Here is a 288,358-nt window from a genome sequence, read left to right on the forward strand (position 1 = left end):
GTTGTGTTTCTACTGAGAATTTTTCAATTTAATGGATATAAACTTCTTAAACACAGAGGAATGCTTATTTTTAACTTACGTAAAAGTTTCTCTAAAGCTTACTTAAAACTTCAGAAAGTTCTCATTTCCTGCCTATAGATTGTTATCATCTATTTTTATAAGTTTATGACCATTACTGATATTATTCCCAGTATCATAGCTTTAGCACCCAGGTCTGAATCCGTAAACTCTGTGTTGTTTAGTTTTGCCTCTTTTGAGCTTTCTGTTATTACTGTGTCTGGGTTCTTCAGTGACTTGTAATCTGTTCTGAAGGTTATAGTCTGATCTTCATCAGAAAATGCTTCAACTTCTCTTCTCAGTTTCAGTAAGCAAGATTGTGTTATCTGCATTGCCCAGGTGGTTTTTCAGTCTTCCTCTAATCCTGATGCTGTGTTCTGTTTCATATCGTCCAGATTCTCTGGTTATTTGCTCAGCGTACAGTTTGGGTAAGTATGGTGAAAAGATAGAACACACCTGACACACACCTTTCCTGACTTTCAAACATGCGGTATTCCCTTGTTCTGTTTGAACGACTGCCTCTTGGTCTGTGTGCGGTTTCTACGGGAGCACAGTTAAGTGTTCTGGAATTCCCATTCTTCTTAATGTTATCCATCATTTTTATGTTGCATATAGTCGAATGCTTTTGCATAGTCAGTGAAACGCAGGTAAACATCTTTCTGGTATTCTCTGCTTTCAGACACCAGCTGTGATATCTCTTGTTCCATGTCCTCTTCTGAATCTGGCTTACATTTCTGGCAGTTCCCTGTTGAAGTACTGCTGCAACTGCTTTTGAATGATCTTCAGGAAAATTTTCTTGCATGTGGTATTAAGGATGTTGTTCGATAATTTCCACATTCTGTTTTATCACCTGTCTTTATAATAGGCCTGAATAGGGATCTCTTCCAGTTGCTTGGTCAGGTAACGGTCTTCCAAACTTCTTGGCATAGACGAGTGAGCGCTTCCAGGGCTGCATCTGTTGGTTGAAACACCTCAATGGGTATTCCATCAACTCCTGGATGGCTGTATTTCGCCAGTTCTTTCGGTGCAGCTTGGACTTCTTCCTTCGGTACCATTGGTTCTTGATCCTATGCTACCTCCTGAAGTGATTGAATGTCGACCAGTTCTTTTTGGTACACTTACCGTGTTTTCCTTTCATCTTCTTTTGATGCTTCCTGCATCATTCGATATTTTCCCTGTAGGGTCCTTCAGTATTGCAGCTCGAGGCTTGAATTTTTTCTTCAGTTCTTTCAGCTTGAGAACTGTCAAGCATGCCCTTCCCTTTTCGTTTTCTAACTCCAGGTCTTTGGACATTCGTTGTAATACTTTGTCTTCTGGAGCTGCCCACTGAAATCTTCTGTTGAGCTCTTTTCTTTCATCATTTCTTCCATTTGCTTTAACTATTGTTTGTTCAAGAGTAAGTTTCAGAGTCTCTTCTGACATCCGTTTTGGTCTTTTCTATCTTTTCAATGATCTCTTGCTTTCTTCGTGTATGATGTTCTTGATGTCATTCACAGCTCGTCTGGTCTGTGGTCTTTAATGCTCAGTGCATTGACTATATTCTTGAGATGGTCTCTAAATTCAGGTGGGATTTACTCAAGGTCATACTTTGGCTCTCGTGGAGTCGTTCTAATATTTTTCAGCTACATCTTGGCTTGCATATGAGCAGTTGTTGATCTGCCCCATAGTCGGCTCCTGGCCTTGTTCTGACTGACGGTGTTGAGCTTTACAATATAGGTATAGGGTTAGGCTGTGCAATGCATATATTTTTCTTGGGGATCAGAGAGGGACACAGTTCAGTCCATGACACCATCCTTCTGGTTTTCAAAGGAAAAAATCTTGGACTCATCTTTGTCCTCTATTTCTTTTACACTTCAGTGTTCAGTGCGTCAGGAAATTCTCTTACCTCTACCTTGAAAGTCTAGGGCTATCCCTCGCACTTGCCATTTTTCCAGCCACAGCTGCAGTCTCAGGCATCATCATTTCTTATCTGTTCATGCCCGTAACTTTATAGCATATCTTTCTATTATATTAGTCCCCTACACACCAGTTCTTTATAAGCTGTTCTATTGGTTTCCTCTTCCACTCAGGATTGTTAAATCACTCTGCATTTCCATCAGATTAAAAAGCCCTAGTCTTTTCAGGTTCCCTAGAATGTGATAGGTCCCTTGACCTCAGTAGCTTGTCCCGTTTCCTCTAACATTACTCTCATTCTGCTCCAAACTTGGTGGCGTTTCGGTTTTAAAACATACAGATACCTTCCCACCTTCTGGCCTGTGCTCTGGCTGTTCTTTCTTTCTGGAACAATGTCTTCTCAGATTTCTTGGATCGTTGCTTCCTATCCCCTGAGTCTTAGCTCAGGTGTTTCTTTTCAGTGAAGCCCAGTCTGAACCGCCTCCTTAGTGCCGCTGCTTGCATTGTCAGGGCTGCAGGTACTCTGGATCCTGCTCTACCTTTCATTTTTCCACTGGACTGATCACCTTTACATGTTCATGTGATGTAACGTCCTATTGTTGATTGCTGAGTCTCTAACTGTTAGAATAGGGAGGTCTTTGAGTTTTTCAGTCATATATCCCAATTGCAGAGAAGACTGACAAATTTTAGCTTATGTTATTTTCCGTTATTCATTTTTGTTTTCTAATAAATAGATTTTCTTTTTTAGAGCTGATTTAGATTAACAGAAGAATCAAGTGGAAAATACAAAGTTCCCATGTACCTCTACTTCCTCCTGTCCCTCCACTTCAGTTTTCCGTATTACAGCATCTAGTATTAGTATGCGAAATTTGTTACAATTGCTGAAGCAACATGGGTACCGTATAATCAGCAAAAAAACATAGTTTACATTAGGGTATGCTCTTTGTATTGTACGCTATATGGGATTTGACAAATGCGTAATATCAGTGGATCCACCGTTCTGATATCATGTGGAATATTTTCTCTTCCTTAAAAGTCCCTTATGCTCCACTTTTACGCATCTTTTCCCCTCTACCCTTTAACCTGGCAGCCACTTGTCTTTTTACTGTCTGTATCCTTTTCCCTTTTCTAAAATCTTACAGAGTTGGAATCTTACAGTATGTAGTTTTTTCAGAGTAGTCTCTTTTACTGAGCAATATTCGTTTAAGGTTCTGCTGTGTCTTTACAGGATTTTTTTTTCTTGTGATTTAGCTGAAAGTTTACAGACCAAATTAGTTTCTTATTCAAAAATGTATACACAGATTTTTTTCATGGTGTTGGCTGCAATCCCACATTGTGTCAGCATTCTCTCCCTTTCCCTTTCCACACCAGGGTCACCGTGTCCATTCGTCCAGCTTTCCTGTCCCCTCCCACCTTCTTGTCTTTGTTTCTGGGCAGGTGTTGTCTATTTGATCTCATATGTTTGATGGATTTAAGAAGCATGTTCCTCATGTGTGTTATTGTTCATCTTATAAGCCTGCCTGATCTTTGGCTGAAGGTAAACTTTGGGAATGGCTTCAAGTGTGAGTTAAAAGGGTGTTTGGGGGCCATAGTCTCAGGTTCCTCCAGTCTCTGTCGGACCAGTAAGTCAGGTCTTTTTTGTGAATTTGACCATTTGTTCTACATTTTTCTCCCACTCTGTTGTAATCCCAGTCAGAACTGTCCGTAGGGGTAGCCCGGCACCATCTAGCTCTCTGGTCTCCGAGACATGTGGTCTGTGGTTCATGAGGTCCATTAGCCCTTTGGACTAATTGTTCCCTTGGATCTTTTGTTTTTTCCCCTCTCCTTTGCTGCTGACTGGAAGAGACCGATAGTTGTGTTTTTTAGATTGCCACCGAAAAGCCTTTAAGATGCCAAACGCTACTGACCAAATCTTTTACATGACTTTTGATAACTCACTTCATTTTCTTGCTGAGTAATATTCTGGGGTGTAGTTGCACCACACTTTGCTTATCTATTTATTCACCCACTGAAGGGCCTCTTGATTGCCTCCAGCTTTTGACAAGGATGAATGAAACTGTTAGAAATATTCCTTGCAGATTTTTCTCTGGACAAAGGTTTTCAGCTCATTTGGATAAGTATGAAGGAGTGAAATTGCTGGATCATGTGGCAAGGGGATATTCAATTTTGTAAAAAACTGCCAAACGGGGTGTACCGTTTTGCATTCGAACCAGCAGTGACTTAGAGTTCCTGTTGCCCCGCATCCTGGTGTTGTCACTGGTGGGGAGTTTAGCCATTCTAATCAATATGTAGCGGTATTTTTTTATTGTAGGTTGCAGTTTGTTACTGATACATGATGTTGAACATCTTTTCATACACCTGTTTGTCAGCTATTTGTTCAGATCTTTTGCTCGTTTTCTAATTTGTTTTCTTTTGGGGGGTGGTTCTTGTTAAGTTTTAAGAGTTCTTTATATATTTTGAATTAAAAAAAAAAAAGGAAAACCAAACCCTTTGCCATTGAATCTATTCCAAGTAATGTCCACTCTGTGGATTACAGGGCAGGACTTTCTTGCCTGTAATTTTTACAGAAGTAGATCACCATGACTTTATATCATGGTTCCGGTGGGTAGGTTTGAACTGTAAACTTTTACATTAGCAACTGAGCATGAACTGTATGCCCTACTCAGGATCCTTTTTTGAATATCAATCCTTTATCATCTATGTGTTTGGGAAAGATTATGTGCTAGGTTTTGGCGTGTCTTCATTCTCTTAACACTGTGTTTTGCAGACCAGAAGTTTTTCCTTTTTTTAAAAACCATTTTGTTGTAAATACGTAGGTAATGAAACATTTTTTAATTTTAACCAAGTCCAATTTATGTGTTTCCATCATGGCTAGTACTTCATGTTGTATCTAAAAAATCGTCCCCAAACCCGGAGATCACCTAGGTTTTGTTTTATGTTGTCTTCTTGGAGTTTTATAGTTTTACATTGGCATTTAGGTTTTTGATGCATTTTGAGTTGATGTTTGTAAAAGGTGTAAGATCTCCATCTGGATTCCCTTTTTTTTACTAGAGGTTGTACAAGTGTTGTAGCACATTTATTGAAAAGGCTAGTCTTTCTCCTTTCAATTGCTTTTGGTACTTATTCAAAGATCAGAAGACTCTATTTATGTCTATTTCTGAGCTCTCTCTTCTGTTCCATTTATCTATTTGCCTTTTCTTTTGCCAATGCCACACTGTCTTGCAAAATTCAATCATGCAACCTCCGGCATTGTTTCTGTCACCAAGGCCATATTTTCCAACTACCGATTCTTCTTTGTTTCCAACTTTCTCATTCCAGTCAACCAGTAATTATCAATGCATCCTGACTGCAGTTTTGATCAAGTTGAGAATACAGAAATGGATAAAAATCTTCAATTTCTTCACCTTAGTGGTTGGTGCATAAATTTGAATTATAGAATCAGTCTCTGAAGAAGGACATCCTGCTTGGTGAAGTAGAGGGTGAGCAAAAAAGAGGAAGACCCTCAACGAGATGGATTGACAGAGCTGCTGTAACAATGGGATCAAGCATAACGATGACTGTGGGGGTGACACAGGACCAGGCAGCGTTTTGTCCTTTTGTACGTAGGGTTGCTAGGAGTTGGAAATGACTCAGTGGCCCGTGACAACAACTTATAACATTAGACTCTATTTTATGTTGGAATGTATGAATTTGTTGAGGGGAGCAGTTACTAATAATTGATGTACAGTTACATCAGGTCTCAACATTTGAGAATTGTGTGGCGATCTGGATTCTTCTGTTTCCTGTCTCATTTGATCTCTTCTATTACCTTTTCCTGTTTCTAAAAAGGACAGATGACAGACAGAACACCTGAGTTTTTCAAAACTAGGTGACTGACATGTAAAAATTCATAATTCTCCAAAATCATTCTTTTTTATATAGGTGAACCTGTCACCTTCTAATCTCCTAGAGTTCAAGAACATATGAGCAGCTCAGGGTCTTGGTTTGCCAGTTTGTTTTTTCAGGCCTTAGTGGTCCCATGGCTGTGAAGGGCAAAATGAAAAACCGCCATTCTGCACTGTTTCCCACTTGTTAATACTTCAACCCTGCCTTTACCCTTTGCTTTATGTTTTGTTGAATGTTCTGCTGGGTCTTATGGAAGGAAGTGTAATTGTTTTATCACAAGGAAGTGATGGTCTGCATGAGAGTATTTCTTTAAATTTCGCTATGTTTTCTGTTTTAGACCATAAAGAGGAATGAGACTGCAGTGGGCTGCAGTCAAACTGTGGAGAGATTATTTCTGTTTCTTGAAAGTATATGAGACAGGATTCAATCAGTGAGGAAGTGAATGTAGTTAGTGAAGGGAAGAGACTGATGACTACCCAAAGATAAACCTTGGTACAATGCAGAGCTTTGTGTCAAATCCCTTGGAATTCTTAGTTCCCCATGGCTGTCAGCCATACCCTTCATTCTTGAACACATTGGAGTACATGGTACCTTGCTCATCCATGAAGTATGGAATGTTTTAGGACTCAGTGGTCATTGAGGACGTGGCTGTGGTCTTTAGCCAGGAAGAGTGGGCATTGCTGGATGTTGCTGAGAGGAAACTCTACAGAGATGTGATGATGGAAACCTTCAGAAACCTGACCTCAGTAGGTAAGAAGGGCATCTTTTCTTTTTTTATTTCTTTCTTTAGCAAATAATAATATTTGACTCATTGACTTCAGTCCAGAATTTGGGCCGAGGAATGGGAATAAATTGTTAACTAAATCAGATGTGGTCCCTTGGTCTATGGGCCCAATATATCCTGAATTCCCTGTAAAGCTCTTTATGTACTAACATGAGTTTTCATTTCTCCTGTGATTAAAAGCCCAGAGGCTTTCTAAGTGTTGTAAGTGTAAGCATTGGCTTCAGGGTCACTATGGGACATTGAGATGTAGGTGGTTTGGGACCTTGTAGAGAGTTTTACAGTATTTATTACAAGTTCAACATGATTATTTTGCTGTATATAAAGTCAGACCCGTTTATCATCAGAGATCCTGAAGAGGAAAGTATTGTCTCACTGTCGAGGAAATGTTCATTGCTCTTCACTGTCTTCCCTTATGATGTGCATTTCTCCATTAGCACCATGTGAGCTATACCCATTTGATTTCTCAGAGACAAAAAGGAAAGATCTGAGTACAGTGAGGATAGGCCCCATCCAGGGCCCCTGTGTCAGGAAGCACCAGGAAAGCAAGAATTTTTGGAAAGACCAGCCCTGTATGAATGGGATTACATTTCAATTAGTCAGCCAGAAAAATTCTCTTTTGGGTTGTGGACATTACTTCACAGATACCCGAACTTACTTTTCTGACTTTAGCAGTCCTGTCAGAACTATGGTCATAGAGAGACTTTTCTTCTTTAATGTTACATTGCGCATTGTGTCCAATATTTTTCTTTTCAGTGCTCGTAACTGCACCTATTTATGTCACCATCACTCTCAATCCTCATGGAATTATTCCCTAGTAAATTGTTCTTTAACCATTGCGAACATGCTCAAACAGTGAAATGTGGCTAAGTCTTTCTTTGCTCATGGCAGCCTTTTTCCCCACTGACTCCTTTCTTTTTTCTTTCATATTGTGAACCTCAACTTGAATATTTGGGTTAGTCTCCCAAAACCTTATCGGTGGAGAAAAGTTATCCATATCCAGTGAATGTACAATGATGCGATACATTAAGAATAATCCCCGGATGTCCACATTAGGAGAAATCTGGACGTGGCATGGCAATATAGGTCACTCTGAAAACCAGGGGAGACATTTGAGGTGAGTGTCATTCAAACAAGAGAAAACAGTGCCTCAGGAGAAAGACCAAAAGTGTCCTGACATTAAGGTATAGACATACATGTTTACGCAGGTGCATTAGCACTTTTAGCCGGTTTGTGAATGTTCAGTACTTGCCAGCATAAACGAGGGGCAGCGTATGCGTTGCATAGAAACCAGATCTATTTCCTGTTAGATTTTGACTGGAGTAGGAAACAATCAGCGGTGCCCTGCTTAAGGATGGAGGCTATTTGCGCTACTTTGAATATGTGTCACTCTCCACAGTCTTGCCAATAATCCAATTTCCTGCATCGGGACCCTGAGACTTTTGGGATCCATGTGGGGGAGGGGATTACTGTCAGGAGATTGGAAAGTGATACACATTCAAAGTGACACACTTGGCTGCCATCTCGGAGTTGGGCACTGCTGTTTTTCTCCTACTCATGTGAAAATTGAACAGGCAACTGATTTTGTTTCTGTGCAAAGTATATGCTGCCTTTGTTTATGTAGGCAATTCCTAAACTGTTACAAACCATTTTGAAATCTTGAAATGTACTAATATGTACAGATTCTCCTCAGTTTTGACTGTCTCTTTACCCAGCATTTTGCATATTTGACAATGGTAAAAAGTCTACTATCCGAATATTTTGAGCATTGAAGATGGACATTTGGCAGTAATGAATGCTGAGATGCAAGGCATAAGTATTGCTGGCTGTGATGGTTAAGATTATGTGTCAGAGTGACCAGGCCACGATTCTCAATGGTCTGTTAGCTATGTAATGATGTAATTTGGCAGTTACGTAATGATGTTGTCATCCTTTATTTTCTCATCTAACGTCATCTTCCATTTTCACAGAATGCCAAAATTGCACAACAACCTGGTGTTTTGAACCTAGTCATGTTGATAAATGAGGAGAAGGTGTACACATACAGGTGTCTATGTATATGAACATAGATGGGAAAGTATGCATTTTGGGAGTTTTCATAATATAGCATATTCAAATAGATGAGTGAGATACAGGGTATTTGAAACATATTTCGTTTGGACACAATTATCAGAAAGCCTCATATTTTAGAAATTCAGTGCCAGTAATGGTCGTGTCTCTGCTAGATGATTTAACCTAGGAAACCTGAGATAAGTCAGGCAAAAACCAAGCACCTTCACTATGTTTGGTAACGGTGAAATGGGAACACATTTATTTCCAACACCATGCACCCTATTTTTTAAAAGCAGTCATACAGTAGAGAACCTCCATGAAAGTAATGAGGGCACTCAGTCTTGGAAAATCTTCAGCTGGATTCCACATCTTACTGTGCTCCAAAGAAACCCTCCAGAAGTAAACTCTTTTGAATACTCTGAGTGTGGAAAGATCTTCATGGATCACTCACCATATAACCATCATATCAGATCTTCCAGCAGATGCAGTGCCTCTCAGTGTAAGGAATGTGGAGAATCCTGCAGCTGTTCCTCTCACCTAACTACTCCTTTGAGAGTTCCTCATGGAAAGAAACCCGATAAATGTAAGGTACGTGGGAAGGACTTAATTTGTATGCCAACCCTTAAGAGTCCTGTGCCAACACTCACTGGTGAGAAATGTTGTGAATGTAACAAATGTGGGAAAGGTTTCTGTAGTTTGTCATCACTTTGGACATGTGTGAGTGGTCATAAACATGCATGTCAAGAATATTGTCAAATCTATAGTCCTTCATCCCTCAATTTACCTAAAAAATGTCCTGACAGAGATAAGCCTTATGAATGTGAGGAATGTGGGAAAGCCTTTAGTTGTTCCTCCAACCTCACTGCGCATAAAAGAACTCACAGTGGAGAGAAACCTTATGAATGTACGGAATGTGGGAAAGCCTTTACTTGTCGCCCATCCCTTCGTAAACATAAAAGAGCTCACAGTGGAGAGAAACCTCATGAATGTACGGAATGTGGGAAAGCCTTTCTTCGTTCCTCCAGCCTCACTTCACATAAAATAACTCACAGTGGAGAGAAACCTTATGAATGTACGGAATGTGGGAAAGCCTTTACTCATCGCTCATCCCTTAATAAACATAAAAGAACTCACAGTGGAGAGAAACTTTATGAATGTAAGGAATGTCGGAAAGCCTTTATTTTTTCCTCCCAGCTCGCTTCACATACGAGAGCGCACAGTGGAGAGAGGCCTCATGAATGTAAGGAATGTGGGAAAGCCTTTATTCATCCCTCCGACCTCACTAAACATAAAAGAACTCACAGTGGAGAGAAACCTTACGAATGTAAGGAATGTGGGAAAGCCTTTAGTTGTTCCTCCAACCTCACTGCGCATAAAAGAACTCACAGTGGAGAGAAACCTTATGAATGTACGGAATGTGGGAAAGCCTTTAGTTGTCGCCCATCCCTTCGTAAACATAAAAGACCTCACAGTGGAGAGAAACCTTATGAATGTAAGGAATGTGGGAAAGCCTTTCTTCGTTCCTCGAGCCTCACTTCACATAAGAGAACTCACAGTGGAGAGAAACCTTATGAATGTACGGAATGTGGGAAAGCCTTTACTTGTCGCTCATTCCTTAATAAACATAAAAGAACTCACAGTGGAGAGAAACCTTATGAATATAAGGAATGTGGGAAAGCCTTTATTTTTTCCTCCCAGCTCGCTTCACATACGAGAGCTCACAGTGGAGAGAGAGGCCTCATGAATGTAAGGAATGTGGGAAAGCCTTTATTCGTTCCTCCAACCTCACTAAACATAAAAGAACTCACAGTGGAGAGAAACCTTATGAATGTACGCAATGTGGGAAAGCCTTTAGTTTTTCCTCTGCCCTCAGTAGGCATAAAAATATTCACCATGGAGTGAGGCGTTATGAATGTACGGAATGTGGGAAAGCCTTTCATTATTCCTCAGTCCTCAATGTACATAAAAGAACTCACAGTGGAGAGAGGCGTTACAAGTGTAAGGACTGTGGGAAAGCCTTTGTTCATTGCTCCAATTTCACTTCACATAAGAGAACTCACAGTGGAGAGAAACCTTACGAATGTACGCATTGTGGGAGAGCCTTTGTTGATTCCTCCCACCTCACTTCACATAAGAGAACTCACAGTGGAGAGAAACCTTATGAATGTAAGGAATGTGGGAAAGCCTTTATTTTTTCCTCCCAGCTCGCTTCACATACAAGAGCTCACAGTGGAGAGAGGCCTTATGAATGTAAGGAATGTGGGAAAGCCTTTATTCGTTCCTCCAACCTCACTAAACATAAAAGAACTCACAGTGGAGAGAAACCTTATGCATGTACGCAATGTGGGAAAGCCTTTTGTTTTTCCTCAGCCCTCACTAGGCATAAAAATACTCATCATGGAGGGAGGCCTTATGAATGTACGTAATGTGGGAAAGCCTTTTCGTTATTCCTCAGTCCTCAACGTGCATAAAAGAACTCACAGTGGAGAGAGGCGTTACAAATGTAAGGACTGTGGGAAAGCCTTTGTTCATTGCTCCAATCTCACTTCACATTAGAGAACTCACAGTGGAGAGAAACCTTATGAATGTACGCATTGTGGGAGAGCCTTTGTTCATTCCTCCCACCTCACTTCACATAAGAGAACTCACAGTGGAGAGAAACCTTATGAATGTACGCATTGTGGGAAAGCCTTTAGTTGTTATGCAACCCTGTATAAGCATGAAAGAACTCACAATGGAGTGAGGCCTTATGAATGTACGGAATGTGGGAAAGCCTTTATTCATTCCTCCTGCCTCACTTCACATAAAAGGACTCACAATGGAGAGAAAACTTATTAATGTACGGAATGTGAGAAAGCCTTTACTATTCACTCATCCCTTGGTAGACAAAATAATTCACAGTGGAGAGAAACCTTATGAATGTAAGGAATGTGGGAAAGCCTTTCTTTCCTCCAAACTCACTTCACATAAAAGAACTCACAGTGGAGAGAAACCTTATGAATCTACGGAATGTGGGAAAGCCTTTACTTGACACTCATTCCTTAGTAAACATAAAAGAACTCACAGTGGAGAGAAACATTATGAATGTAAGGAATGTGGGAAAGCCTTTATTCACTCTTCCAGCCTCACCTCGCATATAAGAAGTCACAGTGGAGAGAGGCCTTATGAGTGTAAGGAGTGTGGGAAAGCGCTTTTTGAGAACTTGAACCTCACTAAGCATTTCAGAATTCACCATGGAGAAAGGCCCTATAAACATAAGCAATGTGGAAAGCCTTTAGTTGTTCCTCAGACCCCACTTTACGTATACGAACTCACAGAGAGTTGATTATTCTTATGTCAAAAGTGGGATGTTTTGTCCTTACTGTTATGATTTTGATAAAGTTCTGAAAGTCAGCAATTAAAGACGAAAGTTTCTTCGTAAGTGAAGAAATCAATACTAACTTAAAAGAACGGATCATTAAGAGTAATTTATGCCTTTGGGAGAAATGATAGTTTCATTGTAATTGTGGGACTGTCCTCATCGGTGTTTGTTACTTTCTTAGTCCAAGCTAAACTTCACCTTTCTGAAAGTCGTTGCTATTACAAATGAGTCTGGAGAAAATAATTGGCTTTATATTATTTAACGTTATTGTCGCTGTTATTTTGCAAGCAATTAAATATGCTCATCTTGTATTTGGTTCAGACTGTTTTGTCATATTTGAAACGTTCTTTCCATTTATTCCTATTGTAAAGTAAGCTATTTTATCTATTATAATTAATAACTCATATAGTGGTACTTTGGGTCTGTTCAGATATTCTGTTTTCATTGTATTTTGGCCTACTACTTTTAGTATTCAAAGATAGTTACATATCATTATTACTGTGGTGTTTGCCAGATGATGTTTTTTGTTCCAATGTCCCAAAATACTATATCTATTAATTGGAATTCTGAAGGAAACAGCTTTTCCTTCTCTCCGATTTTATCATATTTTTAAATGTTCGTAATAGGATACGCAGTCCACAGATGATGAAGGAGTTCCTTTCCTAACTGTGTTTTAAGTTGAATTTTCATGTTGGAACAGTTAGGTATAATTGTAAATATGTAACATCGTTTAGTCGACTGTTTTCCTTAGAATATACCATATGACGTACCTTTCTGTGCTTAAAAAGTTTTAAAGAAACACTTCTGGGTACAATAAAACATCGTTAACATAATAGTACAGTAACAACAGTAATGACGTTCTGATGCAAATTACAACGTTGTAACCCTATGTTATTACGAACCTCTGCTACTTCGTTGGGTTCTCTTTTGATACGCTTCTCTCATCTCTGACTTGGGGAGGCTAGGAGGATGCCCTCCTAGGCACTGCACATGTGACTCCCCTCCATAGGGTAGTGGGGGAGGGATGTACAGAGCATGGACCCCACCCCTGCACGATTCCTTACCTGACCTTACAGGGGACTTCGGCCTGTGCCCAGTTCCAAACAGTAAGAACAAGCAACACGGTGACACCGCATCACCACTGGGCAAGGGATGCAGGACTTGAGTTCCTGCAGGAGAGGATCTTCATTTCTAATAGGATGAGCCAGATTGGAAAGTCATGAGTCAGTCCAGTAAATGACTGGGAGGTGGGCATACAACAGGTAAAGATGGAGAGAAGCTGGTATAGATAAAAGACAGTAAAAGAAACAAGGGATTTTACATGAGAGTAGAAGAAGATCAACCCCGAAATAGTACTGGGCATTGAGACTAATGCTGACTTCACTCCTGGAATCAGAGGTACAAAGGGTGTGAGATAAAATTGAAAGCATTGAATTGATTTTTAAAAATCCAGAAGGAACTTGGAGAAGACACTTTTTTACAAAAAAATAGTGTCCACAAACAAGATCACTGGGAATTATAGGGAAAAAGGTTTGCCCTCTTTAACCCATCTCTGTTTTCCTTACCCTGAGTTCTTTATCCTCTTTTTCTTTCCATTCCATCAGTGTTTTCCAACTTTTATAGCTCTGCTTTATTCTGTTTATTTTGTATGTATCTTTAAGTTCATGTTATTTGGTTCCACAATCAACACCCATGGAAGCAGCAGTCAGGAAATCAAAAGACACATTGCATTGGGTGAATCTCCTGCAAGAGACCTCTTGAAAGTGTTAAAAAGCAAAGATGTCACCCTGAGAACTAAGGGGCACCTGACCCAAGCCAGGGTGTTTTCAGTTGCCTAATTTGCATTTGAAAGCTGAGCAGTGAATAAAAAAGACAGAAGAAGAATTGAGGCCTTAAAATTGTGGTGTTGGGAAAGAGTATGGAACATACCACGGACTGCCAAAGGAACGAACAAATCTGTCTTGGAAGAAGCACAACGAGAATGCTCCCTGGAAGGAAGAATGGAGAGACTGTGTCTCGCATACTTTGGACGTGTCGTCCGGAGGGATCAGTCCCTGGAGAAGGGCATCACGCTTGGTAAAGCAGAGGGTCAGCGAAAAAGAGGAAGACCCTCAATGAGATGGATTGACAGAGGCCGCAGTAGTCGGTTCAAGGTTAGCAGATATTGTGAGGATGGTGCAGCACCTGACAGTGTTTTGTTCTGTTGTACATGAGGTCGCAATGAGTCGGAATCGACTCGATGGCACATAACAACAAGAGGCTTTAAGTTCATGAAACCTATCTCCTGGTGTGTATCGAATGATATGAAACCTATCTACCCCCTTTAATTTTGCAATTATATGTTTCAATACAGAATTTGTGACTAGGTTTGGTGTTTTATATCTGTTTGTATGTTTCTGTTGTCTATGCTCGTTCATTCCCTGTGTGTCTGATAATTTGTTGTTCTGTGATAGACTTTATATTCTTTAGCTTTTCTTCTTATTTTGAACCGTGTTTAAAATATAGGAAATAAAACGAAGACTTGTTTATATATTTGTTGTAAAGTCTCATCAGCTGTCAATATGTTGGATGTTTCAATTAAAGAGAGAATTGAAGATATAATTTTTCTTCCAAAGGAATTTTTTTATTTTTAGTGGCTGGAGTTACTATTACCAATCTCAGAAATCTTAGAACGTTCAGAGCTCAGTATTTCCTTTTGGATGACTCTCGGCCAGGCCATGTAGTCCCTGTGATACATGGGTATGGCTCCCACTTTTGGGAAACCTGAACTCCAACTTCTGCCCGTACATCTGAACCTCATTTCCATAGTTTTCTAACTGAGCCAGCCTCCTGTTGGTTAAGTTCATCTGAAATGCTTGACTGTTGTCTCTCGTTCCATATTCATCTAAAATGTGCCCAGCAACTTCTCAATATTTTTTTTAATAATTTTAGAACGATGTATTTTATTTCATCCAGTGTGTTTTTTTTTATTATGGTTTAAGTGAAAGTTTACTAATCAAGTCAGTCTCTCACATAAAAACTTATATACACCTTGCTACACACTCCCAATTACTCTCCCCGTAATGAGACAGCCCACTCTCTCCCTCCACTGTCTCTTTTTGTGTCCATTTCGCCAGCTTCTAACCCCCTCTACCCTCTCATCTCCGCTCCAGGGAGGAGATGCCAACATAGTCTCAAGCGTCCACCTGATCCAAGAAGCTCACTCCTCACCAGCATCCCTCTCTAACACATTGTCCAGTCCAAGCCATGTCTGAAGATTTGGCTTCAGGAATGGTTCCTGTCCTGGGCTAACAAAAGCTGTGGGGGCCATGACTACCGAGGTCCTTCCAGTCTCAATCAGACCATTAAGTCTGGAGTTTTTATGAGAATTTGGGGTCTGCATCCCAGTGCTCTCCTGCTCCCTCAGGGGTTCTCTGTTGTGTTCCCTTTCAGGGCAGTCATTGGTTGTGGCCAGGCACCATCTAGTTCTTGTGGTCTCAGGATGACGTAGTCTCTGGTTCATGTGGCCCTTTCTGTCTCTTGGGCTCGTAATTACCTTGGGACCTTGGTGTTCTTCATTCTCCTTTGCTGCGGGTGGGTTGAGACCAATTCATGCATCTTAGATGGCTGCTTAATAGCATTTAAGACCCCAGACGCCACTCTTCAAAGTGGGATGCAGAATGTTTCCTTAATCGATTTTATTAATGCCCATTGACTTAGATGTCCCCTGAAATCATGGTCCCCAAACCTCTTCCCTTGCTACACTGTCCTTCGAAGCAGTTTATTCAGGAAACTGCTTTTGGTTTAGCCCCGTTATGCTAACCTCCCCTGTACTGTGTGTTGTCTTTCCCTTCACCTAAAGTAGTTCTTATCTACCAACTAACTAGTGAATAACCCTCTCCCACCCTCCTTCCTCTCATAACCACAAAAGAATGTTTTCTTCTCAGTTTAAACTATTTCTCAAGTTCTTATAATAGTCGTCTTATACAATATTTGTCCTTTTGCAACTGACTAACTTCAGTCAGCATAATGCCTTCCCGGTTCCTCCATGGTATGAAATGTTTCACAGATTCCTCACTGTTCTTTATCGATGCCTAGCATTCCATTGTGTGAATATACCATAATTTATCCATTCATCTGTTGATGGGCACCTTGGTTGTTTCCATGTTTTTGCTATTGTACACAGTGCTACAGTAAACATGGGTGTGCATATATCTGTTCTTGTAAAGGCTCTTATTTTTCTAGGATATATTCGGAGGAGTGGGATTTGTGGATCGTATGGTAGTTTTATTTCTAGCTTTTAAAAAAAAAAAAATTAAGGAGGCGCCAAAACGATTTCCAAAGTGGTTATACCATTTGACATTCCCACCAGCAGTGTATAAGTGTTCCAATCTCTCCACGGCCTCTCCAACATTTATTATTTTGTGTTTTTTGTATTAATGCCAACCTTGTTGGAGTGAGATGAAATCTCATCGTAGTTTTGATCTGCATTTCTCTAATGGCTAATGATGGTGAACATTTCCTCATGTATCTGGTAGCTACCTGAATGTCTTTAGTGAAGTGTCTATTCATATGTCTTGCCCATTTTTTAATAGGGTTACTTGTCTCTTTGTAGTTGAGTTTTTGCAGTATCATGTAGATTTTAGAGATCAGACGCTGATCACAAATGTCATAGCTAAAACCTTTTTCCCAGTCTGTAGGTAGTCTTTTTACTCTTTTGGTGAAGTCTTTGGATGAGCATAGGTGTTTGATTTTTAGGAGCTCCCAGTTATCTAGTTTTTCTTCTGAATTCTTAATAATGTTTTGTATACTGTATATGGCTTGTATGAGGGCTCCTAACATTGTCCCTATTTTTTCTTCCATGATCTTTATCGTTTTAGATTTGATATTTAGGTCTTTGATCCATTTTGAGTTAGTTTTTGTGCATGGAGTGAGGTATGGGTCTTGGTTCTTTTTTTTTTTTTTTTTGCAGATGGATATCCAGTTATGCCAGCACCATTTGTTAAAAAGACTCTTTCCCCCATTGAACTGTTTTGGGGCCTTTGTCAAATATCAACTGCTCATATGTGGATGGATTTATGTCTGGATTCTCAATTGTGTTCCATTGGTCTGTGTATCTGTTGTTGTACCAGTACCAGGCTGTTTTGACTACTGTGGCAGTAGAGTAGATTCTAAAATCAGGTAAAGTAAGGCCTCCCACTTTGTTCTTCTTTTTCAGTCATTCTTATTTATCTGGGGCCTTTTTCCCTTGCATATGAAGTTGGTGGTTTGTTTCTCCATCTCATTAAAGAATGTTGTTGGGATTTGGATTGGAATTGCATTAAATGTATAGATCGCTTTTGGTAGAATAGACATTTTATAATGTTAAGTCTTCCTATCCATGGGCAAGGTGTGTTCTTCCACTTATATGGCCTTATGGTCTGAGAAGATGCTTTGGAATATTTCGATGTTTTGGATTCTGCAAAGGTTTGTTTAATGACCTAATATGTGGTCTGTTCTAGAGAATGTTCCATGTGCGCTAGAAAAAAAAGTATACTTTGCAGCTGTTGGGTGGAGTGTTCTGTATGAGTCAGTAAGGTCAAGGTAGTTGATTGTAGCAATTAGGTTTTCCGTGTCTCTGTTGAGCTTCTTACTGGATGTAAGTGGAGTGTTGAAGTCTCCTACTATAATTGTGGAGGCGTCTATCTCACTTTTCCGTTCTATTAACGTTTGTTTTATGTATCTTGCAGCCCTGTCATTGGGTGCATAAATATTTAATATGGTTATATCTTCCTGGTCAATTGTCCCTTTGATCATTATGTAGTGTCCTTCTTTATCCTTTGTGGTGGATTTAACTTTAAAGTCTATTTTGTCAGAAATATTGCTATTCCTGCTCTTTTTTGCTTATTGTTTGCTTGATATATTTTTTTCCATCCTTTGAGTTTTAGTTTGTTTGTGTCTCTTGTAGGCAGCATACAGACGGATCGTGTTTCTTTATCCAGTCTGAGACTCTGTGTCTTTTTATTGGTGGGGTTAGTGCATTTACATTCAGCGTAATTATAGATAAGTATGTGTTTAGTGCTGTCATTTTGGTGCCTTTTTATGTGTGTTGTTGAGAATTTCATTTTTCCACTGACTTTTTTGTGGTGAGACGTTTTTCTTTGTAAATTATGTGTTCCTCATTTTCATAGTAGTTGAATTTATGTTTGCTGAGTCGTTATGTTTTTCTTGGTTTTTATTTTGAGTTATAGAATTGTTATACCTCTTTGTGGTTACCTTAGTATTTTTCTAAGTAAAAACCTAACTTCTATTGTCCTATATCGCCTTGTATCCCTCTCCATATGGTAGTTCTATGCCACCTGTATTTAGTCCCTCTTTTTGATTATTGTAATCTTTTACGTAATGACTTCAATGATTCCCTGTTTTGAGCATTTTTTTTCTTTTTAAAATTAATCTTAATTTGTCTTTGTGATTTCCCTATTTGAGTTGATATCAGGATGTTCTGCTCTGTGACCTTGTATTGTGCTGGTATGTGATGTTATTGGTTTTCTGACCCATTTCCTTTAGTATTTCTTGTAGGCTTGGTTTGGTTTTTGCAAATTCTCTAAGCTTGTGTTTATCTGTAAATGTTTTAATTCACCTTCATATTTGACAGAGAGTTTTGCTGGATATATGATCCTTGGCTGGCAGGTTTTCTCCTTCAGTGCTCTGTATATGTCATCCCATTGCCTTCTTGACTGCATGGTTTCTGCTGAGTAGTCTGAACTTATTCTTATTGATTCTCCTTTGTAGGAGACCTTTCTTTTCTCCCTGGCTGGTTTTAAAATTTTCTCTTTACCTTTGGTTTTGGCAAGTTTGATGATAATATGTGTTGGTGATTTTCATTTTGGATCAATCTTAAATGGGGTTCGATGAGCATCTTGGATAGACATCTGATTTTTTTTCAGCTATTTTGGTGTCAATTCCCTGGTCCTCCAGATTTCCCACTCTGCATTCCAACTGCTCGAGTCTGCTCCTCTGACTTCCTATTGCATTGTCTTATTCTGTAATTTTATTGTAAATCTTTTGGATTTCTGAATGCAGTCTATGGATTCTTGCAGCTTATTAATTTTTCCACTACGTTCTTGAATAATCTTTTTGACTTCTTCCACTGCATTATCAGTGTTCCTTGGCTTTTTCTGTAGATTGCCTTATTTCATTTCTGAAGTCATCCCTGATGTCTTGAAGCATTCTGTAAATGAGTTTTTTATATTCTGCATCTGGCAATTCCAGGATTGTATCTTCATTTGGTGAAGATTTTGTTTCTTTGGTTTGGGGAGTTGTAGAAGCAATCATGGTCTGCTTCTTTATGTGGTTTGATATCGACTGCCGTCTTCGAGCCATCACTAAGATATTGTAGTGATTTATTCTATATTTGCTAACTGAGTCTTAATCTTGTTTTGTTTTCTTTCAATATACGTAGATGGGCTACTAGATTGTGCTGTCTTGATTGTTGTAGCCCTTGAATCACTTATGTCCTCTTACCAGCTGGTTTGGGGTGTTATCAGATATATAAGCCTAAGAGTCTATTCACTATTCTTGAGTAGAATCTGATTTTGTGTCACTAAGTGTGTGGTGCAGACTGTCAACTATCCATCTAGAGAAGTAGTGGTGATAGTTGTGTGCACCAGATTCTAGTAACAGCAGGGGTTCACACTCCAGGGGGGTCAAGATGCTGACAGGCTTTCCCCAAGTGCTAGTGAGGTCGGTGTGTCTCTATTTCTAAGGGACTTTGGTGGGTGGGATCTGCAGCTCTACCTTAGGCCCCCAATGCAAGTACCTCTACAGATTGGTAAGTGTCACCGTCCTTCAACCCCTAAGGCCAGAGGCTAGGTGGTCTGAGGGAGCTTCGGCCCTCAGTTCCCTGTTGTGGGTCAGTGAGGGCTCTGTTGAATACGCAGAGATATCAGACCTTGGAAACTTGTCTTTCCAGTAATCAGCTAAAACAATTACAGTCAGATGTCTATCAGAAATGTCTTTTCGTTATAATAGCCACCTTCTTCCCTGTAGGGATGAAAACCCAAGACTGTGGATCACATATGCTTGGGTGGAGCTGGTTGTGTGTTTTTAGTCCAATTAGGAAAGGATTTTTGGTCCCTGGGTTTTTTGTAGCTACTTCTCTCAGGCCAGGAGAATGGGTTAGGAAAAGACCAAAAAAAAAAGAAAGAAAGAAAGGAAAGAAAAAAAAAAACGCAGCCCAGTTCTCTCTCTAGCTCAGGAAATTCCAATGTTAATGAAGCTGCCTGGGAAGGGGATGGGAGGGTTCAGATAAATAGGAGAGAGTAGCACCCCAGAATATAGACAAAGTTACTTATCTTGCTTGGGATGACTGTTTTATCTGAGATTCCCGAGGGGCGCGTCGACTGTGCGCTGGCTGGGTAGAGATTGCCCCCAAGGGTCAGGCCCCTGTCCTGTGCTTGCACTGTCTCAGAAGCCGCGGTTATTTCCTCAGCTCCCAGTACAAAGCCCAGCGCCAAGGTTCCCCTTCTGGGACGCCGCACTCCCGGCTGCAAAACCAGTTGCTGCCCCCGGTGACTTCTCCACCTGTCAGCTGTGGCGCTGCGCTGTCTGTGTGTACTGGCTGGGCTTCCCCCGAGGTCAATTCTGGGGGGTAGGGCTGCGTCCCGTGTTTGTGCCGTCACAGGATGCCCTGTTCAGCTCCCTTGAGCCCAGTCCAAAGCCCGGTGCCAAGGTTTCCTGACTGGGACGCTGGTTCCAGGCTCTGAAAACAGGCTCTGCTTTCCCGTGGTTGTTCGCTCTCAGTCTCTGTCACTGAGGTCAACTCTTTAGATCTGTGTTTGATGATCAGGGTTCATAGATTGTCGTGTATGTGATCGATTCACTTGTTTTTCCGAGTCTTTGTTTCAAGAGGGATCCGAGGGAGCTTCTACCTAGTCAGCCATCTTGGCCCCGCCTCCTAACATCCTTTCTTGTATTACTAGCTGGTAACCTTGCAGTCTCCATGACTGTCATGTCTCTTCAATGATTTTAAAGCCCCTCTTCCTTCCAATTCATAAATGTCTGTCATCTATTTGCATTTCGAATACCTCTCCCTGACAGCAGAACTTTCTGATATCCTGGAAGAAAGGTTAAAAACTGTCCCATGTACATCTTGCCATATGCTGCTCCCAGACTGGAGACCCTTATAAATATGTTATGGAAAGCAGCTTAATCAAAGGACGATAAAAGAAAGAAACGTATACGTATGGAGGTTTATTTACCTCAGCTGTTGCGACGGTGAATCTCGTCCAAGGTCATCATTTTCACAGTGATGAGAGACAATGGGGTGGTGAGGGGGTTCACCTTGCTTCTGCTTACTGGTGTCCGGGGTGGACATGAGCTTACCCACCAAGAAAACATTCGTGTACTGTGTATTCCGGCACTATCACAAAAATGTCTCCTTCATTAGAAAATAACTGAATGGTAATGATTCTAACCACCAACTAATAACCTCACTGTTCCACGTGTGGTCCATGGAACAGCAGCACTAGCCCCATGTGGGAGCTTTTCAGAAACAAAGTTTCTGGGGCCCCACCTCAGGCCTACAGAAATAGAATCTGCATTTTAACAAGACCCACAGGTGATGTGTTTTTGCGAGAAAGTTTGAGAACCACTGGTCTAACTGAAGGAAGAGTAAATAGGATCAGAATTACCTTGAGGTAGTGGAAGGTAAAAGTAAGAATAGAGTTGGGGGGCCATAATTAAGCTGAATATTACAATGAATTTTGGCCCCCTAAAGTTTATTATACATAAACTGGTAATAGTATATCTGGGGTATTCATTTTCATAGGCGATTAGAGGACAAAAACGTCTAAAACATCTCCTTTATGGCAATAATGAGAAGTTTAAAAACAACATTCTAGGGGTATGGAGGTATGGAAGGCTTTGGTGAACAGTAAGTGGCACTAAATTGAGTTGATGGATAGTGAGTATAATTGATAATCTTGGTATATTCTTGGTATACCATATTTTTAACCAAATAATACACACCTTGTATTTTGGTTTGCCAACTGTGCCCTCCCCTCACAAGGTATTTTTTAAGTGCCACCATCCCGAATTTTTTAAAATGTTGCTGTACGAAAATAGTTGGCATAGCACGCTTACAAAAATACCTTGTGGGGGGAGGTCGTGGTTGCCAAATAAATGTAGAAGGCGTGCATTATTGCATGTCAAGATTTCTATCTATTATATCCAAAGCACTTTGAAAATAAAGTTAATCATTGTTAGAGGCATTTTGTGACAATTTTTTTGTAGTGGTTTTATTTAACTTTGCATTACTTTTGTAATTCCCTATATCCGAAGTATAAAAAAACCTGATAGTTTGAATGTGGATACCGCTAGACTGAATCAAGATTTCCAGAACTCATGCATAGAAAATGATTGGTTTACATACTGCTTCCGATCCTGAATTGCAAAGAATTGTATTAACTGCATGGGACCGAATGGACTAAAAGTTCACTATGGTTACAAATACTCCATCAGAGTCAAGCTCTCAGAACAAAATGAGACAAAAACTACGTAAACTCACCCGTCTGTTGAGTCCAGGTGAAAAGCCAGGCCTATACTCTTAAACAACATAACAGAATTGAAAGCAAATAAAGAACCCAGGGCCTTAAAACGTGTACATCAATTCCTTGGTAAGAGTGACTCATTTCTACAGAAAACCAGGTCCTAATATCAGATGGGGTAGTTATCAGACCCTGTGAGAAAACCCGAATTCCTCAAAGAGGAAAGAAAAGATAAAACAAATGGGAACTCATTTTCCCAATGTGGAAGAAGTTGCAGGTGGGAACTCATTTTTCCAAAGTGAGCCCTGAAATTCCAAATTGCTTCTAATATATTTAGTTTCTAGTGTTTTTCGATATGAAACCCAAAGCAGCATCCCAGTAGGTGGAGTTTGAGGCTCCCTTGTCAAGGATCCTATTCCCAGGGGCTGAAATTCTGCTCTCCCCAAGTCCATTAAAATTCCTAGCAGGGTTTGGTGACTGTTTCGTTTTACAGTGTACATCCACTGCATGAGAGTTCCCTGATGAGAAGCCTGATGCTGTGGCCCATCTCATGTCCCAGCTTATTCCAACATAAGTGTCTCTCTATTGGTAGTTTCCTGGAGACAGGCCTCCTCTCAGCTCCCTCAGGACAGGCTCCTCTTGGCCTCCTGAGGACAGGCTCCTGTGGCCCTGCTGTCTATCACCAGTGACTGGCGGTGGGCTTCAAAGGTTTGCTACTTTTTGTCCAGGTTCACTGACATTTCCTGGGTAAGCTGTAAACAACTTGTAGCTTGATACTTTTTCTCTGTTTTTGGGCTTTTCCCACACTAAAGCAGTAGAAACTTTTAAACCGATCAATAAATTCCTAGCACGTGTCAACTCCAACGCTTAGACCCTTTTACCTGCCATACTTAATGCCCTCTCATACAGTTCCAACATGTTGTTACTTTGTCCCTGGGTGTAATCACCTGTGTGGCCCTGTATCCAAGTGTGCTGTAGGATCCTCTGGCTCCTATGAGTACTTAATTCTGGCCCTCTTAATGTTAGTGTGTTTTTCTTTCCGCGGTTGACAGAGCATTGTGCAACACCCACAGACCCCCTTTGCGGGGTGATTACCACATGTATTCTATGGCCGAGAGATTTTTTTTTTCTTTAATTAACCTTGAAGAACTTTAGATCCTACTCTTTCAGCCTCTTTTATACATGCCTCAGGTCATAAAACATCTCTGGATGTGTGCACAGTAAAATGGAAAAACTGCTTCCCTTTTTCAGGGCTGTGTGGACAAGGTCACAGTAACTAATTATTCCTTCGTCTTTTACTCAAACTTCCCCTCCTTTCTTTTCTCCATTTCTAGAAAGGCATTACCATTTACCCTGTTGGTTATGTCAGAAAGATGGAAATCAGGCGTGTTACTTCTGTTTACCTCAGTCACTGCCCATGAAATCAGTCTTCAAGTTCTGCTACTTGGACCTCCAAAACATAGTATTGTCTACTTCTGTAACAGATGTTCATCTCCCTCAATATTTGTTGTCACCTTGGACTTTCATCATAGAAGTCCTGAGTTTCCGTTCTAAATCTGGTCGCCTAGGACCACCATTTTATATCCCAGTAGTCCTTGCTACCAGATGGGACCATGTGACTGAGTTCTCTTCAATGAGCTCTAACTAAAAGTGTCATATGTAATGTCTAAGAAATGTCCTTAAAGGTAGACAACTTACCTCTCTAAGGACATTTGATTCCCGAATTCCGCATTTCAGTTTACATTCGCACTTAAGACAACCCAGGCTTTTCTCTGTGGAGGAAATAAAGGACAGCCATGGCTAGATCCCAAACATCAGGGGGAGCCACTCAACCACAGGCCCCGACTTAGAGCGCTTTAGGTTCTGGTAGGGAAGCCACCTCCTGAGTAGTGAGCATTCCGGAAACCGGAAGTGGAAGTGAGCGCTCTGGGTGGGCAGCCACGGACGTGGCAGTGTGTTGTGGTGTAAGGGCTCTGTTCCTCAATGGCCTGAGGTTACATGTAGCCTGCTCGCCCTACGCCCCTCTGTTCTCTTTTTATTTGCAGTCCAATCTGGGCCAGACCCTTTGGCCTGGTCTACCACTGGTCGCTTACACACACGCACAGACTCGCACACTAACTGGTGTCAGGGGTGGACATCAGATCACACACCAAGAAGACACTTGTGCACCGTGTATTCCAGTGCCGTTAGGAAAATGCCTCTGAGGCCTCCGTGGGGATTTCGCCCCATTCCGTCGCGGTTCCCGTCCCGGCTAGCAGCCTCCAAGCCAGGGCTTATCATTTCGTTTTGGCTGGAGCACACTGCACGGCTCTAAGCACAATTTGTACTTGGTGCCGGTACTTTGGGCATGCGCAGGACCTGAAGACCTGTGTCCTCAGTTTGTCCTTGGACATGGAGTTCACGACATGATTCAACATCTGGACTTCCAGATGTGGACATGGGAGAGCTAAGGGCGGAGAGTTCTGGGCACCAAAACCAACCCCCAGAGGCCATCGGAATTAAAAGCATCCGCAACCCCGTCAGAGAGGGAGCACATGGCCTCATGTTTGTGGAATCCTGCTTTGCTCCTTGTCTGCGCAGACAATAAATTTCCATTTTGTTTCTCTTGTAACTGGTGGTGTGGCGTCCGTCTTATTTCAACTGGCTAATAGGACGCAACAACAGCCCTCGTTCGGTTATATCTCCTCCATAAATAAAATAGTGGTAATAAATATAATCACCATCCAATGTCTCTTGATTCCAAGTGTGGCTCAGCATCGCCAACACTACTTGATAGTTCTAGGGTCCTACCGCAGACGTGCGTAATCAGAATCTGCATTTTTGTAAAATTCACACGTGATGTGTGTGTGCAATCAAGTTTAGGAGCCACTGGTGTAACTGAACAGTAAATAAGGCCATAATTATCCTGACGCAATGAAATGGCGCATCAGAAATAGGGTTTAGGAGCTTAAAATTTCCTGGATATTACAATCAATTGAGGCCTTCGAAAGACAATGATTACAAAAACCGATACAGAGTATGTCTGAGGTATCAATTTTACTGGGTAATTTGGGAGAAAAAAATGTCTAAAACTGCTGTTTTGGGCTAAAATAAAGAGGAAATAAGGACGACTGGGGACAGATCCCTAATACAACAGGGAACTACTAAACCCAGCGGTCCCGAGTTGGATCGTTTTAGGTTCCCGTATGGAAGCTTTTCTCTGCGGCACCAGCATCCCCGGAAGCGGAAGTGGGCGTCCACGGTCGGTAGCCCTTGTCGGTGTCCGTAGCGCTCCGCTGCCCGGCGAGCGCAGGTCGTGTCCCGGGTCTGAGGGCCCCGCCCCAGCTCCCGGCGCCTTCCTGGTCTCTCCGCTCCCAGAGCCTCGGGCCTCCCTGGAGCCGGAGAGCCGCCGCCGCTTGTCCGCTTGTTTCCTGCGCGCCCCCGGCCCCGCGGCCGCAGCTCCTTCGTGGAGGCCGCGGAGGTGGGACCTGCGTGTGTCGGTGCGTGGACAGGTGAGGTGGTGGGAGCCGCGCACACCTGTGGTGCTCAGGGAGCGGGGAGACATGCAGGGTCCTGGGCCTCCCGGGCGCCGGGGTCACTCCCTGTGTGTGTCGGTGCGTGGACAGGTGAGGTGATGGGAGCCCCGCAGACCTGTGGTGCTCAGGGAGCGGGGAGACATGCAGGGTCCCGGGCCTCCGTGTTGGTGTGCCCATTTAGTCTTGTACACATGTGTTGTTGAAAATGCTGTTGATCAAAATGAACCATCGATCCAATTTGGAATTAATGACTTCTTGGGTTTGGTGTGCTCGAGTGTTTTGTTTCTCTAATTTTGACCAAGATTACAGAAAAGGGAACATATTACGTATTCATCATCTTGGTAACTTTCCCGAAAGGGCATTGAGGCAAGTTATACATATAAAATATTTAACACAATTCCTGAGGGAGAATAAGTACTCAGTAAGTAATATCTGCGATTATTATTATGGAAACCCTGATGGCGTAATGGTTAAGAGCCACATCTACTAACCAAAAGGTGGGCAGTTCAAATCTACCAGGCGCTCCTTGGAAACTCTGTGGGGCAGTTCTACTCCGTCCTGTAGGGTCACTAATCGACTCAACGGCAATGGGTTTATTATTATTATGAGCGAGTCAAATGGATTTGGATTTTCTGCGACATCCAATGGGAAGATAGGAAGAATTTACCATCTGAAAACCATTGTGAGAACTTTGGAGTTCTATTAAACCTTTTTCTTTGAGGACACTGAAGCAGGCAGTCCTGAAACGGTTATTAAGGGTTATTCACCATCCTGTAATCGTTGTTTTTCAGAAAAGTCTACTCTGGCTGCGTTTTTGTTACAACTTTTACAGCACTTCACCATGATCGGTTGAATCCCCAGTTTCGTTCTCCTCTCGTGGCAAGAGGCTGAGGCGCAGGTGCACATATGTGAAATTGACCCGCAATATGACCTTCCTGGGGTGATAATAGAGCACCACGGCCATTTTTTTAGGGCTGTGTGCAATATTTTTAGAGCCGTGCACAAAAGCGCACTCACTAAAATTATGCGGACTGCGCACGCACCACCAAACTAAAGATCCTCCCCTCGCTGTTCATGCATATGAATGTCACTCCTTATAAAAAGAGCAAATCTCCAGAGATTTAGCTCCACATGGTTAATGATGACTGAACTTTGATACGTTCATTGTCCAAAGTTGAAAACTATTTTCTTCCTGGCAATTCACATTGATACGAGGTAACTGCGTGTGTTGATCTGTAAGGGATGGAGTTACACAGGTGAGCCCACAACTTCAATATTGTACCCCTAACTCCCTGGAGGAAATCAGGTTCAAGTTTTGCAGCCTGGCCAGGCCTGGTTGCTCCTCATGCTCCGGGAGAGGTAAATTCCTCCATCTCTGGTCTTGTTGCAGAAAGGAGAGGCCCATGGAGCTGCCTGAAGAATGCAGGTGTGTGCTGTGGGGGCTGGAGCCTGTTCTGCCTTCAGTGTAAAGGCCCTCAGGGTGGAGCATTGTCCTGAGCATGGGAGGAGGCCAAAGGCCTGTGACTCCCTGCTTCCTCCATACTGTTTCCTCCCTATCCGTCTTCCATTTCAGGTCTCAGGTATGGTTCAGAGAGAACTAGTCCAGTCCAGGCAGCTGAGGACCTAGGGTGACCATCTTGCACATGCGTTAATCACAGAGAAGGATTTCAACTGCTCTGGCTGGTGTGTGGGCCAAGCATTATTCATCTGCCTCCAGACTGCCCAGTGCTCTGCTTCCACTCCTATCCCTCTTCCTGAAGTAACTTCTTAGGCTGAGAGACGACATTCCCTTAGAATTCTAGAAGTTGGAAAAGGAAATGGTGAGTTCTACGGAGAACTGGCTTGTCCTTAGCAAAGTGGGTGAGGCTGGATCTGAATTGTTGGGGGAGCAAGTGTGTGGTGCGGGGATGTGGTTCCTCAGTGAAGAAAAAAGGTAGCAGAGGAGGCCAAGGGACTGAGGCCTAGGAGGCACCCTGAGGCCCTCCCCCACTGTCATTGGGCCCTTCCCCTATACACAGGTGGCTTGTCAGGATTTAGATGCCTGGGTTCACCTTCCTTATGTGACTCTCAGAGCTGGCACCGTGGAGCAGTACCATCCCCACCGTGGGCCTTGGTGCTCTGTGTTGAATAACAGTCTCCTGAGCAGAATCTAGAGACAGAGCAGCTCTGGACTTGCAGACTGAGCCCCGCCCTCCAGAGCCATCCTTGTCCCATCTCTCTGAACAATGTTCTTGACTCCTTCTAGGCAGTGGAGCATTTCTTGTGCTGTTCTAAAACCACAGCTCCCTGTTCACACTGTGATATGGGTTAGAAAAGGGGGTGGATAGTTTGTAGGGGAAGGCCCTGACTGTTTACCGGGTCCTGGATCATGGTAGTGCTCTCCTGATGTCAACAAAGTTATGAAACTTGGAACGGTGCATCCAGCTGTGTCCTGTGTGGGCTCCACAGACCTGTTTTTCCTCCATTTGGGAATTTTTTTTTTACCTCGAGCTTTCAGGTGTGTGGAAAGCATGGCTCCCCAGTGTCGGTCCTTGTCCTCCCACCTAGAGCTAGTGTTTAAACCTGTGTAATTGTAGATGTTCTCCATAGCTTTAAATCAGGATCTAAAATTAAAGGGTTCTCTGATCCTATGAGATTTGTGTATTCATGTTCTCGGATTTACAGATGACGCTAGATGAAAATTCTAAGTTCCTAGTTGTGTTTCTAGTGAAAAATTTTCAACTGAATATAAACTTCTCAGACACAGAGGAATGCTTAATTTAACTTATTTAAAAGTTACTCTGGAGCTTGCTTAAATCTTGAGGAAGTTCTCATCTTCTCTTTCCTGGAGATTGTTGGTAACTCTATTTAAAAGTTTATGACTACTACCAATATTATTGGTAATATTATAGCTTTGTCACACAAGTCTTAATCCATAAACTCTGTGTTGTTTAGCTTTGCCTCTTTTGTGCGTAGTGTAACTTCGTTATTACTCTGGGTTCTTGAGTGACTTATAATCCATACTGAATGTTGTAGGCTTTGATTGTCATGAATAAGTTCTTCAAGTTCTCTTCCCTTTCAGTAAGCTAGGTTGTGTCATCTGCATAATGCAGGTTGTTAACAAGTCTTTCCCCAATCCAGATGCTGAATTCTTTCTCATATAGTGTAGCTTCTCTGATGATTTGCCGAGCATACGGATGGAATAGGTTTGGTGAAAGGATACAACCCAGACACACACCTTCCCTGACTTTAAGCTGTGCAGTATTCCCTTGTTCTGTCTGAAGGACTACTTCTTGGTGTATACGCAGGTATCGCATAGTCAGTGAAACACAGGAAAAGGTCTTTGTGGTGTCCTCTGTTTCAAGGCATCAGCTGTGATATCCCTCATTCCATGTCCTCTTCTGAATCCAGCTTAAATTTCTGGCTGATCCTTGTTGACGTACTGCTACAACTGTTCTGAGTGATCCTTATCAAAATTTTACTTGCATGTGATGTTCAGGATATTGTTTGATGATTTCCACATTCTGTTTGATCACCTTTCTTTAGAATAGTCATCAACACGGATCTCTTCAGTCAGTTGGCCAGATAGCTGTCTTCCAAATTTCTTGGCATCGACAGTGAGCACTTGTAGTGCTGCATCCGCTTGGTGAAACATCTGAGTTGGTATTGCGTCAATCTCTAGCGCCTTGTTTTTCACCAGTGTCTTCAGTGTAGCTTGGCCTTCATCCTTCATTACCATCGGTTCTTTTTTTTTTTTAATTGTGCTTTCAGTGAAAGTTTACAAATCAAGTCAATCTCTCATATAAAAAATTATATATACTTTGCTATATACTCCTAATCCCCCCCCCCCCCCAGTGAGACAGCACACTCCTCTCTATTCTCTCTTTTTGTGTCCATTCGGCCAGCTTGTGACCCTCTCTGCCCTCTCATCTCCCCTCCAGACAGGAGATGCCAACATAGTCTTGTGTGTCTACTTGATCCAAGAAGCTCATTCTTCACCAGTATCATTTTCTGTCCCATTGACCAGTCCAATCCGTGTCTGAAGTGTTGGCTTTGGTAATGGATCCTGCCTTGGGCTAACGGAAGGTCTGGGGACCATGACCACCGGGGTACTTGTAGTCTCAGTCAGACCATTAAGTCTGGTCTTTTTAAAAGAATTTGGGGTGTGCATCCTACTGCTCTCCTGCTCCCTCAGGGGCTCTCTGTTGTGTTCCCTGTCGGCGCAGTCGTCGGCTGTAGCCGGGCATCATCTAGTTCTTCCCGTCTCAAGCTGATGTAGTCTCTGGTTTATGTGGCCCTTTCTGTCTCTTGGGCTCATAATTACCTTGTGTCTTTGGTTTTCTTCATTCTCCTTTGCCCCAGGTGGGTTGAGACCAATTGATGCATCTTAGATGGCCACTTGCTAGCATTTAAGACCCCAGACGCCACTCTCCAAAGTGGGGTGCAGAATGTTTTCTGAATAGATTTTATTATGCCAGTTGACTTAGATGTCCCCCCAAATCCCTGCCCCTGCTATGCTGGCCTTTGAAGCGTTCTGTTTATTCAGGAAACTTCTTCGCTTCTGGTTTAGTCCAGTTGTGCTGACCTCGCCTGTAGTGTGTTGTCTTTCCCTTCACCTAAAATAGTTCTTATCGACTAATTAGTAAATACCTCTCTCCCTCCCTCTCTTCCTCCCTCCCCACCTCATAACTATCAAAGAATATTTTCTTCCCTGTTTAAACTATTTCTTGAGTTCTTATACTAGTGGTATTATACAATATTTGTCCTTTTGCAGCTCAGTTCACTCAGCATAATACCTTCCAGATTCCTCCATGTTATGAAATGTTTCACGGATTCATCATTTTTCCTTATTGATGTGTAGTATTCCATGGTGTGAATATACCATAATTTATTTATCCATTTATTACCATCGGTTCTTGAGTATCGGGTACCATCTGAAATGACTGAATGTTGACCAGTTTGTTTTGGTACAGTGACCGTGTGTGTTTCTTCCATCTTCTTTTGATGATTCCTTCATTGTTCAATTTTTTGCCCGTAGAATCTTTCAGTATTGCAACTTGAGACTTGAATTTTTTCTTCAGTTCTTTCAGCTTCAGAAATGTCGAGCATGTTCTTCCCTTTTGGTTTTCTAACTCCAGGTCTTTGCACATGTCATAATACTTGGTCTTCTCAAGCTGTCATTTGAAATCTACTATAAATATAAAACAACATAAATATTTATAAATCTAATATAACTTTATCAATAAAGGAAATGAATAGAAGTCTTAACATTACATATGACGTGTTGGGACAGACCCCAGTGCCTTTTTCCTTAGAACGTATTGGGTAATGTTGAGCATTTGCCCTTGGAAATACTTTTTCAACGCAGTTTTTTGTGAAGTCCTAAAAAATAATGACATTGCTTGGAATTTTATGGAAGTGCATTGGAAATAACAATTTATCTGGGGAGAATCATGATCAGGGTACATCGTACCGTTTTATTTACTGCTGTCTATTTGGATGTCATTTATAATGTTTTACCACTTTTTCATTGGGAACTTTAATCTACTTAATTATACTCCTTTTAGGTGTTGTTTATTTTAACTAAAATGCATGTTGTCTTTTAAAAGTTCACTGCTCAACTTATTGGTACTAGTGTTTGTAAATGAAACCTTTCCACCTTTGATATTTATTTTGTAATCTGAATGTGCAAAATCTCTTTAATCCCATAATCGTCTACATCGTCTTTTGGAGTTTTACATGTACTGTTCTTTAATCTGTAAAATAATATGGGGAGCTCCCAATTTGACATTCTTATTTCTTTACTTTTTTTCTTTAATTTTCTTTGTTGTCATGTACCAGATATAACCCTCTGGGTGATGTTGAATCGGAGTGGAATAATGGGTATCAGTTTTATATCTGCTTTTACTATCAAAATGTGGACTACCTAAGTGTGTATATTCTTTGCGTGTATATGTTTTGTCTATGGCCCTTTTTGGATTATCCATGTTCCTTTCCAACTCTACATTGGAAAAGTATTTTTTAAAATTTCTCTTTAGGTGCAAGTTTACAGAGGAAATTAGTTTCTCATTCAAAAATTTACGCACAGATTGTTTGTGACATTGGTTGCAATCTCCACAGAGCATCAGCACTCTGCCCTTTCTGCTTTCCACCCTGGGTTCTCGGTATCCGTTCATACAGTTGTCCTGTCCCTTCCTACCTTCATGTCTTTGCTTTTGGGCAGGTGTTGCCCATTTGGTCTCGCATACTTGATTGAACTAAGAAGCACTTTGGTCACGTGTGTTACTGCTTTTTTAAATAGGCCTGTCTAATCTTTGGTTGAAAGGTGGACTTTGGGAGTGGCTTTAGTGCTGAGTTAGAAGAGTGTCTGGGGGCCATAATCTTGGGGATTCTTCCAGTCTCTGTTAGGCCACTAAATCTGTCCCCTTTTTTTGAATTTGAGTTTTGTTCTACGTTTTTCTCCTGCTCTGTCTGGGACCACCTAGATGACAACTTAAGAACAACGATAATGTAGCAAAGTTGTTTAAGTTCATTTGTTTTGCCACTTTTGCCGCTATCTTTTTCTTCCTTACTGCACCACCAGTAGTAGAATCTCAGTGCCCTCTCTGCAGTGAACCTCCTTTTCCCCTCTTTCCCATCCCTGCTGATGACTAATAAATTTGTTCACTCTACATTTGCCTGTTTCCTAGATGTTAGATCCTATGGTATTTGTCCTTTTTTGACTGAATTAATTTCACTCAACATAACATTTTAAAAGTTCATCTGTAGTGTAGCATCTGTCAGGACTTATTTCTCTTTGTAGCTAATCAGTATTCCGTTGCGTGGATAGACTCTTATTCTGTTCATCCATTCATGTGTTGATGGGCATTTAGGTTGCTTCCGTATTTTAGCTCTTGTGAATACTCCTGCAAGGAATATTGGCGTACAGATTTTCTGTCTTTAATTCTTCTGTTTATTTGCACAGGAGTGGGATTACTGGGTCATATCGTAGCTGTGGGGTGAACTTTTTGAGGAACTGCCAAGCTTTCCACAGGAGGTGTGCCATTTTCCATTCCCAAGAGCAATAGATGATGGTTCCAGTTTCTCCACATCCTTGCCAACGGTTGTTATTTTCTATGTTCCTCCTTCCCTTTAAAGGCTAGTTTTGCTAGGTACAGAATTCTAGTGTAGTCTTTTTTTTTCTCTCTCTCTCTCAACAAAATGCTAAATGTTTCATTCTCCTTGTTTGCATGATTTCTTAAGACAAATATACTCTAATTCTAACCGTTCTTTTCAGTAAAAAGTTGATTTTTTTTCTCCTCTGGCTTCTTTCCGTATTTTCTTTTTGATTTTGTGCATTTTGAATGTGACATCACCAGGTATAGTTTTTTGCTATTTGTTCTCCTTGGTATTCTCTGAGCTTCCTAAATCTTTGGTTTGGTGTGTGTCTTAGCTTTTCTAAGTTTCTCAGTCATTATTACCTGAAATATTTCTTTTTGTTTCTATTTTCTTTCCTTTCTGGCATCCTCAATATGTGGATAACCCTCTTCTAGTAATTGTCTGACAGTTTTTGCATATTCTGTTCCATCTTTTTCATATCAGTTTTGAGTTCATTAACATATTTTCAAGCTCACTAATCTCTTCTTGGCTTTCTCCTGTCATTTGAGGAATTTGTTAAAGGTGTTTTTCATTGTTGTTACTAGCAATGGATTTGTGCCATTTCCTTTGGTTTCCTTGTTACGGTTTCCTTCTCTGCTAACTTTACCATGTGTTGTTACATGTTCTGTCCTTTATTATTAGCATTTTTAGTGTTAGAATAACTCAAAGTGTGTTAGTCGAAATTTTTGGTCTGGTGATTACAAAATGTTGGCTCTACCTCAGGCTGATCTTGATGCTTGCACTGTCTCTTCAAGCTGTGGTTTTGTCTTTAGTATGCCTGGTAGATTTTTGTTGAAAGACAGGGATTATGTATTAAGTAAAAGAAATGAGGTAAATAAATAGGCCTTTCTTAGGAGATTTATTTTTTCCTGGCTAGTCATTAGGCTGTGTATACTGTAGTTCTCAGTTGCTCTGATGTGCTTGTTTTTTTCTTACCTATTGTGTCTGGGCTTCTTAGATACTTCTTACATCAGGCCTGAGGCTTGCAATTCTGTTGGAATCCTGTTATTACGTAGGAGCCCTATAGATGAGGCTGTAAGGTAGGGACAAAAGGGAGGCCTGAGACAGCCGAGTGATTAATTCTCAGTCTTAGTGAGCCTGTGCCCTAGGCAGTGACCCTACAGGTGCTTCTCTGCTCCCCCTCACCCACTTTGGTGAGACAGGAAGCCTAGATGAGGCTGCAGTTGGATGTTTTACTATTGCAGATCAGTTACACTCTGTAAAATAGGTTCCCTTGAGGGAGGCTTTATCAGGTAGAACGAAACCCTCTGGGAAATTTTTGAAATGGCTTCTTTTCCTCTTCCCCCTACTAGAAGGAATCATAAGATTTTTCCCTGATGGTCTCACTGAGGACCTGATAGGGTTCCTGTAAGTAAAACTCAGAAAACTCTGGATTCACCTAAGTTTGGCCCCCTTGCATTTTTAACTTGGAAGTTGGTCCACATCCACTCTCCAGCAATTCATCGACTGTATTTTAAGTTTTCCTTCCCTGATACTGATCCTAGAGGAGGTTTTTGCTCTGGTATGATTCTCCATAGCTGCTTATGTGTCCGTCCAGTTTTAGGACACCCGTTTGCCCATGTTACGTCAATTTTCTGAGTTCAGGATATTTTGTTTTTTCTTATGAGGATGGAAGTGACAGCTTTCAAGCTCCTTCTATATCAGACCAGAAACTGGAAGCCTTCATTTGTGTTTTGTGTCATTATCGTGGTCTTTATTTTCTTGTTACTTTGTTCATAATATTCCTTTATTCTGCTTTTGTTTTTCCCATTTCCTAACTTTACATGTTTGACCTACTGGTAATGACTTTTTTCTTTCCCTGGGTTTAAGCAGTATATCTTTCCTTTACTGGGCATGAAGGTTCGTGGAGCCCTTTGGCTCCTGCACCTCTACTCTGGGACTTGTTGACATCAAAAAGCATGTTAAACTTATATGAGTATTTGCAGAATGTTTACAGTCTGCTTCTAATTTTTTAGAATTGAAAGTGCTATCCCTTTTTCTCTTGCCAAGCCAAGTTTCGCTAGTTAATGTTTTGTGAAATAATCATTTTGCTCCCTTCACTAATTTACTAAAGGGAAATATACTTCTGTTACTTGGCTGCTTATCCCCTTACTGGCCTGCATTTTATGTAGAATGTATCGCCACTCCAATATGTTGTCGTGATCTCGTCATACCAGGATTGATTAGAAATGACATAGACTGCTCATTTCACCCCTTCCCTAAGATGAGGAGTCTTTTTACTGTAAAGCTGCACTGGTTTAGGAGCCTTTTCTTTCCTCATGACAGGAGGAAGCCAATGGATTGGTGTTCTTTCACAGAGGTCACTCTTACAGACCCAGGGATTCCAGTGGTCAGGGTTCAGATAGTCGTGGTTGTGTGCCTTCCAGGGGCTGCAAATGGGAGAGAATTTTGGAGCGGAGTCTCTAGAGGGCTGGTGTGTAACTGTTTCCTAGGCTTCACAGACAATTTAACAGATAAACTGCACTTCACCTGACTTAAAAAATGGTGTCTATTGTTGCAGATATTACATATACTGTAATATTCGCCAATTCAACAAAGTTTACCGTGTATGACTTGATGACATTGATTACGTTCCTCACATTGTGCCATCATTATGAAATGGAAATCATAACCTCTTCTCGTTCGGCAAACGCAAGGGTGTGCCGTTCTTGTGTCTGCGAAGGTTTTGCTCTTTGGCATAGGGTAACATTAGATTCTTTTTATTTGAGGATGTATGAATTCATGTTTGTTGAGGGGAGCAGTCACTAATAATTAATGTACAGTTACATCACATCTTGAAATGTGAGGATTGTGTGGCAGTCTGGATTCTCCTGTTTCCTGTCTTATCTAAGCTCTTAAAATTGTATTGCCTTTGCATGTTTCTGAAAAGGGCAGAAGATGACAGAAGAACTGAGTTTTTGAGGAATAGGTGATTGACTTGTAAAAATTCCTAATTCTCCAAAAGAATTCAGCAGGTGAATGTGTCACCTTCTGATGTCTTCGAGTTCGAGAACATATGATCAGCTCAGGGTCCTGGTTTGCCAGTTTGTGTAGGACCTTGGTCCTGCCATGGCTGTGAGGGGCAAAAGGAAACACTGTCCTTCTGCAGTGTTTTCCACTTGGTAATACCTCAGCCTGCCTTTACCCTTTGCTTTTTGTTTTGTTGAGTGTCCTGGTGGGTCCTATGGAAGGAAGTGGAATTGTTTTTTAACAAGGAAGTGATAGTCTGAATGAGAGTATTTCTCTAATTTCTGCTATGTGGGTCTCAGTCAAACTGTGGAAAGCTTATTTGTGCTTGTTGAAAGTGTATGAGACAGGATGGAATCGATGAGGCAGTGAATGTAGTTAGTGAAGGGAAGAGACTGATGACTAGCCAAAGGTAAACCTTGGTAAAATGCAGAACTTTGTGTCAAATCCCTTTGAATTCTTAGTTCCCCTGGGCTGTGAGCCCTACCCTTCCTTCTTGTAGACACTGAAGTCCATGGAACCTTGCTGATTGATAATGTATGGAATGTTTTAGGACTCAGTGGTCATTGAGGACGTGGCTGTGGTCTTTAGTCAGGAAGAGTGGGCGTTGCTGGATGTTGCTGAGAGGAAACTCTACAGAGATGTGATGATGGAAACCTTCAGAAACCTGACCTCAGTAGGTAAGAAGGGCATCTTTTCTTTTTTTACTTCTTTCTTTAGCAAGCAAAAATATTTGACTCATTGACTTTACTCCAGAATCTGGGCTGAGGAATGGGAATAAATGGTTAACTAAATCAGGTGTGGTCCCTTGGTCCATGGAGCTGACATATCCTGGATTCTGGATGAGCATAAAGGTATTCTTAAATTAAAGTGAGTTTTCATTTCTCCTGTGGTTAAAAGCCCTGAGGCTTTCTAAGTGTTGTAAGTGTAAGCATTGGCTTCAGGGTCACTATGGGACATTGATTTGTAGGTGGTCTGGGACCTTGTAGAGAGTTTTACATTATTTATTACAAGTTCAACATGATTATTTTGCTGTATATAAAGTCACACCTGCCTATCGTCAGAGATCCTGAAGAGGAAAATATTGGCTCACTGTCAGGAAAATGTTCATTGCTCTTCACCGTCTTCTCTCATGATGTGCATTTCTCCAATAGGACCATGTGAGCTATACCCATTTGATTTCTCAGAGAAAAAAGGAAAGATCTGAGTACAGTGAGGATAGGACCCATCCAGGACCCCTGTGTCAGGAAGCAGCAGGAAAGCAGGAATTTTTGGAAGGGCAAGCCCTGTGTGAATGGAATTATATTTGAATTAGTCAGCTAAAAAAACTCCCTTTTAGGTTGTGGAAACTACGTAACAGATACCTGAACTTATTTTTCTGACTTTAGCAGTGTCGTCAAAACCGTGGTCACGGAGAGGAGAGCCTTTTCTTCTTTAATGTTATATTGTGTATCGTGTCCAGTATTTCTTCTTAGTTCTCCTAACTACACTTATTTATGTCACCATCACTCTCAGTCCTTATGGAATTATTTCGTAGAAATTGCTTTTTAACCATTGTGAATGTGCTCAATGAAATGTGGTTAAGTCTTTCTTTGTTCACAGCAACCTTTTTCTCAATAACTCGTCTGTTTTTTACTTCGTATTTTGAACCTCAACTTGAATATTTGGGTCAGTCTCCCAGAACCTTATTGATGGCGGAAAGTTATCCGGTGAAGATACAATGCTGCAATACATAAAGAATAACCCCCAGTTGTCCATGTTAGGAGAAGTCTACAGATGGCATGGCAATGTAGATCACTCTGAAACCCAGGGGAAATATTTGAAGTGAGTGTCATTCAAAGAAGAAAACAGTGCCTCAGGAGGAAGACCAAAAGTGTCCTGACATTAATGTACACCCATATATATTTATCTATGTATATCAGCACTTTCAGCCAGTATTGTAAATGTTTAGTACTTGCCAAGGTAAACGAGGGCAGTGTATGCATTGCATAGAAAACAAATCTGTTCCCTGTCAGGTTTGGACCCAAGTAGGAAATAGCCAGTGGTGCCCTGCTCAAGAATGGCAACTATTTGTGCTACTTTGAGTATGTGTCACTCTCTGCAGTCCTGCCGGTAATCCAATTTCCTGCATCAGGCTCCTGAGACTTTCGGTGTCCATGTGGGAGAGTAGATTATTGACAGGACCCTGAAGAACGACATACATTCAAATTGACAGAATGACACACATTCAAATTGACACACACTTGATTGCTATCTTTGATCGGGGCACAGCTGTTTTTACCTACTGACGTCCAAATTGAATGGGCAAAATATTTAGTTTCTATGCAAAGTATTTGCTGCCTTTGTTTCTGTAGGCAGTTCCTGAACCATTACGAACCATTTTGAAATCTTGATACCTACAAACGTACACGTTCTCACTTTTGACTGTCTCTGTATCTATTTTGCATGTATGATTATGATAAAAAAAAGTCTAGTATCCGACTATTTTCAGCATTAATGATGGATATTTGGCGGTAATGAATGTTGAGATGAAAACTAAGTAATGCCGGCTGTGATGGTTAAAATTGTGTCAACATGGCGGGGCCATTATTCTCACTGGTTTATCACTTATGTAATGATATAACTTGGTGATTATGGAATCATGTTGTCATCCTTTATTTTCTGATCTAATGTCATCCTCCATTTTCACATAATGCCAAAATTGCATAACGAGCTGGTCTTTGGAACTTCACCATGTTGATAAATGAGGAGAAGGTGTACACAACACACACACATAGATGTCTATGTATATGAACATAGATGGAAAAGTATGCGTTTTGGAAATTTGTATATTACAGCATATTCAAATAGATGAGTGAGATACAGAGTATGTGAAACGTGTTGCACCTGGACGCGGTTATCAGAAAGCCTCTTATTTTAAGGATACTCTGTGAGAGTAATGGTCGTATCTGTACTAGGGGATTTAACCTAGGAAACATGGGACAAGTCAGGAAAAAAGCAAGCATGTTCTGAATATTTGGTAATGGTGAAATGGGAACACATTAATTTCCAACACCATGTTCCCTATTTTTAACAGCAGTCATACAGTAGAGAACTTCCATGAAAGTAATGAGGGCACTCAGTCTTGGAAAACGTTCAGCTGGATTCCAGATCTTACTGCACTCAAAAGAAACCCTCCAGGAGTAAACTCTTTTGAATACTCTGATTGTGGAAAGGTCTTCATGGATCACTCAGCATATAACCATCATATCAGATCTTCCACCAGATGCAGTGCCTTTCAGGGTAAGGAATGTGGAGAATCCTGCAGCTGTTCCTCTCACCTAACCACTCCTTTGAGAGTTCTTCATGGAAATAGATGCCATAAATGTAAGGTGTCTGGGAAGGATATGATTTGTATGTGAACCCTTAAGAATCCTGTGACAGCACTCACTGGTGAGAAATGCTGCAAATGCAACAAATGTGGGAAAGGATTTTGTAGTTTGTCATCCCTTTGTACACACGTGAGTGGCCATAAGCATGCATGTAAAGAATGTTGTAAAATCTGTACTCCTTTATCCCTCATTTTACCTAAAAAATGTCCTAACAGAGATAAGCCTTATGAATGTGCGGAATGTGGGAAAGCCTTTTGTTATTCCTCAGCCCTTAGTATGCATAAAAGAACTCACAGTGGACAGAAACCTTTTGAATGTAATCAGTGTGGGAAATCCTTTAGTAGTTCTTCATCCCTCAGTGTCCATAAAAGGACTCACAGTGGAGAAAGGCCTTATGAATGTATCAGTGTGGGAAAGCCTTTATTTGTCCCTCCTGCCTCAATTCACATATAAGAACTCACAGTGGAGAGAGGCCTCATGAACGTAAGGAATGTGGGAAAGCCTTTATTCGTTTCTCCCACCTCACTTCACATAAAAGAACTCACAGTGGAGAGAAACCTTTTGAATGTATACCATGTGGGAAAGCCTTCAGTTGTTCCACAGCCCTCATTAGGCATAAAAAAACACACAATGGAGTGAGGCCTTATGAATGTACAGAATGTGGGAAAGCCTTCATATATTCCTCATGCCTTACTATGCATAAAAGAACTCACAGTGGAGAGAAACCTTATGAATGTAAACAATGTGGGAAAGCCTTTATTTGTTCCTCCCACCTCACTTCACATATAAGAACTCACAGTGGAGAGAGGCCTCATGAATGTAAGGAATGTGGCAAAGCCTTTATTCGTTCCTCCCACCTCACTTCACATAAAAAAACTCACAGTGGAGAGAAACCTTATGAATGTACACAATGTGGGAAAACCTTCAGTTGTTCCCCAGCCCTCAGTAGACATAAAAAAACTCACAATGGAGTAAGGCCTGATGAATGTACGGAATGTGGAAAAGCTTTTATTTATTCCTCAGCCCTTACTATGCATAAAAGAACTCACAGTGGAGAGAAACCTTAGGAATGTAAGCGATGTGGGAAGGCCTTTATTTGTTCCTCGCACCTCACTTCACATAGAAGAACTCACAGCGAGTTGATTGATTACTCTTAGATCAAAAGTGAGATATTTCATCCTTACAGTTATGCTTTTGAACAGCAAATTTCTGAAAGTTTATAAATAAAGAACAAAGACTTTTAGTAAGAAATTAATACTAACTCAAAGGATCATTAAGCATAATTCATGCCTTTGGGAGAAATGCCAGTTTCATTGTAACTGGGACTGTCCTCATAAGTGTTTGTTACTTTCTCAGTCTAAGCTAAATTTTACCTTTGTTAAAGTCTTTGCTATTACCAATGAGGCTGCAGGGAATAGCATTGAGCAAATGAGGTTTTATATTATTTAATGTTATATCCTTGATGTTATTTTGCAAACAATAAAATACACTCATATTATATTTGGATCAGACTGTTTTGTTTTCATATTTGAAACATTCCTTCCATTCTTATCATAAACTGTTTTGTCTGTTATAATTAATAACTGTCATATAGTTTGAGACTGTGTAAATACTCTTGTTTTCATTGTACTTTGGCCTACCTATGTTAGTATTTGCATATAATTATGTATTATTATTACTGTGGTCTTTACTGGATGATATTTTTTGTTCCAATATCCAATAAAATACATCTATAAATTGGCATTCTGAAAGAAATAGATTTTCTTTCACTCTGATATTTGTTTTTGATTATTTATAATAGTATAGGCAGTGTGCAGATTATGATGGAGTTCCATTCCTAAGTGCGTTTTTTAGTTGAATTTGCACACCGGAACGCTTAGGTACGATTATTTGTATGTAATGTCATTTAGTCGGATGTTTTCCTTAGACTATACTGTACAGAGTACCTTTCTATGCATAAAAAAGGTCTAAGAAAACACTTGTAGTTTCAATAAAATATTTTGAACATGATAGTACAGTGATAACAGTAATGACATTTTGATGTGCATTACAAAGTTGTAACCGTGTGTTATTACGAACCTCTGCCACTTTATTGGATTCTGTCTTGATAGGTTTCTCTCACCTCTGAGTTTGGGAGGCTAGGAGGCTGCCCTCCTAGGCACCGCACATGTGAGCCCCCTTCCTCAGGTGGTGGGGGAGGGAAATGCAGAGCATGGACCCTGCCCCTGCACAACTCCTTACCTGAACTTACAGGGGATGTTGGCCTCTGCCCAGCTGCAAACAGTAAGAACGAGCAACACGGAAACACTGTATCACTAGTGGGCAAGGGATCCAGGACTTGAGTTCCTGCAAGGGGGGATCTTTGTAATAGGATGAGCCAGATTCAAAAGTCATGTATCAGTCCACTAAGTGACTGGGACATGGGCATACAACAGTGAAGATGGAGAGAAGCTGGTATAGACAAAAGACAGTAAAAGGACAAGGGATTTTACATGAGAGTGGAAGAAGATCAACTCCCAAGTGGTACTAGGGATTGAGACTAATTCTGACCTCACTCCTGGAATCAGAGGTACAAAGGGTATGAGATAAAATTGAAAGCATTGAATTGATTTTTAAAAACCCAGAAGAAATCTCGAGAAAAGAGGCTTTTTCACAAAAAGCAGAATATCCACAAACAAGATCTCTGGGTATTACAGGAAGAAAGGTTTGCCCACTTTAACCCACCTCTACTTTCCTTCTCATGAGTTTTTTTGTCCTCTTTTTCCTTCCATTCCATCAGTGTTTTCCAACTTTTATAGCTCTGCTTTATTCTGTTTATTTTTGTACGTATCTTTAAGTTCACTTTATTTGGTTCCACAATCAACACCTATGAAAGCAGTAGTGAGGAAATCAAAAGACACATTATCTTGGGCAAATGGGCTTCAAGAGATCTCCTTAAAGTGTTAAAAAGCAAAGATGTCACCCTGAGGACTTAGGTGCACGTGACTCAAGCCAGGCTGTTTTCAATTGCCTAATTTGCATTTTAAAGCTGAGCAGTGGATAAAGAAGAGTGAAGAATTGAGGCCTTCAAATTATGGTGCTGGGGGAAGAATATTGACTATACCACGGATTACCGAAGGAACGAACAAATCTGTCTTGGAAGAAGTGCAACCAGAATGCTCCTTGGAAGCAAGAATGGCGAGACTGCGTCTCACATACTTTGGTCGTGTAGTCAGGAGGAATCAGTCCCTGGAGAAGGACATCACGCTTGGTAAAGCAGAGGTTCAGCAAAAAAGAGGAAGACCTTCAAAGAGATGGATTTACACAGAAGTTCTAACAGTTGGCCCAAGCATAGCAAGTATTGTTAGGATGGCGTAGGACCTAAAAATGTTCTCTTCTACATGGGATCGCAGTGATTCGGAATTGACGGAATTGCATGTAACAACAACAATCTTTAAGTTCACGAAACCTACTTCCTGCTGTGTATCTAACGATATGAAACCTATCTACCGCTTCTAATTTTGTAATCATGTGTTTCAGTACAGAATTTATGACTAGGTTTAGTTTCTCGTATCTATTCCTGTTGTCTATTTGGTTCATTTCCTGTGTGTCTAATAATTTTGTGGTTCTGTGATGTCATATTTTTTAGATTTTTTTTATTATTTGGAATCATGTTTAAGGTATACTAAAAGAATAAGAGTTGTTCATATATTTGTTATCAAGGCTTAATGGTTGTCAATATGTTAGATATTTCAACTAAGGACATAATTGAAGATATAATTTTTCTTTTTCCAAAGAGCTTTTTTTTTTTTTTTTTTGCCAAGACAGGTGTTTGGAGTTACTATTACCAATCTCAGAAACCTTAGATCATTCAGAGCTCAGTATACCCTTTTGGATGAATCACAGCCAGGCCATGTAGTCTCTGTGATATAATGATATGGCTCCCACTATTGGGAAGCCTGACCTCCAACTTCTGCCATATCTGTGCCACCATCTTGATCCTCCTGCTACTTATTTCTGTTTTGAATCTTGCAGATTCTAGAAGAACTAGAAGGGCGGGGGAAAGCACGGTTTATTTTTGACAAAGTGTTTTTATGGTACATGTTCCCTCTGATCCCGTCATTTGATGGGTGTAGCTTGGGTACACATTCACATATTTCAAGTGATGTGACACGTTTTAAGTTACATACACGGGTGGGGTGTTCATTTCCTTTGTAGTAAGAAAGTTTACTTTGAAAGTGAAATGTGTTCTGTACCATGACTTAGAGCAGGGTCCAGCAAACACTTTTGTAAAGGACTACATAGTAAACACTTTAGACTTTGCAGCCCAGATATTTAGCTTTGCAAAGCCTTGGCTCTGTCAGTGTATCTTGAAAGCAGCTATAGGCAGTATTTCCCTGAATTGTCGTGGCCATGTTCCAAGGAAATGCTATTTATAAATGCAGTTGTTGGGGCAGAATTGGCCTGGGGTTGTGTAGTGTGTTGAGCCCTGACTTTACACAGTAGATTGAGATATAGGGACCAGGGAAATCAAAGAAGACAGTGCAAAATTCATAGAACAAATCACGTGCAGCTGCTTTTGTGCTAGTGGGACTCACCTAGTAGAAAGGCCAGGATGATTATGTCATCAGGCTCTGCCCTTATCCCTGGCCAATGCTGATGTGATTGTCAGATCCTGAATCACCCAGACTTTCCCCTCTACCAACCTATGCTACCTAAAAAAAGTTGCTTTCCAGTCAACTCAGACTTGTGGCAGGCATTGAGTTTCTTTTGGTTATAGTGATGGAAAATTTCACAGCAGATATTGGTGATGGTTGCACAACATGATTAATGTAATTGAAGTTACTAAATTATGTATATGAAAATCGATAAGTTGCTATGGCTGTGTGAAAACTCAGGGAGTTAGAAAAAGAAGCTGTTATTTTTGGATCCACATAACAGGTTTCTATTCCTGGTAGGCCCTTGGATGCCTTTGCATCAGCTGTGGGTCAGAAAGGCAGCTGCTAATCCAGGCTGGATTTTCCCCCAAGCTCGGGCTTAACTGGATGCTAGCTGGTCTAGGATAGGCCGTGGTTGGTTAACAAATGTGTGGAAGGTGTGCCTTATTTCAGCAAAAATGTGGTATTCTCACTATACATTATTGCATCTCAAGATTACTATCTATTATATGTGAAAAAGCACTTGAAAAGAAAGTCATTGTTAGAGATATGTTTGGGTTATATATATATATTTCAAATTAATTTTTATTGTGCTTTAAGTGAAAGTTTACAAATCAGTTCAGTCTCTCATACAAAAATTTACGTACACCTTGCTATGCACCCCTAATTGCTCTCCTTCTGATGAGATAGCACAGTACTTCTCTCCACTCTCTCTCCTTGTGTCCATTCGGGTAGCTTCTGGCCCCCTCTGCCCTCTCATCTCCCCTCCAGACAGGAAATGCCCACATAGTCTTATGTGACCACTTGCTCCAAGAAGCTCCCTCTTCACCAGTATCATTTTCTATCCCATAGTCCAGTCCAATCCCTGTCTGAAGAGTTGGCTTTGGGAATGGTTCTTGCCCTGGGGTAACAGAAGGTCTGGGGTCCATGGCCTCCGGGGTCCCTCCAGTCCCAGACTGACCGTTAAGTCTGGCCTTTCTACGAGAATTTGGAGTCTGCATCCCACTGCTCTTCTGCTTCCTCAGTTGGGTTATATTTTTGTATTGATTTTATTTAACTTTGCATTACTTTTGTAATTCCATCTCTCAGCCTTATAAAAAAGACTACTATAGTTTGAATGTGGATACTACTAGACTGAATTAAGATTTCTAGAACTCTTGTGTAGAAAACAACCAGTTACATAGTGCTGCTGGTCCAGAATTACAGTGAACCAAAATTAACTACATGGGACTGAATGGACTAAAAGATTACTACGGTTACAATTACTACATCACAGTCAAGCTTTCAGAGCAAAATGTGACAGAAAAACAACATAAACTCATCAGTCTATTGAGTTCAGATGAAAAGTCAGGCCTGTACTCTTAAACAGTGTAACAGAATAGAAAGCAAATAGGGAACCCAGGGTCTTAAAATGTATATGAATTCCTTGGTAAGATTGACTCAATTCTGCAGAAAAACAGGTCCTAAAGAAAACTTATTAACTTGCCAGAATATCAGATGTATAGGTATCTGACCCTGTGAGAAACCTTGAACACCCAATAAGTATTCCTCAAAGAGGAAAGAAAAGACAACGCAAATGGGAACTCATTTTCCCAAAGTGGAAGGAGAAATAGGAGGGATCTCATTTTTCCAAAGTGATCCCTGAAATTACAAATTGCTTCTAGGATATTCAGCTTTTAGTGCTTTCCAACGTAGAGCTCCAGGCTCTCTGGTCATAGATCCTATTCCCCAGGGCTGAAACTTTGCTCTCTGTAAGTCAGATAAAATTCCTAGGAGGTAGTCTGCTTTAGGATTTGGGTCAGTGTTTCGTTTTACAGTGTATGTGCATTGCATAAGAGTTCCCTTTGTGCCTGATGGGCAGCTTAATGCTGTGGCCCATCATATGTCCCAGCTTATCCCAACACCGGCATCTCTATTGGTAGCCTCCTGAAGACAGGCCTCCTCTCAGCTCCTTCAGGAGAGGCTTCTCTTGGCCTCCTTAGGACCGGCTCCTCTTGTCCCCCTCAGGACATGCTCCTGTGTCCGTGCTGTCTGTCACCAGTGACTGCCAGTGGGCTTGGAAGGTTTGCTACTTTTTGTCCATGTTGGTTGACATTTCCTAGGTAAGCTGTAAACAACTTGTGGCTTGATACTTGTTCTGTGGTCCTGGGCTTTTCCCACACTAAGGCAGTAGAAACTTTTAAACTGGTCAGTAAGTTCTTAGCACATCCCAACTCCAAGATCTAGACCCTCTTGCCATATTTAAGCCCTCTCCTATAGTTCCAACATGTTGTTGCTTTGTCCCTGGGTGTAATCACCTGTGTGGCCATGTATCCAAGCGTGCTGTAGCATCCTCTGGCTCCTATGAGTGCTTATATCTGGCCTTCTTACGTGAGTGCGTTTTTCTTTCTGCGGTTGACAGAGTATTCCAGAACACCCACAGACCCCCTTTGGGGGGAAATTAACACATGCATTCAATGGCCCACACGGTATTTTTGTAAAAATAAATTAACCTTAAAGAACTTTAGTTAGATCCTCGTCTTTGTGCCTCTTACAGATACACATCTCAGGTCATAAAACATCTTTGAGTATGTGCACAGGAAAATGGGAAAATTGCTTCTGTTCTTCAGGGCTGTGTGGACAAGGTCATAGTAACTAATGAATCCTGTGTTGCCTCAAGTTTCTCTGCCTTTGATTTCTCCATTTCTAGAAAGGCACTGCCATTTGTCCTGTTGGTTAGGTCAGAAAAGTGGAAATTACGAGTTTTCTGTCTGCTTTCATCAGTCACTGCCCATTAAATCAGTCCTCAAGTTCTGCTATTTGTACCCCCAATACGTATGTCAGTATTGCCCACTTTTGGTAACAGATGTTGGTCTCCTTCAATATTTGTTGTTCTTTTGGACTTTAGTCATAGAATTCCTGAGTTTGAGTTCTAACTGTGGTCACCTAGGAATAGCATTTTATTTCCCAGCAGTCCTTGCTACCAGATGGTACCATGTGACTAAGCTTTCTCAGTGAGCTGTAGCTAAAAGTGTCTCATGTCATTTCTAAGAAATGTCATTAAATGTAGAGAACATACCCCTCTTCAGTATATTAGATTGCTGAATTCTGCATGTCAGTTCATATACGCATTTAAGAAAACCCAGGCGTTTCTCTGTAGAGGAAATGAAGGGCAGCCATGGCCAGATCCCACACACCAGGGAGAACCACTGAGCCCCTAGGTCCCCAGACAGAGAGCACTCTAGGTTCCTGCACGGAAGCCCTCTACTGAGCATCTAGTGTCCCAGAAACCGGAAGCAGAAATGAGCGTTTTGGGGGAGCAGCTGTGGACTGGGCAGTCCTGTCCAGGTGTGAGGTCTCTGTCCTAAATGTACTGCCCCCACCTGCAGTCCGCGGCCCCCGCTCCCCTTTGTTCTCTCTTTTTTTTTTTTTTTGCAGTCCCATCTGGGCCAGACTCTTCGGCCTCGTCCACCACTGTTCGCTTACACACATGCACACACTCGTGCACTAACTGGTATCCAGCATGGACACCAGTTTATACACCAAGAAGACATTTGCTCACCGTGTATTGCAGTGCCGTCAGGAAAATGTCTCTGAAAGTTAACGATTTCTGCTTATCCAGATATATTTCTGTTTTGTTGTAAAGCTGTATCTGCTTTGTCAACATGAAGTAGACTGTGTGTCAGTGTGACCTAAATCAATTTTAATAAGTGAACATAAGCACAGCTAAGGACCTGAAGGCACAAAGTCTTGTCTGAGATACAGGGCTTTACCAGGAGAAGCATCTCCGGGTTGTGTGAATTGAATAGGATGTTTCCTTTGTCTCGTCTCCCTAGTATCCAGCAGGGCTCTAGATCATCCGTGGTACTTTTGGAGAATAACAGCCAGGATTAAGAACAAAACTGTAGCATATGAGCAGAAACGGGGTTGTCAGAAATTGAGACATCAAAGACAAATGGACCCGCCTCCTGAGCCTGGCACGTCAGCATTCTGGCTGGCAGCGTCGAGCACGTTGTTAATCGATTGTCTCTAACTTTACTCAACTGTGAGCTGTTTGAAATGATATCCGTGTAGGAGAGCCATGAGATGTAAATAAGCTAGTGTGTTGAAAAGTTTTGAAAAACTTTTCATAAACTGTAGTTGCTCAATACGTGGAATATTTTATCATTATTCTATCGTATAATGAAGGTTAGGGTTTTTGATGTCTTTAAAACATGCACCTGGTCCACTGCAGTGGAGGGGACTACTGGATGTTGCTTCTAGCTCAGAATTTGTTGTGACCCGTCATACCAGGACTGATTAGAGAGGACATAGTCAGCACATTTCACCACTTCTCTGACAAGAGGAGCCTTCTTCCTCTAAAGCCGCTCTGACTTAGCACCCTCTCGCTATGTGAGGAAGACGACGGATCGGTGCTATGTCACAGAGGTCACTCTTACAGACCAGGGGATTCCACATGTCAGGGTTCCGGTGGTCATGGATGTATGCCTCCAGGGGCTGCAAATATTAGAGAAGTTTGGAGTGGAGCCTCTGGAGGGTTGGTGGTAATCCTCTTTCCTAGGCTTCACGGGCAATTTTAGAGTTAATCCGTCTGCATTTCAGCTTACTTACAAAATTATATGTTTTTGTTGTAAAAATTAGAACTAATGAACCGTTTGCAAATTCAACAGTGTTTACACGTGTAACTTGGTGTCATTGATGATGCTTATCGTGTTGGGTGGTCCTTACAAAATGGAAGTTGTAACTTCTCAGGAGACACAAGGGTATGCTGTTGTCCTTTCTGCAGAGGTAGCCGTCTGTCATCTTATCGCAGGAGAGCGTGTGCGCGTGAGGGCATATGCGTTGATGTTTGTTGAGGGGGCAGTCACTAATATGTAATTGGCGTACATCCAGTTGCGTGGGGTCTTGGAATTTCAAAATTGTGGGGAGATCTGGGTTCTCATGTTCCCTGTCTCATCTGAGCTCGTTTTAATTTTTATTACCTTTGTCTGCCTCTGGAAGGGACAGAAAGTATGACAGAAAAGTGAGTTTTTGAAAAATAGTTGACTGACACATAAAAATCCATAATTCTCTGAAAGAATTTTTTTTTTTTTTTAGCTGATGAACCTGTCACCACTTGATCTGCTAGAGTTCAAGAAAATATAACCAGCCCAGGGCTTTGGGTTTCTAATTTGTGCGGGCGCTTCTTCCTCTCATGGCTGTGAAGGTCAGAAGGAAAAACTGCCATTCTGAAGTGTTATCCAGTTGTTAATCCTCACCGTGTGCTTTGTGTTTTGTTGAATGTTCTGGTGGGTCTTAATGGAAGGAGATACAGGTGGTGATCTGAGTGAGAGCATTTTTCAGATTTCTGCAATGTTTTCTAACTATCCTAGACCATGAAGAGAGAAGAAGAAGACTGCAGTTGGCAGCTTTCAAACTGTGCTGATATTATTTCGGTGCGTTAGAAGGCCACAAGACAGGACGCAGTCAGTGAGGGGGAAGTGAATATAGTTAGTGAAGGGACATGGCTGATGGCTGTACTCTCGAGTAGACCTTAGAGCATAGAACTTTGTGTCAAATCTCCTTCAATTCTCAGTTCTCCATGACCGTCAGCCTGAGCCTTCGTCCTTGAACACAGTGGAATACATGGTACCCTCCTGATCCGAAAGTATGGGATGTTTTAGGACTCGGTGATCGCTGAGGATGTCGCTGTGGTCTTTAGCCAGGAAGAGTGGCCTTTGCTGACTCTTGCTCAGAGAACTCTCTACAGAGATGTGATGATGGAAACTTTCAGAAACCTGGCCTCAGTAGGTAAGGATGGCATGACTCTTTTTTTTTTTCCCCCTATTTATTTCTTTAGTGAACATAAGTATTTTACTCATTGACGATGCTTCTGTATTTGGGCTGAGGAATGGCAATAAATTGTTAAATAAAACAGGGGTGGTCCTTTGATCTATGGAGCTCACGTATGCTGGCGTCCCCATGAATATAAAGCTCTGTGTATTAAAGTGAGTTTTTATTTCCTTTGTGATTAAAAGTCCTGAGGCTCTTGGAGCATTGTAAGTGTAAATACTGGCTCCAGGGGTCCCTTTGGAGTACTGAGAGATAAGTGGTGTGGGACCTGGTAGAGAGTTTTATTGTGTTTGTTACAAGACTGATATGATTATCTTGGTGCACATAAAGTCACACCTATGTTCAGAGAGCCCGAAGAGCAAAGTGTTGGTTCCATGTCAAGGAAATGTCCGTTGCTCTTCACAGTCCTCCTTTGTGATGTGTGTTTCTCTGTAAACACCACGTCCGCTGTAAGCATTTGTTTTCCCAGAGAAACAGGGAAAAGATCTGAGGACAGTGGAGAGAGGATTCACCCAGGGCCAGTGTGTGGGGAAGCACCAGGAAAGCAGAATTTTTTGAAGGACTAGCCCTGCCTGGAGGGAATTACATTTGAATCGGTCAGAAAAAGTCTCTACTGTGTTGAGGAGACAACTTTGCAGACACCCGAGCTTACTTTTCTGACTTTAGTAATCCTCACAACCGTGGTCATGGAGACCTTTTGCCTCTTTTAATGTTACATGTGTGTTATGCCCAACGCTTTTCTATTTAGCTCTCCTAGCTACACCTTTTTTACGTCGCCGTCACTGTAAATCCTCACGGAAGTATTTCCTAGTAAATTGCTTTTTAACCATCGTGAATGTGGTGGAACAGCAAAACGTGGCTGCGTGTTTCTTTGTTCAGAGCCTTTTTTATCCCCTAACAATTCCTTTCTTTTTTTGTTTTATGTCGTGAACCTGAACTTGAATTATGGGGTCAGTCTCTCAAAACTTTAATGATGGGGAAAAGTCATCCAGTGCATGTACAGTGGTGCGATACATGAAGAATAATACCTCGTTGTCCATGTTAGGAGAAACCTTTGAATTGCACGGCAATAAAGATCAGGATAAAAACCAGGGCAGACGTTTGAGGTGAGTGTCATTCAAACAAGAGAAAACAGTGCCTCAGGAGAAAGTCCTAAAGTGTGAGACATGGAAATACATACATATGTGTGTATATATGTATGTGTATTAGGACTTCACGCATGTTGTTACGATTCAGCTAATGCCAAAGTAACGAGGGCAGTGGATACATTGTAGGGCCACCAAATATGTTGCCCATTTGCTTTTTTTTTCTGCATTTTTTCTTATTGTGCTTTAGATGAAGGTTTACACAACAGACTCGTTTCTAATTACACAACTAATGCACATACTGTTTTGTGACATTGGCTGCCAATCCCACGACATGTCTCCCCTTCTTAACCTTGGGTTCTCCATTACCACCTTTCCTGTACCCTCATGCCTTCTTGTCTTTGCTGCCAGGCTGCTGCGCCCTTTTAGTTTCTTTTTTGTTTTATGGGCCTGTCTAATCTTTGGTTGAAGGGTGAACCACAGGTGTGACCACATTACTGAGCTATATGGGTGTCCTGAGGCCATACTTGGGGTTTCGTCTGTTTGGATTTTGATTCAATTAGCAAACAATCAGTGGTGCCCTGCTCAAAGATTCTGGTGGACTGCGCCACTTTGGATGCGTGTTGCTCTCCACATTCCTACCAGAAAAGCAATCTCTTGCATCAGGCTCCTAAAAGTTTCAGGATCTGTGTGGGTGATTGGAATTATTGGCAAGACTGTGAAGAGAAACACACGTTCGGTGTGGCATATAGGCCACCATTTGTGAGCAGAGTGTTGCTCTTTGTTTCCTGTTTGGATCAAAATCACAGGACAACAAGCTTGGTTGTTGATGGAATGTGTATAGTGTCTTCATTTATGTTGTCAGCTCCTGAACTGTTACAAACTGTTCTGAAGCCTTGATGTATAGTAATAAATACACCTCCTCCTCACTTATTGACTATTTCTGTATCCAACATTTTACATTTAAGACAATAGTGAAAAATCTACTCTTCGACTATTTTCCACATCAACAACATACATTTGTAAGTAAACAACGCTGAGGTGCAAGGCCAGAGTAACACTGGGTATGATGGTTAAGATTATGTGTCACTTTGGCTAGGCCGTGAATCTCAGTGGTCTGGCAGTCATGTAAGGATATACTTTGGCAGTTATGTAACGATATAGTCATCCTCCATTTTATGATCTGATGAGGTTACCCTCCATTTTCGCACAATCACCTGATCTTTGAAATCTCAAGGTTAATACGTGAGTAGAAGGTGTATGTATGCCTGTGTAGATATATCTATGTATGTATAAATGAATCTAGCTGTATGTGTGTTCAGAGAACTTTCATAATACAACATATTTAAAAAATGAGTCAGGTTTCGAGTATTTGAAACATATTTCACTTGGATACAATGATCAGAAGTCTCATGTTTTAGAAAAACAGTGCCATAATGGTAGTATTTATCATAGACGATTTAATCTGTGAAACATGAGACAAATCAGGACAAAAACCATGTACTTTCAGTGTGTTTGGTAATAGCGCAATGGAAAAAATTTATTTCCAGCGCATGTTGCCTATTTTTAACAGAAGTCATACAGCAGAGAACCTCCATGAAAGTAACGAAGGCAATCAATGTTGGGAAGCCTTCTGTTGGATTCCAGATCTTACCGGACTTAAAAGAAATCCTCCCGAAATAAATCCTTTTCAATGCCATAACTGTGCAACAGCCTTCATGGATCACTTACCACGTAACCATCATACCAGATCTTACAACGGATGCATTACTTGTCAGTGTAAGGAATATGGAGAAGCCTGCAGTTCTCCCTCTCTGCCAACCACTCCTATGAGAACTGTTAATGGAAAGAAACCCAGTAAATGTAAGGTGTTTGAGAAGGACTTCATTTGTATCTCAACCTTTAGGAATCTTGTGATGAGACTCACCAGTGAGAAATGCTGTGAATGTAATGAATGTGGGAAGGATTCCTGTAGTTTCTCATCCTTCTGGACACATGTAAGAGGTCAGATGAGTGAATGTCAAGAATGTCTTAAAACCTATAGTCCTTTATCCCTAACGTTACATAAAAAATTTCTTAATATGGATAAACCTTATGAATGTAAGGAATGTGAGAAAGCCTTTAGATGATTCTCACACCTCATTCTACATGAAAGAACTCACAGTGGAGACAGATCCTATGAATGTAAGGAATGTGGGAAAGCCTTTAGTCAGGCCAAATACCTCACTCAACACAGAAAAACTCACAGTGATGTGAGGGCTTATGCATGTGAGGAATGTGGGAAAGCCTTTAGATGGCTCTCAGTTCTTACTGTACATAAAAGAAGTCACAGTGGAGAATAGCCTTATGAATGTAAGGAATGTGGGAAAGCCTATATTCAGGCAAAATACCTCATTAAACATAGAAGAACTCACAATGATGTGAGGCCTTATGAATGTAAGAAATGTGGGATAACCTTTAGGTGTTACTCAGCCCACTGCTACTCATAAAAGAACTCACAGTGGAGAGAGACCCTGTGAATGTCAGGAATGTGGGAAAGCCTTTAGATGGCCCTCAGTTCTTTCTGTACATAAGTCACAGTGGAGAGAAGCCTTATGAATGTAAGGAATGTGGGAAATGCTTTAGTTATCCCTCAGGCCTCACTAGACATATAAGAACTCACAGTGGAGAGAAGCCTTATGAATGGAAGGAATGTGGGAAATGCTTTAGTTATCCCTCAGGCCTCACTGCACATAAGAGAACTCACAGTGGAGAGAAACCTTATGAATGTAAGGAATGTGGGAACGTCTTTACTCAGGCCTCACACCTCACAACACATATAAGAACCCACAGTGGAGAGAAGCCATGTAAATGTAAGTAATGTGGGAACACCTTTAGTCCTCATCCCTCATTAAACATATAAGAACTCAGAGTGGAGGCCTTATGAATGTATGGAATGTGGGGAAGCCTTTCGGTGGTCCTCATGCTTCAACAGACATATGAGAACTGACAGTGGAGTGAAATCTTAGGAATGTGGGAAAGCCTTTAGTCAAGCCTCACACCTCACTAAACACACGAGAACTCACAGCGGATTGACATGTTAGGAAGGTAAGGAATGTGGGAAAGCTTTTCGTTCTTACACCTCACTATACACATAAGATCTCACAGTAGAGAAAGCCTTTATGAAGATAAAGATTGGGAGAAAGTCTTTAGACATACCTTATCCCTCATTAAAGAGAATTCACAGTGGAGGGAGGCCTTATGAATGTAAGGAGTTTGGGAAAGCCTTTTGTGATTCCTCAGCCCTCACTATGCATAAATGAACTCACAGGGGACAGAAACCTTATGAATGTGCCAAATGTTTTCTATTTCAATCATTTCTCCTATGTTTATTAATTGGAAATTTGCAAGAAATATCTTTACCTTCTCTCCCCTTTATCTTTTAAATTGTTTATAGCAGTACAGGCAGTCCCCCAAATTATGAACGAGTTCTGTTCGTAAGTCTGTCCTTAAGTCAAATTTGTGCGTCAGTCAGAACTTTTAGGTACAGTTCGTATCTAACATCAGTTAGTGAAGTGGTTACCTTATTATGTAATATATAGTAGACTTCTCTATACGTAAAACATTAAAGGGACGCTTGATACACTGAAACATCTTTAAGAAGATAATACTACAGTATTAACGTTTTGATCACTTTGCAAAGTAGCATCCGTTTGTTATTAGGATCCTTTGCCACTTTCTTGGATTACCTCTTGGTACGCCCTCCTCACCCCTGACTTGGTGAGGCCAAGAGGCCGCCTGTGTGGGCACTGCCCATTTTTGCTATGCCAGGTGTGTGGAATTGCTGCTCATGTCAGCGACCTTCAGACGTTTGGAACGTGAGATTCCCATTTGGGTGACTCACGACCAGGCCACCAAGCCCTTGTGTTGTATTCCTATGGCTCCCACTTTTGGGATGCTTGGGAGCCTATTTATGCCCCTGCGTATGAACCTCGTTTCCATAGTTTTCTAACTGAATCAGCCCCTTCTTGATAAAGTTCAGCGAAAATGCTTGACTTCCCTCTTATTCCATATTTTTCTGAATTTCGTCTGACAGTTCCTCAGTATCTTGTTTAATACTTTAATGAAGATGTGTCTTACTCCATCTAGACTTTTTAAGGCGTCATCTCGGGAAGACTTGGTCCAGTCTACTGAAAGTGGACATCTCCTTTGTCATTTGAACATTTATTAAGATTTAGCATATATACCTATACTTATAAGGAGCCCTTGTAGCACAATGGCTAAGATATGGCAGCTAACCAAAAGATTGGCAGTTTGAATCCTCCAGCCACTCCTTGGGAAGCCTTTGAGGTAGTCCTGCTCTGTCCTATAGGGCTGCAGTGAGTCAGAATCGACTCAATGTCTATGGGTTGGGAGCCCTGGGGGCATACTGGTTAAGAGCTCAGCTACTAATCAGATGGTCGGCAGTTCAAATCTACCAGCTGCTCCTTGGAAACCCTATGGAGCAGTTGTACTCTGTCCTATGGCATTGCTATGAGTTGAAATCGACTTGATGGCAGCGGGTTTTTTTTTTTTTTTATTTGCCTATGGCTCTATCTTTATTGCCCTGTCAGTAGTATAGATTTTGTTGATTGTGGTGTGTGACTTCCAGTTAATAGTGACCCTATAGGTCAGAGTAGAACTGCTCCATAGGGTTTCCAAGGCTGTAATCTTTACAGAGGCAGACTGGCACATCTTTCTCCCGAGGAGGGGTGGTACGTTTGAACTGCTGACCGTTTGGTTAGCAGCCATGTGCTCTTAACCACTGTACCATTGTGGCTCCACATTTCGACTAGGGAGTCAAAAATGTTGCAGAGTGGAAAGAAGTAAGTAAAAGAAGCCACTCCAGAAGTGCCACATAGTGTATGATTCCAAGTCTGTGGAATTCTGGAAAACTCAAAACTGTAGAGTCAGTACAAAGATCAGTGGTCAAAAAGGGCTTAGGGAGAGGGAGGCAGAATGAATAGAGGGAGCACTGGGCATTTTTAGGGCAGTGTAACTATTCTGTAGGGTACTGTAATGATGAACACATGACATACATCTATCAAAACCCATACGACTACAACACAAAGAGTGAAATGTGATGTAATCTATGGACTTTAGCTAATTTTATAATGTATTAATATTAATTTGTTAATTGTAACCCATGTGTCCCACACCAGAGGAATGCAAGATGTTAACGACATTAGAAACGCTGGGTGTCGGTGGGGTGCACGGGGACTCTATACACAATTTTTCTATAAACATAAACCTGTCTGAAAATGAAGTCTGTTTGAAAGCAGTCAACAAAAATGTGGTATCCAATTTTCGTTTTAAGTTTTTTTAATAAGAGTGCATAATCTGTCAAAGGCCCTTATGTTTTGTTTTGTGTGAACTGACTAGACATCATTTGGTCTAATTTTTGTTTTTTATAACTGAATTAAAAAAATCGTGATAAAATATATGTAATGTAAACTTTGCCATCGTAACCATCCTAATTGTGGAAATGCAGTAAGTACATTCACAGTGTTGTTCAACCGTCACCCTTATCTATATCAAAAAAATTTTCATCACCCAAACATGCTTTGTACCCATGAAGCAATAAGTCCTCATTTCACCTCCCTCCAACCCCTAGTAACTGCTTATAATCTTTGGTCTCTGTATTTGTCTGTTCTTGACATTTCATATAAACAAAATCATACAATATTTGCCTGGGGTATTTTACTTTGGTGTCTGGCATATTTTACTCAGAATGTCTTCAAGGTTCATGTTATAGCATGTACCAGAATTTCCTTTCTCTTGAGGGTTAAATAATAATACTCCATTGTGAGTATATATCACATTTTGTTCATTACTGGTTTGATGGGTACTTGGGTGGTTTTCACCTTTTGTCTACTGTGAATAATATTTCTATGAATATTCATAGAATGTTTGAGTCCCTGTTTTCCATTCTTTTGGGTCTATACCTAGTGGAGTGGAATTACTGTGTCATAGGTAATTCTCATCTATGGGGTTGCTATGAGTCAGAATCAACTCAACGCCAATGGGTTTCATTTTTTTGTTTTTTGGATTTTTTGGTGGGGGTTAGGGTCATTCTGTGTAACTTTGTTATTTGTTGTTTTGTGCTCAGGGTTCCAGTCGCCTGAGGATGAATTCTCTTACTAACATTCCTGGTAATAGCCATTTAGGCCTACCACAATATCTTGTGGTGCAAGGATTTAAATGGAGGCGGCACTCTCCACCCATGCATAATTGGAGCAGCCTAGGCTATTCACATGGCAGAATCGGGTGCTCAGAGTAAGAGGAGACATTCAGGCCCCTGGAGTCCTAGGCTGGGACGTGGCACATGCTAGTTTTTATTATTACCCAAAGCAAGTTGCCAAGAAAAGTAGTCGCTCATCAAGTCAGTGCCAACTTATGGGGACCCCATGTCTGTCAGAGTAGAAATGTGTTCCATACGATTTTCTATGCTATGACATCTTAGGTCTTTTGGGCAGTCTGGCAGTTCTTATTCTAGGCATTTTCTTACGAGGTCTTTTGAGGCACATGTGGGCAGGTGAAAACGGGTTTCTGGTCTTGGTTTGCTCCCACATGCACCTACATTAGCTGAGGGTCCAGGAGGCAGCTGCGTCTCCAGGCTGGGTTCTCTGACGAACTTGGGCTTGGCTGGATGTTGGGTGATCTAGGATGGCCTTGGATGGGATGACTGGGCTCTGTTCCATGAGGTATCTCTTTCTCCAACAGGCAACCCAGGCTGTTCCCGTGATGGAGGTGAGAGCCCAGAGTGAGAGGGAGCATGCGGCATTTCTTGAGGCGACAGAACCAGACATAAGCCATCGTGGACAGAAGGAAGTTGTCTAGCCCTACAAACAGCATAAAAAGCCCATCTGAGGCAGCCGTCATAACCGAGGACTGTGCTGTGTCTGGATGTTCAGTAGCTTCTTTAAGGTGGTGGTGGAGGTGTAACCGATGTCCGCAGAGGACAGCCTGGAGAGGGACAGTACGTGCAGCTGGAGACGGGAGTCTGAGATGATGCCTGGGTTGGTGGTCAGGTCCCGCATGAAGGTGACCACCTACATGGACAGGAAGGCCCGGACAGGAAGGGTTGCAATTCTGGTTCCTCTGAAAATCCCAAAAGAAGAAAATTGGAAGTTCACACATCATATTTTGGCTCCATGCATTCATATTGAGTACGAGGAAAAGTTTAAAGAAAAAAAAGGACTGATTTTCAAGCAGACATTACGAACCTAGCAGTAATAGAAGAGTTTCTATTCTGAGGTAGATGGATGATGGTAGATGGTATCCTCTATTTTGTTTATGGGTCTGCTCCTCTCTAGGGAATACCTAGTGTCATTTCTGAGTAGGAAATTCTTGCACCCCCACCCAGCCATTGCCCGAAGCACTCATGTGTTCTATGGTCTCTAAGAGAAGTTCATCTGAGGAATATATGTTGAGCGCTAACTATGTGCCAGGCACTGTGTAGACAATGGGTATACAGTGCTGAAAAGCAGAAGTCCTTAGAATCTAATGGTGGAGGCGGTGTGCAATCAAATAACAACATAGTATTGTAACATCAGATTGTTGACAAGTATTCTGGAGGAAAAGAAAGCAGGTGAAAAGTCGAGATTGAACAGGGGTTGCTATTTTTTGCTGGATGTTCAGGCAAGATCAGCAGACAAGGCAACGTGTAAACAGAGGCCTCAAGGATGAGCGTGCAGGAGACATGAAGATACCTGGGAAGTGTGTGCCAGAGAGGGTGCAGACAGGGCAAAGTCCCCGAGAAAGGGGTTTGTTTAAGATGTTCAAGGCCGGAAGGCAGGCAGTGTGGTCAGAATGTGTTTAAGACAGAGATACGAGGTGGTGAAGAACAAGGTGGCCTTGCAGCTACTGAGACTTCAAGAACACAGGTTGTCCCTCACCCACTAACAGGACCTCTTGTACTATTAATTAGGTTGAGTTGGGTCCTCTCTTTCTATTTGGTTATTATTTGAGTTTCTGTGTTCTAGGAGACATCTTTTTGGATATATGAGCGCAGGTTCCCTCTCTCTGAAGGCCACTCATGCTGAGTGTAGTGTTCACACACAGCCAGCACACCGTGGCTTCCCGAGGCTCTGTGAGTGCCATGCTCTTCCCACCTCCAGCCACACAGATTAGGTCAGGATTGGACACATCAGAAGCTGACAACGACGGATTGTCTTTCCCCTAAAGATTGTAGAAATGGTATCCAGATATTCCAGTCGGGAAGCCTCGCGTGGACCTGCAAACTTGGGCTCATTTTGCCGTGGTCATTTTCTACCCTTGATTTAAAGAATTCTGAAAACGGCTCAGTAAACAGAGAGCAATGTAATGGACATGGAGTCAAATACATAAGGTTAGGTAGTCTCTGAGAGTCTGCGATGAAGAGAAAGGGTCCAATCCTGCAGCATTCCAATCCTGCTTACGTTCCCAGAAAAACTACTAGAAGAGCAAAAGTAAACTTATCCATATAAGACAAAAGGAGTGCTATCTTTACAGTATCAAGAGACCTTAAAGACTGAACACCCCAGGAGAAAAGGAGCAAAAAGCAATAAGCCGGCTCTTCACAAAAGATAAAGTGCGAATTACAACCAAAGTGAGGAATTGTTAAATGAAATGTTAGAAGACTTCCCATATGATACTAAAGACACGACTTTTGGAATCACACAAACCTGGATCTGTATCTCATATCTAATACATATTAGGTGTTTGCACTTGGGCAGACACAGAAGCATTCTGATTCTTAATATCTTTGACTCTGTAGTACACCAACCGTGTTCCTGTCGATTCCAACTCATAGCAACCCTATAAGACAGAACTACCCCATACGGTTTCCAAAAAGTGGCCGGTGGATTCAAACTGCCAGCTCTTTGGTTAGCAGCCATAGCTGTTAACCACAATGCCACCAGGGCTCCTCCTTCTCTGGTGGGGGTATTACTATCCATCCTCTTTGTTTGTTACACACACACCTGTTGCTGGAGAGTTGATTCCGACTCATATCGACCCTGTAGAACAGAGTAGAACTGCCCCATAGGGTTTCCAAGGAGCGCTTGGTGGATTCGAACTGCTGACCTTTTGGTTAGCAGCCATAGCTCTTAACCACTATGCCACCAGGGTTTCCCTTAGTTGGTTTTTTGAAAATTCATGGTTGTAATCTTTTGGAAGTAGATGACCAGGCCTTCTTTCCAAGGCACCTCTGGGTGTAATTAAACTGCTAGCCTTTCGGTTAGTACCCACGTGCTTAGCCTCTTGCACCACCCAGGGACTGCGTAGTCCATGAACGGTGATGACATGGGGCTGATATTTTTTTCCTGCATCTCAAATCTCTCCACTCTTTCCAGATCTCGGTGCCCCAGCCTCCAGCCTTATTTCAGTTCCTTATCATTTTCCCCAGCAATCCCAGGTTGGCAATCGTTCAGCCCCATATTCACATTGACCCAGAGAGATTGTAGTATCACTCATGGGAATTGTTAAACAACCTTAATTTTTGAAAAAGGGGAAAGAAAAACTTTTACTTGTTGCGTTCCCCAAGCTGAGGGTGAGGGTTGCAATGCTCCTTTTCCTATGCAGCCACCCGCCCCCTTCCGCCACACACACACCGGATGGGATTCGCAGTCCACAAGGTCAGGCACCAGCAGGACCACCCACGCCCATCCCTGGAAGATCCATTTGGAATTGTTCCATTAGGAAACTGTCATCCAGAGAGTGAGTGAGTATTTGAACTTCCACTAGACATCTTTTAAATATTGCAGTGGAAGGACGGGGTCTTTTTCGTGGTACATACCTAAATGGACATATTATGGGGAGGGCGGAATTTTTAAAAATTTTTAAAAAATTGCTTAAGGAAAAGTGAGACTATGCCACCAGTGAACCTGCGGGTCCAGACTTGAGGATGGTGGCTTGACGGGTTTACAGAGCTATTAAGGTGTGATGGTGCAGTGAAGGTGAACCTAGGGTTTGGAGTCGGACACACTGGTTCGAATCCTATTCAGGCACTCACTAGAAGTGTAATCTTAACCCCAATTTCTTTTTTATTAAAGTATGAATTGCTCAGTTACTTCTGTATACAAAGGCTAAATGGATCTTGGTGAAGGATAGTGGCTTGTTATTTACGTAACCAGGTAGTCACGCCAATATATCTGCTGTCCCAGATGTCTTTTCATTGCTGGAACAAAGCAGTACAGTCCTTAGCACCTGGTATGCAGGTATTTCCCTGGTAGATGTTTTTACTGTCTATTTGCCCTAGTAAATCCCCAAAGAAGATGTTTGCTTTTAGGGGGCAGGACCAAAACACCTTCCCTCTGCCTTCTCAGGGATATAGAAACTCTCCAGGACTCTGTCACGGCTTCCTCTGCAGAGATTGATCACTATTTTACTTCACAAGACAACACACTGGTCCACTATGACATCGATGGTGTTACGCTGACTTGGATGGGTTTGATCAGGAAGTAGCAACACTTCTAGACACCTTGGTAAGACAAATGTTGACCAGTGGGTAGGACATAAAGACCTTGTTATGGATTGAATTGTGTCCCCTATAAATGTGGTGTCAACTTGGCTAGGCCGTGATTCCCTGTATTGCGTGGTTGTCCTTCTTTTTGTCTTCTGCTGTAATTTCGCATGTGTTATAAATCCTAACTTCTATGACGGTAATGAAGCCGGATTAGAGGCAGTTATGTTAATGAGGTAGGACACCACCTACAGGTTAGGTTGTGACTTGAGTCACTCTCTTTTAAGATATAAAAGAGAGAAGCTCGCAGAAAGGAGAGGGATCTCATACCGCCAAGAAAGAAAGGCCAGGAGTGGAGCGCATCCTTTGGACCCGGGGGTCATGCGCTGAGAAGCTCCTAGATCAGGGGAAGGTTGAGGAGAAAGACCTTCCCCCAGAGCTGACAAAGGCTTCCCCTGGAGCGGGCGCCCTGGATTCAGACTTCCAGCCTCCCAGACTGTGAGAGAATAAACTGCTTGTTAAAGCCATCCCCTTGTGGTATTTCTGGTATAGTCGCACTAGATAACTAAGACACCCCTAAAAATCCGTAGGTCTGCCACCTTAGTGAAATTTCTAGGAGTCCAGGGTCTGCAGCATGGTGACGTGTCCTTTCGAATGTGAAGGACACATTGCTTCATGTGTTCCCTCCTGCCACTGGGAACGAGGCACCAATCCTAGTGGCCTCTTTAGTTTTTGGAGACAACATGCACATGATTTGGGCCAGCTCTACTGAACCATTTTCTGAGTAACCCTAACGTCTACCAGTTTTGAGTGGAGCCTCTGATACAATTTCAACAGGAAACAACATTTTCCAAGCGTTTGCGGGTCCTTTAATCATGGCGTTTTAGTCATGAATGTAGCAAAACATTTTTGGCTCATCCTAATTGTCTTAGTTTTCTACACCATTTTCTTACCAACCTTCACTAGGACATGGAATTCAGCAAGCACATAGAAGACCTGGACATCACCATCGCCGCCAACCAGGTTGACCTTTTGCGTGCCATCGAGTCCATTCCGACTTCTAGTGACACTCTATGACAGATTAGAACGGCCCCATAGGGTTTTGTGGGCTGTAATCATTATGGAAGCAGATAACCAGGTCTTTCTCCCTTGGAGGAGATGGGTGGGTTTGAACCGCCAATCTTTCTGTTTAAGCACTAAGAGCTTAACGATTGCAGTTTTTCTGTAAACATAAACTTCTCTGAAAATAGTCTATTTAAAAACAACAAAATACGTTACCCTTTTTTAAAAGGTTTTATAGCAATGGCTGCATAATCTTTTGAACTTTCTTATATTTTCTGTGAACTGACTAGACATCATTTGTTTTTTTTTCCATTAAACTTAATATTGTAAAATACATGTAATGTAAATTTTGCCGTCTTAAGGTACATTCACAAGACTGTGCAAGCATCACCCCTATAGATAATGGATGATACGCAGACAGATAGGTAGATATATAGATACGGATAGACACAGATAGCTAGATAGATGGAGGATGGATGGATAGACGGATGATAGGTGGTAGGTGGATGGATCGATGAATGATAGATGAATACTATCTCTCTATGTTGACAGATAAATGATAGGTAGAGGGTTGATCGATAGAAGGATGCACAGATTGATTGATAGATGGTAGACAGACATGATGGATGGATGCATTGAGGATGGTAGATATGTAGATAGATGGTTGATAGATGATATATAGAAGATGGACACCAGACAAATAGATGATTGATAGATATAGATAGGTGATGGGTAGATAGATGGATGATAGATATATAGATAGATGGTACCTACCTATCCACCTGCCTACCTTAGAAACAAGGACGGTGAGACTTCAGCTCACTTCCTTTGGGCATCTTATCAAGAAAGACCAACTGCTAGACAAGGACATCATATTCGGTAAAGTGGAGGGTCAGTAAAAAACCCTCCATGAGATGGATTGACACAGTGGCTGCAACGATGGGCTCAAATGTACCAACGATCATGAAGGCGGCGCAGGACTGGGCAATGTTTCATTCTGTTGTACATTAAATCGCCATGAGGCAGGAGTGACTCGAGAGCAGCTAACAACAACAACAAAAAGTTTTCAGCGTTTGTCTATGATTTAACGACGTGGATAACTTTTTTTTTTAGCCTTAGTAGTGTTCACTGGGTTAGTGTTTTACAGAAGGCAAATGATTGGCAGTGTCTCCAGAAATTCCAGTAATGTTACCAATGACAACAGCAACTACAGACTGAGTGCTTAAAACCACATGTCACGCTGAGATGTGTTCTGTGTCCTATTTCATTCTCTGAAAAACCCGGCAAGCACGCATCATGATAAATTTTTTTTACAGATAAGGAAAAAGGGAAGGAAAGCTTATTTTTTATTGGGATGCTTCAGAGGAGGGCTTTTTAAGCAATGGGCTGTGTTCCATTCATGAGATGGGGCTGTTTTCCAAAAAGCACCACAATCGGATGTTTAAAAAAAAAAATGCTGATTACAGGTCTGAGAGGAGCAGGCATACAGTGTTTCTAGCAAGCTGTGTTTTCCCAGGAAACAAGGAAGTGGCCAGAGACCAATGGGGGCGGTCCAAAGTTATACCAGCTGCTGATGAGTAGACCCTGGCTCATGGTGCCCTCATGGGTGCAAAGTAATGGTGCTCCACAGGGTTCTCAATGGCTGGTTTTTTGGAAGTAGGTTGCGAGGACTTTCTTCCAGTGTGCATCTGGGTGGACTCAAACCTCCAGCCTTTGAGTTAGCAGCCCAGTGCACTAACTATTTACATGGCACACACACATCACACACCTAAACCAGTTGCCATCGAGTTGACTGTGACAGCAACCCCCGTGTGTCAGGTACAGCTGTGCCCCACAGGGTTTTCAATGGCTGGTTTTTTGAAAGTTGATCTCCAGGCCTTTCTTGCGAGGTGCCTCTGGGTGGACGCCAATTGGCAACCTTTTGGTGAGCAGCTGAGCACGTTAACTGTCTGTGCCACACCCACTGCTGTCGAGTAGATTTCAACTCATAGGGACCCCTTGTGGCAGAGCAGAACTGCCCCATAGGGTTTTCTAGGCTGTAATTTTTATGGGAGGAAATCGCCAGGTCTTTCTCCCGAACAGCTGCTCGTGACTTCAGACTGCCATCCTTTAGGTTAGAAGCCAAGTGTTTAATGTTTGTACCACCTAAGGCTTCCATATACACATATAAAAACCAGATAAAAAATCAACCAAACCCGATGCCCTTGAGTCAGTTCTGACTCATAGTGACCGTATAGGACAGAGTAGAACTGCCCCATATGGTTTCCAAGGAGCACCTGGTGGATTCGAACTGCCGACCTTTAGGTTAGTAGCCGTAGCTCTTAACCGCTGCGCCACCAGGACTTCCATGTAGCATATACATACATATGTAGTCAGTTGCAGTCAAGTCCACGCCAACTCATGGCACCTCCATGTGTGTCAGTGTAGACCTGAGCTCCACAGGGTTTTCAATGGCTGCCTTTTCAGAGCTAGGTTGCCAGGGCTTTCTTCCGAGGAACCTCTGGGCAAACTCAAACGTCCAACCTTTCAGTTAGCAGCCAAGCACGTTCACGGCCTGTACCACCCAGGTGCTCCAGCAATTCTGAGAACGCATTTAATAAGTCTCCTGTAGGAAAAAGGCGACCACACGTCTTCTTCCAAACACAAAACGTTACTGATTTCTCGCAACATATGCAAACACAAACCAGACAGAGACACTACTGCTGTTTCAAAATTTTAATTTAAATGTGTTAGCGTTAGTCCAAACGTGATAATGCACGTAGAATACAGAATTCCGTGTGGAACTTAGACCTTGAGACGATTGACCAGCGGCCCTGAACAAGCATTCATTCTCTTCTCCAGAGAAGCCAAAACAGAGTCACTCTTCTCTGCAGTCTTCCCTCTGGATTCGTCGGGCGGAGACTTGTGTTATTCACAGCCGACACCATAGCTCACGGCACCTGCGCTCTGTCTCTGACCTGTACACTGGCTTTGATTCCCGCGGCATCCCAGTCCACCCGAGACTCTGCCTGTATGGCCCTGTTAAGTCAGCCCCTGAAACATCTCGTTCGCACTGCTAATCCAGACCGCAGATCACCTCCCAGAGGGAAACGAACCCTCCAGAACACATGCCTTCCGCACATGGATGCCACAAGCAAAGAAACACAAGGGAAATTTCACCCAAATTCCCTGTTGGCTCAAAAATAATTTGCTTCAGGACTGAAGACACCCGGTTAATCAAACTATCTGACATAGTCCTCCAGCTTTTTCAAAACCTGGGTCTAATTCATCCTTTGCTTTTTAATACTGAAAAAGAAACAAAAAAAGATCTGTTGCCATCGAGTTGACTCATGGCGACCCCATGTGGCAGAATAGAACTGTACTCCGCAGGGTTTTCAGTGTCTGTTTTCTTGGAAGCAGGTTGCCAGGCCTTTCTTCTGAGGCACCTCTGGGTAAACTCGAGCCTCCAGCCCTTCGGTGGGCAGCTGAGTGCGTTCAACGTTTGCACCACTCAGGGATTCTGAAAACGAGTTGCCATCAAGTCGACTCCGACTCGTGGCACCCCCATGTGTGTCAGAGTAGAGCTGTGCTCCACAGGGTTTTCAATGGCTGGTTTTTTCCGAAGTAGATTGCCAGGCCTTTCTCCCAAGGCACTTCTGGGTGGACTTGAACCTGTAACGTTTAGGTTGGCAACCAAGGGCTTACCCATTTCCACCACCCAAGGACTCATACTTAATTTTGCAAATCACACTTCCTTCTCTTTGTTATGCTGATTTCCGTTTTCGATTATAATGGCTGTGGCTGCGAACTGGAGGCCCAATGAGATGTTACAACACAGTATGTCATCAACACAGAAAAATAGGATATTTCTGAAGACGAGGCTCCCCTGTGGAATAAAGTGTCCTGCCTTATAAAACGGAGAATTCTCCTGAGAGAGCTGGGTTGAACGGCTTGGAGAACACAGTGGCTCCAAAGGTCATTTAGACTGAGGTAGTGAGGCTGAGAGATAGCAAGCTAGACCAACCAAATTCCCATCAAATTGACCACAGATTGGCTTATCTTTAAATGAAGAACGTCTCCAAGTCCTGTTACTATGAGTGAGCTGTTGATTGAAATTAAAAACAAACAAAAAAAGCCACACCAAACCACTTGCCGTGGAGTGGATTCTGACTCATATCGACCCCATGTATGTCAGAGTAGAACTGTGCTCCACAGGGTTTCGATGGCTGATTTTTTGGAAGTAGATTGCCAGGCCTTTCTTCCGAGGTGTCTCTGGGTGGTGTAATTAAAAATGAAGTTCCGACAAGGCAAACTAGACCACATACTGTATTTTTATGAAAATAATGCGTGCCTTCTGTGTTTGCCAGCCGTGCCCTCCTCCACCCTGACACAGTTTCATAGGTGCTGCTATGCCCCCCCTTTTTTTCCTACAGGTTGCGGCATTATTTTCATAAAAATACAGTAATCCTACTAAAACCAGTGGCCGTTTGAGTCGATTCCGACTCATGGCGACCCCATTTTGTGTCAGAGTAGAACTGTGCACCACAGGGTTTTCAACGGGCGATTTCCCAGACGTAGATTGCCAGGCCTTTCTTACAAGACACTTCTGGGTGAATCGAACCTCCAACCTTTTGGTGAGCAGCCAAGTGTTTACCCATTTGTGCTACCGAGGGACTCTTGTCCAGAATCATTTAAGGTAAGCCCCTGAGTGCTTCTAAACCAGTCAGTAAATTTAGACCAGATTACATCACCACCATGCCTGTTAAAACCATCCTTCCAGATTTCTCTGGCATTTCCCAAGTTGAGTTCCCATCAAAGGCACCGGGAATCCTGAAGGATTTCAGAGCTGAGAGGACAGCCACCATGGTGGTTCTCAGACATGCTTCACCGCGACTAAATGAGCGTCAGTCAAAGAGGACGTCTGGATGCTAACTTAGCCCTAAAGGAGCAGACGTTTTATTCCCTGTGGTTTTCAACATACGGAATACATGGACAAGTGTCAGTAGCTTAGGGGCAGAAGGAAATTTGCAGGGAAATGTTTAACTACACATAAAAAAAAAAAAGTTGCCATGACGTCATCTCTGACTCACGGCGCCCCCATGAGTGTCAAGCTAGAACTGTGCTCCATGGGGTTTACAGAAGTGGACTGCCGGGCCTTCCTTCCAGGCACCTCTGCGTCGGTTCAAATCTCCAACCTTTCAGTTAGGAGTCAAGCACTTCATCATTTGTGCCACCCAGGGAAGCCCTGCCGGGACTCTGCTAGAAGCTCACTCCTGCTCACTCTGCCCACAAGGTGAAAAGACAGACTCGGCCTTTCCGGAAAGCCTGGAGGTTGTTTGTCACTCGGATCAGCAGTGGGCTGGGTTTTTTATTTCCGATGTGATTTTCCTAGGTACTCAAGTTAGTCGACCATAAGTAGAGGCACGTGGTTTAACAGCGTTTCCCTTTAGGACAGATGTCCAAGTAACAGAACCATGGCAACGAGATAGTCTCTGACCACACACACACACAGCTGCACAGATCACTGCAGAAAGCAGTCCAACTTCTCCTGAATTCGAGTGAAGGCATCCCTGCCCAGGTAGTCAATACGTCCCTCTTCCCATTTCTTCGGCTCTTCCTCTGGACTCAGTTCTCTGGCCTTTTCCCGGATGGAGATCTCGGAGACAGAAACGGTCAGGTCGACCTGTGGAAGAGAAGCCGACAGAAGAGGGGTGTTGGCACTGTCCACACCTGAATGGAAGGTGTCTACAGCATCCGTCTGCTCAGTAATCGATTCCATGAACAGTGGTGTCATGAGGGGGGTGTGGGGGGAGTGCACCACACCGGGTGACGCCATCAGAGGGGGTAACACCAAAATGACTGCCTCTAAAACTTTTGTGCGGTGTTGCAGCAGACATTATTTTTTATAAATAGAGGGTCCTGCACAGAGCTGGAGAAAAATGTAAAACAAAATTCTAACAACAAAAGACCAGACTTACGTGTCTGACAGAGACTGGAGAAACCCCGAGAGTATGGCCCCAAGACACCCTTTTAGCTCAGTACTGAAGGCACTCCTGAGGTTCACCCTTCAGCCAAAGATTAAACAGGCCCATGTAATAAAACAAGATTAAAGGGGCACAGCAGCCCAGGGGCAAGGACTAGAAGGCAGGAGGGGACAGGAAAGCTGGTAATAGGGAGCCCACGGTTGAGAAGGGAGAGCGTTTACACATTATGGGGTTGACAACCAATGTCACAAAACAATATATGTATTAATTGTTTAATGAGAAGCTTGTTTGTTGTGTAAACCTTCATCTAAAGTACAATTGGAAAAAAATCTCTGCAGTTAGTTGTAACAACAAAAATGTTTTTGGTAAGCCCAGCTTACATGTATCAATATACCTACAAAACTAAAACTCTGCTAATGTACTTTGGTGAACTTCTAATGCCCTCCGGTCAGAACTGTCACTTTTACTCAATTACAATGACGCTTCATCTGCACACGCTACAGGCAGGCGCTGTTTTTGTCGCTCATGTTTTATAGTCGCTGATTTTGTCAAATTTTCTGGTGTTTTAGCTACGATACTGTGGTAATTAGTATTTGTGAATCTAAATCAACAACTTTTTTGAGAACGAAGTAGTAATTAAAGGAAAGCAAGGAGTGATATACAGGAATTAAGGTTCACGAGTAACATCAGTACGAAAAACATGAGTAAGGATTCTGTATGGCCTGGTATGGGAGGAGGTCCATGGGGGGGTGACCCCAACCCTAGAGATGCCGGTGGCCAGAAAGGAAAGTCAGTTCTCAGAGAGAGCCTGCAACCAGCAGCACTTTTTCTTCAACAAATACATACTGAACTTAATGTAAGATGGTTTTTGCACATGTTCTTTGAAATTTTATAAACTATATTCATTGTACATATGTTCACATTTCTCCTGAGAATTGCTGTTTAATTTCTAATGTGAGCTGCCTGAGTCAGTCTCCAACTTACAGCGACCCCATGCATGACAGAACGAACACTGCCTGGTACTGTACCATCCCCATGATGGATCCCGGATCAGACCACTGTGCTCCACGGGGTTTACGCTGGGTAGATTTCAGCAGTACATCTCCAGGCCTTTCTTCCTAGTCAGTTTTGGATCAGACTGTTGTGATCCGTAGGGTTTTCATGGGCTCATTTTTGGAAGCAGAGTGCCAGGCCTTTCTTCCTAGTCTTAGTCTGAAAGCTACAGTGAAACCTGTCCAGCAACACAGCAACAGGCAAGCCTCCACTGACAGACGGGTGGGGGCTGCACACGAGGTGCACTGGCTGGGAATCAAACCCGGGTCTCCCACATGGAAGGCGAGAATTCTACCAGTGATCCGCCGCTGACCCACCTCCTGATTTCTGTGGGATTAACCATTTTGTGCACGCACGCACACACACACACACACACACACAATTGATTTAATATTTCCACTCACCAAAACCTTAATTTTGTATCACGGTAAATAATCAAGCTACGTTAAAGGAAGAAAATGTTCACCTCGTGTAAATTAAACCTATGTTTGGAACTGGATGGCAAAAAAACCCAAACTCATTGCTGTCAAGTTGATTCCAACTCATAGGGACCCTACAGGACAGAGTAGAAATGCCCGATTGAGTTTCCAAGGAGCGCCTGGTGGATTTGAACCGCTGACCTTTTGATTAGCAGTCATAGCACTTAACCACTATGCCACCAGGGCTTCTGGGACAGCAAGATAAGCTAAACATTTTCCTCTTTCAATGGCCAGGCTTCTGTATTCTTAAGTGATAAAAACTTATTGTCGTCAAGTCGATTCTGACTGATAGCACCCTACAGGACAGAGTAAAACTGTCCCATAGAGTCTCCAAAGAGCGGTTGGTGGATTTGAACTGCCGACCTTTTGGTTAGCAGCCGAGCTCTTAACCATTATGCCAGCAGGGCTCCAGATATGATATATAAATATGCAGGTGTTCAAGCACACACACACCTTACTTCTGTGTAGTATTCAAGAGAGTCCACAAAAATAAACACATTTGCTTTAAAAACTTCTTACTAAGCATTAGAAAAAGACCTTCAAAAATACATATTGGCAGTAATAACAGACTCACACAGACACACGTTTGACACTAAAATTGACCAGGCTTTCCCCAGATGGTCAGTGCTGGACACTTAGTTGTTTTCTGCTGTTGAGTCCACTCTGACTCATGACGACCCCAGGTGATGTGGTAGAATTGCCCCATAGGGTGTTCTACGCTGTCGTCTTTATGGGAGCAGATCGCCAGGTCTTTCTCCTGCGGAGTCGCTGGTGGGTTCAAACCGCTGACCTTTCGATTAGCAGCCGAGTGCTTAACCATCGCACCACCAGGACTCCTTACAAAAGGACTGTCGTTAGGTGCTGTCAAATCAGTTCCGACTGGCAACCCCATGTGACAAAGTAAAACTGCCCCCATAGGGTTTTCTAGGCCTTTCTCCCACGGAGCCTCTGGGTGGGTTTGAACTGCTGACTTTTCAGTTAGCAGCCGATTGAGTAACCCATGATGGACACTAGCTACGTGAATTACAGTTCACGGGTGGAGTAGTGGTTAAGAGCTATGGCTGCTAACCAAAAGATCACCAGTGTGAGTCCACCAGGTGCTCCTTGGAAACCCTATGGGGCAGTTCTACTCTGTCCTATCGGCTTGCTATGAGTCGGAATCCACTCGAAGGCAGTGGGTTTTTTTTTGGATGCCACTGGGCACACACTCGTTTTTCCACTTATTTTTTGCTCCGGTGTTTTCACAGTTAAGATTCTGCCTTCTACACAGACCATCATACATTCTATCTAAATATAGCCATCCCATTGATTAAGGAAATAGCAGGAGTTAAAAAAAAAAAAACTCTATTTCAGGTTAGCATCACATTTCTCCCCCCCAAGAAGTATGGAAAAACCCGTTGCTGTCAAGTCGATTTCAACTCATAATGACCCTACAGGACAGAGTAGAGCTGCCTTATAAGGTTTCCAAGGAGCACCTGGTGGATTCGAACTGTTGACTTTTTGGTTAACAGCCAAGCTCTTAACCACCATGCTTATGATAAACAGAGAAAAGATTGAAGTTGTCAAGGATTTCATTTTACTTGGATCCACAATCAGCACCCATGGAAGCAACACTCAAGAAATCAAATGACACATGGTATTGGGCAAATCGGTTGCAAAAGACCTCGTTAAAGTGTTGAAAAACAAAGATGTCAACTTGAAGAGTAAGGTGGACCTGACCCAAGCCATGGTATTTTCAATCGCATCATATGCATGTGAAAGCTGGACGATGAATAAGGAAGACCGAAGAAGAGTTGACGCCTTTGAATTGTGGTGTTGGCGAAGACTATTGAATATACCATGGACTCCCAAAAGGATGAACAGATCTGTCTTAGAAGAAGTACAACCAGAATGCTCCCTAGAAGCAGGAATGGTGAGACTGCATCTTACACACTTTGGACATGTTGTCAGGAGGGATCAGTCCCTGGAGAAGGACATCATGTTTGGTAGAGTACAGGGTCAGTGGAAAAGAGGAAGACCCTCAATGAGGTAGATTGACACTGTGGCTGTAACAATGAGCTGAAGCATAACAACGATTGTCAGGATGGCTCAGGACTGGGCAGTGTTTCGTTCTGTTGTGCATAGGGTCACTATGAGTCGGAACCGACTAGACAGCACCTAACAACATCAACAATAAAGAAGTGTGGATTTAGAGCCATGGTTTAAGTTAGACTCATGGTGAAAATTCTGGAATCGACGATACACACAGCAGCCCTGGTAAGTCCTCGTCCCAAAACACTGGGGTGACTGAACCAGTCGTGATGAAAGAAGAATTCGACAAACCAACGGTCCTTCGGTTTTGTGAAACAGATTGTTAAACGAGATGCTAGTTTGGGATGTTCCATGATACAGGGGCAGGAGTATGGCCAAGGGGCTGGTTAAATGGACAGACGACGACAGCAGGTCGCCTTCCCAGCCACGAGCAGGCCGGTTGGGGTAGGATTCCATGTATATGGCAATGCCTCAGTGAGCTACGACACTCTTGGTGTCATCCACTAAGAACAGACCAGCAATGGGACCGGAGCAGAGCATACAAATCAGGCCCTATGTAGGGTTTCCTCCAGACCCCCTCTCCGACCTATCCCCCCAGCTCTCTGTGGTAGGGAGCTTGTCTGTATCTCACAGATACTGGGGGGAAGTCAACCAACTTAACCAAGGTCCCAATCTACTATAGGGCAAATCTGTCAATGTGAGGTCTCCCATGATTCCTCTTTGTGCTCTGAGAATATAAATTCCATGATTTCTGGTGGGTTATTTTGTGCATGGAGCCCTGGTGGTGCAGTGGTTAAGACCACAGTTGCTAACCAAAAGTTTGGCAGTTTGAATCTATCAGCCGCTCACTGTAGGGTCATTATGAGTCTCAACGGACTCCATGGCAATGGGTTTTTTTCTTTTTTTTTTTGTATCCTGCATATACATGTCAAGGTACACATTTTGGATACCTCTTCAAATGGAAGGCTAGTTTGTCGACAGACGAGTTCACTATGTTGTTGTCATTTTGTTGTTGAGTGCCATCAAGTCAATTCCAATTCATAGCAACCCCGTGTGACAGAGTAGAACTGCCCCATAGGGTTTTCTAAGCTGTCATCTTTACGGGAGCAGATCGCCAGGTCTTTGTCCTGCAGAGCTGCTGGCAGGGTTCGAAGCAATGACCTTCCGGTTAGCAGCCAAGCACTTAACCGCTGTGCCACCGGGGCTCCTCCCACGCCACCTTACCAGCTGCAGTTGTTGAAAAGGCTTTAAGGAAATCTTTACTCTCTTGGAGAGCTGAAACCTGGCCACGCTGTTCTCTGAGAAGCTCTCTGGAGCCATCAGAAAACCAGTTCCCGTCGAGTCCAACTCCGACTCTCAGTGACCCCACATGTCAGGAGCAGAACTGTGTGCTCCATGGGGGTTTTCTGCAGCTGAGTTTTTGGAAGCAGATTGCCAGACCTGTCTTCCAAGGCACCTCTGGGTGGACTCGAAAGAGCAACCTTTCAGTTAGCAGCCGAGTGCTCAACTGTTTGTGACACCCAGGGACTCCACTTTCCCCCCAGTAGCCTTTGGCTATTTTCCATTTATGATTACGTAGAAACCAATATGCCTCAGGAGATCCCTGTTAGGGAGCAAAGAAGACATGAGCCATGGCTGTCATCGAATGCATCCAGGGACAAAATGAAGTCTGAGACGGGAACACCTATTCTCAGACGAGCACTGGGCAGGAAGCAGGTGTCTTTCATTGTATTCTTAAAGACAGGACCACTGAGTGCTGCTGGGTTTGGATTAAAACGTTCACCTCCCTCCTCCCCACCCCTTGGTTTCACAGCTCGGATTCTCTTCATTTCAGAAAAGGAATGGCCGTGAGTCAGCTTCCACGTAAATAACCTTTGCAGAGAAGTTTTCTAGGGCAAGCACTGCACGATTATCAGAGCCGTGGGCAGGAGACAGAGCAGACCAACCACCCCAGGCAAACGCCGACAGACCACAGACAGACGGAAAGAGGGAGCCCAGAGAGACAGGCAGCTGTTATTTCCATCAAGCAGGGCTGAAATTGAGTTAGTGTGCCATGTATGCTTGCAGCCCCACGGGGTGCTGATGGCAAAGAGATTTCATCAGGAGGGACAGGGGTTTGGATACCACCTGCAATGTGTCCTGCGGAGCTGGGTCCTTTGGGGTCTGGACACGGGGGTCCTGCCAGGGTTCCAAGTTGTCCTCCTCTGGGCTGCTCTCGGCTTTATCCACTGGCTGCCAAAGACATAACCGCTCCATCAGTAATCTGCATTAGGCTCCAGGGACTTCAGTACCAACCCAGGGACTGGTCATCCTTGAGTTGACTCCTACTCAAGGTAGCCCATGTGTGTCAGACTGGAACTGCACCCTGTAGGGTTTTTTAATAGATGTGCTCTTGTAGAAGTAGACTGCCAGGCTTTTCTTCCAAGGCGCCTCTGGGCAGACTCGAACCTCCAAAGTTACTAGATTGCCAGGCCTTTCTTCCAAGGTGCCTCTGGACAGACTCGAACCTCCAACCTTTCAGTAAGCAGCTAAGTGCGTTAATTGTTTGCACCACCCAGGGATCACCAGCCCAAAAGACAGAGAGATATTTTTCCCCCACATTAACCAGCTGTGCTACCTAGTCTTCTCTGGGGAGATCAAAAGAGCTTTGCTGCACAACTCCTAGCTTCCCCTGAGCCACACACACCATGTCTTATGCAAGATGAGATGCTGAAAGTTCTTAGGAAGTTTATCAAAGCTAGCCCGTGGGGATGCAAAGAGTCAGTGTGCTCAGATGCTAACCAAAAGGTCAGAGGTTTAATTCTGCCCAGAGGTGCCTCGGAAGAAAGGGGTGGCTATCTGCTTCTGAAAAAGCAGCCACTGAAAACCCTATGGAGTGTAGTTTTTACTCTGACACACATGGGGGCGCCATGAGGCAGAGTCCACTCGGCCGCAGGTTTTTTTTTCGGGGGGGGTGTCTGATATAAATCATTTCCCCAGAACAGTTTGGATGTTCAAAGGAAAAAGAGGCTCTACACACAGCAACTTCTGAAACAGAAAAGGCAGTGAAAGCCCTTGATAGTAGAGGTTAAATGGGTAGATTCTTCTCCGTAAGACAGAAGTCACCGTGCATCTAGAGGAGTGGCTTTGGTGGTACAAACAGTGAAGGTGCTCGGCTGGTAACAGAGAGGTCCGAGGTTCGAGTCCACCCAGAGGTGCCTCTGAAGAAAGGCCTGGTTATGTACTTCTGAGAAATCAGCCACCGAAAACCCTGTGGAGCCCAGCTCTACCCCCCGACACACGTGGGGGCCACCATGAGTTGGTGTCAACGCCACGGCAACTGTTTTGTTTTTGTTTTAACTGGTTGTCACTGAGAGTAAAGGTATCTGTAGAGTCTGTCATCAGACAACGTGCAGGAATGAAAGCCCAGATTCATTGGGGGTGAATTTTTTTTTTTTTTAATTAAACTTCCTCATCCTTAAATACAGATTCTAGATATTGGTGAAAAATCCCACCCACGATTAAAAAAAGAAAACAATTTAGTGAGATAAACATGGCATATTGACATTATATCTTTTTCCTTTCTACTTCCTAAAATAAGGAGCAAATGGCCAGATGACCGACATGGAATACAAGAATAATATGAAGAAAAAAAAAGTTTGAATAGATAAAAACCAAAAAATCCAAATGAGCTGCCCTGGAGTCAGCCCTGACTGATGGCGACCTCAGGGGAGTCAAGAGTAGAACTGTGCTCCACAGGGTTTTCAGTGGCTCATAGTTCAGAAGTAGGTCGCCAGGCCTTTCTTCCGAGGTGCCTCCTAGTGGACTTGAACCTCCGGCCTTTTTGCTAGCAGCCAAGCGTGTTGACCGTTTGTACCACCCGGGGACTCTTTGGATGGACAACCAGTAACCTTATCCTCGTGGATAGTAAGAAGTGAATGAATGATAACACGCTACTCTCTGAGGAAAGACTAGTCAGAAAGAACGTAGGATGCAACGCTTTCCTTGGTATTTATCGGGCATAGACAAGCTGAGAAAACGAGGAAGGACAGAGAGAGATGTGTTTAAGGAGCATCACGGAGATATACCAAGGGCATTTCAGCCTCTGTGATGTCTGAGAACTGGGGGGAGGATGGTGAAACCGGGCCGCGCGCTACTCCAGCGGAAGTCTCCATTTCAGGGCGACCTATCACCTGTTACAAAGATAAGAGAGCAAAGGCAGGTTAAATAAAGTCAGGTCAGCCGCAACCTTCATGCCAAGAAAAGCAGTTCAACGGAAAACACCCCATCTATGGATTTCTGCCTCTACGATGCAAAGGAAGCCTGATGCTGAGTAGGTCTTGTGCAAACGGTTTACGTTCGGCTGCTACCCCAAAGGTCGGTGGTTCAAACCCACCCAGCAGCACCATGGAAGGAAGTCCTGGCAATCTGCTTCCATAAAGATCACAACCAAGAAAACCCTGTGGAGCACAGTTCTAGTCCGTAAAACATGCGGCGGCCGTGAGTTGGAATGCACTCGGCTGCAAGTAACAACAACAACACGTCAGAGAGCGACAGGCTGACTAACACCTGTGTTTGCCCCTTCCTGGGCACACACCTGAGTCTACTTCTCAGCCTCCTCGTAGTCGTAAGTACGGCTATGGGGCTGATTCTCCCAGTGGAACAGGAGCAGGTGTCCTGGGGGTCACCGCGACACTGGGAAGGGGGAAAGGAATGCCCTTCCTACTTTCTCTTTCCCCACTGGCCATGTGAAGAACAAACCCCCAAGCCTTCCTCAATGGGGGTTTCACAAGAGAATGAAACCCCAGGAAAACAACCCTACTGACTCTTTTCTCAGTTCTAAAACCAAACCAAACCAAATCCGTTGCCAACAACTCGATTCTAAGTCACAGCAACCTGAGAACTGCCCCATGGGGTTTCCAAGGCTGTAATGGAATGGACTGCCACCGTCTTTCTCCTGTGCAGCAGCGGGGGGAGTTGAACCACAGACCTTTTGATTAGCAGCGGAGCCATTTAACCACAATGCCTCCAAGACTCCTTTAGTTCTCCCGAGGGAGGTAGAAAACTAGCCACCGTGCTGGATGCAAAACAAACACCACTGCTATGGGGGCAGTTCCCACGCATGACCCCTTGTGACAGAGGAGAACTGCTCCACAGGGCACTTTTCTTGGCTGTAATCTATAGGAGCAGCTTGCCAGGCCCTTCTTCTGTGGCAGTGCAGGGTGGGTTCAAACTGCCAACCTTTAGGTTAGCAGCTGAGCACAAACCATTTGTGCCACCTGGTGTTACTGTTTGTTTTATAGATCTGTCTAGTCTTTGCCTGAAAGGTGGACCTCTGGAGTGCTTCAGTTCTGAGTTGGCAGGGCGTCCGGGGGCCATCGTGTCAGGAGCTCCTCCAGTCTCTGTCAGACCAGTCAGTCTGCTCTTTTTTTGGGTTTGTGTGTAAATTTGAATTTTGTTCTTCGTTCTTCCCCTGCTCTGTCTGGGACCCTCTGCTGGAAGGTATATCAATGCGCATAGAAGTCCGTGGGTGGCACGCACGGTTAAGTGCTGGACCACTAGTGGGAAGGTTGGTGGTTTGAGCTCCCTGAGAGGTGCCTATAGGGTCGCTATGGGTTGGAATCGACTCGACGGCAGTGGGTTTGGTGTGGGTTTTATGTGTGGTACAAATAGCTAACATGCCCGGCTGCTAACCAAAAGGCTGGAGGTTCGAGTCCACCCAGACGTGCCTCAGAAGAAAGTCCTGCTGATCTGCTCCTGAAAACCCAGTGAAAACCCTGTGGAGCACAGTAGCACTCTGCCACACCGGGGGTCACCATGAGTTGGAGCGGGCTCAACGGCAATGTGTTTTTACGGCGCAAAGTCAGACTTTAAAATCATTTTTGGAAGGCCTATGAATGTGCGTAGGAGTCCCTAGCTGGCACACTAGGTTAAGCGCACAACTACTAGCTGAAAGGTTGATGGTTCATAACACACCCAGAGGACCTCAGAAGAAAGGCCTGGCAATCTGCCACTGAAAGGCCACCACTTTGATAACTCGATGGAGCACAGCTCCACTCTGCACAAATGGGGTCGTCACTAGCATAAATGGGGTCGTCACTCGCACAGCGCGGATGTGCTTGTATACAATCTGACTTCCTCAAACTGCGTTTATGTTTACCCCCAGATAATAAGCTCTTCACGGATTCACTCCCTGAGAGGCAGCCTGAAGTTCGGGTCGTCTAGAAAGAAGAGACTGAGAACTTGAAAATCCTGTAGAAGGAGACTCTTGGCTCAGCGGAGACACAGGCTGAAACACGGAGAGAAGCTGAAAAGCAGTAGTCTCTGTCTGGAAGTACATAATCTGAGAGAGGACATAATGACCCCAAATTATGTAGGGATATGAAACCACAATGGATGTGGAATGAAATAAAGGACCCAGTGATACATATAAAAAAAAAATGGAAAGGAAGCACTACTTTGCATTACTGGCTATAAAGTTGCAAACGTGATCACAGCAGGAGGTGGTACTCGCTAAAAATTCGAGTGTCACAATCATCTCAACAAGGGAAGAAGGATTTTCCATTTACTGCAGTTGGCTAAACTGCTTCTTGTAGACTCTGTTGCCAAGAACAAATCAAAAGGCTGGACAAAAAATAATGTATACGTATATATATCGTGATGCACTGGAGTCACCAAGGAGGCAGAAACTTGAAAGTCAAGATCTCAAGGACAAGCGGAAGAGCTGAGCCTGAACCTTGGCAGCTTACTTGGTCTTGCGGCAACTAAAGGCTGAGAAGCTGAGAAGAGTTTTCAGCAGCCCTATAGGGCCGAACCAGTGTTACGGAATCGATTGTGTACCCCCCCCAAAAATGTGTGTCAACTTGGCTATGATTGCCAGTATTGTGTGGCTCTCCTCCATTTTGTTATCTGAGGTGATTTTCCTGTGTGTTGTAAATCCTAACCTCTATGATGCTAATGAGGCAGGATTAGAGGCAGTTATGTTCATGAGGCAGGACTCAGTCTACAAGATTAGGTTGTATCTTGAGTCAATCAATTTTGAGATATAAAAGGGAGAAGTTAGCAGAGAGCAGAGGGACCTCAAACCACCAAGAAAGCTAAGCACGGGAGTGAAGCCGGGGAGTGAACAAAGCACGTCCTTTGGACTTGGGGTCCCTGTGTGGAGAAGCTCTTAGACTAGAGGAAGACTGAGGACAAGGACCTTCCCCCAGAGGTGACAGAGAGAGAAAACCTTCTCTTAGAGCTGGTGCCGTGAATTTGGACTTGTAGCCTCCTCAACTGTGAGAGAATAAACTTCCATTTGTTGAAGCCATCCACGTGTGGTATTTCTGTTATAGCAGCACTAGGTAACTGACACAACAGTAAATCCAAAACCAGTTGTCATCGCATCAGCCACAACACATGGCGACCAAGTACAACAGAATGAGACACTGCCCGGTCCTGCACCACCTTCATGGCCATTGGTATGCCAGAGTCCATTGTCGAGGTCACTGTGTCAATCCATCTCACGCGTGGTCTCCCTCGTTCTCACCGAGTCCGTACTTTACCAACCATGATGTCCTTTTCTAGTGATCGGTCTTTCCTGATGACGTGTCCAAAGTAAGGGAACCAAAGTCTTGCCATCCTTACTTCTGAGGGGCATTCTGGTTGTATTTCTCCTAAGACTGATTTGTTCATTCCTCTGTCAGTCCATGGTATATTCAGTATTCTTTGAGTGTATCCTGTTGTCATTGTAAGGAGCCCTAGTGGTGCAGTGATTAAGCACTCAACTGCTAACTGAAAGGTTGGCGGATCGATCCCACCAGCCACTGTGCAGGAGAAAGACACGGTGGTCTGCTCCAGTAAAGATGTACAGCCTAGGAAACCCTGTGGGGCAGTTCTGCTCTGTCCTATAGGGTCCCTATGAGTTGGAATCAGTTTGATGGCATTGGGCTGATGAATTTGGGTTTGGGTGGGTTATCATCATTATTTGCAGTTGAGTTGGCTCTGATTCATGGCAACCCCATGTACAACAGAAGAAAATGTTGGTCAGTCCTGAGTCCTCTTCACGATCGTTGGCATGTCTGAGTCCATGGTTGAGAGTTCCCCTCTTTACTAACCATGATGTCCTTTTCTAGCAACTGCTCTTTTCTTTTCTGCAGATTACTCGTATTAGTCAAAGTTATAGAATGTCTATCAACAATAGAATTATTAAGTACTTTGTATTATTTAGAGTTTTTTTTTTTTTTAAATACAATCAAGTCATCTACATGAGACCAGACAGTCAACAATGACTTTAAAACAATGATGAGACTGTAAGGGGGCAGAGAAACTAGACTAATGGAAACAGAACAGCCAGAATGAAAACAGTGAGAAGGTTCACACGTTGTGAAGAATGTAACCGTTATCACTGAACGACTTGTGTAGAAACTGTTGAACGGGGAACCTAAACTGCCGTGTAAATCTCCACTGAAAACACAACATACTGTTATTAAAAAAAAAAAAGATTACAAATAAAACGAGGTGCCCTGTGATCAGCAGTAAAAACAACCACCCGTATCATAAAAGGAAAAGAAGTGTCAACCTTAATATTTTCATGAACCACAGTGTTTCTTTGCCCAGCGTACTGCAAGACAAAACACTTGGCTGAGAAGATACTAAACTGAAAATTTTTTTCTTAGCGCATTCATTTAGTTAGACATCCGACTTTATTTCTGGAAACAGTCACCTGGCCATTGGCACTGCCATCATTATGTACACAAAAGTTGGAATAAGGAGACCCAGTATCCCATTCTTCCACAGGTATAAAAACAAAAACCGGTGGCCATCGAGTCGATTCCGACTCATAGCGACTTCGTAGGTCAGAGTAGAACTGCCCCATAGGGTTTCCAAGGAGCGCCTGGGAGATTGAACCTTTTAGGTAGGAGCCGGGATCTTGCACACTGCGCCACCAGGGCTCCGCCACAAGTATAGTAATTTGGGAAATCAACAGTCTCTTTCGGCCTGGATTCTGAACCAAAATAACTCGTAGCCACCCACCGGATTCCGACTCATGGCGACCCCATGTGTGACAGACCAGAGCGGCTCCGTAGGGTTTTCTTGGATGTAATCTTAATGGAACCAGTTTGCCAGGCCTTTCTTCTGTGGCACTACTGGGTGGGCTCGGACCTCTAACATTTAGGTTTGTAGTCGAGCTGAAACTTTTTGCGTTCACCTGAGCTCCCCCAAAAAGAAGCCACAGTAGAAGGACCCAGGGGGTCATGGTCCTCAGACCTTCTGTTAGCCCAAGACAGGAACCTTTCCCAAAGCCAACTCTTCAGACAGGGCTTGGACTGGACAATGGGATAGAAAATGATACTGATGAAGAGTGAGCTTCTTGGATCAAGTAGACACATGAGACTATGTGGGCAGCTCCTGTCTGGGGATGAGATGAGAGGGCAGAGGAGGTCAGAAGCTGGCTGAATGGACACGAAAATAGAGAGTAGAAGGAAGAAGCGTGCTGTCTCGTTAGGGGGAGAGCAACTGGGAGTATAGAGCAAGGTGTATATAAATGTTTATATGAGAGACTGACTTGATTTGTAAACTTTCACTTAAAAAAAAAAGCCACCGTCAGAAATTCAATGAATGGCCAGTAGGTGGCAGCAATGCCGCATAAATTAATTATCGAGGCCAAGTAGGAAGCTGGGGTGGAATAATGAGGTCAAAACCTGTGCCTTGTTGTCTCAGACTCATGGCGACCCCATGTGTGTCAGAGCAAAACTGTGCCCCACAGAGTTTTGTGTGTGTCTGTGTGTGTGTGCTTTCTTACAAGAGATAAAAGGAAAGGGAATCATGCAGAGAGTTGGGGACCTCGAACCACCAAGGAAGCAGCACTGGGAGCAGAGCGTGTCCTTGGGACCCGGGGTCCCTGCGCCTAAGAAGCTCCTCGACCAGGGGAAGATTGACGAGAAAGACCTTCCTTCAGATCTGACAGTGAGAGGAAGCCTTCCCCTGGAGCTGACACCCTGAATTTGGACTTTTAGCCTACATTACTGTGAGAGAATAAACCTCTCTTTGTTAAAGCCATCCACTTGTACGTCGGTTACAGCAGCGCTAGATGACTAAGACACCTGTGATGCCATTTTGGAGCCCTGGTGGTACAGTGGTTAAGAGCTCAGCTGCTAACCAAAAGGTCGGCAGCTGGAATCCACCAGCCGCTCCTTGGAAGCTCTATGGGACAGTTTTACTCTGTCGTATAGGGCTGTTGTGAGCCAGAAACAACTCAACGGCCACAGGTTTTGGTTTTTGGTGATGATATTGGGTCCAGCCGGATAATCCAGGATAATCTCCCTGTTTTAAAGTCAGCTGATTAGCAAATTTAATTGCATCTGCAGGTTTACTTCCGTTTTGCCATGGAACCTTGGGTATTCACAGTTTCTGGGAATGAGGACATCTGTGGGGGTGTGGCCATTATTTTACATACCAGGAGTTGTTGGGGCAACCTGTGCAAACGGCCTGCGACTGGGGGCCTGTCAGCACAGAACCTTGTGTCATCTCTCCCATCTATGGTCCCCCTTCCTGTCAACCACATCCTTAGAGTCCTCTACCTACCCGACCTCCACGTCCTCACCTACCCACTCAGTTCCTGCACTGCTTTTTCACCAAAAACACTCTAAACCATGTTGTGAGGGCCTTCCAGCAGACATTTCTCAGTCCTCCTCCATATCCGGAGCCCTGGTGCCACAGTGGTTAAGAGCTTGGCTGCTAACCAAAAGGTTGGCTGTTCGAATCGAACCATGGCTAGTTGGAAACCCTATGGGGCAGTTCTATTGTCCTATGGAGTCGCTATGAGTCAGAATCAACTTGACGGCATCAGGTCTCCATATCCTGGGCCCTGAGGAGCCTTCAACACCCTGGGTCACTTCCTCCTGCACATACTATGCATTTGGCTACCAAGATGCCACCCTCTTGATTTTTCTCCTGCTAACAACTGCTCCTTTGCAGACTGTTTTGCAAACTCTGGAAATGGACGCTCTGGCTGCAGTTCCTGGCCCTGCCACTTACCGCCTCTGTGACCTTCGGCCGTGCTCTGAAATGCTCAGCGCCTTAGTTTTCTCATCTGTGAAATGGTTGTGATGGTGGTCCCCACCTTGCAGGGCTGGTATGAGAGTTGACTGGGTTCATATGCATACATTAGCAGAACATTGCCTGGCTCGTTGCAGGTGTTAGTGGTTGTTCATTATTACCTTTTTCTGGCTGGAAAAGTCCTACTTCTCCATCAAGACATGAGCTGCAGTGTTGTTACCCAATTAGGGTCCGTACCCTGGATCATTCGAGCCAATGAAATGTACTCCAAGTCAGAAAGAGTGAGAAAGTTTATTAAGGAGTTGTACTCTTTATACATCAACGGGGACCCGGCAGCAACACAGACTGTCTCCATGAAGTCCCCAAGAGCAATTATACATTAGGGCTTATATAGAATCTTATAAGGCTTAGAAGTGTCTTTGTAGTCCACGAATGGCCTGGCTGGAGGAGTTATTCATTACAGGATAGTGACAAAAGGCTCTTTATCAGACTAAAGATATACATATCAGATACCTGGGATCTGATTTTCCTGTGGGGGCTTGTAAGTCACAGGTGGTTGGACAGAACAAAACAAAGTTGTTTGCATCAGAGCAAACAAAGAACAAAGTCATCAACATTAGGTCAAAACAAAGTCGTTAACAGGTATGTGAAGGAGGGGGCAGTCAGAGCAAGAAGAACTTACAGGGTCATCATGGTGTTAGTTATGTCAAGCTCTCAGTCGCCCATTTTGAAAAAGGAGAAAACATGCCAGGGAGTATTGAGGTCACAGTGTCTCCTCCTCCAGTATGGCTTCTCCAAAGCCCAGGCTCCGTTCATACCCGATGCCACATCCAAGCCAATTTTAACCAATCGACTATTTGCTTAATGTCTCTCTTCCCATCTTGACTGGGAATTCCATGAGGGCAAGGGCTAGCCTCTCTGGTACTTGACTGTGTCTGCAGTCCTGGCATATGGGAGAACTGAGTGATTGCACGCTGAGTCAACATGGCGTCTGTGTCTGGGTGTGTAAATGTGCCTACACCTGTGTGTGCCGGTATGTAGATGGGTGTGTACCCAGGTAAAGGGGCATAGTCCCACGTGCATCCCTTTATTTCCTCAAATATTTATTGAGCACCTACTGTGTACTGGGCATGGGGGTTTCAGCACCAGCAGAAGAAAGCTTCTTGTGTCTCTACCTTCCTCTGTTGAAGATGAGCCTCCATTCACCATAAAAACTGTGACATTTGGCACAAATAATTCTTCCTAAAACAGTTATTATTCCTCAGGGAGCATCTGGCTCACTTGGCATAACATACTTTATAAAGAAAATGTTCCACATTCTACTTTGGTGAGTAGCGTCTGAGGTCTTAAAAGCCTGTGAGTGGCCATCTAGGAAAATCCACTGGTCTCACCCCCTTTGGGAGCAGGAAAGAATGTAGAACACTAAAGATACAAGGGAAAGATTAGTTCAAAGGACTAATGGACCAGAACTACCACAGCCTCCAGCAGTCCGAGTCTGAGTCCAGTACAACTAGATGGTGCCCGGCTACCACGACCGACTGCTCTGACAGGGGTCACAATACACAGTCGTGGACAGAGCTGGAGAAAAATGTAGAACAAAATCCTAACTCACAAAAAAAGACCAGACTTACTGGCCTGACAGAGACTGGAGAAACCCTGAGAGTATGGCCCCCAGACACCCTTTTAGTTCAGTAATGAAGTCACTCCTGAGATTCACCCTTCAGCCAAAGATTGGAAAGGCCCATAAAACAAAATGCGACTAAAGGGGCACACCAGCCCAGGGGCAGGGGCTGGAAGGCAGGAGGGAAAAGGAAAGCTGGTAATTGGGAACGATATGCCGTGGGGTTGGCAACCAATGTCACAAAACAATCTATGTGTTAATTGTTTAATCAGAAACTGGTTTGCTCTGTAAAGCTTCATCTAAAGTACGATTAAAAAAGGGGCGGAGGGGAGAAAAGATTATTCCTGCATTATACGAAAAACCATTGCTGTGGATTCGATTCTGACTCATAGGAACCGTACAGGACAGAGTAGAACTGTCCCCATAGGGTTTCCAAGAAGCAGCTGGTGGATTCGAACTGCCAATCTTTTGGTGAGCAGCCGAGTGCTTCACCACTGTGCCACAAGGGCTCCTCCTGTACTATAATGTCCAAGAAAACCGTATGGAACAGTCCTACTCTTTTAACACATGGGGTGACCATGAGTCGGTATTGACTTGCTGGCAACAGGCTTAGTTGTTTTTTTTGTTTTTTAAATAAAGTCACAATTTTTCCACGAAGGTTTTCAGTAATAAAACCAAAATTATTTTTGAAGGTTTAGTACCATTTCAAGTTTATTCTTGCATCCCCGAGATTCTTTCAAGGTTGGTAATTATCTGGTTTTGTATTCATTTTCACACTTGGCTATTGTTTTGCACTCAAGACGTGTCTTAAGAGCACCTGATGGGTGAATGTGCACGCACGTGTTCAACCCTGTAGGTTCACACGTGTGTGCCCTCAGGAAGACTCGCTCCAGGGACCCTCACCACTTCCGGGCCAGCAGGAGCGCGCCAACACGCTGAGGGCTGGGGACTCTAGGAGGCGCGTGAGGCAGGGGGCGAAGAGACACAGGCCTGGGCCTGGGTTTGGTTTGGGTTTGACCACTGAAGGGGGTTGGACTTGGCCAACCAGGAATAACTGTGGAGGGTGATTCGGCCTTCCCGTCCACGATCCCCTATGGACCCAGTTGTTGGTCGCAGGGCTTCAAAGCGGTTTTGCCCGGTTCGGTCAGGCCCGAGGAAGTGTCCCTGGAAGAAATCTGAATTTTTCTAAATTAGGGTGAACTGGAAAGATAGCTGGAATGGGAAAAATTACAGGTCAAAACCCTTCTAGAAACTTAACTTCTCTCTTGGACAACAAGGGCAGCGCATCCATTGCATAGCAACCACATCGCTTGCCCTGGATTTTGAGCACAGTCCCAAGCCCTGTTGCCCTGTTCATAGATGGCGGCGCCTGGGTTGAATATGGCGGCGCCCCGCTCAAAGATGGCGGCTAACGGTGCTGCTTTGAATGTGTGTCGCTCAATGCTGCCAATAACCCAATCTCACGCATCAGGCTCCTGAAAGTGCTCACGACGCCTCTTCCAAGTCTCCCATTCCAGGGCTTCGATCTATGATTTTTCCCATTCCCCGTACCATGCCGAATCTGCCAAATGGTAAAACTTTGGGTCTCTTCCTGTTTCCCTTTGTCAGCCAGGACTGAGCCGGTTTGAACCAATTGGAAGCCCGGGTTGGCGGCTCTGCCTGCGGAGGCTTTTAAGTTGCATTTCGGCGTTTTGGGCTGGGCCGGGCTAAACGGGGCGGGGTAGACACGGCGCCCGACACCCACGTGGCCCCGAATGTCACATGTGCCTGCAGAAAACGTTTCTAAATGCCCTCCCAGAGTGGGAATCAAGGCAGGATCCTGGGCCAGCCAGGAACGCCTGGGGAGGGGACCCTGAGCCTGGTTGCAGCCCCTCGTGGGGCCTGGTTAACAGATGTGCTCTTAATTTTTTTTTTCTAGGCTCTCTAAAGAGAGGGACCATCCAGGAGGCCCAGAGGCCCAAGGAGGGTTCCCCAGCCTAGTCCGGGTCCCATGTGCAGCCCGGTGGCTTGATGCACCTCCCAAATGCCTTGCAAAGCCTCCATGCAGAGGAGGAGAGCTGCGGAGGTGACCAGGGAAGTCTGGGCAAAAGAGGCCCCAGCCTGTCAACCGCCCCTTGTTTGACCCGGATTACTGGGTGGAAACTCAGGTTCTTACTTGGCATGACTCCTATTGGCCAATAAACAAGAGACTGAGGTGAGAGAAGGAAAAGACACCTTTATTTTTTTGCACAAGGAAATGGTGCTTACTGTTGCCAAGGCTACTGGCCAAGGGCAGGCAGGCAGGCTACTTTTTTTTTTTAATTGTACTTTAAGTGAAAGTTTATAAATCAAGTCAGTCTCCCATACAAAACCTTGTATACACCTGGCTATATACTTCTAGTTGCTCTCCCCCTAATGAGACAGCACACTCCCTCTCTCCACCCTGTTTCCGTGCCCATTCAGCCAGCTTCTGTCCTCCTCGGACTTCTCATCTCCCCTCCAGATAGAAGCTGCCCAGATAGTCTCCTGTGTCTTGATCCAAGAAGCCCACTCCTCACCAGTATCATTTTCTGTCTTGTAGTCCAACCCAATCCCTGTCTGAAGAGTTGGCTTCGAGAATGGTTCTTGTCTTGGGCTAACAGAAGGTCTGGGGACCATGACCTCCCGGGTCCCTCTGGTCTCAGTCAGACCATTAAGTCTGGTCTTTTTACTAGAATTTGGGGTCTGCATCCCAGTGCTCTCCTGCTCCCTCAGGGGTTCTCTGTTGTGTTCCCTGTCAGGGCAGCCATTGGTTGTAGCTGGGCAGCATCTAGTTTGGGTCTCAGGCTGATAGTAGTCTTTGATTTCTGTAGCCAATTCTGACTCTTGGGCTCATACTTATTTTGCATCTTTGGTGTTTTTCATTCTCCTTTGGTCCAGGTGGGTTGACACCAATTGCTGCATCTTAGATGGCCACTCGCTAGTGCTTAAGACCAGACACAGGTAGGCTACTTTTAAAGGGGTTTACAAGTAGGGAGTTCATACATACATATTATGTCAGCAACATTTATAGTGGTACTAGTACTAGGCAGGTGCAATGGGGTTTACATACAACCTCCAAGCAAAAGCAGGATTCAAATGCAAAGCTGGGGGGGTTGGGGGGGAGATGCAAAGGAAAGGACTTTTCAATACAACACTGTGGGGGAGGAGGCCAGCTAAAGAATACAGCAGTGTGGGGGTCCTGTCTCCTAAGAACCTCTGGTGGCAGGATTGGACTGAGCCATGCTTGACCCTCACTTTGGACCTGGTTATTGCACATGTGCCTGTTTACAAGGTATTCAAGTTCCCCCCAAATCGGTGGGGGGGCACCATCCTGGGCTGGACGAGGAAGCCTGTGGAGGGTGCCAGGGACCCAGATGCTATCCCTTGTGAGCCCTGGGCATTGGGAACACCTCTGAAAAGTTTATGTCCTTCTGTAGTGGCCGAGACCAGCAGAGGCAGCTGTGAAGGCTCAAGGTCAGTGCCATCAGCCTGTTCATTGTCCAGCATGCAGCCTGGCCCAACAAACACTCCTGAAAATGTTTCTAAGTCTCACTCCCGTGGCAGGGACCAGCATGGGCCAGCCTGGGAGGTTCAGGGAGGCTGCCCACACCATTCTGTGGTCCCACATAGGGCCTGGGTATGGCAGGTGCCCCTGAAAAATGTTGACAAGTCCAAATCCTAGTCTGGGACCAGCCCAGGCCAGACGAGGAGCCCAGGAGAAGGTGCCCTGGTTCCGGCCACAGCCCATGTGGACCCACTTGTAGGACGAACCTCCCAAAACTGTTTCAGCGGGGAGCATAGGCCTTGGCCGGCAAGAAAGGCCTGGCCGTGGTGAAACCATGTCAGACTGTGCCTCCCCGCCAATTTTTCTCTCTGTCCAAAGGAGAGAACCAGCCTCAACCAGCCAGCAATGTCTGGGGAGTGTGTCCTGCCCAGGTCATGGCCCCAGAAGGGGCTTAGCCTCAGTAAGCATCTCCCAAAAACATTTCTAAGTCACCTTCTGGTGGTGGAGGCCAGCCTTGGTCAGAGAGGCCCCAGGAGGGCATCACCAGGCAGGGCCTTGATTCCAGAGTTGTTAAAAGGCCTCCCCCCGAAAGTTTGCTAAGCCCCGTCCAGAGGCCAGGACCAGTCGGAGTAGAACAGGGCAGCCTAAGTAGGTAGCCCCGGCCTAGCCTTGGTGCTATGTTGGACCTGTTTGATGGGTGCAGCTCTTGAAAATATTTCCAAGTCTCCTTCCGGATGGGAGAAGCGCGTAGTAGCCATGGAGGAGGTGCAAGGAGGCCGTGTCCCTCATTGGATCTAGTCATAGGAGGAGCCCCTAAAGTATTTGTAAGTCCCCCTTCACTGGTATGGACAGGCCAGAGCCAGCCAGGGAGGCCTAGGGCAGGTGGTCTGGTCTTAGAAGGCACCCACCAAAAATGTTTCTAATCTCCTCCAGTGGTTTGGACCAGACTGGGTGGGCCAGTGTGGCTTGAGGAGTGTGAGCAGTCCTCAGCCAAGTCCCTCTTGGGCCCTGGTCACTGTATTCTTTCACTCTGAGAGGGGACACAGACCAGGCCAGGAGGAAAGCTGGGTGTGGGGGAACCAGGCCTGGTGTTGGTCCTGCTTGGGTGGCAGATTTTAAGACTCCTAACAGAAAAGTTTTCTGAGTCCTTCTCACTAGCCTGGGACTGGTCCAAGCCAGAGAGGAATGATCGTGGAGGAACCCCCTAGCCTGCCCATGGCCCTGTGTGGGACCAGATTGAGGATGTGGCTCTCAATGTTTTCTAAGGCCCCCTCCCACCTTAGGGGAAGCAGACCCGGGCCAACCAGGGAGGCCTGGAAAGATGCCCCAGGTGCACCGAATGAGCCGCTTAGGGCCTGGGCATTGGACGGACTTCCGGAAGACACTTCTAAGTTCCCCTGTGAAGGCCAGGCCTAGCCTGGCCAGCCATGGAGGCCACGGTCCTGCTTTGGGCCCTGTGTCTGGAGGTGCTCCCTGAGAAGGTGCCTAAGCCCCCTGCTTGGTGGGGTCTGGTCAGGTGCTGGGCTCAGCCACATTTGTGTTTGTATCGGTTGTCACATGTGCCTCTTGAAAAAGTTTTCTAGTCCCCGTCTGGAGAAGGCCACAGGCCTGGGCTGAGTAGAACACCTTAGGAGGGCTCTCCAGTCCTGCCACTGCCCCCGTGGGGCCCAGTTTCTAGATGTGACACTTACAAAATTTTCTGTCTCTCTCTAGATGAAAATACCAGTAGGAGCCCTGGTGGCACAGTGGTGAAGCATTTGACTGCTAACCAAAAGGTCAGCAGTTCAAATCCACCAGCCACTCCTTGGAAATACTACTCTGTCCTGTGGGGCTGCTATGAGTTGGAAGCAACTTGATGGTAATGGGTTTGGTTTTTTTGCTTGTTTATATAGGATCATAGCGAGTTCTTAACCACTACATCACCAGGGCTCCATGATGCTATATAGGATCATATATATATTTTGTTGTTCTTGAGTGCTGTAGAGTTGGTTCTGACTCATAGTGACCCTATGGGACAGAGTAGAACCATCCCATAGGGTTATCAAGGAGTGGCTAGTGGATTCAAACTGCTGACATTTTGGTTAGCAGGCAAGCTTTTAAGCACTGCGCCACCAGGCCTCCGTATATATGTATAGGGTCACATTAGCTAATGGGTCCGCATGTGACCACGGCTGAGACCAGACCATTCCCCGCACCCCCGGGCCTCTCCGAATGACTTAAAAAAAAAAAAATAAACCAAACCTGTTGTGGAGTTGATTCCAACTCTCTCTATGTATGACCGTATACATATATATATGTGGCTCCAACAATGGGCAGAAGCATAACAATGATTGTGGGCATGGTTCAGGAACAGCAATGTTTTGTTCTGTTGTAGGTAGGGTCTCTATGAGTCACAACGGACCGGAGGGCAGCTAACAACAACAACATGTGGCCGTACATATATATATATATATATATATAAAACCACATATATACATGTGACTATAAACCCATTGCCATGGAGTCGATTCCTACTCATAGCGACCCTATAGGACACAGTAGAACTGCCCCATGCGATTTCCAAGGAGCGCCTGGTGGATTCGAACTGCTGACCTTTGGGTTAGCAGCCTTAGCTCTCAACCCGAATGCTACCTAGGTTTCCATACATGTGACTATATATAGTCGGAATCGGGTTTGGTTTTGGGGGGGAGTCATCCCGAGAGGCCCAGGAGGGGGCTCTGGTCCTAGCCACAATCACACGTGGACCCCATTAGCTGATGTGTCTCCTGAAAGTGTTTCTACGTCTCCCTCCAGAGTGGCTAGGGACACCCCTGCAGGGCCATCTCCCGTGGGGCTTGGTAACCACCCTTGATTTCCAAAAACGTTTAAGTCCTCCTCCAGATGGGGAGACTGATGGGGATGGCCAGGGAGGGCCGTGGAGGGCGCCCCCACAGCCTCACGTGGGTCCTGGTCATCAGGGGCACCTTCCAGAAGTGCTGTCTGTGTCCCCCGCCCAGGACAGAGGCGTCCTAGACCAGCGTGTCACCCCTGACTGCTGTGGGCAGGTGCTCGTGGCCTGAGACGCCGACCGACCGGGCGTCCTCTATGGTCCACGTCGGTCCAGGTTGTGCGGGGTGTCGGGCGCCACGTGGCGGCCACCTTTGTGTCGTCCCAGGCGCTCTGGCGGCCAACATGTGGGGTGGGCTTTGCCGGCAGGGTTGTCAGTGAGGAAACCCTGGTGGCCTAGTGGTTAAGTGCTAAGGCTGCTACCCAAGAGGTTGGCAGTTCGAATCCGCCTTGGAAACTCTATGGGGGCAGTTCTACTCTGTCCTTAGGGTCGCTATGAGTCGGAATCAACTCGACGGCCGTGGGTTGGGTTTGGTTTGGTTTGATGGCAGTGATGCTGCCCAAAAGGGAGTCCCTTGAGAGGTCACTGCAGCTAGAGGGGAGAGCTGGCATCTGGGAATTGAGTGGCTGGCAGGAGGTCCCCTCTGCCCATAGGCAAGATTAACCACAGGCAAGATTAAGATTTACAACATATAGGAAAGTCACAATCACAATCACAAAGTGGTGGACAACCACACAATACTGGGAATCACAGCCTAACCAAGTTGACACATATTTTTGGGGGACACAGTCCAATCCATGACAACCTCCTTTTGACAACTAGGAGCCTTGGTGGCACAACGGTTAAGAGTTTGGCTGCTAACCGAAAGGTCAGCAGTTCAAAGCTGCTCCTTGGAAACCCTATGGGGCAGTTCTACTCTGTCCTACAGTGTTGCTATGAGTTGGAATCATCTCGATGGCAAAAGGTTTTTTTTTTTTTTTTTCAAACTAGTATCTTCTCTTCTAAATTATTACCAATAATTAACCTGTTGTCAGTTGCCATTGAGCTGTCTCCGACTCCTGGGGACCTTACTTGGAATGGAATGAAACCTTGCTGGGTCTTGTGTCATCACGATTTATCTATGGATATGTTTGAGTCCTGTTAGTCAACATTCTTTTCTGATTCATAGGGTTTTCATTGGCTAATTTTCAAAATGCCTCTGCAGGCCTTTCTTCCCAGCCTGTCATAGTCTGGAAGCTCTGCTAAAACCAATTCACTATGGGTGGCCCTGCTGGTATTTGAAATACCCAGAGACATAGCTTCCAGCATCACAGCGACATGCAAGCCACCACAGAATAACAAACCAATACACCCACGACAACAGCCTGTTGCCATGGAGTTGATTCCGACTCAGTGACCCTGTAGGACAGAGTAGAACTGCCCCATAGGGTTTCCAAGGAGCAGCTGGTGGATTTGAACTGCTCACCCTTTGGTTAGTAGCTGTAGCTCTTAACCACTGTGCGACCAGGTCTCCTGTGAGATATATGGTCCTTGAAAATTTCTCTCCCAATCTTTAGGTTGTCTTTTCATTAAGTTGATAAAGTCATCTGAAGAACAAAATAATTTTTACAAGGTCCCATTTATCTATTTTGTCTTTTGCTGCTTGTGCTTTTGTGTTCATGTCCGTCATTAAAAGCAGGTCCCACAGCCTTACGATGAGTGCCAGCTTTTAATCCCAGTGAGTTTTTTCATTACAAAATTCCTGACTATAGTAGAATTACTGGTGCACTTTCAGCCTCGGGGTATTATTCAAGATATAAACTTAATAAGATCATGAATGAATATTGAAAAGAGTAAAAATAATATTTTAATATTGTAAAAATAATTTCAATGACCATAATCAGCACCAAGCCAATTTATGTGAGGTAGAGGTCAAATACATTGCAGATTCCCATATTCTCCAAGCTGCTGTACCACTCCATCCCTGACAGAGGTGCTCTGCCTCCCCTCAGTACTGTTCCCTCCCCCTGTTTAGGTTTGGCAATGGGATGCAAAGCCTCACAGACCTCACAAGCTGTGCTTACACTTAAGTGGCTTATTAAGGAAGTAACAGGAAGTAACTCAGGAGCAGTATTGGAAATATGTAGGCAAAATCTCTGTTCTTCAGTGCAGGACAGCTCTCTCAGCTTCTCTCAGCCATGCACAGCTTCTCTCAGCCCCCTGAGGACAGGCTCCCTTTGGCCCTTCAGGACGGGCTCCCCTGGGCCCCCCTCAGGACACAGTCCCTGCAGCCCCCTCAGGACGGGCTCCTCTCAGCTCCCTCAGAACGGGCTGCACTCATCCCCTCAGGGCAGGGTCCCCTTGACCCTTAAGGACAGGCTCCCCTGTGTCCCCTCAGGAGGGCTCGCCTCCTTGCCATCAGAACAGGCTCCCCTTGGCCCCCTGAGAACAGACTCCCCTCAGCCGCCTCAGGACAGGCTACCCTCCATCCCATCAGAACAGGCTCCCCTCGTCCCCCTCACACCAGGGTCCCCTCAGCCCCCACAGCACAGGCTCCTCTCAACCCGATAAGGATAGGCTCCCCTCGGACCTCTGAGGACAGGCTCCCCTCAGCCCCCTGGGGATGTTACCACAAATCTCGGATTCCAGCTGCGTTCCACAAAGCCAGGACTGAGACAGGAGGAGGTAAAAGGCAAGAGGGCTTTACTGAACACTGGTATTCAAGGAACAGAGGGGGTTAAATTTCTCCGGAATTCTAATTCTAAAGAGCTAGCCAGAGGGTTTTGTAGGGGGAAGGTCAGGGTTACCTAATGTTTTTAAGCACAGAGCCCACAGATGGCCTTATACATCACAAAACAACTATAAGAAACCCTTTATTAAACTAAAGCTATGCATATCAGACATCTGGACTCTAGTCAATATGTTTGTAACAGGCTGGAAAAAAACTCGCATAAGAATCTCTCAGCTAGTGGAACTGTTCTGCTAAGTCCACTTGGCTGAGATAGTGAGCAAGAAAGAAAGTTGTAGATTAAAAATGCCAGGCAGCCTTTCTGCCCTTTTGCAGGCTAAAGGCCATTTCTCAAGAGAACAAAGAAGAGAGACCAAGGCCACAGGCACTGAGAGAGCTCTGCACCCCTTTGGAAGAGATCCGTGCACTAGTGCAATATAAAAATGTTTAGCGGTTACTTAGAGCATCATTACGGCGTTAGTCACCTCAAGCTCTCAATCACCCATTTTGAAGAGGAGAAAACACGTTGTAAGGTATTAGGGTGTCTGTTATGATTAAGAGTGGAACAGGCTGCTGGGCCATATCTTGAACAGAGCCTGTGCCATTTTCTAAAGACTAGAGTTTTTTTTTTTTTTTTTTTTAGAGATTAATCACAGCTTATACAGCAATACTAAAACAAACTAGAAAATATATTTTCTCTACTTTACTATTAAAACACTGGAGAAAATGTATTTTCTCTACTTCAAGGATAGGCTCCCCTTAGCCCCCTGAGGAGAGGCTCCCTGGGGCCCTGACAGAACAGGTTCCCCTGGGCCCTGGCAGGACAGGCTTCCCTCAGCCCTGGCAGGACAGGCTCCCTTAGGCCCCCTGAGGACAGGCTCCCCTCAGTCCCCTCAGGCAGGCTCCCCTAATCCCCTTCAGGACAAGCTATCCTCGGCTCCCTCAGGACAGGCTCTCCTGGGCTCCCTGAGGACATACTCCCCTGGGCCCTCTGAAGACAGGCTCTTGTTGGCACTGCCTTCTGTGACCACTAATCTGCCACTGGGCCCCCCAGCATTTTTCATTTTGTCCAGATTGATGGACATTTTCTGGGTGAGCTGTAAACAACTTGTGGTTTGATACTTTTTTTTCTGGTTCTGAGCGTTGCTCACACTAAAGCCCTAGAAACCTTTTAACTGACCAGTAAGTCCTCTGTGCATGTTAACTCCAAGACCTACACCCTGTTGCCATTCCATACGCAAAAGCTCTCCTACAGTCCCAAAGTGTCGTTGCTTTGTTCCTAGGTGAGATCCCCTGTGTGGCCTTGTGTCCAAGCATGTGGTAGTTTCCTGTCTGGTACCTGTGAGTACTAAACTCTATTTGTTTTCTGGCTTTCTCCTATGAGTCTCACTTTTCTTCTGTCGCACGTGTCAGACTATCCCCGACAGCAAGAAACCACCTTTCAGTCAAAATTAAGACATGCATCCCATGGCCCACAATACATACATATATGTGTGTGTGTATATCTATATATGGAAAGCCTGGTGACATAGTTGTTAAGAATTTGTCTGCGAACCAAAAGGTTGGCAGTTGGAATCCACTAGACACTCCTTGGAAACCCTATCGGGCAGCTCTACTCTGTCCCATAGGGTCACTATGAGTCCGAACTGACTCGACGACAATGGGTATGGGAGTACGTGTGTGTGTGTGTGTGTATATATATATATATATTTATGGAAACCCTGGTGGCGTAGTGGTTAACAGCTACGGCTGCTAACCAAGAGGTCGGCAGACTGTATATGTGTATTTATTGTGCTTTAGATGAAGGTTTACAGAACAAATTAGTTTCTTATTGAACAGTTAACACACATATGGTTTTGTGACATTGTTTGCCAACCCAGCGACATGTCAACACTCTTCCCTTCTCCATCTTGGGTTTCCCATTTCTGTTCGTCCAGCTTTCATGTCTCCTCCCGCCTTCTTGTCCTTGCCGCTGGGCTGGTGCCACCATTTAGTCTCATACACACTTGTTGTTGAAAATGCTGTTGGGCAAAATGGACCATTGATCCAATTTGGAATTTATCACTTCTTGGGTTTGGTGTGCTTGAGGGTTTTTATAATTTTGACCAAGATTACAGAAAAGGAGACATATTATGTATTTGTTATCTTGATAGCTTTCCTTAAAGGGCAGTGAGGCAACTTATGCATCTAAAATGTTTAACACAACACCTGAGGGAGAATAAGTGCTCAGTAAGTAGTATCTACTATTATTTTTATGGAAACCCTGATGGCATAGTGGTTAAGAGCTACATCTGCTAACCAAAAGGTGGGCAGTTCAAATCTACCAGGCGCTCCTTGGAAACTCTATGGGGCAGTTCTGCTCTGTCCTGTAGGGTCACTAATTGACTCAACGGCAATGGGTTTATTATTATTATGGGCGAGTCAAATGGATTTGGATTTGCTGCGACATCTAATGGGAAGGTAGGAACAATTTACCCTCTGAAAACCATTGTGAGAACCTTGGAGTTTTGTTAAAACTTTTTCTTTGAGGACACTGAAGCAGACAGTCCTGAAAATGTTATTAAGGGTTATTAACCATGCTATAATAGTTGTTTTTCAGAAAAGTCTACTCTTGCTACATTTTTCTTACAACTTTTACAGTACTTCACCATGATCGGTTGAATCCCCAGGTTCCTTGTCCTCTCGTGGCAGGAGGCTGAGGCGCAGGTGCACAGATTTCAAATTGACCTGCTATATGACCTTCCTGGGGTGATAGTAGTGCACCATGGCCATTTTTTTTTAGGGCTGTGTGCAGTACTTTTAGAGCCGTGCACAAAAACCCACTCAGTAAAATTATGGGGACTGTGCACACATCACAAAACTAAAGATCTTCCCCTTGCTGTTCTTGCATATGTATGTCACTCCCTATAAAACCAGCAAGTCTGCCCTGGACCAGGGAGCTGGCAGCATTAGGTCACGAGACCCTGCCAGTCTCCCAGTTTGCAAACTGTGAATAAACCTTTCTGTTCTTCCAATCTTGTGTCTTGTTGTGGTTAGGTGCCATCGAGTCGGTTCCGACTCATAGCAACCGTGTGCAAAACAACAAAACACGGCCTGGTCCTGAGCCATCCTTGCAATCGTTGTTATTCTTGAGCTCATTGTTGCAGCCACTGCGTCAATCCACCTCGTTGAGGGTCTTCTTCTTTTCCGCTGACCCTGTACTCTGCCAAGCATGATGTCCTTCTCCAGGGACTGATCCCTCCTGACAACATGTCCAAAGTATGTAAGACACAGTCTCGCCATCCTTGCTTCTAAAGACCACTCTGGTTGTACTTCTTCTAAGACAGATTTGTTCATTCTCTTGGCAGCCCATGGTATATTCAGTATTCTTCACCAACGCCACAACAACCCTGTGTCTGGCTGGCTTCAGTTCACTAGTCTGCTTGAGAAGAACCTATGAGTTGACGGCTTCAACACCAGGTTGTTCACGAATGACTCTCAGGAAAGAAAAAAGCCACAGCAATAGATAATTTGTGTCATTTGTAGACAATGTGATTTGTCTTTCCAATGAGTTGGTAGAAAGGCCAATGCAGATATTTTTAAATGGAGAGCTGAAGTTATAGAATGTCATTGTTTTTGGTGTTCAAATCAATTGAATAAAGTATGATGAGTAGAAGGGATAGGAAGAAAAATAGGAATATATATCATGTTATATCCAGCCATTCAGCTTCTTGAATAAACACAGAACATTGTAGTTTGGTGAGTAGCGTCTGGGGTCCTTTCCACAACGGATTTCCTGTGTCCATACGACCAACTACTGTCCCTTCCTGCCTTCTCATTGTGCCTCCAGACATGAGCCGCCCATTTGGTTACTTCTAGGGTGAATATCAACAGGGAAGAGAGCAGGCGGAAATCTTCTGTGTGTTGGAAAATTTCCCTACCTCCACCTCAGAGGAGGTTACACGAGTGTATACCCAGATGTAGAAATCCATCGCATTGTACACTGTCATGGATTGAATTGTGTCCCCCCTAAAATATGTGTCCACTTGGTTAGGCCATGATTCCCAGTATTCTGTGGTTGTCCCCCATTTTGTGATTGTAGTTTCATGTTAAAGAGGATTAGTGTGGGATGTAACACTACTCTTACTCAGGTCACCTCCCTGATCTGATATAAAGGGAGTTTCCCTGGGGTGTGGCCTGCACCACTTTTTATCCCTGAAGAGATAAAAGGGAAGGAAGCAGGCAGAGAGTTGGGGACCTCATACCACCAAGAAAGCAGTGCCAGGAGCAGAGCATGTCTTTTGGACCTGAGGTTTCTGTGCTGAGATGCTCCCAGACTAAGGGAAGACTGATGACAAGGACTTTCCTGCAGAGCTGACAGGGAGTAAAAGCCTTCGCCTGGAGCTGGTGCCCTTAATTCGGACTTTTAGCCTTCCAGACTATGAGAGAATAAACTTCTCTTTGTTAAAGCCACCCACTTGTGGTATTTCTGTTACAGTAGCACTAGGTGAGTGAGACACCATCCACTGTGGTATTTCTGTTACAGCAGCACTAGGTGACTGAGACACCATCCACTGTGGTATTTCTGTTATAGCAGCACTAGGTGACTGAGACACCATCCGCTGTGGTATTTCTGTTACAGCAGCACTAGGTGAGTGAGACACCATCCACTGCGGTATTTCTGTTATAGCAGCACTAGGTGACTGAGACACCATCCACTTGTGGTATTTCGGTTACAGCAGCACTAGGTGACTAAGACACCATCCACTGTGGTATTTCTGTTGTAGCAGCAGTAGGTGACTAAGACACCATGCACTGTGGTACTTCTGTTATAGGAGCACTAGGTGACTAAGACATCATCCACGTGTTGTATTTCTGTTATAGCAGCACTAGGTGACTGAGACACCATCCACTGTGGTACTTCTGTTATAGCAGCACTAGGTGACTGAGACACCATCCACTGTGGTATTTCTGTTACGGCAGCACTAGGTGACTGAGACACCATCCACTGTGGTATTTCTGTTACGGCAGCGCTAGGTGACTGAGACACCATCCACTGTGGTATTTCTGTTACAGCAGCACTAGGTGACTGAGACACCATCCACTGTGGTATTTCTGTTACAGCAGCACTAGGTGACTGAGACACCATCCACTGTGGTATTTCTGTTACGGCAGCGCTAGGTGACTGAGACACCATCCACTGTGGTATTTCTGTTACAGCAGCACTAGGTGACTAAGACACCATCCACTTGTGGTATTTCTGTTACGGCAGCACTAGGTGACTAAGACACCATCCACGTGTGGTATTTCTGTTATAGCAGAATTAGATAACTAAGACATACACTAAGATTAATATACATCGTGCACTTTATTATGTGTGTATATGAGACAAAAGTATACAGTTTGTAATTGTCATTTTCAAAGATACTTCACCTTTTACCTATGACTGGTACCTCCCTGCCTCTCACCCTGGAAAACTCCTCCCCCCAGGTTCCTCAGCACTTAGAGAGGTCAGACTGGGTGTGCACAGTCTGTATGCTGCTCCTAAGGAAAGATACTGGATACGCAAGAGACAACAAACCATGAAATAGAAGCCAAACTAGAGACTTCACCAATCCTAAAGATTGGGAAACATTTATGAGGAGCAGTGGAAGTAATTCTCTACGTGTTGCAGGTCAAGGCTCCTAGCTTGGGAGTACGCCCTGCCTCGGTTCTTGCCTAAAACTCACCAGGATGACCAGGAGAGGCTCACAGGTTCCACAGGAACAAAAGCTCAAGAGCAGTGGACAGAGAGGGACTGGGCAACACTAGCCTCTGTTCCCCCGAACAAAGGATTTTTTCTGAGGCTTATATGGGTTTGGCGAGGATAATAGAGTGACGAATATTTATTTAGCAGGTTTCTTTCAAGGGGCCGGTACTTCTCAGAATGGCGGTGCATTCTAAATTAGACTCCATGCCCATCTGGAATCTAAGATGGAACCATCCTGGGACTGGGTGGCAGGACTTATTATGGGGTGTCGCACCTGCGCAGTCCCTCCCATGGTGCTGGTTCGATTCCTGTCGCGAGTAGTTGCATCAGGCAGAAGTCATCCGTCGGTCACCTTGTGGATGTCTATGCGTGCTCCAGGGACCTGATCCGGTCAGTGCTTCTGAAAAACATCTTACAAGGAAGTATACTGCTCCTTCTTTCCTTATCGCACATTCCAGGATGGGGGTTTTGCGTCATTAGCCAAGCACGTAATTTTTGTAAGTAGCTTGCAAGTTGCAGGTGTTGCAGGGTACCTTGCCTAGGGGCACAGGCCCTTTTTCTTCCCTGTCTCACACAGAATATGGGAAGACTTTTTCAAATGGCCAAATATGCAAATACTAACATCCTCTGTTCCCCCAAGGGTATCTCTGATTACTGAAATCCACGTTACAGCTCAGTTATACATTTAAGAAAACCCAGCCTTTTCTCCGTAGAGGAAATAAGGACAACCCTGGTCACATCCCAAATACCAAGGGGAACCACTGAACCCCACGGTCCCTATTTGGAGGGCTCTGGGTTCCCGCACGGAAGCACTCACGTACTCACCGACAGTCTCGAAAACCGGAAGCGGAAGAGGGCGGCCAAGGTCCTGACCCTCGCTCTCCGGTGTGAGGTGTGTGTGGCAGCAGCTGGTTCCTGGAGGCCGCGGAGGTGGGACCTGCGTGTGTCGGTGCGTGGACAGGTGAGGTGGCGGGAGCCGCGCACACCTGTGGTGCTCAGGGGGCGGGGAGACATGCAGGGTGCAGGGCCTCCCGGGCGCCGGGGTCGCTCCCTGTGTGTGTCGGTGCGTGGACAGGTGAGTTGGTGGGAGCCGCGCACACTTGTGGTGCTCAGGGAGCGGGGCGACATGCAGGGTCCCGGGCCTCCTGGGTGCTCGGGGCGCTCCGGGCGTCTGAATGGCGTGTCCCTACGTGGGGTGCAGACACAGGTGCGGGGTCACCTCGAGCAGCTCCTTAGCCCTCAGTCACCCTTGGCCCGTCTGTGTATTTACCGTTTACTGAGGTGTTTCCGAGGGCTGGGCACGGGGTGAAGAACTTCGTCTAAGGCCCCTCCTTTGAGCCTCCAAACAGCACTGCCAGGGAGCGACGATTTGTAACGTTTTACAGAAGTTGAATAATCTCGGAGAAATTTAATACCTTGCCCGTAGACAAATATCTGCTAAGTGGCAGTGTCTGAACTCAAATGCAAATCTGTTCTTACTTCAAGGGGCATAGTGATCACAGTCTCCCAGCCCGAAACGGCTCCTCTTTCTTTTCTGTGCTTCATCAGGCAGGACTTTTGTTGAGTATTAGTGATCCTGGGGAAATGAAGATTGTGGTGAGGAATATAACCTCCTCCTTTGATGGGTATATGTATTTAGGACTGATGAACACTCAACAAACATGACTTGGAAATAGTATGTACGTTTAGGAGCAGGTTTATCCCAGTTTCAGGAGGAAAACATTTAATACAGGCACCTTTCGAGGAATTTCTTGGGCATTAAGGCAGAAATTTTCATCACGATTGTGTGAGAAACCGTACAGCCAGGCCTAGTTGGTCCAATATAAAATGTGATGTTGCTGAACAGTCTTAATGCAGGCGACGAATGATTTATAGATATCACACACCCTGGGTGTGTAGTCTGTGGTCGATTGGGTACTGGGAATTGAAGTGTAACCTAACCACTCAGGTTCTTGTCCTGTCTTATTAGCCGATTGAAAGAAGATGGACACTGATTGCACGGGAAACAGAAACTGGCAGGTTTATTGTCTGCACATATAACGAATGTCTGGGGCCTAGTGACCTTATGGCCAGGTGCTGGCTGACTAGGGAAGCTGGGGAGCTTTTTGTTTGCAGTGGCCTCAGGGGTTGGGTTTCGTAGCTGGAATTTTCTGCCTTTAACCCTCCCCTGCCTATAATGGGGTGGGGGAGGGTCAGGTGAAGGATGTGATCTCGATCTGTTCATGCTTCAAGGTGTAACTAGGGCTAGTCAGTGGACCCAGCCACTGCCTGCTGCGACTTCCTGATCAAAACAAGCTTAGTGTTATCAAGACAAAGGGGGAGGGGAAGGGGAGACAAGCAGGGTCCCGGGCCTCCCGGGTGGCCGCGTTCGCTCCCTGCGTGTGTCGGTGCGTCGACAGGTGAGGTGGTGGGAGACAGGTGAGGTGGTGGGAGCCGCGCACACCTGTGCTGCTCAGGGAGCGGGGAGACATGCAGGGTCCCGGGTCTCCCGCGCGCCGGTGTCGCTCCCTGTATGTGTTGGTGCGTGGAGAGGTGAGGTGTTGGGCGCCATGGGAGCCGCGCACACCTGTGCTGCTGAGGGAGCGGGGAGACATGCAGGGTCCCGGGCCTCTGGGGCGCCTGGGTCGCTCCCTGCGTGTCCGTGCCCCACCCCCACCGCCGCCCCCCGGTTCTCTTTTTTGTGTCTTTACGGTCCAGCTTCGGCCAGATGTGACCTCCTGTGAGCCGGCAGAATGGGGGCCGTGACGGGGGCAGGGAGAGCCAGTGAGCAAGACTCCGGCGTTTGGGAAATCTAACGCAATGTTTATTGCCAGTCCGCAGGCGGGGAGCCCAGAGACATTTCCTCAGGTCAGGCTCCTTGCTTGAGGGGTGCACTGCAGGTTTATGGGGTGACGGAATAAGGAAGTTATATATATTCAGGAAGTTTGTGGGGAATCTTATGCACACGAACAGCGGGACGGGGGCAGATGTCTGAGCCGGATGCTGGTACCCGACCTCGGGTTTCTCAGTGTTTGGCCTCAGTTTTGTTGTGCAGCCCTTCGGTTCTTTTCCGGTCTTATAATGGCATTTTTGTTCTGGGTAGGTCGTCCTAAGAACGCGGGAAGCTTCCCTACACGTGCCTTGTTGGTACCAGTTTTCAATTTCACGGAAAAGGGCCTTGTTTTTTCCTGGAGTAAGAATAGACTTTAGAGACAAACTTTACCTTCAGCAAGATTTCTTTTGCCTGAGTCAAGTGAAAGGAGTCAGCTGGGAGACTAAGTGTCTCCAAAGGACTGACTCCTTTGAGTCAGGGAGGTTATTGCTTTTATGTACCAGGTTATGTCAAGTGGCCTTTCTTTATTCATGCAGTTTCTGAGAAAAAGGCAAGGGTTTCAGGGGCAGGGGAGGAAGAGGGGGAGGGAATTGGTGTGGCTGTGGAAATGAGGTGAGTCCACGAGAGCTGTGGTTGGTAGCCAGAGGTTGCTATTTCAATTAAAACAAATTACAACTAAAAGAAGATGTTCAGTTCCCTAATCGTATTAGTCATATGTTCAGTGCTAAGTAGCCACGTGGGCTGGAGGCTACCATGTTAGACCGTGCAGAAACAGAACATGGCTGTCTTCACAGCAAGTTCTCCTGGATAGTGCTGCTCATAAGTATATACAACAGGTGATAATTTCTGTGTGTCAGTGTGATAAGCCATAAAAAGGAAGAAAAAGCCATTGCTGTCAAGTCAATTCCAACTCGTAGCGACCCTATGGAACAGGGTACAACTGTCCAACAGAGTTTCCAAGGAGCACCTGGTGGATTTGAACTGTCACTCTTTTGGTTAGCAGTCGTAACACTTAACCACTGTGCCACCAGGGTTTCCAAATAGGTAGTGAAAAACCAGGGACATACGGTACTTGTATTAAAAGGACCTAAGCTGAGAGGTTGGACAGCATGAAAAGGAAAATTATTGAAGTGAAGATTCAAAAAATTAGTTTTATTTGGCTACATGCATGATTATGTAGGGCTCATCGCATGTTTTATGGGTGGGGGTGGAAAGAGTATTTCAGCTGGGAGAAATGAGTGTTGAAATTCCTGAGGTAACAGAGAACCCAGTATCCATTCGTCGATGAAAGTCGGAGATGATTGAAGCAGAGAAAACAAGGTGGTTGGACATCGGAGTAAAGAAAGTGACAGCAGGATGTTTCGAAGCCAGCTGACTACTTTGGGCTCTTTGTAGGCAAAGGCGCAGCCACTGACTGGCACTCAGCAGTTCCTGTGCTACAAATAGGATTTGGAAGTGACAACCATGATTGAGTGACTCAGGCAGGAGCTTGTTATGAACAAGTTAGGGAAGACAGAGGAGGCCTAGACATGAAGATGGGTTGTGGATCAGGAAGATGAAAAAAAAAAACCATTGCCGTCAAGTCCATTTCGACTCCTAGTGACCCTGTAAGACAGATTATAACTGCCCACAGGGTTTCCAAGGTATGCCTGGTGGATTCAAACTGCCCACCTTCTGGTTAGCAGCGATAGCTCTTAACTGCTGTGACACCAGGGTTTCCATCAGGAAGATAGTGTGGTGATGTAATGTAGATGTAGATGGTTCACAGGGCGTCCGATGTTGGACTGCTCATCCTTGACTTACAGGCTATAGATCAGTTAGTGACTTGAATGTCTATGTGTGTTATGGATTGAATTGTGGCCCCCAGAAATGTGTGCCAACTTGTCTAAGCCCTGATTCCCAGTATTGTGTGATTGGCCACCATTTTGTCATCTGAAGTGGTTTTCCTATGTGTTGTAAGTCTTACCTTTTTTATGTTAATAAAGGAGAATTAGAGGCAATTAGGAAACCCTGGTGGCTTAGTGGTTAACTGCTACAGCTGCTAATGAAAGGGTTGGCAGTTCGAATCCGCCAGGCACTCCTTGGAAACTCTACGGGGCAGTTCTACTCTGTCCTATATGGTTGGAATCGACTTGAGGGCACTGGGTTTGTTTTTTTGTTTAGAGGCAGTTATGTTAACTAGGCAGAACTCAATCTAGAAGATTAGGTTGTATCTTGAGTCAGTCTCTCTAGGGATGTAAAAGAAGCCAGCAGAGAGACAGAGAGACCTCATGCAACCAAGAAAGAAGCATCAGGAGCACAGCATGTCCTTTGGATCTGGGGTCCCCGCACTGAAAAGCTCCTAGAGTAGGGGAAGATGGATGATAAGAACGTTCCCCGTACTGATAGAGAGAAAGCCTTCCCCTGAAGGTGGTGCTGTGAATTTGGTCTCCTAGCCTTCTAGACTGTGAGAAAATCAATTTGTTTGTTACAGCCATCCGCTTGTAGTGTTTCTGTTATAGGAGCACTAGATAATTAAAACAGTGTGGGTAACTCTAGAGATTTTGCTAAAATGTGGGTTTTGATTCAGCAGTTCTGGCGTGACATGCAAGAGTCTACAAACTCAACAATCTTATAGTTTGTGCTGGGTATAAGGCTAGGAATAAGGATGTGAATTAAAATTAGTGCTGTGAGAGGAAATAATAAAAGGAAGGATCATGCTTAAAGGGGAGACACTGGCATAAAGATCATGTGAGAGAGAGAACGTTGACTCTGAGACCAAGAAACGAAAGAATAGCAGTCAGCTGGGCGGGGAGCAAGGTGGAAAGCAATGGGAACAGAGACAGGGGAGGGCTCCATAGAGAAAAGTCAGTGATTTTCTGATTTGCTGATTGATTTAGTATAAGGTTGAAAGACAAATATTTAGCAACCTTCCCTGATTTCTCAGATGTTTAGGGACTGGTGGTGTCATGGTTTGAGAATGAAGGAGAGGGGGGAAAAAACTCAAGGGGAAGAAAGAAATGTTCATTGCAAAGCAACGGGAAAACTACCTATTACATGTTAGAGTGCTGTAAACGAAAAAAAGATTTCAAAGCATAATAAAAGAGTGTTAACTGCACATAATTAATAATGAATGAACTTAGATAAGTTCATTGACCACAGCTGAAAACTTCATCCTGACAGTTCACTCACATTGATTCCAAATGACGGTGCCTGTGTTGATCTGTAAGGGACAGAGGTAGATAGGTGAACTCACAACTTCAATATTGGAGCCCTAACTCCCTGGAGGAAATCAGGTTCAAGTTTTGCAGCCTGGCCAGGCCTGGTTGCTCCTCATGCTCTGGGAGAGGTAAATTCCTCCATCTGTGATCTTGTTGCAGAAAGGAGAGGCCCATGGAGCTGCCTGAAGAATGCAGGTGTGTGTTTGGGGGGCTGGAGCCTGTTCTGCCTTCAGTGTAAAGGCCCTCAGGGTGAAGCATTGCCCTGAGCCTGGGAGCAGGCCAAAGGCCTGTGACTCCCTGCTTCCTCCACACTGTTTCCTCCCTATCCTTCTTCCATTTCAGGCCTCAGGTGTGATGCAGGGAGAACTAGTCCAGTCCAGGCAGCTGGGGACCTCAGGTGACTATCTTGCACATTCCTCAATCACAGGGAAGGATTTCAAGTGCTCAGACTGGTGTGTGGACCAAGCATTATTCATCTGCCTCCAAATTGCCCAGGCCTCTGCTTCCAGTCCTGTCCCTCTTCCTGGAAGTGGCTTCTTGGGCTCAGAGACGACATTCCCTTAGACTTCCAGAAACTGGAGAAGGAAATGGTGAGTTCTGTGCAGAACTGGGTTATCCTTAGCATAAGTGGGTGAGGCTGGATCTGAATTGTTGGGGGAGCAGCTGTGTGCTGCGGGGCTGTGGTTCCTCAATGAAGAGAAAAGGTAGCAGAGGAGGCTGAGGGACTGAGGCCCAGGAGGCACCCTGAGGCCCTGCTTCTCTGTCACTGGGCCCTTCCCCTATACACATGTGGCTTTTCAGGATTTAGATGCCTGCAGTCACCTTCCTTATGTGACTCTCAGAGCTGCCACCCTGGGGTGTTAACATCTTCACCCCAGGACTTTGTGCTCTGTGTTGAATGACAAAGTCTCCTGACCAGAGCCTGAAGATGGAGCATCTCTGGCTGTGGAGGCTGGGCCCCGCCATCCAGAGCCATCCATGTCCTGTCTCTCTGACCAATGTTCTTGACTCCCCCCAGGCACTGGAACATTTTCAGTGCCGTTCTGAAACTACACCTGCAGCTGTGACACTGTTTTATGGATTAGAAAAGGAGAGGAGAGTTCGTAGGGAAGGCCTTGACTGTTTATGGGGTCCTGGGTGTTGGTGGTGCTCTCCTGCTGTCACAAAAAGGCATGAAGCTGGGGACAATGAGTCCAGCTGGATCCTGTCTGCGTTCTCCAAGCCCATTTTTACCCCCACTGGGGAAGGCTTTTGCCTTGAGGCTTTCAGGTATGTGGAAAGCATGACTCCGCAGTCTTGGTCCTCGTCCTCCCACCTGTGACTCGAGCTGTGTGTAATCCCTATGATTGTTGATGTTCTCCCTAGTCTTAAATTAGAATCTAAAATAAAGTATTCTCTAAGCAGAAGAGATGTGTGTGTTTAAATTCTTGGATTTACAGTTTCCAGTGGATGAAAATTTCTAGACCACTAGTTGTGTTTCTACTGAGAATTTTTCAATTTAATGGATATAAACTTCTTAAACACAGAGGAATGCTTATTTTTAACTTAGTAAAAGTTTCTCTAAAGCTTACTTAAATCTTCAGAAAGTTCTCATTTCCTGCCTATAGATTGTTATCATCTATTTTTATAAGTTTATGACCATTACTGATATTATTCCCAGTATTATGGCTTCACCACCCAGGTCTGAATCCGTAAACTCTGTGTTGTTTAGTTTTGCCTCTTTTGAGCTTTCTGTTATTACTGTGTCTGGGTTCTTCAGTGACTTGTAATCTGTTCTGAAGGTTATAGTCTGATCTTCATCAGAAAATGCTTCAACTTCTCTTCTCAGTTTCAGTAAGCAAGATTGTGTTATCTGCATTGCCCAGGTGGTTTTTCAGTCTTCCTCTAATCCTGATGCTGTGTTCTGTTTCATATCGTCCAGATTCTCTGGTTATTTGCTCAGCGTACAGTTTGGGTAAGTATGGTGAAAAGATAGAACACACCTGACACACACCTTTCCTGACTTTAAAACATGCGGTATTCCCTTGTTCTGTCTGAACGACTGCCTCTTGGTCTGTGTGCGGTTTCCACAGGAGCACAGTTAAGTGTTCTGGAATTCCCATTCTTCGTAATGTTATCCATCATTTTTATGTTCCATATAGTCGAATGCTTTTGCATAGTCAGTGAAACACAGGTAAACATCTTTCTGGTATTCTCTGCTTTCAGACACCAGCTGTGATATCTCTTGTTCCATGTCCTCTTCTGAATCTGGCTTAAATTTCTGGCAGTTCCCTGTTGAAGTACTGCTGCAACTGCTTTTGAATGATCTTCAGGAAAATTTTCTTGCATGTGGTATTAAGGATGTTGTTCGATAATTTCCACATTCTGTTTTATCACCTGTCTTTGGAATAGGCCTGAATAGGGATCTCTTCCAGTTGCTTAGTCAGGTAACGATCTTCCAAACTTCTTGGCATAGACGAGTGAGTGCTTCCAGCGCTGCATCTGTTGGTTGAAACACCTCAATGGGTATTCCATCAATTTCTGGATGGCTGTATTTCGCCAGTTCTTTCGGTGCAGCTTGGACTTCTTCCTTCGGTACCATTGGTTCTTGATCCTATGCTACCTCCTGAAATGATTGAATGTTGACCAGTTCTTTTTGGTACACTTACTGTGTATTCCTTTTGTCTTCTTTTGATGCTTCCTGCATGATTCGATATTTTCCCTGTAGGGTCCTTCAGTATTGCAGCTCGAGGCTTGAATTTTTTCTTCAGTTCTTTCAGCTTGAGAACTGTCAAGCATGCCCTTCCCTTTTGGTTTTCTAACTCCAGGTCTTTGGACATTCGTTGTAATACTTTGTCTTCTGGAGCTGCCCACTGAAATCTTCTGTTGCGCTCTTTTCTTTCATCATTTCTTCCATTTGCTTTAACTATTGTTTGTTCAAGAGTAAGTTTCAGAGTCTCTTCTGACATCCGTTTTGGTCTTTTCTATCTTTTCAATGATCTCTTGCTTTCTTCGTGTATGATGTTCTTCATGTCATTCACAGCTCGTCTGGTCTGTGGTCTTTAATGCTCAGTGCATTGACTATATTCTTGAGATGGTCTCTAAATTGGGGTGGGATTTACTCAAGGTCATACTTTGGCTCTCGTGGAGTCGTCCTGATATTTTTCAGCTACATCTTGGCTCGCATATGAGCAATTGTTGATGTGTTCCATAGTCAGCTCCTGGCCTTGTTCTGACTGACAGTGTTGAGCTTTACCATATAGGTACAGGGTTAGGCTGAGCGATGCGTATATTTTTCTTGGGGGTCAGGGAGGGACACAGTTCAGTCCATGACACCATCCTCCTGGTTTTCAAAGGAAAAAATCTTGGACTCATCTTTGTCCTCTATTTCTTCTACACTTCAATGTTCAGTGCGTCAGGAAATTCTCTTACGTCTACGTTGGAAGTCTAGGGCCATCCCTTGCACTTGCCATTTTTCCAGCCACAGCTGCAGTCTCAGGCATCATCATTTCTTATCTGTTCATGCCCGTAACATTATAGCATATCTTTTTATTATATTAGTCCCCTACACACCAGTTCTTTATAAGCTGTTCTATTGGTTTCCTCTTCCACTCAGGATTGTTAAATCACTCTGCATTTCCATCAGATTAAAAAGCCCTAGTCTTTTCAGTTGCCAGCAGGTTCCCTAGAATGTGATAGGTCCCTTGACCTCAGTCCGTTGTCCCGTTTCCTCTACCATTACTCTCATTCTGCTCCAAACTTGGTGGCGTTTCGGTCTTAAAACATACAGATACCTTCCCACCTTCTGGCCTGTGCTCTGGCTGTTCTTTCTCTCTGGAACAGTGTCTTCTCAGATTTCTTGGATCGTTGCTTCCTATCCCTTGAGTCTTAGCTCAGGTGTTTCTTTTCAGTGAAGCCCAGTCTGAACCGCCTCCTTAGTGCCGCTGCTTGCATTGTCAGGGCTGCCGGTACTCTGGATCCTGCTCTACCTTTCATTTTTCCACTGGACTCATCACCTTTACATGTTCGTGTGATGTAACGTCCTATTGTTGATGGCTGAGTCTCTAACCTTTAGAATAGGGAGGTCTTGAGTTTTCCAGTTATATATCCCAATTACAGAGAAGAACGTCTGACAAATTTTAGCTTATCTAATTTTCTGTTACTCATTTTTGTTTTCTAATAAATAGATTTTCTTTTTTAGAGCCGATTTAGATTAACAGAAGAATCAAGTGGAAAATACAAAGTTCCCATGTACCTCTACTTCCTCCTGTCCCTCCACTTCAGTTTTCCGTATTACAGCGTCTAGTATTAGTATGCGAAATTTGTTACAATTGCTGAAGCAACATGGGTACCGTATAATCAGCAAAAAACATAGTTTACATTAGGGTACCCTCTTTGTATTGTACGCTATATAGGATTTCACAAATGCGTAATATCAATGGATCCACCGTTCTGATATCATGTGGAATATTTTCTCTTCCTTAAAAGTCCCTTATGCTCCACTTTTATGCATCTCTTCCCCTCTACCCTTTAACCTGGCAGCTGCTTGTCTTTTTACTGTCTGTATCCTTTTCCCTTTTCTAAAATCTTACAGAGTTGGAATGTTACAGTATGTAGTTTTTTCAGAGTAGTCTCTTTTACTGAGCAATATTCGTTTAAGGTTCTGCTGTGTCTTCACAGGATTTTTTTTTTCTTGTGATTTAGCTGAAAGTTTACAGACCAAATTAGTTTCTTATTCAAAAATGTATACACAGATTTTTTTCATGGTGTTGGCTGCAATCCCACATTGTGTCAGCATTCTCTCCCTTTCCTTTTCCACACCAGGGTCACCGTGTCCATTCTTCCAGCTTTTCTGTCCCCTCCCACCTTCTTGTCTTTGTTTCTGGGCAGGGGTTGTCTATTTGATCTCATATATTTGATGGATTTAAGAAGCATGTTCCTCATGTGTGTTATTGTTCATCTTATAAGCCTGCCTGATCTTTGGCTGAAAGGTAAACTTTGAGAATGGCTTCAAGTGTGAGTGAAAAGGGTGTTTGGGGGCCATAGTCTCAGGTTCCTCCAGTCTCTGTCGGACCAGTAAGTCAGGTCTTTTTTGTGAATTTGACCATTTGTTCTACATTTTTCTCCCACTCTGTTGTAATCCCAGTCAGAACTGTCCGTAGGAGTAGCCCGGCACCATCTAGCTCTCTGGTCTCCGAGGCATGTGGTCTGTGGTTCATGAGGTCCATTAGCCCTTTGGACTTATTGTTCCCTTGGGTCTTTTGTTTTTTCCCCTCTCCTTTGCTGCTGACTGGAAGAGACCGATAGTTGTCTTTTTTAGATTGCCACCGAAAAGCCTTTAAGATGCTAAACGCTGCTCACCAAATCTTTACATGAGTTTTGATAGCTCACTTCATTTTCTTGCTGAGTAATATTCTGGGGTGTAGTTGCACCACACTTTGCTTATCTATTTATTCACCCACTGAAGGGCCTCTTGATTGCCTCCAGCTTTTGGCAAGTATGAATGAAACTGTTAGAAATATTCGTTGCAGATTTTTCTCTGGCCAAAGTTTTCAGCTCCTTTGGATAAGTATGAAGGAGTGAAATTGCTGGATCATGTGGTAAGGGGATATTCAGTTTTGTAAGAAACTGCCAAACTGGGTGTACCGTTTTGCATTCGAACCAGCAGTGACTTAGAGTTCCTGTTGCCCCCCATCCTCGTGTTGTCACTGATGGGGAGTTTAGCCATTCTAATCAATATGTAGTGGTATTTTTTTGTTGTAGGTTGCAGTTTGTTACTGATACATGATGTTGAACATCTTTTCATACACCTGTTTGTCAGCTATTTGTTCAGATCTTTTGCTCATTTTCTAATTTGTTTTCTTTTTGGGGGTGGTTCTTGTTAAGTTTTAAGAGTTCTTTATATATTTTGAATTAAAAAAAAAAGGAAAACCAAACCCTTTGCCATTGAATCAATTCCAAGTAATGTCCACTTTGTGGATTACAGGGCAGGACTTTCTTGCCTGTAATTTCTACAGAAGTAGATCACCATGACTTTATATCATGGTTCCGGTGGGTAGGTTTGAACTGTAAACTTTTACATTAGCAACTGAGCATGAACTGTTTGCCCTACTCAGGATCCTTTTTTGAATATCAATCCTTTATCATATATGTGTTTGGGAAAGATTATGTGCTAGGTTTTGGCGTGTCTTCATTCTCTTAACACTGTGTTTTGTAGAGCAGAAGTTTTTCCTTTTCAAAAAACCATTTTGTTGTAAATAAGTAGGTAATAAAACATTTTTTGATTTTAACCAAGTCCAATTTATGTGTTTCCATCATGGATAGTACTTTATGTTGTGTCTAAAAAATCGTCCCCAAACCTGGAGATCACCTAGGTTTTGTTTTATGTTGTCTTCTTGGAGTTTTATAGTTTTACATTGGCATTTAGGTTTTTGATCCATTTTGAGTTGATGTTTATAAAAGGTGTAAGATCTCCATGTGGATTCCCTTGTTTTACTAGAGGATGTACAAGTGTTCTAGCACATTTATTGAAAAGGCTAGTCTTCCTCCTTTCAATTGCTTTTGGTACTTATTCAAAGATCAGAAGACTCTATTTGTGTCTATTTCTGAGCTCTCTCTTCTGTTCCATTTATCTATTTGCCTTTTCTTTTGCTAATGACACAGTGTCTTGCAAAATTCAATCATGCAACCTCCGGCATTGTTTCTGTCACCCAGGCCATATTTTCCAACTACGGATTCTTCTTTGTTTCCAACTTTCTCATTCCAGTCAACCAGTAATTATCAATGCATCCTGACTGCACGTTTGATCAAGTTGAGAATACAGAAATCGATAAAAATCTTCAATTTCTTCACCTTAGTGGTTGGTGCATAAATTTGAATTATAGAATCAGTCCCTGAAGAAGAACATCCTGCTTGGTGAAGTAGAGGGTGAGCAAAAAAGAGGAAGACCCTGAACGAGATGGATTGACACAGCTGCTGTAACAATGCGATCAAGCATAACGATGATTGTGGGGATGACACAGGACCAGGCAGCGTTTTGTCCTTTTGTACGTAGGGTTGCTAGGAGTTGGAAATGACTCAGTGGCCCCTGACAACAACTTATAACATTAGACTCTATTTATGTTGGAATGTATGAATTTGTTGAGGGGAGCAGTCACTAATAATTGATGTACAGTTACATCAGGTGTCAACATTTGAGAATTGTGTGGCGATCTGAATTCTTCTGTTTTCTGTCTCATTTGATCTCTTCTATTACCTTTTCCTGTTTCTAAAAAGGACAGATGACAGACAGAACACCTGAGTTTTTGAAAACTAGGTGACTGACATGTAAAAATTCATAATTCTCCAAAATCATTCTTTTTTCTATAGGTGAACCTGTCACCTGATCTCCTAGAGTTCAAGAACGTATGAGCAGCTCAGGGTCTTGGTTTGCCAGTTTGTTTGTTCAGGCCTTAGTGGTCCCATGGGTGTGAAGGGCAAAATGAAAAACCGCCATTCTGCGCTGTTTCCCACTTGTTAATACTTTTAACCCTGCCTTCACCCTTTGCTTTATGTTTTGTTGCATGTTCTGGTGGGTCTTACGGAAGGAAGTGTAATTGTTTTATCACAAGGAAGTGATGGTCTGCATGAGAGTATTTCTCTAAGTTCTGCTATGTTTTCTGTTTTAGACCATAAAGAGGAACGAGACTGCAGTGGGCTGCAGTCAAACTGTGGAGAGATTATTTCTGTTTCTTGAAAGTATATGAGACAGGATGCAATCAGTGAGGAAGTGAATGTAGTTAGTGAAGGGAAGAGACTGATGACTACCCAAAGATAAACCTTGGTACAATGCAGAGCTTTGTGTCAAATCCCTTGGAATTCTTAGTTCCCCATGGCTGTGAGCCATACCCTTCATTCTTGAACACATTGGAGTACATGGTACCTTGCTGATCCATGACGTATGGAATGTTTTAGGACTCAGTGGTCATTGAGGACGTGGCTGTGGTCTTTAGCCACGAAGAGTGGGCGTTGCTGGATGTTGCTGAGAGGAAACTCTACAGAGATGTGATGATGGAAACCTTCAGAAACCTGACCTCAGTAGGTAAGAAGGGCATCTTTTCTTTTTTTATTTCTTTCTTTAGCAAATAAAAATATTTGACTCATTGACTTCACTCTAGAATTTGGGCTGAGGAATGGGAATAAATTGTTAACTAAATCAAGTGTGGTCCCTTGGTCTATGGACCCGACATATCCTGAATTCCCTGTAAAGCTCTTTATGTACTAACGTGAGTTTTCATTTCTCCTGTGATTAAAAGCCCTGAGGCTTTCTAAGTGGTGTAAGTGTAAGCATTGGCTTCAGGGTCACTATGGGACATTGAGATGTAGGTGGTTTGGGACCTTGTAGAGAGTTTTACAGTATTTATTACAAGTTCAAGATGATTATTTTGCTGTATATAAAGTCAGACCCGTCTATCATCAGAGATCCTGAAGAGGAAAGTATTGTCTCAGTGTCGAGGAAATGCTCATTGCTCTTCACTGTCTTCCCTTATGATGTGCATTTCTCCATTAGCACCATGTGAGCTATACCCATTTGATTTCTCAGAGAAAAAAGGAAAGATCTGAGTACAGTGAGGATAGGCCCCATCCGGGGCCCGTGTGTCAGGAAGCACCAGGAAAGCAAGAATTTTTGGAAAGACCAGCCCTGTATGAATGGAATTACATTTCAATTAGTCAGCCAGAAAAATTCTCTTTTGGGTTGTGGACACTACTTCACAGATACCCGAACTTACTTTTCTGACTTTAGCAGTCCTGTCAGAACTATGGTCACAGAGAGACTGTTCTTCTTTAATGTTACATTGCGCATTGTGTCCAATATTTTTGTTTTCAGCTCTCGTAACTGCACCTATTTATGTCACCATCACTCTGAATCCTCATGGAATTATTCCCTAGTAAATTGTTCTTTAACCATTGCGAACATGCTCAAACAGTGAAATGTGGCTAAGTCTTTCTTTGCTCATGGCAGCCTTTTTCCCCACTGACTCCTTTCTTTTTTCTTTCATATTGTGAACCTCAACTTGAATATTTGGGTTAGTCTCCCAAAACCTTATCCGTGGAGAAAAGTTATCCATATCCAGTGAATGTACAATGATGCGATACATTAAGAATAATCCCCGGATGTCCATGTTAGGAGAAATCTGCATGTGGCATGGCAATATAGGTCACTCTGAAAACCAGGGGAGACATTTGAGGTGAGTGTCATTCAAACAAGAGAAAACAGTGCCTCAGGAGAAAGACCAAAAGTGTCCTGACATTAAGGTATAGACATAGATGTTTACGCAGGTGCATTAGCACTTTCAGCCGGTTTGTGAATGTTCAGTACTTGCCAGCATAAACGAGGGGCAGCGTATGCATTGCATAGAAACCAGATGTATTCCCTGTTAGATTTTGACTGGAGTAGGAAACAATCAGCAGTGCCCTGCTTAAGGATGGAGGCTATTTGCGCTACTTTGAATATGTGTCACTCTCCACAGTCTTGCCAATAATCCAATTTCCTGCAAGAGGCCCCTGAGACTTTTGTGATCCATGTGGGAGAGTGGATTATTGGCGGGACATTGGAACGTGATACACATTCAGAGTGACACACCTGGCTGCCATCTTGGAGTGGGGCACTGCTGTTTTTCTCCTACTCATGTGAAAATTGAACAGGCAACTGATTTTGTTTCTGTGCAAAGTATATGCTGCCTTTGTTTATGTAGACAATTCCTAAACTGTTACAAACCATTTTGAAATCTTGAAATGTACTAATATGTACAGATTCTCCTCAGTTTTGACTGTCTCTTTACCCAGCATTTTGCATATTTGACAATGGTAAAAAGTCTACTATCCGAATATTTTGAGCATTGAAGATGGACATTTGGCAGTAATGAATGCTGAGATGCAAGGCATAAGTATTGCTGGCTGTGATGGTTAAGATTATGTGTCAGAGTGACTGGGCCACGATTCTCACTGGTCTGTTAGCTAGGTAATGATGTAATTTGGCAATTACATAATGATGTTGTCATCCTTTATTTTCTCATCTAACGTCATCTTCCATTTTCACATAATGCCAAAATTGCATAACAACCTGGTGTTTTGAACCTAGTCATGTTGATAAATGAGGAGAAGGTGTACACATACAGGTGTCTATGTATATGAACATAAATGGGAAAGTATGCATTTTGGGAGTTTTCATAATATAGCATATTCAAATAGATGAGTGAGATACAGGGTATTTGAAACATATTTTGTTTGGACACAATTATCAGAAAGCCTCATATTTTAGAAATTCAGTGACAGTAATGGTCGTGTCTCTGCTAGATGATTTAACCTAGGAAACCTGAGATAAGTCAGGCAAAAACCAAGCACCTTCACTATGTTTGGTAACGGTGAAATGGGAACACATTTATTTCCAACACCATGCGCCCTATTTTTTAACAGCAGTCATACAGTAGAGAACCTCCATGAAAGTAATGAGGGCACTCAGTCTTGGAAAATCTTCAGCTGGATTCCAGATCTTACTGTGCTCCAAAGAAACCCTCCAGAAGTAAACTCTTTTGAATACTCTGAGTGTGTTAAGATCTTCATGGATCACTCACCATATAACCATCATTTCAGATCTTCCACCAGATGCAGTGCCTCTCAGTGTAAGGAATGTGGAGAATCCTGCAGCTGTTCCTCTCACCTAACTACTCCTTTGAGAGTTCCTCATGGAAAGAAACCCGATAAATGTAAGGTACTTGGGAAGGACTTAATTTGTATGCCAACCCTTAAGAGTCCTGTGCCAACACTCACTGGTGAGAAATGTTGTGAATGTAACAAATGTGGGAAAGGTTTCTGTAGTTTGTCATCACTTTGGGCATGTGTGAGTGGTCATGAACATGCATGTCAAGAATATTGTGAAATCTATAGTCCTTCATCCCTCATTTTACCTAAAAAATGTCCTGACAGAGATAAGCCTTATGAATGTGAAGAATGTGGGAAAGCCTTTATTCATTGCTCCCATCTCACTTCACATACAAGAGCTCACAGTGGAGAGAGGCCTCATGAATGTAAGGAATGTGGGAAAGCCTTTATTCGTTCCTCCGACCTCACTTCACATAAAAGAACTCACAGTGGAGAGAAACCTTATGAATGCAAGGAATGTGGGAAAGCCTTTAGTAGTTCCTCCAACCTCAGTAAACATAAAAGAACTCAGAGTGGAGAGAGGTGTTACAAATGTAAGGACTGTGGGAAAGCCTTTGTTCATTGCTCCAATCTCACTTCACATAAGAGAACTCACAGTGGAGAGAAACCTTACGAATATACTCATTGTGGGAGAGCCTTTGTTCATTCCTCCCACCTCACTTCACATAAGAGAACTCACAGTGGACAGAAACCTTACAAATGTACGCATTTTGGGAAAGCTTTGTTATGCAACCCTCTATAAGCATAAAAGAACTCACAACGGAGTGAGGCCTTATGAATGTACGGAATGTGGGAAAGCCTTTATTCATTCCTCGTTCCTCACTTCACATAAAAGGACTCACAGTGGAGAGAAACCTTATTCATGTACAGAATGTGGGAAAGTCTTTTTTTCCTCCAAACTCAATTCACATAAAAGAACTCACAGTGGAGAGAAACCTTATGAATGTATGGAATGTGGGAAAGCCTTTACTTGACACTCATCCCTTAATAAACGTAAAAGAACTCACAGTGGAGAGAAACATTATGAATGTAAGGAATGTGGGAAAGCCTTTATTCACTCCTCCAGCCTCACCTCCCATATAAGAACTCACAGTGGAGAGAGGCCTTATGAGTGTAAGGAGTGTGGGAAAGCGTTTTTTCAGAACTCGAACCTCACTAAGCATGTCAGAATTCACCATGGAGAAAGGCTCTATAAACATAAGCAATGTGGAAAGCCTTTAGTTGTTCCTCAGACCCCACTTTACATATAAGAACTCACAGAGAGTTGATTATTCTTATGTCAAAAGTGGGATGTTTTGTCCTTACTGTTATGATTTTGATAAAGTTCTGAAAGTCAGCAATTAAAGACGAAAGTTTCTTGGTAAGTAAGAAATCAATACTAACTTAAAAGAACGGATCATTAAGAGTAATTTATGCCTTTGGGAGAAATGATAGTTTCATTGTAATTGTGGGACTGTCCTCATCGGTGTTTGTTACTTTCTTAGTCCAAGCTGAACTTCACCTTTCTGAAAGTCGTTGCTATTACAAATGAGTCTGCAGAAAATAATTGGCTTTATATTATTAACGTTATTGTCGCTGTTATTTTGCAAGCATTTAAATATGCTCATCTTGTATTTGGTTCAGACTGTTTTGTCATATTTGAAATGTTCTTTCCATTTTTTCCTATTGTAAAGTAAGCTATTTTATCTATTATAATTAATAACTCATATAGTGGTACTTTGGGTCTGTTCAGATACTCTGTTTTTCGTTGTATTTTGGCCTACTAATTTTAGTATTCAAAGATAATTACATATCATTATTACTGTGGTGTTTGCCAGATGATGTTTTTTGTTCCAATGTCCCAAAATACTATATCTATTAATTGGAATTCTGAAGGAAACAGCTTTCCCTTCTCCCCGATTTTATCATATTTTTAAATGTTCGTAATAGGATACGCAGTCCACAGATTATGAAGGAGTTCCTTTCCTAACTGTGTTTAAGTTGAATTTTCATGTTGGAACAGTTAGGTATAATTGTAAATATGTAACATCGTTTAGTCGACTGTTTTCCTTAGAATATACCATATGACGTACCTTTCTGTGCTTAAAAAGTTTTAAAGAAACACTTCTGGTTAGAATAAAACATTGTTAACATAATAGTACAGTAACAACAGTAATGACGTTCTGATGCACATTACAACGTTGTAACCCTATGTTATTACGAACCTCTGCTACTTCGTTGGGTTCTCTTTTGATATGCTTCTCTCACCTCTGACTTGGGGAGGGTAGGAGGCTGCCCTCCTAGGCACTGCACATGTGACTCCCCTCCATAGGGTAGTGCGGGAGGGATGTACAGAACATAGACCCCACCCCTGCACGATTCCTTACCTGACCTTACAGGGGACTTCGGCCTGTGCCCAGTTCCAAACAGTAAGAACAAGCAACACGGTGACACCGCATCCCCACTGGGCAAGGGAAGCAGGACTTGAGTTCCTGCAGGAGAGGATCTTCATTTCTAATAGGATGAGCCAGATTGGAAAGTCATGAGTCAGTCCAGTAAATGACTGGGAGGTGGGCATACAACAGGTAAAGATGGAGAGAAGCTGGTATAGATAAAAGACAGTAAAAGAAACAAGGGATTTTACATGAGAGTGGAAGAAGATCAACCCCGAAATAGTACTAGGCATTGAGACTAATGCTGACTTCACTCCTGGAATCAGAGGTACAAAGGGTGTGAGATAAAATTGAAAGCATTGAATTGATTTTTAAAAATCCAGAAGGAACCTGGAGAAAAGATACTTTTTCACAAAAAAATAGTGTCCACAAACAAGATCACTGGGAATTATAGGGGAAAAGGTTTACCCTCTTTAACCCATCTCTGTTTTCCTTACCCTGAGTTCTTTATCCTCTTTTTCTTTCCATTCCATCAGTCTTTTCCAACTTTTATAGCTCTGCTTTATTCTGTTTATTTTTGTATGTATCTTTAAGTTCATGTTATTTGGTTCCACAATCAACACCCATGGAAGCAGCAGTGAAGAAATCAAAAGACACATTGCATTGGGTGAATCTCCTGCAAGAGACCTCTTGAAAGTGTTAAAAAGCAAAGATGTCACCCTGAGAACTAAGGGGCACCTGACCCAAGCCAGTGTGTTTTCAGTTGCCTAATTTGCATTTGAAAGCTGGGCGGTGAATAAAAAAGACAGAAGAAGAATTGAGGTCTTTGAATTGTGGTGTTGGGAAAGAGTATGGAACATACCATGGACTGCCAAAAGAACGAACAAATCTGTCTTGGAAGAAGCACAACGAGAATGCTCCCTGGAAGGAAGAGTGGAGAGACTGTGTCTCACATACTTTGGACGTGTCGTCCGGAGCGATCAGTCCCTGGAGAAGGGCATCACGCTTGGTAAAGCAGAGGGTCAGCGAAAAAGAGGAAGACCCTCAATGAGATGGATTGACAGAGGCTGCAGTAGTCAGTTCAAGCTTAGCAGATATTGTGAGGATGGTGCAGCACCTGACAGTGTTTTGTTCTGTTGTACATGAGGTCGCAATGAGTCGGAATCGACTCGATGGCATGTAACAACAACTGTCTTTAAGTTCATGAAACCTATCTCCTGGTGTGTATCGAATGATATGAAACCTATCTACCCCCTTTAATTTTGCAATTATATGTTTAAATACAGAATTTGTGACTAGGTTTGGTGTTTTATATCTGTTTGTATGTTTCTGTTGTCTATGCTCGTTCATTCCCTGTGTGTCTGATAATTTGTTCTTCTGTGATAGACTTTGTATTCTTTAGGTTTTCTTTTTATTTTGAACCACGTTTAAAATATAGGAAATAAAAGGAAGACTTGTTTATATATTTGTTGTAAAGTCTCATCAGGTGTCAATATGTTGGATGTTTCAATTAAAGAGACAATTGAAGATATAATTTTTCTTCCGAAGGAATTTTTTTTTTTTAGTGGCTGGAGTTACTATTACCAATCTCAGAAATCTTAGAACGTTCAGAGCTCAGTAGTTCCTTTTGAATGACTCTTGGCCAGGCCAGGCCATGTAGTCCCTGTGATACATGGATATGGCTCCCACTTTTGGGAATCCTGAACTCCAACTTCTGCCCGTACATCTGAACCTCATTTCCATAGTTTTCTAACTGAGCCAGCTTCCTGTTGGTTAAGTTCATCTGGAACGCTTGACTGTTGTCTGTCGTTCCATATTCATCTAAAATGTGCCCAGCAAGTTCTCAATATTTTACTTGTTTTAAATTTTAGAAAGATGTATTTTATTTCATCCAGAGTGGGTTTTTTTTATTATGGTTTAAGTGAAAGTTTACTAATCAAGTCAGTCTCTCACATAAAAACTTATATACACCTTGCTACACACTCCCAATTACTCTCCCCCTAATGAGACAGCCCACTCTCTCCCTCCACTGTCTCTTTTTGTGTCCATTTCGCCAGCTTCTAACCCCCTCTACCCTCTCATCTCCGCTCTAGGGAGGAGATGCCAACATAGTCTCAAGCATCCACCTGATCCAAGAAGCTCACTCCTCACCAGCATCCCTCTCTAACACATTGTCCAGTCCAAGCCACGTCTGAAGATTTGGCTTCAGGAATGGTTCCTGTCCTGGGCTAACAAAAGCTGTGGGGGCCATGACTACCGAGGTCCTTCCAGTCTCAATCAGACCATTAAGTCTGGAGTTTTTATGAGAATTTGGGGTCTACATCCCAGTGCTCTCCTGCTCCCTCAGGGGTTCTCTGTTGTGTTCCCTTTCAGGGCAGTCATCGGTTGTGGCCGGGCACCATCTAGTTCTTGTGGTCTCAGGATGATGTAGTCTCTGGTTCATGTGGCCCTTTTTGTCTCTTGGGCTCGTAATTACCTTGGGACCTTGGTGTTCTTCATTCTCCTTTGCTGCGGGTGGGTTGAGACCAATTCATGCATCTTAGATGGCTGCTTAATAGCATTTAAGACCCCAGACGCCACTCTTCAAAGTGGGATGCAGAATGTTTCCTTAATCGATTTTATTAATGCCCATTGACTTAGATGTCCCCTGAAATCATGGTCCCCAAACCTCTTCCCTTGCTACACTGTCCTTCGAAGCATTCAGTTTATTCAGGAAACTGCTTTTGGTTTAGCCCCGTTATGCTAACCTCCCCTGTACTGTGTGTTGTCTTTCCCTTCACCTAAAGTAGTTCTTATCTACCAACTAACTAGTGAATAACCCTCTCCCACCCTCCCTCCTCTCATAACCACAAAAGAATGTTTTCTTCTCAGTTTAAACTATTTCTCAAGTTCTTATAATAGTCGTCTTATACAATATTTGTCCTTTTGCAACTGACTAATTTCACTCAGCATAATGCCTTCCAGATTCCTCCATGGTATGAAATGTTTCACAGATTCCTCACTGTTCTTTTTCGATGCCTAGCATTCCATTGTGTGAATATACCATAATTTATCCATTCATCTGTTGATGGACACTTCGGTTGTTTCCATGTTTTTGCTATTGTACGCAGTGCTGCAGTAAACATGGGTGTGCATATTTCTGTTCTTGTAAAGGCTCTTATTTCTCTAGGATATATTCCAAGGAGTGGGATTGGTGGATCGTATGGTAGTTCTATTTCTAGCTTTTAAAAAGCAAAAATTAAGGAAGCGCCAAAACGATTTCCAAAGTGGTTGTACCATTTGACATTCCCACCAGCAGTGTATAAGTGTTCCAGTCTCTCCATGGCCTCTCCAACATTTATTATTTTGTGTTTTTTGTATTGATGCCAACCTTGTTGCAGTGAGATTAAATCTCATCGTAGTTTTGATCTGCATTTCTGTAATGGCTAATGATGGTGAACATTTCCTCATGTATCTGTTAGCTACCTGAATGTCTTTAGTGAAGTGTCTATTCATATGTCTTGCCCATTTTTTAATAGCGTTGTCTCTTTGCAGTTGAGTTTTTGCAGTATCATGTAGATTTTAGAGATCAGACGCTGATCAGAAATGTCATAGCTAAAACCTTTTTCCCAGTCTGTAGGTGGTCTTTTTACTCTTTTGGTGAAGTCTTTGGATGAGCATAGGTGTTTGATTTTTAGGAGCTCCCAGTTATCTCGTTTTTCTTCTGAATTCTTAATAATGTTTTGTATACTGTATATGCCTTGTATTAGGGCTCCTAACATTGTCCCTATTTTTTCTTCCATGATCTTTATCGTTTTAGATTTGATATTTAGGTCTTTGATCCATTTTGAGTTAGTTTTTGTGCATGGAGTGAGGTATGGGTCCTGTTTCTTTTTTTTTTTTGTAGATGGATATCCAGTTATGCCAGCACCATTTGTTAAAAACACTCTTTCCCCCATTGAACTGTTTTGGGGCCTTTGTCAAATATCAACTGCTCATATGTGGATGGATTTATGTCTGGATTCTCAATTCTGTTCCATTGGTCTGTGTATCTGTTGTTGTACCAGTACCAGGCTGTTTTGACTACTGTGGCGGTAGAGTAGATTCTAAAATCAGGTAAAGTAAGGCCTCCCACTTTGTTCTTCTTTTTCAGTCATTCTTATTTATCTGGGGCCTCTTTCCCTTGCATATGAAGTTGGTGGTTTGTTTCTCCATCTCATTAAAGAATGTTGTTGGGATTTGGATTGGAATTGCATTAAATGTATAGATTGCATTTGGTAGAATAGACATTTTATAATGTTAAGTCTTCCTATCCATGGGCAAGGTGTGTTCTTCCACTTATATGGCCTTATGGTCTGAGAAGATGCTTTGGAATATTTCGATGTTTTGGATTCTGCAAAGGTTTGTTTTATGACCTAATATGTGGTCTGTTCTAGAGAATGTTCCATGTGCGCTAGAAAAAAAAGTATACTTTGCAGCTGTTGGGTGGAGTGTTCTGTATGAGTCAATAAGATCAAGGTAGTTGATTGTAGCAATTAGGTTTTCCGTGTCTCTGTTGAGCTTCTTACTGGATGTCCTGTCCTTCTCTGAAGGGGGAGTGTGGAAGTCTCCTACTATAATTGTAGAGGTGTGTATCTCACTTTTCCGTTCTGTTAAAGTTTGTTTTATGTATGTTGCAGCCCTGTCATTGGGTGCATAAATATTTAATATGGTTATATCTTCCTGGTCAATTGTCCCTTTAATCATTATGTAGTGTCCTTCTTTATCCTTTGTGGTCGATTTAACTTTAAAGTCTATTCTGTCAGAAATTAATATTGTTATTCCTGCTCTTTTTTGCTTATTGTTTGCTTGATATATATTTTTCCATCCTTTGAGTTTTAGTTTGTTTGTGTCTCTTGTAGGCAGCATATAGACGGATCGTGTTTCTTTATCCAGTCTGAGACTCTCTGTCTTTTTATTGGTGGGGTTAGGGTATTTACATTCAGCGTAATTATAGATAAGTATGTGTTTAGTGCTGTCATTTTGATGCCTTTTTATGTGTGTTGTTGAGAATTTCATTTTTCCACTGACTTTTTTGTGGTGAGACGTTTTTCTTTGTAAATTGTGTGTTCCTCATTTTCATAGTAGTTGAATTTATGTTTGCTGAGTCGTTATGTTTTTCTTGGTTTTTATTTTGAGTTATGGAGTTGTTATAGGTCTTTGTGGTTACCTTAGTATTTACCCCTATTTTTCTAAGTAAAAATCTAACTTGTATTGTCCATATCGCCTTGTAATCCTCTCCATATGGCAGTTGTATGCCACCTGTATTTAGTCTCTCTTTTTGATTGTTGTAATCTTTTACGTAATGACTTCAATGATTCCCTGTTTTGAGCGTTTTTTTCTTTTTAAAATTAATCTTAATTTGTTTTTGTGATTTCCCTAATTGAATTGATATCAGGATGTTCTGCTCTGTGACCTTGTATTGTGCTGGTATGTGATATTGGTTTTCTGACCCATTTCCTTTAGTATTTCTTGTAGGCTTGGTTTGGTTTTTGCAAATTCTCTAAGCTTGTGTTTATCTGTAAATGTTTTAATTCACCTTCATATTTGACAGAGAGTTTTGCTGGATATAAGATCCTTGGCTGGCAGGTTTTCTCCTTCAGTGCTCTGTATATGTCATCCCATTGCCTTCTTGACTGCATGGTTTCTGCTGAGTAGTCTGAACTTATTCTTAGTGATTCTCCTTTGTAAGAGACCTTTCTTTTATCCCTGGCTGCTTTTAATACTTTCTTTTTGGTTTTGGCAAGTTTGATGATAATATGTCTTGGTGATTTTCTTTTTGGATCAATCTTTAAATGGGGTTCGATGAGCATCTTGGATAGACATCTGATTTTTTTTCAGCTATGTTGGTGTCAATTCCCTGGTCCTCCAGATTTCCCACTCTGCATTCCAACTGCTCGAGTCTACTCCTCTGACTTCCTCTTGCGTTGTCTTATTCTGTAATTTTATTGTTAATCTTTTGGATTTCTGAGTGCAGTCTCTCTATGGATTGCAACTTATTAATTTTTCCACTACGTTCTTGAATAATCTTTTTGACTTCTTCCACTGCATTATCAGTGTTCCTTGGCTTTTTCTGTGGATTGCCTTATTTCATTTCTGAAGTCATCCCTGATGTCTTGAAGCATGCTGTAAATGAGTTTTTTATATTCTGCATCTGGCAATTCCAGGATTGTATCTTCATTGGGGAAGATTTTGTTTCTTTGGTTTGGGGAGTTGTAGAAGCAATCATGGTCTGCTTCTTTATGTGGTTTGATATCGACTGCCGTCTTCGAGCCATCACTAAGATATTGTAGTGGTTTATTGTATATTTGCTAACTGAGTCTTGTTTTCTTTCTATATACGTAGATGGGCTACTAGATTGCGCTGTCTTGATTGTTGTAGCCCTTGAATCACTTATGTCCTCTTACCAGCTGGTTTGGGCTGTTATCAGATATATAAGCCTAAGAGTCCATTCAGTATTCTTGAGTAGAATCTGATTTTGTGTCACCAAGTGTGTGGTGCAGACTGTCACCTATCCACCTAGAGAAGTAGTGGTGATAGTTGTGTGCACCAGATTCTAGTAACAGCAGGGGTTCACACTCCAGGGGGGTCAAGATGCTGACAGGCTTCCCCCAAGTGCTAGTGAGGTAGGTGTGTCTCTATTCCTAAAGCACTTTGGTGGGTGGGCTCTGCAGCCGTACCTTAGGCCCCCAATGCAAGTACCTCTACAGATTGGTAAGTGTCACCGTCCTTCAACCCCTAAGGCTGGAGGCTAGGAGGTCTGAGGGAGCTTCAGCCCTCAGTTCCCTGTTGTGGGTCAGTGAGGGCTCTGTTGAATACGCAGAGATATTAGACCTTGGAAACTTGTCTTTCCAGTAATCAGCTAAAACAATTATAGTCAGATCTCTATCAGAAATGTCTTTTCGTTATAATAGCCACCTTCTTCCCTGTAGGGATGAAAACCCAAGACTGTGGATCACATATGCTTGGCTGGAGCTGGATGTGTGTTTTTAGTCCAATTAGGGAAGGATTTTTGGTCCCTGGGTTTTTTGTAGCTACTTCTGTCAGGCCAGGAGAATGGGTTAGGAAAAGACCAAAAGAAAAAAAGAAAGGAAAGGAAAGAAAAAAAAAACCGCAGCCCAGTTCTCTCTCTGGCTCAGGAAATTCCAATGTTAATGAAGCTGCCTGGGAAGGGGTTGGGAGGGTTCAGATAAATAGGAGAGAGTAGCACCCCAGAATATAGACAAAGTTACTTATCTTGCTTGGGATGACTGTTTTATCTGAGATTCCCGAGGGGCATGTCGACTGTGCGCTGGCTGGGTAGAGATTGCCCCCGAGGGTCAGGCCCCTGTCCTGTGCTTGCACTGTCTCAGAAGCCGAGGTTATTTCCTCAGCTCCCAGTCCAAAGCCCAGCGCCAAGGTTCCCTGTCTGGGACGCCGCACTCCTGGCTGCAAAACCAGTTGCTGCCCCCTGGTGACTTCTCCACCTGTCAGCCGCGTCGCTGTGCTGTCTGTGTGCACTGGCTGGGCTTCCGCCGAGGTCAATTCTGGGGGGTAGGGCAGCGTCCCGTGTTTGTGCCGTCACAGGATGCCCTGTTCAGCTCCCCTGAGCCCAGTCCACAGCCCGGCGCCAAGGTTTCCTGACTGGGACGCTGGTTCCAGGTTTCGAAAACAGTCTCTGCTTCCCCGTGGTTGTTCGTTCTCAGTCTCTGTCACTGAGGTCAACTCTTTAGATCTGTGTTTGATGGTCAGGGTTCGTAGATTGTCATGTATGTGATCGATTCACTTGTTTTTCTGAATCTTTGTTGCAAGAGGGATCCGAGGTAGCTTCTACCTAGTCAGCCATCTTGGCCCCGCCTCCTAACATCCTTCTTGTATTACCAGCTGGTAACCTTGCAGTCTCCGTGACTGTCATGTCTCTTCAATGATTTTAAAGCCCCTCCTCCTTCCAATTCATGAATGCCTGTCATCTATTTGCATTGCGAATACCCCTCCCTGACAGCAGAACATTCTGATATCCTGGAAGAAAGGTTAAAAACTGTCCCATGCACACCTTGCCGTCTGCTAATCCGAGACTGGAGACCCTTATAAATATGTTATGGAAAGCAGTTTAATCAAAGGACAATAAAAGAAAGAAATGTATACGTATGGAGGTTTATTTACCTCAGCTGTTGCGAAGGGTGAGTCTCGTCCAAGGTCATCATTTTCACAGTGATAACATACGTGTGAGAGACAATGGAGTGGTGAGGGGGTTCACCTTGCTTCTGCTTACTGGTGTCCGGGGTGGACATGAGCTTACCCATCAAGAAAACATTCGTGTACTGTGTATTCCAGCACTATCACAAAAATGTCTCCTTCATTAGAAAATAACTGAATGGTAATGATTCTAACCACCAACTAATACCTCACTGTTCCACGTGTGGTCCATGGAACAGCAGCACTAGCCCCATGTGGGAGCTTTTCAGAAACAAAGTTTCTGGGGCCCCACCTCAGGCCTACAGAAATAGAATCTGCATTTTAACAAGACCCACAGGTGATGTGTTTTTGTGAGAAAGTTTGAGAACCACTGGTCTAACTGAAGGAAGAGTAAATAGGATCAGAATTACCTTGAGGTAGTGAAGGGTAAAAGTAAGAATTGAGTTGGGGGGCCCATAATTAAGCTGAATATTACAATGAATTTTGGCCCCTTAAAGTTTATTATACATAAACTGATAATAGTATATCTGGGGTATTCATTTTCATAGGCGATTAGAGGACAAAAACGTCTAAAACATCTCCTTTATGGCAATAAAGAGAAGTTTAAAAACAACGTTCTTGGGGTATGGAGGTACGGAAGGCTTTGGTGAACAGTAAGTGACACTACATTGAGTTGATGAATATTGAGTATAATTGATAATCTTGGTATATTCTTGGTATACCATATTTTTAACCAGATAATACACAGCTTATACTTTGGTTTGCCAACTGTGCCCTCCCCTCACAAGGTATTTTTTAAGTGCCACCATCCCAAATTTTTAAAATATTGCTGTACAAAAATAGTTGGCATAGCACGCTTACAAAAATACCTTGTTGGGGGAGGTCGTGGTTGCCAAATAAATGTAGAAGGCGTGCATTATTATACATCAAGATTTCTATCTATTATATCCAAAGCACTTTGAAAATAAAGTTAATCATTGTTAGAGGCATTTTGTGATAATTTTTTTATAGTGGTTTTATTTAACTTTGCATTACTTTTGTAATTCTCTATATCCGACGTATAAAAAAAGGTGATAGTTTGAATGCGGATACCACTAGACTGAATCAAGATTTCCAGAGCTCATGCATAGAAAATGATTGATTTACATCTGCTGCTGATCCTGAATTGCAAAGAATTGAATTAACTACACGGGACCGAATGGACTAAAAGTTCACTATGGTTACAAATACTCCATCAGAGTCAAGCTCTCAGAACAAAATGGGACAAAAACTACATAAACTAACCCGTCTGTTGAGTCCAGGTGAAAAGCCAGGCCTATACTCTTAAACAACATAACAGAATTGAAAGCAAATAAAGAACCCAGGGCCTTAAAACGTGTACATCAATTCCTTGGTAAGAGTGACTCATTTCTCCAGAAAACCAGGTCCTAATATCAGATGGGTAGATATCAGACCCTGTGAGAAAACCCGAATTCCTCAAAGAGGAAAGAAAAGATAAAACAAATGGGAACTTATTTTCCCAATGTGGAAGAAGTTGCAGGTGGGAACTCATTTTCCCAAAGTGAGCCCTGAAATTCCAAATTGCTTCTAATATATTTAGTTTCTAGTGTTCTTTGATATGAAACCCAAAGCAGCATCGCAGTAGGTGGAGTTTGAGGCTCCCTTGTCAAGGATCCTATTCCCAGGGGCTGAAACTCTGCTCTCCCCAAGTCCAATAAAATTCCTAGCAGGGTTTGGTGACTGCTTCGTTTTACAGTGTACATCCACTGCATGAGAGTTCCCTGATGAGAAGCCTGATGCTGTGGCCCATCTCATGTCCCACCTTATTCCAACATAAGTGTCTCTCTATTGGTAGTTTCCTGGAGACAGGCCTCCTCTCAGCTCCCTCAGGACAGGCTCCTCTTGGCGTCCCGAGGACAGGCTCCTGTGGCCCTGCTGTCTATCACCAGTGACTGCCAGTGGGCTTCAAACGTTTGCTACTTTTTGTCCAGGTTCACTGACATTTCCTGGGTAAGCTGTAAACAACTTGTAGCTTGCTACTTTTTCTCTGGTTCTGGGCTTTTCCCACACTAAAGCAGTAGAAACTTTTAAACCGATCAATAAATTCCTAGCACATGTCAACTCCAACGCTTAGATCCTCTTACCTGCCATACTTAATGCCCTCTTATACAGTTCCAACATGTTGTTGCTTTGTCCCTGGGTGTAATCACATGTGTGGCCCTGTATCCAAGTGTGCTGTAGGATCCTCTGGCTCCTATGAGTACTTAATTCTGGCCTTCTTAATGTTAGTGTGTTTTTCTTTCCGCGTTTGACAGAGCATTGTGCAACACCCACAGACCCCCTTTGGGGGGTGATTACCACATGTATTCTATGGCCGAGAGATTTTTTTTTTCTTTAATTAACCTTGAAGAACTTTAGATCCTACTCTTTCAGCCTCTTTTATACATGCCTCAGGTCATAAAACATCTCTGGATGTGTGCACAGTAAAATGGAAAAACTGCTTCCCTTTTTCAGGGCTGTGTGGACAAGGTCACAGTAACTAATTATTCCTTCGTCTTTTACTCAAACTTCCCCTCCTTTCTTTTCTCCATTTGTAGAAAGGCATTACCATTTACCCTGTTGGTTATGTCAGAAAGGTGGAAATTAGGCGTGTTACTTCTGTTTACCTCAGTCACTGCCCATTAAATCAGTCTTCAAGTTCTGCTACTTGGACCTCCAAAACATAGTATTGTCTACTTCTGTAACAGATGTTCATCTCCCTCAATATTTGTTGTCACCTTGGACTTTCATCATAGAATTCCTGAGTTTCCGTTCTAAATCTGGTCGCCTAGGACCACCATTTTATATCCCAGTAGTCCTTACTACCAGATGGGACCGTGTGACTGAGTTCTCTTCAATGACCTCTAACTAAAAGTGTCATATGTAATGTCTAAGAAATGTCCTTAAAGGTAGATAACTTACCTCTCTAAGTTCATTTGATTCCTGAATTCCGCATTTCAGGTTACATTCGCACTTAAGACAACCCAGGCTTTTCTCTGTAGAGGAAATAAAGGACAGCCATGGCTAGATCCCAAACATCAGGGGGAGCCACTCAACCACAGGCCCCGACTTAGAGTGCTTTAGGTTCTGGTAGGGAAGGCACCTCCTGAGCAGTGAACATCACGGAAACCGGAAGTGGAAGTGAGCGTTCTGGGTGGGCAGCCACGGACGTGGCAGTCGTGTTGTGGTGTGAGGGCTCTGTTCCTCAATGGCCTGATGAGGTTACCTGTAGTCTGCTCCCCCTACGCCCCTCTGTTCTCTTTTTATTTGCAGTCCAATCTGGGCCAGACCCTTTGGCCTGGTCTACCACTGGTCGCTTACACACACGCACAGGCTCGCACACTAACTGGTGTCACGGGTGGACATCAGATCACACACCAAGAAGACATTTGTGCACCGTGTATTCCAGTGCCATTAGGAAAATGCCTCTGAGGCCTCCGTGGGGATTTCCCCCCATTCCGTCGCGGTTCCCCTCCCGGCTAGCAGCAGTCAAGCCAGGGCTTATCATTTCGTTTTGGCTGGAGCACACTGCACGGCTCTAAGCACAATTTGTACTTGGTGCCGGTACTTTGGGCATGCGCAGGACCTGAAGACCTGTGTCCTCAGTTTGTCCTTGGACATGGACTTCACGACATGATTCAACATCTGGACCTCCAGATGTGGACATGGGAGAGCTAAGGGCGGAGAGTTCTGGGCACCAAAACCAACCCCCAGAGGCCACCGGAATTAAAAGCATCCCCAACCCCGTCAGAGAGGGAGCACATGGCCTCATGTTTGTGGAATCCTGCTTTGCTCCTTGTCTGGGCAGACATTAAATTTCCATTTTGTTTCTCTTGTAACTGGTGGTGTGGCGTCCATCTTATTTCAGCTGGCTAATAGAACGCAACAACATCCCTCGTTCAGTTATATCTCCTCCATAAATGAAATAGTGGTAATAAATATAATCACCATCCAATGTCTCTTGATTCAAAGTGTGGCTCAGCATCGCGAACACTACTTGATAGTTTTAGGGTCCTACCGCAGACGTGCGTAATCAGAATCTGCATTTTTGCAAAATTCACATGTGATGTGTGTGTGCAATCAAGTTTAGGAGCCACTGGTGTAACTGAAGAGTAAATAAGGCCATAATTATCCTGACGCAATGAAATGGTGCAGCAGAAATAGGGTTTAGGAGCTTAAAATTTCCTGGATATTACAATCAATTGAGGCCTTCGAAAAACAATGATTACAAAAACAGATACAGAGTATGTGTGAGGTATCAATTTTAATGGGTAATTTGGGAGAAAAAAATGTCTAAAACTGCTCTTTCGGTCTAAAATAAAGAGGAAATAAGGACGACTGGGGACAGATCCCTGGTACAATAGGGAACTACTAAACCCAGCGGTCCCGAGTTGGATCGTTGTAGGTTCCCGTATGGAAGCCCTTCTCTGCGGCACCAGCATCCCCGGAAGCGGAAGTGTGCGTCCACGGTCGGTAGCCTTGGTCGGTGTGTGTATTGCTCCGCTGCCCGGCGAGCGCAGGTCGTATCCCGGGTCTGAGGGCGCCGCGCCACGTCCCCGCGGCCTCCTGGTCTCTCCGCTCCCAGAGCCTCGGGCCTCCCTGGAGCCGGGGAGCCGCCGCCGCTTGTCCGCTTGTTTCCTGCGCGCCCCCGGCCCCGCGGCCGCAGCTGCTTCGTGGAGGCCGCGGAGGTGGGACCTGCGTGTGTCGGTGCGTGGACAGGTGAGGTGGTGGGAGCCGCGCAGACCTGTGGTGCTCAGGGAGCGGGAGACATGCAGGGTCCTGGGCCTCCCGGGCGCCGGGGTCACTCCCTGTGTGTGTCGGTGCGTGGACAGGTGAGGTGATGGGAGCCGCGCAGACCTGTGGTGCTCAGGGAGCGGGGAGACATGCAGGGTCCCGGGCCTCCGTGTTGGTGTGCCCATTTAGTCTTGTACACATGTGTTGTTGAAAATGCTGTTGGGCAAAATGAACCATCGATCCAATTTGGAATTAATGACTTCTTGGGTTTGGTGTGCTCGAGTGTTTTGTTTTTATAATTTTGACCAGGATTACAGAAAAGGGGACATATTACGTGTTCTTCATCTTGGTAACTTTCCCTAAAGGGCAGTGAGGCAAGTTATACGTATAAAATGTTTAACACAACCCCTGAGGGAGAATAAGTGCTCAGTAAGTAATATCTGTGATTATTATTATGGAAACTCTGATGGCGTAGTGGTTAAGAGCCACATCTACTAACCAAAAGGTGGACAGTTCAAATCTACCAGGCGCTCCTTGGAAACTCTATGGGGCAGTTCTACTCTGTCCTATAGGGTCACTAATCGACTCAACGGCAATGTGTTTATTATTATTACGGGCGAGTCAAATGGATTTGGATTTGCTGCGACATCCAATGGGAAGATAGGAACAATTTACCATCTGAAAACCATTGTGAGAACTTTGAAGTTCTATTAAACCTTTTTCTTTGAGGACACTGAAGCAGGCAGTCCTGAAACGGTTATTAAGGGTTATTAACCATCCTATAATAGTTGTTTTTCAGAAAAGTCTACTCTGGCTGCGTTTTTGTTACAACCTTTACAGCACTTCACCATGTTCGGTTGAATCCCCAGGTTCCTTGTCCTCTCGTGGCAGGAGGCTGAGGCGCAGGTGCACAGATTTCAAATTGACCCGCTATATGACCTTCCTGGGGTGATAATAGAGCGCCACGGCCATTTTTTTAGGGCTGTGTGCAATATTTTTCGAGCCGTGCACAACAGCCCACTCACTAAAATTATGTGGACTGCGCACGCACCACCAAACTAAAGATCCTCCCCTCGCTGTTCATGCATATGTATGTCACTCCTTATAAAAAGAGCAAATCTCCAGAGATTTAGCTACACATGGTTAATGATGACTGAACTTTGATACGTTCATTGGCCAAAGCTGAAAACTGTTTTCTTCCTGACAATTCACATTGATACGCGGTAACTGGGTGTGTTGATCTGTAAGGGATGGAGTTACACAGGTGAGCCCACAACTTCAATATTGTACCCCTAACTCCCTGGAGGAAATCAGGTTCAAGTTTTGCAGCCTGGCCAGGCCTGGTTGCTCCTCATGCTCCGGGAGAGGTAAATTCCTCCATCTGTGGTGTTGTTGCAGAAAGGAGAGGCCCATGGAGCTGTCTGAAGAATGCAGGTGTGTGCTGTGGGGGCTGGAGCCTGTTCTGCCTTCAGTGTAAAGGCCCTCAGGGTGGAGCATTGCCCTGAGCATGGGAGGAGGCCAAAGGCCTGTGACTCCCTGCTTCCTCCACACTGTTTCCTCCCTATCCGTCTTCCATTTCAGGTCTCCGGTGTGGTGCAGAGAGAACTAGTCCAGTCCAGGCAGCTGAGGACCTAGGGTGACCATCTTGCACATGCGTTAATCACAGGGAAGGATTTCAACTGCTCTGGCTGGTGTGTGGGCCAAGCATTATTCATGTGCCTCCAGACTGCCCAGTGCTCTGCTTCCACTCCTATCCCTCTTCCTGAAGTAACTTCTTAGGCTGAGAGACGACATTCCCTTAGAATTCTAGAAGTTGGAAAAGGAAATGGTGAGTTCTACGGAGAACTGGCTTGTCCTTAGCAAAGTGGGTGAGGCTGGATCTGAATTGTTGGGGGAGCAAGTGTGTGGTGCGGGGATGTGGTTCCTCAGTGAAGAAAAAAGGTAGCAGAGGAGGCCAAGGGACTGAGGCCTAGGAGGCACCCTGAGGCCCTCCCCCACTGTCACTGGGCCCTTCCCCTATACACAGGTGGCTTGTCAGGATTTAGATGCCTGGGTTCACCTTCCTTATGTGACTCTCAGAGCTGGCACCGTGGGGCATTACCATCCCCACCGTGGGCCTTGGTGCTCTGTGTTGAATAACAGTCTCCTGAGCAGAATCTAGAGACAGAGCAGCTCTGGACGTGCAGACTGATCCCCGCCCTCCAGAGCCATCCTTGTCCCATCTCTCTGAACAATGTTCTTGACTCCTAGGCAGTGGAGCATTTCTTGTGGTGTTCTAAAACCACAGCTCCCTGTTCACACTGTGATATGGGTTAGAAAAGGGGGTGGATAGTTTGTAGGGGAAGGCCCTGACTGTTTACCGGGTCCTGGATCATGGTAGTGCCCTCCTGATGTCAACAAAGTTATGAAACTTGGAACGCTGCATCCAGCTGTGTCCTGTGTGGGCTTCATCATTTTTCCTTATTGATGTGTAGTTTTTTTATTCCATTGTGTGAATATACCATAATTTATTTATCCATTTATTACCATCGGTTCTTGAGTATCGGGTACCATCTGAAATGACTGAATGTTGACCAGTTTGTTTTGGTACAGTGACCGTGTGTGTTTCTTCCATCTTCTTTTGATGATTCCTTCATTGTTCAATTTTTTGCCCATAGAATCTTTCAGTATTGCAACTTGAGACTTGAATTTTTTCTTCAGTTCTTTCAGCTTCAGAAATGTCGAGCATGTTCTTCCCTTTTGGTTTTTTAACTCCAGGTCTTTGCACGTGTCATAATACTTTGTCTTCTCAAGCTGTCATTTGAAATCTACTATAAATATAAGACAACATAAATATTTATAAATCTAATATAACTTTATCAATAAAGGAAATGAATAGAAGTCTTAACATTACATATGACGTGTTGGGACAGACCCCAGTGCCTTTTTCCTTAGAACGTATTGGGTAATGTTGAGCATTTGCCCTTGGAAATACTTTTTCAACGCAGTTTTTTGTGAAGTCCTAAAAAATAATGACATTGCTTGGAATTTTATGGAAGTGCATTGGAAATAACAATTTATCTGGGGAGAATCATGATCAGGGTACATCGTACCGTTTTATTTACTGCTGTCTATTTGGATGTCATTTATAATGTTTTACCACTTTTTCATTGGGAACTTTAATCTACTTAATTATATTCCTTTTAGGTGTTGTTTATTTTAACTAAAATGCATGTTGTCTTTTAAAAGTTCACTGCTCAACTTATTGGTACTAGTGTTTGTAAATGAAACCTTTCCACCTTTGATATTTATTTTGTAATCTGAATGTGCAAAATCTCTTTAATCCCATAATCGTCTACACCGTCTTTTGGAGTTTTACATGTACTGTTATTTAATCTGTAAAATAATATGGGGAGCTCCCAATTTGACATTCTTATTTCTTTACTTTTTTTCTTTAATTTTCTTTGTTGTCATGTACCAGATATAACCCTCTGGGTGAGGTTGAATCGGAATGGAATAATGGGTATCAGTTTTATATCTGCTTTTACTATCAAAATGTGGACTACCTAAGTGTGTATATTGTTTGGGTGTATATGTTTTGTCTATGGCCCTTTTTTGATTATCCATGTTCCTTTCCAACTCTACACTGCAAAAGTATTTTTTAAAATTTCTCTTTAGGTGCAAGTTTACAGAGGAAATTAGTTTCTCATTCAAAAATTTACGCACAGATTGTTTGTGACATTGGTTGCAATCTCCACAGAGCATCAGCACTCTGCCCTTTCTGCTTTCCACCCTGGGTTCTCGGTATCCGTTCATACAGTTGTCCTGTCCCTTCCTCCCTTCATGTCTTTGCTTTTGGGCAGGTGTTGCCCATTTGGTCTCGCATACTTGATTGAACTAAGAAGCACTTTGGTCACGTGTGTTACTGCTTTTTTTAATAGGCCTGTCTAATCGTTGGTTGAAAGGTGGACTTTGGGAGTGGCTTTAGTTCTGAGTTAGAAGAGTGTCTGGGGTCCATAATCTCGGGGGTTCTTCCAGTCTCTGTTAGACCACTAAATCTGTCCCCTTTTTTTGAATTTGAGATTTGTTCTACGTTTTTCTCCTGCTCTGTCTGGGACCACCTAGATGACAACTTCAGAACAACGATAATGTAGCAAAGTTGTTTAAGTTCATTTGTTTTGCCACTTTTGCCGCTATCTTTTTCTTCCTTACTGCACCACCAGTAGTAGAATCTCAGTGCCCTCTCTGCAGTGAACCTCCTTTTCCCCTCTTTCCCATCCCTGCTGATGACTAATAAATTTGTTCACTCTACATTTGCCTGTTTCCTAGATGTTAGATCCTACGGTATTTGTCCTTTTTTGACTGAATTAATTTCACTCAACATAACATTTTAAAAGTTCATCTGTAGTGTAGCATCTATCAGGACTTATTTCTCTTTGTAGCTAATCAGTATTCCGTTGCGTGGATAGACTCTTATTCTGTTCATCCATTCATGTGTTGATGGGCATTTAGGTTGCTTCCGTATTTTAGCTCTTGTGAATACTCCTGCAAGGAATATTGGCGTACAGATTTTCTGTCTTTAATTCTTCTGTTTATTTGCACAGGAGTGGGATTACTGGGTCATATCGTAGCTGTGGGGTGAACTTTTTGAGGAACTGCCAAGCTTTCCACAGGAGGTGTGCCGTTTTCCATTCCCAAGAGCAATAGATGATGGTTCCAGTTTCTCCACATCCTTGCCAACGCTTGTTATTTTCTATGTTCCTCCTTCCCTTTAAAGGCTAGTATTGCTAGGTACAGAATTCTAGTGTAGTCTTTTTTTTCTCTCTCTCTCTCAACAAAATGCTAAATGTTTCCTTCTCCTTGTTTTCATGATTTCTTAAGACAAATATACTCTAATTCTAACTGTTCTTTTCAGTAAAAAGTTGATTTTTTTTCTCCTCTGGCTTCTTTCCGTATTTTCTTTTTGATTTTGAGCATTTTGAATGTGACATCACCAGGTATAGTTTTTTGCTATTTGTTCTCCTTGGTATTCTCTGAGCTTCCTAAATCTTTGGTTTGGTGTGTGTCTTAGCTTTTCTAAGTTTCTCAGTCATTATTACCTGAACTATTTCTTTCTGTTTCTATTTTCTTTCCTTTCTGGCATCCTCAATATGTGGATAACCCTCTTCTAGTAATTGTCTGAAAGTTTTTGCATATTCTGTTCCATCTTTTCCATTTCAGTTTTGAGTTCATTAACATATTTTCAAGCTCACTAATCTCTTCTTGGCTTTCTCCTGTCATTAGAGAAATTTGTTAAAGGTGTTTTTCATTGTTGTTACTAGCAATGGATTTGTGCCATTTCCTTTGGTTTCCTTGTTACGGTTTCCTTCTCTGCTAACTTTACCATGTGTTGTTACATGTTCTGTCCTTTATTATTAGCATTTTTAGTGTTAGAATAACTCAAAGTGTGTTAGTCGAAATTTTTGGTCTGGTGATTACAAAATGTTGGCTCTACCTCAGGCTGATCTTGATGCTTCCACTGTCTCTTCAAGCTGTGGTTTTGTCTTTAGTATGCCTGGTAGATTTTTGTTGAAAGACAGGGATTATGTATTAAGTAAAAGAAATGAGGTAAATAAATAGGCCTTTCTTAGGAGATTTATTTTTTCCTGGCTAGTCATTAGGCTGTGTATACTGTAGTTCTCAGTTGCTCTGATGTGCTTGTTTTTTTCTTACCTATTGTGTCTGGGCTTCTTACATACTTCTTACTTCAGGCCTGAGGCTTGCAATTCTGTTGGAATCCTGTTATTACGTAGGAGCCCTATAGATGAGGCTGTAAGGTAGGGACAAAAGGGAGGCCTGAGACAGCCGAGTGATTAAGTCTCAGTCTTAGTGAGCCTGTGCCCTAGGCAGTGACCCTACAGGTGCTCCTCTGCTCCCCCTCACCCACTTTGGTGAGACAGGAAGCCTAGATGAGGCTGCAGTTGGATGTTTTACTATTGCAGATCAGTTACACTCTGTAAAATAGGTTCCCTTGAGGGAGGCCTTATCAGGTAGAACGAAACCCTCTGGGAAATTTTTGAAATGGCTTCTTTTCCTCTTCCCCCTACTAAAAGGAATCATAAGATTTTTCCCTGATGGTCTCACTGAGGACCTGATAGGGTTCCTGTAGGTAAAACTCAGAAAACTCTGGATTCACCTAAGTTTGGCCCCCTTGCATTTTTAACTTGGAAGTTGGTCCACATCCACTCTCCAGCAATTCATCGACTGTATTTTAAGTTTTCCTTCCCTGATACTGATCTTAGCGGAGGTTTTTGCTCTGGTATGATTCTCCATAGCTGCTTATGTGTCCCTCCAGTTTTAGGACACCCGTTTCCCATGTTACGTCAATTTTCTGAGTTCAGGATATTTCATTTTTTCTTGTGAGGATGGAAGTGACAGCTTTCAAGCTCCTTCTATATCAGACCAGAAACTGGAAGCCTTCATTTGTGTTTTGTGTCATTATCGTGGTCTTTATTTTCTTGTTACTTTGTTCATAATATTCCTTTATTCTGCTTTTGTTTTTCCCATTTCCTAACTTTACATGTTTGACCTACTGGTAATGACTTTTTTCTTTCCCTGGGTTTAAGCAGTATATCTTTCCTTTACTGGGCATGAAGGTTCGTGGAGCCCTTTGGCTCCTGCACCTCTACTCTGGGACTTGTTGACATCAAAAAGCATGTTAAACATATATGAGTGTTTGCAGAATGTTTACAGTCTGCTTCTAATTTTTTAGAACTGAAAGTGCTATCCCTTTTTGTCTTCCCAAGCCAAGTTTCGCTAGTTAATGTTTTGTGAAATAATCATTTTGCTCCCTTCACTAATTTACTAAAGGGAAATATACTTCTGTTACTTGGCTGCTTATCCCCTTACTGGCCTGCATTTTATGTAGAATGTATCGCCACTCCAATATGTTGTCGTGATCTCGTCATACCAGGATTGATTAGAAATGACATAGACTGCTCATTTCACCCCTTCCCTAAGATGAGGAGTCTTTTTACTGTAAAGCTGCACTGGTTTAGGAGCCTTTTCTTTCCTCATGACAGGAGGAAGCCAATGGATTGGTGTTCTTTCACAGAGGTCACTCTTACAGACCCAGAGATTCCAGTGGTCAGGGTTCAGATAGTCGTGGTTGTGTGCCTTCCAGGGGCTGCAAATGTGAGAGAATTTTGGAGCAAAGTCTCTAGAGGGCTGGTGTGTAACTGTTTCCTAGGCTTCACAGGCAATTTAACAGATAAACTGCACTTCACCTGACTTAAAAAATGGTGTCTATTGTTGCAGATATTACATATACTGTAATATTCGCCAATTCAGCAAAGTTTACCATGTATGACTTGATGACATTGATTACGTTTCTCACATTGTGCCATCATTATGAAATGGAAATCATAACCTCTTCTCGTTCGGCAAACGCAAGGGTGTGCCGTTCTTGTGTCTGCGAAGGTTGTGCTCTTTGGCATAGGGTAACATTAGTTTCTTTTTATTTGAGGATGTATGAATTCATGTTTGTTGAGGGGAGCAGTCACTAATAATTAATGTACAGTTACATCACATCTTGAAATGTGAGGATTGTGTGGCAGTCTGGATTCTCCTGTTTCCTGTCTTATCTAAGCTCTTAAAATTGTATTGCCTTTGCATGTTTCTGAAAAGGGCAGAAGATGACAGAAGAACTGAGTTTTTGAGGAATAGGTGATTGACTTGTAAAAATTCCTAATTCTCCAAAAGAATTCAGCAGGTGAATCTGTCACCTTCTGATGTCTTCGAGTTCGAGAACATATGATCAGCTCAGGGTCCTGGTTTGCCAGTTTGTGTAGGACCTTGGTCCTGCCATGGCTGTGAGGGGCAAAAGGAAACACTGTCCTTCTGCAGTGTTTTCCACTTGGTAATACCTCAGCCTACCTTTACCCTTTGCTTTTTGTTTTGTTGAGTGTTCTGGTGGGTCCTATGGAAGGAAGTGGAATTGTTTTTTAACAAGGAAGTGATAGTCTGAATGAGAGTATTTCTCTAATTTCTGCTATGTGGGTCTCAGTCAAACTGTGGAAAGCTTATTTGTGCTTGTTGAAAGTGTATGAGACAGGATGGAATCGATGAGGCAGTGAATGTAGTTAGTGAAGGGAAGAGGCTGATGACTAGCCAAAGGTAAACCTTGGTAAAATGCAGAACTTTGTGTCAAATCCCTTTGAATTCTTAGTTCCCCTGGGCTGTGAGCCCTACCCTTCCTTCTTGTAGACACTGAAGTCCATGGAACCTTGCTGATTGATCATGTATGGAATGTTTTAGGACTCAGTGGTCATTGAGGACGTGGCTGTGGTCTTTAGCCAGGAAGAGTGGGCGTTGCTGAATGTTGCTGAGAGGAAACTCTACAGAGATGTGATGATGGAAACCTTCAGAAACCTGACCTCAGTAGGTAAGAAGGGCATCTTTTCTTTTTTTACTTCTTTCTTTAGCAAACAAAAATATTTGACTCATTGACTTTACTCCAGAATCTGGGCTGAGGAATGGGAATAAATGGTTAACTAAATCAGGTGTGGTCCCTTGGTCCATGGAGCTGACCTATCCTGGATTCTGGATGAGCATAAAGCTCTTCTTATATTAAAGTGAGTTTTCATTTCTCCTGTGATGAAAAGCCCTGAGGCTTTCTAAGTGTTGTAAGTGTAAGCGTTGGCTTCAGGGTCACTATGGGACATTGAGATGTAGGTGGTTTGGGACCTTGTGGAGAGTTTTACATTATTTATTACAAGTTCAACATGATTGTTTTGCTGTATATAAAGTCACACCTGTCTATCGTCAGAGATCCTGAAGAGGAAAATATTGGCTCACTGTCAGGAAAATGTTCATTGCTCTTCACCGTCTTCTGTCATGATGTGCATTTCTCCAATAGGACCATGTGAGCTATACCCATTTGATTTCTCAGAGAAAAAAGGAAAGATCTGAGTACAGTGAGGATAGGACCCATCCAGGACCCCTGTGTCAGGAAGCAGCAGGAAAGCAGGAATTTTTGGAAGGGCAAGCCCTGTGTGAATGGAATTATATTTGAATTAGTCAGCTAAAAAAACTCCCTTTTGGGTTGTGGAAACTACGTCACAGATACCTGAACTTACTTTTCTGACTTTAGCAGTGTCGTCAAAACCGTGGTCACGGAGAGGAGAGCCTTTTCTTCTTTAATGTTATATTGTGTATCGTGTCCAGTATTTTTCTTCTTCGTTCTCCTAACTACACTTATTTATGTCACCATCACTCTCAGTCCTTATGGAATTATTTCGTAGAAATTGCTTTTTAACCATTGTGAATGTGCTCAATGAAATGTGGTTAAGTCTTTCTTTGTTCACAGCAGCCTTTTTCTCAATAACTCCTCTGTTTTTTATTTCGTATTGTGAACCTCAACTTGAATATTTGGGTCAGTCTCCCAGAACCTTATTGATGGAGGAAAGTTATCCGGTGAAGATACAATGCTGCAATACATAAAGAATAACCCCCAGTTGTCCATGTTAGGAGAAGTCTACAGATGGCATGGCAGTGTAGATCACTCTGAAACCCAGGGGAAATATTTGAAGTGAGTGTCATTCAAAGAAGAAAACAGTGCCTCAGGAGGAAGACCAAAAGTGTCCTGACAGTAATGTACACCCATATATACTTATCTATGTATATCAGCACTTTCAGCCAGTATTGTAAATGTTTAGTACTTGCCAAGGTAAACGAGGGCAGTGTATGCATTGCATAGAAAACAAATCTGTTCCCTGTCAGGTTTGGACCCAAGTAGGAAATAGCCAGTGGTGCCCTGCTCAAGAATGGCAACTATTTGTGCTACTTTGAGTATGTGTCACTCTCTGCAGTCCTGCCGGTAATCCAATTTCCTGCATCAGGCTCCTGAGACTTTTGGTGTCCATGTGGGAGAGTAGATTATTGACAGGACCCTGAAGAACGACATACATTCAAATTGACAGAATGACACACATTCAAATTGGCACACTCTTGACTGCTATGTTTGATCGGGGCACAGCTGTTTTTTACCTACTGACATCAAAATTGAATGGGTAAAATATTTAGTTTCTATGCAAAGTATTTGCTGCCTTTGTTTCTGTAGGCAGTTCCTGAAGCATTACGAACCATTTTGAAATCTTGATACCTACAAACGCATACGTTCTCACTTTTGACTGTCTCTGTATCTATTTTGCATGTATGATTATGATAAAAAAAATCTAGTATCCGACTATTTTCAGCGTTAATGATGGATATTTGTCGGTAATGAATGTTGAGATGAAAAGTAAGTAATGCCGGCTGTGATGGTTAAAATTGTGTCAACATGGCGGAGCCATGATTCTCACTGGTTTATCACTTATGTAATGATATAACTTGGTGATTATGGAATCATGTTGTCATCCTTTATTTTCTGATCTAATGTCATCCTCCATTTTCACATAATGCCAAAATTGCATAACGATCTGGTCTTTGGAACTTAACCATGTTGATAAATGAGGAGAAGGTGTACACAACACACACACACATAGACGTCTATGTATATGAACATAGATGGAAAAGTATGCGTTTTGGAAATTTGTATATTACAGCATATTCAAATAGATGAGTGAGATACAGAGTATTTGAAACGTATTTCACCTGGACGCGGTTATCGGAAAGCCTCTTATTTTAAGGATACTCTGTGAGAGTAATGGTCGTATCTGTACTAGGGGATTTAACCTAGGAAACATGGGACAAGTCAGGAAAAAAGCAAGCATGTTCTGAATATTTGGTAATGGTGAAATGGGAACACATTAATTTCCAACACCATGTTCCCTATTTTTAACAGCAGTCATATAGTAGAGAACTTCCATGAAAGTAATGAGGGCACTCAGTCTTGGAAAACGTTCAGCTGGATTCCAGATCTTACTGCACTCAAAAGAAACCCTCCAGGAGTAAACTCTTTTGAATACTCTGATTGTGGAAAGGTCTTCATGGATCACTCAGCATATAACCATCCTATCAGATCTTCTACCAGATGCAGTGCCTTTCAGGGTAAGGAATGTGGAGAATCCTGCAGCTGTTCCTCTCACCTAACCACTCCTTTGAGAGTTCTTCATGGAAATAGACGCCATAAATGTAAGGTGTCTGGGAAGGATATGATTTGTATGTGAACCCTTAAGAATCCTGTGACAGCACTCACTGGTGAGAAATGCTGCAAATGCAACAAATGTGGGAAAGGATTTTGTAGTTTGTCATCCCTTTGTACACACGTGAGTGGCCATAAGCATGCATGTAAAGAATGTTGTAAAATCTGTAGTCCTTTATCCCTCATTTTACCTAAAAAATGTCCTAACAGAGATAAGCCTTATGAATGTGCGGAATGTGGGAAAGCCTTTTGTTATTCCTCAGCCCCTTAGTATGCATAAAAGAACTCACAGTGGAGAGAAACCTTTTGAATGTAATCAGTGTGGGAAATCCTTTAGTAGTTCTTCATCCCTCAGTGTGCATAAAAGGACTCACACTGGAGAAAGGCCTTATGAATGTAAACAGTGTGGGAAAGCCTTTATTTGTCCCTCCCGCCTCAATTCACATATAAGAACTCACAGTGGAGAGAGGCCTCATGAATGTAAGGAATGTGGGAAAGCCTTTATTCGTTTCTCCCACCTCACTTCACATAAAAGAACTCACAGTGGAGAGAAACCTTATGAATGTATACCATGTGGGAAAGCCTTTAGTTGTTCCACAGCCCTCACTAGGCATAAAAAAACACACAATGGAGTGAGGCCTTATGAATGTACAGAATGTGGGAAAGCCTTCATATATTCCTCATGCCTTACTATGCATAAAAGAGCTCACAGTGGAGAGAAACCTTATGAATGTAAACAATGTGGGAAAGGCTTTATTTGTTCCTCCCACCTCACTTCACATATAAGAACTCACAGTGGAGAGAGGCCTCATGAATGTAAGGAATGTGGCAAAGCCTTTATTCGTTCCTCCCCCCTCACTTCACATAAAAAAACTCACAGTGGAGAGAAACCTTATGAATGTACACAATGTGGGGAAACCTTCAGTTGTTCCCCAGCCCTCAGTAGACATAAAAAAACTCACAATGGAGTAAGGCCTGATGAATGTACGGAATGTGGAAAAGCTTTTATTTATTCCTCAGCCCTTACTGTTCATAAAAGAACTCACAGTGGAGAGAAACCTTATCAATGTAAGCAATGTGGGAAGGCCTTTATTTGTTCCTCGCACCTCACTTCACATAGAAGAACTCACAGCGAGTTGATTGATTACTCTTAGATCAAAAGTGAGATATTTCATCCTTACACTTATGCTTTTGAACAGCAAATTTCTGAAAGTTTATAAATAAAGAACAAAGACTTTTAGTAAGAAATTAATACTAACTCAAAGGATCCTCAAACATAATTTATGCCTTTGGGAGAAATGCCAGTTTCATTGTAACTGGGACTGTCCTCATAAGTGTTTGTTACTTTCTCAGTCTAAGCTAAATTTTACCTTTGTTAAAGTCTTTGCTATTACCAATGAGGCTGCAGGGAATAGCATCGAGCAAATGAGGTTTTATATTATTTAATGTTATATCCTTGATGTTATTTTGCAAAGAATAAAATACACTCATCTTATATTTGGATCAGGCTGTTTTGTTTTCATATTTGAAACATTCCTTCCATTCTTATCGTAAACTGTTTTGTCTGTTATAATTAATAACTGTCATATAGTGATAGTTTGAGACTGTGTAAATACTCTGGTTTTCATTGTACTTTGGCCTACCTATGTTAGTATTTGCATATAATTATGTATTATTATTACTGTGGTCTTTACTGGATGATATTTTTTGTTCCAATATCCAATAAAATATATCTATAAATTGGCATTCTGAAAGAAATAGATTTTCTTTCACTCTGATATTTGTTTTTGATTATTCATAATAGTATAGGCAGTGTGCAGATTATGATGGAGTTCCATTCCTAAGTGCGTTTTTTAGTTGAATTTGCACACCGGAACGCTTAGGTATGATTATTTGTATGTAATGTCATTTATTCGGATGTTTTCCTTAGAATATACTGTACAGAGTACCTTTCTATGCATAAAAAAGTTCTAAGAAAACACTTGTAGTTTCAATAAAATATTTTGAACATGATAGTACAGTGATAACAGTAATGACATTTTGATGTGCATTACAAAGTTCTAACCGTGTGTTATTACGAACCTCTGCCACTTTATTGGATTCTGTCTTGATACGTTTCTCTCACCTCTGAGTTTGGGAGGCTAGGAGGCTGCCCTCCTAGGCACCGCACATGTGAGCCCCCTTCCTCAGGTGGTGGGGGAGGGAAATGCAGAGCATGGACCCTGCCCCTGCACAACTCCTTACCTGAAGTTACAGGGGATGTTGGCCTCTGCCCAGCTGCAAACAGTAAGAACGAGCAACACGGAAACACTGTATCACTAGTGGGCAAGGGATCCAGGACTTGAGTTCCTGCAAGGGGGGATCTTTGTAATAGGATGAGCCAGATTCAAAAGTCATGGATCAGTCCACTAAAAGACTGGGACATGGGCATAGAACAGTGAAGATGGAAAGAAGCTGGTATAGACAAAAGACAGTAAAAGGACAAGGGATTTTACATGAGAGTGGAAGAAGATCAACTCCCAAGTGGTACTAGGGATTGAGACTAATTCTGACCTCACTCCTGGAATCAGAGGTACAAAGGGTATGAGATAAAATTGAAAGCATTGAATTGATTTTTAAAAACCCAGAAGAAATCTCGAGAAAAGAGGCTTTTTCACAAAAAGCAGAATATCCACAAACAAGATCTCTGGGTATTACAGGAAGAAAGGTTTGCCCACTTTCACCCACCTCTACTTTCCTTCTCATGAGTTTTTTTGTCCTCTTTTTCCTTCCATTCCATCAGTGTTTTCCAACTTTTATAGCTCTGCTTTATTCTGTTTATTTTTGTACCTATCTTTAAGTTCACTTTATTTGGTTCCACAATCAACACCTATGAAAGCAGTAGTGAGGAAATCAAAAGACACATTATCTTGGGCAAATGGGCTTCAAGAGATCTCCTTAAAGTGTTAAAAAGCAAAGATGTCACCCTGAGGACTTAGGTGCACGTGACTCAAGCCAGGCTGTTTTCAATTGCCTAATTTGCATTTTAAAGCTGCGTGGTGGATAAAGAAGAGTGAAGAATTGAGGCCTTCAAATTATGGTGCTGGGGGAAGAATATTGACTATACCACGGATTACCGAAGGAACGAACAAATCTGTCCTGGAAGAAGTGCAACCAGAATGCTCCTTGGAAGCAAGAAGGGCGAGACTGCGTCTCACATACTTTGGTCGTGTAGTCAGGAGGAATCAGTCCCTGGAGAAGGACATCACGCTTGGTAAAGCAGAGGTTCAGCAAAAAAGAGGAAGACCTTCAAAGAGATGAATTTACACAGAAGTTCTAACAGTTGGCCCAAGCATAGCAAGTATTGTTAGGATGGCGTAGGACCTAAAAGTGTTCTGTTGTACATGGGATCGCAGTGATTCGGAATTGACGCAATTGCATGTAACAACAACAATCTTTAAGTTCACGAAACCTACTTCCTGCTGTGTATCTAATGATATGAAACCTATCTACCGCTTCTAATTTTGTAATCATGTGTTTCAGTATAGAATTTATGACTGTGTTTAGTTTCTCGTATCTATTCCTGTTGTCTATTTGGTTCATTTCCTGTGTGTCTGATAATTTTGTGGTTCTGTGATGTCATATTTTTTAGATTTTTTTTATTATTTGGAATCATGTTTAAGGTATACTAAAAGAATAAGAGTTGTTCATATATTTGTTATCAAGGCTTAATGGTTGTCAATATGTTAGATATTTCAACTAAGGACATAATTGAAGATATAATTTTTCTTTTTCCAAAGAGCTTTTTTTTTTTTTTTTTGCCAAGACAGGTGTTTGGAGTTACTATTACCAATCTCAGAAACCTTAGATCATTCAGAGCTCAGTATTCCCTTTTGGATGAATCACAGCCAGGCCATGTAGTCTCTGTGATATAATGATATGGCTCCCACTATTGGGAAGCCTGACCTCCAACTTCTGCCGTATCTGTGCCACCATCTTGATCCTCCTGCTACTTATTTCTGTTTTGAATCTTGCAGATTGTAGAAGAACTGGAAGGGCGGGGGAAAGCACGGCTTATTTTTGACAAAGTGTTTTTATGGTACACGTTCCCTCTGATCCCGTCATTTGATGGGTGTAGCTGGGGTACACATTCACATATTTCAAGTGATGTGACAGGTTTTAAGTTACATACACGGGTAGGGTGTTCATTTCCTTTGTAGTAAAAAAGTTTACTTTGAAAGTGAAATGTGTTCTGTACCATGACTTAGAGCAGGGTCCAGCAAACACTTTTGTAAAGGACTACATAGTAAACACTTTAGACTTTGCAGCCCAGATATTTAGCTTTGCAAAGCCTTGGCTCTGTCAGTGTATCTTGAAAGCAGCTATAGGCAGTATTTCCCTGAATTGTCGTGGCCATGTTCCAAGGAAATGCTATTTATAAATGCAGTTGTTGGGGCAGAATTGGCCTGGGGTTGTGTAGTGTGTTGAGCCCGGACATACACAGTAGGTTGAGATATAGGGACCAGGGAACTCAAAGAAGACAGTGTAAAATTCATAGAACAAATCACGTGCAGCTGCTTCTGTGCTAGTTGGACTCACCTAGTAGAAAGGCCAGGATGATTATGTCATCAGGCTCTGCCCTTATCCCTGGCCAATGCTGATGTGATTGTCAGATCCTGAATCACCCAGACTTTCCCCTCTACCAACCTATGCTACCTAAAAAAAGTTGCTTTCCAGTCAACTCAGACTTGTGGCAGGCATTGAGTTTCTTTTGTTTATAGTGATGGAAAGTTTGACAGCAAATACTGGTGATGGTTGCACAACATGATTAATGTAAGTGAAGTTACTAAATTATGTATATGAAAATCGTTAAGTTGCTATGACTGTGTAAAAACTCAGGGAGTTAGAAAAAGAAGCTGTTATTTTTGGGTCCACATAACAGGTTTCTATTCCTGGCAGGCCCTTGGATGCCTTTGCATCAGCTGTGGGTCAGAAAGGCAGCTGCTAATCCAGGCTGGATTTTCCCCCAAGCTCGGGCTTAACTGGATGCTAGCTGGTCTAGGATAGGCCGTGGTTGGTTAACAAATGTGTAGAAGGTGTGCCTTATTTCAGCAAAAATGTGGTATTCTCACTATACATTATTGCATCTCAAGATTACTATCTATTATATGTGAAAAAGCACTTGAAAAGAAAGTCATTGTTAGAGATATGTTTGGGTTATATATATATATTTTAAATTAATTTGTATTGCGCTGTAAGTGAAAGTTTACAAATCAGTTCAGTCTCTCATACAAAAATTTACATACACCTTGCTATGCACCCCTAATTGCTCTCCTTCTGATGAGATAGCACAGTACTTCTCTCGACTCTCTCTCCTTGTGTCCATTCGGGTAGCTTCTGGCCCCCTCTGCCTTCTCATCTCCCCTCCAGACAGGAAATGCCCACATAGTCTTATGTGACCACTTGCTCCAAGAAGCTCCCTCTTCACCAGTATCATTTTCTATCCCATAGTCCAGTCCAATCCCTGTCTGAAGAGTTGGCTTTGGGAATGGTTCCTGTCATGGGGTAACAGAAGGTCTGGGGTCCATGGCCTCCGGGGTCCCTCCAGTCCCAGACTGACCGTTAAGTCTGGCCTTTCTACGAGAATTTGGGGTCTGCATCCCACTGCTCTTCTGCTCCCTCAGTTGGGTTATATTTTTGTATTGATTTTATTTAACTTTGCATTACTTTTGTAATTCCATCTCTCAGCCTTATAAAAAAGACTACTATAGTTTGAATGTGGATACTACTAGACTGAATTAAGATTTCTAGAACTCTTGTGTAGAAAACAACCAGTTACATAGTGCTGCTGGTCCAGAATTACAGTGAACCAAAATTAACTACATGGGACTGAATGGACTAAAAGATTACTACGGTTACAATTACTACATCACAGTCAAGCTTTCAGAGCAAAATGTGACAGAAAAACAACATAAACTCATCAGTCTATTGGGTTCAGATGAAAAGTCAGGCCTGTACTCTTAAACAATGTAACAGAATAGAAAGCAAATAGGGAACCCAGGGTCTTAAAATGTATATGAATTCCTTGGTAAGATTGACTCAATTCTGCAGAAAAACAGGTCCTAAAGAAAACTTATTAACTTGCCAGAATATCAGATGTATAGGTATCTGACCCTGTGAGAAAACTTGAACACCAAATAAGTATTCCTCAAAGAGGAAAGAAAAGACAACGCAAATGGGAACTCATTTTCCCAAAGTGGAAGGAGAAATAGGAGGGATCTCATTTTTCCAAAGTGACCCCTGAAATTACAAATTGCTTCTAGGATATTCAGCTTTTAGTGCTTTCCAACGTAGAGCTCCAGGCTCTCTGGTCATGGATCCTATTCCCCAGGGCTGAAACTTTGCTCTCTGCAAGTCAGATAAAATTCCTAGGAGGTAGTCTGCTTTAGGATTTGGGTCAGTGTTTCGTTTTACAGTGTATGTGCATTGCATAAGAGTTCCCTTTGTGCCTGATGGGCAGCTTAATGCTGTGGCCCATCATATGTCCCAGCTTATCCCAACACCGGCATCTCTATTGGTAGCCTCCTGAAGACAGGCCTCCTCTCAGCTCCTTCAGGAGAGGCTTCTCTTGGCCTCCTTAGGACCGGCTCCTCTTGTCCCCCTCAGGACATGCTCCTGTGTCCCTGCTGTCTGTCACCAGTGACTGCCAGTGGGCTTGGAAGGTTTGCTACTTTTTGTCCATGTTGGTTGACATTTCCTAGGTAAGCTGTAAACAACTTGTGGCTTGATACTTGTTCTGTGGTCCTGGGCTTTTCCCACACTAAGGCAGTAGAAACTTTTAAACTGGTCAGTAAGTTCTTAGCACATCCCAACTCCAAGATCTAGACCCTCTTGCCATATTTAAGCCCTCTCCTATAGTTCCAACGTGTTGTTGCTTTGTCCCTGGGTGTAATCACCTGTGTGGCCATGTATCCAAGCATGCTGTAGCATCCTCTGGCTCCTATGAGTGCTTACATCTGGCCTTCTTACATGAGTGCGCTTTTCTTTCTGCGGTTGACAGAGTATTCCAGAACACCCACAGACCCCGTTTGGGGGGAAATTAACACATGCATTCAATGGCCCACACCGTATTTTTGTAAAAATAAATTAACCTTAAAGAACTTTAGTTAGATCCTCGTCTTTGTGCCTCTTACAGATACACATCTCAGGTCATAAAACATCTTTGAGTATGTGCACAGGAAAATGGGAAAATTGCTTCTGTTCTTCAGGGCTGTGTGGACAAGGTCATAGTAACTAATGAATCCTGTGTTGCCTCAAGTTTCTCTGCCTTTGATTTCTCCATTTCTAGAAAGGCACTGCCATTTGTCCTGTTGGTTAGGTCAGAAAAGTGGAAATTACGAGTTTTCTGTCTGCTTTCATCAGTCACTGCCCGTTAAATCAGTCATCAAGTTCTGCTATTTGTACCCCCAACACGTATGTCAGTATTGCCCACTTTTGGTAACAGATGTTGGTCTCCTTCAATATTTGTTGTTCTTTTGGACTTTAGTCATAGAATTCCTGAGTTTCAGTTCTAACTGTGGTCACCTAGGAATAGCATTTTATTTCCCAGCAGTCCTTGCTACCAGATGGTACCATGTGACTAAGCTTTCTCAGTGAGCTGTAGCTAAAAGTGTCTCATGTCATTTCTAAGAAATGTCATTAAATGTAGAGAACATACCTCTCTTCAGTATATTAGATTGTTGAATTCTGCATTTCAGTTCATATACGCATTCAAGAAAACCCAGGCGTTTCTCTGTAGAGGAAGTGAAGGGCAGCTATGGCCAGATCCCACACACCAGGGAGAACCACAGAGCCCCTAGGTCCCCAGATAGAGAGCACTCTAGGTTCCTGCACGGAAGCCCTCTATTGAGCATCTAGAGTCCCGGAAACCGGAAGCAGAAGTGAGCGTTCTGGGGGAGCAGCTGTGGACTGGGCAGTCCTGTCCAGGTGTGAGGTCTCTGTCCTAAATGTCCTGCCCCCACCTGCACTCCGCGGCCCCCGCGCCCCTTTGTTCTCTCTTTTTTTTTTTTTTTTGCAGTCCCATCTGGGCCAGACTCCGGCCTCGTCCACCACTGTTCGCTTACACACATGCACAGACTCGTGCACTAACTGGTATCCAGGATGGACATCAGTTTATACACCAAGAAGACATTTGCTCACCGTGTATTGCAGTGCCGTCAGGAAAATGTCTCTGAAAGTTAACGATTTCTGCTTATCCAGATATATTTCTGTTTTGTTGTAAAGCTGTATCTGCTTTGTCAACATGAAGTAGACTGTTTGTCAATGTGACGTAAATCAATTTTAATAACTGAACATAAGCACAGTTAAGGACCTGAAGGCACAAAGTCTTGTCTGAGATACAGGGCTTTACCAGGAGAAGCATCTCCGGGTTGTGTGAATTGAATAGGATGTTTCCTTTGTCTCGTCTCCCTAGTATCCAGCAGGGCTGTAGATCATCCATGGTACTTTTGGAGAATAACAGCCAGGATTAAGAACAAAACTTTAGCATATGAGCAGAAACGGGGTTGTCAGAAATTGAGACATCAAAGACAAATGGACCCGCCTCCTGAGCCTGGCACGTCAGCATTCTGGCTGGCAGCGTCGAGCACGTGGATAATCGATTGTCTCTAACTTTACTCAACTGTGAGCTGTTTGAAATGATATCCGTGTAGGGGAGCCATGAGATATAAATGAGCTAGTGTGTTGAAAACTTTTGAAAAACTTTTCATAAACGGTAGTTGCTCAATATGTGGAATATTTTATCATTATTCTATCGTATAATGAACGTTAGGGTTTTTGATGTCTTTAAAACATGCACCTGGTCCACTGCAGTGGAGGGGACTATTGGATGTTGCTTCTAGCTCAAAATTTGTTGTGACCCGTCATACCAGGACTGATTAGAGAGGACATAGTCAGCACATTTCACCACTTCTCTGACAAGAGGAGCCTTCTTCCTCTAAAGCCGCTCTGACTTAGCACCCTCTCGCTATGTGAAGAAGCCGACGGATCGGTGCTATGTCACAGAGGTCACACTTACAGACCAGGGGATTCCACATGTCAGGGTTCCGGTAGTCATGGATGTATGCCTCCAGGGGCTGCAAATATTAGAGAATTTTGGAGTGGAGCCTCTGGAGGGTTGGTGGTAATCCTCTCTCCTAGGCTTCACAGGCAATTTTAGAGTTAATCCGTCTGCATTTCAGCTTACTTACAAAATTATATGTTTTTGTTGTAAAAATTAAAACTAATGAACCATTTGCAAATTCAACAGTGTTTACACGTGTAACTTGGTGTCATTGATTATGCTTATCGTGTTGGGTGGTCCTTACAAAATGGAAGTTGTAACTTCTCAGCAGACACAAGTATATGCTGTTGTCCTTTCTGCAGAGGTAGCCGTCTGTCATCTTATCGCAGGAGAGCGTGTGCGCGTGAGGGCATATGCGTTGATGTTTGTTGAGGGGGCAGTCACTAATATGTAACTGGCGTGCATCCAGTTGCGTGGGGTCTTGGAATTTGAAAATTGTGGGGAGATCTGGGTTCTCATGTTCCCTGTCTCATCTGAGCTAGTTTTAATTTTTATTATCTTTGCCTGCCTCTGGAAGGGACAGAAAGTATGACAGAACAAGTGAGTTTTTGAAAAATAGTTGACTGAGACATAAAAATCCATAATTCTCTGAGAGAATTTTTTTTTTTTTTAGCTGATGAACCTGTCACCACTTGATCTGCTAGAGTTCAAGAAAATATAATCAGCCCAGGGCTTTGGGTTTCTAATTTGTGCGGGCGCTTGTTCCTCTCATGGCTGTGAAGGTCAGAAGGAAAAACTGCCATTCTGAAGTGTTATCCAGTTGTTAATCCTCACCGTGTGCTTTGTGTTTTGTTGAATGTTCTGGTGGGTCTTAATGGAAGGAGATACAGGTGGTGATCTGAGTGAGAGCATTTTTCAAATGTCTGCAATGTTTTCTAACTATCCTAGACCATGAAGAGAGAAGAATAAGACTGCAGTTGGCAGCTTTCAAACTGTGGTGATGTTATTTCAGTGCGTTAGAAGGCCACAAGACAGGACGCAGTCAGTGAGGAGGAAGTGAATATAGTTAGTGAAGGGACATGGCTGATGGCTGTACTCTCGAGTAGACCTTAGAGCACAGAACTCTGTGTCAAATCCCCTTCAATTCTCAGTTCTCCATGACCGTCAGCCTCAGCCTTTGTCCTTGGACACAGTGGAATACATGGTACCCTCCTGATCCGAAAGTATGGGATGTTTTAGGACTCGGTGATCGCTGAGGATGTCGCTGTGGTCTTTAGCCAGGAAGAGTGGCCTTTGCTGACTCTTGCTCAGAGAACTCTCTACAGAGATGTGATGATGGAAACTTTCAGAAACCTGGCCTCAGTAGGTAAGGATGGCATGACTCTTTTTTTTTTCCCCCTATTTATTTCTTTAGTGAACATAAATATTTTACTCATTGACGATGCTTCTGTATTTGGGCTGAGGAATGGCAGTAAATTGTTAAATAAAACAGGGGTGGTCCTTTGGTCTATGGAGCTCACGTATCCTGGCGTCCCCATGAATATAAAGCTCTGTGTATTAAAGTGAGTTTTTATGTCCTTTGTGATTAAAAGTCCTGAGGCTCTTGCAGCATTGTAAGTGTAAATACTGGCTCCAGGGGTCCCTTTGGGGTACTGAGAGATAAGTGGTGTGGGACCTGGTAGAGAGTTTTATTGTGTTTGTTACAAGACTGATATGATTATCTTGGTGCACATAAAGTCACACCTATGTTCAGAGAGCCCGAAGAGCAAAGTGTTGGCTCCATGTCAAGGAAATGTCCGTTGCTCTTCACAGTCCTCCTTTGTGATGTGTGTTTCTCCGTGAACACCATGTCCGCTGTAAGCATTTGTTTTCCCAGAGGAACAGGGAAAAGATCTGAGGACAGTGGAGAGAGGATTCACCCAGGGCCAGTGTGTGGGGAAGCACCAGGAAAGCAAGAATTTTTTGAAGGACTAGCCCTGCCTGGAGGGAATTACATTTGAATCGGTCAGAAAAAGTCTCTACTGTGTTGAGGAGACAACTTTGCAGACACCCGAGCTTACTTTTCTGACTTTAGTAATCCTCACAACTGTGGTCATGGAGACCTTTTGCCTCTTTAAATGTTACGTGTGTGTTATGCCCAGCGCTTTTCTATTTAGCTCTCCTAGCTACACCTTTTTTACGTCGCCGTCACTGTAAATCCTCACGGAAGTATTTCCTAGTAAATTGCTTTTTAACCATCGTGAGTGTGCTGCAACAGCAAAACGTGGCTGCGTGTTTCTTTGTTCAGAGCCTTTTTTATCCCCTAACAATTCCTTTCTTTTTTTGTTTTATGTCGTGAACCTGAAGTTGAATTATGGGGTCAGTCTCTCAAAACTTTAATGATGGGGAAAAGTTATCCAGTGAATGTACAGTGGTGCGATACATGAAGAATAATACCTCGTTGTCCATGTTAGGAGAAACCTTTGAATTGCACGGCAATAAAGATCAGTATAAAAACCAGGGCAGACATTTGAGGTGAGTGTCATTCAAGGAAGAGAAAACAGTGCCTCAGGAGAAAGTCCTAAAGTGTGATGACACGGAAATACATACATATGTGTGTATATATGTATGTGTGTTAGGACTTCACGCATGTTGTTACGATTCAGCTAATGCCAAAGTAACGAGGGCAGCGGATACATTGTAGGGCAACCAAATATGTTGCCCCTTTGCTTTTTTTTTCTGCATTTTTTCTTTTTGTACTTTAGATGAAGGTTTACACAACAGACTAGTTTCTAATTACACAACTAATGCACATACTGTTTTGTGACATTTTCTGCCAACCCCACGACATGTCTCCCCTTCTTAACCTTGGGTTCTCCATTACCACCTTTCCTGTACCGTCATGCCTTCTTGTCATTGCTCCTAGGCTGCTGCGCCCTTTTAGTTTCTTTTTTGTTTTATGGGCCTGTCTAATCTTTGGTTGAAGGGTGAACCACAGGAGTGACCACATTACTGAGCTATATGGGTGTCCTGAGGCCATACTTGGGGTTTCGTGTGTTTGGATTTTGACTCAATTAGCAAACAATCAGTGGTGCCCTGCTCAAAGATTCTGGTGGACTGCGCCACTTTGGATGCGTGTTGCTCTCCACATTCCTACCAGAAAAGCAATCTCTTGCATCAAGCTCCTGAAAGTTTCAGGATCTGTGTGGGTGATTGGAATTATTGGCAAGACTGTGAAGAGAAACACACATTCGGTGTGGCATATAGGCCACCATTTGTGAGCAGAGTGTTGGTCTTTGTTTCCTGTTTGGATCAAAATCACAGAACAACAAGCTTGGTTGTTGATGGAATGTGTATACTGTCTTCATTTATGTTGTCAGTTCCTGAACTGTTACAAACCGTTCTGAAGCCTTGATGTATAGTAATAAATACACCTCCTCCTCACTTATTGACTATTTCTGTACCCAACATTTTACATTTAAGACAATAGTGAAAAATCTACTCTCCGACTATTTTGCACATCAACAACATACGTAAACAACGCTGAGGTGCAAGGCCAGAGTAACACTGGGTATGATGGTTAAGATTATGTGTCACTTTGGCTAGGCCGTGAATCTCAGTGGTCTGGCAGTCATGTAAGGATATACTTTGGCAGTTATGTAACGATATAGTCATCCTTCATTTTATGATCTGATGTGGTTACCATCCATTTTTGCACAATGACCCGATCTTTGGAATCTCAAGTTTGATAAGTGAGTAGAAGGTGTATGTATGCACGTGTAGATATATCTATGTATGTATAAATGAATCTAGCTGTATGTGTGTTCAGAGAACTTTCATAATACAACATATTTAAAAAATGAGTCAGGTTTCGAGTATTTGAAACATATTTCACTTGGATACAATGATCAGAAGTCTCATGTTTTAGAAAAACAGTGACATAATGGTAGTATTTATCATAGACGATTTAATCTGTGAAACATGAGACAAATCAGGACAAAAACCATGTACTTTCAGTGTGTTTGGTAATAGCGCAATGGAAAAAATTTATTTCCAGTGCATGTTGCCTATTTTTAACAGAAGTCATACAGCAGAGAACCTCCATGAAAGTAACGAAGGCAATCAATGTTGGGAAGCCTTCTGTTGGATTCCAGATCTTACCGGACTTAATAGAAATCCTCCCGAAGTAAATCCTTTTCAATGCCATAACTGTGCAACAGCCTTCATGGATCACTCACCACGTAACCATCATACCAGATCTTACAACGGATGCAGTACCTGTCAGTGTAAGGAATATGGAGAAGCCTGCAGTTCTCCCTCTCTGCCAACCACTCCTATGAGAACTGTTAATGGAAAGAAACCCAATAAATGTAAGGTGTTTGAGAAGGACTTCATTTGTATCTCAACCTTTAGGAATCTTGTGATGAGACTCACCAGTGAGAAATGCTGTGAATGTAATGAATGTGGGAAGGATTCCTGTAGTTTCTCATCCTTCTGGACACATGTAAGAGGTCAGATGAGTGAATGTCAAGAATGTCTTAAAACCTATAGTCCTTTATCCCTAATGTTACATAAAAATTTTCTTAATATGGAGAAACCTTACGAATGTAAGGAATGTGAGAAAGCCTTTAGATGATTCTCACACCTCATTCTACATGAAAGAACTCACAGTGGAGACAGATCCTATGAATGTAAGGAATGTGGGAAACCCTTTAGTAAGGCCAAATACCTCACTCAACACAGAAAAACTCACAGTGATGTGAGGGCTTATGAGTGTGAGGTATGTGGGAAAGCCTTTAGATGGCCCTCAGTTCTTACTGTACATAAAAGAAGTCACAGTGGAGAGAAGCCTTATGAATGTAAGGAATGTGAGAAAGCCTATATTCAGGCAAAATACTTCATTAAACATAGAAGAACTCACAATGATGTGAGGCCTTATGAATGTAAGAAATGTGGGAAAACCTTCAGGTGTTACTCAGCCCACTGCTACACATAAAAGAACTCACAGTGGAGAGAGACCCTGTGAATGTGAGGAATGTGGGAAAGCCTTTAGACGGCCCTCAGTTCTTTCTGTACATAAAAGAAGTCACAGTGGAGAGAAGCCTTATGAATGTAAGGAATGTGGGAAATGCTTTCGTTATCCCTCAGACCTCACTAGACATATAAGAACTCACAGTGGAGAGAAGCCTTATGAATGGAAGGAATGTGGGAAATGCTTTACTTATCCCTCAGGCCTCACTGCACATAAAATAACTCATAGTGGAGCGAAACCTTATGAATGTAAGGAATGTGGGAACGTCTTTACTCAGGCCTCACACCTCACAACACATATAAGAACCCACAGTGGAGAGAAGCCATATAAATGTAAGTAATGTGGGAGCACGTTTAGTCAGTCCTCATCCCTCATTAAACATACAAGAACTCAGAGTGGAGGCCTTATGATTGTATGGAATGTGGGGAAGCCTTTCGGTGGTCCTCATGCTTCAACAGACATATGAGAACTCACAGTGGAGTGAAATCTTAGGAATGTGGGAAAGCCTTTAGTCAAGCCTCACACCTCACTAAACACACGAGAACTCACAGTGGATTGACATGTTAGGAAGGTAAGGAATGTGGGAAAGCTTTTCGTTCTTACACTTCACTGTACACATAAGATCTCACAGTAGAGAAAGCCTTTATGAACATAAAGATTGGGAGAAAGTCTTTAGACATACCTTATCCCTCATTAAATAGAATTCACAGTGGAGGGAGGCCTTATGAATGTAAGGAGTTTGGGAAAGCCTTTTGTGATTCCTCAGCCCTCACTATGCATAAATGAACTCACAGTGGACAGATGTTATGAATGTGCCAAATGTTTTCTATTTCAATCACTTCTCCTATGTTTATTAATTGGAAATTTGCAAGAAATATCTTTCCCTTTTCTTCCCTTTATCTTTTAAATTGTTTATAGCAGTACAGGCAGTCCCCCAAATTATGAACGAGTTCTGTTCGTAAGTCTGTCCTTAAGTCAAATTTGTGCGTCAGTCAGAGCCTTTAGGTACAGTTCGTATCTAACATCAGTTAGTGAAGTGTTTGCCTTAGTATGTAATATATAGTAGACTTCTCTATACGTAAAACATTAAAGGGACACTTGATACACTGAAACATCTTTAAGAAGATAATACTATAGTGTTAACGTTTTGATAACTTTGCAAAGTAGCACCCGTTTCTTATTTCGATCCTTTGCCACTTCCTTGGATTTCCTCTTGGTACGCCCTCCTCACCTCTGACTTGGTGAGGCCAAGAGGCCGCCTGTGTGGGCACTGCCCATTTTTGCTATGCCAGGTGTGTGGACTTGCTGCTAACGTCAGAGACCTTCAGACGTTTGGAACGTGAGATTCCCATTTGGGTGACTCACGACCAGGCCACCCAGCCCTTGTGTTGTGTTCCTATGGCTCCCACTTTTGGGATGCTTGGGCGCCTATTTATGCCCCTGCGTATGAACCTCGTTTCCATAGTTTTCTAACTGAGTCAGCCCCTTCTTGATAAAGTTCAGCCAAAATGCTTGACTTCCCTCTCTCTTATTCCATATTTTTCTGAATTTCGTCTGGCAGTTCCTCAGTATCTTGTTTAATACTTTAATGAAGATGTGTCTTACTCCATCTAGACTTTTTAAGGTGCCATCTCTGGAAGACTTGGTCCAGTCTACTGAAAGTGGACATCTCCTTTGTCATTTGAACATTTATTAAGATTTAGCATATATACCTATACTTATAATGAGCCCTTGTAGCGCAATGGCTAAGATATGGCAGCTAACCAAAAGATTGGCAGTTTGAATCCTCCAGCCACTCCTTGGGAAGCCTTTGAGGTAGTCCTGCTCTGTCCTGTAGGGCTGCAGTGAGTCAGAATCGACTCGATGGCTATGGGTTGGGAGCCCTGGGGGCATAGTGGTTAAGAGCTCAGCTACTAACCAAATGGTCGGCAGTTCAAATCTACCAGCTGCTCCTTGGAAACCCTGTGGAGCAGTTCTACTCTGACCTATGGCATTGCTATGCGTATGAGTTGAAATTGACTTGATGGCAGCGGGTTTTTTTTTTTTTTTTTTTGCCTATAGCTCTATCTTTATTGCTCTGTCAGTAGTATAGATTTTGTTGTTTGTGGTGTGTGACTTCCAGTTAATTCCAACTCATAGTGACCCTGTAGGTCAGAGTAGAACTGCTCCATAGGGTTTCCAAGGCTGTAATCTTTACAGAGGCAGACTGGCACATCTTTCTCCCGAGGAGGGGTGGTACGTTTGAACTGCTGACCGTTTGGTTAGCAGCCATGTGCTCTTAACCACCGTACCATTGTGGCTCCACATTTCAACTAGGGAGTCAAAAATGTTGCAAAGTGGAAAGAAGTAAGTAAAAGAAGCCACTCCAGAAGTGCCACATAGTGTATGATTCCAAGTCTGTGAAATTCTGGAAAACTCAAAACTGTAGAGTCAGTACATAGATCAGTGGTCAAAAAGGGCTTAGGGAGAGGGAGGCAGAATGAATAGAAGGAGCACTGGGCATTTTTAGGGCAATGTAACTATTCTGTAGGGTACTGTAATGATGAACACATGACATACATCTGTCAAAACCCATATGACTGTACAACACAAAGAGTGAACCGTGATGTAATCTATGGACTTTAGCTGATTTTATAATATATTAATATTAATTTGTTCATTGTAACCCATGTGTCCCACACCAGAGGAATGCAAGATGTTAACGACATTAGAAACACTGGGTGTAGGTGGGGTGCACGGGGACTCTATACACAATTTTTCTATAAACATAAACCTGTCTGAAAATGAAGTCTGTTTGAAAGCAGTCAACAAAAATGTGGTATCCAATATTCGTTTTAAGTTTTTGTATAAGAAAGAGTGCATAATCTGTCAAAGGCCCTTATGTTTTTTTTTGTGTGAACTGACTAGACATCATTTGGCCTAATTTTTGTTTTTTATAACTGAATTGAAAAAATCGTGACAAAATATATGTAATGTAAACTTTGCCATCTTATCCATCTTAAGTGTGGAAATACAGTAAGTACATTCACAGTGTTGTGCAACCGTCACCCTTATCTATGTCAAAAAAATTTTCATCACCCAAACATGCTTTGTACCCATGAAGCAGTAATGCCTCATTTCACCTCTCTCCAACCCCTGGTAACTGCTTATAAACTTTGGTCTCTTTGTATTTGTCTGTTCTTGACATTTCATATAAACAAAATCATAACAATATTTGCCTGGGGTATTTTACTTTGGTGTCTGGCATATTTTACTCAGAATGTCTTCAAGGTTCATCCATGTCATAGCATGTACCAGAATTTCCTTTCTCTTGAGGGTTGAATAATAATACTCCATTGTATGTATATATCACATTTTGTTCATTACTGCTTTGATGGGTACTTGGGTGGTTTTCACCTTTTGTCTACCGTGAATAATATTTCTATGAATATTCATAGAATGTTTGAGTCCCCGTTTTCCATTCTTTTGGGTCTATACCTAGTGGAGTGGAATTACTGTGTCATAGGTAATTCTCATCTATGGGGTTGCTATGAGTCAGAATCAACTCAACGTCAATGGGTTTCATTTTTCTGTTTTTTGGATTTTTTGGTGGGGGTTGGGGTCATTCTGTGTAACTTTGTTATTTGTTGTTTTGTGCTCAGGGTTCCAGTAGCCTGAGGATTAATTCTCTTACTAACATTCCTGGTAATAGCCATTTAGGGCTACCACAATATCTTGTGGTGCAAGGATTTAAATGGCGGCCGCACTCTCCACCCATGCATAATTGGAGCAGCCTAGGCTATTCACATGGCAGAATCGGGTGCTCAGAGTAAGAGGAGACATTCAGGCCCCTGGAGTCCTAGGCTGGGACCTGGCACATGCTAGTTTTTATTATTACCTAAAGCAAGTTGCCAAGAAAAGTAGTCGCTCATCAAGTCAGTGCCAACTTATGGGGACCCCGTGTCTGTCAGAGTAGAAATGTGTTCCATACGGTTTTCTATGCTATGACATCTTAGGTCTTTTCGGCAGTCTGGCAGTTCTTATTCTAAGCATTTTCTTACGAGGTCTTCTGAGGCACATGTGGGCAGGTGAAAACGGGTTTCTGGTCTTGGTTGGCTCCCACATGCACCTACATTAGCTGAGGGTCCAGGAGGCAGCTGCGTGTCCAGGCTGGGTTCTCTCACGAACTTGGGCTTGGCTGGATGCTGGGTGATCTAGGATGGCCCTGGATGGGATGACTGGGCTCTGCTCCATGAGGTGTCTCTTCCTCCAACAGGCAGCCCAGGCTGTTCCCGTGATGGAGGTGAGAGCCCAGAGTGAGAGGGAGCATGCGGCATTTCTCGAGGCGACAGAAGCAGACAGAAGCCGTCGTGGACAGAAGGAAGTTGTCTAGCCCTACAAACAGCATAAAAAGCCCATCTGAGGCAGCCGTCATAACTGAGGACTCTGCTGTGTCTGGATGTTCAGTAGCTTCTTTTAGGTGGTGGTGGAGGTGTAACCGATGTCCACAGAGGACATCCTGGAGAGGGACACTACGTGCAGCTGGAGACGGGAGTCTGAGATGATGCCTGGGTTGATGGTCAGGTCCCGCATGAAGGTGACCACCTACATGGACAGGAAGGCCCGGAGAGGAAAGGTTGCAATTCTGGCTCCTCTGAAAATCCCAAAAGAAGAAAACCGGAAGTTCACACATCATATTTTGGCTCCATGCGTTCATATTGAGTACGAGGAAAAGTTTAAGGAAAAAAAGGACTGATTTTCACGCAGACATTACGAACCTAGCAGTAATAGAAGAGTTTCTATTCTGAGGTAGATGGATGATGGTAGATGGTATCCTCTATTTTGTTTATGGGTCTTCTCCTCTCTAGGGAATACCTAGTGTCATTTCTGAGTAGCAAATTCTGGCGCCCCCACCCAGCCATTGCCCGAAGCACTCATGTGTTCTATGGTCTCTAAGAGAAATTCATCTGAGGAATATATGTTGAGTGCTAACTATGTGCCAGGCACTGTCTAGACAATGGGTATACAGTGCTAAAGAGCAGAAGTCCTTACAATCCAATGGTGGAGGCGGTATGCAATCAAATAACAGCATAGTATTGTAACATCAGATTGTTGACAAGTATTCTGGAGGAAAAAAAAGCAGGTGAAAAGTCGAGATTGAACAGGGGTTGCTATTTTTTGCTGGATGTTCAGGCAAGATCAGTAGACAAGGCAACGTGTAAACAGAGGCCTCAAGGATGAGCGTGCAGGAGACATGAAGATACCTGGGAAGTGTGTGCCACAGAGGGTGCAGACAGGGCAAAGTCCCCGAGAAAGGGGTTTGTTTAAGATGTTCAAGGCCAGAAGGCAGGCAGTGTGGTGAGAATGTGTTTAAGACGGAGATACGAGATGGTGAAGAACAAGGTGGCCTTGCAGCTACTGAGACTTCAAGAACACAGGTTGTCCCTCACCCACTAACTGGACCTCTTGTACTATTAATTAGGTTGAGTTGGGTCCTCTCTTTCCATTTGGTTATTATTTGAGTTTCTGTGTTCTAGGAGACATCTTTTTGGATATATGAGCGCAGGTTCCCTTTCTCTGAAGGCCGCTCATGCTGAGTGTAGTGCTCACACACACCCAGCACACCATGGCTTTCCAAGGCTCTGTGAGTGCCATGCTCTTTCCACCTCCAGCCACACAGATTAGGTCAGGATTGGACACATCACAAGCTGACAACGACAGATTGTCTTTCCCCTAAAGATTGTAGAAATGGTGTCCAGATAGTCCAGTCGGGAAGCCTCTCATGGACCTGCAAACTTGGGCTCGTTTTGCCGTGGTCATTTTCTGCCCTTCATTTAAAGAATTCTAAAAACGGCTCAGTAAACAGAGAGCAATGTAATGGACATGGAGTCAAATACATAAGGTTAGGTAGTCTCTGAGAGTCTGCGATGAAGAGAAAGGGTCCAATCCTGCAGCATTCCAATCCTGGTTACATTCCCAGAAAAACTACTAGGAGAGCAAAAATAAACTTATCCATATAAGACAAAAGGAGTGCTATCTTTACAGTATCAAGACACCTTAAAGACTGAACACCCCTGGAGAAAAGGAGGAAAAAGCAATAAGCCGGCTCTTCACAAAAGATAAAGTGCGAATTACAACCAAAGTGAGGAATTGTTAAATGAAATGTTAGAAGACTTCCCATATGATACTGAAGACACGACTTTGGTAATCACACAAACCTGGATCTGCATCTCATATCTAATACATGTTAGGTGTTTGCACTTGGGCAGACACGGAAGCATTCTGATTCTTAATATCTTTGACTCTGTAGTACACCAACTGTGTTCCTGTCGATTCCAACTCATAGCAACCCTATAAGACAGAACTACCCCATACGGTTTCCAAAACGTGGCTGGTGGATTCAAACTGCCAGCCTTTTGCTTCGCAGCCATAGCTGTTAACCACAATGCCACCAGGGCTCCTCCCTCTCTGGTGGGGGTATTACTATCCATCCTCTTTGTTGGTTACACACACACCGGTTGCCGTAGAGTTGATTCCGACTCATATCGACCCTGTAGGACAGAGTAGAACTGCCCCATTGAGTTTCCAAGGAGCGCTTGGTGGATTCGAACTGCTGACCTTTTGGTTAGCAGCCATAGCTCTTAGCCACTATGCCACCAGGGTTTCCCTTAGTTGGCTTTTTTAAAATTCATGGTTGTAATCTTTTGGAAGTAGATGACCAGGCCTTCTTTCCAAGGCACCTCTGGGTGTAATTAAACTGCTAGCCTTTCGGTTAGTACCCACGTGCTTAGCCTCTTGCACCACCCAGGGACTCCTTAGTCCATGAACGGTGATGACATGGGGCTGATTTTTTTTCCTGCGTCTCAAATCTCTCCATTCTTTCCAGATCTCGGTGCCCCAGCCTCCAGCCTTATTTCAGTTCCTTATCATTTTCCCCAGCAATCCCAGGTTGGCAATCGTTCAGCCCGATATTCACATTGACCCAGAGAGATTGTAGTATCACTCAAGGGAATTGTTAAACAACCTTAATTTTTGAAAAAGGGGAAAGAAAAACATTTACTTGTTGCGTTCCCCAAGCTGAGGGTGAGGGTTGCAATGCTCCTTTTCCTATGCAGCCAACCCCCTCCCCCACCCCCTGCCGCCACACACACACCGGATGGGATTCGCAGTCCACAAGGTCAGGCACCAGCAGGACCACCCACGCCCATCCCTGGAAGATCCGTTTGGAATAGTTCCATTAGGAAACTGTCATCCAGAGAGTGAGTGAGTATTTGAACTTCCACTAGACATCTTTTAAATATTGCAGTGGAAGGACGGGGTCTTTTTCGTGGCACATACCTAAATGGACATATTATGGGGAGGGCGGAATTTTTAAAATTTTAAAAAATTGTTTAAGGAAAAGTGAGACTATGCCACCAATGAACCTGCGGGTCCAGACTTGAGGATGGTGGCTTGACGGGTTTACAGAGCTATTAAGGTGTGATGGTGCAGTGAACGTGAACCTAGGCTTTGGAGTCAGACACACTGGTTTGAATCCTATTCAGGCACTCACTAGAGGTGTAATCTTAACCCCAATTTCTTTTTTAGTAAAGTATGAATTGCTCAGTTACTTCTGTATACAAAGGCTAAATGGATCTTGGTGAAGGACAGTGGCTTGTTATTTACGTAACCAGGTAGTCACGCCAGTATATCTGCTGTCCCAGATGTCTTTTCATTGCTGGAACAAAGCAGTACAGTCCTTAGCACCTGGTATGCAGGTATTTCCCTGGTAGATGTTTTTACTGTCTATTTGCCCTAGTAAATCCCCAAAGAAGATGTTTGCTTTTAGGGGGCAGGACCAAAACACCTTCCCTCTGCCTTCTCAGGGATATAGAAACTCTCCAGGACTCTGTCACGGCTTCCTCTGCAGAGATTGATCACTATTTTACTTCACAAGACAACACACTGGTCCACTATGACATCGATGGTGTTACGCTGACTTGGATGGGTTTGATCAGGAAGTAGCAACACTTCTAGACACCTTGGTAAGACCAATGTTGACCAGTGGGTAGGACATAAAGACCTTGTTATGGATTGAATTGTGTCCCCTATAAATGTGTGTCAACTTGGCTAGGCCGTGATTCCCTGTATTGCGTGGTTGTCCTCCTTTTTGTCTTCTGCTGTAATTTCGCATGTGTTGTAAATCCTAACTTCTATGACGGTAATGAAGCCGGATTAGAGGCAGTTATGTTAATGAGGCAGGACACCACCTACAGGGTTAGGTTGTGACTTGAGTCACTCTCTTTTAAGATATAAAAGAGAGAAGCTCGCAGAAAGGAGAGGGATCTCATACCGCCAAGAAAGAAAGGCCAGGAGTGGAGCGCATCCTTTGGACCCGGGGGTCATGCGCTGAGAAGCTCCTAGATCAGGGGAAGGTTGAGGACAAAGACCTTCCCCCAGAGCTGACAAAGTCTTCCCCTGGAGCGGGCGCCCTGGATTCAGACTTCCAGCCTCCCAGACTGTGAGAGAATAAACTGCTTGTTAAAGCCATCCCCTTGTGGCATTTCTGTTATAGTCGCACTAGATAACTAAGAGACCCCCTAAAAATCCGTAGGTCTGCCACCTTAGTGAAATTTCTAGGAGCCCAGGGTCTGCAGCATGGTGACGTGTCCTTTCGAATGTGAAGGACACATTGCTGCATCTGTTCCCTCCTGCCACTGGCAACGAGGCACCAATCCTAGTGGCCTCTTTAGTTTTTGGAGACAACATGCACATGATTTGGGCCAGCTGTACTGACCCATTTTCTGAGTAACCCTAACGTCTACCAGTTTTGAGTGGAGCCTCTGATACAATTTCAACAGGAAACAACATTTTCCAAGCGTTTGCGGGTCCTTTAATCATGGCGTTTTAGTCATGAATGTATCAAAACATTTTTGGCTCATCCTAATTGTCTTAGTTTTCTACACCATTTTCTTAACAACCTTCACTAGGACATGGAATTCAGCAAGCACATAGAAGACCTGGACATCACCATCGCCGCCAACCATGTTGACCTTTTGCGTGCCATCGAGTCCATTCCGACTTCTAGTGACACTCTATGACAGATTAGAACGGCCCCATAGGGTTTTGTGGGCTGTAATCCTTATGGAAGCAGATAACCAGGTCTTTCTCCCTTGGAGGAGCTGGGTGGGTTTGAACTGCCAATCTTTCTGTTTAAGCACTAAGAGCTTAACGATTGCAGTTTTTCTGTAAACATAAACTTCTCTGAAAATAGTCTATTTAAAAACAACAAAATACGTTACCCTTTTTTAAAAAGGTTTTATAGCAATGGCTGCATAATCTTTTGAACTTTCTTATATTTTCTGTGAACTGACTAGACATCATTTGTTTTTTTTTCCATTAAACTTAATATTGTAAAATACATGTAATGTAAATTTTGCCGTCTTAAGGTACATTCACAAGACTGTGCAAGCATCACCCCTATAGATAATGGATGATACGCAGACAGATAGGTAGATATATAGATACGGATAGACACAGATAGCTAGATAGATGGATGATGGATGGATAGACGGATGATAGATGGTAGGTGGATGGATCGATGAATGATAGATGATACATATATAGATAGATGATTGACAGATAAATGATAGGTAGAGGGTAGATCGATAGAAGGATGCGCAGATTGATTGATAGATGGTAGACAGACATGATGGATGGATGCATTGAGGATGGTAGATATGTAGATAGATGGTTGATAGATGATATATAGAAGATGGACACCAGACAAATAGATGATTGATAGATATAGATAGGTGATGGGTAGATAGATGGATGATAGATATATAGATAGATCGATGATAGATATATAGATAGATGGTACCTACCTATCTACCTGCCTACCTTAGAAACAAGGACGGTGAGACTTCAGCTCACTTCCTTTGGGCATCTTATCAAGAAAGACCAACTGCTAGACAAGGACATCATATTCGGTAAAGTGGAGGGTCAGTAAAAAACCCTCCATGAGATGGATTGACACAGTGGCTGCAACGATGGGCTCAAATGTACCAACGATCATGAAGACGGCGCAGGACCGGGCAATGTTTCATTCTGTTGTACATTAAATCGCCATGAGGCAGGAGTGACTCGAGAGCAGCTAACAACAACAACAAAAAGTTTTCAGCGTTTGTCTATGATTTAACGACGTGGATAACTTTATTTTTTAGCCTTAGTAGTGTTCACTGGGTTAGTGTTTTACAGAAGGCAAATGAGTGGCAGTGTCTCCAGAAATTCCAGTAATGTTACCAATGACAACAGCAACTACAGACTGAGTGCTTAAAACCACATGTCACGCTGAGCTGTGTTCTGTATCCTATTTCATTCTCTGCAAAACCCTGCAAGCACGCATCATGATAAACTCTTTTTACAGATAAGGAAAAAGGGAAGGAAAGCTTATTTTTTATTGGGATTTTTCAGAGGAGGGCTTTTTAAGCAATGGGCTGTGTTCCATTCATGAGATGGGGCTGTTTACAAAAAAGCACCACAATCGGATGTTTAAAAAATAATGCTGATTACAGGTCTGAGAGGAGCAGGCATACAGTGTTTCTAGCAAGCTGTGTTTTCCCAGGAAACAAGGAAGTGGCCAGAGACCAACGGGGGCGGTCCAAAGTTATACCAGCTGCTGCTGAGTGGACCCTGGCTCATGGTGCCCTCATGGGTGCAAAGTAATGGTGCTCCACAGGGTTCTCAATGGCTGGTTTTTTGGAAGTAGGTTGCGAGGACTTTCTTCCAGTGTGCATCTGGGTGGACTCAAACCTCCAGCCTTTGAGTTAGCCGCCCAGTGCACTAACTATTCACATGGCACACACACATCACACACCTAAACCAGTTGCCATCGAGTTGACTGTGACAGGAACCCCCGTGTGTCAGGTACAGCTGTGCTCCACAGGGTTTTCAATGGCTGGTTTTTTGGAAGTTGATCTCCAGGCCTTTCTTGCGAGGTGCCTCTGGGTGGACTCGAATTGGCAACCTTTTGGTTAGCAGCTGAGCACGTTAACTGTCTGTGCCACACCCACTGCTGTCGAGTAGATTTCAACTCATAGGGACCCCTTGTGGCAGAGCAGAACTGCCCCATAGGGTTTTCTAGGCTGTAATTTTTTTTTTAATAACTTTTATTAAGCTTCAAGTGAACGTTTACAAATCCAATCAGTCTGTGACATATAAGTTTACATACATCTCACTCCCTGCTCCCACTTGCTCTCCCCCTCTTGAGTCAGCCCTTTCAGTCTCTCCTTTCTTGACAATTTTGCCAGCTTCCCTCTCTCTCTATCCTCCCATCCCCCCTCCAGACAAGAGTTGCCAACACAATCTCGAGTGTCCCCCTGATATCATTAGCTCACTCTTCATCAGCGTCTCTCTCCCACCCACTAACCAGTCCCTTTCATTTCTGATGAGTTGTCTTCGGGGATGGTTCCTGTCCTGTGTCAACTGAAGGTCTGGGGAGCATGGCCGCCGGGATTCCTCTACTCTCAGCCAGACCATTAAGTATGGTCTTTTTGTGAGAATTTGGGGTCTGCATCCCACTGATCTCCTGCTCCCTCAGGGGTTCTCTGTTGTGCTCCCTGTCAGGGCAGTCATCGATTGTGGCCAGGCACCAACTAGTTCTTCTGGTCTCAGGATGATGTAGGTCTCTGGTTCATGTGGCCCTTTCTGTCTCTTGGGCTCTTAGTTGTCGTGTGGCCTTGGTGTTCTTCATTTTCCTTTGCTCCAGGTGGGTTGAGACCAATTGATGGATCTTAGATGGCCGCTTGTTAGCATTTAAGACCCCAAACGCCACATTTCAAAGTGGGATGCAGAATGATTTCATAATAGAATTATTTTGCCAATTGACATAGAAGTCCCCGAAAACCATGTTCCCCAGACCCCCGCACTTGCTCCGCTGACCTTTGAAGCATTCATTTTATCCCGGAAACTTCTTTGCTTTTGGTCCAGTCCAATTGAGCTGACCTTCCATGTATTGAGTGTTGTCTTTCCCTTCACCTAAAGCAGTTCTTATCTACTGATTAATCAATAAAAAACCCTCTCCCACCCTCCCTCCCTCCCCCCCTCGTAACCACAAAAGTATGTGTTCTTCTCAGGTTTACTATTTCTCAAGATCTTATAATAGTGGTCTTATACAATATTTGTCCTTTTGCCTCTGACTAATTTCGCTCAGCATAATGCCTTCCAGGTTCCTCCATGTTATGAAATGTTTCACAGATTCGTCACTGTTCTTTATCGATGCGTAGTATTCCATTGTGTGAATATACCACAATTTATTTACCCATTCATCCGTAGATGGACACCTTGGTTGCTTCCAACTTTTTGCTATTGTAAACTGAGCTGCAATAAACATGGGTGTGCATATATCTGTTTGTATGAAGGCTCTTGTATCTCTAGGGTATATTCCTAGGAGTGGGATTTCTGGGTTGTATGGTAGTTCTATTTCTAACTGCTTAAGATAACGCCAGATGGATTTCCAAAGTGGTTGTACCATTTTACATTCCCACCAGCAGTGTATGAGAGTTCCAATCTCTCCGCAACCTCTCCAACATTTATTCTTTTGTGTTTTTTGGATTAATGCCAGCCTTGCTGGTGTGAGATGGAATCTCATCGTAGTTTTAATTTGCATTTCTCTAATGGCTAATGATCGAGAGCATTTTCTCATGTATCTGTTGGCTGCCTGAATATCTTCTTTAGTGAAATGTGTGTTCATATTCTTTGCCCACTTCTTGATTGGGTTGTTTGTCTTTTTGTGGTTGAGTTTTGACAGAATCATGTAGATTTTAGAGATCAGGCAGCTGGTCGGAGATGTCATAGCTGAAAATTCTTTCCCAGTCTGTAGGTGGTCTTTTTACTCTTTTGGAGAAGTCTTTAGATGAGCATAGGTGTTTGATTTTTAGGAGCTCCCAGTTACCTGGGTTCTCTTCATCTTTTTGGTAATGTTTTGTATTGTTTATACCTTGTATTAGGGCTCCTAGGGTTGTCCCAATTTTTTCTTCCATGATCTTTATCGTTTTAGTCTTTATGTTTAGGTCTTTGATCCACTTGGAGTTAGTTTTTGTGCATGGTGTGAGGTATGGGTCCTGTTTCATTTTTTTGCAAATGGATATCCAGTTATGCCAGCACCATTTGTTAAAAAGGCTATCTTTTCCCCAGTTAATTGACACTGGTCCTTTGTCAAATATCAGCTGCTCATACGTGGATGGATCTATGTCTGGGTTCTCAATTCTGTTCCATTGGTCTATGTGTCTGTTGTTGTACCAATACCAGGCTGTTTTGACTACTGTGGCTGTATAGTAGGTTCTGAAGTCAGGTAGGGTGAGGCCTCCCACTTTCTTCTTTTTCAGTAGTGCTTTGCTTATCTGGGGCTTCTTTCCCTTCCATATGAAATTGGTGATTTGTTTCTCTATCCCCTTAAAATATGACATTGGAATTTGGATCGGAAGTGCGTTAAATGTATAGATGGCTTTTGGTAGAATAGACATTTTTACTATGTTAAGTCTTCCTATCCATGAGCAGGGTATGTTTTTCCACTTAAGTATGTCCTTTTGAATTTCTTGTAGTAGAGCTTTGTAGTTTTCTTTGTATAGGTCTTTTACATCCTTGGTAAGATTTATTCCTAAGTATCTTATCTTCTTGGGGGCTACTGTGAATGGTATTGATTTGGTTATTTCCTCTTCGGTGTTCTTTTTGTTGATGTAGAGGAATCCAAGTGATTTTTGTATGTTTATTTTATAACCTGAGACTCTGCCAAACTCTTCTATTAGTTTCAGTAGTTTTCTGGAGGATTCCTCAGGGTTTTCTGTGTATATAATTATGTCATCTGCAAATAGTGATAACTTTACTTCTTCCTTGCCAATCCGGATACCTTTTATTTCTTTGTCTAGCCTAATTGCCCTGGCTAGGACTTCTAGCACAATGTTGAATAAGAGCAGTGATAAAGGGCATCCTTGTCTGGTTCCTGTTCTCAAGGGAAATGCTTTCAGGTTCTCTCCATTTAGAGTGATATTGGCTGTTGGCTTTGCATAGATGCCCTTTATTATGTTGAGGAATTTTCCTTCAATTCCTATTTTGGTAAGAGTTTTTATCATGAATGGGTGTTGGACTTTGTCAAATGCCTTTTCTGCATCAATTGATAAGATCATGTGGTTTTTGTCTTTTGTTTTATTTATGTGATGGATTACATTAATGGTTTTTCTGATATTAAACCAGCCTTGCATACCTGGTATAAATCCCACTTGATCAGGGTGAATTATTTTTTTGATGTGTTGTTGGAGTCTATTGGCTAGAATTTTGTTGAGGATTTTTGCATCAATGTTCATGAGGGATATAGGTCTATAATTTTCTTTTTTTGTAATGTCTTTACCTGGTTTTGGTATCAGGGAGATGGTGGCTTCATAGAATGAGTTGGGTAGTATTCCGTCATTTTCTATGCTTTGAAATACCTTTAGTAGTAGTGGTGTTAACTCTTCTCTGAAAGTTTGGTAGAACGCTGCAGTGAAGCCGTCCGGGCCAGGGCTTTTTTTTGTTGGGAGTTTTTTGATTACCGTTTCAATCTCTTTTTTTGTTATGGGTCTATTTAGTTGTTCTACTTCTGAATGTGTTAGTTTAGGTAGGTAGTGTTTTTCCAGGAATTCATCCATTTCTTCTAGGTTTTCAAATTTGTTAGAGTACAATTTTTCATAATAATCTGAAATGATTCTTTTAATTTCATTTGGTTCTGTTGTGATGTGGTCCTTCTCATTTCTTATTCGGGTTATTTGTTTCCTTTCCTGTATTTCTTTAGTCAGTCTAGCCAATGGTTTATCAATTTTGTTAATTTTTTCAAAGAACCAGCTTTTGGCTTTGTTAATTCTTTCGATTGTTTTTCTGTTCTCTAATTCATTTAGTTCAGCTCTAATTTTTATTATTTGTTTTCTTCTGGTGCCTGATGGATTCTTTTGTTGCTCACTTTCTATTTGTTCAAGTTGTAGGGACAGTTCTCTGATTTTGGCTCTTTCTTCTTTTTGTATGTGTGCATTTATTGATATAAATTGGCCTCTGAGCACTGCTTTTGCTGTGTCCCAGAGGTTTTGATAGGAAGTATTTTCATTCTCGTTGCTTTCTATGAATTTCCTTATTCCCTCCTTGATGTCTTCTATAACCCAGTCTTTTTTCAGGAGGGTATTGTTCATTTTCCAAGTATTTGATTTCTTTTCCCTAGTTTTTCTGTTATTGATCTCTAGTTTTATTGCCTTGTGGTCTGAGAAGATGCTTTGTAATATTTCGATGTTTTGGACTCTGCAAAGGTTTGTTTTATGACCTAATATGTGGTCTATTCTAGAGAATGTTCCATGTGCGCTAGAAAAAAAAGTATATTTTGCAGCAGTTGGGTGGAGAGTTCTGTATAAGTCAATGAGGTCAAGTTGGTTGATTGTTGTAATTAGATCTTCCGTGTCTCTGTTGAGCTTCTTACTGGATGTCCTGTCCTTCTCCGAAAGTGGTGTGTTGAAGTCTCCTACTATAATTGTGGAGGTATCTATCTCGCTTTTCAATTCTGTTAAAATTTGATTTATGTATCTTGCAGCCCTGTCATTGGGTGCATAAATATTTAATATGGTTATGTCTTCCTGATCAATTGTCCCTTTTATCATTATATAGTGTCCTTCTTTATCCTTTGTGGTGGATTTAAGTCTAAAGTCTATTTTGTCAGAAATTAATATTGCTACTCCTCTTCTTTTTTGCTTATTGTTTGCTTGGTATACTTTTTTCCATCCTTTGAGTTTCAGTTTGTTTGTGTCTCTAAGTCTAAGGTGTGTCTCTTGTAGGCAGCATATAGATGGATCGTGTTTCTTTATCCAGTCTGTGACTCTCTGTCTCTTTATTGGTGCATTTAGTCCATTTACATTCAGGGTAATTATAGATAAATAAGTTTTTAGTGCTGTCATTTTGATGCCTTTTTATGTGTGTTGTTGACAATTTCATTTTTCCACATACTTTTTTGTGCTGAGGCGTTTTTCTTAGTAAATTGTGAGATCCTCATTTTCATAGTGCTTGACTTTGTGTTAGTTGAGTTGTTACGTTTTTCTTGGTTTTTATCTTGAGTTATAGAGTTGTTATACCTTTTTGTGGTTACCTTATTATTTACCCCTATTTTTCTAAGTAAAAACCTAACTTGTATTGTTCTATATCGCCTTGTATCACTCTCCATATGGCAGTTCAATGCCTCCTGTATTTAGTCCCTCTTTTTGATTATTGTGATCTTTTACCTATTGACTTCCATGATTCCCTGTTATGTGTATTTTGTTTTTAATTAATCTTAATTTGTTTGTTTTTGTGATTTCCCTATTTGAGTTGATATCAGGACGTTCTGTTTTGTGACCTTGTGTTGTGCTGATATCTGATATTATTGGTTCTCTGACCAAACAATATCCTTTAGTATTTCTTGTAGCTTTGGTTTGGTTTTTGCAAATTCTCTAAACTTGTGTTTGTCTGTAAATATCTTAATTTCGCCTTCATATTTCAGAGAGAGTTTTGCTGGATATATGATCCTTGGCTGGCAGTTTTTCTCCTTCAGTGTTCTGTATATGTCGTCCCATTCCCTTCTTGCCTGCATGGTTTCTGCTGAGTAGTCAGAACATATTCTTATTGATTCTCCCTTGAAGGAAACCTTTCTTTTCTCCCTGGCTGCTTTTAAAATTTTCTGTTTATCTTTGGTTTTGGTTAGTTTGATGATAATATGTCTTGGTGTTTTTGTTTTTGGATCAATCTTAAATGGGGTTCGATGAGCATCTTGGATAGATATCCTTTCGTCTTTCATGATGTCAGGGAAGTTTTCTGTCAGGAGTTCTTCAACTATTTTCTCTGTGTTTTCTGTCCCCGCTCCCTGTTCTGGGACTCCAATCACCTGCAGGTTATCCTTCTTAATAGAGTCCCACATAATTCTTAGGGTTTCTTCATTTTTTTTAATTCTTTTATCTGATTTTTTTTCAGCTATGTTGGAGTTGATTCCCTGGTCCTCCAGATGTCCCAGTCTGCATTCTAATTGCTCGAGTCTGCTCCTCTGACTTCCTAGTGCGTTGTCTAATTCTGTTATTTTATTGTTAATCTTTTGGATTTCTACATGTAGTCTCTCTATGGATTCTTGCAACTTATTAATTTTTCCAGTATGTTCTTGAATAATCTTTTTGAGTTCTTCAACAGTTTTATCAGTGTGTTCCTTGGCTTTTTCTGCAGTTATCCTAATTTCATTTGTGATATCATTAAGCATTCTGTAAAGTAGTTTTTTATATTCTGTATCTGATAATTCCAAGATTTTATCTTCATTTGGGAAAGATTTTGATTCTTTTGTTTGGGGGGTTGGAGAAGCTGTCATGGTCTGCTTCTTTAAGTGGTTTGATATGGATTGTTGTCTCCGAGCCATCACTGGGAAACTAGTTTTTCCAGAAAATCCACTAAAAAAAAAATGCAGTCAGATCCCTATCAGAGTTCTCCCTCTGGCTCAGGCTATTCAGATGTTAATGAAGCCGCCTGGGGAGGGTGGGGGAGGGAACAGAGAGATAGGAGAGTAGCACCTCAGAATACAGCCAGAGTTGCTTGTCTTGCTTGTAATGACTATTATATCTGAGATTCCCGCGGGCGCGTCGCCTATGTGTGCTGGCTGTGTGGAGATTGCCCCCGGGGGGTCTGGCCCACTGGAGTCACGGTGAGATCCTCCGCTTCCAGCCCCACGCCCAGCGTCAAGGCTCCCCTACTGGGACGGTGCACTCTCGACTCCAAAATCAGTCGCTGCCTCCCGGGGACTTCTCATCCCTCCAGCCACGTGGCCGTGCCGCCTCCGAGAACCAGTTGGGCCTCCTCCCGGGGTTAGTTCAGATGGGTGGAGCAGCTCCCCGTGCTCGTGTCGTGACCGAGTGTCCCGGCTGGGACCCTGTTCTCCCCGCTCCAATACCAGTTGCTGCCTCCCGGGGACTTCTCCTACCGGCTGCGTCCCACGCCGCCCGCGCGACCTGGCTGGGCCCCTTCCCGGGGTTAGTTCAGGGGGGTGGAGCAACTGTCCGTGTTTATGCCGTACCTGCGTCCAGTCCAAATCCCTGCAGGACGGTTCCCCCGCTCGGACGTTGCTCTTTCTGCTCCAAGACCAGTCACTGCCTCCCGGGGACTTCTCCTACCGGCTGCGTCTCACGCCGCCGTGGAACCGGCTGGTCCCCCTCCCGGGGTTAGTTCAGGGGGGTGGAGCAGCTCTCTGTGCTTGTACCGTACCTGACTGGTACGCTGGCTCCAGGCTCTGGAAATAATCGCTGCCTCCCCGTATTAGTTCGTTCTCCGTCTCTAAATCTGTGTTTGTTGTTCAGGGTTCGTAGATTGTTATGTATGTGATCGATTCACTTGTTTTTCCGTGTCTTTGTTGTAAGAGGGATCCGAGGTAGCGTCTGCCTAGTCCGCCATCTTGGCTCCGCCCTAGGCTGTAATTTTTATGGGAGGAAATCGCTAGGTCTTTCTCCCGAACAGCTGCTCGTGACTTCAGACTGCCATCCTTTAGGATAGAAGCCAAGTGTTTAATGTTTGTACCACCTAAGGCTTCCATATACACATATAAAAACCAGATAAAAAATCAACCAAACCCGATGCCCTTGAGTCAGTTCTGACTCATAGTGACCCTTTAGGACAGAGTAGAACTGCCCCATATGGTTTCCAAGGAGCACCTGGTGGATTCGAACTGCCGACCTTTAGGTTAGCAGCCGTAGCTCTTAACCACTGCGCCACCAGGACTTCCATGTAGCATATACATACATATGTAGTCAGTTGCAGTCAAGTCGACGCCAAGTCATGGCACCTCCATGTGTGTCAGTGTAGACCTGAGCTCCACAGGGTTTTCAATGGCTGCCTTTTCAGAGCTAGGTTGCCAGGCCTTTCTTCCGAGGGACCTCTGGGCAAACTCAAACGTCCAACCTTTCAGTTAGCAGCCAAGCACGTTCACGGTCTGTACCACCCAGGTGCTCCAGCAATTCTGAGAACGCATTTAATAAGTCTACTGTAGGAAAAAGGCGACCACGCGTCTTCTTCCAAACAGAAAACGTTCCTGATTTCTCGCAACATATGCAAACACAAACCAGACAGAGAGACTACTGCTGGTTAAAAATTTTAATTTAAATGCGTTAGCGTTAGTCCAAACGTGATAATGCACGTAGAATACAGAATTCCGTGTGGAACTTAGACCTTGAGACGATTGACCAGCGGCCCTGAACAAGCATTCATTCTCTTCTCCAGAGAAACCAAAACAGAGTCACTCTTCTCTGCAGTCTTCCCTCTGGATTCGTCGGGCGGAGACTTGTGTTATTCACAGCCGACACCATAGCTCACGGCACCTGCGCTCTGTCTCTGACCTGTACACTGGCTTTGATTCCCGCCGCATCCCAGTCCACCCGAGACTCTGCCTGTATGGCCCTGTTAAGTCAGCCCCTGAAACATCTCGTACGCACTGCTAATCCAGACCGCAGATCACCTCCCAGAGGGAAACGAACCCTCCAGAACCCACGCCTTCCCCACATGGATGCCACAAGCAAAGAAACACAAGGGAAATTTCACCCAAATTCCCTGTTGGCTCAAAAATAATTTGCTTCAGGACCCGGTTAATCAAACTATCTGACATAGTCCTCCAGCTTTTTCAAAACCTGGGTCTAATTCATCCTTTGCTTTTTAATACTGAAAAACAAACAAAGAACCGTTGCCATCGAGTTGACTCATGGTGACCCCATGTGGCAGAATAGAACTGTGCTCCGCAGGGTTTTCAGTGGCTGTTTTTTTCCGAAGTGGATTGCCCGGCCTTTCTCCCAAGGCACCTCTGGGTGGACTTGAACCTGTAACGTTTAGGTTGGCAACCAAGGGCTTACCCATTTCTACCACCCAGGGACTCATTCTTAATTTTACAAATCACACTTCCTTCTCTTTGTTATGCTGATTTCCGTTTCCGATTATAATGGCTGTGGCTGCGAACTGGAGGCCCGATGAGATGTTACAACACAGTATATCATCAACACAGAAAACTAGGATATTTCTGAAGACGAGGCTCCCCCGTGGAATAAAGTGTCCGGCCTTATAAAACGGAGAACTCTCCTGAGAGAGCTGGGTTGAACGGCTTGGAGAACACAGTGGCTCCAAAGGTCATTTAGACTGAGGTAGTGAGGCTGATAGCAAGCTAGACCAACCAAATTGCCATCAAATTGACCACAGATTGGCTTATGTTTAAATGAAGAATGTCTCCAAGTCCTGTTACTATGAGTGAGCTGTTGATTGAAATTACAAACAAACAAACAAAAAACGCCACACCAACCCAGTTGCCATGGAGTGGATTCTGACTCATATCAACCCCATGTGTGTCAGAGTAGAACTGTGCTCCACAGGGTTTTTGATGGCTGATTTTTTGGAAGTAGATTGCCAGGCCTTTCTTCCGAGGTGTCTCTGGGTGGTGTAATTAAAAATGAAGTTCGACAAGGCAAACTAGACCACGTACTGTATATTTATGAAAATAATGCACGCCTTCTGTGTGTGTTTGCCAGCCGTGCCCTCCTCCACCCTGAGATAGTTTCATAGGCACTGCTATGCCCTTTTTTTGTTTTACATGTTGCTGCATTATTTTCATAAAAATACAGTAATCCTACTAAAACCAGTGGCCGTTTGAGTCGATTACGACTCATGGCGACCCCATGTTGTGTCAGAGTAGAACTGTGCTCCACAGGGTTTTCAGTGGGCCATTTCCCAGAAGTAGATTGCCAGGCCTTTCTTAGAAGGCACTTCTGACTGACTCGAACCTCCAACCTTTTGGTGAGCAGCCAAGTGTTTACCCATTTGTGCTACCGAGGGACTCTTGTCCAGAATCATTTAGGGTAAGGTCCTGAGTGCTTCTAAACCAGTCAGTAAATTTAGACGAGATTACATCACCACCATGCCTGTTAAAATCATCCTTCCAGATTTCTCTGGCATTTCCCAAGTTGAGTTCCCATCAAAGGCACCGGGAATCCTGAAAGATTTCAGAGCTGAGAGGACAGCCACCATGGTGGTTCTCAGACATGCTACACCGCGACTAAATGAGCGTCAGTCAAAGAGGACGTCTGGATGCTAACTTAGCCCTAAAGGAGCAGACGTTTTTGTCCATGTATTCCGTATGTTGAAAACCGCAGGGAATAAAACGTCTGCTCCTTTCGGGTTTCAACATACGGAATACATGGACAAGTGTCAGTAGCTTAGCGGCAGAAGGAAATTTGCAGGGAAATGTTTAACTACACATAAAAAAAAAAATGTTGCCATGAAGTCATCTCTGACTCACGGCGCCCCCATGAGTGTCAAGGTAGAACTGTGCTCCATGGGGTTTACAGAAGTGGACTGCCGGGCCTTCCTTCCAGGCACCTCTGCATCGGTTCAAACCTCCAACCTTTCAGTTAGGAGTCAAGCACTTCATCATTTGTGCCACCCAGGGAAGCCCTGCCGGAACTCTGTTAGAAGCTCACTCCTGCTCACTCTGCCCACAAGGTGAAAAGACAGACTCGGCCTTTCCGGAAAGCCTGGAGGTTGTTTGTCACTCGGATCAGCAGTGGGCTGGGTTTTTTATTTCCGATGTGATTTTCCTAGGTACTCAAGTTGGTCGACCATAAGTAGAGGCACGTGGTTTAACAGCGTTTCCCTTTAGGACAGGAGATGTCCGAGTAACAGAACCATGGCAACAAGATAGTCTCTGACCACACACACACACACATAAACACACACCTACACAGATCACTGCAGAAAGCGGTCCAACTTCTCCTGAATTCAAGCGAAGGCATCCACACACACACACACACACACACACACAGCTGCACAGATCACTGCAGAAAGCGGTCCAACTTCTCCTGAATTCAAGCGAAGGCATCCACACACACACACACACAGCTGCACAGATCACTGCAGAAAGCGGTCCAACTTCTCCTGAATTCGAGCGAAGGCATCCCTGCCCAGGTAGTCAATACGTCCCTCTTCCGATTTCTTCCGCTCTTCCTCCAGACTCAGTTCTCTGACCTTTTCCCGGATGGAGATCTTGGAGACAGAAACGGCCAGGTCGACCTGCAGAAGAGAAGCCGACAGAAGAGGGGTGTTGGCACTGTCCACCCCTGAATGGAAGGTGTCTACAGCATCCGTCTGCTCAGTAATCGATTCCATGAACAGTGGTGTCACGAGGGGGGTGTGGGGAGAGTGCACTGCACCGGGTGACGCCATCAGAGGGGGTAACACCAAAATGACTGCCTCTAAAACTTTTGTACGGTGTTGCAGCAGACATTATTTTTTATAAATAGAGGGTCCTGCACAGAGCTGGAGAAAAATGTAAAGCAAAATTCTAAGAACAGTAACAAAAGACCAGACTTACATGTCTGACAGAGACTTGAGAAACCCCGAGAGTATGGCCCCCGGACACCCTTTTAGCTCAGTACTGAAGTCACTCCTGAGGTTCACCCTCCAGCCAAAGATTAAACAGGCCCATGTAATAAAACAAGACTAAAGGGGCACAGCAGCCCAGGGGCAAGGACTAGAAGCCAGGAGGGGACAGGATAGCTGGTAATAGGGACCCCAAGGTCAAGAAAGGGAGAGTGTTGACACATCATGGGGTTGGCAAGTAACGTCACAAAGCACTATGTGTATTAATTGTTTAATAAGAACTAATTTGCTCTGTAAACCTTCATCTAAAGTACAATAAGTGGACCACAACTACCACGGCCTCCACCAGACTGAGTCCAGCACAACTAGATGGTGCCTGGCTACCACCACTGACTGCTCTGACAGGGATCACAATAGAGCATCCTGGACAAAGCTGGAGAAAAATGTAGAACAAAATTCTAACTCAAAAAAAGTGACCAGACTTGCTGGCCTGACAGAGACTGGAGAAACCCTGAGAATATGGCCCCAAGACACCCTTTTAGCTCAGTACTGAAGTCAGTCCTAAGGTTCACACTTCAGCCAAAGATTGAACAGGCCCATAAAACAAAAATGAGACTAAAGGGGCACACCAGCCCAGGGGCAAGGACTAGAAGGCAGGAGGGGACAGGAAAGCTGGTAATAGGGAGCCTACGGTTGAGAAAGGAGAGCGTTTACACATTATGGGGTTGACAACCAATGTCACAAAACAATATATGTATTAATTATTTAATGAGAAGCTTGTTTGTTGTGTAAACCTTCATCTAAAGTACAATTGGAAAAAAATCTCCGCAGTTAGTTGTAACAACAAAAACGTTTTTGGTAAGCCCAGCTTACATGTATCAATATACCTACAAAACTAAAACTCTATGCTAATGTACTTTGGTGAACTTCTAATGCCCTCCGGTCAGAACTGTCACTGTTACTCAATTACAATGACGCTTCGTCTGCACACGCTACAGGCATGCGCTGTTTTTGTCGCTCATGTTTTATAGTTGCTGATTTTGTCAAATTTTCTGGTGTTTTAGCTACGATACTGTGGTAATTAGTATTGGTGAACCTAAATCAACAACTTTTTTGAGAACGAAGTAGTAATTAAAGGAAAACAAGGAGTGATATACAGGAATTAAGGTTCACGAGTAACATCAGTACGAAAAACATGAGTAAGGATTCTGTATGGCCTTGTATGGGAGGAGGTCCATGGCAGGGTGACCCCAACCCTAGAGATGCTGGTGGCCATAAAGGAAAGTCAGTCCTCAGAGAGAGCCTACAACCAGCAGCACTTTTTCTTGAATAAATACATACTGAACCTAATGTGAGATGCTTTTTGCACGTGTTGTTTGAAATTTTATAAAATATATTCATTGTACATATGTTCACATTTTTCCTGAGAATTGCTGTTTAATTTCTAATGTGAGCTGCCTGAGTCAGTCTCCAACTTACAGCGACCCCATGCATGACAGAACGAAACATTGCCTGGTCCTGTACCATCCCCATGATGGATTCCAGATCAGACCACTGTGCTCCACAGGGTTTATGCTGGGTAGATTTCAGCAGTACATCTCCAGGCCTTTCTTCCTAGTCAGTTTTGGATCAGACTGTTGTGATCCGTAGGGTTTTCGTGGGATCATTTTTGGAAGCAGAGTGCCAGGCCTTTCTTCCTAGTCTTAGTCTGAAAGCTACAGTGAAACCTGTCCAGCATCACAGCAACAGGCAAGCCTCCACTGACAAACGGGTGGGGGCTGCACACGAGGTGCACTGGCTGGGAATCAAACCCGGGTCTCCCACATGGAAGGCGAGAATTCTACCAGTGATCCGCCGCTGACCTACCTCCTGATTTCTGTGGGATTAACCATTTTGTGCACGCACACACAGACACACACACACACAATTGATTTAATATTTCCACTCACCAAAACCTTAATTTTGTATCACGGTAAATAATCAAGCTACGTTAAAGGAAGAAAATGTTCACCTCGTGTAAATTAAACCTATACTGTTTGGAATTGGATGGCAAAAAAAAACCAAACTCATTGCTGTCAAGTTGATTCCAAGTCATAGGGACCCTATAGGACAGAGTAGAAATGCCCCATTGAGTTTCCAAGGAGCGCCTGGTGGATTTGAACTGCTGACCTTTTGGTTAGCAGTCATAGCACTTAACCACTATGCCACCAGGGCTTCCGGGACAGCAAGATAAGCTAAACAATTTCCTCTTTCAATGGCCAGGCTTCTGTATTCTTAAGTGATAAAAACTTATTGCCGTTAAGTCGATTCTGACTCATAGCACCCTACAGGACAGAGTAAAACTGTCCCATAGGGTTTCCAAGGAGCGGTTGGTGGATTTGCACTGCCGACCTTTTGGTTAGCAGCCGAGCTCTTAACCACTATGCCAGCAGGGCTCCAGATATGATATATAAATATGCAGGTGTTGAAGCACACACACACCTTACTTCTGTTTAGTATTCAAGAGAGTCCACAAAAATAAACACATTTGCTTTAAAAACTTCCTACTAAGCATTAGAAAAAGACTTTGAAAAATACATATTGGCAGTAATAACAGACTCACACAGACACACGTTTGACACTAAAATTGACCAGGCTTTCCTCAGATGGTCAGTGCTGGACACTTAGTTGTTTTCTGCTGTTGAGTCCGCTCTGACTCATGACGACCCCAGGTGACGTGGTAGAATTGCCCCATAGGGTGTTCTACGCTGTCGTCTTTACGGGAACAGATCGCCAGGTCTTTCTCCTGCAGAGTCGCTGGTGGGTTCAAACCGCTGACCTTTCGATTAGCAGCCGAGTGCTTAACCATCTCACCACCAGGACTCCTTACAAAAGGACTGTCCTTAGGTGCTGTCAAATCAGTTCCGACTAGCAACCCCATGTGACAAAGTAAAACTTCCCCCATAGGGTTTTCTAGGCCTTTCTCCCACGGAGCCTCTGGGTGGGTTTGAACCGCTGACCTTACAGTTAGCAGCCGATGGAGTAACCCATGATGGACACTAGCTACCGGAATTACAGTTCACGGGTGGAGTAGTGGTTAAGAGCTATGGCTGCTAACCAAAAGATCACCAGTGTGAGTCCACCAGGTGCTCCTTGGAAACCCTATGGGGCAGTTCTACTCTGTCCTTTTGGGTTGCTATGAGTCGGAATCCACTCGAAGGCAGTGGATTTTTTTTTGGATACCACTGGGCACACACTCGTTTTTCCACTTATTTTTTGCTCCGGTGTTTTCACAGTTAAGATTCTGCCTTCTACACAGACCATCATACATTCTATCTAAATATAGCCATCCCATTGATTAAGGAAATAGCAAGAGTTAAAAAAAAAAAAACAAAAAAACTCTATTTCAGGTTAGCATCACATTTCTCCCCCCCTAAGGAGTATGGAAAAACCCGTTGCCGTGAAGTCGATTTCAACTCATAAGGACCCTACAGGACAGAGTAGAGCTGCCCTATAGGGTTTCCAAGGAGCACCTGGTGGATTCGAACTGTTGACTTTGTGGTTAACAGCCAAGCTCTTAACCACCGTGCTTATGATAAACAGAGAAAAGATTGAAGTTGTCAAGGATTTCATTTTACTTGGATCCACAATCAGCACCCATGGAAGCAGCAGTCAAGAAATCAAATGACACATGGCATTGGGCAAATCGGTTGCAAAAGACCTCGTTAAAGTGTTGAAAAGCAAAGATGTCACCTTGAAGACTAAGGTGGACCTGACCCAAGTCATGGTATTTTCAATCGCATCATATGCATGTGAAAGCTGGACCAGGAACAAGGAAGACCGAAGAAGAGTTGACGCCTTTGAATTGTGGTGTTGGCGAAGACTATTGAATATACCATGGACTCCCAAAAGGATGAACAGATCTGTCTTAGAAGAAGTACAACCAGAATGCTCCCTAGAAGCACGGATGGTGAGACTGCGTCTTACACGCTGTGGTGACTGAACCAGTCGTGATGAAAAGGAGGATCCGACAAACCAAGTGGCCTTCGGTTTTGTGAAACAGATTGTTAAACGAGATGCTAGTTTGGGATGTTCCATGATACAGGGGCAGGAGTATGGCCAAGGGCCTGGTTAAATGGACAGACGACGACAGCAGGTCGCCTTCCCAGCCACGAGCAGGCCGGTTGGGGTAGGACTCCATATATATGGCAATGCCTCAGTGAGCTACGACACTCTTGGTGTCATCCACTGAGAACAGACCGGCAGTGGGACCGGAGCAGAGCATACAAATCAGGCCCTAAGTAGGGTTTCCTCCAGACCCCCTCTCCGACCTATCCCCCCAGCTCTCTGTGGTAGGGAGCTTGTCTGTGTCTCACAGATACTGGGGGGAAGTGAACCAACTTAACCAAGGTCCCAATCTACTCTAGGGCAAATCTGTCAATGTGAGGTCTGCCATGATTCCTCTTTGTGCTCTGAGAATATAAATTCCATGATTTCTGGTGGGTTATTCTGTGCATGGAGCCCTGGTGGTGCAGTGGTTAAGACCACAGTTGCTAACCAAAAGGTTGGCAGTTTGAATCTATCAGCCGCTCACTGTAGGGTTATTATGAGTCTCAACGGACTCCATGGCAATGGGTTTTTTTCTTTTTTTTTTTTTGTATCCTGCATATACATGTCAAGGTACACATTTTGGATACCTCTTGAAATGGAAGGCTAGTTTGTCGACAGACGAGTTCACTATGTTGTTGTCATTTTGTTGTTGAGTGCCATCAAGTCAATTCCAATTCATAGCAACCCCGTGTGACAGAGTAGAACTGCCCCATAGGGTTTTCTAAGCTGTCATCTTTACGGGAGCAGATCGCCAGGTCTTTGTCCTGCAGAGCTGCTGGCAGGGTTCGAAGCAATGACCTTCCGGTTAGCAGCCAAGCACTTAACCACTGTGCAACCGGGGCTCCTCCCACGCCACCTTACCAGCTGCAGTTGTTGAAAAGGTTTTAAGGAAATCTTTACTCTCTTGGAGAGCTGAAACCTGGCCACGCTGTTCTCTGAGAAGCTCTCTGGAGCCATCAGAAAACCAGTTCCCGTCGAGTCCAACTCTGACTCTCAGCCACCCCACATGTCAGGAGCAGAACTGTGTGCTCCATGGGGGTTTTCTGCAGCTGAGTTTTTGGAAGCAGATTGCCAGACCTGTCTTCCAAGGCACCTCTGGGTGGACTTGAACGAGCAACCTTTCAGTTAGCAGCCGAGTGCTCAACTGTTTGTGACACCCAGGGACTCCACTTTCCCCCCAATAGCCTTTGGCTATTTTCCATTTACGATTACGGAGAAAGCAATATGCCTCAGGAGATCCCTGTTAGGGAGCAAAGAAGACATGAGCCATGGCTGTCATCGAATGCATCCAGGGACAAAATGAAGTCTGAGACGGGAACACCTATTCTCAGACGAGCACTGGGCAGGAAGCAGGTGTCTTTCATTGTATTCTTAAAGACAGGACCACTGAGTGCTGCTGGGTTTGGATTAAAACGTTCACCTCCCTCCTCCCCACCCCTCGGTTTCACAGCTCGGATTCTCTTCATTTCAGAAAAGGAATGGCCGTGAGTCAGCTTCCACGTAAATAACCTTTGCAGAGAAGTTTTCTAGGGCAAGCACTGCACGATTATCAGAGCCGTGGGCAGGAGACAGAGCAGACCAACCACCCCAGGCAAACGCCGACAGACCACAGACAGACGGAAAGAGGGAGCCCAGAGAGACAGGCAGCTGTTATTTCCATCAAGCAGGGCTGAAATTGAGTTAGTGTGCCATGTATGCTTGCAGCCCCACGGTGTGCTTATGGCAAAGAGATTTCATCAGGAGGGACAGGGGTTTGGATACCACCTGCAATGTGTCCTGCGGAGCTGGGTCCTTTGGGGTCTGGACACGGGGGTCCTGCCAGGGTTCCAAGTTGTCCTCCTCTGGGCTGCTCTCGGCTTTATGCACTGGCTGCCAAAGACATAACCGCTCCATCAGTAATCTGCATTAGGCTCCAGGGACTTCAGTACCAACCCAGGGACTGGTCATCCTTGAGTTGACTCCTACTCAAGGTACCCCATGTGTGTCAGACTGGAACTGCACCCTACAGGGTTTTTTAATAGATGTGCTCTTGTAGAAGTAGACTGCCAGGCTTTTCTTCCAAGGCGCCTCTGGGCAGACTCGAACGTCCAAAGTTACTAGATTGCCAGGCCTTTCTTCCAAGGCGCCTCTGGACAGACTCGAACCTCCAACCTTTCAGTAAGCAGCTAAGTGCGTTAATTGTTTGCACCACCCAGGGATCACCAGCCCAAAAGACAGAGAGATATTTTTCCCCCACATTAACCAGCTGTGCTACCTAGTCTTCTCTGGGGAGATCAAAAGAGCTTTGCTGCACAACTCCTAGCTTCCCCTGAGCCACACACACCATGTCTTATGCAAGATGAGATGCTGAAAGTTCTTAGGAAGTTTATCAAAGCTAGCCCGTGGGGATGCAAACAGTCAGTGTGCTCAGATGCTAACCAAAAGGTCAGAGGTTTAATTCTGCCCAGAGGTGCCTCGGAAGAAAGGGGTGGCTATCTGCTTCTGAAAAAGGAGCCACTGAAAACCCTATGGAGTGTAGTTTTTACTCTGACACACATGGGGGAGCCATGAGGCAGAGTCCACTCGGCCGCAGGTTTTTTTTTCGGGGGGGGGGGGTGTCTGATATAAATCATTTCCCCAGAACAGTTTGGATGTTCAAAGGAAAAAGAGGCTCTACATACAGCAACTTCTGAAACAGAAAAGGCAGTGAAAGCCTTTGATAGTAGAGGTTAAATGGGTAGATTCTTCTCCGTAAGACAGAAGTTACCGTGCATCTAGAGGAGTGGCTTTAGTGGTACAAAGAGTGAAGGTGCTCGGCTGGTAACAGGGAGGTCCGAGGTTCGAGTCCACCCAGAGGTGCCTCTGAAGAAAGGCCTGGTTATCTACTTCTGAGAAATCAGCCACCGAAAACCCTGTGGAGCCCAGCTCTACCCCCCGACACACGTGGGGGCCTCCATGAGTTGGTGTCAACGCCGTGGCAACTGTTTTGTTTTTGTTTTAACTGGTTGTCACTGAGAGTAAAGGTATCTGTAGAGTCTGTCATCAGACAACGTGCAGCAATGAAAGCCCAGATTCATTGGGGGTGAATTTTTTTTTTTTTAATTAAACTTCCTCATCCTTAAATACAGATTCTAGATATTGGTGAAAAATCCCACCCACGATTAAAAAAAGAAAACAATTTAGTGAGATAAACATGGCATATTGACATTATATCTTTTTCCTTTCTACTTCCTAAAATAAGGAGCAAATGGCCAGATGACCGACATGGAATACAATGATAATATGAAGAAAAAAAAAGTTTGAATAGATAAAAACCAAAAAATCCAAATGAGCTGCCCTGGAGTCAGCCCTGACTGATGGCGACCTCAGGGGAGTCAAGAGTAGAACTGTGCTCCACAGGGTTTTCAGTGGCTCATAGTTCAGAAGTAGGTCGCCAGGCCTTTCTTCCGAGGTGCCTCCTAGTGGACTTGAACCTCCGGCCTTTTTGCTAGCAGCCAAGCGTGTTGACCGTTTGTACCACCCGGGGACTCTTTGGATGGACAACCAGTAACCTTATCCTCGTGGATAGTAAGAAGTGAATGAATGATAACACGCTACTCTCTGAGGAAAGACTAGTCAGAAAGAACGTAGGATGCAACGCTTTCCTTGGTATTTATCGGGCATAGACAAGCTGAGAAAACGAGGAAGGACAGAGAGAGATGTGTTTAAGGAGCATCACGGAGATATACCAAGGGCATTTCAGCCTCTGTGATGTCTGAGAACTGGGGGGAGGATGGTGAAACCGGGCCGCGCGCTACTCCAGCGGAAGTCTCCATTTCAGGGCGACCTATCACCTGTTACAAAGATAAGAGAGCAAAGGCAGGTTAAATAAAGTCAGGTCAGCCGCAACCTTCATGCCAAGAAAAGCAGTTCAACGGAAAACACCCCATCTATTGATTTCTGCCTCTACGATGCAAAGGAAGCCTGATGCTGAGTAGGTCTTGTGCAAACGGTTTACGTTCGGCTGCTACCCCAAAGGTCGGTGGTTCAAACCCACCCAGCAGCACCATGGGAGGAAGTCCTGGCAATCTGCTTCCATAAAGATCACAACCAAGAAAACCCTGTGGAGCACAGTTCTAGTCCGGAAAACATGGGGCGGCCGTGAATCGGAATGCACTCGGCTGCAACTAACAACAACAACACGTCAGAGAGCGAAAGGCTCACTAACACCTGTGTTTGCCCGTTCCTGGGCACACACCTGAGTCTACTTCTCAGCCTCCTCGTAGTCGTAAGTTCGGCTATGGGGCTGATTCTCCCAGTGGAACAGGAGCAGGTGTCCTGGGGGTCACCGCGACACTGGGAAGGGGGAAAGGAATGCCCTTCCTACTTTCTCTTTCCCCACTGGCCATGTGAAGAACAAACCCCCAAGCCTTCCTCAATGGGGGTTTCACAAGAGAATGAAACCCCAGGAAAACAACCCTACTGACTCTTTTCTCAGTTCTAAAACCAAACCAAACCAAATCCGTTGCCAACAACTCGATTCTAAGTCACAGCAACCTGAGAACTGCCCCATGGGGTTTCCAAGGGTGTAATGGAAATGGACTGCCACCGTCTTTCTCCTGTGCAGCAGCGGGGGGAGTTGAACCACAGACCTTTTGGTTAGCAGCGGAGCGATTTAACCACAATGCCTCCAAGACTCCTTTAGTTCTCCCGAGGGAGGTAGAAAACTAGCCACCGTGCTGGATGCAAAACAAACGCCACTGCTATGGAGGCAGTTCCCACGCATGACCCCTTGTGACAGAGGAGAACTGCTCCACAGGGCACTTTTCTTGGCTGTAATCTATAGGAGCAGCTTGCCAGGCCCTTCTTCTGTGGCAGTGCAGGGTGGGTTCAAACTGCCAACCTTTAGGTTAGTAGCTGAGCACAAACCATTTGTGCCACCTGGTGTTACTGTTTGTTTTATAGATCTGTCTAGTCTTTGCCTGAAAGGTGGACTTCAGGAGTGCTTCAGTTCTGAGTTAGCAGGGCGTCCAGGGGCCATCGTGTCAGGAGCCCCTCCAGTCTCTGTCAGACCAGTCAGTCTGCTCTTTTTTTGGGTTTGTGTGTAAATTTGAATTTTGTTCTTCGTTTTTCCCCTGCTCTGTCTGGGACCCTCTGCTGGAAGGTATATGAATGCACATAGAAGTCCGTGGGTGGCACGCACGGTTAAGTGCTTGACTACTAGTGGGAAGGTTGGTGGTTTGAGCTCCCCGAGAGGTTCCTATAGGGTTGCTATGGGTCGGAATCGACTCGACGGCAGTGGGTTTGGTGTGGGTTTTATGTGTGGTACAAATAGCTAACATGCCCGGCTGCTAACCAAAAGGCTGGAGGTTCGAGTCCACCCAGACGTGCCTCAGAAGAAAGTCCTGCTGATCTGCTCCTGAAAACCCAGTCAGTGAAAACCCTGTGGAGCACAGTCCCACTCTGCCACACGTGGGGTCACCATGAGTTGGAGCGGGCTCAACGGCAATGTGTTTTTACGGCGCAAAGTCAGACTTTACAATCATTTTTGGAAGGCCTATGAATGTGCGTAGGAGTCCCTAGCTGGCACACAAGGTTAAGCGCACAACTACAAGCTGAAAGGTTGATGGTTCATAACACACCCAGAGGACCTCAGACGAAAGGCCTGGCAATCTGCCACTGAAAGGCCACCACTTTGAAAACTCGATGGAGCACAGCTCTACTCTGCACAAATGGGGTCGTCACTAGCATAAATGGGGTCGTCACCCGCACAGCGTGGATGAGCTTGTATACAATCTGACTTCCTCAACCTGCATTTTTGTTTACCCCCAGATAATAAGCTCTTCACGGATTCACTTCCTGAGAGGCTGCCTGAAGTTCGGGTCGTCTAGAAAGAAGAGACTGAGACCTTGAAAATCCTGTAGAAGGAGATTCTTGGCTCAGCGGAGACAGAGGCTGAAATACGGAGAGAAGCTGAAAAGCAGTAGTCTCTGTCTGGAAGTATGTAATCTGAGAGAGGACGTAATGACCCCAAATTATGTAGGGATATGAAACCACAATGGATGTGGAACGAAATAAAGGACCCAGTGATACATAAAAAAAAAAAAAAAAAAAATGAAAAGGAAGCACTACTTTGCATTACTGGCTATAATGTTGCAAACGTGATCACAGCAGGAGGTGGTACTGGCTAAAAATACGAGTGTCACAATCATCTCAACAAGGGAAGAAGGATTTTCCATTTACTGCAGTTGGCTAAACCGCTTCTTGTAGACTCTGTTGCCAAGAACAAATCAAAAGGCTGGACAAAAAATAATGTATACGTATATATATCGTGATGCACTGGAGTCACCAAGGAAGCAGAAACTTGAAAGTCAAGATCTCAAGGACAAGCGGAAGAGCTGAGCCTGAAACTTGGCAGCTTACTTGGTCTTGCGGCAACTAAAGGCTGAGAAGCTGAGAAGAGTTTTCAGCAGCCCTATAGGGCCGAACCAGTGTTACGGAATCGATTGTGTACCCCCCCAAAAAATGTGTGTCAACTTGGCTATGATTGGCAGTATTGTGTGGCTCTCCTCCATTTTGTTATCTGAGGTGATTTTCCTGTGTGTTGTAAATCCTAACCTCTATGATGCTAATGAGGCAGGATTAGAGACAGTTATGTTCATGAGGCAGGACTCAGTCTACAAGATTAGGTTGTATCTTGAGTCAATCTCTTTTGAGATTTAAAAGGGAGAAGTTAGTAGAGAGGAGAGGGACCTCAAACCACCAAGAAAGCTAAGCACGGGAGTGAAGCCGGGGAGTGAACAAAGCACGTCCTTTGGACTTGGGGTCCCTGTGCAGAGAAGCTCTTAGACTAGAGGAAGACTGAGGACAAGGACCTTCCCCCAGAGCCGACAGAGAGAGAAAGCCTTCTCTTAGAGCTGGTGCCGTGAATTTGGACTTGTAGCCTCCTCAACTGTGAGAGAATAAACTTCCATTTGTTGAAGCCATCCACGTGTGGTATTTCTGGTATAGCAGCACTAGGTAACTGACACAACAGTAAACCCAAAACCAGTTGTCATCGCATCAGCCAGAACACATGGCGACCAAGTAGCACAGAATGAGACACTGCCCGGTCCTGAACCACCTTCATGGCCGTTGGTATGCCAGAGTCCATTTTCGAGGTCACTGTGTCAATCCATCTCATGCGTGGTCTCCCTCGTTTTCACCGAGCCCGTACTTTACCAACCATGATGTCCTTTTCTAGTGATTGGTCTTTCCTGATGACGTGTCCAAAGTAAGGGAACCAAAGTCTTGCCATCCTTACTTGTGAGGGGCATTCTGGTTGTATTTCTCCTAAGACTGATTTGTTCATTCCTCTGTCAGTCCACGGTATATTCAGTATTCTTTGAGTGTATCCTGTTGTCATTGTAAGGAGCCCTAGTGGTGCAGTGATTAAGCACTCAACTGCTAACTGAAAGGTTGGCGGATCGATCCCACCAGCCACTGTGCAGGAGAAAGACACGGTGGTCTGCTCCAGTAAAGATGTACAGCCTAGGAAACCCTGTGGGGCAGTTCTGCTCTGTCCTATAGGGTCCCTATGAGTTGGAATCAGTTTGATGGCATTGGGCTGATGAATTTGGGTTTGGGTGGGTTATCATCATTATTTGCAGTTGAGTTGGCTCTGATTCATGGCAACCCCATGTACAACAGAAGAAAATGTTGGTCAGTCCTGAGTCCTCTTCACCATCGTTGGCATGTCTGAGTCCATGGTTGAGGGTTCCCCTCTTTACTAACCATGATGTCCTTTTCTAGCAACTGCTCTTTTCTTTTCTGCAGATTACTCGTATTAGTCAAAGTTATAGAATGTCTATCAACAATAGAATTATTAAGTACTTTGTATTATTTAGGTTTTTTTTTTTTTTTAAATACAATCAAGTCATCTACATGAGACCAGACAGTCAACAATGACTTTAAAACAATGATGAGACTGTAAGGGGGCAGAGAAACTAGACTAATGGAAACAGAACAGCCAGAATGAAAACAGTGAGAAGGTTCACACGTTGTGAAGAATGTAACCGTTATCACTGAACGACTTGTGTAGAAACTGTTGAACGGGGAACCTAAACTGCCGTGTAAACCTCCACTGAAAACACAATATACTGTTATTAAAAAAAAAAAAGATTACAAATAAAACGAGTTGCCCTGTGAACAGCAGTAAAAACAACCACCCGTATCATAAAAGGAAAAGAAGTGTCAACCGTAATATTTTCATGAACCACAGTATTTCTTTGCCCAGCGTACTGCAAGACAAAACACTTGGCTGAGAAGATACTAAACTGAAAACTTTTTTCTTAGCACATTCATTTAGTTAGACATCCAACTTTATTTCTGGAAACAGTCCCCTGGCCATTGGCACTGCCATCATTATGTACACAAAAGTTGGAATAAGGAGACCCAGTATCCCATTCTTCCACAGGTATAAAAACAAAAACCGGTGGCCATCGAGTCGATTCTGACTCATGGTGACTCCGTAGGTCAGAGTAGAACTGCCCCATAGGGTTTCCAAGGAGCGCCTGGGAGATTGAACCTTTTAGGTAGGAGCCGGGATCTTGCACACTGCGCCACCAGGGCTCCGCCACAAGTATAGTAATTTGGGAAATCAACAGTCTCTTTCGGCCTGGATTCTGAACCAAAGTAACCCGTAGCCACCCAACGGATTCCGACTCATGGCGACCCCATGTGTGACAGACCAGAGCGGCTCCATAGGGTTTTGTTGGATGTAATCTTAATGGAACCAGTTTACCAGGCCTTTCTTCTATGGCACTACTGGGTGGGCTCGAACCTCTAACATTTAGGTTCGTAGTCGAGCTGAAACTTTTTGCGTTCACCTCAGCTCCCCCAAAAAAGAAGCCACAGTAGAAGGACCCAGGGGCTCATGGTCCTCAGACCTTCTGTTAGCCCAAGACAGGAACCTTTCCCAAAGCCAACTCTTCAGACAGGGCTTGGACTGGACAACGGGATAGAAAATGATACTGATGAAGAGTGAGCTTCTTGGATCAAGTAGACACATGAGACTATGTGGGCAGCTCCTGTCTGGAGGGGGATGAGAGGGCAGAGGAGGTCAGAAGCTGCCTGAATGGACATGAAAATAGAGGCTGCAGGGAAGGAGCGTGCTGTCTCGTTAGGGGGAGAGCAACTGGGAGTATAGAGCAAGGTGTATATAAATGTTTATATGAGAGACTGACTTGATTTGTAAACTTTCACTTAAAAAAAAAAAGCCACCTTCAGAAATTCAATGAATGGCCAGTAGGTGGCAGCAATGCCGCATAAATTAATTATCGAGGCCAAGTAGGAAGCTGGGGTGGAATAACGAGGTCAAAACCTGTGCCTTGTTGTCTCAGACTCATGGCGACCCCATGTGTGTCAGAGCAAAACTGTGCCCCACAGGGTTTTGTGTGTGTCTGTGTGTGTGTGCTTTCTTACAAGAGATAAAAGGAAAGGGAAGCATGCAGAGAGTTGGGGACCTCGAACCACCAAGGAAGCAGCACTGGGAGCAGAGCGTGTCCTTGGGACCCGGGGTCCCTGCGCCTAAGAAGCTCCTCGACCAGGGGAAGATTGACGAGAAAGGCCTTCCTTCAGATCTGACAGTGAGAGGAAGCCTTCCCCTGGAGCTGACACCCTGAATTTGGACTTTTAGCCTACTTTACTGTGAGAGAATAAACCTCTCTTTGTTAAAGCCATCCACTTGTATGTCGGTTACAGCAGAGCTAGATGACTAAGACACCTGTGATGCCATTTTGGAGCCCTGGTGGTACAGTGGTTAAGAGCTCAGCTGCTAACCAAAAGGTTGGCAGCTGGAATCCACCAGCCGCTCCTTGGAAGCTCTATGGGACAGTTTTACTCTGTCCTATAGGGCTGTTGTGAGCCAGAAACAACTCAACGGCCACAGGTTTTGGTTTTTGGTGATGATATTGGGTCCAGCCGGATAATCCAGGATAATCTCCCTGTTTTAAAGTCAGCTGATTAGCAAATTTAATTCCATCTGCAGCTTTACTTCCGTTTTGCCATGGAACCTTGGGTATTCACATTTCGGGGAATGAGGACATCTATGGGGGTGTGGCCATTATTTTACATACCAGGAGTTGTTGGGGCAACCTCTGCAAACGGCCTGCGACTGGGGGCCTGTCAGCACAGAACCTTGTGTCATCTCTCCCATCTATGGTCCCCCTTCCTGTCAACCACATCCTTAGAGTCCTCTACCTACCCCACCTCCACGTCCTCACCTACCCACTCAGTTCCTGCACTGCTGTTTCACCAAAAACACTCTAAACCATGTTGTGAGGGCCTTCCAGCAGACATTTCTCAGTCCTCCTCCATATCCGGAGCCCTGGTGCCACAGTGGTTAAGAGCTTGGCTGCTAACCAAAAGGTTGGCTGTTCGAATCCAACCATGGCTCGTTGGAAACCCTATGGGGCAGTTCTACTGTCCTATGGACTCGCTATGAGTCAGAATCAACTTGACGGCATCAGGTCTCCATATCCTAGGCCCTGAGGAGCCTTCAACACCCTGGGTCACTTCCTCCTGCACATACTATGCATTTGGCTACCAAGATGGCACCCTCTTGATTTTTCTCCTGCTAACAACTGCTCCTTTGCAGACTGTTTTGCAAACTCTGGAAATGGACGCTCTGGCTGCAGTTCCTGGCCCTGCCACTTACCGCCTCTGTGACCTTCGACGGTGCTCTGAAATGCTCAGCGCCTTAGTTTTCTCATCTGTGAAATGGTTGTGATGGTGGTCCCCACCTTGCAGGGCTGGTATGAGAGTTGACTGGGTTCATATACATACATTAGCAGAACATTGCCTGGCTCGTTGCAGGTGTTAGTGGTTGTTCATTATTATCTTTTTCTGGCTGGAAAAGTCCTGCTTCTCCATCAAGACATGAGCTGCAGTGTTGTTACCCAATTAGGGTCCGTACCCTGGATCATTCGAGCCAATGAAATGTACTCCAAGTCAGAAAGAGTGAGAAAGTTCATTAAGGAGATGTATACATCAACGGGGACCCGGCAGCAACACAGACTGTCTCCATGGAGTCCCCAAGAGCAATTTTACATATAGAATCTTATAAGGCTTAGAAGTGTCTTTGTAGTCCAGGGATGGCCTGGCTGGAGGAGTTATTCACTACAAGATAGTGACAAAAGGCTCTTTAGATTATAGATATACATATCAGATACCTGGGATCTGATTTTCCTGTGGGGGCTTGTAAGTCACAGGTGTTTGGACAGAGGAAAACAAAGTTGTTTACATCAGAGCAAACAAAGAACAAAGTCATCAACATTAGGTCAAAACAAAGTCATTAACAGGTATGTGAAGGAGGGGGCAGTCAGAGCAAGAAGAACTTACAGGGTCATCATGGCGTTAGTTATGTTAAGCTCTCAGTCGCCCATTTTGAAAAAGGAGAAAACATGCCGGGGAGTATTGAGGTCACAGTGTCTCCTCCTCCAGTATGGCTTCTCCAAACCCCAGGCTCCGTTCATACCCGATGCCACATCCAAGCCAATTTTAACCAATCGACTATTTGCTTAATGTCTCTCTTCCCATCTTGACTGGGAATTCTATGAGGGCAAGGGCTAGCCTCTCTGGTACTTGACTGTGTCTGCAGTCCTGGCATATGGAAGAACTGAGTGATTGCACGCTGAGTCAACATGGCGTCTGTGTCTGGGTGTGTAAATGTGCCTACACCTGTGTGTGCAGATATGTAGACGGGTGTGTACCCAGGTGAAGGGGCATAGTCCCACGTGCATCCCTTTATTTCCTCAAATATTTATTGAGCGCCTACTGTGTACTGGGCACGGGGGATTCAGCACCAGCAGAAGAAAGCTGGCAATAAGCTTCTTGTGTCTCTACCTTCCTGTGTTGAAGATGAGCCTCCATTCGCCATAAAAACTCTGATATTTGGCACAAATAATTCTTCTTAAAAAAATTATTATACCTCAGGGAGCATCTGGCTCAATTGGCATAACATACTTTATAAAGAAAATGTTCCACATTCTACTTTGGTGAGTAGCGTCTGAGGTCTTAAAAGCCTGTGAGCGGCCATCTAGGAAAATCCACTGGTCTCACCCCCTTGGGGAGCAGGAAAGAATGTAGAACACTAAAGATACAAGGGAAAGATTAGTTCAAAGGACTAATGGACCAGAACTACCACAGCCTCCAGCAGTCCGAGTCTGAGTCCAGTACAACTAGATGGTGCCCGGCTACCACGACCGACTGCTCTGACAGGGGTCACAATACACGGTCGTGGACAGAGCTGGAGAAAAATGTAGAACAAAATCCTAACTCACAAAAAAAGACCAGACTTACTGGCCTGACGGAGACTGGAGAAACCCTGAGAGTATGGCCCCCAGACACCCTTTTAGTTCAGTAATGAAGTCACTCCTGAGATTCACCCTTCAGCCAAAGATTGGAAAGGCCCATAAAACAAAATGAGACTAAAGGGGCACACCAGCCTAGGGGCAAGGGCTGGAAGGTAGGAGGGAAAAGGAAAGCTGGTAATTGGGAACGATATGCCGTGGGGTTGGCAACCAATGTCACAAAACAATCTATGTATTAATTGTTTAATCAGAAACTGGTTTGCTCTGTAAAGCTTCATCTAAAGTACGATTAAAAAGGGGGGGGGGAGAAAAGATTATTCCTGCATTATACGAAAAACCATTTCTGTGGATTCGATTCTGACTCATAGGAAACCTACAGGACAGAGTAGAACTGTCTCCATAGGGTTTCCAAGGAGAAGCTGGTGGATTCAAACTGCCAATCTTTTGGTGAGCAGCCGAGTGCTTCACCACTGTGCCACAAGGGCTCCTCCTGTGCTATATAATGTCCAAGAAAACCGTATGGAACAGTTCTACTCTTTTAACACATGGGGTCACCATGAGTCGGTATTGACTTGCTGGCAACAGGTTTATTTGGGTTCTTTTTTTTTTTTTTAATGAAGTCACAATTTTTCCACTAAGGTTTTCAGTAATAAAACCAAAATTATTTTTGAAGGTTTAGTACCATTTCAAGTTTATTCTTGCATCCCCGAGATTCTTTCAAGGTTGGTAATTATTTGGTTTTGTATTCATTTTCACACTTGGCTATTGTTTTGCACTCAAGACGTGTCTTAAGAGCACCTGATGGGTGAATGTGCACGCACGTGTTGAAGCCTGTAGGTTCACACCTGTGTGCCCTCAGAGAAGACTCGCTCCAGGGACCCTCACCACTTCCGGGCCACCAGGAGCGCGCCAACACGCTGAGGGCTGGGGACTCTAGGAGGCGCTGAGGCGGGGGGCGAAGAGACACAGGCCTGGGCCTGGGTTTGGTTTGGGTTTGACCACTGAAGGGGGCTGGACTTGGCCAACCAGGAATAACGGTGGAGGGTGATTCGGCCTTCCCGTCCACGATCCCCTATGGACCCAGTTGTTGGTCGCAGGGCTTCAAAGCGGTTTTGCCCGGTTCGGTCATGCCCGAGGAAGTGTCCCTGGAACAAATCTGAATTTTTCTAAATTAGGGTGAACTGGAAAGATAGCTGGAATGGGAAAAATTACAGGTCAAAACCCTTCTAGAAACTTCTCTCTTGGAGAACAAGGGCAGCGCATCCATTGCATAGCAACCACATCTCTTGCCCTGGATTTTGAGCACAGTCCCAAGCCCTGTTGCCCTGTTCATAGATAGCGGCGCCCCGCCCAGAGATGGCGGCGCCCCGCCCAGAGATGGCGGCGCCCCGCCCAGAGATGGCGGCGCCCCGCCCAGAGATGGCGGCGCCCCGCCCAGAGATGGCGGCGCCCCGCCCAGAGATGGCGGCTAACAGTGCTGCTTTGAATGTGTGTCGCTCAATCCTGCCAGTAACCCAATCTCAGGCATCAGGCTCCTGAAAGGGCTCACGACGCCTCTTCCAAGTCTCCCATTCCAGGGCTTCGATCTGTGATTTGTCCCATTCCACGTACCATGCCGGATCTGCCAAATGGTAAAAGTTTGGGTCTCTTCCTGTTTCCCTTTGTCAGCCAGGACTGAGCCGGTTTGAACCAATTGGAAGCCCGGGGTGGCGGTTCTGCCTGCAGAGGCTTTTAAGTTGCATTCCGGCGTTTTGGGCTGGGCCGGGCTAAACGGGGCGGGGTAGACAGGGCGCCCGACACCCACGTGGCCACGAATGTCACATGTGCCTCCAGAAAACGTTTCTAAATCCCCTTCCAGAGTGGGAACCAAGGCAGGATCCTGGGCCAGACAGGAACTCCTGGGGAGGGGACCCTCAGCCTGGTTGCGGCTCCTCGTGGGGCCTGGTTAACAAATGTGCTCTTAATTTTTTTCTCCTAGTGTCTCTAAAGAGAGGGACCATCCAGGAGGCCCAGAGGCCCAAGGAGGGTTCCCCAGCCTAGTCCGGGTCCCATGTGCAGCCCGGTGGCTTGATGCACCTCCCAAATGCCTTACAAAGTCTCCATGCAGAGGAGGAGACCTGCGGAGCTGACCAGGGAAGTCTGGGGAAAAGAGGCCCCAGCCTGTCAACCGCCCCTTGTTTGACCCGGATTACTAGGTGGAAACTCAGGTTCTTACTTGGCATGACTCCTATTGGCCAATAAAAGAGAGACCGAGGTGAGAGAACGAAAAGACACCTTTATTTCTTTTTACAAGGAAATGGTGCTTACTGTTGCCAAGGCTACTGGCCAAGGGCGGGCAGGCAGGCTACTTTTGTTTTTTTAATTGTACTTTAAGTGAAAGTTTATAAATTAAGTCAGTCTCCCATACAAAACCTTGTATACGCCTGGCTATATACTTCTAGTTGCTCTCCCCCTAATGAGACAGCACACTCCGTCTCTCCACCCTGTGTTTCCGTGCCCATTCAGCCAGCTTCTGTCCTCCTTGGACTTCTCATCTCCCCTCCAGATAGAAGCTGCCCAGATAGTCTCATGAGTCTTGATCCAAGAAGCCCACTCCTCACCAGTATCATCTTCTGTCTTGTAGTCAGTCCAACCCAATCCCTGTCTGAAGAGTTGGCTTCGAGAATGGTTCTTGTCTTGGGCTAACAGAAGGGCTGGGGACCATGACCTCCCGGGTCCCTCTGGTCTCAGTCAGAGCATTAAGTCTGGTGTTTTTACTAGAATTTGGGGTCTGCATCCCACTGCTCTCCTGCTCCCGCAGGGGTTCTCTGTTGTGTTCCCTGTCAGGGCAGCCATTGGTTGTAGCTGGGCAGCATCTAGTTCGGGTCTCAGGCTGATAGTAGTCTTTGATTTATGCAGCCAATTCTGACTCTTGGGCTCATACTTACTTTGTGTCTTTGGTGTTTTTCTTTCTCCTTTGGTCCAGGTGGGTTGACACCAATTGCTGGCATCTTAGATGGCCACTCGCTAGCGCTTAAGACCCCAGACAGAGGTAGGCTACTTTTAAAGGGGTTTACAAGTAGGGAGTTCATACATACATATTATGTCAGCAACATTTATAGTGGTACTAGTACTAGGCAGGTGCAATGGGGTTTACATAGAACCTCCAAGCAAAAGCAGGATTCAAATGCAAAGCTGGGGGGGGGGAGGTGCAAAGGAAAGGACTTTTCAATACAACACTGTGGGGGAGGAGGCCAGCTAAAGAATACAGCAGTGTGGGGGTCCTGTCTCCTAAGAACCTCTGGTGGCAGGATTGGACTGAGCCATGCTTGACCCTCACTTTGGGCCTGGTTGTTGCACATGTGCCTGTTTACAAGGTATTCAGGTTCCCCCCCAAATGGGGGGGCACCATCCTGGGCTGGACGAGGAAGCCTGTGGAGGGTGCCAGGGACCCAGATGCTATCCCCTGTGAGCCCTGGGCATTGGGAGCACCTCTGAAAAGTTTATGTCCTTCTGTAGTGGCCGAGACCAGCAGAGGCAGCTGTGAAGGCTCAAGGTCAGTGCCGTGAGCCTGTTCATTGTCCAGCATGCAGCCTGGCCCAACAAACACTCCTGAAAATATTTCTAAGTCTCACTCCCGTGGCAGGGACCAGCATGGGCCAGCCTGGGAGGTTCAGGGAGGCTGCCCACACCATTCTGTGGTCCCACATAGGGCCTGGGTATGGCAGGTGTCCCTGAAAAATGTTGACAAGTCCAAATCCTAGTCTGGGACCAGCCCAGGCCAGACAAGGAGCCCAGGAGAAGGTGCCCTGGTTCCGGCCACAGCCCATGTGGACCCACTTGTAGGACGAACCTCCCAAAACTGTTTCAGCGGGGAGCATAAGCCTGGGCCGGCAAGAAAGGCCTGGCCGTGGTGAAACCATGTCAGACTGTGCCTCCCCGCCAATTTTTCTCTCTGTCCAAAGGAGAGAACCAGCCTGAACCAGCCAGCGATGTCTGGGGAGTGTGTCCTGCCCAGGTCATGGCCCCAGAAGGGGCTTAGCCTCAATAAGCATCTCCCCAAAACATTTCTAAGTCACCATCTGGTGGTGGAGGCCAGCCTTGGTCAGAGAGGCCCCGGAGGGCATCACCAGGCAGGGCCTTGATTCCAGAGTTGTTAAAAGGCCTCCCCCTGAAAGTTTGCTAAGCCCCGTCCAGAGGCCAGGACCAGTCTGAGTAGAACAGGGCAGCCTAAGTAGGTAGCCCCGGCCTCCCTTGGTGCTATGTGGGACCTGTTTGATGGATGCACCTCTTGAAAATATTTCCAAGTCTCCTTCCGGATGGGAGAACTGCGTAGTAGCCATGGAGGAGGTGCAGGGAGGCCATGTCCCTCATTGAATCTAGTCATAGGAGGAGCCCCTAAAGTATTTGTAAGTCCCCCTTCACTGGTATGGACAGGCCAGAGCCAGCCAGGGAGGCCTAGGGCAGGTGGTCTGGTCTTAGAAGGCACCCACCAAAAATGTTTCTAATCTCCTCCAGTGGTGTGGACCAGACTGGGTGGGCCAGTGTGGCTTGAGGAGTGTGAGCAGTCCTCAGCCAACTCCCTCTTGGGCCCTGGTCACTGTATTCTTTCACTCTGAGAGGGGACACAGACCAGGCCAGGAGGGAAGCTGGGTGTGGGGGAACCAGGCCTGATGTTGGTCCTGCTTGGGTGGCAGATTTTAAGACTCCTAACAGAAAAGTTTTCTGAGTCCTTCTCACTAGCCTGGGACTGGTCCAAGCCACAGAGGAATGATCGTGGAGGAACCTCCTAGCCTGCCCATGGCCCTGTGTGGGACCAGATTGAGGATGTGGCTCTCAATGTTTTCTAAGGCCCCCTCCCACCTTAGGGGGAGCAGACCCGGGCCAACCAGGGAGGCCTGGAAAGATGCCCCAGGTGCACCGAATGAGCCGCTTAGGGCCTGGGCATTGGACGGACTTCCGGAAGACACTTCTAAGTTCCCCTGTGAAGGCCAGGCCTAGCCTGGCCAGCCATGGAGGCCACGTCCTGCTTTGGGCCCTGTGTCTGGAGGTGCTCCCTGAGAAGGTGCCTAAGCCCCCTGCTTGGTGGGGTCTGGTCAGGTGCTGGGCACAGCCACGTCTGTGTTTGTATCGGTTGTCACATGTGCCTGTTGAAAAAGTTTTCCAGTCCCCCTCTGGAGAAGGCCACAGGCCTGGGCTGAGTGGAACACCTTAGGAGGGCTCTCCAGTCCTGCCACTGCCCCCGTGGGGCCCAGTTTCTGGATGTGACACTTACAAAATTTTCTGTCTCCCTCTAGAGGAAAATACCAGTAGGAGCCCTGGTGGCACAGTGGTTAAGCATTTGGCTGCTAACCAAAAGGTCAGCAGTTCAAATCCACCAGCCACTCCTTGGAAATACTACTCTGTCCTGTGGGGTTGCTGTGAGTCGGAAGCAACTTGATGGCAATGGGTTTGGTTTTTTTGCTTGGTTATATAAGATCATAGCGAGTTCTTAACCACTACATCACCAGGGCTCCATGACCCTATATAGGATCATATATATATTTTGTTGTTCTTGAGTGCTGTCGCGTTGGTTCTGACTCATAGTGACCCTACGGGACAGAGTAGAACCATCCCATACGGTTATCAAGGAGTGGCTAGTGGATTCAAACTGCTGAGATTTTGGTTAGTAGGCAAGCTCTTAAGCACTGCGCCAGCAGGGCTCCATATATATGTATAGGGTCACATTAGCTAATGGGGTCTGCATGTGACCACGGCTGAGACCAGACCATTCCCCGCACCCCCCCCCCCGGGCCTCTCCGAATTACTTAAAAAAAAAAAATAAACCAAACCTGTTGCGGAGTTGATTCCAACTCTCTTTATATATGACCGTATACATATATATATATGGCTCCAACAATGGGCAGAAGCATAACAATGATTGTGGGCATGGTTCAGGAACAGCAATGTTTTGTTCTGTTGTAGGTAGGGTCTCTATGAGTCACAACGGACCGGAGGGCAGCTAACAACAACAACATGTGGCTGTATATATATATATAAAACCACATATATACATGTGACCATAAACCCATTGCCATGGACTCGATTCCTACTCAGAGCGACCCTATAGGACACAGTAGAACTGCCCCATGCGATTTCCAAGGAGCGCCTGGTGGATTCGAACTGCTGACCTTTGGGTTAGCAGCCTTAGCTCTCAACCCGAATGCTACCTAGGTTTCCATACATGTGACTATATATAGTCGGAATCGGGTTTGGGTTTTGGGGGGGAGTCATCCCGAGAGGCCCAGGAGGGGGTTCTGGTCCTAGCCACAGTCACACGTGGACCCCATTAGCTGATGTGTCTCCTGAAAGTGTTTCTAGGTTTCCCTCCAGAGTGGCTAGGGACGCCCCTGCAGGGCCATCTCCCGTGGGGCTTGGTAACCACCTTTGATTTCCAAAAACGTTTAAGTCCTCCTCCAGATGGGGAGACTGATGGGGATGGCCAGGGAGGGCCGTGGAGGGCGCCCCCACAGCCTCATGTGGGGCCTGGTCATCAGGGGCACCTTCCAGAAGTGCTGTCTGTGTCCCCCGCCCAGGACAGAGGCGTCCTAGACCAGCGTGTCACCCCTGACTGCTGTGGGCAGGTGCTCGTGGCCTGAGATGCCGACCGACCGGGCGTCCTCTACGGTCCACGTCGGTCCAGGTTGTGCCGGTTGTCGGGCGCCACGTGGCGGCCACCTTTGTGTCGTCCCAGGCGCTCTGGCGGCCAACATGTGGGGTGGGCTTTGCCAGCAGGGTTGTCAGTGAGGAAACCCTGGTGGCCTAGTGGTTAAGTGCTAAGGCTGCTACCCAAGAGGTCGGCAGTTCGAATCTGCCTTGGAAACTCTGTGGGGGCAGTTCTACTCTGTCCTTAGGGTCGCTATGAGTTGGAATCAACTCGACGGCCGTGGGTTGGGTTTGGTTTGGTTTGATGGCAGTGATGCTGCCCAAAAGGGAGTCCCTTGAGAGGTCACTGCAGCTAGAGGGGAGAGCCGGCATCTGGGAATTGAGTGGCTGGCAGGAGGTCCCCTCTGCCCATAGGCAAGATTAACCACAGGCAAGATTAAGATTTACGACATATAGGAAAGTCACAATCACAATCACAAAGTGGTGGACAACCACACAATACTGGGAATCACAGCCTAACCAAGTTGACACATATTTTTGGGGGACACAGTCCAATCCATGACAACCTCCTTTTGACAACTAGGAGTCTTGGTGGCACAACGGTTAAGAGTTTGGCTGCTAACCAAAAGGTCAGCAGTTCAAAGCTGCTCCTTGGAAACCCTATGGGGCAGTTCTACTCTGTCCTACAGTGTTGCTATGAGTTGGAATCATCTCGATGCCAAAAGGTTTATTTTGCTTTTTTTTTTTTTAAAAACTAATATCTTCTCTTCTAAATTATTACCAATAATTAACCTGTTGTCAGTTGCCATTGAGCTGTCTCCGACTCCTGGGGACCTTACTTGTAATGCAATGAAACCTTGCTGGGTCTTGTGTCATCACGATTTATCTATGGATATGTTTGAGTCTTGTTAGTCAACATTCTTTTCTGATTCATAGGGTTTTCATTGGCTAATTTTCAAAATGCCTCTGCAGGCCTTTCTTCCCAGCCTGTCTTAGTCTGGAAGCTCTGCTAAAACCAATTCACTATGGGTGGCCCTGCTGGTATTTGAAATACCCAGAGACATAGCGTCCAGCATCACAGCGACATGCAAGCCACCACAGAATAACAAACCAATACACCCACAACAACAACCTGTTGCCATGGAGTTGATTGCGACTCAGTGACCCTGTAGGACAGAGTAGAACTGCCCCATAGGGTTTCCAAGGAGCAGCTGGTGGATTTGAACTGCTCACCTTTTGGTTAGTAGCTGTAGCTCTTAACCACTGTACCACCAGGTCTCCTGTGAGATATATGGTCCTTGAAAATTTCTCTCCCAATCTTTAGGTTGTCTTTTCATTTAGTTGATAAAGTCATCTGAAGAACAAAATAATTTTTACAAGGTCCCATTTATCTATTTCGTCTTTTGCTGCTTGTGCTTTTGTGTTCATGTCCGTCCTTAAAAGCAGGTCCCACAGCCTTACGATGAGTGCCAGCTTTTAATCCCAGTGAGTTTTTTCATTACAAAATTCCTGACTATAGTAGAATTACTGGTGCACTTTCAGCCTCGTGGTACTATTCAAGATATAAGCTTAATAAGATTATGAATGAATATTGAAAAGAGTAAAAATAATATTTTAATATTGTAAAAATAATTTCAATGACCATAATCAGCACCAAGCCAATTTATGTGAGGTAGAGGTCAAATACATTGCAGATTCCCATATTCTCCAAGCTGCTGTACCACTCCATCCCTGACAGAGGTGCTCTGCCTCCCCTCAGTACTGTTCCCTCCCCCTGTTTAGGTTTGGCAATGGGATGCAAAGCCTCACAGACCTCACAAGCTGTGCTTACACTTAAAAAAAAAGGCTCACAGACCTCAGAAGCTGTGCATACACTTAAGTGGCTTATTAAGGAAGTAACAGGAAGTAACTCAGGAGCAGTATGGGAAATATGTAGGCGAAATCTCTGTTCTTCAGTGCATGACAGCTCTCTCAGCTTCTCTCAGCCATGCACAGCTCCTCTCAGCCCCCTGAAGACAGGCTCCCTTTGGCCCTTCAGGACGGGCTCCCCTGGGCCCCCCTCAGGACACAGTCCCCGCAGCCCCCTCAGGACGGGCTCCTCTCAGCTCCCTCAGAACGGGCTCCACTCATCCCCTCAGGGCAGGGTCCCCTTGACCCTTAAGGCCAGGCTCCCCTGTGTCCCCTCAGGAGGGCTCGCCTCCTTGCCATCAGAACAGGCTCCCCTTGGCCTCCTGAGAACAGACTCCCCTCAGCCCCCTCAGGACAGGCTACCCTCCATCCCATCAGAACAGGCTCCCCTCGTCCCCCTCAGACCAGGGTCCCCTCAGCCCCCACAGCACAGGCTCCTCTCAACCCGATGTGGATAGGCTCCCCTCGGACCTCTAAGGACAGGCTCCCCTCAGGCCCCTGAGGACAGGCTCCCCTGGAACCCCTCAGGACAGGCTCCCCTCAGCCCCTCAGAGCAGGCTCCCCATGGCCCCCTGAGGACAGGCTCCCCTCAGCCCCCTGGGGATGTTACCACAAATCTCGGATTCCAGCCGCCTGCCACAAAGCCAGGACTGAGACAGGAGGAGGTAAAAGGCAAGAGGGCTTTACTGAACACTGGTATTCAAGGGACAGAGGGGGTTAAATTTCTCCCAAATTCTAATTCTAAAGAGCTAGCCAGAGGGTTTTGTAGGGGGAAGGTAAGGGTTACCTATTGTTTTTAAGCACAAAGCCCACAGATGGCCTTATACATCACAAAACAACGATAAGAAACCCTTTATTAAACTAAAGCTATGCATATCAGACATCTGGACTCTAATCAATATGTTTGTAACAGGCTGGAAAAAAACTCGCATAAGAATCTCTCAGCTAGTGGAACTGTTCTGCTAAGTCCACTTGGCTGAGATAGTGAGCAAGAAAGAAAGTTGTAGATTAAAAATGCCAGGCAGCCTTTCTGCCCTTTTGCAGGCTAAAGGCCATTTCTCCAGAGAACAAAGAAGAGAAGAGAGACCAAGGCCACAGGCACTGAGAGAGCTCCGCACCCCTCTGGAAGAGATCCGTGCACTGGTGCAATATAAAAGTGTTTAGCGGTTACTTAGAGCATCATTACGGCGTTAGTCACCTCAAGCTCTCAATCACCCATTTTGAAGAGGAGAAAACACGTTGTAAGCTATTAGGGTGTCTGTTATGATTAAGAGTGGAACAGGCTGCTCGGCCATATCTTGAACAGAGCCTGTGCCATTTTCTAAAGACTAGAGATTAATCACAGCTTATACAGCTATACTAAAACAAACTAGAAAATATATTCTCTCTACTTTAATATTAAAACACTGGAGAAAATGTATTTTCTCTACTTCAAGGATAGGCTCCCCTTAGCCCCCTGACGACAGGCTCCCCTGGGTCCCCTGAGGACAAGCCCCCCTCAGTCCCCTCAGGCAGGCTCCCCTAATCCCCTTAGGACAAGCTATCCTCGGCTCCCTCAGGACAGGCTCCCCTGGGCCCCCTGAGGACATACTCCCCTGGGCCCTCTGAAGACAGGCTCTTGTTGGCACTGCCTTCTGTGACCATTAATCTGCCACTGGGCCCCCCAGCATTTTTCACTTTGTCCAGATTGATGGACATTTTCTGGGTGAGCTGTAAACAACTTGTGGTTTGATACTTTTTTTTCTGGTTCTGAGCGTTTCTCACACTAAAGCCCTAGAAACCTTTTAACTGACCAGTAAGTCCTCTGTGCATGTTAACTCCAAGACCTACACTTGCCATACCATACGTAAAAGCTCTCCTGCAGTCCCAAAGTGTCGTTGCTTTGTTCCTAGGTGCAATCCCCTCTGTGGCCTTGTGTCCAAGCATGTGGTAGTTTCCTCTCTGGTACCTGTGAGTACTAAACTCTATTTGTTTTCTGGCTTTCTCCTATGAGTCTCACTTTTCTTCTGTCGCACTTGTCAGACTATCCTCGACAGCAAGAAACCACCTTTCAGTCCAAATTAAGACATGCATCCCATAGTCCACAATACATACATTTATATATATATGGAAAGCCTGGTGACATAGTTGTTAAGAATTTGGCTGCGAACCAAAAGGTTGGCAGTTGGAATCCACTAGACACTCCTTGGAAACCCTATCGGGCAGCTCTACTCTGTCCCATAGGGTCACTATGAGTCCGAACTGACTCGACGACAATGGGTATGGGAGTACGTGTGTGTGTGTGTGTGTGTGTGTGTGTGTGTGTGTATATATATATGTGGAAACCCTGGTGGCGTAGTGGTTAACAGCTACGGCTGCTAACCAAGAGGTCGGCAGACTGTATATGTGTATTTATTGTGCTTTAGATGAAGGTTTACAGAACAAATTAGTTTCTTATTGAACAGTTAACACACATATGGTTTTGTGACATTGTTTGTCAACCCAGCGACATGTCAACACTCTTCCCTTCTCCATCTTGGGTTTCCCATTTCTGTTTGTCCAGCTTTCCTGTCTCCTCCCGCCTTCTTGTCCTTGCCCCCGGGCTGGTGCGCCCATTTAGTCTCATATACACTTGTTGGTGAAAATGCTGTTGGGCAAAATGGACCATTGATCCAATTTGGAATTTATCACTTCTTGGGTTTGGTGTGCTTGAGGGTTTTGTTTTTATAATTTTGACCAAGATTACAGAAAAGGAGACATATTATGTATTTGTCATCTTGATAGCTTTCCTTAAAGGGCAGTGAGGCAAATTATGCATCTAAAATGTTTAACACAACACCTGAGGGAGAATAAGTGCTCAGTAAGTAGTATCTACTATTATGGAAACCCTGATGGCATAGTGGTTAAGAGCAACATCTGCTAACCAAAAGGTGGGCGGTTCAAATCTACCAGGCGCTCCTTGGAAACTCTATGGGGCAGTTCTACTCTCTCCTGTAGGGTCACTAATCGACTCAACGGCAATGGGTTTATTATTATTATGGGTGAGTCAAATGGATTTGGATTTTCTGCGACATCTAATGGGAAGGTAGGAACAATTTACCATCTGAAAACCATTGTGAGAACCTTGGAGTTTTGTTAAAACTTTTTTTTTGAATACACTGAAGCAGGCAGTCCTGAAACGGTTATTAAGGGTTATTAACCATCCTATAATAGTTGTTTTTCAGAAAAGTCTACTCTTGCTACATTTTTCTTACAACTTTTACAGTACTTGACCATGATCGTTTGAATCCCCAGGTTCCTTCTCCTCTCCTGGCCGGAGGCTGAGGCGCAGGTGCACAGATTTCAAATTGACCCGCTATATGACCTTCCTGGGGTGATAGTAGCGTGCCATGGCCATTTTTTTTAGGGCTGTGTGCAGTATTTTTAGAGCCGTGTACAAAAACCCACTCAGTAAAATTATGCGTACTGTGCACACATCACAAAACTAAAGATCTTCCCCTTGCTGTTCTTGCATATGTATGTCACTCCCTATAAAACCAGCAAGTCTGCCCTGGACCAGAGAGCTGGCAGCATTAGCTCACGAGACCCTGCCAGTCTCCCAGTTTGCAAACTGTGAATAAACCTTTCTGTTCTTCCAATCTTGTGTCTTGTTGTTGTTAGGTGCCATCGAGTCGGTTCCGACTCATAGCAACCCTGTGCAAAACAACGAAACACTGCCCGGTCCTGAGCCATCCTTGCAATCCTTGTTATGCTTGAGCTCATTGTTGCAGCCACTGCGTCAATCCACCTCCTTGAGGGTCTTCTTCTTTTCCGCTGACCCTGTACTCTGCCAAGCATGATGTCCTTCTCCAGGGACTGATCCCTCCTGACAACATGTCCAAAGTATGTAAGTCGCAGTCTCGCCATCCTTGCTTCTAAGGAGCACTCTGGTTGTACTTCTTCTAAGACAGATTTGTTCATTCTCTTGGCAGTCCATGGTATATTCAGTATTCTTCACCAACGCCACAACAACCCTGTGTCTGGCTGGCTTCAGTTCACTAGTCTGCTTGACAAGAACCTATGAGTTGACGGCTTCAACACCAGGTTGTTCACGAATGACTCTCAGGAAAGAAAAAAGCCACAGCAATAGAGAATTTGTGTTATTTGTAAACAATGTGATTTGTCTTTCCAATGAGTTGGTAGAAAGGCCAATGCAGATATTTTTAAATGGAGAGCTGAAGTTATAGAATGTCATTGTTTTTGGTGTTCAAATCAATTGAATAAAGTATGATGAGTAGAAGGGATAGGAAGAAAAATAGGAATATATATCATGTTATATCCAGCCACTCAGCTTCTTGAATAAACACAGAACATTGTACTTTGGTGAGTAGCATCTGGGGTCCTTTCCACAACGGATTTCCTGTGTCCATACAACCAACTACTGTCCCTTCCTGCCTTCTCATTGTGCCTCCAGACATGAGCCGCCCATTTGGTTACTTCTAGGGTGAATATCAACAGGGAAGAGGGCAGGCGGAAATCTTCTGTGTGTTGGAAAATTTCCCTACCTCCACCTCAGAGAAGGTTACACGAGTGTATACCCAGATGTAAAAATCCATCGCATTGTACACTGTCATGGATTGAATTGTGTCCCCCCTAAAATATGTGTCCACTTGGTTAGGCCATGATTCCCAGTATTCTGTGGTTGTCCCCCATTTTGTGATTGTAGTTTTATGTTACAGAGGATTAGTGTGGGATGTAACACTACTCTTACTCAGGTCACCTCCCTGATCTGATGTAAAGGGAGTTTCCCTTGGGTGTGGCCTGCACCACTTTTTATCCCTCAAGAGATAAAAGGGAAGGAAGCAGGCAGAGAGTTGGGGACCTCATACCACCAAGAAAGCAGTGCCAGGAGCAGAGCATGTCTTTTGGTCCTGACGTTTCTGTGCTGAGATGCTCCCAGACTAAGGGAAGACTGATGACAAGGACTTTCCTGCAGAGCTGACAGGGAGTAAAAGCCTTCGCCTGGAGCTGGTGCCCTTAATTCGGACTTTTAGCCTTCCAGACTATGAGAGAATAAACTTCTCTTTCTTAAAGCCATCCACTGTGGTATTTCTGTTACAGCAGCACTAGGTGACTGAGACACCATCCACTGTGGTATTTGTGTTATGGCAGCACTAGGTGAGTGAGACACCATCCACTGTGGTATTTCTGTTACAGCAGCACTAGGTGACTGAGACACCATCCACTGTGGTACTTCTGTTACAGCAGCACTAGGTGAGTGAGACACCATCCACTGTGGTATTTCTGTTACAGCAGCACTAGGTGAGTGAGACACCATCCACTGTGGTATTTCTGTTATAGCAGCACTAGGTGACTGAGACACCATCCGCTGTGGTATTTCTGTTACGGCAGCACTAGGTGACTGAGACAGCATCCACTGTGGTATTTCTGTTGTAGCAGCACTAGGTGACTGAGACACCATCCACTGTGGTATTTCTGTTGTAGCAGCAGTAGGTGACTAAGACACCATGCACTGTGGTACTTCTGTTATAGCAGCACTAGGTGACTAAGACACCATCCACTGTGGTATTTCTGTTATAGCAGAATTAGATAACTAAGACATACACTAAGATTAATATACATCGTGCACTTTGTTATGTGTGTATGTGAGACAAAAGTATACAGTTTGTAATTGTCATTTTCAAAGATACTTCTCCTTTTACCTATGACTGGTACCTCCCTGCCTCTCACCCTGGAAAACTCCTCCCCCCAGGTTCCTCAGCACTGAGAGAGGTCAGACTGGGTGTGCACAGTCTGTATGCTGCTCCGAAGGAAAGATACTGGATACGCAAGAGACAACAAACCATGAAATAGAAGCCAAACTAGAGACTTCACCAATCCTAAAGATTGGGAAACATTTATGAGGAGCAATGGAAGTAATTCTCTACGTGTTGCAGGTCAAGGCTCTTAGATTGGGGGTACGCCCTGCCTCGGTTCTTGCCTAAAACTCACCAAGGATGACCAGCGGAGGCTCAAAGGTTCCACAGGAACAAAAGCTCAAGAGCAGGGGACAGAGAGGGACTGGGCAACACTAGCCTCTGTTCCCCCGAACAAAGGATTTTTTCTGGGGCTTATATGGGTTTGGCGAGGATAATAGAGTGACGAATATTTATTTAGCAGGTTTCTTTCAAGGGGCCGGTACTTCTCAGAATGGCGGTGCATTCTAAATTAGACTTCATGCCCATGTGGAATCTAAGATGGAACCATCCTGGGACTGGGTGGCAGGACTTATTATGGGGTGTCGCACCTGCGCAGTCCCTCCCATGGTGCTGGTTCGATTCCTGTCGCGAGTAGTTGCATCAGGCAGAAGTCATCCGTCGGTCACCTTGTGGATGTCTATGCGTGCTCCAGGGACCTGATCCGGTCAGTGCTTCTGAAAAACATCTTACAAGGAAGTATATTGCTCCTTCTTTCTTTATCGCACATTCCAGGATGGGGGTTTTGCGTCATTAGCCAAGCACATAATTTTTGTAAGTAGCTTGCAAGTTGCAGGTGTTGCAGGGTACCTTGCCTAGGGGCACAGGCCCTTTTTCTTCCTTGTCTCATACAGAATATGGGAAGACTTTTTCAAATGGCCAAATATGCAAATACTGACATCCTCTGTTCCCCCAAGGGTATCTCTGATTACTGAAATCCACGTTACAGCTCAGGTATACATTTAAGAAAACCCAGCCTTTTCTCCGTAGAGGAAATAAGGACAACCCTGGTCACATCCCAACTACCAAGGGGAACCACTGAACCCCACTGTCCCTATTTGGAGCGTTCTGGGTTCCCGCACGGAAGCACTCACGTACGCACCGACAGTCCCGAAAACCGGAAGCGGAAGAGGGCGGCCAAGGTCCTGACCCTCGCTCTCCGGTGTGAGGTCTGTGTGGCGGCAGTTGGTTCCTGGAGGCCGCGGAGGTGGGACCTGCGTGTGTCGGTGCGTGGACAGGTGAGGTGGTGGGAGCCGCGCACACCTGTGGTGCTCAGGGGGCGGGGAGACATGCAGGGTGCAGGGCCTCCCGGGCGCCGGGGTCGCTCCCTGTGTGTGTCGGTGCGTGGACAGGTGAGGTGGTGGGAGCCGCGCACACCTGTGGTGCTCAGGGGGCGGGGAGACATGCAGGGTGCAGGGCCTCCCGGGCGCCGGGGTCGCTCCCTGTGTGTGTCGGTGCGTGGAGAGGTGAGGTGGTGGGCGCCATGGGAGCCGCGCACACTTGTGCTCAGGGAGCGGGGCGACATGCAGGGTCCCGGGCCTCCTGGGTGCTCGGGGTGCTCCCGGCGTCTGAATGGCGTGTCCCTACGTGGGGTGCAGACACAGGTGCGGGGTCACCTCGAGCAGCTCCTCAGCCCTCAGTCACCGCCGGCCCGTCTGTGTGTTTACCGTTTACGGAGGTGTTTCCGAGGGCTGGGCACGGGGTGAAGAACTTTGTCTAAGGCACCTCCTTTGAGCCTCCAAACAGCACTGCCAGGGAGCGACGATTTGTAACGTTTTACAGAAGTCGAATAATCTCGGAGAAATTTAATACCTTGCCCGTAGACAAATATCTGCTAAGTGGCAGTGTCTGAACTCAAATGCAAATCTGTTCTTACTTCAAGGGGCATAGTGATCACAGTCTCCCTGCCCGAAACGGCTCCTCTTTCTTTTCTGTGCTTCATCAGGCAGGACTTTTGTTGAGTATTAGTGGTCCTGGGGAAATGAAGATTGTGGTGAGGAATATAACCTCCTCCTTTGATGGGTATATGTATTTAGGACTGATGAACACTCAACAAACATGACTTGGAAATAGTACGTACATTTAGGAGCACGTTTATCCTAGTTTCAGGAGGAAAACATTTAATACAGGCACCTTTCGAGGAATTTCTTGGGCATTAAGGCAGAAATTTTCATCACGATTGTGTGAGAAACCGTACAGCCAGGCCTAGTTGCTCCAATATAAAATGTGACGTTGCTGAACAGTCTTAATGCAGGCGACGAATGATTTATAGGTATCACACACCCTGGGTGTGTAGTCTGTGGTCGATTGGGTACTGGGAATTGAAGTGTAACCTAACCACTCAGGTTCTTGTCCTGTCTTATTAGCCGATTGAAATAAGATGGACACTGATTGCACGGGAAACAGAAAGTGGCAGGTTTATTATCTGCACATACAAGGAGTGCCTGGGGCCTAGTGACCTTATGGCCAGGTGCTGGCTGACTAGGGAAGCTGGGGAGCTTTTTGTTTCCAGTGGCCTCAGGGGTTGGGTTTGGTACCTGGAATCTTCTGCCTTTAGCCCTCCCCTGCCTATAATGGGGTGGGGGGAGGGTCAGGTGAAGGATGTGATTTTGATCTGTGCATGCTTCAAGGTGTAACTAGGGCTAGTCAGTGGACCCAGCCACTGCCTGCTGCGACTTCCTGCTCAAAACAAGCTTAGTGTTATCAAGACAAAGGGGGAGGGGAAGGGGAGACAAGCAGGTTCCCAGGCCTCCCGGGTGGCGGTGTTAGCTCCGTGTGTGTTTCGGTGCTTGGACAGGTGAGGTGGAGGGAGCCGCGCAGACCTGTGCTGCTCAGGGAGCGGGGAGACATGCAGGGTCCCGGACCTCCCGGGCACCGGGGTCGCTCCCTGCGTCTCCGTGCCCCACCCCCACCGCCGCCCCCCGGTTCTCTTTTGTGTGTCTTTACGGTCCAGCTGCGGCCAGATGTGAAGTCCTGTGAGCGGGCAGAATGGGGGCCGTGACGGCGGCAGGGAAAGCCGGTTGAGCAAGACTCGCGTTTGGGAAATCTAACGCAATGTTTACTGAGAATCGGCAGGCGGGGACCCGGGAAACATTTCCTCAGGTCAGGCTCCCTGCTTGAGGGGTGCGCTGCATGTTTATGGGGTGACGGAATAAGGAAGTTATACGTATTCAGGAAGTTTGTGGGGAATCTTATGCACACGAACAGCGGGACGGGGGCAGATGTCTGAGCCCGATGCTGGTACCGGACCTCGGGCTTCTCAGTGTTTGGCCTCAGTTTTGTTGTGCAGCCCTTCGGTTCTTTTCCGGTCTTCTGATGGCATTTTTGTTCTGGGTAGGTCGTCCTAAGAACGCGGGAAGCTTCCCTACACGTGCCTTGTTGGTAGGAGTTCTCAGTTTCACGCAAAAGGTCCTTGTTTTTTGCTCGAGTAAGAATACACTTTAAAGACAAACTTTACCTTCAGCAAGATTTCTTTTGCCTGAGTCAAGTGAAAGGAGTCAGCTCGGAGACTAAGTGACTCCAAAGGACTGACTCCTTTGAGTCAGGGAGGTTATTGCTTTTATATACCAGGTTATGTTAAGGGGCCTTTCTTTATTCATGCAGTTTCTGAGAAAAAGGCAAGGGTATCAGGGGCAGGGGAGGAAGACGGGGAGGGAATTAGTGAGGCTGTGGAAATGAGGTGAGTCCACGAGAGCTGTGGTTGGTAGCCAGAGGTTGCTATTTCAATTAAAACAAATTACAACTAAAAGACGATGTTCAGTTCCTTAATCGTATTAGTCATATGTTCAGTGCTAAGTAGCCACGTGGGCTGGAGGCTACCATGTTAGACTGTGCAGAAACAGAACATGGCTGTCTTCACAGCAAGTTCTCCTGGATAGTGTTGCTCATAAGTATATACAACAGGTGATAATTTCTGTGTGTCAGTGTGATAAGCCATAAAAAGAAAAAGCCATTGCTGTCAAGTCAATTCCGACTCGTAGTGACCCTATGGAACAGGGTACAACTGTCCAACAGAGTTTCCAAGGAGCACCTGGTGGATTTGAACTGTCACTCTTTTGGTTAGCAGTCGTAACACTTAACCACTGTGCCACCACGGTTTCCAAATAGGTAGTGAAAAACCAGGGACATACGGTACTTGTATTAAAAGGACCTAAGCTGAGAGGTTGGACAGCATAAAAAGGAAAATTATTGAAGTGAAGATTCAAAAAATTAGTTTTATTTGGCTACATGCATGATTGTGTAGGGCTCATAGCATGTTTTATGGGTGGGGGTGGAAAGAGTATTTCAGCTGGGAAAAATGAGTGTTGAAATTCCTGAGGCAACAGAGAACCCAGTATCCATTCGTTGATGAAAGTCGGAGATGATTGAAGCAGAGAAAACAAGGTGGTTGGACATGGGAGTAAAGAAAGTGACAGCAGGCTGTTTCGAAGCCAGCTGACTACTTTGGGCTCTTTGTAGGCAAAGGCGCAGCCACTGACTGGCACTCAGCAGTTCCTGTGCTACAAATAGGATTTGGAAGTGACAACCATGATTGAGTGACTCAGGCAGGAGCTTGTTATGAACAAGTTAGGGAAGACAGAAGAGGCCTAGACATGAAGATGGGTTGTGGATCAGGAAGATGAAAAAAAAAAACCATTGCCGTCAAGTCCATTTCGACTCCTAGTGACCCTGTAAGACAGATTATAACTGCCCACAGGGTTTCCAAGGTATGCCTGGTGGGTTCAAACTGCCCACCTTCTGGTTAGCAGCGATAGCTCTTAACTGCTGTGACACCAGGGTTTCCATCAGGAAGATAGTGTGGTGATGTAATGTAGATGTAGATGGTTCACAGGGCGTCCGATGTTGGACTGCTGATCCTTGACTTACAGGCTATAGATCAGTTAGTGACTTGAATGTCTATGTGTGTTATGGATTGAATTGTGGCCCCCAGAAATGTGTGTCAACTTGTCTAAGCCCTGATTCCCAGTATTGTGTGATTGGCCACCATTTTATCCTCTGAAGTGGTTTTCCGATGTGTTGTAAGTCTTACCTTTTTTATGTTAATAAAGGAGAATTAGAGGCAGTTAGGAAACTCTGGTGGCTTAGTGGTTTACTGCTACAGCTGCTAATGAAAGGGTTGGCAGTTCGAATCCGCCAGGCACTCCTTGGAAACTCTACGGGGCAGTTCTACTCTGTCCTATATGGTTGGAATCGACTTGAGGACACTGGGTTTGTTTTTTTGTTGAGAGGCAGTTATGTTAACTAGGCAGAACTCAATCTAGAAGATTAGGTTGTATCTTGAGTCAGTCTCTCTAGGGATGTAAAAGAAGTCAGCAGAGAGACAGAGAGACTTCATACCACCAAGAAAGAAGCATCAGGAGCACAGCATGTCCTTTGGATCTGGGGTCCCCGCACTGAGAAGCTCCTAGAGTAGGGGAAGATGGATGATAAGAACGTTCCCCGTACTGATAGAGAGAAAGCCTTCCCCTGAAGGTGGTGCTGTGAATTTGGTCTCCTAGCCTTCTAGACGGTGAGAAAATCAATTTGTTTGTTACAGGCATCCGCTTGTAGTGTTTCTGTTATAGGAGCACTAGATAATTAAAACAGTGTGGGTAACTCTGGAGATTTTGCTAAAATGTGGATTTTGATTCAGCAGTTCTGGCGTGGGATGCAAGAGTCTACAAACTCAACAATCTTATAGTTTGTGCTGGGTATAAGGCTAGGAATAAGGATGTGAATTAAAATTAGTGCTGTTAGAGGAAATAATAAAAGGAAGGATCATGCTTAAAGGGGAGACACTGGCATAAAGATCATGTGAGAGAGAGAACGTTGACTCTGAGACCAAGAAACGAAAGAATAGCAGTCAGCTGGGCGGGGAGCAAGGTGGAAAGCAATGGGAACAGAGACAGGGGAGGGCTCCATAGAGAAAACTTAGTGATTTTCTGATTGATTTAGTATAAGGTTGAAAGACAAATATTTAGCAACCTTCCCTGATTTCTCAGATGTTTAGGGACTGGTGGTGTCATGGTTTGAGAATGAAGGAGAGGGGGAAAAAACTCAAGGGGAAGAAAGAAATGTTCATTGCAAAGCAACGGGAAAACTACCTATTACATGTTAGAGTGCTGTAAATGAAAAAAAGATTTCAAAGCATAATAAAAGAGTGTTAACTGCACATAATTAATAATGAATGAACTTAGATAAGTTCATTGACCACAGCTGAAAACTTCATCCTGACAGTTCACCCACATTGGTATGAAATGACGGTGCCTGTGTTGATCTGTAAGGGACAGAGGTAGATAGGTGAACTCACAACTTCAACATTGGAGCCCTAACTCCCTGGAGGAAATCAGGTTCAAGTTTTGCAGCCTGGCCAGGCCTGGTTGCTCCTCATGCTCTGGGAGAGGTAAATTCCTCCATCTGTGGTCTTATTGCAGAAAGGAGAGGCCCATGGAGCTGTCTGAAGAATGCAGGTGTGTGCTGTGGGGGCTGGAGCCTGTTCTGCCTTCAGTGTAAAGGCCCTCAGGGTGGAGCATTGCCCTGAGCCTGGGAGGAGGCCAAAGGCCTGTGACTCCCTGCTTCCTCCACACTGTTTCCTCCCTATCCTTCTTCCATTTCAGGCCTCAGGTGTGGTGCAGGGAGAACTAGTCCAGTCCAGGCCGCTGGGGACCTCAGGTGACTATCTTGCACATTCCTCAATCACAGGGAAGGATTTCAAGTGCTCAGACTGGTGTGTGGACCAAGCATTATTCATCTGCCTCCAAATTGCCCAGGCCTCTGCTTCCAGTCCTGTCCCTCTTCCTGGAAGTGGCTTCTTGGGCTCAGAGACGACATTCCCTTAGACTTGCAGAAACTGGAGAAGGAAATGGTGAGTTCTGTGGAGAACTGGGTTATCGTTAGCATAAGTGGGTGAGGCTGGATCTGAATTGTTGGGGGAGCAGCTGTGTGCTGCGGGGCTGTGGTTCCTCAATGAAGAGAAAAGGTAGCAAAGGAGGCTGAGGGACTGAGGCCCAGGAGGCACCCTGAGGCCCTGCTTCTCTGTCACTGGGCCCTTCCCCTATACACATGTGGCTTTTCAGGATTTAGATGCCTGCAGTCACCTTCCTTATGTGACTCTCAGAGCTGCCACCCTGGGGTGTTAACATCTTCACCCCGGGACTTTGTGCTCTGTGTTGAATGACAAAGTCTCCTGACCAGAGCCTGAAGACGGAGCATCTCTGGCTGTGGAGGCTGGGCCCCGCCATCCAGAGCCATCCTTCTCCCGTCTCTCTGACCAATGTTCTTGACTCCTCCCAGGCACTGGAACATTTTCAGTGCCGTTCTGAAACTACACCTGCAGCTGTGACACTGTTTTATGGGTTAGAAAAGGAGAGGAGAGTTCGTAGGGAAGGCCCTGACTGTTTATGGGGTCCTGGGTGTTGGTGGTGCTCTCCTGATGTCACAAAAAGGCATGAAGCTGGGGACAGTGAGTCCAGCTGGATCCTGTCTGCGTTCTCCAAGCCCATTTTTACCCCCACTGGGGAAGGCTTTTGCCTTGAGGCTTTCAGGTATGTGGAAAGCATGACTCCGCAGTCTTGGTCCTCGTCCTCCCACCTGTGACTCGAGCTGTGTGTAATCCCTATGATTGTTGATGTTCTCCCTAGTCTTAAATTAGAATCTAAAATAAAGCATTCTCTAAACAGAAGAGATGTGTGTGTTTAAATTCTTGGATTTACAGTTTCCAGTGGATGAAAATTTCTAGACCACTAGTTGTGTTTCTACTGAGAATTTTTCAATTTAATGGATATAAACTTCTTAAACACAGAGGAATGCTTATTTTTAACTTACGTAAAAGTTTCTCTAAAGCTTACTTAAATCTTCAGAAAGTTCTCATTTCCTGCCTATAGATTGTTATCATCTATTTTTATAAGTTTATGACCATTACTGATATTATTCCCAGTATCATAGCTTTACCACCCAGGTCTGAATCCGTAAACTCTGTGTCGTTTAGTTTTGCCTCTTTTGAGCTTTCTGTTATTACTGTGTCTGGGTTCTTCAGTGACTTGTAATCTGCTCTGAAGGTTACAGTCTGATCTTCATCAGAAAATGCTTCAACTTCTCTTCTCAGTTTCAGTAAGCAAGATTGTGTTATCTGCATTGCCCAGGTGGTTTTTCAGTCTTCCTCTAATCCTGATGCTGTGTTCTGTTTCATATCGTCCAGATTCTCTGGTTATTTGCTCAGCGTACAGTTTGGGTAAGTATGGTGAAAAGATAGAACACACCTGACACACACCTTTCCTGACTTTAAAACATGTGGTATTCCCTTGTTCTGTTTGACCGACTGCCTCTTGGTCTGTGTGCGGTTTCTACGGGAGCACAGTTAAGTGTTCTGGAATTCCCATTCTTCGTAATGTTATCCATCATTTTTATGTTCCATATAGTCGAATGCTTTTGCATAGTCAGTGAAACACAGGTAAACATCTTTCTGGTATTCTCTGCTTTCAGACAGCAGCTGTGATATCTCTTGTTCCATGTTCTCTTCTGAATCTGGCTTAAATTTCTGGCAGTTCCCTGTTGAAGTACTGCTGCAACTGCTTTTGAATGATCTTCAGGAAAATTTTCTTGCATGTGGTATTAAGGATGTTGTTCGATAATTTCCACATTCTGTTTTATCACCTGTCTTTATAATAGGCCTGAATAGGGATCTCTTCCAGTTGCTTGGTCAGGTAACGGTCTTCCAAACTTCTTGGCATAGACGAGTGAGCGCTTCCAGCGCTGCATCTGTTGGTTGAAACACCTCAATGGGTATTCCATCAATTCCTGGATGGCTGTATTTCGCCAGTTCTTTCGGTGCAGCTTGGACTTCTTCCTTCGGTACCATTGGTTCTTGATCCTATGTTACCTCCTGAAGTGATTGAATGTCGACCAGTTCTTTTTGGTACACTTACCGTGTTTTCCTTTCATCTTCTTTTGATGCTTCCTGCATCATTCGATATTTTCCCTGTAGGGTCCTTCAGTATTGCAGCTCGAGGCTTGAATTTTTTCTTCAGTTCTTTCAGCTTGAGAAATGTCAAGCATGCCCTTCCCTTTTCGTTTTCTAACTCCAGGTCTTTGGACATTCGTTGTAATACTTTGTCTTCTGGAGCTGCCCCGTGAAATCTTCTGTTGAGCTCTTTTCTTTCATCATTTCTTCCATTTGCTTTAACTATTGTTTGTTCAAGAGTAAGTTTCAGAGTCTCTTCTGACATCCGTTTTGGTCTTTTCTATCTTTTCAATGATCTCTTGCTTTCTTCGTGTATGATGTTCTTGATGTCATTCACAGCTCGTCTGGTCTGTGGTCTTTAATGCTCAGTGCATTGACTATATTCTTGAGATGGTCTCTAAATTCAGGTGGGATTTACTCAAGGTCATACTTTGGCTCTCGTGGAGTCGTTCTAATATTTTTCAGCTACATCTTGGCTTGCATATGAGCAGTTGTTGATCTGCCCCATAGTCGGCTCCTGGCCTTGTTCTGACTGACGGTGTTGAGCTTTACAATATAGGTATAGGGTTAGGCTGTGCAATGCATATATTTTTCTTGGGGATCAGAGAGGGACACAGTTCAGTCCATGACACCATCCTTCTGGTTTTCAAAGGAAAAAATCTTGGACTCATCTCTGTCCTCTATTTCTTTTACACTTCAGTGTTCAGTGCGTCAGGAAATTCTCTTACCTCTACCTTGAAAGTCTAGGGCCATCCCTCGCACTTGCCATTTTTCCAGCCACAGCTCCAGTCTCAGGCATCATCATTTCTTATCTGTTCATGCCCGTAACTTTATAGCATATCTTTCTATTATATTAGTCCCCTACACACCAGTTCTTTATAAGCTGTTCTATTGGTTTCCTCTTCCACTCAGGATTGTTAAATCACTCTGCATTTCCATCAGATTAAAAAGCCCTAGTCTTTTCAGTTGCCAACAGGTTCCCTAGAATGTGATAGGTCCCTTGACCTCAGTCGCTTGTCCCGTTTCCTCTAACATTACTCTCATTCTGCTCCAAACTTGGTGGCGTTTCGGTCTTAAAACATACAGATACCTTCCCACCTTCTGGCCTGTGCTCTGGCTGTTCTTTCTTTCTGGAACAATGTCTTCTCAGATTTCTTGGATCGTTGCTTCCTATCCCTTGAGTCTTAGCTCAGGTGTTTCTTTTCAGTGAAGCCCAGTCTGAACCACCTCCTTAGTGCCGCTGCTTGCATTGTCAGGGCTGCAGGTACTCTGGATCCTGCTCTACCTTTCATTTTTCCACTGGACTGATTACCTTTACATGTTCATGTGATGTAACGTCCTATTGTTGATTGGTGAGTCTCTAACTGTTAGAATAGGGAGGTCTTTGAGTTTTTCAGTCATATATCCCAATTGCAGAGAAGACTGACAAATTTTAGCTTATGTTATTTTCCGTTATTCATTTTTGTTTTCTAATAAATAGATTTTCTTTTTTAGAGCTGATTTAGATTAACAGAAGAATCAAGTGGAAAATACAAAGTTCCCATGTACCTCTACTTCCTCCTGTCCCTCCACTTCAGTTTTCCATATTACAGCATCTAGTATTAGTATGCGAAATTTGTTACAATTGCTGAAGCAACATGGGTACCGTATAATCAGCAAAAAAACATAGTTTACATTAGGGTACGCTCTTTGTATTGTACGCTATATGGGATTTGACAAATGCGTAATATCAATGGATCCACCGTTCTGATATCATGTGGAATATTTTCTGTTCCTTAAAAGTCCCTTATGCTCCACTTTTACGCATCTTTTCCCCTCTACCCTTTAACCTGGCAGCCACTTGTCTTTTTACTGTCTGTATCCTTTTCCCTTTTCTAAAATCTTACAGAGTTGGAATCTTACAGTATGTAGTTTTTTCAGAGTAGTCTGTTTTACTGAGCAATATTCGTTTAAGGTTCTGCTGTGTCTTTACATGTTTTTTTTTTCTTGTGATTTAGGTGAAAGTTTACAGAGGAAATTAGTTTCTTATTCAAAAATGTATACACAGATTTTTTTCATGGTGTTGGCTGCAATCCCACATTGTGTCAGCATTCTCTCCCTTTCCCTTTCCACACCAGGGTCACCGTGTCCATTCGTCCAGCTTTCCTGTCCCCTCCCACCTTCTTATCTTTGTTTCTGGGCAGGTGTTGTCTATTTGATCTCATATGTTTGATGGATTTAAGAAGCATGTTCCTCCTGTGTGTTATTGTTCATCTTATAAGCCTGCCTGATCTTTGGCTGAAGGTAAACTTTGGGAATGGCTTCAAGTGTGAGTTAAAAGGGTGTTTGGGGGCCATAGTCTCAGGTTCCTCCAGTCTCTGTCGGACCAGTAAGTCAGGTCTTTTTTGTGAATTTGACCATTTGTTCTACATTTTTCTCCCACTCTGTTGTAATCCCAGTCAGAACTGTCCGTAGGGGTAGCCCGGCACCATCTAGCTCTCTGGTCTCCGAGCCATGTGGTCTGTGGTTCATGAGGTCCATTAGCCCTTTGGACTAATTGTTCCCTTGGGTCTTTTGTTTTTTCCCCTCTCCTTTGCTGCTGACTGGAAGAGACCGATAGTTGTGTTTTTTAGATTGCCACCGAAAAGCCTTTAAGATGCCAAACGCTACTCACCAAATCTTTTACATGACTTTTGATAACTCACTTCATTTTCTTGCTGAGTAATATTCTGGGGTGTAGTTGCACCACACTTTGCTTATCTATTTATTCACCCACTGAAGGGCCTCTTGATTGCCTTCAGCTTTTGACAAGGATGAATGAAACTGTTAGAAATATTCGTTGCAGATTTTTCTCTGGGCAAAGGTTTTCAGCTCCTTTGGATAAGTATGAAGGAGTGAAATTGCTGGATCATGTGGTAAGGGGATATTCAATTTTGTAAAAAACTGCCAAACGGGGTGTACCGTTTTGCATTCGAACCAGCAGTGACTTAGAGTTCCTGTTGCCCCGCATCCTGGTGTTGTCACTGGTGGGGAGTTTAGCCGTTCTAATCAATATGTAGTGGTATTTTTTTATTGTAGGTTGCAGTTTGTTACTGATACATGATGTTGAACATCTTTTCATACACCTGTTTGTCAGCTATTTGTTCAGATCTTTTGCTCGTTTTCTAATTTGTTTTCTTTTGGGGGGTGGTTCTTGTTAAGTTTTAAGAGTTCTTTATATATTTTGAATTAAAAAAAAAAAAGGAAAACCAAACCCTTTGCCATTGAATCTATTCCAAGTAATGTCCACTCTGTGGATTACAGGGCAGGACTTTCTTGCCTGTAATTTTTACAGAAGTAGATCACCATGACTTTATATCATGGTTCCGGTGGGTAGGTTTGAACTGTAAACTTTTACATTAGCAGCTGAGCATGAACTGTTTGCCCTACTCAGGATCCTTTTTTGAATATCAATCCTTTATCATCTATGTGTTTGGGAAGGATTATGTGCTAGGTTTTGGCCTGTCTTCATTCTCTTAACACTGTGTTTTGCAGAGCAGAAGTTTTTCCTTTTTTTAAAAACCATTTTGTTGTAAATACGTAGGTAATAAAACATTTTTTAATTTTAACCAAGTCCAATTTATGTGTTTCCATCATGGCTAGTACTTTATGTTGTATCTAAAAAATCGTCCCCAAACCCAGAGATCACCTAGGTTTTCTTTTATGTTGTCTTCTTGGAGTTTTATAGTTTTACATTGGCATTTAGGTTTTTGATCCATTTTGAGTTGATGTTTGTAAAAGGTGTAAGATCTCCATCTGGATTCCCTTTTTTTTACTAGAGGTTGTACAAGTGTTGTAGCACATTTATTGAAAAGGCTAGTCTTTCTCCTTTCAATTGCTTTTGGTACTTATTCAAAGATCAGAAGACTCTATTTGTGTCTATTTCTGAGCTCTCTCTTCTGTTCCATTTATCTATTTGCCTTTTCTTTTGCCAATGCCACACTGTCTTGCAAAATTCAATCATGCAACCTCCGGCATTGTTTCTGTCACCAAGGCCATATTTTCCAACTACCGATTCTTCTTTGTTTCCAACTTTCTCATTCCAGTCAACCAGTAATTATCAATGCATCCTGACTGCAGTTTTGATCAAGTTGAGAATACAGAAATGGATAAAAATCTTCAATTTCTTCACCTTAGTGGTTGGTGCATAAATTTGAATTATAGAATCAGTCTCTGAAGAAGGACATCCTGCTTGGTGAAGTAGAGGGTGAGCAAAAAAGAGGAAGACCCTCAACGAGATGGATTGACAGAGCTGCTGTAACAATGGGATCAAGCATAACGATGACTGTGGGGGTGACACAGGACCAGGCAGCGTTTTGTCCTTTTGTACGTAGGGTTGCTAGGAGTTGGAAATGACTCAGTGGCACCTGACAACAACTTATAACATTAGACTCTATTTTATGTTGGAATGTATGAATTTGTTGAGGGGAGCAGTTACTAATAATTGATGTACAGTTACATCAGGTCTCAACATTTGAGAATTGTGTGGCGATCTGGATTCTTCTGTTTCCTGTCTCATTTGATCTCTTCTATTACCTTTTCCTGTTTCTAAAAAGGACAGATGACAGACAGAACACCTGAGTTTTTGAAAACTAGGTGACTGACATGTAAAAATTCATAATTCTCCAAAATCATTCTTTTTTATATAGGTGAACCTGTCACCTTCTAATCTCCTAGAGTTCAAGAACATATGAGCAGCTCAGGGTCTTGGTTTGCCAGTTTGTTTTTTCAGGCCTTAGTGGTCCCATGGCTGTGAAGGGCAAAATGAAAAAACGCCATTCTGCACTGTTTCCCACTTGTTAATACTTCAACCCTGCCTTTACCCTTTGCTTTATGTTTTGTTGAATGTTCTGGTGGGTCTTATGGAAGGAAGTGTAATTGTTTTATCACAAGGAAGTGATGGTCTGCATGAGAGTATTTCTTTAAATTCCGCTATGTTTTCTCTTTTAGACCATAAAGAGGAATGAGACTGCAGTGGGCTGCAGTCAAACGGTGGAGAGATTATTTCTGTTTCTTGAAAGTATATGAGACAGGATGCAATCAGTGAGGAAGTGAATGTAGTTAGTGAAGGGAAGAGACTGATGACTACCCAAAGATAAACCTTGGTACAATGCAGAGCTTTGTGTCAAATCCCTTTGAATTCTTAGTTCCCCATGGCTGTCAGCCATACCCTTCATTCTTGAACACATTGGAGTACATGGTACCTTGCTGATCCATGACGTATGGAATGTTTTAGGACTCAGTGGTCATTGAGGACGTGGCCATGGTCTTTAGCCAGGAAGAGTGGGCATTGCTGGATGTTGCTGAGAGGAAACTCTACAGAGATGTGATGATGGAAACCTTCAGAAACCTGACCTCAGTAGGTAAGAAGGGCATCTTTTCTTTTTTTCTTTCTTTCTTTAGCAAATAAAAATATTTGACTCATTGACTTCACTCCAGAATTTGGGCCGAGGAATGGGAATAAATTGTTAACTAAATCAGATGTGGTCCCTTGGTCTATGGGCCCGATATATCCTGAATTCCCTGTAAAGCTCTTTATGTACTAACGTGAGTTTTCATTTCTCCTGTGATTAAAAGCCCAGAGGCTTTCTAAGTGTTGTAAGTGTAAGCATTGGCTTCAGGGTCACCATGGGAGATTGAGATGTAGGTGGTTTGGGACCTTGTAGAGAGTTTTACAGTATTTATCACAAGTTCAACATGATTATTTTGCTGTATATAAAGTCAGACCCGTTTATCATCAGAGATCCTGAAGAGGAAAGTATTGTCTCACTGTCGAGGAAATGTTCATTGCTCTTCACTGTCTTCCCTTATGATGTGCATTTCTCCATTAGCACCATGTGAGCTATACCCATTTGATTTCTCAGAGACAAAAAGGAAAGATCTGAGTACAGTGAGGATAGGCCCCATCCGGGGCCCGTGTGTCAGGAAGCACCAGGAAAGCAAGAATTTTTGGAAAGACCAGCCCTGTATGAATGGAATTACATTTCAATTAGTCAGCCAGAAAAATTCTCTTTTGGGTTGTGGACACTACTTCACAGATACCCGAACTTACTTTTCTGACTTTAGCAGTCCTGTCAGAACTATGGTCATAGAGAGACTTTTCTTCTTTAATGTTACATTGCGCATTGTGTCCAATATTTTTGTTTTCAGTGCTCGTAACTGCACCTATTTATGTCACCATCACTCTCAATCCTCATGGAATTATTCCCTAGTAAATTGTTCTTTAACCATTGCGAACATGCTCAAACAGTGAAATGTGGCTAAGTCTTTCTTTGCTCATGGCAGCCTTTTTCCCCACTGACTCCTTTCTTTTTTCTTTCATATTGCGAACCTCAACTTGAATATTTGGGTTAGTCTCCCAAAACCTTATCGGTGGAGAAAAGTTATCCATATCCAGTGAATGTACAATGATGCGATACATTAAGAATAATCCCCGGATGTCCACATTAGGAGAAATCTGGACGTGGCATGGCAATATAGGTCACTCTGAAAACCAGGGGAGACATTTGAGGTGAGTGTCATTCAAACAAGAGAAAACAGTGCCTCAGGAGAAAGACCAAAAGTGTCCTGACATTAACGTATAGACATACATGTTTACGCAGGTGCATTAGCACTTTCAGCTGGTTTGTGAATGTTCAGTACTTGCCAGCATAAACGAGGAGCAGCGTATGCGTTGCATAGAAACCAGATCTATTTCCTGTTACATTTTGACTGGAGTAGGAAACAATCAGCGGTGCCCTGCTTAAGGATGGAGGCTATTTGCGCTACTTTGAATATGTGTCACTCTCCACAGTCTTGCCAGTAATCCAATTTCCTGCATCAGGACCCTGAGACTTTTGGGATCCGTGTGGGAGAGTGGATTATTGGCGGGACATTGGAAAGTGATACACATTCAAAGTGACACACTTGGCTGCCATCTCGGAGTTGGGCACTGCTGTTTTTCTCCTACTCATGTGAAAATTGAACAGGCAACTGATTTTGTTTCTGTGCAAAGTATATGCTGCCTTTGTTTATGTAGGCAATTCCTAAACTGTTACAAACCATTTTGAAATCTTGAAATGTACTAATATGTACAGATTCTCCTCAGTTTTGACTGTCTCTTTACCCAGCATTTTGCATATTTGACAATGGTAAAAAGTCTACTATCCGACTATTTTGAGCATTGAAGATGGACATTTGGCAGTAATGAATGCTGAGATGGAAGGCATAAGTATTGCTGGCTGTGATGGTTAAGATTATGTGTCAGAGTGACCAGGCCACGATTCTCAATGGTCTGTTAGCTATGTAATGATGTAATTTGGCAGTTACGTAATGATGATGTCATCCTTTATTTTCTCATCTAACGTCATCTTCCATTTTCACATAATGCCAAAATTGCACAACAACCTGGTCTTTTGAACCTAGTCATGTTGATAAATGAGGAGAAGGTGTACACATACAGGTGTCTATGTATATGAACATAGATGGGAAAGTATGCATTTTGGGAGTTTTCATAATATAGCATATTCAAATAGATGAGTGAGATACAGGGTATTTGAAACATATTTCGTTTGGACACAATTATCAGAAAGCCTCATATTTTAGAAATTCAGTGACAGTAATGGTCGTGTCTCTGCTAGATGATTTAACCTAGGAAACCTGAGATAAGTCAGGCAAAAACCAAGCACCTTCACTATGTTTGGTAACGGTGAAATGGGAACACATTTATTTCCAACACCATGCACCCTATTTTTTAACAGCAGTCATACAGTAGAGAATCTCCATGAAAGTAATGAGGGCACTCAGTCTTGGAAAATCTTCAGCTGGATTCCAGATCTTACTGTGCTCCAAAGAAACCCTCCAGAAGTAAACTCTTTTGAATACTCTGAGTGTGGAAAGATCTTCATGGATCACTCACCATATAACCATCATATCAGATCTTCCACCAGATGCAGTGCCTCTCAGTGTAAGGAATGTGGAGAATCCTGCAGCTGTTCCTCTCACCTAACTACTCCTTTGAGAGTTCCTCATGGAAAGAAACCCGATAAATGTAAGGTACTTGGGAAGGACTTAATTTGTATGCCAACCCTTAAGAGTCCTGTGCCAACACTGACTGGTGAGAAATGTTGTGAATGTAACAAATGTGGGAAAGGTTTCTGTAGTTTGTCATCACTTTGGACATGTGTGAGTGGTCATAAACATGCATGTCAAGAATATTGTCAAATCTATAGTCCTTCATCCCTCATTTTACCTAAAAAATGTCCTGACAGAGATAAGCCTTATGAATGTGAGGAATGTGGGAAAGCCTTTAGTTGTTCCTCCAACCTCGCTGCGCGTAAAAGAACTCACAGTGGAGAGAAACCTTATGAATGTACGGAATGTGGGAAAGCCTTTACTTGTCGCCCATCCCTTCGTAAACATAAAAGAGCTCACAGTGGAGAGAAACCTCATGGATGTAAGGAATGTGGGAAAGCCTTTCTTCGTTCCTCCAGCCTCACTTCACATAAAATAACTCACAGTGGAGAGAAACCTTATGAATGTACGGAATGTGGGAAAGCCTTTACTCATCGCTCATCCCTTAATAAACATAAAAGAACTCACAGTGGAGAGAAACTTTATGAATGTAAGGAATGTGGGAAAGCCTTTATTTTTTCCTCCCAGCTCGCTTCACATACAAGAGCTCACAGTGGAGAGAGGCCTCATGAATGTAAGGAATGTGGGAAAGCCTTTATTCATCCCTCCGACCTCACTAAACATAAAAGAACTCACAGTGGAGAGAAATCTTACGAATGTAAGGAATGTGGGAAAGCCTTTAGTTGTTCCTCCAACCTCACTGCGCATAAAAGAACTCACAGTGGAGAGAAACCTTATGAATGTACGGAATGTGGGAAAGCCTTTAGTTGTCGCCCATCCCTTCGTAAACATAAAAGAGCTCACAGTGGAGAGAAACCTTATGAATGTAAGGAATGTGGGAAAGCCTTTCTTCGTTCCTCCAGCCTCACTTCACATAAGAGAACTCACAGTGGAGAGAAACCTTATGAATGTACGGAATGTGGGAAAGCCTTTACTTGTCGCTCATTCCTTAATAAACATAAAAGAACTCACAGTGGAGAGAAACCTTATGAATGTAAGGAATGTGGGAAAGCCTTTATTCGTTCCTCCAACCTCACTAAACATAAAAGACTCACAGTGGAGAGAAACCTTATGAATGTACGCAATGTGGGAAAGCCTTTAGTTTTTCCTCAGCCCTCAGTAGGCATAAAAATATTCACCATGGAGTGAGGTGTTATGAATGTACGGAATGTGGGAAAGCCTTTCATTATTCCTCAGTCCTCAATGTACATAAAAGAACTCACAGTGGAGAGAGGCGTTACAAGTGTAAGGACTGTGGGAAAGCCTTTGTTCATTGCTCCAATTTCACTTCACATAAGAGAACTCACAGTGGAGAGAAACCTTACGAATGTACGCATTGTGGGAGAGCCTTTGTTCATTCCTCCCACCTCACTTCACATAAAAGGACTCAGAATGGAGAGAAACCTTATTAATGTACGGAATGTGAGAAAGCCTTTACTATTCGCTCATCCCTTGGTAGACAAAATAATTCACAGTGGAGAGAAACCTTATGAATGTAAGGAATGTGGGAAAGCCTTTCTTTCCTCCAAACTCACTTCACATAAAAGAACTCACAGTGGAGAGAAACCTTATGAATGTACGGAATGTGGGAAAGCCTTTACTTGACACTCATCCCTTAGTAAACATAAAAGAGCTCACAGTGGAGAGAAACATTATGAATGTAAGGAATGTGGGAAAGCCTTTATTCACTCTTCCAGCCTCACCTCGCATATAAGAACTCACAGTGGAGAGAGGCCTTATGAGTGTAAGGAGTGTGGGAAAGCGCTTTTTCAGAACATGAACCTCACTAAGCATGTCAGAATTCACCATGGAGAAAGGCCCTATAAACATAAGCAATGTGGAAAGCCTTTAGTTGTTCCTCAGACCCCACTTTACGTATACGAACTCACAGAAAGTTGATTATTCTTATGTCAAAAGTGGGATGTTTTGTCCTTACTGTTAATGATTTTGATAAAGTTCTGAAAGTCAGCAATTAAAGACGAAAGTTTCTTGGTAAGTAAGAAATCAATACTAACTTAAAAGAACGGATCATTAAGAGTAATTTATGCCTTTGGGAGAAATGATAGTTTCATTGTAATTGTGGGACTGTCCTCATCGGTGTTTGTTACTTTCTTAGTCCAAGCTAAACTTCACCTTTCTGAAAGTCGTTGGTATTACAAATGAGTCTGCAGAAAATAATTGGCTTTATATTATTTAACGTTATTGTCGATGTTATTTTGCAAGCAATTAAATATGCTCATCTTGTATTTGGTTCAGACTGTTTTGTCATATTTGAAACGTTCTTTCCATTTATTCCTATTGTAAAGTAAGCTATTTTATCTATTATAATTAATAACTCATATAGTGGTACTTTGGGCCTGTTCAGATATTCTGTTTTCATTGTATTTTGGCCTACTAATTTTAGTATTCAAAGATAATTACATATCATTATTACTGTGGTGTTTGCCAGATGATGTTTTTTGTTCCAATGTCCAAAAATACTATATCTATTAATTGGAATTCTGAAGGAAACAGCTTTTCCTTCTCTCCGATTTTATCATATTTTTAAATGTTCGTAATAGGATACGCAGTCCACAGATGATGAAGGAGTTCCTTTCCTAACTGTGTTTAAGTTGAATTTTCATGTTGGAACAGTTAGGTATAATTGTAAATATGTAACATCGTTTAGTCGACTGTTTTCCTTAGAATATACCATATGACGTACCTTTCTGTGCTTAAAAAGTTTTAAACAAACACTTCTGGTTACAATAAAACATCGTTAACATAATAGTACAGTAACAACAGTAATGACGTTCTGATGCAAATTACAACGTTGTAACCCTATGTTATTACGAACCTCTGCTACTTCGTTGGGTTCTCTTTTGATACGCTTCTCTCACCTCTGCCTTGGGCAGGCTAGGAGGATGCCCTCCTAGGCACTGCACATGTGACTCCCCTCCATAGGGTAGTGGGGGAGGGATGTACAGAGCATGGACCCCACCCCTGCACGATTCCTTACCTGACCTTACAGGGGACTTCGGCCTGTGCCCAGTTCCAAACAGTAAGAACAAGCAACACGGTGACACCGCATCACCACTGGGCAAGGGATGCAGGACTTGAGTTCCTGCAGGAGAGGATCTTCATTTCTAATAGGATGAGCCAGATTGGAAAGTCATGAGTCAGTCCAGTAAATGGCTGGGAGGTGGGCATACAACAGGTAAAGATGGAGAGAAGCTGGTATAGATAAAAGACAGTAAAAGAAACAAGGGATTTTACATGAGAGTAGAAGAAGATCAACCCCGAAATAGTACTGGGCATTGAGACTAATGCTGACTTCACTCCTGGAATCAGAGGTACAAAGGGTGTGAGATAAAATTGAAAGTGTTGAATTGATTTTTAAAAATCCAGAAGGAACTTGGAGAAGATACTTTTTTACAAAAAAATAGTGTCCACAAACAAGATCACTGGGAATTATAGGGGAAAAGGTTTACCCTCTTTAACCCATCTCTGTTTTCCTTACCCTGAGTTCTTTATCCTCTATTTCTTTCCATTCCATCAGTCTTTTCCAACTTTCATAGCTCTGCTTTATTCTGTTTATTTTTGTATGTATCTTTAAGTTCATGTTATTTGGTTCCACAATCAACACCCATGGAAGCAGCAGTCAAGAAATCAAAAGACACATTGCATTGGGTGAATCTCCTGCAAGAGACCTCTTGAAAGTGTTAAAAAGCAAAGATGTCACCCTGAGAACTAAGGGGCACCTGACCCAAGCCAGTGTGTTTTCAGTTGCCTAATTTGCATTTGAAAGCTGGGCGGTGAATAAAAAAGACAGAAGAAGAATTGAGGTCTTTGAATTGTGGTGTTGGGAAAGAGTATGGAACATACCATGGACTGCCAAAAGAACGAACAAATCTGTCTTGGAAGAAGCACAACGAGAATGCTCCCTGGAAGGAAGAGTGGAGAGACTGTGTCTCACATACTTTGGACGTGTCGTCCGGAGCGATCAGTCCCTGGAGAAGGGCATCACGCTTGGTAAAGCAGAGGGTCAGCGAAAAAGAGGAAGACCCTCAATTAGATGGATTGACAGAGGCTGCAGTAGTCGGTTCAAGCTTAGCAGATATTGTGAGGATGGTGCAGCACCTGACAGTGTTTTGTTCTGTTGTACATGAGGTCGCAATGAGTCGGAATCGACTCGATGGCATGTAACAACAACTGTCTTTAAGTTCATGAAACCTATCTCCTGGTGTGTATCGAATGATATGAAACCTACCTACCCCCTTTAATTTTGCAATTATATGTTTAAATACAGAATTTGTGACTAGGTTTGGTGTTTTATATCTGTTTGTATGTTTCTGTTGTCTATGCTCGTTCATTCCCTGTGTGTCTGATAATTTGTTCTTCTGTGATAGACTTTGTATTCTTTAGGTTTTCTTTTTATTTTGAACCACGTTTAAAATATAGGAAATAAAAGGAAGACTGGTTTATATATTTGTTGTAAAGTCTCATCAGGTGTCAATATGTTGGATGTTTCAATTAAAGAGACAATTGAAGATATAATTTTTCTTCCGAAGGAATTTTTTTTTTTTAGTGGCTGGAGTTACTATTACCAATCTCAGAAATCTTAGAACGTTCAGAGCTCAGTAGTTCCTTTTGAATGACTCTTGGCCAGGCCAGGCCATGTAGTCCCTGTGATACACGGATATGGCTCCCACTTTTGGGAATCCTGAACTCCAACTTCTGCCCGTACATCTGAACCTCATTTCCATAGTTTTCTAACTGAGCCAGCCTCCTGTTGGTTAAGTTCATCTGAAACGCTTGACTGTTGTCTCTCGTTCCATATTCATCTAAAATGTGCCCAGCAAGTTCTCAATATTTTACTTGTTTTAAATTTTAGAAAGATGTATTTTATTTCATCCAGAGTGGGTTTTTTTTATTATGGTTTAAGTGAAAGTTTACTAATCAAGTCAGTCTCTCACATAAAAACTTATATACACCTTGCTACACACTCCCAATTACTCTCCCCCTAATGAGACAGCCCACTCTCTCCCTCCACTGTCTCTTTTTGTGTCCATTTCGCCAGCTTCTAACCCCCTCTACCCTCTCATCTGCGCTCCAGGGAGGAGATGCCAACATAGTCTCAAGCGTCCACCTGATCCAAGAAGCTCACTCCTCACCAGCATCCCTCTCTAACACATTGTCCAGTCCAAGCCATGTCTGAAGATTTGGCTTCAGGAATGGTTCCTGTCCTGGGCTAACAAAAGCTGTGGGGGCCATGACTACCGAGGTCCTTCCAGTCTCAATCAGACCATTAAGTCTGGAGTTTTTATGAGAATTTGGGGTCTACATCCCAGTGCTCTCCTGCTCCCTCAGGGGTTCTCTGTTGTGTTCCCTTTCAGGGCAGTCATCGGTTGTGGCCGGGCACCATCTAGTTCTTGTGGTCTCAGGATGATGTAGTCTCTGGTTCATGTGGCCCTTTCTGTCTCTTGGGCTCTTAGTTATCGTGTGGCCTTGGTGTTCTTCATTCTCCTTTGCTGCGGGTGGGTTGAGACCAATTCATGCATCTTAGATGGCTGCTTAATAGCATTTAAGACCCCAGACGCCACTCTTCAAAGTGGGATGCAGAATGTTTCCTTAATCGATTTTATTAATGCCCATTGACTTAGATGTCCCCTGAAATCATGGTCCCCAAACCTCTTCCCTTGCTACACTGTCCTTCGAAGCATTCAGTTTATTCAGGAAACTGCTTTTGGTTTAGCCCGGTTATGCTAACCTCCCCTGTACTGTGTGTTGTCTTTCCCTTCACCTAAAGTAGTTCTTATCTACCAACTAACTAGTGAATAACCCTCTCCCACCCTCCCTCCTCTCATAACCACAAAAGAATGTTTTCTTCTCAGTTTAAACTATTTCTCAAGTTCTTATAATAGTCGTCTTATACAATATTTGTCCTTTTGCAACTGACTAATTTCACTCAGCATAATGCCTTCCAGATTCCTCCATGGTATGAAATGTTTCACAGATTCCTCACTGTTCTTTTTCGATGCCTAGCATTCCATTGTGTGAATATACCATAATTTATCCATTCATCTGTTGATGGACACCTCGGTTGTTTCCATGTTTTTGCTATTGTACACAGTGCTGCAGTAAACATGGGTGTGCATATTTCTGTTCTTGTAAAGGCTCTTATTTCTCTAGGATATATTCCAAGGAGTGGGATTGGTGGATCGTATGGTAGTTCTATTTCTAGCTTTTAAAAAGCAAAAATTAAGGAAGCGCCAAAACGATTTCCAAAGTGGTTGTACCATTTGACATTCCCACCAGCAGTGTATAAGTGTTCCAGTCTCTCCACGGCCTCTCCAACATTTATTATTTTGTGTTTTTTGTATTGATGCCAACCTTGTTGGAGTGAGATTAAATCTCATCGTAGTTTTGATCTGCATTTCTGTAATGGCTAATGATGGTGAACATTTCCTCATGTATCTGTTAGCTACCTGAATGTCTTTAGTGAAGTGTCTATTCATATGTCTTGCCCATTTTTTAATAGCGTTATTTGTCTCTTTGCAGTTGAGTTTTTGCAGTATCATGTAGATTTTAGAGATCAGACGCTGATCAGAAATGTCATAGCTAAAACCTTTTTCCCAGTCTGTAGGTAGTCTTTTTACTCTTTTGGTGAAGTCTTTGGATGAGCATAGGTGTGTGATTTTTAGGAGCTCCCAGTTATCTCGTTTTTCTTCTGAATTCTTAATAATGTTTTGTATACTGTATATGGCTTGTATTAGGGCTCCTAACATTGTCCCTATTTTTTCTTCCATGATCTTTATCGTTTTAGATTTGATATTTAGGTCTTTGATCCATTTTGAGTTAGTTTTTGTGCATGGAGTGAGGTATGGGTCCTGTTTCTTTTTTTTTTTTGTAGATGGATATCCAGTTATGCCAGCACCATTTGTTAAAAACACTCTTTCCCCCATTTAACTGTTTTGGGGCCTTTGTCAAATATCAACTGCTCATATGTGGATGGATTTATGTCTGGATTCTCAATTGTGTTCCATTGGTCTGTGTATCTGTTGTTGTACCAGTACCAGGCTGTTTTGACTACTGTGGCGGTAGAGTAGATTCTAAAATCAGGTAAAGTAAGGCCTCCCACTTTGTTCTTCTTTTTCAGTCATTCTTATTTATCTGGGGCCTCTTTCCCTTGCATATGAAGTTGGTGGTTTGTTTCTCCATCTCATTAAAGAATGTTGTTGGGATTTTTATTGGAATTGCATTAAATGTATAGATCGCTTTTGGTAGAATAGACATTTTATAATGTTAAGTCTTCCTATCCATGGGCAAGGTGTGTTCTTCCACTTATATGGCCTTATGGTCTGAGAAGATGCTTTGGAATATTTCGATGTTTTGGATTCTGCAAAGGTTTGTTTAATGACCTAATATGTGGTCTGTTCTAGAGAATGTTCCATGTGCGCTAGAAAAAAAAGTATACTTTGCAGCTGTTGGGTGGAGTGTTCTGTATGAGTCAGTAAGGTCAAGGTAGTTGATTGTAGCAATTAGGTTTTCCGTGTCTCTGTTGAGCTTCTTACTGGATGTAAGTGGAGTGTTGAAGTCTCCTACTATAATTGTGGAGGCGTCTATCTCACTTTTCCGTTCTATTAACGTTTGTTTTATGTATGTTGCAGCCCTATCATTGGGTGCATAAATATTTAATATGGTTATATCTTCCTGGTCAATTGTCCCTTTGATCATTATGTAGTGTCCTTCTTTATCCTTTGTGGTGGATTTAACTTTAAAGTCTATTTTGTCAGAAATATTGCTATTCCTGCTCTTTTTTGCTTATTGTTTGCTTGATATATTTTTTTCCATCCTTTGAGTTTTAGTTTGTTTGTGTCTCTTGTAGGCAGCATATAGACGGATCGTGTTTCTTTATCCAGTCTGAGACTCTCTGTCTTTTTATTGGTGGGGTTAGTGCATTTACATTCAGCGTAATTACAGATAAGTATGTGTTTAGTGCTGTCATTTTGGTGCCTTTTTATGTGTGTTGTTGAGAATTTCATTTTTCCACTGACTTTTTTGTGGTGAGACGTTTTTCTTTGTAAATTGTGTGTTCCTCATTTTCATAGTAGTTGAATTTATGTTTGCTGCGTCGTTATGTTTTTCTTGGTTTTTATTTTGAGTTATAGAATTGTTATACCTCTTTGTGGTTACCTTAGTATTTTTCTAAGTAAAAACCTAACTTCTATTGTCCTATATCGCCTTGTATCCCTCTCCATATGGCAGTTCTATGCCACCTGTATTTAGTCCCTCTTTTTGATGATTGTAATCTTTTACGTAATGACTTCAATGATTCCCTGTTTTGAGCATTTTTTTCTTTTTAAAATTAATCTTAATTTGTTTTTGTGATTTCCCTATTTGAGTTGATATCAGGATGTTCTGCTCTGTGACCTTGTATTGTGCTGGTATGTGATGTTATTGGTTTTCTGACCCATTTCCTTTAGTATTTCTTGTAGGCTTGGTTTGGTTTTTGCAAATTCTCTAAGCTTGTGTTTATCTGTAAATGTTTTAATTCACCTTCATATTTGACAGAGAGTTTTGCTGGATATATGATCCCTGGCTGGCAGGTTTTCTCCTTCAGTGCTCTGTATATGTCATCCCATTGCCTTCTTGACTGCATGGTTTCTGCTGAGTAGTCTGAACTTATTCTTATTGATTCTCCTTTGTAGGAGACCTTTCTTTTATCCCTGGCTGGTTTTAAAATTTTCTCTTTACCTTTGGTTTTGGCAAGTTTGATGATAATATGTGTTGGTGATTTTCATTTTGGATCAATCTTAAATGGGGTTCGATGAGCATCTTGGATAGACATCTGATTTTTTTTTCAGCTATTTTGGTGTCAATTCCCTGGTCCTCCAGATTTCCCACTCTGCATTCCAACTGCTCGAGTCTGCTCCTCTGACTTCCTATTGCGTTGTCTTCTTCTGTAATTTTATTGTAAATCTTTTGGATTTCTGAATGCAGTCTATGGATTCTTGCAGCTTATTAATTTTTCCACTACGTTCTTGAATAATCTTTTTGACTTCTTCCACTGCATTATCAGTGTTCCTTGGCTTTTTCTGTAGATTGCCTTATTTCATTTCTGAAGTCATCCCTGATGTCTTGAAGCATTTTGTAAATGAGTTTTTTATATTCTGCATCTGGCAATTCCAGGATTGTATCTTGATTTGGGGAAGATTTTGTTTCTTTGGTTTGGGGAGTTGTAGAAGCAATCATGGTCTGCTTCTTTATGTGGTTTGATATCGACTGCCGTCTTCGAGCCATCACTAAGATATTGTAGTGATTTATTCTATATTTGCTAACTGAGTCTTATCTTGTTTTGTTTTCTTTCAATATACGTAGATGGGCTACTAGATTGTGCTGTCTTGATTGTTGTAGCCCTTGAATCACTTATATCCTCTTACCAGCTGGTTTGGGCTGTTATCAGATATATAAGCCTAAGAGTCTATTCACTATTCTTGAGTAGAATCTGATTTTGTGTCACCAAGTGTGTGGTGCAGACTGTCAACTATCCACCTAGAGAAGTAGTGGTGATAGTTGTGTGCACCAGATTCTAGTAACAGCAGGGGTTCACACTCCAGGGGGGTCAAGATGGTGACAGGCTTCCCCCAAGTGCTAGTGAGGTCGGTGTGTCTCTATTCCTAAAGCACTTTGGTGGGTGGGCTCTGCAGCTGTACCTTAGGCCCCCAATGCAAGTACCTCTACAGATTGGTAAGTGTCACCGTCCTTCAACCCCTAAGGCCAGAGGCTAGGTGGTCTGAGGGAGCTTCAGCCCTCAGTTCCCTGTTGTGGGTCAGTGAGGGCTCTGTTGAATACGCAGAGATATCAGACCTTGGAAACTTGTCTTCCAGTAATCAGGTAAAACAATTACAGTCAGATCTCTATCAGAAATGTCTTTTCGTTATAATAGCCACCTTCTTCCCTGTAGGGATGAAAACCCAAGACTGTGGATCACATATGCTTGGCTGGAGCTGGTTGTGTGTTTTTAGTCCAATTAGGAAAGGATTTTTGGTCCCTGGGTTTTTTGTACCTACTTCTCTCAGGCCAGGAGAATGGGTTAGGAAAAGACCAAAAAAAAAAAAAAGAAAGAAAGAAAGAAAGGAAAGAAAAAAAAAAACGCAGCCCAGTTCTCTCTCTAGCTCAGGAAATTCCAATGTTAATGAAGCTGCCTGGGAAGGGGATGGGAGGGAGGGTTCAGATAAATAGGAGAGAGTAGCACCCCAGAATATAGACAAAGTTACTTATCTTGCTTGGGATGACTGTTTTATCTGAGATTCCCGAGGGGCGCGTCGACTGTGCGCTGGCTGGGTAGAGATTGCCCCCGAGGGTCAGGCCCCTGTCCTGTGCTTGCACTGTCTCAGAAGCCGTGGTTATTTCCTCAGCTCCCAGTCCAAAGCCCAGCGCCAAGGTTCCCCTTCTGGGACGCCACACTCCCGGCTGCAAAACCAGTTGCTGCCCCCGGTGACTTCTCCACCTGTCAGCTGTGGCGCTGCGCTGTCTGTGTGCACTGGCTGGGCTTCCCCCGAGGTCAATTCTGGGGGGTATGGCTGCGTCCCGTGTTTGTGCCGTCACAGGATGCCCTGTTCAGCTCCCTTTAGCCCAGTCCAAAGCCCGGTGCCAAGGTTTCCTGACTGGAACGCTGGTTCCAGGCTCTGAATATAGGCTTTGCTTTCCCGTGGTTGTTCGCTCTCAGTCTCTGTCACTGAGGTCAACTCTTTAGATCTGTGTTTGATGATCAGGGTTCATAGATTGTCGTGTATGTGATCGATTCACTTGTTTTTCCGAGTCTTTGTTTCAAGAGGGATCCGAGGGAGCTTCTACCTAGTCAGCCATCTTGGCCCCGCCTCCTAACATCCTTTCTTGTATTACTAACTGGTAACCTTGCAGTCTCCATGACTGTCATGTCTCTTCAATGATTTTAAAGCCCCTCTTCCTTCCAATTCATAAATGTCTGTCATCTATTTGCATTTCGAATACCTCTCCCTGACAGCAGAACTTTCTGATATCCTGGAAGAAAGGTTAAAAACTGTCCCATGTACATCTTGCCATCTGCTGCTCCCAGACTGGAGACCCTTATAAATATGTTATGGAAAGCGGCTTAATCAAAGGACGATAAAAGAAAGAAACGTATACGTATGGAGGTTTATTTACCTCAGCTGTTGCGAAGGGTGAATCTCGTCCAAGGTCATCATTTTCACAGTGATGAGAGACAATGGGGTGGTGAGGGGGTTCACCTTGCTTCTGCTTACTGGTGTCCGGGGTGGACATGAGCTTACCCACCAAGAAAACATTCGTGTACTGTGTATTCCGGCACTATCACAAAAATGTCTCCTTCATTAGAAAATAACTGAATGGTAATGATTCTAACCACCAACTAATACCTCACTGTTCCACGTGTGGTCCATGGAACAGCAGCACTAGCCCCATGTGGGAGCTTTTCAGAAACAAAGTTTCTGGGGCCCCACCTCAGGCCTACAGAAATAGAATCTGCATTTGAACAAGACCCACAGGTGATGTGTTTTTGCGAGAAAGTTTGAGAACCACTGGTCTAACTGAAGGAAGAGTAAATAGGATCAGAATTACCTTGAGGTAGTGGAAGGTAAAAGTAAGAATAGAGTTGGGGGGCCATAATTAAGCTGAATATTACAATGAATTTTGGCCCCCTAAAGTTTATTATACATAAACTGGTAATAGTATATCTGGGGTATTCATTTTCATAGGCGATTAGAGGACAAAAACGTCTAAAACATCTCCTTTATGGCAATAATGAGAAGTTTAAAAACAACGTTCTAGGGGTATGGAGGTATGGAAGGCTTTGGTGAACAGTAAGTGGCACTAAATTGAGTTGATGGATATTGAGTATAATTGATAATCTTGGTATATTCTTGGTATACCATATTTTTAACCAAATAATACACACCTTGTACTTTGGTTTGCCAACTGTGCCCTCCCCTCACAAGGTATTTTTTAAGTGCCACCATCCCGAATTTTTTAAAATGTTGCTGTACGAAAATAGTTGGCATAGCACGCTTACAAAAATACCTTGTGGGGGGAGGTCGTGGTTGCCAAATAAATGTAGAAGGCATGCATTATTGCATGTCAAGATTTCTATGTATTATATCCAAAGCACTTTGAAAATAAAGTTAATCATTGTTAGAGGCATTTTGTGACAATTTTTTTGTAGTGGTTTTATTTAACTTTGCATTACTTTTGTAATTCCCCATATCCGACGTATAAAAAAACCTGAGAGTTTGAATGTGGATACCGCTAGAGTGAATCAAGATTTCCAGAACTCATGCATAGAAAATGATTGGTTTACATACTGCTTCTGATCCTGAATTGCAAAGAATTGAATTAACTGCATGGGACCGAATGGACTAAAAGTTCACTATGGTTACAAATACTCCATCAGAGTCAAGCTCTCAGAACAAAATGAGACAAAAACTACGTAAACTCACCCGTCTGTTGAGTCCAGGTGAAAAGCCAGGCCTATACTCTTAAACAACATAACAGAATTGAAAGCAAATAAAGAACCCCGGGCCTTAAAACGTGTACATCAATTCCTTGGTAAGACTGACTCATTTCTACAGAAAACCAGGTCCTAATATCAGATGGGTAGATATCAGATCCTGTGAGAAACCCCGAATTCCTCAAAGAGGAGAGAAAAGATAAAACAAATGGGAACTCATTTTCCCAATGTGGAAGAAGTTGCAGGTGGGAACTCATTTTCCCAAAGTGAGCCCTGAAATTCCAAATTGCTTCTAATATATTTAGTTTCTAGTGTTTTTCGATATGAAACCCAAAGCAGCATCCCAGTAGGTGGAGTTTGAGGCTCCCTTGTCAAGGATCCTATTCCCAGGGGTGGAAACTCTGCTCTCCCCAAGTCCATTAAAATTCCTAGCAGGGTTTGGTGACTGTTTCGTTTTACAGTGTACATCCACTGCATGAGAGTTCCCTGATGAGAATCCTGATGCTGTGGCCCATCTCATGTCCCAGCTTATTCCAACATAAGTGTCTCTCTATTGGTAGTTTCCTGGAGACAGGCCTCCTCTCAGCTCCCTCAGGACAGGCTCCTCTTGGCCTCCTGAGGACAGGCTCCTGTGGCCCTGCTGTCTATCACCAGTGACTGGCAGTGGGCTTCAAAGGTTTGCTACTTTTTGTCCAGGTTCACTGACATTTCCTGGGTAAGCTGTAAACAACTTGTAGCTTGATATTTTTCTCTGGTTCTGGGCTTTTCCCACACTAAAGCAGTAGAAACTTTTAAACCGATCAATAAATTCCTAGCACGTGTCAACTCCAACGCTTAGACCCTTTTACCTGCCATACTTAATGCCCTCTCATACAGTTCCAACATGTTGTTGCTTTGTCCCCGGGTGTAATCACCTGTGTGGCCCTGTATCCAAGTGTGCTGTAGGATCCTCTGGCTCCTATGAGTACTTAATTCTGGCCCTCTTAATGTTAGTGTGTTTTTCTTTCCGCGGTTGACAGAGCATTGTGCAACACCCACAGACCCCCTTTGGGGGGAGATTACCACATGTATTCTATGGCCGAGAGATTTTTCTTTAACCTTGAAGAACTTCAGATCCTACTCTTTCAGCCTCTTTTATACATGCCTCAGGGCATAAAACATGTCTGGATGTGTGCACAGTAAAATGGAAAAACTGCTTCCCTTTTTCAGGGCTGTGTGGACAAGGTCACAGTAACTAATTATTCCTTCGCCTTTTACTCAAACTTCCCCTCCTTTTCTCCATTTCTAGAAAGGCATTACCATTTACCCTGTTGGTTATGTCAGAAAGGTGGAAATCAGGCGTGTTACTTCTGGTTACCTCAGTCACTGCCCATTAAATCAGTCTTCAAGTTCTGCTACTTGGACCTCCAAAACATAGTATTGTCTACTTCTGTAACAGATGTTCATCTCCCTCAATATTTGTTGCCACCTTGGACTTTCATCATACAATTCCTGAGTTTCCGTTCTAAATCTGGTCGCCTAGGACCACCATTTTATATCCCAGTAGTCCTTGCTACCAGATGGGACCATGTGACTGAGTTCTCTTCAATGACCTCTAACTAAAAGTGTCATATGTAATTTCTAAGAAATGTCCTTAAAGGTAGACAACTTACCTCTCTAAGTATATTTGATTCCCGAATTCCGCATTTCAGGTTACATTCACACTTAAGACAACCCAGGCTTTTCTCTGTAGAGGAAATAAAGGACAGCCATGGCTAGATCCCAAACATCAGGGGGAGCCACTCAACCACAGGCCCCGACTTAGAGCGCTTTAGGTTCTGGTAGGGAAGCCACCTCCTGAGCAGTGAGCATCCCGGAAACCGGAAGTGGAAGTGAGCGTTCTGGGTGGGCAGCCACGGACGTGGCAGTCGTGTTGTGGTGTGAGGGCTCTGTTCCTCAATGGCCTGAGGTTACGTGTAGTCTGCTCCTCCTACGCCCCTCTGTTCTCTTTTTATTTGCAGTCCAATCTGGGCCAGACCCTTTGGCCTGGTATACCACTGGTCGCTTACACACACGCACAGGCTCGCACACTAACTGGTGTCAGGGGTGGACATCATTTCACACACCAAGAAGACATTTGTGCACCGTGTATTCCAGTGCCGTTAGGAAAATGCCTCTGAGGCCTCCGTGGGTATTTCGCCCCATTCCATCGCGATTCCCCTCCCGGCTAGCAGCCTCCAAGCCAGGGCTTATCATTTCGTTTTGGCTGGAGCACACTGCATGGCTCTAACCACAATTTGTACTTGGTGCCGGTACTTTGCGCATGCGCAGGACCTGAAGACCTGTGTTCTCTGTCCTTGGACATGGACTTCACGACATGATTCAACATCTGGACCTCCAGATGTGGACATGGGAGAGCTAAGGGCGGAGATTTCTGAGCACCAAAACCAACCCCCGAAGGCCATCGGAATTAAAAGCATCCCCAACCCCCTCAGAGAGGGAGCACATGGCCTCATGTTTGTGGAATCCTGCTTTGCTCCTTGCCTGCGCAGACAATAAATTTCCACTTTGTTTCTCTTGTAACTGGTGGTGTGGCGTCCGTCCTATTTCAACTGGCTAATAGGACGCAACAACAGCCCTTGTTCGGTTATATCTCCTCCATAAATAAAATAATGGGAATAAATATAATCACCATCCAATGTCTCTTGATTCCAAGTGTGGCTCAGCATCGCCAACACTACTTGAAAATTCTAGGGTGCTACTGCAGCCGTGCGTAATCAGAATCTGCATTTTTGCAAAATTCACATGTGATGTGTGTGTGCTATCAAGTTTAGGAGCCACTGGTGTAACTGAAGAGTAAATAAGGCCATAATTATCCTGACGCAATGAAATGGGACAGCAGAAATAGGGTTTAGGAGCTTAAAATTTCCGGAATATTACAATCAATTGAGGCCTTCGAAAGACAATGATTACAAAAACCGATACAGAGTATGTCTGAGGTATCAATTTTAATGGGTAATTTGGGAGAAAAAAATGTCTAAAACTTATCTTTTGAGCTAAAATAAAGAGGAAATAAGGACGACTGGGGACAGAACCCTAATACAACAGGGAAGTACTAAACCCAGCGGTCCCGAGTTGGATCGTTGTGGGTTCCCGTATGGAAGCCTTTTTCTGCGGCACCAGCATTCCCGGAAGCGGAAGTGGGCCTCCACGGTCGGTAGCCCCGGTCGCTGTTAGTCCCGCTCCACTGCACGGCGAGCGCAGGTCCTGTCCCGGGTCTGAGGGCGCCGCCCCAGCTTCCCGTGACCTCTTGGTCCCTCTGCTCCCAGAGCCTCGGGCCTCCCTGGAGCCGGGGCGCCGCCGCCGCTTGTTTCCTGCGCGCCCCCGCCCCCGCGGCAGCCGCTGCTTGGTGGAGGCCGCGGAGGTGGGACCTGCGTCTGTCGGTGCTTAAACAGGTGAGTTGGTGGGATCCGCGCAGACCTGTGGTGCTCAGGGAGCGGGGAGACATGCAGGGTCCTGGGCCTCCCGGGCGCCGGGGTCGCTCCCTGTGTGTGTCGGTGCGTGGACAGGTGAGGTGATGGGAGCCGCGCAGACCTGTGCTGCTCAGGGAGCGGTGAGACATGCTGGGTGCCGGGCCTCCGGGGTCGCTCCCTGCGTGTGTCGGTGCGTGGACAGGTGAGGCGGTGGGCACCGTGGCAGCCGCTCAGGGAGCAGGGAGACATCCAGGGTCCTGGGCCTCCCGGGCGCTGGGGTCCCTCCCTGTGTGTGTCGGTGTGTGGACAGGTGAGGTGGGAGCTGTGGGAACCGCGCAGACCTGTGGTGCTCAGGGAGACAAGCAGGGTCCCGGGCCTCCGTGTTGGTGTGCCCATTTAGTCTTGTACACATGTGTTGTTGAAAATGCTGTTGAGCAAAATGAACCATCGATCCAATTTGGAATTAATGACGTCTTGGGTTTGGTGTGCTCGAGTGTTTTGTTTTTATAATTTTGACGAAGATTACACAAAAGGGAACATATTACGTGTTCTTCATCTTGGTAACTTTCCCTAAAGGGCAGTGAGGCAAGTTATACATATAAAATGCTCAACACAACCCCTGAGGGAGAATAAGCGCTCAGTAGGTAATATCTGCGAGTATTATTATGGAAACCCTGATGGCGTAGTGGTTAAGAGCCACATCTACTAACCAAAAGGTGGGCAGTTCAAATCTACCAGGCGCTCCTTGGAAACTCTATGGGGCAGTTCTGCTCTCCTGTAGGGTCACTAATTGACTCAACGGCAATGGGTTTATTATTATTATGAGCGAGTCAAATGGATTTGGATTTTCTGCGACATCCAATGGGAAGATAGGAAGAATTTACCATCTGAAAACCATTGTGCGAACTTTGGAGTTCTATTAAACCTTTTTCTTTGAGGACACTGAAGCAGGCAGTCCTGAAAAGGTTATTAAGGGTTATTCACCATCCTATAATCGTTGTTTTTCAGAAAAGTCTACTCTGGCTGCCTTTTTGTTAGAACTCTTATACCACTTCCCCATGATCGGTTGAATCCCCAGGTTCCTTCTCCTCTCGTGGCAGGAGGCTGAGGCGCAGGTGCACAGATTTCAAATTGACCTGGTATATGACCTTCCTGGGCTGATAATAAAGCGCCATGGCCATTTTTTTAGGGCTGTGTGCAGTATTTTTCGAGCCGTGCACAAAAGCCCACTCACTAAAATTATGCGGACTGCGCACGCACCACCAAACTAAAGATCCTCCCTTCGCTGTTGATGCATATGTATGTCACTCCTTATAAAAAGAGCAAATCTCAAGAGATTTAACTACACATGATTAATGATGAGTGAACTTTGATACGTTCACTGGCCAAAGTTGAAAACTATTTTCTTCCTGACAATTTACATTGATACGAGGTAACTGCGTGTGTTGATCTGTAAGGGATGGAGTTACACAGGTGAGCCCACAACTTCAACATTGGACCCCTAACTCCCTGGAGGAAATCAGGTTCAAGTTTTGCAGCCTGGCCAGGCCTGGTTGCTCCTCCTGCTCCGGGAGAGGTAAATTCCTCCATGTGTGATCTTGTTGCAGAAAGGAGAGGCCCATGGAGCTGCCTGAAGAATGCAGGTGTGTGCTGTGGGGGCTGGAGCCTGTTCTGCCTTCAGTGTAAAGGCCCTCAGGGTGGAGCATTGCCCTGAGCCTGGGAGGAGGCCAAAGGCCTGTGACTCCCTGCTTCCTCCACACTGTTTCCTCCCAGAGGTGCCTCAGAAGAAAGGACTGGTGACCTGCTTCCAAAAAAACAGGAACTGAAAACCCTGCGGAGCACAGTTCTATTCTGCCACACGGAGTCGCCATGAGTCAACTCGATGGCAACAGAATTTTTTTTGTTTGTTTTTCAGTATGAAAAAGCAAAGGATAAATTAGACCCAGGTTTTGAAAAAGCTGGAGGACTATGTCAGATAGTTTGATTAACCGGGTGTCTTCGGTCCTGAAACAAATTATTTTTGAGCCAACAGGGAATTTGGGTGAAATTTCCCTTGTGTTTCTTTGTTTGTGGCATCCATGTGGGGAAGGCGTGGGATCTGGAGGGTTCGTTTCCCTCTGGGAGGTGATTTGCAGTCTGGATTAGCAGTGCGTACAAGATGTTTCAGGGGCTGACTTAACAGGGCCATACAGGCAGAGTCTCGGGTGGACTGGGATGCGGCGGGAATCAAAGCCAGTGTACAGGTCAGAGACAGAGCGCAGGTGCCGTGAGCTATGGTGTCGGCTGTGAATAACACAAGTCTCCGCCCGACGAATCCAGAGGGAAGACTGCAGAGAAGAGTGACTCTGTTTTGGCTTCTCTGGAGAAGAGAATGAATGCTTGTTCAGGGCCGCTGGTCAATCGTCTCAAGGTCTAAGTTCCACACGGAATTCTGTATTCTACGTGCATTATCACGTTTGGACTAATGCTAACACATTTAAATTAAAATTTTGAAACAGCAGTAGTGTCTCTGTCTGGTTTGTGTTTGCATATGTTGCAAGAAATCAGTAACGTTTTCTGTTTGAGAGAAGACATGTGGTCGCCTTTTTCCTACAGGAGACTTATTAAATGCGTTCTCAGAATTGCTGGAGTACCTGGGTGGTACAGACTGTGAACGTGCTTGGCTGCTAACTGAAAGGTTGGACGTTTGAGTTTGCCCAGAGGTCCCTCGGAAGAAAGGCCTGGCAACCCAGCTCTGAAAAGGCAGCCATTGAAAACCCTTTGGAGCTCAGGTCTACACTGACACACATGGAGGTGCCATGAGTTGGCGTCGACTTGTCTTCAACTGACTACATATGTATGTATATGCTACATGGAAATCCTGGTGGCGCAGCGGTTAAGAGCTACGGCTGCTAACCTAAAGGTCGGCAGTTCGAATCCACCAGGTGCTCCTTGAAAACCATATGGGGCAGTTCTACTCTGTCCTAAAGGGTCACTATGAGTCAGAACTGACTCAAGGGCATCGGGTTTGGTTGATTTTTTATCCGGTTTTTATGTGTGTATATGGAAGCCTTAGGTGGTACAAACATTAAACACTCGGCTTCTAACCTAAAGGATGGCAGTCTGAAGTCATGAGCAGCTGTTCGGGAGAAAGACCTAGCGATTTCCTCCCATAAAAATTACAGCCTAGAAAACCCTATGGGGCAGTTCTGCTCTGCCACAAGGGGTCCCTATGAGTTGAAATCTACTCGACAGCAGTGGGTGTGGCACAGACAGTTAACGTGCTCAGCTGCTCACCTAAAGTTTGCCAATTCGAGTCCACCCAGAGGCACCTCGCAAGAAAGGCCTGGAGATCAACTTCCAAAAAACCAGCCATTGAAAACCCTGTGGAGCACAGCTGTACCTCACCCACGGGGGTTGCTGTCACAGTCAACTCGATGGCAACTGGTTTAGGTGTGTGATGTGTGTGTGCCATGTAAATAGTTAGTGCACTGGGCTGCTAACTCAAAGGCTGGAGGTTTGAGTCCACCCAGATGCACACTGGAAGAAAGTCCTGGCAACCTATTTCCAAAAAATCAGCCCTTGAAAACACTGTGGAGCAGAGTTCTACCCCGACACATCCAGGGCCATCGTGAGTCAGAATCTGCTAGATGGCACTTGGTTTTGGAGTCCCCGGGTGATGCAAATGGTGAACACACTCTGCTGCTGACTCAAAGTTTGCAGGTTCGAGTCCACCCAGATGCACCTCAGAAGAAAGTCCTCACAACCTACTTCCAAAAAACCAGTCATTGAGAACCCTGTGGAGCACCATTACTTTGCACCCATGAGGGCACCATGAGCCAGGGTCCACTCAGCAGCAGGTGGTATAACTTTGGACCACCCCCATTGGTCTCTGGCCACTTCCTTGTTTTCTGGGAAAACACAGCTTGCTAGAAACACTGTATGCCTGCTCCTCTCAGACCTGTAATCAGCATTTTTTTTTAAACATCCGATTGTGGTGCTTTTTTGTAAACAGCCCCATCTCATGAATGGAACACAGCCCATTGCTTAAAAAGCCCTCCTCTGAAGCATCCCAATAAAAAATAAACTTTCCTTCCCTTTTTCCTTATCTACAAAAAGAATTTATCATGATGCGTGCTTGCAGGGTTTTTCAGAGAATGAAATAGGATACAGAACACAGCTCAGCGTGACATGTGGTTTTAAGCACTCAGTCTGTAGTTGCTGTTGTCATTGGTAACATTACTGGAATTTCTGGAGATACTGCCAATCATTTGCCTTCTGTAAAACACTAACCCAGTGAACACTACTAAGGCTAAAAAATAAAGTTATCCACGTCGTTAAATCATAGACAAACGTTGAAAACTTTTTGTTGTTGTTGTTAGCTGCTCTCGAGTCACTCCTGCCTCATGGCGATTTAATGTACAACAGAATGAAACATTGCCCGGTCCTGCGCCGTCTTCATGATCGTTGGTGCATTTGAGCCCATCGTTGCAGCCACTGTGTCAATCCATCTCATGGAGGGTTTTTTACTGACCCTCCACTTTACCGAATATGATGTCCTTGTCTAGCAGTTGGTCTTTCTTGATAAGATGCCCAAAGGAAGTGAGCTGAAGTCTCACCGTCCTTGTTTCTAAGGTAGGCAGGTGGATAGGTAGGTACCATCTATCTATATATCTATCATCCATCTATCTACCCATCACCTATCTATATCTATCAATCATCTATTTGTCTGGTGTCCATCTTCTATATATCATCTATCAACCATCTATCTACATATCTACCATCCTCAATGCATCCATCCATCATGTCTGTCTACCATCTATCAATCTGTGCATCCTTCTATCGATCTACCCTCTACCTATCATTTATCTGTCAATCATCTATCTATATATCTATCGTATCATTCATCAATCCATCCACCGACCATCCATCATCCATCTATCCATCCATCCATCCATCCATCATCCGTCTATCTAGCTATCTGTGTCTATCTGTATTTATATATCTACCTATCTGCGTATCATCCATTATTTATAGGGGTGATGCTTGCACAGTCTTGTGAATGTACCTTAAGACGGCAAAATTTACATTACATGTATTTTACAATATTAAGTTTAATGAAAAAAAAAAAACAAATCATGTCTAGTCAGTTCACAGAAAATATAAGAAAGTTCAAAAGATTATGCAGCCATTGCTATAAAAGCTTTTAAAAAAAAGGGTAACGTATTTTGTTGTTTTTAAATAGACTATTTTTAGAGAAGTTTATGTTTACAGAAAAACTGCAATCGTTAAGCTCTTAGTGCTTAAACAGAAAGATTGGCGGTTCAAACCCACCCAGCTCCTCCAAGGGAGAAAGACCTGGTTATCTGCTTCCATAAGGATTACAGCCCACAAAACCCTATGGGGCCGTTCTAATCTGTCATAGAGTGTCACTAGAAGTCGGAATGGACTCGATGGCACGCAAAAGGTCAACATGGTTGGCGGCGATGGTGATGTCCAGGTCTTCTATGTGCTTGCTGAATTCCATGTCCTAGTGAAGGTTGGTAAGAAAATGGTGTAGAAAACTAAGACAATTATGATGAGCCAAAAATGTTTTGCTACATTCATGACTAAAACGCCATGATTAAAGGACCCGCAAACGCTTGGAAAATGTTGTTTCCTGTTGAAATTGTATCAGAGGCTCCACTCAAAACTGGTAGACGTTAGGGTTACTCAGAAAATGGGTCAGTAGAGCTGGCCCAAATCATGTGCATATTGTCTCCAAAAACTAAAGAGGCCACTAGGATTGGTGCCTCGTTCCCAGTGGCAGGAGGGAACAGATGCAGCAATGTGTCCTTCACATTGGAAAGGACACGTCACCATGCTGCAGACCCTGGACTCCCAGAAATTTCACTAAGGTGGCAGATCTATGGATTTTTAGGGGGTGTCTTAGTTATCTAGTGCGACTATAACAGAAATACCACAAGGGGATGGCTTTAACAAGCAGTTTATTCTCTCACAGTCTGGGAGGCTGGAAGTCTGAATCCAGGGCGCCCGCTCCAGGAGAAGACTTTGTCAGCTCCGGGGGAACGTCTTTGTCCTCAACCTTCCCCTGATCTAGGAGCTTCTCAGCGCATGACCCCCGGGTCCAAAGGATGCACTCCACTCCTGGCCTTTCTTTCTTGGTGGTATGAGATCCCTCTCCTTTCTGCGAGCTTCTCTCTTTTATATCTTAAAAGAGAGTGACTCAAGTCACAACCTAACCCTGTAGGTGGTGTCCTGCCTCATTAACATAACTGCCTCTAATCCGGCTTCATTACCATCATAGAAGTTAAGATTTACAACACATGCGAAATTACAACAGAAGACAAAAAGGAGGACAACGACGCAATACAGGGAATCACGGCCTAGCCAAGTTGACACATATTTATAGGGGACACAATTCAATCCATAACAAGGTCTTTATGTCCTACCCACTGGTCAATATTTGTCTTACCAAGGTGTCTAGAAGTGTTGCTACTTCCTGATCAAACCCATCCAAGTCAGCGTAACACCATCGATGTCATAGTGGACCAGTGTGTTGTCTTGTGAAGTAAAATAGTGATCAATCTCTGCAGAGGGAGCCGTGACAGAGTCCTGGAGAGTTTCTATATCCCTGAGAAGGCAGAGGGAAGGTGTTTTGGTCCTGTCCCCTAAAAGCAAACATCTTCTTTGGGGATTTACTAGGGCAAATAGACAGTAAAAACATTTACCAGGGAAATACCTGCATACCAGGTGCTAAGGACTGTACTGCTTTGTTCCAGCAATGAAAAGACATCTGGGACAGCAGATATATTGGCGTGACTACCTGGTTACGTAAATAACAAGCCACTGTCCTTCACCAAGATCCATTTAGCCTTTGTATACAGAAGTAACTGAGCAATTCATACTTTAATAAAAAAGAAATTGGGGTTAAGATTACACCTCTAGTGAGTGCCTGAATAGGATTCGAACCAGTGTGTCTGACTCCAAAGCCTAGGTTCACCTTCACTGCACCATCACACCTTAACAGCTCTGTAAACCCGTCAAGCCACCATCCTCAAGTCTGGACCCGCAGGTTCATTGGTGGCATAGTCTCACTTTTCCTTAAACAATTTTTAAAAATTTTAAAATTTCCGCCCTCCCCATAATATGTCCATTTAGGTATGTACCACAAAAAAGACCCCATCCTTCCACTGCAATATTTAAAAGATGTCTAGTGGAAGTTCAAATACTCACTCACTCTCTGGATGACAGTTTCCTAATGGAACAATCCCAAATGGATCTTCCAGGGATGGGCATGGGTGGTCCTGCTGGTGCCTGACCTTGTGGACTGCGAATCCCATCCGGTGTGTGTGTGGCGGCAGGGGCCGGGGGGGGGGGTGGCTGCATAGGAAAAGGAGCATTGCAACCCTCACCCTCAGCTTGGGGAACGCAACAAGTAAATGTTTTTCTTTCCCCTTTTTAAAAAATTAAGCTTGTTTAACAATTCCCTTGAGTGATACTACAATGTCTCTGGGTCAATGTGAATATCGGGCTGAACGATTGCCAACCTGGGATTGCTGGGGAAAATGATAAGGAACTGAAATAAGGCTGGAGGCTGGGGCACCGAGATCTGGAAAGAGTGGAGAGATTTGAGACGCAGGAAAAAAAATCAGCCCCATGTCATCACCGTTCATGGACTAAGGAGTCCCTGGGTGGTGCAAGAGGCTAAGCACGTGGGTACTAACCGAAAGGCTAGCAGTTTAATTACACCCAGAGGTGCCTTGGAAGGAAGGCCTGGTCATCTACTTCCAAAAGATTACAATCATGAATTTTAAAAAAACCAACTAAGGGAAACCCTGGTAACATAGTGATTAAAATCTATGGCTGCTAACCAAAAGGTCAGCAGTTCGAATCCACCAAGCGCTCCTTGGAAACCCTATGGGGCAGTTCTACTCTGTCCTACAGGGTCGATATGAGTCAGAATCAACTCTACGGCAACGGGTGTGTGTGTAACCAACAAAGAGGATGGATAGTAATACCCCCACCAGAGAGGGAGGAGCCCTCGTGGCATTGTGGTTAACAGCTATGGCTGCGAAGCAAAAGGCTGGCAGTTTGAATCCACTGGCCACTTTTTGGAAACCGTATGGGGTAGTTCTGTCTTATACGGTTGCTATGAGTTGGAATCGACAGGAACACGGTTGGTGTACTACAGAGTCAAAGATATTAAGAATCAGAATGCCTCTGTGTCTGCCCAAGTGCAAACACCTAACATGTATTAGATATGAGATACAGATCCAGGTTTGTGTGATTCCGAAAGTCGTGTCTTTAGTATCATACGGGAAGTCTTCTAACATTTCATTTAACAATTCCTCACTTTGGTTGTACTTCACACTTTATCTTTTGGAAAAGCCGGCTTACTGCTTTTTGCTCCTTTTCTCCTGGGGTGTTCAGTCTTTAAGGTGTCTTGATACTGTAAAGATAGCACTCCTTTTGTCTTATATGGATAAGTTTATTTTTGCTCTTCTAGTAGTTTTTCTGGGAATGTAAGCAGGATTTGAATGCTGCAGGATTGGAACCTTCCTCTTCATCGCAGACTCTCAGAGACTACCTAAACTTATGTATTTGACTCCATGTCCATTACATTGCTCTCTGTTTACTGAGCCGTTTTTAGAATTCTTTAAATCAAGGGTAGAAAATGACCACGGCAAAACGAGCCCAAGTTTGCAGGTCCATGCGAGGCTTCCCGACTGGACTATCTGGATACCATTTCTACAATCTTTAGGGGAAAGATAATCTGATATTGTCAGTCTGTGATGAGTCCAATCCTGACCTAATCTGTGTGGCTGGAGGTGGGAAGAGCATGGCACTCACAGAGCCTCGGGAAGCCACGGTGTGCTGGGTGTGTATGAGCACTATACTCAGCATGAGCGGCCTTCAGAGAAAGGGAACCTGCGCTCATATATCCAAAAAGATGTCTCCTGGAACACAGAAACTCAAATAATAACCAAATGGAAAGAGAGGACCCAACTCAACCTAATTAATAGTACAAGAGGTCCAGTTAGTAGGTGAGGGACAACCTGTGTTCTTGAAGTCTCAGTAGCTGCAAGGCCACCTTGTTCTTCACCATCTCGTATCTCCGTCTTAAACACATTCTCACCACACTGCCTGCCTTCTGGCCTTGAACATCTTAAACAAACCCCTTTCTCGGGGACTTTGCTCTGTCTGCACCCTCTGTGGCACACACTTCCCAGGTATCTTCATGTCTCCTGCACGCTCATCCTTGAGGCCTCTGTTTACACGCTGCCTTGTCTACTGATCTTGCCTGAACATCCAGCAAAAAATAGCAACCCCTGTTCAATCTCGACTTTTCACCTGCTTTCTTTTCCTCCAGAATACTTGTCAACAATCTGATGTTACAATACTATGTTGTTATTTGATTGCGCACCGACTCCACCATTGCATTGTAAGGACTTCTGCTTTTCAGCACTGTATACCCATTGTCTAGACAGTGCCTGGCACATAGTTAGCGCTCAACATACATTCCTCAGATGAATTTCTCTTAGAGACCATAGAACACATGAGTGCTTCGGGCAATGGCTGGGTGGGCACGCAAGAATTCGCTACTCAGAAATGACACTAGGTATTCCCTAGAGAGGAGCAGACCCATAAACAAAATAGAGGATACCATCTACCATCATCCATCTACCTCAGAATAGAAACTCTTCTATTACTCCTAGGTTCGTAATGTCTGCGTGAAAATCAGTCCTTTTTTTCCTTAAACTTTTCCTCGTACTCAATATGAACGCATGGAGCCAAAATATGATGTGTGAACTTCCAATTTTCTTCTTTTGGGATTTTCAGAGGAACCAGAATTGCATCCCTTCCTGTCCGGGCCTTCCTGTCCATGTAGGTGGTCACCTTCATGCGGGACCTGACCATCAACCCAGGCATCATCTCAGACTCCCATCTCCAGCTGCACGTACTGTCCCTCTCCAGGCTGTCCTCTGCGGACATCGGTTACACCTCCACCACCACCTTAAAGATGCTACTGAACATCCAGACACAGCAGAGTCCTCGGTTATGACGGCTGCCTCAGATGGGCTTTTTATGCTGTTTGTAGGGCTAGACAACTTCCTTCTATCCACGACGGCTTCTGTCTGCTTCTGTCGCCTCAAGAAATGCCGCATGCTCCCTCTCACTCTGGGCTCTCACCTCCATCACGGGAACAGCCTGGGCTGCCTGTTGGAGGAAGAGATACCTCATGGAGCAGAGCCCAGTCATCCCATCCAGGGCCATCTTAGATCACCCAGCATCCAGCCAAGCCCAAGTTCGTCAGAGAACCCAGCCTGGAGACGCAGCTGCCTCCTGGACCCTCAGCTAATGCAGGTGCATGTGGGAGCCAACCAAGACCAGAAACCCGTTTTCACCTGCCCACATGTGCCTCAGAAGACCTCGTAAGAAAATGCCTAGAATAAGAACTGCCAGACTGCCCAAAAGACCTAAGGTGTCATAGCATAGAAAACCGTATGGAACACATTTCTACTCTGACAGACACGGGGTCCCCATAAGTTGGCACTGACTTGGTGAGCGACTACTTTTCTTGGCAACTTGCTTTGGGTAATAATAAAAACTAGCATGTGCCAGGTCCCAGCCTAGGACTCCAGGGGCCTGAATGTCTCCTCTTACTCTGAGCACCCGATTCTGCCATGTGAATAGCCTAGGCTGCTCCAATTATGCATGGGTGGAGAGTGCCGCCTCCATTTAAATCTTTGCACCACAAGATACTGTGGTAGCCCTAAATGGCTATTACCAGGAATGTTAGTAAGAGAATTAATCCTCAGGCGACTGGAACCCTGAGCACAAAACAACAAATAACAAAGTTACACAGAATGACCCCAACCCCCACCAAAAAATCCAAAAAACAAAAAAATGAAACCCATTGACGTTGAGTTGATTCTGACCCATAGCAACCCCATAGATGAGAATTACCTATGACACAGTAATTCCACTCCACTAGGTATAGACCCAAAAGAATGGAAAACAGGGACTCAAACATTCTATGAATATTCATAGAAATATTATTCACGGTAGACAAAAGGTGAAAACGACCCAAGTACCCATCAAACCAGTAATGAACAAAATGTGATATATACACAAAATGGAGTATTATTATTTAACCCTCAAGAGAAAGGAAATTCTGGTACATGCTATGACACGGATGAACCTTGAAGACATTCTGAGTAAAATATGCCAGACACCAAAGTAAAATACCCCAGGCAAACATTGTATGATTTTGTTTATATGAAATGTCAAGAACAGACAAATACAGAGAGACCAAAGTTTATAAACAGTTACCAGGGGTTGGAGGGAGGTGAAATGAGGAGTTATTGCTACATGGGTACAAAGCATGTTTGGGTGATGAAAATTTTTTTTGACATAGATAAGGGTGACGGCTGCACAACACTGTGAATGTACTTACTGCATTTCCATAATTAAGATGGTTACGATGGCAAAGTTTACATTACAAATATTTTATCACAATTTTTTTAATTCAGTTATAAAAAACAAAAATTAGACCAAATGATGTCTAGTCAGTTCACACAAAAGGGCCTTTGACAGATTATGCACTCTTTCTTATAAAAAAACTTAAAACGAAAATTGGATACCACATTTTTGTTGACTGCTTTCAAACAGACTTCATTTTCAGACAGGTTTATGTTTATAGAAAAATTGTGTATAGAGTCCCCGTGCACCCCACCGACACCCAGCGTTTCTAATGTCATTAACATCTTGCATTCCTCTGGTGTGGGACACATGGGTTACAATGAACAAATTAATATTAATACATTATAAAATTAGCTAAAGTCCATAGATTACATCACGGTTCACTCTTTGTGTTATACAGTCATATGGGTTTTGACAGATGTATGTCATGTGTTCATCATTACAGTACCCTACAGAATACTTACACTGCCCTAAAAATGCCTAGTGTTCCCTCTATTCATTCTGCCTCCCTCTCCCTAAGCCCTTTTTGACCACTGATCTTTGTACTGACTCTACAGTTTTGAGTTTTCCAGAATTTCACAGACTTGGAATCATACACTATGTGGCACTTCTGGAGTGGCTTCTTTTACTTACTTCTTTCCACTTTGCAACATTTTTAACTCCCTAGTCGAAATGTGGAGCCACAATGGTACAGTGGTTAAGAGCACATGGCTGCTAACCAAACGGTCAGCAGTTCAAACGTACCACCCCTCCTCGGGAGAAAGATGTGCCACTCTGCCTCTGTAAAGATTACAGCCTTGGAAACCCTATGGAGCAGTTCTACTCTGACCTATAGGGTCACTATGAGTTGGAATTAACTGGAAGTCACACACCACAAACAACAAAATCTATACTACTGACAGAGCAATAAAGATAGAGCCATAGGCAAAAAAAAAAAAAACCCGCTGCCATCAAGTCGATTTCAACTCATAATCATAGCAATGCCATAGGACAGAGTACAACTGCTCCATAGGGTTTCCAAGGAGCGGCTGGTAGATTTGAACTGCCGACCATTTGGTTAGTAGCTGAGCTCTTAACCACTATGTCCCCAGGGCTCCCAACCCATAGCCATTGAGTCGATTCTGACTCACTGCAGCCCTATAGGACAGAGCAGGACTACCTCAAAGGCTTCCCAAGGAGTGGCTGGAGGATTCAAACTGCCAATCTTTTGGTTAGCTGCCATATCTTAGCCATTGCGCTACAAGGGCTCCTTATAAGTATAGGTATATATGCTAAATCTTAATAAATGTTCAAATGACAAAGGAGATGTCCACTTTCAGTAGACTGGACCAAGTCTTCCAGAGATGACACCTTAAAAAGTCTGGATGGAGTAAGACACATCTTCATTAAAGTATTAAACAAGATACTGAGGAACTGCCAGACGAAATTCAGAAAAATATGGAATAAGAGAGAGGGCAGTCAAGCATTTTGGCTGAACTTTATCAAGAGGGGGCTGATTCAGTTAGAAAACTATGGAAACGAGGTTCATATGCAGGGGCATAAATAGGCGCCCAAGCATCCCAAAAGTGGGAGCCATAGGAATACAACACAAGGGCTTGGTGGCCTGGTCGTGAGTCACCCAAATGGGAATCTCACGTTCCAAACGTCTGAAGGTCTCTGACGTTAGCAGCAAGTCCACACACCTGGCATAGCAAAAATGGGCAGTGCCCACACAGGCGGCCTCTTGGCCTCACCAAGTCAGAGGTGAGGAGGGCGTACCAAGAGGAAATCCAAGGAAGTGGCAAAGGTTCGAAATAAGAAACGGGTGCTACTTTGCAAAGTGATCAAAACGTTAATACTGTAGTATTAGCTTCTTAAAGATGTTTCAGTGTATCAAGCGTCCCTTTAATGTTTTACGTATAGAAAAGTCTACTATTATTACATAATAAGGCAAACACTTCACTAACTGATGTTAGATACGAACTGTACCTAAAGGTTCTGACGGACGCACAAATTTGACTTAAGGACAGACTTACGAACAGAACTCGTTCATAATTTGGGGGACTGCCTGTACTGCTATAAACAATTTAAAAGATAAAGGGGAGAGAAGGTAAAGATATTTCTTGCAAATTTCCATTAATAAACATAGGAGAAATGATTGAAATAGAAAACATTTGGCACATTCATAAGGTTTTTCTCCACTGTGAGTTCATTTATGCATAGTGAGGGCTGAGGAATCACAAGAGGCTTTCCCAAACTCCTTACATTCATAAGGACTCCCTCCACTGTGAATTCTCTTTAATGAGGGATAAGGTATGTCTAAAGACTTTCTCCCAATCTTTATGTTCATAAAGGCTTTCTCTACTGTGAGATCTTATGTGTACAGTCAGGTGTAAGAACGAAAAGCTTTCCCACATTCCTTACCTTCCTAACATGTGAGTTCTCGTGTGTTTACTGAGGTGTGAGGCTTGACTAAAGGCTTTCCCACATTCCTAAGATTTCACTCCACTGTGAGTTCTCATATGTCTGTCGAAGCATGAGGACCACCGAAAGGCTTCGCCACATTCCATACATTCATAAGGCCTCCACTCTGAGTTCTTATATGTTTAATGAGGGATGACGGCTGACTAAAGGTGTTCCCACATTACTTACATTTATATGGCTTCTCTCCACTGTGAGTTCTTATATGTGTTGTGAGGTGTGAGGCCTGAGTAAAGACGTTCCGACATTCCTTACATTCATAAGGTTTCTCTCCACTGTGAGTCCTTTTATGCGCAGTGAGGCCTGAGGGATAACTAAAGCATTTCCCACATTCCTTACATTCATAAGGCTTCTCTCCACTGTGAGTTCTTATATGTCTAGTGAGGCCTGAGGGATAACTAAAGCATTTCCCACATTCCTTACATTCATAAGGCTTCTCTCCACTGTGACTTCTTTTATGTACACTAAGAACTGAGGGCCATCTAAAGGCTTTCCCACATTCCTCACATTCACAGGGTCTCTCTCCACTGTGAGTTCTTTTATGTGTAGCAGTGGGCTGAGTAACACCTAAAGGTTTTCCCACATTTCTTACATTCATAAGGCCTCACATCATTGTGAGTTCTTCTGTGTTTAATGAGGCATTTTGCCTGAATATAGGCTTTCTCACATTCCTTACATTCATAAGGCTTCTCTCCACTGTGACTTCTTTTATGTACAGTAAGAACTGAGGGCCATCTAAACGCTTTCCCACGTTCCTCACATGCATAAGCCCTCACATCACTGTGAGTTTTTCTGTGTAGAGTGAGGTATTTGGCCTGACTAAAGGCTTTCCCACATTCCTTACATTCATAGGATCTGTCTCCACTGTGAGTTCTTTCATGTAGAATGAGGTGTGAGAATCATCTAAAGGCTTTCTCACATTCCTTACATTCATAAGGTTTTTCCATATTAAGAAAATTTTTATGTAACATTAGGGATAAAGGACTATAGGTTTTAAGACATTCTTGACATTCACTCATCTGACCTCTTAAATGTGTCCAGAAGGATGAGAAACTACAGGAATCCTTCCCACATTCATTACATTCACAGCATTTCTCACTGGTGAGTCTCATCACAAGATTCCTAAAGGTTGAGATACAAATGAAGTCCTTCTCAAACACCTTACATTTATTGGGTTTCTTTCCATTAACAGTTCTCATAGGAGTGGTTGGCAGAGAGGGAGAACTGCAGGCTTCTCCATATTCCTTACACTGACAGGTACTGCGTCTGTTGTAAGATCTGGTATGATGGTTACGTGGTAAGTGATCCATGAAGGCTGTTGCACAGTTATGGCATTGAAAAGGATTTACTTCGGGAGGATTTCTTTTAAGTCCGGTAAGATCTGGAATCCAACAGAAGGCTTCCCAACATTGATTGCCTTCGTTACTTTCATGGAGGTTCTCTGCTGTATGACTTCTATTAAAAATAGCCAACATGCGTTGGAAATGAATTTTTTCCGTTGCGCTATTACCAAACACAGTGAAAGTACATGGTTTTGGTCCTGATTTGTCTCATGTTTCACAGATTCAATCGTCTATGATAAATACTACCATTATGTCACTGTTTTTCTGAAACATGAGACTTCTGATCATTGTATCCAAGTGAAATATGTTTCAAATACTCGAAACCTGACTCATTTTTTAAATATGTTGTGTTATGAAAGTTCTCTGAACACACATACAGCTAGATTCATTTATACATACATAGATATATCTACACGTGCATACATACACCTTCTACTCACTTATCAAACTTGAGATTCCAAAGATCGGGTCATTGTGCCAAAATGGAGGGTAACCACATCAGATCATAAAATGGAGGATGACTATATCGTTACATAACTGCCAAAGTATATCCTTACATGACTGCCAGACCACTGAGATTCACGGCCTAGCCAAAGTGACACATAATCTTAACCATCATACCCAGTGTTACTCTGGCCTTGCCCCTCAGCGTTGTTTACGTATGTTGTTGATGTGCAAAATAGTCGGAGAGTAGATTTTTCATTATTGTCTTAAATGTAAAATGTTGGGTACAGAAATAGTCAATAAGTGAGGAGGAGGTGTATTTATTACTATACATCAAGGCTTCAGAACGGTTTGTAAGAGTTCAGGAACTGACAACATAAATGAAGACACTATACACATTCCATCAACAACCAAGCTTGTTGTCCTGTGATTTTGATCCAAACAGGAAACAAAGACCAACACTCTGCTCACAAATGGTGGCCTGTATGCCACACCGAATGTGTGTTTCTCTTCACAGTCTTGCCAATAATTCCAATCACCCACACAGATCCTGAAACTTTCAGGAGCCTGATGCAAGAGATTGCTTTTCTGGTAGGAATGTGGAGAGCAACACGCATCCAAAGTGGCGCAGTCCACCAGAATCTTTGAGCAGGGCACCACTGATTGTTTGCTAATTGAGTCAAAATCCAAACAGACGAAACCCCAAGTATGGCCTCAGGACACCCATATAGCGCAGTAATGTGGTCACTCCTGTGGTTCACCCTTCAACCATAGACAGGCCCATAAAACAAAAAAGAAACTAAAGGGGCGCAGCAGCCTAGGAGCAACGACAAGAAGGCATGACGGTACAGGAAAGGTGGTAATGGAGAACCCAAGGTTAAGAAGGGGAGACATGTCGTGGGGTTGGCAGCCAATGTCACAAAACAGTATGTGCATTAGTTGTGTAATTAGAAACTAGTCTGTTGTGTAAACCTTCATCTAAAGCACAATAAGAAAAAAGGCAGAAAAAAAAGCAAATGGGCAACATATTTGGTTGCCCTACAATGTATCCGCTGCCCTCGTTACTTTGGCATTAGCTGAATCGTAACAACATGCGTGAAGTCCTAATACACATACATATATACACACATATGTATGTATTTCTATGTCATCACACCTTAGGACTTTCTCCTGAGGCACTGTTTTCTCTTGTTTGAATGACACTCACCTCAAATGTCTGCCCTGGTTTTTATACTGATCTTTATTGCCGTGCGATTCAAAGGTTTCTCCTAACATGGACAACGAGGTATTATTCTTCATGTATTGCACCACTGTACATTCACTGGATAACTTTTCCCCATCATTAAAGTTTTGAGAGACTGACCCCATAATTCAACTTCAGGTTCACGACATAAAACAAAAAAAGAAAGGAATTGTTAGGGGTTAAAAAAGGCTCTGAACAAAGAAACACGCAGCCACGTTTTGCTGTTCCACCACATTCACGATGGTTAAAAAGCAATTTACTAGGAAATACTTCCGTGAGGATTTACAGTGATGGCGACGTAAAAAAGGTGTAACTAGGAGAGCTAAATAGAAAAGCACTGGGCATAACACACGTGTAACATTAAAAGAGGCAAAAGGTCTCCATGACCACGGTTGTGAGGATTACTAAAGTCAGAAAAGTAAGCTCGGGTGTCTGCAAAGTTGTCTCCTCAACACAGTAGAGACTTTTTCTGACCGATTCAAATGTAATTCCCTCCAGGCAGGGCTAGTCCTTCAAAAAATTCTTGCTTTCCTGGTGCTTCCCCACACACTGGCCCTGGGTGAATCCTCTCTCCACTGTCCTCAGATCTTTTCCCTGTTTCTCTGGGAAAACAAATGCTTACAGCGGACATGGTGTTGACGGAGAAACACACATCACAAAGGAGGACTGTGAAGAGCAACGGACATTTCCTTGACATGGAGCCAACACTTTGCTCTTCGGGCTCTCTGAACATAGGTGTGAGTTTATGTGCACCAAGATAATCATCTCAGTCTTGTAACAAACACAATAAAACTCTCTACCAGGTCCCACACCACTTATCTCTCAGTACCCCACAGGGACCCCTGAAGCCAGTATTTACACTTATAATGCTGCAAGAGCCTCAGGACTTTTAATCACAAAGGAAATAAAAACTCACTTTAATACACAGAGCTTTATATTCATGGGGACGCCAGGATACGTGAGCTCCATAGACCAAAGGACCACCCCTGTTTTATTTAACAATTTATTGCCATTCCTCAGACCAAACACAGAAGCATCGTCAATGAGCAAAATACTTTTGTTCACTAAAGAAATAAATAGGGGGAAAAAAAAAGAGTCATGCCATCCTTACCTACTGAGGCCAGGTTTCTCAAAGTTTCCATCATCACATCTCTGTAGAGAGTTCTCTGAGCAAGAGTCAGCAAAGGCCACTCTTCCTGGCTAAAGACCACAGCGACATCCTCAGCGATCACCGAGTCCTAAAACATCCCATACTTTCGGATCAGGAGGGTAACATGTATTCCACTGTGTCAATTTGGGCACGGGGCTGAAAAACGTTTATTTTCTGCTCACACTGGTTGTCTACAATGGATTCTTAGATCTGATAAAAACCACTTCAACAAAGAAAGACGAAACCCAAGAAAAACCTTGGCGAAAAAGAAATTGGTCAACAAAGGAAAGACCCAACATATGGAATGGGACGAAATACAGGGAAATCTGTGAAAGCAGGGGCTGAAGCTCACGACAGTGCGTGTGTGGACGGGAGAGCGCGGGTGGACTCTGCTCTCTGTGGGCGGAAAGGCGCCCTAGGGCTGCGCCGTGTGTGCGGGTGGGAGGGCGTGCGTGGGGTCCGGCGTGTGCTAGCGGGAGGGCGCACGTGGACTCCCCCGTGTGTGCGGGCGGGAGGGCGCGCGTGGGCTCCAACGTGTCCGGGCGGGAGAGCGCGGGTGGCTCCGCCCTGTGCGCGGGCCAGAGGACGCGCGTGGGCTCTGCCGTGTGCGGGCGGGAGGGCGCGCGTGGACGTGGGGTCCTCAGTGCGTACTTGAGTCCGCACCCATGCGCGTCAGTCTCACGTGGCAGACAAGCCCCAAGTCTGGCAGAGACAGGAGAAAAAAGAAACAGAAAAGAGAACCGGGGGGCGGGCATTTCTCCCTGCTCCCTGCGCAGCACAGGTGTGCGCGGCTCCCACGGTGCCCACCACCCCACCTGTCCACCGACACACACAGGGAGCGACCCGAGCGCCCAGGAGGCCCGGGACCCTGCATGTCTCCCCGCTCCCTGAGCACCACAGGTCTGCGCAGCTCCCACGGCTCCCACCACGTCACCTGTCCACGCACGGACACACACAGGGAGCGACCCCGGGGCCAGGGAGGCCCGGGACCCTGCATGTGTCCCGCTCCCTGAGCACCACAGGTCTGCGCGGCTCCCACCACCTCACCTGTCCACGCACCGACACACACAGGGAGCGACCCTGGTGCCCGGGAGGCACGGGACCCTGCATGTCTCCCCGCTCCCTCAGCACCACAGGTCTGCGCGGCCCCGACGGCTCCCACCACCTGAACTGTCCGCGCACCGACACACACAGGGAGCGAAAAAATTAATGCAAAGTTAAATAAAATCTATACAAAAATATAACTCAACTGAGGGAGCAGAAGAGCAGTGGGATGCAGACCCCAAATTCTCGTAGAAAGGCCAGACTTAACGGTCAGTCTGGGACTGGAGGGACCCCGGAGGCCATGGACCCCAGACCTTCTGTTACCCCAGGGCAAGAACCATTCCCAAAGCCAACTCTTCAGACAGGGATTGGACTGGACTATGGGATAGAAAATGATACTGGTGAAGAGGGAGCTTCTTGGAGCAAGTGGTCACATAAGACTATGTGGGCATTTCCTGTCTGGAGGGGAGATGAGAGGGCAGAGGGGGCCAGAAGCTACCGGAATGGACACAAGGAGAGAGAGTGGAGGGAAGTACTGTGCTATCTCATCAGAAGGAGAGCAATTATGGGTGCATAGCAAGGTGTATGTAAATTTTTGTATGAGAGACTGAACTGATTTGTAAACTTTCACTTAAAGTACAATAAAAATTAATTTAAAAAATATATATAACCCAAACATATCTCTAACAATAACTTTCTTTTCAAGTGCCTCACATATAATAGATAGTAATCTTGAGATGCAATAATGTATAGTGAGAATACCACATTTTTGCTGAAATAATGCACACCTTCTACACATTTGTTAACCAACCACGGCCTATCCTAGACCAGCTAGCATCCAGTTAAGCCCGAGCTTGGGGGAAAATCCAGCCTGGATTAGCAGCTGCCTTTCTGACCCACAGCTGATGCAAAGGCATCCAAGGGCCTGCCAGGAATAGAAACCTGTTATGCGGACCCAAAAATAACAGCTTCTTTTTCTAACTCCCTGAGTTTTTACGCAGCCATAGCAACTTAGCGATTTTCATATACATAATTTAGTAACTTCAATTACATTAATCATGTCGTGCAACCATCACCAATATCTGCTGTCAAATTTTCCATCACCATAAACAAAAGAAACTCAATGCCTGCCACAAGTCTGAGTTGACTGGAAAGCAACTTTTTTTAGGTAGCATAGGTTGGTACAGGGGAAAGTCTGGGTGATTCAGGATCTGACAATCACATCAGCATTGGCCAGGGATAAGGGCAGAGCCTGATGACATAATCATCCTGGGCTTTCTACTTGGTGAGTCCCACTAGCACAAAAGCAGCTGCACGTGATTTGGTCTATGAATTTTACACTGTCTTTTTTGAGTTCCTGGTCCCTATATCTCAATCTACTGTGTAAGTTCGGGCTCAACACACTACACAACCCCAGGCCAATTCTGCCCCAACAACTGCATTTATAAATAGCATTTCCTTGGAACATGGCCACGACAATTCAGGGAAATACTGCCTATAGCTGCTTTCAAGATACACTGACAAGAGCCAAGGCTTTGCAAAGCTAAATATCTGGGCTGCAAAGTCTAAAGTGTTTACTATGTAGTCCTTTACAAAAGTGTTTGCTGGACCCTCTGTAAGTCATGGTACAGAACACATTTCACTTTCAAAGTAAACTTTCTTACTAGAAAGGAAATGAACACCCTACCCGTGTATGTAACTTAAAACCTGTCACATCACTTGAAATATGTGAATGTGTACCCAAGCTACACCCATCAAACGACGGGATCAGAGGGAACATGTACCATAAAAACACTTTGTCCAAAATAAGCCATGCTTTCCCCCGCCCTTCCAGTTCTTCTACAATCTGCAAGATTCAAAACAGAAATAAGTAGCAGGAGGATCAAGATGGTGGCACAGATATGGCAGAAGTTGGAGGTCAGGCTTTCCAATAGTGGGAGGCATATCATTATATCACAGAGACTACATGGCCTGGCTATGATTCATCCAAAAGGGAATACTGAGCTCTGAATGATCTAAGGTTTCTGAGATTGGTAATAGTAACTCCAAACACCTGTCTTGGCAAAAAAAAAAAAAAGCTCTTTGGAAAAAGAAAAATTATGTCTTCAATTATGTCCTTAGTTGAAATATCTAACATACTGACAACCATTAAGCCTTGATAACAAATATATGAACAACTCTTATTTTTTTAGTATACCTTAAACATGATTCCAAATAATAAAAAATCTAAAAAATATGACATCACAGAACCACAAAATTATCAGACACAAAGGAAATGAACCAACATAGACAACAGGAACAGATACGAGAAACTGAACCTAGTCATAAATCCTGTACTGAAACACATGATTACAAAATTAGAAGAGGTAGATAGGTTTCATATCATTAGATACACAGCAGGAAGTAGGTTTCGTGAACTTAAAGATTGTTGTTGTTACATGCAATTGCGTCAATTCTGAATCACTGCGATCCCATGTACAACAGAACATTTTTAGGTCCTACGCCATCCTAACAATACTTGCTGTGCTTGGGCCAACTGTTAGAACTTCTGTGTAAATCCATCTCTTTGAAGGTCTTCCTTTTTTTTGCTGAACCTCTGCTTTACCAAGCGTGATGTCCTTCTCCAGGGACTGATTCCTCCTGACTACACGACCAAAGTATGTGAGACGCAGTCTTGCCATTCTTGCTTCCAAGGAGCATTCTGGTTGCACTTCTTCCAAGACAGATTTGTTCGTTCCTTCGGCAATCCGTGGTATAGTCAATATTCTTCCCCCAGCACCATAATTTGAAGGCCTCAATTCTTCACTCTTCTTTATCCACTGCTCAGCTTTAAAATGCAAATTAGGCAATTGAAAACAGCCTGGCTTAAGTCAGGTGCACCTAAGTCCTCAGGGTGACATCTTTGCTTTTTAACACTTTAAGGAGATCTCTTGAAGCCCGTTTGCCCAATATAATGTGTCTTTTGATTTCCTCACTACTGCTTTCATAGGTGCTGCTTGTGGAACCAAATAAAGTGAACTTAAAGATAGGTACAAAAATCAACAGAATAAAGCAGAGCTATAAAAGTTGGAAAACACTGATGGAATGGAAGGAAAAAGAGGACAAAAAAACTCATGAGAAGGAAAGCAGAGGTGGGTTAAAGTGGGCAAACCTTTCTTCCTGTAATACCCAGAGATCTTGTTTGTGGATATTCTGCTTTTTGTGAAAAAGCCTCTTTTCTCGAGATTTCTTCTGGGTTTTTAGAAATCAATTCAATGCTTTCAATTTTATCTCACACCCTTTGTACCTCTGATTCCAGGAGTGAGGTCAGAATCAGTCTGAATCCCTAGGACCACTTGGGAGTTGATCTTCTTCCACTCTCCTGTAAAATCCCTTGTCCTTTTACTGCCTTTTATCTATACCAGCTTCTCTCCATCTTCACTGTTGTATGCCCATGTCCCAGTCATTTAGTGGACGGATGCATGACTTTTGAATCTGGCTCATCCTATTACAAAGATCCCCCCTTGCAGGAACTCCAGTCCTGGATCCCTTGCCCACTAGTGATACAGTGTTTCTGTGTTGCTCGTTCTTACTGTTTGCAGCTGGGCAGAGGCCAACATCCCCTGTAAGTTCAGGTAAGGAGTTGTGCAGGGGTAGGGTCCATGCTCTGCATTTCCCTCCCCCACCACCTGATGAAGGGGGCTCACATGTGCAGTGCCTAGGAGGGCAGCCTCCTAGCCTCCCAAACTCAGAGGTGAGAGAAACGTACCAAGACAGAATCCAATGAAGTGGCAGAGGTTCGTAATAACACACGGTTACAACTTTGTAATGCACATCAAAACGTCATTACTGTTATCACTATACTATCATGTTCAAAATATTTTATTGAAACTACAAGTGTTTCCTTAGACCTTTTTTATGCATAGAAAGGTACACTGTACGGTATATTCTAAGGAAAACATCCGACTAAATGACATCACATACAAATAATCGTACCTAAGCGTTCCGGCGTGCAAATTCAACTAAAATTCAACTAAAAAACGCACTTAGGAATGGAACTCCATCATAATCTGCACACTGCCTATACTATTATGAATAATCAAAAACAAATATCAGAGTGAAAGAAAATCTATTTCTTTCAGAATTCCAATTAATAGATATATTTTATTGGGTATTGGAACAAAAAATATCATCCGGTAAAGACCACAGTAATAATAATACATAATTATATGCAAATACTAACATAGGTAGGCCAAAGTACAATGAAAACCAGAGTATTTACACAGTCTCAAACTATCACTATATGACAGTTATTAATTATAACAGACATAACAGTTTATGATAAGAATGGAAGGAATGTTTCAAATATGAAAACAAAACAGTCTGATCCAAATATGAGTGTATTTTATTGTTTGCAAAATAACATCAAGGATATAACATTAAATAATATAAAACCTCATTTGCTCAATGCTATTCCCTGCAGCCTCATTGGTAATAGCAAAGACTTTAACAAAGGTAAAATTTAGCTTAGACTGAGAAAGTAACAAACACTTCTGAGGACAGTCCCAGTTACAATCAAACTGTCATTTCTCTCAGAGGCATAAATTATGCTTGATGATCCTTTGAGTTAGTATTAATTTCTTACTAAAAGTGTTTGTTCTTTATTTATAAACTTTCAGAAATTTGCTGTTCAAAATCATAAGTGTAAGGACGAAATATCTCACTTTTGACCTAAGAGTAATCAATCAACTCGCTGTGAGTTCTTATATGTGAAGTGAGGTGCCAGGAACAACTAAAGGCTTTCCACATTGCTTAGGTCTATAAAGCCTTTCTCAATTGTGAATTCTAAGATGGCGAGTGAGGTGTGAGGTCTGAACAAAGGATTTCCCACACTCCTTACACCCATAAGGCCTCTCTCCACTGTGAGTTCTTATATGTGAAGTGAGGTGGGAGGAACGAATAAAGGCCTTCCCACATTGCTTACATTCATAAGGTTTCTGTCCCCTGTGAGCTCTTTTATGCATGGTAAGGTCTGAGGAATAAATGCTTTCCCACAATCCATACACTCATAAGGCCTCACTCCCTTGTGAGTTTTTTTATGCCTACTGAGGGCTGGGGAACAACTGAAGGCTCTCCCACATTGTGTACATTCATAGGGCCTATCTCCACTGTGAGTTTTTTTATGTGAAGTGAGGTGGGAGGAACGAATAAATGCTTTCCCACATTCCTTACATTCATGAGGCCTCTCTCCACTGTGAGTTTTTATATGTGAAGTGAGGCGCGAGGAACAAATAAAGGCCTTCCCACATTGCTTACATTCATAAGGTTTCTCTCCACTGTGAGTTCTTTTATGCATACTAAGGGCTGAGGAATAAATAAAAGCTTTTCCACATTCCGTACATTCATAAGGCCTTACTCCATTGTGAGTTTTTTTATGTCTCCTGAGGGCTGGGGAACAACTGAAGGTTTTCCCACATTGTGTACATTCATAAGGTTTCTCTCCACTGTGAGTTCTTTTACGTGAAGTGAGGTGGGATAAACAAATAAAGGCTTTCCCACATTCCTTACATTCATGAGGCCTCTCTCCACTGTGAGTTCTTATATGTGAATTGAGGCGGGAGGAACAAATAAAGGCTTTCCCACACTGTTTACATTCATAAGGCCTTTCTCCAGTGTGAGTCCTTTTATGCACACTGAGGGATGAAGAACTACTAAAGGATTTCCCACACTGATTACATTCAAAAGGTTTCTGTCCACTGTGAGTTCTTTTATGCATACTAAGGGCTGAGAAATAACAAAAGGCTTTCCCACATTCTGTACATTCATAAGGCTTATCTCTGTTAGGACATTTTTTAGGTAAAATGAGGGATGAAGGACTATAAATTTTACAACATTCTTTACATGCATGCTTATGACCACTCACGTGTGTACAAAGGGATGACAAACTACAAAATCCTTTCCCACATTTGTTGCATTCGTAGCATTTCTCACCAGTGAGTGCTGTCACAGGATTCTTAAGGGTTGACATACAAATCATATCCTTCCCAGACACCTTACCTTTATGGCGTTTATTTCCATGAAGAACTCTCAAAGGCGTGGTTAGGTGAGAGGGACAGCTGCAGGATTCTCCACATTCCTTACCCTGAAAGGCACTGCACCTGGTGGAAGATCTGATATGATGGTTATATGGTGAGTGATCCATGAAGATCTTTCCACAATCAGAGTATTCAAAAGAGTTTACTCCTGGAGGGCTTCTCTTGAGCGCAGTAAGATCTGGAATCCAGCTGAAGGTTTTCCAAGACTGAGTGCCCTCATTACTTTCATGGAAGTTCTCTACTGTATGACTGCTGTTAAAAATAGGGAACATGGTGTTGGAAATTAATGTGTTCCCATTTCACCATTAGCAAATATTCAGAACATGCTTGGTTTTTTCCTGACTTGTCCCATGTTTCCTAGGTTAAATCCCCTAGCAGAGATACGACCATTACTCTCACAGAATATCCTTAAAACATGAGGCTTTCTGATAACCGCGTCCAGGTGAAATACGTTTCAAATACTCTGTGTCTCACTCATCTATTTGAATATGCTGTAATACACAAATTTCCAAAACGCATACTTTTCCATCTATGTTCATATACATAGACGTCTACGTGTGTGTGTTGTGTACACCTTCTCCTCATTTATCAACATGGTTAAGTTCCAAAGACCAGCTCGTTATACAATTTTGGCATTATGTGAAAATGGAGGATGACATTAGATCAGAAAATAAAGGATGACAACATGATTCCATAATCACCAAGTTATATCATTACATAAGTGATAAACCAGTGAGAATCGTGGCCCAGCCATGTTGACACAATCTTATCCATCACAACCGGCATTACTTAGTTTTCATCTCAACATTCATTACCGACAAATATCCATCATTAATGCTGAAAATAGTCAGATACTGGACTTTTTTTTACCATATTCATACATGCAGAATAGATACAGAGACAGTCAAAAGTGAGAACGTATACATGTTTGTAGGTATCAAGATTTCAAAATGGTTCGTAATGGTTCAGGAACTGCCTACAAAAACAAAGGCAGCAAATACTTTGCATAGAAACTAAATATTTTGTCCATTCAATTTTGACGTCAGTAGGTAAAAAACAGCTGTGCCCCACTCAAAGATAGCAGTCAAGTGTGTGTCAATTTGAATATGTGTCATTCTGTCAATTTAAATGTATGTCGTTCTTCAGGGTCCTGTTAATAATCTACTCTCCCACATGGACACCTAAAGTCTCAGGAGCCTGATGCAGGAAATTGGATTACCGGCAGGACTGCGGAGAGTGACACATACTCAAAGTAGCACAAATAGTTGCCATTCTTGAGCAGGGCACCACTGACTATTGCCTACTTGGGTCTAAACCTGACAGGGAACAGATTTGTCTTCTATGCAATGCATACACTGCCCTCGTTTGCCTTGGCAAGTACTAAACATTCAGAAAACTGGCTGAACGTGCTGATATACATACATAAATATATATGTGTGTACATTAATGTCAGGACACTTTTGGTCTTCCTCCTGAGGCACTGTTTCCTTCTTTGAATGACACCTCAAATATTTCCCCTGGGTTTCAGAGTGATCTACATTGCCATGCCATCTGCAGATTTCTCCTAACATGGACAACTGGGGGTTATTCTTTATGTATTGCAGCATTGTATCTTCACCGGATAACTTTTCACCAGCAATAAGGTTCTGGGAGACTGACCCAAATATTCAAGTTGAGGTTCACAATAGGAAACAAAAAACAAAGGAGTTATTGGGAAAAAGGCTGCTGTGAACAAAGAAAGACTTAACCACATTTCATTGAGCACATTCACAATGGTTCAAAAGCAATTTACTATGAAATAATTCCATAAGGACTGAGAGTGATGGTGACATAAATAAGTGTAGTTAGGAGAACGAAGAAGAAAAATACTGGACACGATACACAATATAACATTAAAGAAGAAAAGGCTCTCCTCTCCGTGACCACGGTTTTGACCACACTGCTAAAGTCAGAAAAGTAAGTTCAGGTATCTGTGACGTAGTTTCCACAACCTAAAAGGGAGTTTTTTTAGCTGACTAATTGAAATATAATTCCATTCACACAGGGCTTGCCCTTCCAAAAATTCCTGCTTTCCTGCTTCTTCCTGACACAGGGGTCCTGGAGGGGTCCTATACTCACTGTACTCAGGTCTTTCCTTTTTTCTCTGAGAAATCAAATGGGTAGAGCTCACATGGTCCTATTGGAGAAATGCACATCATGAGAGAAGACAGTGAAGAGCAATGAACATTTTCTTGACAGTGAGCCAATAGTTTCCTCTTCAGGATCTCTGACGATACACGGGTGTGACTTTATACACAGCAAAATAATCATGTTGAACTTGTAATAAATACTGTAAAACTCTCCACAAGGTCCCAAACCACTTACATCTCAATGTCCCATAGTGACCCTGAAGCCAACGCTTACACTTACAACACTTAGAAAGCCTCAGGGCTTTTCATCACAGGAGAAATGAAAACTCACTTTAATATAAGAAGAGCTTTATGCTCATCCAGAATCCAGGATAGGTCAGCTCCATGGACCAAGGGACCACACCTGATTTAGTTAACAATTTATTCCCATTCCTCAGCCCAAATTCTGGAGTAAAGTCAATGAGTCAAATATTTTTGTTTTCTAAAGAAAGAAGTAAAAAAAGAAAAGATGCCCTTCTTACCTACTGAGGTCAGGTTTCTGAAGGTTTCCATCATCACATCTCTGTAGAGTTTCCTCCCAGCAACATCCAGCAACGCCCACTCTTCCTGGCTAAAGACCACAGCCACGTCCTCAAGGACCACTGAGTCCTAAAACATTCCATACATTATGAATCAGCAAGGTTCCATGGACTTCAGTGTCTACAAGAATGAAGGGTAGGGCTCACAGCCCAGGGGAACTAAGAATTCAAAGGGATTTGACACAAAGTTCTGCATTTTACCAAGGTTTACCTTTGGCTAGTCATCAGTCTCTTCCCTTCACTAACTACATTCACTGCCTCATCGATTCCATCCTGTCTCATACACTTTCAACAAGCACAAATAAGCTTTCCACAGTTTGACTCAGACCCGCATAGCAGAAATTAGAGAAATACTCTCATTCAGACTATCACTTCCTTGTTAAAAAACAATTCCACTTCCTTCCATAGGACCCATCAGAACACTCAACAAAGCAAAAAGCAAAGGGTAAAGGCAGGCTGAGGTATTACCAAGTGGAAAACACTGCAGAAGGACAGTGTTTCCTTTTGCCCCTCACAGCCATGGCAGGACCAAGGTCCTACACAAACTGACAAACCAGGACCCTGAGCTGATCATATATTCTTGAACTCGAAGACATCAGAAGGTGACAGATTCACCTGCTGAATTCTTTTGGAGAATTAGGAATTTTTACAAGTCAATCACCTATTCCTCAAAAACTCAGTTCTTCTGTCATCTTCTGCCCTTTTCAGAAACATGCAAAGGGAATACAATTTTAAGAGCTTAGATAAGACAGGAAACAGGAGAATCCAGGCTGCCACACAATCCTCACATTTCAAGGTGTGATGTAACTGTACATTAATTATTAGTGACTGCTCCCCTCAACAAACATGAATTCATACATCCTCAAATAAAAAGAATCTAATGTTATCCTATGCCAAAGAGCACAACCTCCGCAGACACAAGAACGGCACACCCTTGCGTTTGCCGACCGAGAAGAGGTTAGGATTTCCATTTCATAATGATGGCACAATGTGAGGAACGTAATCAATGTCATCAAGTCATACACGGTAAACTTTGTTGAATTGGCGAATATTACGGTATATGTAATATCTGCAACAATAGACACCATTTTTTAAGTCAGGTGAAGTGCAGTTTATCTGTTAAATTGCCTGTGAAGCCTAGGAAACAGTTACACACCAGCCCTCTAGAGACTCCACTCCAAAATTCTCTCACATTTGCAGCCCCTGGAAGGCACACAACCACGACTACCTGAATCCTGACCACTGGAATCCCTGGGTCTGTAAGAGTGACCTCTGTGAAAGAACACCAATCCATTGGCTTCCTCCTGTCATGAGGAAAGAAAAGGCTCCTAAACCAGTGCAGCTTTACAGTAAAAAGACTCCTCATCTTAGGGAAGGGGTGAAATGAGCAGTCTATGTCATTTCTAATCAATCCTGGTATGACGAGATCACGACAACATATTGGAGTGGCGATACATTCTACATAAAATGCAGGCCAGTAAGGGGATAAGCAGCCAAGTAACAGAAGTATATTTCCCTTTAGTAAATTAGTGAAGGGAGCAAAATGATTATTTCACAAAACATTAACTAGCGAAACTTGGCTTGGGAAGAGAAAAAAGGATAGCACTTTCAGTTCTAAAAAATTAGAAGCAGACTGTAAACATTCTGCAAACACTCATATATGTTTAACATGCTTTTTGATGTCAACAAGTCCCAGAATAGAGGTGCAGGAGCCAAAGGGCTCCACTAACCTTCATGCCCAGTAAAGGAAAGATATACTGCTTAAACCCAGGGAAAAAAAAAGTCATTAGCAGTAGGTCAAACATGTAAAGTTAGGAAATGGGAAAAACAAAAGCAGAGTAAGGGAATATTATGAACAAAGTAACAAGAAAATAAAGACCAGACCACGATAATGACACAAAACACAAATGAAGGCTTCCAGTTTCTGGTCTGATATAGAAGGAGCTTGAAAGCTGTCACTTCCATCCTCGCAAGAAAAAAATAAATATCCTGAACTCAGAGAATTGACGTAACATGGGCAAACGGGTGTCCTAAAACTGGAGGGACACATAAGCAGCTATGGAGAATAATACCAGAGCAAAAACCTCCTCCAGGATCAGTATCAGGGAAGGAAAACTTAAAATACAGTCGATGAATTGCTGGAGAGTGGATGCGGACCAACTTCCAAGTTAAAAATGCAAGGGGGCCAAACTTAGGTGAATCCAGAGTTTTCGGAGTTTTACCTACAGGAACCCGATCAAGTCCTCAGTGACACCATCAGGGAAAAATCTTATCATTCCTTCTAGTAGGGGGAAGAGGAAAAGCAGCCATTCCAAAAATTTCCCAGAGGGTTTCGTTCTACCTGATAAAGCCTCCCTCAAGGGAACCTATTTTACCAGAGTGTAACTGATCTGCAATAGTAAAACATCCAACTGCAGCCTCATCTAGGCTTCCTGTCTCGCCAAAGTGGGTGAGGGGGAGCAGAGGAGCACCTGTAGGGTCACTGCCCAGGGCACAGGCTCACTAAGACTGAGACTTAATCACTCGGCTGTCTCAGGCCTCCCTTTTGTCCCTACCTTACAACCTCATCTATAAGGCTCCTACCTAATAAGAGGATTCCAACAGAATTGCAAGCCTCAGGCCTGATTTAAGAAGTATCTAGGAAGCCCAGACACAATAGGTAAGAAAAAAACAAGCACATCAGAGCAACTGAGAACTACAGTATACACAGCCTAATGACTAGCCAGGAAAAAATAAATCTCCTAAGAAAGGCCTATTTATTTACCTCATTTCTTTTACTTAATACATAATCTCTGTCTTTCAACAAAAATCTACCAGGCATACTAAAGACAAAACCACAGCTTGAAGAGACAGTGCAAGCATCAAGATCAGCCTGAGGTAGAGCCAACATTTTGTAATCACCAGACCAAAAATTTCGACTAACACACTTTGAGTTATTCTAACACTAAAAATGCTAATAATAAAGGACAGAACATGTAACAACACATGGTAAAGTTAGCAGAGAAGGAAACCGTAACAAGGAAACCAAAGGAAATGGCACAAATCCATTGCTAGTAACAACAATGAAAAACACCTTTAACAAATTCCTCAAATGACAGGAGAAAGCCAAGAAGAGATTAGTGAGCTTGAAAATATGTTAATGAACTCAAAACTGAAATGAAAAAGATGGAACAGAATATGCAAAAACTCTCAGACAATTACTAGAAGAGGGTTATCCACATATTGAGGATGCCAGAAAGGAAAGAAAATAGAAACAAAAAGAAATATTTCAGATAATAATGACTGAGAAACTTAGAAAAGCTAAGACACACATCAAACCAAAGATTCAGGAAGCTCAGAGAATACCAAGAAGAACAAATAGCAAAAAACTATACCTCGTGATCTCACATTCAAAATGCACAAAAAGAAAATACGGAAAGAAGCCAGAGGAGAAAAAAAATCAACTTTTTACTGAAAAGAACGGTTAGAATTAGAATATATTTGTCTTAAGAAAACATGCAAACAAGGAGAATGAAACATTTAGCATTTTGTTGAGAGAGAGAAAAAACAAAAAAGACTACACTAGAATTCTGGACCTAGCAAAACTAGCCTTTAAAGGGAAGGAGGAACATAGAAAATAACAAGCGTTGGCAAGGATGTGGAGAAACTGGAACCATCATCTATTGCTCTTGGGAATGGAAAACGGCACAGCTCCTGTGGAAAAGCTTGGCAGTTCCTGAAAAAGTTCACCCCATAGCTACGATATGACCCAGTAATCCCACTCCTGTGCAAATAAACAGAAGAATTAAAGACAGAAATCTGTACGCCAATATTCCTTGCAGGAGTATTCACAAGAGCTAAAATACGGAAGCAACCTAAATGCCCATCAACAGATGAATGGATGAACAGAATAAGAGTCTATCCACGCAACGGAATACTGATTAGCTACAAAGAGAAATAAGTCCTGATAGATGCTACAATGCAGATGAACTTTTAAAATGTTATGTTGAGTGAAATTAATTCAGTCAAAAAAGGACAAACACCATAGGATCTAACATCTAGGAAACAGGCAAATGTAGAGTGAACAAATTTATTAGTGATCAGCAGGGATGGGAAAGAAGGGAAAAGGTGGTTCACTGCAGAGAGGGCACTGAGATTCTACTACTGATGGTGCAGTAAGGAAGAAAAAGATGGTGGCAAAAGTTGCAAAACAAATGAACTTAAACAACTTTGCTACATTATCGTTGTTCTTAAGTTGCCATCTAGGTGGTCCCAGACAGAGCAGGAGAAAAACGTAGAACAAAATTCAAATTCAAAAAAAGGGGACAGATTTAGTGGTCTAACAGAGACTGGAAGAATCCCCGAGATTATGGCCCCCAGACACTCTTCTAACTCAGAACTAAAGCCACTCCCAAAGTCCACCTTTCAACCAAAGATTGGACAGGCCTATTAAAAAAAGCAGTAACACACGTGACCAAAGTGCTTCTTAGTTCAATCAAATATGCGAGACCAAATGGGCAACACCTGCCCAAAAGCAAAGACACGAAGGTAGGAAGGGACAGGACAACTGTATGAACGGATACCGAGAACCCAGGGTGGAAAGCAAAAAGGGCAGAGTGCTGATGCTCTGTGGAGATTGCAAACAATGTCACAAAGAATCTGTGTATAAATTTCTGAATGAGAAACTAATTTCCTCTGTAAACTTGCAGCTAAAGAGAAATTTTAAAAAATACTTTTCCAATGTAGAGTTGGAAAGGAACATGGATAATCCAAAAAGGGCCATAGACAAAACATATACACGCAAAGAATATACACACTTAGGTACTCCACATTTTGATAGTAAAAGCAGATATAAAACTGATACCCATTATTCCACTCCGATTCAACATCATCCACAGGGTTGTATCTGGTACATGACAACAAAGAAAATTAAAGAAAAAAAGTAAAGAAATAAGAATGTCAAATTGGGAGCTCCCCGTATTATTTTACAGGTTAAATAACAGTACATGTAAAACTCCAAAAGACAGTGCAGACGATTATGGGATTAAAGAGATTTTGCACATTCAGATTACAAAATAAATATCAAAGGTGGAAAGGTTTCATTTACAAAAACTAGTACCAATAAGTTGAGCACTGAACTTTTAAAAGACAACATGCATTTTAGTTAAAATAAACAACACCTTAAAAGGAGTATAATTAAGTAGATTAAATTTCCCAATGAAAAAGTGGTAAAACATTATAAATGGCATCCAAATAGACAGCAGTAAATAAAATGGTACGATGTACCCTGATAATGATTCTCCCCAGATAAATTGTTATTTCCAATGCACTTCCATAAAATTCCAAGCAAGGTCATTATTTTTTAGGACTTCACAAAAAACTGCGTTGAAAAAGTATTTCAAAGGGCAAACGCCCAAGATTACCCAATACGTTCTAAGGAAAAAGGCACTGGGGTCTGTCCCAACACGTCATATGTAATGTTAAGACTTCTATTCATTTCCTTTATCGATAAAGTTATATTAGATTTATAAATATTTATGTTGTTTTATATTTATAGTAGATTTCAAATGACAGACAGCTTGAGATGACAAAGTATTATGACATGTGCAAAGACCTGGAGTTAGAAAACCAAAAGGGAAGAACACGCTCGACATTTCTGAAGCTGAAAGAACTGAAGAAAAAATTCAAGTCTCAAGTTGCAATACTGAAAGATTCTATGGGCAAAAAATTGAACAATGAAGGAATCATCAAAAGAAGATGGAAGAAACACACACGGCCACTGTACCAAAACAAACTGGTCAACATTCAGTCATTTCAGATGGTACCCGATACTCAAGAACCGATGGTAATAAATGGATAAATAAATTATGGTAAATTCACACAATGGAATACTACACATCAATAAGGAAAAATGATGAATCCGTGAAACATTTCATAACATGGAGGAATCTGGAAGGTATTATATGCTGAGTGAACTGAGCTGCAAAAGGACAAATATTGTATAATACCACTAGTATAAGAACTCAAGAAATAGTTTAAACAGGGAAGAAAATATTCTTTGATAGTTATGAGGTGGGGAGGGAGGAAGAGAGGGAGGGAGAGAGGTATTTACTAATTAGTCAATAAGAACTATTTTAGGTGAGGGAAAGACAACACACTACAGGCGAGGTCAGCACAACTGGACTAAACCAGAAGCGAAGAAGTTTCCTGAATAAACAGAACGCTTCAAAGGCCAGCATAGCAGGGGCAGGGATTTGGGGGGACATCTAAGTCAACTGGCATAATAAAATCTATTCAGAAAACATTCTGCACCCCACTTTGGAGAGTGGCGTCTGGGGTCTTAAATGCTAGCAAGTGGCCATCTAAGATGCATCAATTGGTCTCAACCCACCTGGGGCAAAGGAGAATGAAGAAAACCAAAGACACAAGGTAATTATGAGCCCAAGAGACAGAAAGGGCCACATAAACCAGACACTACATCAGCTTGAGACCGGAAGAACTAGATGGTGTCTGGCTACAACCGATGACTGCGCTGACAGGGAACACAACAGAGAGCCCCTGAGGGAGCAGGAGAGCAGTAGGATACACACCCCAAATTCTTTTAAAAAGACCAGACTTAATGGTCTGACTGAGACTAGAAGTACCCCGGTGGTCATGGTCCCCAGACCTTCCGTTAGCCCAAGGCAGGAACCATAACCAAAGCCAACACTTCAGACACGGATTGGACTGGTCAATGGGACAGAAAATGATACTGGTGAAGAATGAGCTACTTGGATCAAGAAGACACACAAGACTATGTTGGCATCTCCTGTCTGGAGGGGAGATGAGAGGGCAGAGAGGGTCACAAGCTGGCCGAATGGACACAAAAAGAGAGAATAGAGAGAAGGAGTGTGCTGTCTCACTGGGGGGGCGGGGGGTGGGGGGAATTAGGAGTATATAGCAAAGTATATATAATTTTTTATATGAGAGATTGACTTGATTTGTAAACTTTCACTGAAAGCACAATTAAAAAAAAAGAACCGATGGTAATGAAGGATGAAGGCCAAGCTACCCTGAAGACACTGGTGAAAAACAAGGCTCTAGAAATTGACGCAATACCAACTCAGATGTTTCACCAAGCGGATGCAGCACTACAGGTGCTCACTGTCTATGCCAAGAAATTTGGAAGACAGCTATCTGGCCAACTGACTGAAGAGATCCGTGTTTATGACTATTCTAAAGAAAGGTGATCAAACAGAATGTGGAAATCATCAAACAATATCATTAACATCACATGCAAGTAAAATTTTGCTAAGGATCATTCAGAACAGTTGTAGCAGTACGTCAACAAGGATCAGCCAGAAATTTAAGCTGGATTCAGAAGAGGACATGGAATGAGGGATATCACAGCTGATGTCTTAAAACAGAGAACACCACAAAGACTTTTCCTGTGTTTCACTGACTATGCGATACCTGCATATACACCAAGAAGTAGTCCTTCAGACAGAACAAGGGGATACTGCATAGCTTAAAGTCAGGGAAGGTGTGTGTCTGGGTTGTATCCTTTCACCAAACCTATTCAATCTGTATGCTCGGCAAATCATCAGAGAAGCTACACTATATGAGAAAGAATTCAGCATCTGGATTGGGGAAAGACTTGTTAACAACCTGCGTTATGCAGATGACACAACCTAGCTTACTGAAAGGGAAGAGAACTTGAAGAACTTATTCATGACAATCAAAGACTACAACATTCAGTATGGATTACAAGTCACTCACGAACCCAGAGTAATAACTGAATTTACAGTAAGCGCAAAAGAGGCAAAGCTAAACAAAACAGAGTTTATGGATTAAGACTTGGGTGACAAAGCTATAATATTACCAATAATATTGGTAGTAGTCATAAACTTTTAAATAGAGTTACCAACAATCTCCAGGAAAGAGAAGATGAGAACTTCCTCAAGATTTAAGTAAGCTCCAGCGTAACTTTTAGATAAGTTAAAGTAAGCATTCCTCTGTGTCTGAGAAGTTTATATTCAGTTGAAAATTTTTCACTAGAAACACAACTAGGAACTTAGAATTTTCATCTAGTGTAATCTGTAAATCCGAGAACATGAATACACAAATCTCATAGGATCAGAGAACCCTTTAATTTTAGATCCTGATTTAAAGCTATGGAGAACATCTACAATTACACAGATGAAACACCAGCTCTAGGTATAAGTGGGAGCACAAGGACCGACACTGGGGAGCCATGCTTTCCACACACCTGAAAGCTCGACGTAAAAAAAAAATTCCCAAATGGAGGAAAAACAGGTCTGTGGAGCGCGCACAGGACACAGCTGGATGCACCGTTCAAAGATTCATAACTTTGTTGACATCGGGAGAGCACTACCATGATCCAGGACCCAGTAAACATTCAGGGCCTTCCCCTACAAACTATCCACCCCCTTTTCTAACCCATATCACAGTGTGAACAGGGAGCTGTGGTTTTAGAACAGCACAAGAAATGCTCCACTGCCTAGAAGGAGTCAAGAACATTGTTCAGAGAGATGGGACAAGGATGGCTCTGGAGGGCGGGGCTCAATCTGCACATCCAGAGCTGCTCTGTCTCTAGATTCTGCTCAGGAGACTGTTATTCAACACAGAGCACCAAGGCCCACGGTGGGGATGGTAATGCCCCACGGTGCCAGCTCTGAGAGTCACATAAGGAAGGTGAACCCAGGCATCTAAATCCTGACAAGCCACCTGTGTATAGGGGAACGGCCCAGTGACAGTAGGGGAGGGCCTCAGGGTGCCTCCTGGGCCTCAGTCCCTTGGTCTCCTCTGCTACTTTTTTCTTCACTGAGGAACCACATCCCCGCACCACACAGTTGCTCCCCCAACAATTCAGATCCAGCCTCACCCACTTTGCTAAGGACAAGCCAGTTCTCCGTAGAACTCACCATTTCCTTTTCCAACTTCTAGAATTCTAAGGGAATGTCGTCTCTCAGCCTAAGAAGTTACTTCAGGAAGAGGGATAGGAGTGGAAGCAGAACACTGGGCAGTCCGCAGGCAGATGAATAATGCTTGGCCCACACACCAGCCAGAGCAGTTGAAATCCTTCCCTGTGATTAACGCATGTGCAAGACGGTCACCCTAGGTCCTCAGCTGCCTGGACTGGACTAGTTCTCTCTGCACCACACATGAGACCTGAAATGGAAGACGGATAGGGAGGAAACAGTGTGGAGGAAGCAGGGAGTCACAGGCCTTTGGCCTCCTCCCAGGCTCAGGGCAATGCTCCACCCTGAGGGCCTTTACACTGAAGGCAGAACAGGCTCCAGCCCCCCAAACACACACCTGCATTCTTCAGGCAGCTCCATGGGCCTCTCCTTTCTGCAGCAAGACCACAGACGGAGGAATTTACCTCTCCCGGAGCATGAGGAGCAACCAGGCCTGGCCAGGCTGCAAAACTTGAACCTGATTTCCTCCAGGGAGTTAGGGCTTCAATGTTGAAGTTGTGGGCTCACCTGTGTAACTCCATCCCTTACAGATCAACACACGCAGTTACCTCGTATCAATGTCAATTGTCAGGAAGAGAACAGTTTTCAACTTTGGCCAATGAACGTATCAAAGTTCAGTCATCATTAACCATGTGTAGCTAAATCTCTTGAGATTTGCTCTTTTTATAAGGAGTGACATACATATGCATCAACAGCGAGGGGAGGATCTTTAGTTTGGTGGTGCGTGCGCAGTCCGCATAATTTTAGTGAGTGGGCTGTTGTGCACGGCTCTAAAAATATTGCACACAGCCCTAAAAAAATGGCCCTGGCGCTCTATTATCACCCCAGGAAGGTCATATAACGGGTCAATTTGAAATCTGTGCACCTGCGCCTCAGCCTCCTGCCACGAGAGGACAAGGAACCTGGGGATTCAACCGATCATGGTGAAGTGCTATAAAAGTTGTAACAAAAACGCAGCCAGAGTAGACTTTTCTGAAAAACAACTATTATAGGATGGTGAATAACCCTTAATAACCTTTTCAGGACTGCCTGCTTCAGTGTCCTCAAAGAAAAAGGTTTAATAGAACTTCAAAGTTCTCACAATGGTTTTCAGATGGTAAATTCTTCCTATCTTCCCATTGGATGTCGCAGAAAATCCAAATCTATTTGACTCGCCCATAATAATAATAAACCCATTGCCGTTGAGTCGATTAGTGACCCTATAGGACAGAGCAGAACTGCCCCAGAGTTTCCAAGGAGCGCCTGGTAGATTTGAACTGTCCACCTTTTGGTTAGTAGATGTGGCTCTTAACCACTACGCCATCAGGGTTTCCATAATAATAATCGCAGATATTACTTACTGAGCACTTATTCTCCCTCAGGGGTTGTGTTAAACATTTTATATGTATAACTTGCCTCACTGCCCTTTAGGGAAAGTTACCAAGATGAAGAACACGTAATATGTTCCCTTTTCTGTAATCTTGGTCAAAATTTTAAAAACAAAACACTCGAGCATACCAAACCCAAGAAGTCATTAACTCCAAATTGGATCGATGGTTCATTTTGCTCAACAGCATTTTCAGCAACACATGTGTACAAGACTAAATGGGCACACCAACACGGAGGCCCGGGACCCTGCATGTCTCCCCGCTCCCTGAGCACCACAGGTCTGCGCGGCTCCCATCACCTCACCTGTCCACACACCGACGCACACAGGGAGCGACCCCGGCACCCGGGAGCCCCGGCACCCTGCATGTCTCCCGCTCCCTGAGCACCACAGGTGTGCGCGGCTCCCACCAACTCACCTGTCCACGCACCGACACAAGCAGGTCCCACCTCCGCGGCCTCCACGAAGCAGCTGCGGCCGCGGGGCCGGGGACGCGCAGGAAACAAGCGGACAAGCGGCGGCGGCTCCCCGGCTCCAGGGAGGCCCGAGGCTCTGGGAGCAGAGGGACCAGGAGGGCGCGGGGAGCTGGGGCGGCGCCCTCAGACCCGGGACACGACCTGCGCTCGCCGGGCAGCGGACCGGTATGGACACCGACCACAGCTACCGACCGTGGACGCCCACTTCCGCTTCCGGGGATGCTGGTGCCGCAGAGAAGGGCTTCCATACGGGAACCCACAACGATGCTACTCGGGACCGCTGGGTTTAGTAGTTCCCTGTTGTATTAGGGATCTGTCCCCAGTCGTCCTTATTTCCTCTTTATTTTAGCCCCAAACAGCAGTTTTAGACATTTTTTTCTCCCAAATTACCCATTAAAATTGATACGTCAGACATACTCTGTATCGGTTTTTGTAATCATTGTTTTTCGAAGGCCTCAATTGATTGTAATATCCAGGAAATTTTAAGCTCCTAAACCCTGTTTCTGCTGCACCATTTCATTGCGTCAGGATAATTATGGCCTTATTTACTCTTCAGTTACACCAGTGGCTCCTAAACTTGATTGCACACACATCACATGTGAATTTTGCAAAAATGCAGATTCTGATTACGCACGTCTGCGGTAGGACCCTAAAACTATCAAGTAGTGTTGGCGATGCTGAGCCACACTTGGAATCAAGAAACACTGGATGGTGATTGTATTTATTACCACTATTTCATTTATGGAGGAGATATAACCGAACGAGGGCTGTTGTTGCGTCCTATTAGCCAGTTGAAATAAGACGGACACCAAACCACCAGTTACAAGAGAAACAAAATGGAAATTTATTGTCTGCGGAGACCAGGAGCAAAGCAGGATTCCACAAACATGAGGCCATGTGCTCCCTCTCTGAGGGGGTTGGGGATGCTTTTAATTCCGATGGCCTCTGGGGGTTGGTTTTGGTGCCCAGAACTCTCTGCCCTTAGCTCTCCCATGTCCACATCTGGAGGTCCAGATGTTGAATCATGTCGTGAAGTCCATGTCCAAGGACAAACTGAGGACACAGGTCTTCAGGTCCTGCGCATGCCCAAAGTACCGGCACCAAGTACAAATTGTGCTTAGAGCCGTGCAGTGTGCTCCAGCCAAAACGAAATGATAAGCCCTGGCTTGGCGGCTGCTAGCCGGGAGGGGAACCGCGACGGAATGGGGGGAAATCCCCACGGAGGCCTCAGAGGCATTTTCCTAACGGCACTGGAATACACGGTGCACAAATGTCTTCTTGGTATGTGATCTGATGTCCACCCCGACACCAGTTAGTGTGCGAGCCTGTGCGTGTGTGTAAGCGACCAGTGGTAGACCAGGCCAAAGGGTCTGGCCCAGATTGGACTGCAAATAAAAAGAGAACAGAGGGGCGTAGGGGGAGCAGGCTACACGTAACCTCAGGCCATTGAGGAACAGAGCCCTCACACCACAACAGGACTGCCACGTCCGTGGCTGCCCACCCAGAACGCTCACTTCCACTTCCAGTTTCCGGGATGCTCACTGCTCAGGAGGTGGCTTCCCTACCAGAACCTAAAGCGCTCTACGTCGGGGCCTGTGGTTGAGTGGCTCCCCCTGATGTTTGGGATCTAGCCATGGCTGTCCTTTATTTCCTCCACAGAGAAAAGCCTGGGTTGTCTTAAGTGCGAATATAAACTGAAATGCGGAATTCAGGAATCAAATATACTTAGAGAGGTAAGTTGTCTACCTTTAAGGACATTTCTTAGAAATTACATATGACACTTTTAGTTAGAGGTCATTGAAGAGAACTCAATCACATGGTCCCATCTGGTAGCAAGGACTACTGGGATATAAAATGGTGGTCCTAGGCGACCAGATTTAGAACGGAAGCTCAGGAATTCTATGATGAAAGTCCAAGGTGACAACAAATATTGAGGGAGATGAACATCTGTTACAGAAGTAGACAATACTATGTTTTGGAGGTCCAAGTAGCAGAACTTGAAGACTGATTTAATGGGCAGTGACTGAGGTAAACAGAAGTAACACGCCCGATTTCCACCTTTCTGACATAACCAACAGGGTAAATGGTAATGCCTTTCTAGAAATGGAGAAAAGGAGGGGAAGTTTGAGTAAAAGATGAAGGAATAATTAGTTACTGTGACCTTGTCCACACAGCCCTGAAAAAGGGAAGCAGTTTTTCCATTTTACTGTGCACACATCCAGAGATGTTTTATGACCTGAGGCATGTATAAAAGAGGCTTAAAGAGTAGGATCTAAAGTTCTTCAAGGTTAACTAAAGAAAAAAAAAATCTCTCGGCCATAGAATACATGTGATAATCTCTCCCCAAAGGGGGTCTGTGGGTGTTGCACAATGCTCTGTCAACCGCGGAAAGAAAAACACACTAACATTAAGGTCAGAATTAAGTACTCATAGGAGCCAGAGGATCCTACAGCACACTTGGATACAGGGCCACACAGGTGATTACACCCGGGGACAAAGCAACAACATGTTGGAACTGTATGAGAGGGCATTAAGTATGGCAGGTAAGAGGGTCTAAGCGTTGGAGTTGACATGTGCTACGAATTTATTGATCGGTTTAAAAGTTTCTACTGCTTTAGTGTGGGAAAAGCCCAAAACCAGAGAAAAAGTATCAAGCTACAAGTTGTTTACAGCTTACCCAGGAAATGTCAGTGAACCTGGACAAAAAGTAGCAAACCTTTGAAGCCCACTGGCAGTCACTGGTGATAGACAGCAGGGCCACAGGAGCCTGTCCTCAGGAGGCCAAGAGGACCCTGTCCTGAGGGAGCTGAGAGGAGGCCTGTCTCCAGGAAACTACCAATAGAGAGACACTTATGTTGGAATAAGCTGGGACATGAGATGGGCCACAGCATCAGGCTTCTCATCAGGGAACTCTCATGCAGTGGATGTACACTGTAAAACGAAACAGTCACCAAACCCTGCTAGGAATTTTATTGGACTTGGGGAGAGCAGAGTTTCAGCCCCTGGGAATAGGATCCTTGACAAGGGAGCCTCAAACTCCACCTACTGGGATGCTGCTTTGGGTTTCATATCGAAAAACACTGTAAACTAAATATATTAGAAGCAATTTGGAATTTCAGGGCTCACTTTGGAAAAATGAGTTCCCACCTGCAACTTCTTCCACATTGGGAAAATGAGTTCCCATTTGTTTTATCTTTTCTTTCCTCTTTGAGGAATTCGGGTTTTCTCACAGGGTCTGATAACTACCCCATCTGATATTAGGACCTGGTTTTCTGTAGAAATGAGTCACTCTTACCAAGGAATTGATGTACATGTTTTAAGGCCCTGGGTTCTTTATTTGCTTTCAATTCTGTTATGTTGTTTAAGAGTATAGGCCTGGCTTTTCACCTGGACTCAACAGACGGGTGAGTTTATGTAGTTTTTGTCCCATTTTGTTCTGAGAGCTTGACTCTGATGGAGTATTTGTAACCATAGTGAACTTTTAGTCCATTCGGTCCCATGCAGTTAATTCAATTCTTTGCAATTCAGGATCAGCAGCAGTATGTAAATCAATCATTTTCTATGCATGAGTTCTGGCAATCTTGATTCAGTCTAGTGGTATTCACACTCAAACTATCAGGTTTTTTTTATACGTCTGATATAGGGAATTACAAAAGTAATGCAAAGTTAAATAAAACCACTACAAAAAAAATTATCACAAAATGCCTCTAACAATGATTAACTTTATTTTCAAAGTGCTTTGGATATAATAGATAGAAATCTTGAGATGTAATAATGCACGCCTTCTACATTTATTTGGCAACTACGACCTCCCCCCACAAAGTATTTTTGTAAGTGTGCCATACCAACTATTTTTGTACAGCAACATTTTAAAAAATTTGGGATGGTGGCACTTAAAAAATACCTTGTGAGGGGAGGGCACAGTCGGCAAACCAAAGTAGAAGGTGTGTAGTATTTGGTAAAAAATATGGTATACCAAGAATATACCAAGATTATCAATTATACGCAATATCCATCAACTCAATTTAGTGTCACTTACGATTCACCAAAGCCTTCTGTACCTCCATACCCCTAGAACGTTGTTTTTCAACTTCTCTTTATTGCCATAAAGGAGATGTTTTAGACGTTTTTGTCCTCTAATCGCCTATGAAAATGAATACCCCAGATATACTATTATCAGTTTATGTATAATAAACTTTAGGAGGCCAAAATTCATTGTAATATTCAGCTTAATTATGGCCCCTCCAACTCTATTCTTACTTTTACCTTCCACTACCTCAAGGTAATTCTGATCCTATTTACTCTTCCTTCAGTTAGACCAGTGGTTCTCAAACTTTCTCACAAAAACACATCACCTGTGGGTCTTGTTAAAATGCAGATTCTATTTCTATAGGCCTGAGGTGGGGCTCCAGAAACTTTGTTTCTGAAAAGCTCCCACATGGGGCTACTGCTCTTGTTCCATGGAGCACACGTGCAACAGTGAGGTATTAGTTGGTGGTTAGAATCATTACCATTCAATTATTTTCTAATGAAGGAGACATTTTTGCGATAGTGCCGGAACACACAGTACACGAATGTTTTCTTGGTGGGTAAGCTCATGTCCACCCCGGACACCAGTAAGCAGAAGCAAGGTGAACCCCCTCACCACCCCATTGTCTCTCACACGTATGTTATCACTGTGAAAATGATGACCTTGGACGAGATTCACCCTTCGAAACAGCTGCGGTAAGTAAACCTCCATATGTATATGATTCTTTCTTTTATTGTCCTTTGATTAAACTGCTTTCCATAACATATTTATAAGGGTCTCCAGTCTGGGATTAGCAGATGGCAAGATGTGCATGGGACAGTTTTAACCTTTCTTCCAGGATATCAGAAAGTTCTGCGGTCAGGGAGGGGTATTTGAAATGCAAATAGATGACAGACATTTATGAATTGGAAGGAGGAGGGGCTTTAAAATCATTGAAGAGACATGACAGTCACGGAGACTGCAAGGTTTGGTAATAAAAGAAAGGATGTTAGGAGGCAGGGCCAAGATGGCTGACTAGGTAGAAGCTACCTCGGATCCCTCTTGCAACAAAGACTCGGAAAAACAAGTAAATCGATCACATACGTGACAATCTACGAACCCTGAGCATCAAACACAGATCTAAAGAGTTGACCTCAGTGACAGAGACTGAGAACGAACAACCACGGGGAAGCAGAGACTGTTTTCGAAGCCTGGAAGCAGCGTCCTAGTCAGGAAACCTTGGCGCCGGGCTGTGGACTGGGCTCAGGGGAGCTGAACAGGGCATCCTGTAACGGCACAAACACGGGACGCTGCCCTACCCCCCGGAATTGACCTCGGCGGAAGCCCAGCCAGTGCACACAGACAGCGCAGCGATGCGGCTGACAGGTGGAGAAGTCACCAGGGGGCAGCAACTGGTTTTGCAGCCGGGAGTGCGGCGTCCCAGACAGGGAACCTTGGCGCTGGGCTTTGGACTGGGAGCTGAGGAAATAACCGCGGCTTCTGAGACAGTGCAAGCACAGGACAGGGGCCTGACCCTCGGGGGCAATCTCTACCCAGCCAGCGCGCAGTCGACGTGCCCTTCGGGAATCTCACATAAAACAGTCATCCCAAGCAAGATAAGTAACTTTGTCTATATTCTGGGGTGCTACTCTCTCCTATTTATCTGAACCCTCCCATCCCCTTCCCAGGCAGCTTCATTAAGATTGGAATTTCCTGAGCCAGAGAGAGAACTGGGCTGCGTTTTTTTTTTCTTTCCTTTCTTTTTTTTTTTTGGTCTTTTCCTAACCCATTCTCCTGGCCTGAGAGAAGTAGCTACAAAAAACCCAGGGACCAAAAATCCTTCCCTAATTGGACTAAAAACACAGAACCAGCTCCAGGCAACCATATGTGATCCACAGTCTTGTGTTTTCATCCCTACAGGGAAGAAGGTGGCTATTATAACGAAATGATATTTCTGATAGAGATCTGACTGTAATTGTTTTAGCTGATTACTGGAAAGACAAGTTTCCAAGGTCTGATATCTCTGCATATTCAACAGAGCCTTCACTGACCCACAACAAGGAACTGAGGGCTGAAGCTCCCTCAGACCACCTAGCCTCTGGCCCTAGGGGTTGAAGGACGGTGACACTTACCAATCTGTAGAGGTACTTGCATTGGGGGCCTAAGGTACAGCTGCAGAGCCCACCCACCAAAGTGCTTTAGGAATAGAGACACACCTACCTCACTAGCACTTGGGGGAAGCCTGTCAGCATCTTGACCCCCCTGGAGTGTGAAACCCTGCTGCTACTAGAATATGGTGCACACAACTATCACCACTACTTCTCCAGGTGGATAGGTGACAGTCTGCACCACACACTTGGTGACACAAAATCAGATTCTACTCAAGAATAGTGAATAGACTCTTAGGCTTATATTTCTGATAACAGCCCAAACCAGCTGGTAAGAGGACATAAGTGATTCAAGGGCTACAACAATCAAGACAGCACAATCTAGTAGCCCATCTACGTATATTGAAAGAAAACAAAACAAGATAAGACTCAGTTAGCAAATATAGAATAAATCACTACAATATCTTAGTGATGGCTCGAAGACGGCAGTCAATATCAAACCACACAAAGAAGCAGACCATGATTGCTTCTACAACTCCCCAAACCAAAGAAACAAAATCTTCCCCAAATCAAGATACAATCCTGGAATTGCCAGATGCAGAATATAAAAAAACTCATTTACAGAATGCTTCAAGACATCAGGGATGACTTCAGAAATGAAATAAGGCAATCTACAGAAAAAGCCAAGGAACACTGATAATGCAGTGGAAGAAGTCAAAAAGATTATTCAAGAACGTAGTGGAAAAATTAATAAGCTGCAAGAATCCATAGACTGCATTCAGAAATCCAAAAGATTT

This window comes from Loxodonta africana, chromosome Y (assembly GCF_030014295.1).
Source record: "Loxodonta africana isolate mLoxAfr1 chromosome Y, mLoxAfr1.hap2, whole genome shotgun sequence".
In the NCBI taxonomy this organism is placed as follows: Eukaryota; Metazoa; Chordata; class Mammalia; order Proboscidea; family Elephantidae; genus Loxodonta; species Loxodonta africana.